This window comes from Girardinichthys multiradiatus, chromosome 9 (assembly GCF_021462225.1).
Source record: "Girardinichthys multiradiatus isolate DD_20200921_A chromosome 9, DD_fGirMul_XY1, whole genome shotgun sequence".
Lineage (NCBI taxonomy): Eukaryota > Metazoa > Chordata > Actinopteri > Cyprinodontiformes > Goodeidae > Girardinichthys > Girardinichthys multiradiatus.
Window position 1 is genome coordinate 46813504 of NC_061802.1, and position 230858 is coordinate 47044361.

At 41.6% G+C, this 230858-nt stretch overlaps 5 protein-coding genes and 2 long non-coding RNA genes across 19 annotated transcripts; 5 read left to right on the forward strand and 2 right to left on the reverse strand.

Moving 5' to 3' along the window:
• Window positions 1–2896: 2896 nt before the first annotated feature.
• On the reverse strand, window positions 2897–33070 carry LOC124874391 (calcium homeostasis endoplasmic reticulum protein). 3 transcript variants are annotated; one of them, XM_047375736.1, is made up of 20 exons: window positions 32899–33023; window positions 31963–31985; window positions 30899–31072; window positions 29075–29244; window positions 28298–28435; window positions 28065–28216; window positions 27082–27193; window positions 24383–24472; window positions 23838–24030; window positions 20810–20973; window positions 18381–18635; window positions 17835–18030; window positions 17495–17736; window positions 15307–15440; window positions 8522–8608; window positions 8096–8242; window positions 3954–4067; window positions 3774–3868; window positions 3452–3637; window positions 2897–3315 (listed from the first exon to the last, which is right to left on the reverse strand). In XM_047375736.1, exons 3-20 carry the CDS (start codon window positions 30999–31001, stop codon window positions 3278–3280), a joined length of 2616 nt encoding a protein of 871 aa, XP_047231692.1. In that variant the 5' UTR covers window positions 31002–31072; window positions 31963–31985; window positions 32899–33023; the 3' UTR covers window positions 2897–3277. The 3 variants fall into 3 exon arrangements, with proteins under 3 accessions (XP_047231692.1, XP_047231691.1, XP_047231690.1); XM_047375735.1 differs by lacking the exon at window positions 31963–31985 and having other exon boundaries at window positions 8096–8239; window positions 32899–33070; XM_047375734.1 differs by lacking the exon at window positions 31963–31985 and having other exon boundaries at window positions 32899–33069.
• Window positions 33071–34785: 1715 nt separating this feature from the next.
• LOC124873422 lies at window positions 34786–37333 on the forward strand. The gene is made up of 2 exons (XR_007039521.1): window positions 34786–36591; window positions 37215–37333. It is a non-coding gene; the product is annotated as an uncharacterized LOC124873422 (long non-coding RNA).
• On the reverse strand, window positions 37179–42877 carry LOC124873421. 2 transcript variants are annotated; one of them, XR_007039520.1, is made up of 2 exons: window positions 42281–42877; window positions 37179–37246 (listed from the first exon to the last, which is right to left on the reverse strand). It is a non-coding gene; the product is annotated as an uncharacterized LOC124873421 (long non-coding RNA). The 2 variants fall into 2 exon arrangements; XR_007039519.1 differs by lacking the exon at window positions 37179–37246 and adding an exon at window positions 42146–42213.
• A 4549-nt stretch (window positions 42878–47426) lies between these two features.
• On the forward strand, window positions 47427–72107 carry dohh (deoxyhypusine hydroxylase/monooxygenase). Of its 4 annotated transcripts, none has more exons than XM_047375931.1 (7): window positions 47500–47549; window positions 49807–49908; window positions 50142–50248; window positions 52689–52856; window positions 57806–57882; window positions 71115–71370; window positions 71490–72107. In XM_047375931.1, the coding sequence occupies exons 2-7, from the start codon at window positions 49868–49870 to the stop codon at window positions 71822–71824; spliced, it is 984 nt and encodes a 327-aa protein (XP_047231887.1). In that variant the 5' UTR covers window positions 47500–47549; window positions 49807–49867; the 3' UTR covers window positions 71825–72107. The 4 variants fall into 4 exon arrangements, with proteins under 4 accessions (XP_047231885.1, XP_047231884.1, XP_047231887.1 ...); XM_047375930.1 differs by having other exon boundaries at window positions 47516–47558; XM_047375929.1 differs by lacking the exon at window positions 49807–49908 and having other exon boundaries at window positions 47427–47549.
• Window positions 72108–88477: 16370 nt separating this feature from the next.
• rsph4a (radial spoke head component 4A) lies at window positions 88478–140207 on the forward strand. The gene is made up of 7 exons (XM_047374174.1): window positions 88478–88672; window positions 106311–106533; window positions 106619–106906; window positions 125728–126168; window positions 126247–126391; window positions 139576–139693; window positions 139787–140207. Exons 1-7 carry the CDS (start codon window positions 88581–88583, stop codon window positions 140004–140006), a joined length of 1527 nt encoding a protein of 508 aa, XP_047230130.1. The 5' UTR covers window positions 88478–88580; the 3' UTR covers window positions 140007–140207.
• Window positions 140208–146376: 6169 nt separating this feature from the next.
• lonp1 (lon peptidase 1, mitochondrial) lies at window positions 146377–181344 on the forward strand. Of its 2 annotated transcripts, XM_047375117.1 has the most exons (22): window positions 146377–146951; window positions 148801–148889; window positions 149057–149176; window positions 149289–149454; window positions 154893–155006; window positions 155094–155155; window positions 157388–157517; window positions 157730–157813; window positions 157903–157971; window positions 163837–163988; window positions 164504–164642; window positions 164760–164938; window positions 166129–166216; window positions 172772–172894; window positions 172979–173095; window positions 173311–173451; window positions 176460–176625; window positions 176716–176802; window positions 178108–178235; window positions 179225–179403; window positions 180389–180390; window positions 180799–181344. In XM_047375117.1, exons 1-22 carry the CDS (start codon window positions 146451–146453, stop codon window positions 180837–180839), a joined length of 2877 nt encoding a protein of 958 aa, XP_047231073.1. In that variant the 5' UTR covers window positions 146377–146450; the 3' UTR covers window positions 180840–181344. The 2 variants fall into 2 exon arrangements, with proteins under 2 accessions (XP_047231073.1, XP_047231072.1); XM_047375116.1 differs by lacking the exon at window positions 180389–180390 and having other exon boundaries at window positions 146378–146951; window positions 179225–179389.
• A 1514-nt stretch (window positions 181345–182858) lies between these two features.
• Window positions 182859–219660, forward strand: LOC124873822 (leucine-rich repeat-containing protein 24-like). Of its 6 annotated transcripts, none has more exons than XM_047374802.1 (8): window positions 182859–183095; window positions 195708–195892; window positions 195982–196071; window positions 196729–196920; window positions 208830–208998; window positions 210621–210883; window positions 214008–214565; window positions 218699–219660. In XM_047374802.1, the coding sequence occupies exons 2-8, from the start codon at window positions 195725–195727 to the stop codon at window positions 219101–219103; spliced, it is 1845 nt and encodes a 614-aa protein (XP_047230758.1). In that variant the 5' UTR covers window positions 182859–183095; window positions 195708–195724; the 3' UTR covers window positions 219104–219660. The 6 variants fall into 6 exon arrangements, with proteins under 6 accessions (XP_047230758.1, XP_047230756.1, XP_047230761.1 ...); XM_047374800.1 differs by having other exon boundaries at window positions 182860–183095; window positions 218696–219660; XM_047374805.1 differs by having other exon boundaries at window positions 182860–183095; window positions 195985–196071.
• Window positions 219661–230858: the final 11198 nt, after the last annotated feature.

Below are 230858 nucleotides of genomic sequence, written 5' to 3' on the forward strand. Positions count from 1 at the left end.
GGAAAATAATGAACTTTATCACAATATGCTAATATTTTCAGAAGGACCTGTATACCCAATCTTCCATTTTTATCTAAAATTCTAAAAATAGTTGCTAATCAAGTGTGTGAGCATTTACACCAATTATCTGTTTGAAGAGTTTTAGTCAGGTTTCAGGGCTCCTCATTGCAAGGAAACAGCACTAGTGAACGTTACTAAAGATATTCTCATGGCCTCAGATAACAAGTACAGATAATGTGTCTGTACTTGTTCTGTTAAATCTCTGCTGCATTTGATACAGTCAATCAAAATATTCTCATAGAAAGGCTGGAGTATGCTGTAGGGATCAGGGGAACAGCGCTAGGCTGGTTTAAATCTTATTTGTGACAGATTCCAGTTTGTTCATGTAAATGATAAATCATCTTCAAACTCCAGGGTTAATTGTGGAGTACCACAGGGTTCAGTGCTTGGGCCAATTCTCTTTACTATATATATGCTTCCAATAGGTAAAATTATCAGGCAACATAGAATACATTTTCACTGTTACGCTGATGATACTCAGCTTTACTTATCCATGAATCCTGATGAGCCCAACCAGTTAGATAGACTACAGGCATGTCTTGAAGACATAAAAATTTGGATAACTTTAAATTTTCTGCTTGTAAATTTAGACAAGACAGAAGTTGTCGTCTGTGGACCGGAATCTTCGAAAAAGAAACTGCTTAATCAATCAATTAATGTGAACGGCTTTAAATGGACCTCGGTTAATAAAGTAAAACATTTTGGTGTTATTTTTGACAAGGACATATCATTTCAATCTGACATTAAACAGTTCTCTAGGATTTCATTCTTTCCCCTTCTGGAATACTGCCAAAATTAGAAAAATTCTATCCAAACGTGATACTGAAAAACTAGTCCATGCATTTGTTACTTCAAGGCTGGACAATTGTAATTCTTTACTATCAGGATATCCACAAAAAAATCTAAAATTCTGTAGAGGTATGATGAAAATTAAAGAGAGAGATCAATATTCCTCCTATTTTAGATTCCCTTCATTGTGTTCCTGTAATATCCAGGTTAGAATAAAAAAAAATCTCCTCGCATATTAAGCCCCTAATGATCTAGCTAAACTTGAAGTTTTCTATGTCATTATTTAGCTTGGCCAGCATTTGTTCATGACGACGCTATTTCCAACAAGTTTTTAATAATTGGGGCAGAGGTGGATTTCCATAATCTGAGGTCTACTCTGGCAGCCGCGACCATACCCACCTGCATCACTGTGCTTTGGTGTTTTGATATATTAGGCATCGTTTGATCCCCTAATAATCATAGTCTTGGTGACACGGGTATCCCCACAACCAGCAATTTCTCAATGTCGAAGTACTGTTTTCCAAAAAGGAAAAATTTATTTACATTCCCAAATTGCATGTATAAAGGTTCCTGGTTCTTTTTTACATTTCCAGCAAAGGTTATTGGTAAATAAAATCTATGCAATATCTTATAGTATCCTCAATAATTGCCTGTCTCCCTCTCTGAAGGCTTTTTTTCTTGTCAAGCAGGTCCTTCAGGTCACTGGTGATCCAAGGTTTGTTATTGGGGAAGCATCTCATGGTTCTGGCGGGGATTGTGTTATCCACACAGAAGTTTATATAGTTGGTTACACACTCAGTCATGGCATTGATGTCCTTTCCATGAGGCTGGCACAGTGCGTCCCGGTCTGTAGCCTTAAAGCAACCTCTTTAGCTTCCCGTGACCATTTTCTCACAGTCCTCTTTATTACAGGTTGTCTCTGAACAAAGGGCTTATATTTCGAGCAGAGAAAAACAAGATTGTGATTGGGGCTTTGGCTCGGATCTCCTGCCCAGGGGGGCAGGTTTGTGGTTCCTCCCACCCGCTATGGCATATTTTTATGGAGAAACCATGTATACACAAGCACGCTCACACTCAGACCCACAGGTGATTAGATTTAGGTGTTAACAGATACACAGATGTTCTCTATTGAGCCGCAGTTACCACTAAATACATCTTGCATTCATTAGTCACGTGCACTTTTTGGTAACAATGCTGTTATTATATATGTTTCTGGAGGTGTAGAACCAATCTTCTAGGATGTAATCTTATAACCTCTTCATCCTTCTCTTTCCTCCATTCTTTTCTCCATCTCCACCTTTTTTCTTTTTGCCCCACTTCTCTCTTTCCTGCTTCTTATTTCTTCCTTTTTGTTTCCGTTTCCTTGTCCATAACAATTGAAATAATCCCAAAGCAGTTTCTAATAAAGTTTATGTTATAAATATCAAGCAGAGCATTAAAGCGTTAGCCATAATGCTCCACTTGTGAAAGTAAATCTGTTGGGCATCTTCTTGGTACTCAGACAATTCTGAGCGCTATTCTGCCAAACAGAACATAGTTTAAAAAAATAACAAAAATAATAAATAAAGTTGTTACTGCTAATTATGAAATAAAGAAATTCCCCCTCATTCACGTGAATTTTTTGGTTATGTTTTAATGCGTTCTATGTGTACATTTCCTTTAAAACAAGCTAATTCTGATGGTGTGGGTTTAAGTAACTGGTGTTCAGTGCATAAAGACAGGGAACTTTTGCAAGCTAATGCGTCAAAGTTGACAACCTTCTTGCTCATTGGGGATAAGTCCAACACTTGTTCTGGCTTAGCCAAGCTGAGCCCAAGCCCCAAAGTACCGGTGGGGGTGGGTTCCCCAGATCTCCCTTATCAATTTGACGGTTTCCCTCTTTTTGTGATGTGCCATTTCATCAAGATTATTTTAACCAACAAATTGTTTGAAAAGCAGTTTTAAAGAGAACCTACAATGTCTTTGTTAATGTTTACTGTATCAGTAAAAGTGAAATGGCTTTGTGCCTATAGAACAATGCTGAGGAACAAAAACTGATTTCTAAATCTCAAAATAAGCATTTATTGATTCATTTGTTCTCATACAGCCTTTGCTGATTTGAATGACTTAAACATCAACTAGAGATGGCCATTGCAGAACACATTTTAGACTCAGGAAGAATTGTCTGGTTTATTAGACTCATTTCTTTGCATTAACAGCCATATGACCATTGTCACCTTATTGCTAACTGTTACGTTAGTCAAATCTACCAAAAGAGGACGAGAAAGAAGTTCATGCAATGTGTTAACACTTAACTCAACTCTAAGCACGATTGTAATGTACTGTCACTCTGATTACTGGTAAACACGAAATCTTTATAGGGGTGTTAGGCATCCTGGACAGAAAACTCCAACCCCAGGATCCAAGGTGAAACAGAATTCTGATGGCCTCAGTCAGTTGATGGGGATTCCTGGGCCTCCCGATTGACTAAAACAGGCAAAAGAAATGGTATTGTTAGAGTTTTCTTTTTAAATCTAATTGTTTCATTAAAGAAAAAATATTCTCCAGATGCAGAGATATAAAGTGATTTATTACAGTTATGTAACGATGGAATGTCTGTTACCTTCCTCTCTTGCTTTCATACGGGCAACGAAGTTGTAGCTCTTATTCCTTCTATAGTTCTCATAAGGATCATCTAAAGACACACCAACACCTTTGTACTGGTCCCATTTATCCCTGATATCTCCCCCTTTGATAGGGTCCTGGATACCTTGTTCTTTGGCCCCCAAGCCACCAGAACCACTCCAGCCTAAAGCCAACATGACAATTAAGTCACAGAGGAAACTGTTAAAGCGTTCAGAAGAGAAAAGCTGCATACTGCAAACATTAGTCAGAAGAATGTGAATGTAGTTGGTACAATAGTAAACAAAAATGAATGAGCATACCCATCTTTAATAATAGTTGGTGCCCCTTGTTCTCCTCTCCTAATCTGGTATCTGCAGACAGTTTAGACGAGGAACTGCCCAACACTGCAGTCGAGCTGTAGTGAGAAGCTGAGATTGGCATCTACATTTTTTGTAGTGCATATTGTGGAGAAAATGTATCATGACAGCCATGGAACTCACGAAGGTGAAGAACTCCGGGATTTGGGACCACGACGGGGCTTAGTTGGAGAATTCGAGTGGGATCTGGATCTGGAGCCAGAACGACTTCGAGAAGACCTGGACCTACTCCTGGACCTGAAGGCAGTCAGATTAGATAGATATGCTGTTTAGGGAGAAAACCAGCAGAGTACTTTCAGGTGAAAACAACATAGGACACCACATTAAATATTCTGTTTTCATCTATTCGATGAATTTCACCTCAATTTCCCCACTGTGGTTCAATAAAGGACATTTCTATTTTATTTCCCATATAAGTCAAGTGTGTTTTATTTATTTATTTATTTAACATAATGATCAACATAAAAAAGGAAATCTTAGAGAGTCATAATGCAGGCTTCAGCACATAGTTTATTCTCCTGTATTTAAACCACACTAAAATCATATTGCCTCTGATAAATAAAAATGATAACTAATGAGGTATAATTATGTAAATGAATCATGACAAAAACCTTTGCAAAGTTGCATTTGAGCGAAATAATGGTACCATAAAAAAGTATTTTAGAGTTCCATTATTAATGTGTTACTGTTCAAAGTATACAAATTATTTTAATATCTTTCCTCATAATCACTGAAAAGCATTCCTTTAACTGTAAGTTCAGAATTACCAGTTTTAACTGTACCTATGACATGCTATGCTACTTTTCTTAGCTTGCAGTTACCAGGCCCCTCGCTCATTTTTAAATGCATTTGTTTGCAAGGTGGCCTTGTGTTTTTTTTTTTACAAACAGAATAAAGTTTTTTACTAATCTTGATTACTAAAAAAGTCCCTTAGTTTATTGCAAAAAAGAAGATACAAATCTGATATGAAGCTTACCATTAGCTGTGCTGGAGGCCAATATTTCTCACAGTGTCAAGAAATAAAATCTCTTGTCACCGTAGACCAGAAATGCTGCCTTGCAAACAATTTAAAAATGAAGGGGGCTATTTCTTTGTTTATTTTTACGGTGGTTATGTTTAAAGCATTTCTGGGGCTCATGGCAATAGTTCAGACTTTGATACCAGACTAAGTCATGCTGACATAGCAGCTGGATCGCACTTTATGACAGACTGAATTTAAATTTAACAAGACCTTCCTACAATACTAATTGGCAGTTATGTAAGTGTTGTGCCATGCTAGTAGAATGAACCACAATATACTTTATTCCTGGTGGTGCTGCTATAGGATTAAATATATGTTTGCAGATTGTTTTAAGACAGAAGCAGTGGATTTAAAGTCTGCTTTGTTTCTGAATAAATGTACTGAGCTTTATCTGGAAAACTGCTTATATTTTACCCCTGTTAAAAAACTGGTGACCCCTCAGTTCTGAATATCAAATTTAGTTTTAGAAGAATTGGTAAAAAAAAAACTGAGGATATATCTATTTAAATAATATAGTTTAAAATGATCTGTCTGGGTTTAGGAAGAAGCACAGTACAATCACTGCTGCCACTAAGGTCATTAATGACATTATAGAGGCCTTGGATGATTGGAGAAAATTGTGCTGGCCTTTTCATTGACCTTTCTACAACCTTTGACACTGTTGATCACAACATTTTGTGCCAGAAACTGTGTGACATGAGCTTTACGGGCCATCCTCTGTGTTTTCTTTCAATAATCATCTGTCACACTGACAACAGTGTGTTCGTATCAAAAGATATACTCCAGGGGCCTCGTGTACAAAGCGTACTTGCACACAAAAATCTTATGGCGTGATGTTTTACGTTGAACTTGGCATGTACAAAAATGAACGCTGCGTGAAAGTATGTGTAAATCCATGCAAACTTTTGACCTGCCGTGAAAATGTGCGATACTCACACAAACCTTTTCAGTCGACAATAATAAACTACAGAGAACAAAACCTTACCTAAATCCACTCAAATATGACTCCATTCAGTTTATTTAATATATGGATCATTAAACCTGATGTTTTTCCATGACTTTGAGCTTTTTGGTGTAAACCGGAGTGATGAAAGTGAATCACATTTAGCTTCATACAATGACGTAACACACCTCAGAAAAAGATGGAAACAACTTCAGTCGGATGCAAACTGTAAAACTTCCTTTGTTTCTGTCACCTGTAGATGTTAGATGCTCTTTGGTCTGTGCGCCAAGGAGCATAAAATGTATGTGAATCATCTAGGGGACACTTTCGTTCTCACTGAAAAAGAAAACTGTTTGGAATCAACAGATTCATTCCTTAGAAGTCAGGTTTGATAATTCATAAGGTGGACAAGCTGGAGAAAATGACATGTCTATAAATAGCTGCAAAACGTTGTGCGGTATTGTGGAGCGATGGCGGGAGAAAACGTTTTATTCAGAGATCGTACTGATCTGCTGGGACATGATGATGCATGGCTTATTATCCGGTTTAGATTGGCCTGGACAATTATTTTGGAGCTCTGCATAGAATGTTACAGACGGAAACTAGGAGGAACCGTGCGACGCCAGTTCCAGTTCCAATTCTCACTACGCTGCAGTGCTTTACTGGTGCTTTTCAGAGGGAGCTGACTGACAGGTCGGGTATTTAACAGTCATCCCACCCATACTGCTATAAGGGCACCTGCTGTAAGTGAAAATGCTTTTATGAAATGAATTCAATATATATGCAGCCTATTTGTGATGTGAAAATGTGTCTCACTAATGCAAGGGTACAATGGCCTCAACTCCTGATTCCTTTATACTATCAAAATAATTATACTACTTATACTAATTTGCATATGTATTTAGAGGCGGGGACCAGGCGGACCGAGGGCCACGTGCAGCTACGTCAAATCCACCACAAGTTCCGATGTATAAAGGCTTCGTGTGCGGTGACATATCTACGCAGTTTCATACATCTGAATTTTTTTGTGCGCAGCAAGTTTCAGAATTTCTCCCTACCGCCAATGTTTAGAATGAAAGCCGCATGCTGTCATACATGAGGCCCCTGGGCTTTTAAATATTATTGATGGTGTACCTCAAAGGTCAGTGTTTGGACACACACTGTTTAGTTTTTATATAAATGTTGTGGGTCAATACACACAGGCTTCTGTCCATCTGTATGCTGATGATACCATTGTTTATTGTTGTGCTTGCACTGTGGCTTTTGCATCTGCAGTTTGAATTTGATGTCATCCACTAACAACTAGAACAGCTCTGTCTGAAACAGAATGCAAATAAAACCAAGGTGATGTTTTCTGGCAAAAATAGAGTCCCTCCTATTTTACCTTAAATCGTGTCCTCAAAAGGTTCCTCTATTAAACTTGCGTCCTCCTACAAATAGCTTGGTCAAATAATAGATGAAAACCTAAGTTTTCAAGCTCACACTGATAATCCAGATGGAGATCTACATATCATAACTGGATGCAGATATCTTGGCCCTCATTGCAGTTTGTATTTTTGAGTTAGTTGGTTATCACCGTCTGCTTTCATTGGTACATTGTGTTACAGTCTAGAGTCCCAGAATAACTCCCTGTATAAATAAAGGTTTATTAATTACAATAATAATAATAGGATAAATATTGCTGCTTAGTGAGAACTAGCGGCATTCGTTTTTTTTTTCAGTCCATTGATGATGTCCTGTAAGGTTAAAAGGTCATTAATAAATTAAAATGCATAAAAACACTATAAAAATAATTTGTGGTCAGTTTTAAAAAGCATAAATGAAGCATTGATCAGGCTCAAATCAGATGGACTGCTGATGGAAACTAAGCTAATGGCTTAATTTAGCACATTTACTGGTGTCAGCCATGTTTATAAATGTTGCACTGTCCTATCAAAAAAAAATAATCAAATAATGAATCCGATGGTGAAACAGATACTTTGCATATAGATAGGGCCTCTGTTCTGCTCAGTGGTATCAAAGACATAGCTGAAAATGGTTCAATAGCTTTGAAAGATAAAAGAGCATGGTAAATGCTCTATGCTACTGTCCATGAGAGTAGAAATCAAAATTAAAACTAGTTATAAATATGGCCGGTTTAGAAGCTGCCATCTGCAGGTAATTCTTAGAAGAACTCTGATCCTTGACCTAATGTTGTTAATTACCACTGATATACATCAATCCACTCCAAGGTTTCAATAATGTTGGTGATCAGTTTCTAAACATGAGTGTCGGATGTGTGTGCAATGCGGGTTTTCAGACCTGGATCGTGAGTAGGAGCGGGAGCGGCTGCGGGAGTGAGATGAATTGGATTGTGACCTGGACGACTTTGAGGAGTGTGAGCTTGAGCGAGAAGATGATCTCCTTCTGCTGCGAGAGCGACTCCTAGAGCGACTACCTCCATGACTGCTAAAAGAGAGAGAAAAAAAAAGGAAAAAATCGAGAAGATAAATGTTTGACAGGAAGAGAAGATAAACTATCTTTGACAGATGTCAAGATTAGTAAAGTTTTTTAAACCTAAGTTAATTATAGGTGTTTTCAAGAAACATCTCCATTAGAGCTAGTTATCTGTAACCTGAACAGTTCAACTCTGTTCCGACAGATAAAGATCAAATGTCAGTCTACGCTCTCACTGCGCGAGAATAAAAACAGGTAGAACAAATACATTCAAGTTCAGAAAAGACTCACCTATTCCTTTTCTCCTGTTCCTTTTTTCTTCTAGCTCTCATCTTGGCCCTGAAGAACTCGTACAGGCCATTTTGCTCCCAACCTTCACTGAAGAGAAACAAACCAAAGTTGGCGGTAAATTCTATTTCAAAGTTTGGCATTCTTATTCGTATACACCATTCATATTTTCATATAATTCAAACTGCTTAACTGAACTGCATTTTACCTAAAGCACCCCATTATGTTTCAGGAGGCAGACTGAAAGGATGAAATGAAAGGGGCTTAAAAGATTCCAATAGAAAAAGTCCCTAATCTACTCAATTGCACATGAGTATGTTATTTTTAATAATTGTACAATATTTACTTTTCTTGTGTTGCATTTTTCCTTTACTGTACAGTCTACTGAGACTTTTTATTATATTAGATGTGTTTATAGCTTGTAACATTTGTGAGTACCTGTTTGCTTCATTTTCTTGGACATGGCTGCTGACACCTGAATTTTCTGACTGTGGGACAATAATTTTTAACTCCCTACGTATCAAAGAAAATACAGAAGAGGGCAGCAATTTAATTTCTACCCCTTCACGAATTGATGTTCACAGTGTTAATGCCTCCTTGCGTGTGGCATTATACAATGTAGCCTCCTTTAAAAACGGTGGTCAGTCATAGGAAGATAAAAGTTGGAGATAAAATCCTGCTCTAGAGATCCTACTTAATCTAAAAAAAATAATCTACTGCTGTACGAAAAGACCCTTCGCTGAGCTAGAACAGCATATCTTTAATCATTAATAAAGCAGAATAAAAATGATCTAATATTTGTTTTTAGTACAGTGCTGCTGAGCCCTCCATTCCTGTATCTCTCAGCAGTAATGACTTCAACGGATTTTTAGAAATAAAATTGATTCATTTCATAATAAAATCGAACATGATTACTAGGTCAGTAAGTGAGACAGCATTGGGGGTCAGTGATCTCTGAACTGTTCTGATCAGTGGAGGTTTCTGAGTTATGAAAAATATAAGCTTCATCTAAACCTTTAACTTGTATGTTAGACCCAAACCTAAGTTATTTAGGAAAGTCCCCTTTGATTAGAGCCCCCATTTATTATGATAATCTATCTTTAGTAAACGGATGTGTACGACACGCTTTTAAAAGGTAGCTGCAGTTCATGTTGATGATAAATTTGGTTCACCATTAAGGTTAATTGTGGAGGACCCCGGGGTTCAGAGCAGCCAATGCTCTTTACTACACATACATTACTCACAAAAACATAGAATTATTTGGCTTTCAGGTAAAATTCATGGAAAACGTAAAACGTTCATGCTACAGTAATATCATATCATGAAAGTAGGGCGTTTAAGTAGAAGCATGCAATGGCAATTTCCTCATCTCAATTATTGAAACAACAGTGGCGGTTATACCACAACAAAAAATGACAGTGTCTTAATAACACGTCATGTTCCCTGGAGCATCAATTACATCTTGACAAAAACATTTCATGATGTTCACATGTCAACTTATTGTCTGCTGAGGCATGGCATCCCACTCTTCTTCAGAGGCTGCCCTCAGGTCATTGAGTTTCTTTGGTACAGAGTTACAAGCTTCTAGACAGCCACTCAGCTGATCCCATAGGTTTCTATGGGATTCACGTCTGGATAAAGTGCAGGCCACTACATGCTAAGGTAAATGGTTTTGAATGGACTAATATGACACTTGAGTGTCTTTAAATGTGTCTGGAGTAGTGTACAATTCATCATCTGCTTCTGCAGGTCCCTGTTCGCAATGAAGTGGTCATCAGTGGGATGTGGCCAAAAAACATCCACATCTCTAGCTTTCTGTGACTCTTCCAGTCTTTCTGTTGTAACCTGCAGATGATACTCTGTGACACTACGTTCAGTGACTACTTCGGTCTGAGAACATCCTGTTTGAAGCTTCACCATGGTGAGATATTGTTGATCAATTGTTAGGTATCGTCTTGGTCTCATGATGTCAAAATGTGGAAAGCAGCATGAGGAGGACTGTTTAAATGACCCAACACCTTTGACACTTTCAGTCATTTTCTCTGTACTCCTTTTTGCCCTTTGCAATCTTCCTCCATTGCTCATTACAGCACTTGACATCCACGTATCATTAGCGGAAGTGGGAGCGTTGTGCCACACAAACAACCACAGGGCTAGGACACAGTGCGCTGAACAGCTAAACAGACTTTAAACTTTCTTTATGAAGTAAATGAAAAACTGGGGCAAATGAAGGGCGATATAATTTTGGCAGGAGTTTTTAATCAGGTTTGGAATCCATTTATAGATCAAAGAAACTTATTGGTCCACCAATGCCTAAACATAAAGCTGCCATCCATATGTTAAGTAAGGACAATAGTTGAGTAGATATTTGCCAGTTGGCAAACCGCTGTAAAACAGAATATACATTTTTATATAAATGTCATAAGTCATAATTGAGAATTGCTGTTGCTGATATTAAATATCACTGAGCAAGTTGCATTTTGTAAAAACAAAGTTGTGATTATGAATATATAATTTAATATTTAATATTAATACTTTAATATTTTATCAAATAATATTTCAGTCTGTTAAGGGTTGTCCTGTGAATACCAGCCCAGTAAGGCGATGGTATTAGGACAAAATAAAAAGGTGTGAGACGAGCTCTGACATTATTGAACAGCATAAACTCTGCACACACATGGAATTAATTCACACAATTTCTTAAAATACAAGAATTTATTAACAAAAATAAGTCAACTCAAAGTCAAACATATTTCAATCAACAAACTCTTTACTAAACTAGAATAATCCAACTAAACTACCAAGCAGAATTAAAGAATAATGACAACTAATGGGCTATGTACAATATAAACAAGTTGATTAAAGATGATTGGAAATTATGACCAAAAGAGTGATGCAACATTACCATGCAATGTTTATGTTTGAGAACCAAGGATTATCTTGAAGAATCTGGAACTGAAGTTAAGTTAGTTTTGGAACCAACTTAGACAATAATCAGTACACCTTTAGACAACCCTTCACAATACAAGATCAGATAAAATATTATTTTAATAAAATAACATTTTAAAGAATGATCTGCTGAATAAAACCAACCTTCTGGATGACTAACTCTCAATTAGCTACCTTTATTTATTAAAATAATATTTAGGGAAATATTATTTCCTAGATTGGAAACTAACAAGCTTTCTGCTCCAGTAATAAAACTGGAACAAAGAATTGGTCAGGCCACGAGGCTTAGACCACAACTACTTTGAATGGAAAACTTTAAAAGTCCAACTTTTAACTCCTGGCTGATTTGGGATCAGCCACACAAAACCATGAACATGCACCTTGCTGATTGCATCCGCACTCCGCAATCAAGCTACACTTGCACAGCAAATCAAAAGCAGCTCAGCATAAAACACTTCCATCAGTATTGCAAGCAACAAATTACTACCTTGGATTAACTACTAGTGATTGTAAATCACCTTAACAATGCCTCGAACGAAATTACTTTGATGTCGACTTCTTCTCTTCAATGGCTTGAGGATGGGTCGTAGGTCTGAAGAAAATGTGCGGGGGGGTCTGAGTGTCACGCCTCCCTGATCAACTCAAAAACGGTAAACTTATCCGTCCAAAATGGGGAAAATATGAGGAACCATAGCAGTCGACTCAATCAACATGGAGGAAACTCATCTCCTTGGAAATTAAACCTCCATGAGATTTCACCTGCATGGTGTCGGCATGGTCTTCGATTGGTTAATGAATCTTCTGACCTTCTTGTATCACACAGAATTCCAGCTTTCAAGCTCTTCCGGGAATGGCCTTGTGGAGCAAAAGTTCGCCTCTCCAGATATGCGCCTCCGTTGCATCTGATGACGTCAGCTTTGATGTCCATCGCTGCCACAAATGCTGAGCTGCGCATGTCGAACTGCGCAGCTCAGTCGGTCTATGCGACCAAAAGGGATGACCCCAACAAAGCAATGGCTCTGTCTGACCATGCAGATATAGAGCCTGGGACTGATACAAATAATGATGCAGAGGGAGGAGACGGGGACTTAAAACATCACTGCTGTATAATAAGACATTTAACTTCTTTTAAAAGATGATGATCTGCAGCCCTTTTTTGAAATAAACACAGGTACTACACCAAAAGAAAATCAACTTAATAGGAAGCTTTAAAAGCCTTAATTAGGGGGAAAAATAAATCATATCATATGCGTCTAAGAAGGAGGAAGATTTGGGCAAGATTAAGGAACTGGAAACTTCTATAATGTCCCTTTTCCACTGGCTCGTTTTAGCCGGCGCGGCTCTTCACCACTCAGTTTCACTCTCCTCGGTACGGTAACTGTTGTGTTTCCACTGACCCCCCAACAGCTGAAGCCATGAGTGTAGAGCGCGGTGCTGCTATTAACGTTACCGTGTTACATTAATTCACATTAAAGTAATCTGTGTGAAATGATCAAAAATAAATAGAAAATAAAAACATAAATAAAGTATATACTAATAACGTTTGTATTATTATATATATGCAAGAATGTCTTATGTTTTTTATGCCTAAAATAATCCACTGGGATAATTATCTGGACCACAGTCCAGCCAGAACTTAGAAAATAAGGTTCGGGGGTTCTGATGTGAGGGGTTGTGGCAGGAGAAGCAGAGAGGAGAGATGCTGCTGTCTGGATGATGAATCTTCAACGTTTGCCTGAAGAAGTTACAATTTGGGCTTTATGAGAAAGTTTTTGTCTCAGCCATGGCAATAATGAGGACAAGGACTTAAAAGTGCAAAACTGTGGACTTATGACCTTTGAAGTTAGTTTTAAGTTGGATATTGCATATTCGTGGAGCGCAGATTCAGCGGACTCATCCTCCTGTTCGGCCCGATGCAGGCAGCCTGATTACAGGCGGCTGCTCTCTGCCTGCTCCCTCCTCCTGCAGACGCTGGTTTACTTAAGGACCGTATATAAACTTCCGAACCCGTTGTTTCATGGTGGTTTTGGTTTGTGTGTTTCAGGGGAAATGTTTGTGCCTCTGAACAGTTGATTTTATGTGTGATCAGCTGGTTTAAGATGTTATTAAATACAGCGCTCTGCCTGCATGTAATTCAGAAATCTGATTTGTCTTTTCTGTTCTATGGTTTATGATCTGTAAATGGTAAATCTACATGTCTGACCTGCTCCAACCACTGTGGTCCTTAATATTATTGTAGTTGCTCTCGAATTTTATTAACTTTTCCCTGCACTGTTTAAAAGAAAACCTCGTCATTCCTCCTCCTCCCACGGCCAATCAGTGAACAAGTCTGTTCACGTCACATGTAGTCCTGACTCCCCGGTCATACCTGCTCAGGAGCAGGGACCAAAAAAGTAGGTACCGGTACTGAAAAAACAGTAATGGAAACGCTCGCGAAGTGAGCCGAGTGGGGTCGAGTAGGGCCAAACCGAGCCAGTGGAAAAGGGGCATAAGAGTACAGGAAAAGGAACTGGCAGAAAGTGTTTTGGACCACAAATATCAAAACATTTGTAAACCTACGTTTGAATACCAGTAAATATAGAATAAGAAAGCAGAATATGCTTCACTTAGGTTGGCGACATCTTTTTATGAGGAAGGAGAAAAAAATTGGCAAACTGCTGGTCAAACAGTTAAAAAGGCAATTCTTGTCATTCTACCCCAGCTTTCAGATAGGGAGTGGATCGGTGACTGCGACCAAGAAAATTAATCAGCTCTTGTAACAATATCATGAGATATTGTTTACCTCAGACACATACCCCAAAAAGGAAGAATTTGCTGACTTTTTTAATAATCAGAATTTACTTAAACGTTCTCCTGAGCAAGCAGACTTGTTGGGCAGTCCCGTGACAGAGAATGCAATTAGGGAATGAGTATAGAGAACGAAAAATGGGAGATCACCTGGGTTAGACGGGTTTCCTAACGGGTTTTATAAGCGGTTTATATATATCTTGGCGCCAGTGTTAATTGAGGTTAATAATGAAACTTATATTCTACAGTTTCTTTCACTCACTTTTGATGAGGTCCTAATATCAGTCATATTGTTACTTTCATTTGTATAAAAACACTAGCAGAAATATAGGAGAAACACCCACTTCACTTACAGACACTTCTATTTAAAATACTTATTGCTCAGACTATTATGCCTTTTGGCCGTTCTGCTTATTAGTAACAGTGGGAGTATAACAAGCTGATGACAAATGAGATGTATTGTTTTGGTTAAGTGGACATCATCTACACTGCTTCATCACTTTTAAACTCAGAAACTGGACCCATATTGTCCTCCACTGCCTCAGCAATGCTGGCTTCGGGCATCGCTGAGTCAGCGCCTTGAGCCTGTGGCTCAAACAGATAAGGCTCGGGCTCACTGGGCTCCATAAAGCCTCCATAAACCTGCGGTGGTGAGAGGGGTGAAAAATCCTCCACCAGAAAAGAGCCATCAGTGACGAAACTACCTGCATCACTCTCATCCTCCTGACCACACCCCCACTGAACCCCCTCCACTCATCCCCACACTTGGCCGTGCCCCTCAGTGTCACTTGGCACAGACCACTTTGATGGCAATTTTTCAAAATTTGTCTGGGAGCGAGGTTATGCTTTCAAGTTCCACTTTCTTTAAAGTTAGACGTTAAAGAACAAGACAAATCTACAAAAGACAGCTGGAGATTTTGAACATTATGAAAATGGCTTGATTATTTTTTGCCTCCCAACATAAAATCCTGAGTAAATTAACAAAGTTAAAATAACATGGAGATGAACTCATTTTTTTGCAGTTCCCTTAAAACCAAAGCTTAGACATGTACCTGTTCCTGGGTCGATCATGTGAAGGAGGGCTGTAGAAAGCCTCCACAGCAGCTAGTAGCCGATCACTGGGTGGCATAGGAGGGGGTAGCCTGATATCCTTGGGGTCCAAAGGTTTATAATCATAGTCCTCAAGCTGTGCAGAGACAATACAAGTATTGTGAGTTATACAGACTTCAGTATTTTATTATATCAGATGACAAATTAAACTAGTGATAACTTATCAGGGGTTTTTAGCAAAATTCAGTATTTATTCAAACTCATCAGTTAGCTTGGGAGAAACTTTACACAAAGATCTTTCTCACCCATTTGCCTTAAACTACAACAACAATAGAAGGAATAGATGTGAGAACCTTAATTAGTGGGCCTTGCTTTCAGAATCAGACTGATTTTAACTAAACTTTCTACCCAAATTATTTTAAATAAGTCGCTTCTGGAAGAAATCTCAAAGACCCGGACTGGAACGCCATCCCATGCAGACCAAAAGCTACAGCCAAAACAGTGAACACCATTCAAAACCTTATCAAGAGGTTCTGGGTTACAGGTGAAGTTTTTGTAGTCTTTACAGTAGTGGTAAAGTATGTAAGAACACGTACAGACCAATTGCATGAGAGTTTGCATCCTACGTGAAACCATTAAGCCAACAAGTGGAGACAGATAAAAGTTTGAGGGAAGTTACCAATGCAAAGATGAAACCAGAAAGAAATATAAAAAGACATAAGAAAAACAGAGAAGGAGATACAGACTGCTGAGAAGGAGAAAGGGAGATATACAGATGGGTAAAAGAGACAAGGAGCAAATGAAAAAACAAATGGCAGCTTCTAAAAAACGAGAAGTGGAAAGCAAACATAGAGCATTTAATCCAGAATGGACAGTCATTTCTATTCAAGCTTCCATCTGGTAGTACTAAAGCTGTGTGTCTCATATGTTTAGAAACTGTGGTACATATTAAAAGTGGCAATGCGAACAAACATACCCACTCAAATCACAAGTAAGATCAGAGAAAACCCGTAGTCTCAAAGGCCAATATGACCAGTAAACCAGGACGCTAAGCCACACTTTCACTACTCAGCAACAAGCTAAAGACTGTTCAAAAAGCTATTTACTGATGGAGAAGCTGTCCAAGAATGCATAACTGCAATCACTGAAACACTTCCTGAAGGAAAAGAAAAACAAGGACTTTGTGATAAAATAAAGCAAAATATCCGTCAGCATCATCTGTCACAAAGAAAAAGGAAATATTTACACAGGAGGTGCTATTCCAGCTCGATGAAGCCATGCACAAGGCACCATGTGTTGGATTAGCTGTGGATGAGTCCACTGACATGTGTGACAATGTTCAGCTGTTAAGTTATGTTAGGTCTTTTTTAACACAGACCAGAAGGCATTCTATGACCATCTGCTGGGTGTCACTCTGCTTCAGACCAGTACACCAAGAGAAGACATCTACTTGGCCATCAGGGGACGTAAGCAAACAGAAAAACAGAGCCAAAAAAAGTGGTTTCAATAACCACTTAATGTCCATGCCCTGACATGCCTCTCATAAAGGATTTTTTTAGACCTTGTTGAATCTTTTAATCTTGAACTGAGATTCAGCTAAAGTGCTAGAGGGACTGATTAGATCAGATCTGAACGTTAGTCACGTCAAATCCATTCAGCCATTTCGAGAGATGCGTCCACAATTATTTCCCAAACTCTAGGTTTGTCTCTAAGTATAATCTTTACATCATCATAACTGGGGCCATGGATAAATATTACTTCTACCATTTGACAGCAAGAAGAGGACCATTACAAAAATCTTGCTTTATTAGTTAATGACTTGATTTGTGATAATCAGATTGATTCATTTTGTATCACAGAAATGGCTACAGCAAGAGGATTATGTTAGTATGAATGAATTAATTGCTTTTAATTATTTAAAATGTTCACATTCCTCAAAATACTTGATGAGTAACCATCGTTCTGTCAGATTTATTGATTAGTCTCAGGGCAATTAATAACTACAGTTCTTTTGAATATTTAACACTTAGTTTTCCTCATCGTTTTGCGAAGCACTAAAACCACTTCTGTTATTTTAAACATCATCTTATTCTGTCATCTTAATGCTATCTTAGACTCAATTTGCTGTGCTCAAAACATCTACAGACCTACACACTTATTTGTTTTACAATTTACGATCAGCTAACTTACTTTAACCAATGGAGCCATAAGACCTGCTGGCAGGTCAAAGTAGGGAACGTTGGGAACCAGACTTGGGTCATCTTGAACAGGATGCTGTCGATGGCGCATGTGAGGTGAATGCCCATTGAAGCCATGTTGAGGTGGGCCAAAGTCTGGGTGTTGGCCTGTACCCCAGGGAGGATGATCAGCTTGTATAGCTGGTGGAGGAATTCGTTGATTGGGGTGGTGGTGAAGTGGAGGACCTGATATGTCTAGCAACAGAATTTATTCTGAAATTAGTCTAAATAATTACAAAGATATACAACAGGAGAGGTAGTACTACTGAATATCGTTTTATGTTGTCACTAACCTCCAGGATATTCTCCCTGAGGATAGTCAAAGCTATGTGAGGTGTAAGGTGGTCTGTCATAGTGATGTCTGGGAGTAAATTCTTCCTGCACAAAGCGTGGTGGGAATCGTCCAAAATTGTGAGGGGGTGGGGGGGGCTGGTTAAATGGGGGGGGCTGTTGATGTGGTGTGAAAGGTCCTCTAAAATGGGGAGGTCTCTATAAGAATTACAACATGGAAAACAGTTACTTTCAAAAAATAAGCACATATGTCACACCAAGGTACATTAAATATATTGCTATTATAGTGTTTAGTAACAAATTGTGTAAAGTACATGGCATGAACATGTAAAAGTAAACATTGTTACATGAACCTCAAAAGTGCCTAAAAACAAAGCTTAAAGGGTCAAAACTAAATGTTTTTCTTTGTATCCATGTCTGCTGCTAAAAACTGCACAAAAAAGAATTATTTTTACCTTTAGCACAATATAAGTGAATGAACTTAAATTAACTGAGCTGTGTAAATCAACACCTAAAGAAAATTGACGCAAAATAAAGCCAATGCATACCTGCATTCGTGGTGGAAATGGGGGCTCTCTTTGACCCCATGGAGGCTGTTCAGTCTGACTCCCCCAGGGTGGCTGTTGGTCAAATGAGTTCCAAGACGGGGGACCAGGCTCAGATCCTCCTGGCCCACTCCAGGGGCCTCCATCTCTTGGAGGACCTCCACTCCAATTTCCTGGGTCCCTCTGTTCATTCCACATTCCTTCGTGACTGTTCCACGGAGGACAGGGAGGGGGAGGCTGGTTGAGGTCAAAGGGAGGCTGGGGAAAAGCGGCGAGTCTTGTATGACATCATGCGTACTGTTTATACAGAAAGTTCTAAACAGGGACCCTCTTTCATTGAGGAAGCAAAGACCTATTTAAAATGTTGGGTTGGGTTTTCCACAACCCTAATGTTAATATGAACTCTTTAGAATAAGTTGTTTTTCCTAACTTTCCAAACTAGTCAGTTTGATCCTTTATCTTCTTGATGTAGTGTACGATATAAAGTTTTATGATACAACTGCTACCAGACCACCATGTTGTATTGCTGCAATGATCCAACATTGTTGTGATGGGTTTGTCCAGGGTGGACCTGGCATCTCGCCCAATGACCACTAGACATAGGCACCTGCCCCCCACAACTTAGCACAGATATCTGGATATTGATGAATATATGGATGGAATGCTAGAGATAAAAGTACGTTCTTGGCCGAGTGTGTTCACACAAGGGAGTCCAAGGATAACCGTTTAGTCTCCACTTATGAATAATTGGCATATTATGCACTGAGTTGACATTTTGGGGACTTTATAACATAAAACATGTTTAGTCCAATTACAGAAATAAGAAACTTTATCATCATTTTGTTAAAGACACACAGCCATTTCTGGTGTCTCCCTGTCAGACCTACAGAGAGGGCGAACTTGACAGACATGTTGCATCTGAGTATGGATGGATACCTTTCACATTTGAACCGGTACCTGGGAATCGGTATCGGTACTCAAAGGTACCAACTTTTGGGACTTTTGTGTGTGTTTATGTTAATAAATGTTAATTCGTTTAATAATAAAATCTCAAATATTTCAAATTTAACATATTTATTTCTCAATATCTAAACTTTAATGAATATATCAAAACAACATCCAGCTGTATTGTAACATCTCAGTTGTTTCAAACATTTCTTCTCCCATGTTGCTGGCTGCAGGCGATGAGTTGCTAACGGATGCAGGCGTGTTAACGGTGCCGAATGCAGAGTTGTAGCCGTAGATCTGAGTGCACTCTTCAGCCTTGAGAAAAATCTTGTACTTAACCAGGTGCTTCCTCAGATTCAAAGTATTCCCGCTGATGGCTTTGCACTTCGCGTCACAAATATTGCAGCGAGCATAATCCACATTGCATTTTGAATATTGGAGCCATACTTTCAAGCGCTTTCTATCAGCCATGCTTTGTTGATGGTACCAGCAGCTACTGACGTCATTACGCTGTTGTGTGTGCACTCTTCCACTCTGTCAGTGTCACAATGTGTTTAGGTACCGAAACATGGTACCGTTTGATTTGACGTGAATAAGTACTTTGCAGTACCGACAGAACTTGGTCGGTACTTTTATAGGTAGCGATCAAATCCCATCCCTACATCTGAGCATTACAGGTTAGCCAGCAACTCACGTTTAACAGCAGGTGAAATTGTGGTTCACTTTATAATTTGATCTTTAATATAAATAGCTTTTTAATGTTGATTCAATTAAATTCAGTTTTTATTTATATAGTGCCAATTCACAACACATCTCCTCTCAATGCACTTCACAAAGTCAAATAATACATGTCATTTCTGGCTCATTTGAGCCTACAATTGTTCTGGACCATAAGGCTGCAGATGTGGGATTAAATGCTTATAGATAATGAATAAATGTTTCAATATTTTTTAACAATTTAAATTATGCTGTGTTTATGTCTTTGTACTTGGTGCCTCATGGATTAGGTTACAGCGAAACTCACTGATTGCTCACATCAGTGTGCCACTCAGGCTGCAGCAGCAGCTAATAACATCGCCCTCCTCACCTTTGCCATATCAAATAAGGCTAAAGAGATGGGTCTCCCAAAAGAAGATGCAGAGGACCTCTGCAATTTCGCTAACACCATTTTGAACTTATGTGTGGCATCAGCTTTGTGTTACTCCCACATCGTCGCCTGTCCATCAACTTGTCTGCTGTGGAGAGTATCTCTTCCACCATCATCACTTTAGGTAGGAGCATCAGAGCCAGTGATCTAAAATGCTGCACAATGCTGATAAAGAATACTGTTTCTTTTCTGGAACTTCTGGAGATGGTTGCGAAAAGAAAGATTCTTCATAAAATGATAACATTACTTACAACTTTGAGGACCTAAAAAACTTCTGAAACCATAAAGAAAATATGTTTTCACTTGCTAATGCAGACCCAAGAACATGGATATTTACCGGCTGGTTGGGGTTCCAGGGTCCGACATGCTGGGGCTCAAACCATGCAGGCTTGTTGGTTGGAATATCAGATGGTCCACTGGAGTTTTTTGGGTCCTGTGACCTGGGTGCAGCTCCATCAAAGTCCACTGAGGGAGGACCAATTACAGGAGGCTTTACATCTCCTGCAGATAATAAGAATAAATCAGAGTTGTGAAGAGATGGGGCTGGTTATGTTGACACGCATTCTTGGACTTGGATTGAACTGAAAGCGCGTGTTTAAGTTTTTTTAATCCTTTATTTAAGATCTGAAATAGTTTTTCACCACTGCTGAACAATTTAATTAATCTGCAATTTGCCGAAATACAGCGCTTTACAAATTTCTTCTGTTTTTGGTTTTTTGTTTCAGAAAAAAAATACAAAAAGCAGTTTTTAAATAGCAATTTTTCCATTGCTTGTAGAAAGCCACAGGCTTTGGAAAGCCCAGGGCATGTTTTGATACAAATTTATTTAGGAAGCAACACTGATTGACAATCAATTTCACATCCTGTTGTGTAAATGAAATAGACAACAGGTGGAAATCTTTGGTGATTATCAAGACACTCAATAAAGGAGTGGTTCTGCAGGTGGGGACCACAGACCTCTTCTCAGTACCGATGCTTTCTGGTTGATGTTTTGGTCACTTTTGAATGTTGGTGGTGCTTTCACACTCATGGTAGCATGAGATGGACTCTACAACCCACACGAGTGGCTCAGGTAGTGCAGCTCATCCAGGATGGCACATCAATGCGAGCTGTGGCAAGAAGGTTTGCTGTGTCTGTCAGCGTAGTGTCCAGAACCTGGAGGCGCTACCAGGAGACAGGCCAGTACACCAGGAGACGTGGAGGAGGCTGTAGGAGGGCAACAACCCAGCAGCACTGGTTGGTTCACACTGAGCACATGTGACAGACATGACAGAGTCTGGAGACACCGTGGAGAGAGATCTGCTGCCTGCAACATCCTTCAGCATGACCAGTTTGGCAGTGGGTCAGTAATGGTGTGGGGTGGCATTTCTATGGAGGGCCGCTCGGCCCCCCGTGCTCGCCAGAGGTAGCCTGACTGCCATTAAGTACCGAGATGAGATCCTCAGACCCCTTGTGAGACCAGATGCTGGTGCGGTTGGACCTGGGTTCCTCCTAATGCAAGACAATGCTAGACCTCATGTGGCTGGAGTGTGTCAGAAGTTCCTGCAAGATGAAGACATTGAAGCTATGGACTGGCCCGCCTGTTCCCCAGACCTGAATCTGATTGAGCACATCTGGGACATCATGTCTCGCTCCATCCACCAACGTCACGTTGCACCACAGACTGTCCAGGAGTTGGTGGATGCTTTAGTCCAGGTCTGGGAGGAGATCCCTCAGGAGACCATCCACCGTCTCATCAGGAGCATGTCCAGGCGTTGTAGGGAGGTCATACAGACACGTGGAGGTCACACACAATACTGTTGATGTCAGCACATTCAACTTTGTACAGAACAAAGTATTAAATGAGAATATTTCATTCATTCAGATCTAGGATGTTTTATTTGAATGTTCCCTTTATTTTTTTGAGCTGTGTGTATATATACATATATATATACATATATATATATATATACATATATATATGTATATATATATATATATACATATATATATGTATATATATATATGTATATATATATATATATATACATATATATATGTATATATATATATATATGAACATCCATGATGCGAATCTCCCGTTCCACCACATCCCAAAGCTGCTCTATTGGATTGAGATCTGGTGACTGTGGAGGCCATTTGAGTCCAGTGACCTTATTGTCATGTTCAAGAAACCAGTCTGAGATGATTCGTGCTTTATGACATGGTGCTTTATCCTGCTGGAAGTAATCATTAGAAGATGGGTACACTGTGGTTATAAATCAGACCAGGCAACATTTTTCCAATCTTCTCTTGTCCAATTTTGGTGAGCCTGTGTGAATTGTAGCCTCAGTTTCCTGTTCTTAGCTGACAGGAGTGGCATCCGGTGTGGTCTTCTGCTGCTGTAGCCCATCCGCCTCAAGGTTCGACGTGTTGTACGTTCAAAGATGCTCATCTGCATGCCTTGGTTGTAACAAGTGGTTATTTGAGTTACTGTTGCCTTTCTATCAGCTCGAACCAGTCTGGCCATTCTCCTCTAACCTCTGGCATCAACAAAGCATTTGCTCCCACAGAACTGCCGCTCACTGGATATTTTCTCTTTTTCGGACAATTCTCTGTAAACCCTAGAGATGGTAGTGCGTGAAAATCCCAGTAGATCAACAGTTTCTGAAATATTCAAACCAGCCCGTCTAGAACCAACAACCATGCCACGTTCAAAGTCACTTAAATCACAGTTCTTCCCCATTTTGATGCTCGGTTTGAACTGCAGCAGATCGTCTTGACCATGTCTACATGCCTAAATGCATTGAGTTGCTGCCATGTGATTGGCTGATTAGAAATTTGCGTTAAGCAGCTGGACAGGTGTACCTAATAAAGTGGCTGGTGAGTGAGTGTCTACCTATCTATGTGTGTGTGTCTGTCTGTCAACATTCCTCAGTGCTGATGTAAAGATTTATTGCCAGTTATCAGAAACTCTTGATGTCAGTTGTTGCTGCTAAAGGGGGGCACAACTACATGTTAGGTTTAGAGGGCAGCACTAACAGGGAGTAACGTCCTTTCAGTATGTTTATACCACTTTTTGCGTAGACTGACAGTACTGACTTCTTTGTGAGTAAACAGCTCTGGTGTGAGAGTAAGTAAGTCTCTAGCAAACACTTTAAATGGAGAGAAATGCTTTTTATGCATTGTTCACTAGATCTCCAATATTATTCATGAAATTGTTTTTTACGTCTAAAATCTATCATCTTGACCTCACTGTCACTTGTGCGAGTGTTGATGGTAATGTGACAAACAGAATTACATAGTTGAATGAGATCTGAAGGATCTTTCTTTGTTACATTTAGCTTAGATTTGAACATATTAATTCTTTGGACTGGTTCTCTTACCAGCTTGTGTTGTCATGGATGGGGTTTTTTCAGCTTCAGCAGGGGCAGCTGCCGGTCTTACAGGACCAGCCTGCTGCTGCTGCTTCAGACTAGCAACAAACTTTTCATGTTGAGTCTTTAAGGCCTGGATCTGCTGCTGGAAGGCCAGCTGCATTGGCTGCACCACAGCAGCATACTCTGTTATGAGGGAAGCCTGAAAAACCAAAAAAAGAAGTCGAAACAATTACCAGAGTAATTACCAGAGTACTAAACTGACTATACTCTTCAAGGCTTCTTAGAATCAGAAATTCATTTTAATATTATTTGAACAAAGACATCTAGATATAAACTAGCAGATCTCAGGAAGGCAATTTGGAAGATCACAAAATACAGTTAGACAGGCAAGTAAAATGATAGAGAAGATTAGCTCTTTAAAATTAGGTAAAAAATGATCTAAAGTAAAAAAGATTCTTGTTTCATACACAAACATTGTCCTAGTTGAACTCAGTGATGAGATTTTCTGTAAATACTGTCAGACTGAATAACTTTGTGCTGTTTTCACAGACCTGATACTGTCCAAGGCCCAGTGCTGGGTTCTGTAGCTGCTGGATGGTGTCCTCGTCAAAATAACCATTCTTCTCCCAAAGCTGCAACAGCTGCAAAGATGCAAGGAACAATGAGATGTAGTCAAAAAAAAGGAGGCATCACATTCTCATGTTGTTTTTCAAACCTTAATCATTATTCACCGTTATTGGTTGACAAAGAAGTCTAATCCTAATAAAAACAACCCAACAAGAAAGTAGCTGTGAGCTACTGCAGGCCTCGCTGCCATAAAAAACTAGGCCACTTCTTACAGGACTGTAGACCCTAAAGAGGTTCTTTAGTGCCAATACTTACAATCAGATGAAAACAAACACTATTAATTCACACCTATAATCATTTGTAACTGAATGCTTTTCCGCTCTGTACTACAGTGTGTCTTGTTGGTGAAGAAAACGAGTGTGCTTTCCCACTGTGGATAACACTCATCATAGCAAGGTTAGAGTGGAATCCACAGCATATTTTCATTTAAAAAACGCTTTGCTTTACTTGAAAAACAACACTTTCTTTTAACATGTGGTGTCCTGCTGTCTCATGGAATGGTAAAAGGAATTTAAGGAACTGGAAGAGACTGGCTGTAGTTTGGGTTTGGTTTTGGTGGTCAAGTATAAAAATAATAATGTGTCACCTTTCAAAAATGGTACCATCCTGAATTAACTGCAGCTATTGTCAGACTCTTTTGCCTTTGTTTCCTAGTGGGTCATACATTTCATCAGAAAGCTCAGGTTAACAATACTTTTCTCCAAGTGCCCTTTGACATGCATTATCTGGTCTCTAAGTTCATCTTTGTTTGTGTCCTTTGTTCTTGTTGCTGTCAAGTTTGAAAATATGAACTGAAAGCAGGTGTTTTGAATGTACAGCCCATCAAATCTGAGGTTGAGCTTCTTGGTGACAACAATAATAAGGACACTAAAAATACTATGAAAGTATGCACCTATCTAGGAGGTTTTAGCAGCACATGGACACAGACAGGGACAGGTATGTCTTGGTCTTAACCAATCCTTTCATAAAGAACAGCTGACCCTTAAATTTACCTCAATATACAGCTCAAAAAATCTGACTATTATGAAAAAGTTCTGTTTTTTGTCACTTGTTTTAGAAACTTTACCTTATATATAGATTCATTACACAAATAATGAAATATTTCAATGCATTCATTTCTTGTCATTTTGATGTTTACAGATAATGGAAACCAAAAATTCAGTGCTCCCTACAGATCAGTGTCAGCAGGGAGTTCAGGCTTGGCAGAGAAACTCTGCGTACTGAGCGAGCACATCAGTGAGGCGCCATTTCAGAGCGGGCTCTTGCCGCACATCCTTTGTGTTCACACATACTGACAGGTGGGGAGAACAGAAGGAAGAAATGTGGGAGGAGATTACAGCAGGATCATGCAATCTGGCTGAGTCTATATTTTCAGGAACTTCTCTCTTAGAAAAAAGTTTATGTTTTATTCCAAAAGATTTTACACACATCTCCCCCAACCAGTCATTTGTAAACCGCTGCCATGTCTCCTGTGGAGGGTTGGACCAGAAGCTCGCCAGCTGCCGACCTCTGCGACGGCTGTGATTTGGTGGAAGACATGGAGGCTGGAGGGACTTGGGGAGCCAAGACAACGGCAGTGAATTGCCTACGTTGGTGCCGTTGAACCCAATGGTCCAGTCAGTGGCTGGTGGTGTGCGAGCAGCGGGTACCAGTCCAGAATGGCGTCCAACGCCTCCTGACTGCAGATGTTTAGCACAGACTGAAAACGGAGGTTGAAAAGTCCATCCGGACTGATAGAAACTTCCAGCAGCTCTTTTCTTTAAAACCTCTATGATAGAAGAGTTAAGACAGGCTACATTTAACGCTGCAGCAGGTTCTGCCAAGCAACGAGGCAGGAGGAGCACACAGCTGACGCCAGTTGGAGATTGAAGATGTTGTCTGCAAAGTTACAGAAGTCCTCTGTGTCTTCTGGCGGGAGACGGCAATTCTCAAGCCTTCTTAAGATTGCGTAGGCGAGGAAAACAATGCTGTTGGCCACTGCTGCAGCCTAAGTGGCACACTGATGGAGGCGGTCAGTGAGCCTAGCTGTGATCTGATCACCGAGGAAGAGGGGCACCAGACATCATCCGACGTCGTTCAACATGCAAGGCCAACCTGTCCCCACTGCGGGAACCGGAGGACAGCCGGTCTTACTTGAAAGAAAAGGGACTTTTGTGTGTCAATTATTAACTTTACATCAGAGACCACAAAAACCACATGCTGGGTTCCTTCATTATTACCAAGTCAACTTCCTTCCAACAAATAAGGCTTAAAACATTTCACTCTATGTGCAATGAATTGAATTTTCTGAAATGAGGGACAAAATATATTGAACTTTTTCTACTATATTCAAATTTTTTGACCGGTACCTATATTAAGTGAGATATAAAACTTAACATTTGGTGATCCCTGAACCATGAAATCTGACTGAAGACCCTCACAGCACTAATGTAGTTCTATTGTCACATGGAGAAAATACACATAAGCATCCCTGGTGTTGAGCAGGCATGCTTATGTACCATGAGTGGTTCGGAGCTTTAGCTTTCATAGAGTTATCCGTGTAACCAAACATCTTAACTATCATTAACTAAGACTAAAATTACTTTTCCACTTTTATGTTGACAAAGGAAAAAGAAGTATTTACCCGGGTAATCTTCTGCTGCTTCTCTTCCTCTACTGCAAGAAAACTAGTGCAGTAGATGGGGACCACAACTTTCTGCAATGCCGCCAACAGATCCTTCTGCTGTTTCCGCTGGCTGGGAGAAGGCATTAAATTAAATCACAATATAAAACCAAGAGACTAATAAATAAATATGCCATGTGTCACATTATTTGTTTAAAGGGAATTGAGTCTTAAAGGATCTAACTTTTCTTAGTGAGAAAATTACAATAGCAGGGGTGTAACGAAGTCATATGAAGTCTTGTGATAAAAAACATCAAGATATTATTGAGGTGACAGCTATCTCGCGAGCACTAGCCAGTTGTGGTCAGCATGGCTTCTTCTAGTAAAGCTGTGATACAAGATGCCCCAACTACTCTTCAATAGTTTGTTTGGTAGCATTTTGTTTTTCCTATAGAAACGATAAATGGCAACAGAGTGAGACAAGACAGGAACAATTTGTCAGCACTGCAAACAACATCACCGTACAAAGTTCCTAACACCAGCACAATTCAGACACCTTCAGAGCCACTACAGCACCGTGCTTAAATCAGCAGCACCAATCAAGATGATACCGGAAGGACAGACGAGACTGAAAAATGCCTTTGTACCTGAGCTAATCTTTAAAGTTTTATTCAAAGTACTATTAAAATCTCGTTCGGTGTCATTCTTGTGCACTTAAAATTGTGTATTATGTATCGTTACGCCCCTATAAAATAGTGCTTTTTATTCCCCAATTCAATTTAGTTTATTTAAATAACACACATTTACAACAAATGTCTCAACGCAAAAAAGAATCCTTTACTCTTTAACTTTAGTCGTGTCATTTAAACTTCAAATGCAGTTTCCCAGTGGTCAAACACACATTAAAATATCAGCTGCTGTTTACATGACACAACAAATAAATAAAAGCAGCAGCAACACATTTTTTTTCTAATGAGTGAGTTGCATGACATAGTTTGGTATACCAGTGATGGAGAACGTCATTGGTTAAATAGATGAGATGCAGGCGGAGCTCAAAATGTGCACTGTCAACAGTGATGCGATTACAAAGATGTGATGCCATTAATTCACAATGCTGTGGACTCTTAGCATTGTTGAACATCCAGTTTTTACCAGCCTGAAATGAAAACAAAATTATAAGTGAGATAGAAAACTTTTCTAAAGCTGTCTGAATAGATCTAAACCATGCACTGCTTACAGAGATGGCATCTTTAGTGCAGGTATCAATGATGGGCTGCAGCAGGTTGTCAAGCTCTGTGATGTCCAACTGAGTTTCTAACAAAAGCTTCTGGATCTGTTGCTCCATTGCCAGGGCGATGGCAGCCGTAACTTGCTCCTATGTGAAGAAAAACCAAACGGAAATTTAGAAGAATTCAATTTAAAAGTAGCAGGTTGTAAACAGAAAAGAATCCAACTGAGGCTTCATTGTTTCGTGATTGCTATTAGCACTTGTTTGAATATTTATGCAGTTTAGTAACCTCAGAAAAAAAGATGCACACACCATTTATGATAAATTTATGCAATAAGCTCCGTGAAGCTTGTGCTGCGCTGAGCTCACAGTAGACATTTGTTGAACTTTGACAGCAGGACAATGTGACGGATACTTGCACATGCAAGAATGCACTTTCTCAGAGTGGAAACCTTCACAAGCTCCACACTGCTCACTGAATGACCTCATCAACCTTTCTCCATGTTTTACCTCTTCCTCTCACTAAACCAAGTTTTAGCACAGGGACATTTGCAGCCTCTCAGATCAAATGTAGCCATTATCTAGTTGCTATTCTGAAAACTCCACCTTTGTTGCGCTGGACTCTGCTGTGGATGAGCAGAGCTCAGCACCATCAGTGATGTTTTTAGTTTAGCTCCACAGGGTTAATTGTAGAAGCCCTTCAGATGCCAATAGTCCCACTCAGGCTCTTTGACTTTATATTTCCACAGGATGTGATGGTATTGTCTCCTCTCTTTGTTTTACTACCTGTCTGAGTGTGTGCAGGTGCTGCTCCTGTTGCTGTAGATTCCACTGGCTCTGTTGGATAAGCTCATCTATGGAGGGTGCAGCTGACAGAGGAATTGGAGGTGGAGGAACCAGCTGCATTGATGGAGGGGGGATGTCAACCACATCTTTGTTTCCAGGGTTGTAAATATCTGCAAAAACAAGAGACACTAACCTAGTATTACCTAGTGAGAGTAAAGTTCATAAAAAGTAAAAAATTCAAAGAATTAAAATTCATAGAGAAGTTTATAGTATTTCATCCAGGAACGAGTCTGATATGGTAGCTCATTTAAACCATGTCAACTTCTCTGACCCTGCCTCTTAAAAGAAGCGCAATCGAAACAAAGAATAGGAATCGTTCAAATACAAACGATACCCTGGCCTACTTCTACTCTGAGTCGCATCGGTTTAGGTGAAAAGTAAAGCTGTATTTATGATTAGGGGCCAAAGTTCTCTTCTCATTGTTACTTTAATTCATGATTCTTCTCGTAGGTTTTAACAAGTGTGTGTGTGTGTGTGTGTGTATACGTTTTGAATCAAGCATCATGTATTTACTGATTTTTGTAATTAAAAGCCCAGCTAGGGACAGACATTGCGAATTAGGCTATAATGTTAAAGTGTATGGTATTTGTTAATACTTAAAAGTTCACTAATAAAAGAAGAATAATAATAAATGAATGTAGTCAATCAAACAAGCAGCACAACGCTGCAACCTCTGAAAGACGCAGCGGCTAAATTGCGACAGTAATGTGCCAAAATAAACCTGTCCAAGAATCTTCTGGGTCTGTTGACATCACTACGGGTGACCTCTGTGTGCCCAAGTCTGTGTGATTAAGAGAATGAAGCAGGACAGGAAGAGAGAGACAACAATTGACTGACTGGGACAGAATCAATAGTTGTGTCCAACTGAGTCGACAAACAAACTGGATCTACTTGTTTAACATTCGGTTGAGCTGTTTTATTCACTGTAGTCTTTAATCTTCCAAACTGCCAACAAATGAGTTCTAAATTCTAGTCCCACAAAGACCCAAGAACCTTCCAGACTCAGAACAACCTCTCTGGGCACACAGAACCATCAAGGTTGAGGAACATTCTGGACCAGATAGCGGCGGAACCCTGGAGCCAAAGCTTACATCTGGTTCCAAAAACATTAACAGCATCTGACCCAACTGGAGCTGATGCGTTCTGTGCTATGATAAGCACAGAACGCATCAGCATGTACTGAACTGTGAAGGTCTTTCCTCGATGTTAAATGTCAAACTCTTTCCTTATTGGTTTAATGTGGGCGTGAGTTTAATACTCCCGTTAAACTCAGAATCTCTGGGTTCATCTTTCCACAGAGAGAGATCCTTTGATGCAGTTAAATCTTTTCTGCTGCATAAAATCTAAACATTACAGTAATTCTCGCACCCTTTCAGAACTCAACTTAAGTAGTTAGATTTCATGTTTGTTTGTCTTGTTTCTTAATTAATCACTGAACTTCATATATAATACATTTGTAAGATTGCTGACTGATATGATGATACTAATCATGCATAGTAAGCTTTAGTGAGATATCATCTACAACCTGTGTTCCAGTTATTCAGGAAGATAGAAATCTGTCGTTGTTAGACTCTTCTATTAACAATCGGAGCAGCCAGGATGCCTTCATTAATACTGGGGCTGAACACGACCCATCTGAGGACGTTAATGATTTACCTCAAAAGTTTTACATTTTCACTACGACAGAGAATTCAACACAGCTACAGCTGAATGGTGCCACTTTGTGGGGCTACATGAACTGCTTTGTGTGTAGAAGCTACATACGCTGCTGTTGCTCCATAGCAAGCTTGCACTTATAGTAGCTGAAATATTCTCCCCCAAACAGGAAGGAGAATTTCGGGTTGTCCTTTTGCTTCTCCATTGTCATTTTTTCAAACTCTGGTCCATTTCGAGCCACAAATTGGGCCAGCTTATCAATGACATTCCTCAGCTCTTGATCTGCAAAAGGAAAGGATGAGGAGTCACATGCATCTGCAACAAAAATCATGGATAAAACTTCTTCACTGTATGTCATTTACAAATCCTTCAGCATTTCTTCATAAACAGGTTAGACACAAAGCTGAAGTTGGCTTCTGATTGCAGCTTCCATTCAACGTCTAAAGGATGATTCAACCTAATTTTCACTACCTCGAGCATCTTTTATCAGCTCTAGTTTGAAGCTTTTATTTTACCTCTGGGCCAGACTAAAACTGATCAGCTCAGAAACTACAAAAAATAAGACTCTTCAAACCTGAACCTGAATAGATTTTGTGATTTGCGAAATCACAAAAAAAGTACTACTTCAAACTTGTAAACATTTTGATTAATATGGAACAAAATTTATGGTATTTTAAAATATTCTCTAAATTTTAGTTCTCAGCTGCATCCAAAGTTTAAGCTGGAAAAAATGAATTTTTCTTAATTATAATGAACTTAAACTATTTCTTTCCCGCCTCACTTGAACTGTTTCAGATGCTTTGTCCTATTTTCTTTTTTACTTTAATTTATTTAGTAAATAAAACTATAATACAATAAGGTTGAATGTTATACACAGAGCACCTAACATCTATTTTGTCTAGGTTACATTTAGCACAACAAATTCATTTAATCAACATAAAATACAATTTTTTGTGTTTACAACTGTTTAAATACTAATCTAAGAATAAACTGGGAGCAATAACACAGACTAAAGTAATGAAGAATATTAGAGTAGAAGAGTACATCTACAAAAAGCTTTTTATATAAGGTCAGGGGTCATGTCACCACCAAAATGTCACCTGAGGACATTTGGAAGAAGCTTTTCAACATTTCATTTGTGATGTAATTCAGGAAAAGGTAAAAACACTGACCAGGGTTGAGGCAGTGAAACACACTGAGCATGGCCAGATGGAGGGGAGATACAGAATAAGAGTGAATGAAGAAAGAGGAGCATTAAAAAAAATCATGTAAAGGAAGAACAAAAAATGATCAGAATAATTCTGGTAAAATCTTTTTTACAATGCAATCAGAGACAGGAGCTTCTACTGCAACTGAGAGACATGCACATCTCTTAAATACATCAAAATTTGTTGAAGGAAGTACTACCATAGTATACATTAGAAGCGTCTAAGTTTTGTAGTTCTGAGCGGGTCCAGTTCTAATGTGGCCCAGATGCAAAAAGCACTAAACTGGCCCTGAAATTAAAATTGTATAAATTGTAAATGTTTTACAAATCATATAGTGGGTTTAAAAGATGTTGCTGCTAATCTAAAATAACCTAGTCCAGATTTAAAGTGACTATTTTTTGTTTTTAAACTAGAGCAGATAAAAATCGTGAAGGTAATGAAAAACTTCAGCCGTCTCTCGAATCGGAAGCCAACTTCAACTTGGTTGGTCAGACTTGACCTTTCCTATCTGAATTCGGATTGGCTCGAAAGGAAATGACATATTGGTCCAGCGGAAAACACGGGAAATGAATAAAACTACTGTAAACAGTTCTAATATGTGTTGTCCCATAACAATTTGTGCCCCAAGCAAACACACTTGTTTCTGTTCTAGTTTTTTTTTTTTTTTTTTTTACTGTTTATGCTACTGATGATTTACAAAGTTTAAAAACCACTATAGAAATACACTTTGATTTGACTTAAAATATGAGGCAGCGACAGCAGGACCTAAATGTCCCCATTAAACAGAATTCAACATTTAAAGTAAAGAATGAGCAGCTGGTTAAGCAGCTTTATTCACCGAGTTAGCTGAAGCGGCTAGCACCGTGGCTGTTAGCTCCGCTAAATCAGATCTCTGCTCACCTTCAGGAGGATTCGGGACGTCCATAGTGGTTTTATGTCAGAGCGAACCGCCACAGCTCAAGGTGTAGTGTCCGATCTGGCTGAAATAGTCTATCTTTTATCACACGATCCCCCCCCCAAAATCTGTGGAAAATACAATAACGTTGCTGTCCACCGGAAGAACTTCACAGAAGCAGCGCGAAGAGAGGAGGAGTTCCGATTCTAGAGATGACGTATTTCCAATAGTTTCTGTGTGCAGACCAGCAGAGAGCGCCGCTGGTGGCGGAAGCACGTCACGAACAAGTCATCGTGTAATAATTTGGGTAGCACTATTTTGCGCAATATAGATCTTATTAAAATACATTATCCTACTTCCATGTGAATTTGTGTATGTAATGCACAAATTCTAAATTTATTAAGGCGAGAGAAAATGTATTTGTTAATTTATTCAGAGCTCTGAAGTTGAATGAAAAGTGCAGAGATAGATTATATCTGCTGGTGTTGAAGGAACTACAGATTATGGACGTTTTGGCCGCAGCGAACCCCTCTAACTCACTCTGTATTCCCAACTGTTTTATTAAGAAAAATGTCTAATTTTACATCATCCTCGCAACAAATACCCACAAATATAAATCATGATAATTGGTTAATATTATAAGGGACATGATTAGCCAAATTAAATTTATGCATTTGACTCAAGCTTTTGAAATTAATGCAACGCTCTGCTTTTCAGGGAACATTCATTCGTCAGTGTTCAAATTATAGTTTTAATACTGAAATGTTAAAAAATTCGTTCTGATTACTAAAATTTTATATCCTGTATGACCACATTTTCTGAAAACAGACATCAGAATAAGACTGAATATTTCTGTTGGACAGACTCAACAGTGTAAATATAAATGCTTTAATTCCGCTACACACTACTACCTGTGGCTATCGATCAAGGATTTACAGCTGAGTGCAAATTGATTTTATTTCTAATAATCGAACAATATAGTAGAATGGAAAACGTAGTTATCACCGATAATTTATTCAAGTTCCAACTTCCAACCTTCTGATGTCCTTTGTCTTCCCAGTCTACTTCTTTGTGCATTGCTAAATCGAAAAGGGATCCTTTAATCCCAGCATGCACTTTGTCCACCAAGTTGTGAAAGGCCAAGTGCAGAGGGCCAGAGAAAGATGAAAAAACTTTTCACAATATATGCTGTAATCTTTCTGTGGCACAGTGACACTCAACTTCATCCAGAAAAAAACTTTGGTAAATGTTTTTGTGCCTGCCTCTTAAAAGAATCACTAGGAAATGGATCAAAACAAGGAATCTGAATCATTCAAAATGAAACAATGCTCAACCCTAATTGTAACTTACAAAGTGCAAGGAGAGGCACATATTCATTAAAATGAATTGGTTTATGTGATCACATAGAGTAAACATGAAACCAACAAGCTAGCTAAGTTAAGGCCAATTATCTTAAAGAACATTTATTAAAAAGTTAAAAGATAAATACCCTGGAAATATGAAATTATGTAAAAAAAATATTCCTCAGTCAGTCAGTCAGTCATTTTCTACCGCTTATTCCATAGTGGGTCGCGGGGGAGCTGGTGCCTTTCTCCAGCAGTCTATGGGCGAGAGGCAGGGTACACCCTGGACAGGTCGCCAGTCCATCGCAGGGCAACACACAAACAACCATGCACACACTCATTCATACACCTAAGGGCAATTTAAAGAGACCAATTAACCTAACAGGCATGTCTTTGGACTGTGGGAGGAAGCCAGAGTACCTGGTGAGAACCCACGCATGCACAGGGAGAACATGCAAACTCCATGCAGAAAGGCCCCCGGTCAGGAATTCAACCCAGGACCTTCTTGCTGCAAGGCAACAGTGCTACCAACTGTGCCACCGTGCAAAATATTCCTATCCAGTGAAAAAAAACATATTTTTCTGCTTTAATCAATGGGGTGAGGTGACCAATGAAGTTAAAATCAAATTAGGAATTGCATTTAGCTTGAAAATTATTTAGGTTTTCTACTATGGGTGACTTGCACCAGCAAACAACTCATAGAGTTACTGATATTTGTAAGGTGAAAGAACATGTTTGTAGGATTTTACATTACATTTAGAATGACAAAGTACAACTAATAACATTCAAGATACACATTGATGATGCATGTACTCATCAACACTCTAGCAAAAAAAATTGTCATTTTGTTTTCCAATAGGCTACATACCAAAGAATTCTAGTCAGGTATAGAAAATCCTACCTGTGCTAAATTGAATGCAAATGCTCAGAATAATTATTTTGATGTTATGTGGTACAACAACTTTCAGCTTCTTTTACATTCATGTTCTATTTATTCTGGGTAAATTACATACTTACAAATCAAAATAATATACTCCAAGTCTTGTTTAAATCATTTTACAATGAACTTAAGTTGAAAATGTGAGGAGCCACAAAGCAGTAACAGGAGCAGCACTTAAAAAGGAAAAAGAAAAAAAAACTTTTTATCTGATTTATAAGCAGTTACAAATTTATTGTACCCTCTTCTGTAGTAGTAAACATTTACATTTTAATTTCTAGATAAAGTTTACAGAAAAAAACAAAACTCATCACATAAGCACCTTTTGACAAAATCAGTCAGTTGGACTTTTTTTTTTATCTATACTGAAGTTCTTGATGTTGACTTCTTTTGACCAATTGTTCCACTTCAACATTTTTTTCTAATTTTCAATATTTGTCTCAAAAGCGAGAAAGACCAGTTTGTATATACATTTTTCATTTTGTAGATTGTTTATTAAGTTTACTGTGAAAAAATGAGCTCCACATTTACTAAATGACTTGATAATTACAGTTGAAAAAAAAACATAGAAAAACAAAGAAACGAAGAATTAATAATAGTAAAACAAACAAAACAAAAAAGTTAAGAACAATTCTTAATTCTTTCTGCGCCATTTTAGTTGGATAATATATATCAAGAAACTTGAGAGGCTACAATCCTAAGATGTCTTATGCAGACCCAGCCTGAGGATATTGTCAGGCAGTGGAAGGAGCACTTCGAGGATCTCAATCTAGTTCCCATGTTCTATGTGGTGGAGGCAGAGCCAGAGGACTCAGGAGAATGTAACTCCATCACTGTTGCAGAGCCAGGTGTGGATGAGGTTCAGTCTGAGACACTGAAGACTTTGTGAGGCTATCATGGGTAACACTGCTCTTCAATGTCACATGGAAGACTGGGACAACACAGCTGGAATGGCAGACTTGGGTGGATGTCCCAATTTTTAGAAAAGGTTCCAGATAATTTTTTAACTATTGCGGGATAACCCTTCTCAACATCCCTGTGTTGAGACCCCAGCCATGGGTTAAAACATTAAAGGCCTGTTCGAGTATCTGGCATTCATTCAGATAAAGGGTGTAATGAGACAAGTGTGACTTGACGTTTCTTCTGAGGCCTCCAGCGGCAGCCCTAATCGCAGCGGATTTTCCCCACGGCCTGGAGGCTGGAACCACATTGCACGCCTTCTTGGGTGCACGTCCAGGTAGCGAGAGCTACACCGCCGCATCATGGCCACTCATGGAGCCGAACATACCTTTGTCGTACGGTTTGGCCAGGCCAGCTAAAAGCCCTTCCCGAAGGTTAGCTGCAAGCTAACCCTTTGTTTACCAACACGTGGATGTTTTCCTCAACACCCAGGGCAACTTCTCCTCAGCACAGTTCATGTAAGAGGTAGTGTTTAGGCAGAGAAGATTAGTTTAGAATGAAATGATCTAAACAATGATCGTTTAATGACGTTTGGTTTTTGTTTGTGTTGAGAAACTCAGCTATCTTATTGCTGCTAGCAGATTAGCTGCTCAGCACATGTGTTCAGTTGTGTTCTGTCTTGCGCTTTTTAAATACGACAAACTTTATTTAAAGGTGGTTTTTAAACAGATGATTGGCCATAATGCACCGTGCACGCTTATGCATTTCAACCATTTTATTGGTAGTATTTTAAAGGTATGTGTTTGATTCTGATGACAAGCTATAAGCTTCTTTTTTTAGCTCCTACCGCTAATGACTACGAAACGTGCTGGCCCACGTTATGAGTCAGCTGAAGATCATTTACCCAGAAAGGTTGTTGGTCCTCATTCAAAATAATTTCTCAAATATTATTTTAACATTTCTTTAATAATATTTCCTTAAATATTACTTTAATAAATAAAGGCAGCTAATTAAACATCGTTGAGAATAAGTCATCCAGAAGGTTGTGTCATAGTTTTTAAGGCCGACTTGACCCACATGCAGAGGACACTCAGACAGAGAAGAGTAAATTAAGTTTTTCTTTTATTTCTTTTCGACTCAGGAACAACGTGGGCAGAGCGATCAGGAGACAGACTGCAAAAGAAGAACAGAGGTGAGCGGAGGAACAGATTGGAATATTCAAACAAAAACCTATGCTCACTTTCCGGAAAGCGATCAATCCGCCAGGGGGAGAAATCGGTTCAAGCTGTGGTAGTGCCTGCACGGAAACGATTGGAGCCATCTGATGTTCCAGGTAACAAAGTGGTGGACAGGTTGCGCCTCCAGCTGGAGGACTCGCTAGGGCAGCAGCAGATTCCAGTCTTGACAGGAGGTGTGTTCAGGAGGAAACCCCGGCTGGGCGTGAACAGCCTATGACGAAGGAAACAAGACGGATAATTAATCAAGGCTCAAAAAAACAAGTGGAGCTTCCAGAATTCAGCAGATAATGGCCAGGTAAACACTACCATGGTAGGCAAACACTCAGGCGTAGAAAAGCCAGCGAACCACCCTCATATAGCCCTCCAGCTGATGAAGCAACGACATACACCTGTCAACACTCCGGTCTGCAGCTCCAGCGCCTCTCAGGGTGAGAGAACGTTAGTAACAGGCAGGTTGAACAACAGACTGTGACACTACCTCCCCCTCAACGACCGCCACTCGGCGGTCCCGAAGATCCAGGCAGGGAGTCCCAGTAGTCCCGGACGAGCGTCGGGTCCAGGATGACGTATCGCGTAACCCAGGAGCGATCCTCCGGACCGTATCCCTTCCAGTCAACGAGGTACTGCCATCCTTGGCCCCGTTGACGGGAGTCCACGATCCGACGGACCAAATAGGCCGGGTGGCCCTGGAAATCCCGGGGCGGCGGCGGAGGCACAGCTAGAGGGCAAAGTGTGCTGGTCTGGACCGGCTTAATTTGGGAAACATGAAAAACCGGATGAATCCGGAAACTGGCAGGCAAACGAAGTCGAACTGAGGCTGGCCCAACCAGGGACTCGATGGAGTAAGGACCGATGAACCTGGGAGATAGCTTTCGGGAGAGGGACTTGAGAGGGACGTCCCGTGTGGAGAGCCACACCTGCTGACCCGGATGGTAGGTCGGGGCCGAGACACGGCGCCTGTCTGCGTAACGCTTGTTCTGAGCTGCCGTCCGATGCAGCGCTTTTGTAGCTGCGGTCCAGATGCGCTTGCTCCTGCGGATGTGTTGACGCGCAGACGTCACCGTGATTTCTCCCTCATCGGACGGAAACAGGGGGGGTTGATAACCCAGGGAGACCTCAAACGGGGTAAATCCAGTCGTTGTTGAGATGTGCGAGTTATGCGAGTACTCGACCCAAGACAGGTGGGTGCTCCACTCGATGGGATTAGAGGATGCAACACAATGGAGCGCTGTTTCCAACTCTTGGTTGAGCCTCTCTACCTGCCCGTTGGTTTGAGGGTGGAAACCGGAAGTCAGAGAAACCTTCGCCCCCAGAGCCGTGCAGAACTCCTTCCATACCCAGGCGGTGAACTGGGGTCCCCGATCCGACAGTATGTCCTGGGGTATTCCATGGAGCCGGAATACATGTTTTACCAAGAGCTGTGCGGTCTGGAGGGCTGATGGCAATCTCCTAAGAGGAATCAGATGACAGGCTTTAGAAAACCTGTCCACAATAGTCATAATGGTTGTCATACCGCGAGAAGATGGTAATCCTGTGACGCAGTCTCCTGCAATGTGGGACCAAGGGCGGAGAGGTACAGCTAGCGGTTGCAGGAGGTCCGCAGGTGGTCGGCTCGACGTCTTGTTCCGTGCACATACTGGGCAGGCAGATACAAATTCTTTGACATCACGATGCAGTGTGGGCCACCAGAATCGCCTGGCAACAGCTGCGATAGTTCGACTGGCCCCCAGGTGAATGGCAACTCTTGAAGAGTGGAACCAGGCAATCAACCAGCCCCGAACTGCTGCAGGAACGAACATGCGGTTAGGCGGACCCATCCGCAGGCCCGGGTCAGCAAGGAGGGCCTGACGCACGCAGTCCTCTATCTCCCAAGTTACGGCTCCTACGGTGCAGCTGGGAGGCAGGATGGGTGCGGCTTCTTTCTCAGTGTCATCCGAGGTGAATTGCCGAGACAGAGCATCGGGCTTAACGTTCTTAGTGCCAGGTCTGTAAGAAATTAACAGGTTAAATCGAGAAAAAAAAAAGAGACCAACGTGACTGACTGGAATTTAAACGTTTGGCTGACTGAATATATGACAGGTTTTTATGATCGGTCCAAACCAGTACAGGCAACTCAGACCCCTCCAGCCAATGCCGCCACTCCTCCAAGGCGAGTTTAATGGCCAGCAGTTCTCTGTCCCCAACATCATAATTTCTCTCTGCAGGCCCCAGGCAACGGGAGAAAAAGGCACAGGGATGAAGCTTGCCATCCTGGCTCTGACGCTGGGAGAGCACCGCTCCCACCCCAGTGTCAGAAGCATCCACCTCCAAGGTGAATTGCACTCCGGGATCAGGATGAATGAGCACCGGCGCTGGAGCGAACCTCTCTTTTAACAGGCTGAAAGCTGCTTCAGCTTCGGGAGACCACGTGAAAGGTACTCTGACGGATGTTAATGCTGTCAGAGGGCTGGCGATGCGGCTGTAGTTCTGGATAAACCTCCTATAAAAATTAGCGAACCCCAAAAAGCGCTGCAACTGCTTTTGAGTGGTTGGCATTGGCCAGTTCTCCACAGCCTTCACATTGTCCGGATCAGCGCGAACCTGCCCACCTTCAAGGATAAAACCTAAAAAGCTTATGGAAGTTTGATGAAAGTGGCACTTCTCCGCCTTAACAAATAGTTGGTTCTCCAGGAGGCGCTGCAGAACCAAGCGTACATGACAGCGGTGCTCTTCAACAGTCAAAATAAAAAAAAAATCAAGATGTCGTCTAGATATACAAAAACAAATACATCCAAAAAATCTCTTAAGACGTCATTTACAAGAGTCTGAAAAACTGCAGGGGCGTTGCACAGTCCAAACGGCATCACTAAATATTCAAAGTGCCCGAGAGGTGTCTTGAACGCCGTCTTCCATTCATCCCCCCGGCGGATCCTAACTAAATGATATGCGTTTTTAAGGTCGAGCTTGGTAAAGATAGTAGCCCCATGAACAGGCTCAAAAGCCGCTGAGAGAAGAGGTAATGGGTACCTATTTTTAACTGTAATTGCGTTAAGCCCCCTATAATCGATGCAGGGGCGTAGGGAGCCATCTTTCTTACCGACAAAGAAAAAACCCGCACCGAGCGGAGACGAGGATGGCCGAATGATGCCGGCTGCGAGCGATTCTCCAATATATTTCTCCATTGCCCCCCTCTCGAGCTGGGAGATCTTATATAACCGGCCGGAGGGCAATGGGGCGCCTGGCAGAAGATCGATTGCGCAATCATAGGGGCGGAGAGGTGGTAGAGAAAGGGCCCGTGTCTTACTAAAAACGGGGCTAAGGTAATGATATGCATGCGGCACCTGGGTGAGGTCTGAAAGGTCATCCTCCACCCTCTCCTCAGAAGATCTAGGAGTAACAGTTGATTGTAAGCAGGTAGATGACCAGGATTCGACTCTTAATTCAGTCCAATTCAGGTGAGGATTGTGGTTCTGTAGCCACGGGAAACCCAGGACTAACGAGGCCTGGGAAATGGGGAAAACAAATAACGTAACGCGTTCTCTGTGATTCCCTGATAACACTAATTCTACAGGCTCAGTTCTGTGTGTAATACAATGGAGAGTCTGGCCATCCAATGCCAGAACCCGGCGTGGAATAGGCAAAACCTCGGTCTTAATGCGTTGTCTTCTGACCAACTCCTGATCTATCAGGTCTAGCTCACAACCAGAATCTAATGAGGCGGAAAAGGGAACAGTACGTTGATCTAACAGCAACGTAGCCGGTAGAGTGAAGCGGGAGAGCAAGAGTGGTCGTCGGTCCGCTGGGTCCCCCATCAAAACTGGCGAACCCGCCCTTTTGGCCGGACCGGGCAAACAGAAATAAAGTGCCCAGCAGATCCACAGTAAAAGCATTGCCCGGCCCTCCTGCGGCGCTGCCGCACATCATTAGGAAGTTGGGCCCCTCCCAACTGCATGGGCTCAGGCTCAGACTGGCTCGGAGGCTGCACCAGCTGACACAGAGACAACGGAGAGGAGATGAGCTGTGGTCTAGCAGCGGACCGCTCAGAGCGGGTCCGCCTCCTCTCCCTCATCCGGTTGTCCAGGCGGGTGGCCAAATTTATGTAATTATCAAGTCCCTCGGGCTCCTCCAGAAAGGAGAGCTCGTCTTTCAAACTCTCATCTAGAGTCTGGTAAAAGGCAGATTTTAGCGCGCTGGAGTTCCAACCCGACGCAACTGCCAGTGTGCGGAAATCGATAGTGAACTCTGTCAGCGGCCGGCCGAGCTGCTTTAACGCTCGCAAACGGCGAGCCACACTAGATCGGTCCATGTCAATGTCAAACATCAACCTAAATTCTTTAATGAACTCGTCATAGGAACAGCCAAAACTATTGTGATTTGAAAACCTAACCTCAGCCCACCGCAGTGCTCTGCCGGTGAGCAGGCCCAACACATAGGAAATTCTTACATTGTCATGGGGAAATGACTGTGGGGACCTATTAAAGACAAGGACACACTGTAAGAGAAACCCCCGGCAGCTACCAATCTCCCCAGAAAACTTCTCCGGGCTAGGGCAAACTACCTCCCGACTATGAGGAAGTTGCTGGGACTCAGGAGGTGCCTCAGCGCCCTCCGGCGGTGAGGCGAGTGTAACTTCCAGAGTGTGCTGCATTAAGGCTGTGAGCTGTTCCAACTGCTGACTAACCTGCCGCTGTTGGTCGAGGAGAGAGCGGAGGGTCGAACCATGATCCCGTATAAGATGACCATGCTCGGAAACGGTTCTCTGGAGTGCCTCTGCAGGATCCGGCTGGCCTGAGTGTTCTGTCATAGTTTTTAAGGCCGACTTGACCCACATGCAGAGGACACTCAGACAGAAAAGTAAATTAAGTTTTTATTTTATTTCTTTTCGACTCAGGAACAACGTGGGCAGAGCGATCAGGAGACAGACTGCAAAAGAAGAACAGAGGTGAGCGGAGGAACAGATTGGAATATTCAAACAAAAACCTATGCTCACTTTCCGGAAAGCGATCGATCCGCCAGGGGGAGAAACCGGTTCAAGCTGTGGTAGTGCCTGCACGGAAACGATTGGAGCCATCTGATGTTCCAGGTAACAAAGTGGTGGACAGGTTGCGCCTCCAGCTGGAGGACTCGCTAGGGCAGCAGCAGATTCCAGTCTTGACAGGAGGTGTGTTCAGGAGGAAACCCCGGCTGGGCGTGAACAGCCTATGACGAAGGAAACAAGACGGATAATTAATCAAGGCTCAAAAAAACAAGTGGAGCTTCCAGAATTCAGCAGATAATGGCCAGGTAAACACTACCACGGTAGGCAAACACTCAGGCGTAGAAAAGCCAGCGAACCACCCTCATATAGTCCTCCAGCTGATGAAGCAACGACGTACACCTGTCAACACTCCGGTCTGCAGCTCCAGCGCCTCTTAGGGTGAGAGAACGTTAGTAACAGGCAGGTTGAACAACAGACTGTGACAGGTTGGTTTTATTCAGCAAATCATTCTTTAAAATGTTATTTTATTTTAAAAAAAATGTATCTGATCTTGCATTGTGAATGGTTGTTTGAAGGTATACTAATTATTGCCTAAGTTAGTTCCTAGACTAACTTAACTTCACTTCCAGATTCTTCTAGATAATCCTTGGTTCTCAAACATAAACATTGCATGGTAATGTTGCATCACTCGTTTGGTCATTGTTTTCAACCATCTTTGGTTCCATTGTTTATATTGTACATAGCCCATTAGTCTTCCTTATTCTTTCATTCTGCTTGGTAGTTTAGTTGGATTATTCTAGTTTAGTAAAGAGTTTGTTGATTGAAATATGTTTGACTTTAGGTTGACTTATTTTTGTTAATAAATTCTTGTATTTTAAGAAATTTTATGAATTCATTCTGTGTGTGTGCAGAGTTTTGCTGTTCAATAATGCCAGAGCTTGGCTCATCCCTTTCAATTTTGTCCTAATACCACCGCCTTATTGGGCTGGTATTCACAGGACAACCCTTAACAGACCTAATTATTATTTAATAAGATATTAAAGTATTATTATTAAATATTATATTCATAATCACAACACCTGCCTGTGGTCATAAGATATGAATCATGACCAAAATAACAAGATCCCAGATATAAGCCACAGAAATGAGGTTCTTCATTCCTGTCCACCCACTTTTGAAGAAACAGTGAAAAATAAAGGCCACCAGTGCCTAACAAAAGAAACAAATAGGATGAGGAGTTCTGTCATCCAGGGGGATCTCAAAGTAGAGCTGCTGCTTCTCTTCATCGAAAGGAGTCTCCTGAGGTGGTGGCATCTGATTAGAATACCCCCTCGGCACCTCCCTTTGAAAGTTTTCCAAGCACGTCCCATTGAAAGAAGACCCAGAGGAGAACCCGAGCTTGCTGGAGGGGCCACATATTCTGCCTGGCCTGGGAAACGCCTTGAGATTCGCCAGAATGAACTGGAGGATTTCATCAGGGAGAGGGATGTCTAGGTCTCTCTCCTGGAGTTGTTACCCCTGCGACCTGATCTTAGATAAGCGGAGAACAATGGCTTGATTGACATATATCAGCAATAATGTATGAGAAGTATTACAATTGTCATTCTAAAAGTGTTGCTATTTGAGGTGTTAAACCATTTATATTTAGATCTAAAAAAGAGGGAAGGGTGATCTTTCAGTTTTAAGAATAAAAACAGACTTACCACAAAACTAATCGGGCAAGCTTTGTTTTAATCATCTACAATCTTTTCCATATACCAAGTTACAAACTCTGAGAACATGCACTAAACAAAATAGCCAAAATGATAAACTACATTAACTACATTTCAAAAATACAAAGATATTTCTTCATGTATAAACAGGAATTAAGATTTCATATTAACATCACATGTAGACTTAGTTCAAATGCTAGACTGAAGATAAAAGTAAATTAATTGACCTTGTTCTACAAGATGATTTTGCTCATGAATAGCTCTGCCGAAGACGTATGCGCATTTGTTGTATTCCTAGGACTGCGATTCTATGTTTCCATCTCTGATGGAGCTGCTTCCATTTCCATTTTCTGCAGAGCTATGCTAGATGCAGTGTACAGTTGTTATTTTGTTTCCATGTGGTTCTTTTTTGTATGTATGGTTTACTTTGATGTAAAAGTAATCCTACTGCAATTCACACAGTCTCCATGAGAGGCAGATCCTCCATCTACATGTAATCACCTCCGCTTACATAATTATAGGTGATGAGCAGCGGTGGAAAACAATGCAGTGACAGAAATGAAGACAGAAGGCAGGCTTCAAGTATTTTCTGTTTGTAAAGATGTTTCTAATTAAAATTTTATTCCATTGTTTGTGGAAAGAGGTGAGGGGTTACCTTTCATTTGTATCAGTTGCAGGAGTATTTTATTTATTTATGTACTTGGTTATGTGTTTGTTATCATATTGAGTTCATTTCCTTGGGGTTTGTTTTGGTTAATTTAGAATATTATTATGTGTGTTTTGTTTAATTTTCACTGTTTGTTCATTGCGCCATATTGGCATGGTTTGAATAGAAATAAAGAAAAAGTAAATAATCAGTCTGATGGAGCTAATACATACAGTGTCTGCACTGTCTCTCTTCTTTCCTCTACTGGGTAATGACATTTAAACACCCTACAACACTCTACTCTGGAACCAGACTCTGGGACCAGATGTGAGACAATAAAGAATAAATCTTTATCTTACAACAATTGGCAGGATCAAGGCATATGGTCCCATGATATGGCAAAGATTGAGCCTTTTGAAACTTGTACTTGTCATCTTTGAATTTAATATTTGTAAATACTTTCTTGGAAAACTTTCATTACTGGAGTTCAACTTCATTCAAACAAAATTTTGAGCTGTTTGCCATTGTTATGGTAAATAGCTTGCAAGTCATTGCCTAAATGTTATTGATGTAGGGGAGCTTCACAATATCATTGTTACAATTTTCACTGTATTGTTTCTTTGAACTCTAAATAAAGTTGAAACAAAAAACAAAATGATTCACCTCCAATATGTTACTTCCATAACCCTCAGTTGGAAACAGTCAGTAGCCATACCAACAGCCAAGCCAGGTATGGATAAAACAGAGGTCAAAAGTTATAGGCCATTAGCTCTAACATCTAATTTATGCAAATTGATGGAGACGATGATAACTAAGAGATTAATATATGAGAATGAAAAAAGAGGTCTTATTTCCCCCCATCATAGTGGATTAAGAAGTGGTCATACGACTATATAGCCAATTGTATGTTTCAGAGAATGAAATACAAAAGGCTCAGGTAAGCAAGGTTATGGTTTTAGCAACGTTTTTTGATAGTGAAAAAGCATATGATATGCTTTGGAAAGAGGGTCTTCCAATTAAGCAGAACAAAATAAGAATAAATGCGAAAATGTTTGATTGGATTAGGGATTTTTAAAAGAACAGAACAATAGAAGTAAGAGTTGGAACTAATTACTCAAATATTTACAATATACAAAATGGGACCCTACAAGGAAGTGAATTTAGCACAATTATCTTTAATATAATGATTAATGATGTATTTAATAATGTAGATTTTAGAATAAGTAGAGCTCTATATGTAGATGATGGGACCGTTGGGTGAGAGGAGTAAATATTAAGAATTTTAAGAATAAAACACAAAGAGCAATTGATAAAGTTGAAAAATGGTCACATTTTGGTCACATTCATTTGTCAGTTGAGAAAACACAAACAATATGTTTTTCTAAAACAAAAAGAGTTCTACCCTACAGTAGAACTTACATTACATGGAAAAGCACTTAAACAGGTGGATAATTATATGTATTTAGGTTTATGGTTTGATTTAAAGCTTTCATTTAAGGTACATATAAAAAAGATATCTGAAAAATGTAGAAAATGTATTAATATTTTGAATAATTTGAAATGTTTAGCAGTAAATGATTGGGGGGCATCATCTTGTTGCGACAAATATATAAAGCTTTGATCCAACCTGTATTGGATTATGGATGTCTTGTTTATAATTCAGTATCTTATTCTTCTTTAACAGAAATGAATAGGATACAAGCTAAAGCGATCGGATATGTAGTGGTGCCTTCAGAACGTCTCCAATCTCAGCACTTCAGGTGGAAGCAAGGGAAATACCATTGGACCTAAGGCAGATAAAACTATCAGTAACATGAAGAGACTCACCCAATCAACAGGTACTCAGAGAATGTTGGGAGTATGGTCATTATGTTAGAAGTTTTGGGTGGGGAGGCAACAGATATGCAAATCAAGTGGAGATAAATAATATGCTGTGCATTAAAACTTTGATAAGATCTATAATTCATCCTTGGTTATATATATTTCCTATTGTTAATATGGAAATTACAGAGAGTCTAGAGGGGGTTTTTATTCAAATATTCAGCTGTACTTAGGAATTAGGTACGAGAATATGACACAAATCTATACAGATGCTTCAAAAGATAAGTTGGGCAAAACAGGAGCAGAAGTGTACATTCTGAAAAATAAAACCATTATCAAAAGAAGGACAACAGATCATTTACCAATTTTTTCAGCAGATGATTGCAATCATATTGGCCTTGCATTGGGCGGAGGTGGACAAGTGAAACAAAGTAAAGTAGTTATTTGTTCTGACTCAATGTCTTGTCTAACCTGCATTCAAAGTGGGAAATTAGCTAGTTGACAAGACCTTTTAGATGAGGGTAATTATCTAATACATTTTAGAAATCAATAAAAAATAGATATTCAGTTTACATGGACACATGAAGGGGTTGAGGGTAATGAAAAGGTGGATAGGCTGGACAAGGAAGCAATCAAGGCAAGTGAAGTTTAACTTATAAAATTGTAATTGTTGAAGATAACATCAATAAAATATGGCAAGAAAGACTGAATACAGAGGGGGACGTAAAGCATCTATATAAACTACAAAAGGAGGTAGTTGCAACAAGAGATGACAATAACTATGATTAATATATTAGGCTAGCTTGAGTGGCATCCTATGGTTAAAGCACTAGTAAAGTATTTGAATGACACAGTTAACTGAAAGATTTTTAATTTAGGAAGATTTTAGTGGATTACACCTCAGTCCGGCAGATGGCGGTAATACACCGAGATTGTAAATTGCCAATAACAATTACAGAAGAAGGAAAAGGAAGAAGAACAAGAACAACGGGATGATTAATAATCCAGACCAGCTGGTGGCGGTATTTCATTCATGTTCAGTTTGTAAACCTCGCCAGCGAAGAAGAAGCACCGACAGCAGCATTTCGGCTCCTGGTCTAAGGTTGGTGAGGTTCGTGAGTTTTATGTCTGAAATGTTCTCGCTCTGTGTTCAGACTGTCTGAGGAACTTTCTGTGTGTGTGATCGTGAGAACAGAGACAGTTGGTCTGTGTTAGCAGACACGTGGCTCTAGTCTCACGGTTAATTCAGACGTTAGAGCAAACATCATTCAGTTTTGGCTACTGCTTTGTGGTTTTATGAAATTGATCAACAGACTGAATAAATCTTCATGAAACATTAAAGAATTTCAATGACGTTAATTTCTCTGCTTTATGACCCTCCCCGCTACCCCGCCGCCTCAGCCCCCTGGCCGTCAGCTGTAACAGGAAAAAGTGTTCGCCGTCATTTTAATTGAATCTTCTCAAAATTGTGTTTAATAAATACATTTTATTAACTTTGCATTTTTCTCGCGTGGGCAAACAGCTTAGTCACGTGTTTTGCCTCCTCCTGTCAACGTGCTTGGTGGTCAAGTGTGTGCTTAGAAGTAAACTTGCTCTTACATCCTTGTCAATGTTCCATAATGGCACACCTATCAAACTGTACCCCCTCGTTAACAAACTGGTTCAGAGTGCTAACAATGTAGAGGAATGTGAAGTGTTTTTTTTTTTCTTTATTGTAAGAAAAAAAAGTTTACTACGACGGAGTGTTTGGGGCAGGCTAAGAGATTTTATTTTATTTTAATTACGAGAATAAAGTAATAACTCATCTTCCACAAAACAAGCAATTTCTTCCATGGCCGTGTCTTTTGCAGAAACCTTTTAAAGTCCAAGTACTGGTAATAATTTGATGCTGATGTTCTAAAAGATTAACTTCACAAGATGCTCAACAGTCCTCATTTTAACGCATGGAAGACTGCGCTTTTTGATTAGATAAAAAAAAAAATGTCCCAATGACAAAAATTTGGCTCAACTTTAAAAAAATCTACACCTGTGAACAGAAAACCTCTCCAAAAATATTAAGTTACTAAGTAGGAATTCTGTTATAGAGATTTGAAAATGAATACCAAACTGGGAGTATCAAATTGAAATCTTAACCTGATAAAAACAGATGTCATCTAAAGTTTTATAGTGGATGTCTTTAACTTTTGGAGGAAGAGGGGGGGATATATATTTTGTTCTACTTTCTGATATTAAATCTGTACTAAAATCCATAAGGATATACTGCTGCTTAACTTGACCAGGGTACATTCTCCTCTGTAAAACTTTATTTGTCATTTATTTTATCCGTAAAGGCTATGTTTTTTATATGCAGTTGACTCAGATCAGGGAGAGTTTTGGAGTGAACCAAATCTTCTTTAACCATAGACCAAGAGGTGTTGGCATTGCTTTTATCAATTTGTTGTGAATCTTGAATCAAGAACAAAATTAAATTTGAGACAGATGGGGGGGGAACAGAATATTTCAGATGGCTGAAATATTAGCCCTCCAAACCCCCCACCCCCTGTATCTTTGGCAAATAAAGAGAAATGTCTCCAAATTCACAGGAGTTATTGTCCATGATGAGAGGAATAAACGCAGTAAAAACCTGCTGGTAAATCAATTTGTTCCCATGTTATGTGGGTGAAACAGAATGTGTCAGATACAATATTAGGTTGTTCTCCTGTAACTCTGGCAAGGAAAGAACAATTGTCTCTGTGTATGATGATTGAGCCAAAACATAAAATGATTGTTTAATCCCTGACCCATGGGGTAACAAACCATTATAGGGTGTGTGTGTCGGGCTCTTCCCAAAAACATTTTTTTTCTCTTTTTTTTTTTTAAGAAGAGAAAATATGTTCTCATATGTGACAGGGGCATTCTGATAGTGGAATATGAAAAGTACTTAAATAATACATCTGAATATTATTTTAGATAGCACCTCAGACATTACTGATCAAAAATTAGCTACTATAAATATCTTTCATTAGTCCAGTAATGTTATAATTTACATTAGAACGCGATTTACCAGAATAGTAGCTACACTCATCTTTTTAGGAAGCCAAAAGACACAAATATTTTTATTAAACTTTAAAAAATCCCAAATTGTGTTTATAAGATTCTGCTATTAGTGTAGAACAATCTATTCCAGGTTTGAAGTGTCTTAAGTTTTGTGGTTTTGGAGTTAGAGCAGATTAAAGATGCTAAAGGTAATGAAAAATGAGGTGGAATTGCCCTATAACTGTTTCCCGAAGCCAACTGCAGCTTCATGACCAGCCAAGACATGCTAGTCACCAGCCTCTCCAATGCTAACCCAAGTTAGTACTGTCCTTCTCATTTGCCAGGGCCTGCCGCTCAGTTACTTGTGCCGGCCTATTATTAATCTGATCAGTAGCTGGCTTTGGAATGGAAATAGCCACCAGCAACAAGAAAGGAGCCACCACTGGGTGAGCAAGTCTTAAGTTTGGCACTGATACTGCACCATATTCCTGAGCCAATTAGATGCAGCGAGCCTTCAAACAGATTTGATGATATAACTTATCTTTAACGATATAAGCATAGTCATCAACTTTTTCTGGATTTTTCGCCACTCACTTCAAAATATTGACACAGCACACCCCAGCGCGCCCACAAGCTGATGCCTTGTTCTTAGTCATGTTGGTATGTGATTCTGTTACAGGATGGCTACTGCAAAGCAGGTGGCAGCAGTAGGGCAGGTTCTGGTCAACCCAGGTCTGGACTTGAATCGGCGCTTCAGAGCTTTATTCACCCTGAGGAACCTGGGAGGTACACCTACAAAGGAGTTTTTATTTATTTATTTTTTTGAGTGAAATTTTCTAATCATAATCAGCTTTTAGTTTGTGAACACAAACAAGGAATTTAACTTTGGTTCCATTTTGCTCTCCATGAAGACATTTTAAATATATAAGTAGGTAAATAAAAATAAAAGTTTATTGTAAATATACAAGTCCTTCTCAAAATATTAGCATATTGTGATAAAGTTCATTATTTTCCATAATGTCATGATGAAAATTTAACATTCATATATTTTAGATTCATTGCACACTAACTGAAATATTTCAGGTCTTTTATTGTCTTAATACGGATGATTGTGGCATACAGCTCATGAAAACCCAAAATTCCTATCTCACAAAATTAGCATATTTCATCCGACCAATAAAAGAAAAGTGTTTTTAATACAAAAAACGTCAACCTTCAAATAATCATGTACAGTTATGAACTCAATACTTGGTCGGGAATCCTTTGGCAGAAATGACTGCTTCAATGCGGCGTGGCATGGAGGCAATCAGCCTGTGGCACTGCTGAGGTCTTATGGAGGCCCAGGATGCTTCGATAGCGGCCTTTAGCTCATCCAGAGTGTTGGGTCTTGAGTCTCTCAACGTTCTCTTCACAATATCCCACAGATTCTCTATGGGGTTCAGGTCAGGAGAGTTGGCAGGCCAATTGAGCACAGTGATACCATGGTCAGTAAACCATTTACCAGTGGTTTTAGCACTGTGAGCAGGTGCCAGGTCGTGCTGAAAAATGAAATCTTCATCTCCATAAAGCTTTTCAGCAGATGGAAGCATGAAGTGCTCCAAAATCTCCTGATAGCTAGCTGCATTGACCCCGCCCTTGATAAAACACAGTGGACCAACACCAGCAGCTGACACGGCACCCCAGACCATCACTGACTGTGGGTACTTGACACTGGACTTCTGGCATTTTGGCATTTCCTTCTCCCCAGTCTTCCTCCAGACTCTGGCACCTTGATTTCCGAATGACATGCAGAATTTGCTTTCATCCGAAAAAAGTACTTTGGACCACTGAGCAACAGTCCAGTGCTGCTTCTCTGTAGCCCAGGTCAGGCGCTTCTGCCGCTGTTTCTGGTTCAAAAGTGGCTTGACCTGGGGAATGCGGCACCTGTAGCCCATTTCCTGCACATGCCTGTGCACGGTGGCTCTGGATGTTTCTACTCCAGACTCAGTCCACTGCTTCCGCAGGTCCCCCAAGGTCTGGAATCGGCCCTTCTCCAAAATCTTCCTCAGGGTCCGGTCACCTCTTCTCGTTGTGCAGCGTTTTCTGCCACACTTTTTCCTTCCCACAGACTTCCCACTGAGGTGCCTTGATACAGCACTCTGGGAACAGCCTATTCGTTCAGAAATGTCTTTCTGTGTCTTACCCTCTTGCTTGAGGGTGTCAATAGTGGCCTTCTGGACAGCAGTCAGGTCGGCAGTCTTACCCATGATTGGGGTTTTGAGCGATGAACCAGGCTGGGAGTTTTAAAGGCCTCAGGAATCTTTTGCAGGTGTTTAGAGTTAACTCGTTGATTCAGATGATTAGGTTCATAGCTCGTTTAGAGACCCTTTTAATGATATGCTAATTTTGTGAGATAGGAATTTTGGGTTTTCATGAGCTGTATGCCAAAATCATCCATATTAAGACAATAAAAGACCTGAAATATTTCAGTTAGTGTGCAATGAATCTAAAATATATGAATGTTAAATTTTCATCATGACATTATGGAAAATAATGAACTTTATCACAATATGCTAATATTTTGAGAAGGACCTGTATGTATATACAGGGCTTTACAAAAGAGAAGTCTGTTGAAGTAGTGCAAATATGCATGGTATCGATCTAACTCTGTTTAAGTGTTCATCAGAGAGACAGCGAAACATGCAGGTCTATAGAGATGTTAGCTGCCCCTTAGTCCTGGATGGAGTGAAGGTCAGCCCTGATCATCTTCTTTGCAGATCTGATTGTTTTAGTGTGGACCTGTCCTGTTTTGTGGATGAGCCAGATGACACAGTGATGGACAAACATTGGCCACACTGAAAAATGGCCATAATGACTAGGAGTGGAGAAAAACATTTAGAGAGGATTGTCTGAAGTTTAGGAGATCCTCTTAGGGGAAAGTGATAACAGAATGGTGGCAGAGAGTGGAATAAACGCACAAGTATAGGAGAGAAAAAGACTTAGGCTGCCATCCACGGTGCCATGTTGGATCATCAATCAAAAGCACCAGAACCTGTGGGAGCTTCGGTTCGAAATTCCGACATGTTCTGAATGTTACATTTTGATAAGCTGTATAAATGTTTAATAGAATGTCACAGAAACATTAAATTACTACCTAACGATGCTGACTGGCACAAGGCTTCTGTTTAATATGCTTGTGAAACGTCATCGATTTCTTTGCTTAATTTGAATAAATATCTTCCACCAGGTGCTGAAGCTATAGAATGGATCAGCAAGGCTTTCACTGATGATTCGGCCTTGCTGAAGCATGAGTTGGCCTACTGCCTGGGACAAATGCAGGACAGACGGGCCATTCCTGTTCTGACAACTGTGCTCAAAGATACCAAGCAGGAGCCAATGGTCAGGCATGAAGCAGGTAAAACATGGACTCTCATAATATGGAGATGAAACAACTCATCAAACAACCATCAAATATGTATGTCACCCATTTACTAACAATCAGCTGCTACTAATTACACTCACTGACACTGAAGGAGTGATTTAGTTTGGATGTTATTCGGTCCACATGGAGACAGTGATGGGGTTGGAAATGATTTGATCAGTTTGTATTTGGCACTTCTAAGCCAGGCCAAAGGGAGAGACGGTGATGTCAGTAAGCCCAACATCTGACAGCTGTTTAGAATAGTGAGGGAAGGCCACCAGACACAGGATTTCCCCATAAAAAAAATTAGATGGCATTACCAGTGGGACGAAGGGTTCTGCAATAAATAAAAACAATGTAACCATCAAAAGAAAATATTTTTTTTAATTCCTTTTTGCCTATCCCAATTCTGAAATCTGCTCCTATATTGTAACGTCCACTCTGATTCGTGCTTCTACCCCTGTCAAAAGCTGAACCTACCTGCTTAGGTTGGTTCTGTTTTGAAGTAGTAGCACAAGTAAAGATTATTTACTCAGAAAATGTTAAAGGGTTGTAAACTTTAAAAATCTTAAAAAGCCTGACCTGCCGATTTTTATAACTGACACTGTCAGGTGTTACAAGGTCACAACACGCCTTCAGTGCTCCACTTTTATTTTGAAAACCATTGAACAATACTCAGGGAAACAAAATAAAGTCCACAACAGTATTTTGCTTTTACAAAATCACAATGTTTGAGGTCAGTTGAGGACAAACTAACAAAGCAACTTAAAAATGTCCTGAGTTTCACTTTTGTTTGTAGTGCAAAAATAAAATGCCCAAATGCAGCAGTTTTGTGGCTATTTAAATGTACAATCTAATAATCTGCCACAGTTTACAGGACATAAGCCCCTAAACATTCTACAAAAAATAAAGTGCAGCAGTGTAACATTTTCAAAAGTCAAAGGGTAATAACAAGAATTAACATTGGGACAGGTAAGTTGTTCTCACAGACTTATTGTAGTCACTTGTACATTAGTGGCAGGTTTTTCTTGATGAACACCTTTTGGCTGCAGGTGGATCTATGTCAGGAGGTCCCAGTTCAGTGGATGTTCCTGCAACAAGTTTTTCATCCATGGGTGTGCCCCTCCGCAAGTTTCATTGCATCCTTCCCCTCTGCTGAGAAGTAGCAATTCTCGTACCTTGTTTTGCATAAACAAAGAAAGATGGAACAATCATTGTTTCGTATACACTAATAATTTTTATGGTTTTCATGTAAATAAAGAAACACAATCCAATAAAGCAATTTTCATTTTTAATTAGGTTTTTAAAATATGGTAGTAGTCTAATAGTAATTATGTCTAGAAAATACATTATTCATACTTGCCTCGCATCAAAAATAGTGGCCAAGCTGTACAGAAAATCATGCTCAATGTTGTTGAATCTTCTCACAACAGCCTCCAACAATGTGGCTTTGGCTGTACCCACACCACGGTCTGTTTGCTTGCCTTTCCAAAAGCCGTTTGAGTGCGGTGACAGTTGGGATGACATCTGCTGCTGTAGCTGTTGATGAGCAGATCTCCATTGTGAGTTCCTCAAAAGGTGCGAGGATGGTTAGTACATTGTCCATTAGCTCCCATTGGTGTGCGGTGAGTGTGCTTGGTAACTCGTGCTCAGCAGCATACACGGCAATAGCAAGTCTCTGCTGCAACCGCGACTATGTCGTAGAGTCAGGAATACACAAAAGCTGAATGCTTAAAATGTCCAAACATTCACCTTCCCGTTGCCACAATATCGGTGATACTGCGCTAGCTGACCCTCATTTACAACAAGTTGCAGTGTGTGCGCCAGGCAGGGCAAACTTTTCAAGTTGGCATCATCCAGTGCTTTGGCCATATTACGAGCTTTGTCCCGTAAAACAACGTGAACCCTTGCTTGTTTGATTTCCCACTGACCCAACATCGTCTTAAACTCTGCTGATAAATTGGCAGCAATGTGAGACCCTGACATTTCTTTGCAGTGTAAAACTACTTGATGGCGTTAGAATTGTTTGTCTATCCACTGCACAGTAGGACTCAACATGGTCATTAAACTTACATCACAAGTCCACATGTCTGTTGTAAAGCTAAGTGTCTTTGCGTGAATAAAATGTATATTCCAAGGGATGTATCAGTCTCCAGATATCAATTAACCCAATTTCCTCCTTGAAAAGGGCTGGTACAGATTTATTTCTTGTATTAGAATATGCCTTGGCTCCACTCCTTGGCTCTTCCCCCCCCCCCTCCATGCTCCATTTATCCCATTGGTTCTGCGGCATCCTCCACGTTCCTAATATTCTTTCGGATGAAACTTTCTGCCTCTTGTGCATCGGCAAAGCTCAGCCGCTGTCCCCTCCATGCGAACCGCAGCATAGCTGGATGGGCCAGCGTGTGCTTCACCTTGTGTTGCCACAGCCCTTTCATTATCGGGGAGAACAGTTTACACTTTGCAGAGCGCTCCTCAGTCATATCCACAAAAAACGTCACCCTACAGTCCTTCCACTGTATGCCCTTCTTCTTTTTGGGAGTAGCTAGTATATTTTCTCGAGCTGTACAGGTCCTTCTCAAAGAATTAGCATATTGTGATAAAGTTCATTATTTTCTATAATGTAATGATGCAAATTTAACATTCATATATTTTAGATTCATTGCACACTAACTGAAATATGTCAGGTCTTTTATTGTCTTAATACGGATGATTTTGGCATACAGCTCATGAAAACCCAAAATTCCTATCTCACAAAATTAGCATATTTCATCCGACCAATAAAAGAAAAGTGTTTTTAATACAAAAAACGTCAACCTTCAAATAATCATGTACAGTTATGCACTCAATACTTGGTCGGGAATCCTTTGGCAGAAATGACTGCTTCAATGCGGCGTGGCATGGAGGCAATCAGCCTGTGGCACTGCTGAGGTCTTATGGAGGCCCAGGATGCTTCGATAGCGGCCTTTAGCTCATCCAGAGTGTTGGGTCTTGAGTCTCTCAACGTTCTCTTCACAATATCCCACAGATTCTCTATGGGGTTCAGGTCAGGAGAGTTGGCAGGCCAATTGAGCACAGTGATACCATGGTCAGTAAACCATTTACCAGTGGTTTTGGCACTGTGAGCAGGTGCCAGGTCGTGCTGAAAAATGAAATCTTCATCTCCATAAAGCTTTTCAGCAGATGGAAGCATGAAGTGCTCCAAAATCTCCTTATAGCTAGTTGCATTGACCCTGCCCTTGATAAAACACAGTGGACCAACACCAGCAGCTGACACGGCACCTCAGACCATCATTGACTGTGGGTACTTGACACTGGACTTCTGGCATTTTGGCATTTCCTTCTCCCCAGTCTTCCTCCAGACTCTGGCACCTTGATTTCCGAATGACATGCAGAATTTGCTTTCATCCGAAAAAAGTACTTTGGACCACTGAGCAACAGTCCAGTGCTGCTTCTCTGTAGCCCAGGTCTGGGGAATGCGGCACCTGTAGCCCATTTCCTGCACACGCCTGTGCACGGTGGCTCTGGATGTTTCTACTCCAGACTCAGTCCACTGCTTCCGCAGGTCCCCCAAGGTCTGGAATCGGCCCTTCTCCACAATCTTCCTCAGGGTCCGGTCACCTCTTCTCGTTGTGCAGCGTTTTCTGCCACACTTTTTCCTTCCCACAGACTTCCCACTGAGGTGCCTTGATACAGCACTCTGGGAACAGCCTATTCGTTCAGAAATTTCTTTCTGTGTCTTACCCTCTTGCTTGAGGGTGTCAATAGTGGCCTTCTGGACAGCAGTCAGGTCGGCAGTCTTACCCATGATTGGGGTTTTGAGTGATGAACCAGGCTGGGAGTTTTAAAGGCCTCAGGAATCTTTTGCAGGTGTTTAGAGTTAACTCGTTGATTCAGATGATTAGGTTCATAGCTCGTTTAGAGACCCTTTTAATTATATGCTAATTTTGTGAGATAGGAATTTTGGGTTTTCATGAGCTGTATGCCAAAATCATCCGTATTAAGACAATAAAAGACCTGAAATATTTCAGTTAGTGTGCAATGAATCTAAAATATATGAATGTTAAATTTTCATCACGACATTATGGAAAATAATGAACTTTATCACAATATGCTAATATTTTGAGAAGGACCTGTATATCTGAGAAATCTTACCAATATGATGCGTGGAGGTTGATTAGGACTGGGGTGAGGCCCAGGGCTCCTGTGGCACCGATCAATTGTATATTCGCTTCCCGTCAGCCCCAGTCCATCTGAAAGTATTTTTTGCACATGCTCAGACATAACACATCCAGTCTCTTTCCCCTCTTTTAGCCCTACCAGTCTGTTGTTCTTTTGACGAGCCCTAGGTAAGATAACTTTATTGTCCATTACCTTTTTGAGATGGAGATTTGTCTCTGACTTCTGGCAAAACAAACACCAAGACAACATAAACAGATAATAAAACACACTATTAAATTCTGTATCCTGATGCTGACCTTTTGAAAAGTCCTACATTAGGTTATTTGTTCAAACTTTCTGCTCTAGTTTTGAATATGTTAAGATACACGTTAAGATTACCAAGTTTGTAGCTGAAAAAGTATACATAAATGATGAATTGCAGCCATGTTGATGTGATTTAAAGTATCTGATGTTGCAGTGGACCTGTTGATAACTCAGCTGATGGGCCATCTTATGTGAGATGTTTGGACACACTTAACCTTTTTTATGTTTCCAATTTTTTAACCGGTGTGCTTTGGAGCCAGTTGAAACATATTGGTAGCATTAGAGGCAAAGCAGGAGTGAGTTTCTTCTTGCTTACCTGCCCTCTGCCCCACTGCATGCAGGTTAAGCTGACCTTCCTCACGCATTGCCTTTGTTGGCAGCAGAGGTAAATCCAGTACAGGGGATGGATTCACTTGAAGGAAATGGAAGCAATGAGTGCTATGTTCCATTGTCTGTAGGGGAGGCCCTTGGAGCGATTGGTGATTCTGTGGTTTTGGACCTGCTGAAGGAGTACAGTAAGGATCCCGTCATAGAGGTAGGAGCACAAACACAACAGGCTCTTGTACAACTAAATACTCAGCTTTTCATTTTCCTTTACTTAATTATTATTGGACTGACAACAGAACCCTTTTTTGAACTGCCTCAGTATATCTAAACGATAAAAGATTAATTCTTTTTAAGAACTCAAATTCCTCTTTTGGTGGATAAAATAGATATTTTTTTCGGACGATTATCTTCTCCGGTATCAGATACCCTGCAGCTGAAAAGATTTTTGCTGATACTTTGTTTACTTTTGGACATTTGTTATGATGCATCACCATGGCAACGGGGTTGTTTTGGTTATTATCTCAGAAGCTCAAATAATACTTCAATTACAACCCCAAATCCCTGATGAGTTGAAAAGGAGGCACCGTAGATGCAGAGCAAGAGCAAAGAGAAGAGGGAGAAGGAGGAAGTTCAAACCATCTCTTCCATCGATTATGATGGGCAATGTGAGATTGTTGGGGAAACTAGTTGGATGAACTCCCAAGCCCTACAAAGGACCCAGCCAGAGTTTCGGAATGCAGTATCATGTGTTTCACTGAGACATGGCTGCAGGATCATATCTTTGACTCCAGCGTCTCTCTGTCAAGGTTTCTGACCATACTAGCAGACAGAGATTTAAAGAGGAGTGGCAAACGCAAAGGACGTGGAGTGGCAGTACTTGTGAACAACCGATGGATGTAATTCGGGACATGTTACTGTGAAGTGTCGTCTCTGCAGTCCAGATATTGAACTGTTGGCAGTAAGTTTTTGTCCATATTATTTACCCAGAGAGTTCACCAGTGTTATTTTGGCAAAAGTATATACAGGGGTTGGACAATAAAATTGAAACACCTGGTTTTAGACCACAATAATTTATTAGTATGGTGTAGGGCCTCTTTATGCGGCCAATACAGCGTCAAGTTGTCTTGGGAATGACATATACAAGTCCTGCACAGTGGTCAGAGGGATTTTAAGCCATTCTTCTTGCACGATAGTGGCCAGGTCACTACGTGATACTGGTGGAGGAAAACATTTCCTGACTCGCTCCTCCAAAACACCCCAAAGTGGCTCAATAATATTTAGATCTGGTGACTCTGCAGGCCATGGGAGATGTTCAGCTTCACTTTCATGTTCAACAAACCAATCTTTCACCAGTCTTGCTGTGTGTATTGGTGCATTGTCATCCTGATACACGGCACCGCCTTCAGGATACAATGTTTGAACCATTGGATGCACATGGTCCTCAAGAATGGTTCGGTAGTCCTTGGCAGTGACGCGCCCATCTAGCACAAGTATTGGGCCAAGGGAATGTCATGATATGGCAACCCAAACCATCACTGATCCACCCCTGATGCTTCACTCTGGGCATGCAACAGTCTGGGTGGTACGCTTCTTTGGGGCTTCTCCACACCGTAACTCTCCCGGATGTGGGGAAAACAGTAAAGGTGGACTCATCAGAGAACAATGCATGTTTCACATTGTCCACAGCCCAAGATTTGCGCTCCTTGCACCATTGAAACCCACGTTTGGCATTGGCATGAGTGACCAAAGGTTTGGCTATAGCAGCCAGGCCGTGTATATTGACCTTGTGGAGCTCCCGACGGACAGTTCTAGTGGAAACAGGAGAGTTGAGGTGCACATTTAATTCTGCCGTGATTTGGTCAGCCATGGTTTTATGTTTTTTGGATACAATCTGGGTTAGCACCCGAACATCCCTTTCAGACAGCTTCCTCTTGCGTCCACAGTTAATCCTGTTGGATGTGGTTTGTCCTTCTTGGTGGTATGCTGACATTACCCTGGATACCGTGGCTCTTGATACATCACAAAGACTTGCTGTCTTGGTCACAGATGCGCCAGCAAGACGTGCACCAACAATTTGTCCTCTTGAACTCTGGTATGTCATCCATAATGTTGTGTACATTTCAATATTTTGAGCAAAACTGTGCTCTTACCCTGCTAATTGAATCTTCACACTCTACTCTTAATGGTGCAATGTGCAATCAATGAAGACTGGCTACCAGGCTGGTCCAATTTAGCCATGAAACCTCCCACACTAAAATGACAGGTGTTTCAGTGTCTTTGTCCAACCCCTGTAGTCTACCTTTAGCTGTTGCCAATGCTGCATGTGATGTCATCAGCTCAGTTGTTGCTAAGCTACAGACACAACCCCCCCATGCATTTGTGGCAATTTCTGGTGATTTTAACCATGCTTCACTCTCTGCTACACTTCCAACGTTTCAACAGTTTGTCAGCTGCTCTACCAGAGAAAACAAAACATTGGATTTGTTTTATACAAATGTCAAGGACTCATACATCTCTACAGCAAGACCTCCTCTAGGCAAATCAGATCACAATCTTGCTTTTCTGCTAAAAATATACAGGTCCTTCTCAAAATATTAGCATATTGTGATAAAGTTCAGTATTTTCTATAATGTCATGATGAAAATTTAACATTCATATATGTTAGATTCATTGCACACTAACTGAAATATTTCAGGTCTTTTATTGTCTTAATACGGATGATTTTGGCATACAGCTCATGAAAACCCAAAATTCCTATCTCACATAATTAGCATATTTCATCCGACCAATAAAAGAAAAGTGTTTTTAATACAAAAAACGTCAACGTTCAAATAATCATGTACAGTTATGCACTCAATACTTGGTTGGGAATCCTTTTGCAGAAATGACTGCTTCAATGCGGCGTGGCATGGAGGCAATCAGCCTGTGACACTGCTGAGGTCTTATGGAGGCCCAGGATGCTTCGATAGCGGCCTTTAGCTCATCCAGAGTGTTGGGTCTTGAGTCTCTCAACGTTCTCTTCACAATATCCCACAGATTCTCTATGGGGTTCAGGTCAGGAGAGTTGGCAGGCCAATTGAGCACAGTGATACCATGGTCAGTAAACCATTTACCAGTGGTTTTGGCACTGTGAGCAGGTGCCAGGTCGTGCTGAAAAATGAAATCTTCATCTCCATAAAGCTTTTCAGCAGATGGAACCATGAAGTGCTCCAAAATCTCCTGATAGCTAGCTGCATTGACCCTGCCCTTGATAAAACACAGTGGACCAACACCAGCAGCTGACACGGCACCCCAGACCATCACTGACTGTGGGTACTTGACACTGGACTTCTGGCATTTTGGCATTTCCTTCTCCCCAGTCTTCCTCCAGACTCTGGCACCTTGATTTCCGAATGACATGCAGAATTTGCTTTCATCCGAAAAAAGTACTTTGGACCACTGAGCAACAGTCCAGTGCTGCTTCTCTGTAGCCCAGGTCAGGCGCTTCTGCCGCTGTTTCTGGTTCAAAAGTGGCTTGACCTGGGGAATGCGGCACCTGTAGCCCATTTCCTGCACACGCCTGTGCACGGTGGCTCTGGATGTTTCTACTCCAGACTCAGTCCACTGCTTCCGCAGGTCCCCCAAGGTCTGGAATCGGCCCTTCTCCACAATCTTCCTCAGGGTCCAGTCACCTCTTCTCGTTGTGCAGCGTTTTCTGCCACACTTTTTCCTTCCCACAGACTTCCCACTGAGGTGCCTTGATACAGCACTCTGGGAACAGCCTATTTGTTCAGAAATTTCTTTCTGTGTCTTACCCTCTTGCTTGAGGGTGTCAATAGTGGCCTTCTGGACAGCAGTCAGGTCGGCAGTCTTACCCATGATTGGGGTTTTGAGTGATGAACCAGGCTGGGAGTTTTAAAGGCCTCAGGAATCTTTTGCAGGTGTTTAGAGTTAACTCGTTGATTCAGATGATTAGGTTCATAGCTCGTTTAGAGACCCTTTTAATGATATGCTAATTTTGTGAGATAGGAATTTTGGATTTTCATGAGCTGTATGCCAAAATCATCCGTATTAAGACAATAAAAGACCTGAAATATTTCAGTTAGTGTGCAATGAATCTAAAATATATGAATGTTAAATTTTCATCATGACATTATGGAAAATAATGAACTTTATCACAATATGCTAATATTTTGAGAAGGACCTGTAAGCCCCAAGTTCAGAGGCAACCTGCAATAAAATGACCTATGAGAAGATGGTCACAGGAAGCTGAAGAAGCTCTGTGAGGTTGCTTTGATGCTGCAGACTGAGATACACAGTGCCAGCCACATGGAGAGGACATCAATCCCATGACTGAATATGTCACTGACTATATAAACTTCCGTGTGGATAACATCATCCCCACCAGAACGATAAGATGCTTCGCCAATAACACCCTGGCATGGTTAAATTCACCAAAATTGCCACAAATGCATTGGGGTGTTGGGTCTGTAGCTGAGCAACAACTGAGCTGATGACATCACATGCAGTGTTGGCAACAGCTAAAGGTGGAACGTATACTTTTGCCAAAATAACACTCTGAAGTGTTGTCTCTGCAGCCCAGATACTGAACTGTTGGCAGGAAGTTTTTATTCATATTTACACGGAGAGTTCACCAATAACATGTCCTGGATTACACCATCTGTTGTTAACAAATACTGCCAGTCCACCTTTGCGTTTGCTGCTCCTCTTTAAATCTCTGTTTTCTCCAATGATCAGAAAGCCTGGCAGAGACATGCTGGAGTCAGGGATATGATCCTGCAGCCATGTCTCAGTGAACCACATGTCGAGGTAGGAAAACTTTACTGGCCGTCCGTTAACTCTTACATTACTCCTCACCTCTCATCGACTCTTTATATTTGACACCCCAAAGGACAATCCTCAGTCAGAGATCAGTTGTACGTTTCCACAAGTTTATTAAAACCAATCTGAATTCAGAGAGGAGACACACTTACACGGGTACCTGTAAACGTCTGTGTGTTGTCTCCTTTGGGGGCGCGCCACAATACCTTTTATATACCCCTCGCTGCCATGCAGTACACATACACAATCAGTCTGTCTGTGGATATCTCCCCAGCAACAATATAATCACTCCTCATATCCAAATAAGGAGTGTTTCTGGTTCTTCTCTTCTAGCTTGTCCTCCCCTGTCTTCTTCTCCCCCCATCCGGTGATCCCTTGTCCTTCACTAATTTATGACTTTGGACTCTCTATGCTTCACTCCCTAAGCTTGACTCCCCTATATCTGCACACAGGTTACACACATAGATAGTTTATATTCTACACACATAATACTGCATTCCTGATACTCTGGCTGGGTCCTTTGTTGGGCTTAGAGTTCATCCAACTTGTTTCCCCACGATCTCACATTCCCCATCATGATCAATGGAAGAAAATGTTTGAACTTCCTCCTTCTCTCTCTTCTCTTTGCTCTTGCTCTGCATCTACGGCACCTCCTTTTCAACTCAAGTATTTGGGGTTGTAGTTCAAGTATTATTTGAGCTTTTGAGATAGTAATCACCTGCTCCCAGCAGTAAAAAAAAGAAAAACATTAAACAAACAACCCCGTTGTCATTGTGATGCATCATAACAAATGTCAAAAAGTAAAAAAGTATCAGCAAAAATCCTTCCAGCTGCACAGTATCCGACACCTGAGAGGATAAACGTCCAAAAAAATATAAATTTCATCAACGTGTGTTGTTAAAAATTATTAAAAATAATTAATCAGAATAAAAAGTAACAGAGCCACTCCAACCTGCTGCCACCTAGAGTGGCGCAATTCTAGAAATAAAAACCTCTTGTTCAGAGGCAACCTGTAAAAAAGAGAACTGAGAAGATGGTCACAGGAAGCTGGAGAAGGCCTGCAAGGTTGCTTTGAGGCTACAGACTGGGACGCACTGTGCATCAATGCCATAGCTGAGTGTGTCATCGACTATATAAACTTCTGTGTGGATAACACCATCACTACTAAAACAGTGAGATGCTTCCCCAATAACAGACTCTGTGTTATCCGTGACCTGAAGGACCTGCTTAACAAGACAAAAAGGGCCTTCAGAGAGGGAGATGAGGAAATATTGAGGAGTATACAGAAGCAACTTAAAGTCAACATAAGAGACAGCAAAGAGGTGATATTGTTTTGCTGGAGAGCAAGCTCCAGCAAAACAATATCAGAGGTGTCTGGTCAAGGAGGAAAATCAGAGGCTTCAAGCAGAAAGAAGATCAGACCCATGGATGTCTGGACTGAGCCAATGAACTCTAACAATTCTGCTGATGGTGGAGCAAATTCTTCCAATTAACGCCTAGCTGGTTATGCTTTTAAATCCTGCTGCTGTCTGGTTGCACAAACCATACTTGATCACTAGATCTTGATCACTAGAATGATGTAGATGCTCCCTTTGCTTGCTCCTTCCACCTTTTTTTGTCTCAAGAAGTCAGGTGAAGAGAAGACTGCAAAGACTGAACCTGAATAAGGCTGCAGGCCCAGATTGTTCAAGCCCTAAAGCCGTGAAGGCCTGTGCAGAGCAGCTCTGTGGGATTCTGCACCACCTCTTCAACCTTAGCCTGGCCCAGAAGAAGGTTCCAGTGTTGTGGAAGACCTCCAGTCTTGTTCCGGTACCAAAGAAAACTCACCCATCAGTCCTCAACGACTGTTGCCCTGACATTCCACATCATGAAGGTCCTAGAGACTCCTGTTGGCCCACTTGAGAACAATAAAATATCAGGACCCCCTTCAGTTTGCTTATCGCTGTGGAGTTGGAGTTGAAGATGCCATCATACACCTGCTTCAACAAACCCACTGTCATCTGTACAAAGCCAGCAGCACTGTGAGGATCATGTTCTTTGATTTCTCCAGTCAATTTAATACAATTCAACCTGATTTGCTTTGTCAGAAACTCCAGAAGACTCAGGTGGAGGCCTCAACAATCTCCACAGGGGACTGTACTCTCTCCATTAATTTTCATTCTGTATGCCTCAAACTTCCAGTACAAGACAGACTCCTGTCACCTGCAGAAATAATCAGATGATTCTGCAGTCGTGGGGTGGATCAGAGATGGACAAGAAGCCGAGTACAAAGATGATTGACACAAAGCTGTTGGACCGCTTTGTAGCATGGTGTGGAAACGAGCATCTCATCTTGAACATGAATAAAACAAATGAGATGATTGTAGATTTTAAAGGGGACAGATCATGCTTTTAAATCCTGCTTTTTCCCATTTAAACCATTCAGATGTGGTCTGTATAAAGTAGAACTGCAATGCTATGGTTTGAATTTGTCGTTATTTTAGCTCCTCGGGCATTCATTTTACTAATTTTTTAAGCTTCCTTTTTGACCGTCTCATTTTGCCGTGGTCTCTTTAAATGCAAATGAGGCCCTTCACAGTCCGCCCCTCCAGGCTGCGGAGCCATACAAGATTCTATTACTTTACTTGCCCTTGATAAATATCAACAAATGTCCAAAAACACAATAAGTATATACAAAATCATTGCACCAACAATGTGCTATGTTTACTAATGCATGAGAACAACAGCATTAAAACTAATATTGTAGCTGTAAGCTATCGAATCCAACAAACAACAGTGATGGTTCATTAACAGGCTTTTGATGAGCTGCAATCATCTAAATCAGGTACAGGGGTTGGACAATGCAACTGAAACACCTGTCATTTTAGTGTGGGAGGTTTCATGGCTAAATTGGACCAGCCTGGTAGCCAGTCTTCATTGATTGCACATTGCACCAGTAAGAGCAGAGTGTGAAGGTTCAATTAGCAGGGTAAAAGCACAGTTTTGCTCAAAATATTGAAATGCACACAACATTATGGGTGACATAACAGAGTTCAAGAGGACAAATTGTTGGTGCACGTCTTGCTGGTGCATCTGTGACCAAGACAGCAAGTCTTTGTGATGTATCAAGAGCCACGGTATCCATAGTAATGTCAGCATACCACCAAGAAGGACGAACCACATCCAACAGGATTAACTGTGGACACAAGAGGAAGCTGTCTGAAAGGGATGTTCGGGTGCTAACCCGGATTGTATCCAAAAAACATAAAACCATGGCTGACCAAATCACGGCAGAATTAAATGTGCACCTCAACTGTCCTGTTTCCCCCAGAACTGTCCGTCGGGAGCTCCACAGGGTCAATATACACGGTCGGGCTGCTATAGCCAAACCTTTGGTCACTCATGCCAATGCCAAACGTCGCTTTCAATTGTGCAAGGAGCGCAAATCTTGGGCTGTGGACAATGTGAAACATGTATTGTTCCCTGATGAGCCCACATCCGGGAGAGTTACGGTGTGGAGAAGTCCCACTGCCAAGGACTACCGAATCATTCTTGAGGACCATGTGCATCCAATGGTTCAAACATTGTATCCTGAAGGAGGTGCCGTGTATCAGGATGACAATGCACCAATACACACAGCATGACTTATTGAAAGATTGGTTTGATGAACATGAAAGTGAAGTTGAACATCTCCAATGGCCTGCACAGTCACCAGATCTAAATATTATTGAGCCACTTTGGGGTGTTTTGGAGGAGCGAGTCAGGAAACGTTTTCCTCCACCAGTATCACGTAGTGACCTGGCCACTATCCTGCAAGAAGAATGGCTTAAAATCCCTCTGACCACTGTGCAGGACTTGTATATGTCATTCCCAAGATGAATTGACGCTGTATTGGCCGCAAAAGGAGGCCCTACACCATACTACTAAATTATTGTGGTCTAAAACCAGGTGTTTCAGTTTCATTGTCCAACCCCTGTATGTTAAAGCAGGGAAACGTCAGGACCTTGCGAGGACTGACTTTGAACCCCCCTGCCCTAGTAGGCTACATGAAAAATGTAAATTCTTAAACAATAGCTGAGAAAAGTTAAGGAATTCACAGTAGTAACAAAAGCTGTAATCCCATTACTAATGTTACTGACAATATTTTTAGAAAAACTATATGTAAGATTGCATTTTTAAAATTTTATTGCTACCACAACTTGAATGAAAACTTTTAAACAAGACCCCAACATAGTTAAAGAGTTAGCCAACGCTACCATCAAGAACATCACTGAATGCATTTGGATCATGTGTTTCCCAAGGCAAAAAGGGCAACCAAACAGATTGCAGAACTGTTTGTTTAATATTGTTATTCAAAATGCACAATAAGGTGATGTCCTTAAGGAACTAAAAACGAGTGCTGAAACACTCTCCCTGAAGTGCTTCACACAAATGAAGAGGACCTACTGATGTCGGCACGTTTCCATGAAAAATAAAATTTAACCAGGCACTCCGAAGAGGTTCTGATCCTGGGGTAATGAGTGGTGTTGTCGGGTTAATACACCTGACAACAGAAGATTTAGATTTTTCCGCTTGCTGCTTCGGCTGCTTCTGCTTGAACTACATGAATACTGCGAGGACAAAAATGGCGGATTCACTGGATTGGCTAGTCGGAAGTCCACGACAATCTTTAGAAGTTCCACCGAAAATACTGCGACGTAATAGAGAACGAAACGTAATACAAAATGGAAAAATCTGAACAGACTGACCAAATATGACCCAAAAAGCATCTAAATACAGGTCCTTCTCAAAAAATTAGCATATTGTGATAAAGTTAATTATTTTCCATAATGTCATGATGAAAATTTAACATTCATATATTTTAGATTTATTGCACACTAACTGAAATATTTCAGGTCTTTTATTGTCTTAATACGGATGATTTTGGCATACAGCTCATGAAAACCCAAAATTCCTATCTCACAAAATTAGCATATCATTAAAAGGGTCTCTAAACGAGCTATGAACCTAATCATCTGAATCAACGAGTTAACTCTAAACACCTGCAAAAGATTCCTGAGGCCTTTAAAACTCCCAGCCTGGTTCATCACTCAAAACCCCTATCATGGGTAAGACTGCCGACCTGACTGCTGTCCAGAAGGCCACTATTGACACCCTCAAGCAAGAGGGTAAGACACAGAAAGAAATTTCTGAACGAATAGGCTGTTCCCAGAGTGCTGTATCAAGGCACCTCAGTGGGAAGTCTGTGGGAAGGAAAAAGTGTGGCAGAAAACGATGCACAACGAGAAGAGGTGACCGGACCCTGAGGAAGATTGTGGAGAAGGGCCGATTCCAGACCTTGGGGGACCTGCGGAAGCAGTGGACTGAGTCTGGAGTAGAAACATCCAGAGCCACCGTGCACAGGCGTGTGCAGGAAATGGGCTACAGGTGCCGCATTCCCCTGGTCAAGCCACGTTTGAACCAGAAACAGCGGCAGAAGCCCCTGACCTGGGCTACAGAGAAGCAGCACTGGACTGTTGCTCAGTGGTCCAAAGTACTTTTTTCGGATGAAAGCAAATTCTGCATGTCATTCGGAAATCAAGGTGCCAGAGTGTGGAGGAAGACTGGGGAGAAGGAAATGCCAGAAGTCCAGTGTCAAGTACCCACAGTCAGTGATAGTCTGGGGTGCCGTGTCAGCTGCTTGGTGTTTTATCAAGGGCAGGTCAATGCAGCTAGCTATCAGGAGATTTTGGAGCACTTCATGCTTCCATCCGCTGAAAAGCTTTATGGAGATGAAGATTTCATTTTTCAGCATGACCTGGCACCTGCTCACAGTGCCAAAACCACTGGTAAATGGTTTACTGACCATGGTATCACTGTGCTCAATTGGCCTGCCAACTCTCCTGACCTGAACCCCATAGAGAATCTGTGGGATATTGTGAAGAGAACGTTGAGAGACTCAAGACCCAACACTCTGGATGAGCTAAAGGCCGCTATCGAAGCATCCTGGGCCTCCATAAGACCTCAGCAGTGCCACAGGCTGATTGCCTCCATGCCACGCCGCATTGAAGCAGTCATTTCTGCAAAAGGATTCCCGACCAAGTATTGAGTGCATAACTGTACATGATTATTTGAAGGTTGACGTTTTTGTATTAAAAACACTTTTCTTTTATTGGTCGGATGAAATATGCTAATTTTGTGAGATAGGAATTTTGGGTTTTCATGAGCTGTATGCCAAAATCATCCGTATTAAGACAATAAAAGACCTGAAATATTTCAGTTAGTGTGCAATGAATCTAAAATATATGAATGTTAAATTTTCATCATGACATTATGGAAAATAATGAACTTAATCTCAATATGCTAAGTTTTTTGAGAAGGACCTGTATATCATTGTGGGGTCTCGTACTCGTAGTCTTCCGCTTCATCCGGGACTGGGTTGTGGGGGCAGCAGACTAAGAGACACCCAGACGTCCCTACTCCTCCTGAAGCCGAGGTTCGACTATCGTCCGGACTCTCCTCTCCAATACCCTGGCGTAGGCCTTAACAGGGAGGCTGAGGAGTGTGATCCCCCTATAGTTGAAACCACCCATTTCTGCCAGTTCAGAGGCACTGTCCCCGACTGTCATGCAATGTCAACCATGACAGCCCCACAACATCCAGAGACTTGAGGTACTCAGGGTGGATCTCATCCACCCCCAAAGCCCTGCCAAAGCTGTTTAACCACCTCGGTGACTTCAGCCTGGGTGATGAAAGAGTCCAACCCAGAGTCCCCAGCCTCTGCTTCCACCAGGGAATGCGTGATAGCAGGATTGAGGAGATCCTCGAAGTACTCCTTCCACCACCTGATAAGGTCCTCAGTCGAGGTCAGCAGCTCCCCACCCCCACTGTAAACAGTGTTGGCGAAGCACTGCCTCCCCCTCCTGAGGTGTTGGATGGTTTGCCAGAATCACTTTGAGGCCAACCGGTAGTCCCTTTCCGTGGCCTGACAGAGCTCCTCCCAGGCCTGTGTTTTTGCCTTTGCCACATCCCGGGGTGTGGCACGATTGACCTCACTGTAGCCGTCAACCGCCTCAGGAGTCCCACAAGCCAACCACAGCTGATAGGACTTCTCCTTCAGCTCGACAGCATCCCTTACTGCTGGTGTCCACCACCGGGTTTGGGGACTGATGCCGCAACAGACATTGCAGACCTTACGGCTGCAGCTAGGGGCAGCAGCATCGACAATAGCTGCAGAGAACATGGTCTACTTGTACTCTATTCCCCAACATCCCCCAGAATCTCAAAGCTCTCCCGGAGGTAGGAGTTCAACACATCCCTGGCCGAGGGCTCTGCCAGACGTTCCCAGCAGACACCTCACAATGCGCTTGAGCCTGCCAAGTCTGTCCGTCTTTCTCCTCTTCCAGCGGATCCAACTCACCACCAGGTGGTGATCAGTGGACAGCTCAGCCCCTCTCTTCACCCGAGTGTCTAAAACATGCAGCTGAAGGTTTGACGACACAACAACAAAGTCGATCATCGACCTCCTGTCTAGGGTGTCCTTGTGCCAAGTGCACTGATGAACACCCTTATGATCGAACATGGTGTTCATTATGGGCAATCGGTGACTAGCACAGAAGTGCAATAATGAAACACCACTCGGATTCAGATCAGGGAGGCCATTCCTCCCGATCACGCCCAGGTGTCACTGTTGTTTCCTACGTAGGTGTTGAAGTTCCCCAGCAGAATAATGGAGTCTCCGGAAGGGGCACTATGGAACACCTCTGACAGGAACACCAAGAAGACTGGGTACTCCACAGTACTGTTTGGCCCATAGGCTGAAACGACAGTAAGAGACCTGTCCCCAACCCGAAAGTGCAGGGATCCAGCCTCTCTCGAGGAGATGGGTTCTAGAGCCCACGCTCTGTGTAGAGGTGAGCCCGACTATTTCTAGTTGATATCTCTCGACCTCCCGCACAAGCTCAAGCTCAAAGAGCTTGTGACAGAGCAGACTGTACTTCTTGAGGAAGCTTCGGTCCTTCTGTGTTTGCAGCAAGATGCTGTATATCTTCAAGTCTATTGTGGGGAGTGTGTTCTCTTCTGCCATCATCTGCTGGGGTAGCGTCATCAGGGCCAGTGGCTTAAAATAGCTAAAAAGAAGGCTGACTGTTTTGAGGACTTCTTGATTGTGGAAAAAAGGATTATTAATAAAATGAAGAACATTATGGAGCATCCTCTTCATCAGACTGTTGTGCAATAACAGAGTGTCTTCAGTCAGAGGCTTCTTCAGACAGATCGCTACAGGAGATCCTTCCTGCCCAGAGCCATCAGCATCTACAACAGCTCTTTGAGAAAACCTGCATCATTTGAGCTACAACAGTTCATTTCCATTTGGGATGAATAAAGTATTTTTGAATTTGAATTTTGAATTAAGTAATGCTCATGCTGCATCATTATTTTTAAGCGACATGAACTGGATTTTTTGAGTGTATTTTATAGCAATACTAAATTGGCCAATTGAGTAATTTAGGAATGTAGCAAAATTGTTAAATTGTCATTTTTTATGTTTGTGGTTTCTTAAGGCTGAATTTATTTAGTCATATCAGTTTTCCAGCATTGCGGTGTCTACACGGAAGCCTTTTTAATATGCGTCTTTAACCCTTTTGTCCTTCTGTTGTTCAGGTTGCAGAGACTTGTCAGTTGGCAATGCGTCGGCTGGAATGGCTTCTTACTGGTGGAGAGACGCAGTTGCAGGATGGCAGTACAGATAAGAACCCCTACTGCTCCGTAGACCCAGCTCCTCCAGCACCCAGGAGGAGTGTACCAGAGCTGCACTCTGTGCTGCTAGATGAAAGTCTGTCGCTCTTTGAACGCTACCGAGCCATGTTTGCTTTGCGGAACCTGGGCACAGAGGAGGCTGTGGTTGCACTTGGAGACGGTAAGATGCACTACTGAATCCCGCAATTAAATCTAGATCGACCTATATAATAACACTAAACTGGAAACAAAGATCACACCGGATACTCTGTAACAAACTTGTAACATCTTTGTCATCAGGGTTGCAGTGCTCCAGTGCACTATTTCGTCATGAGATTGGCTATGTTCTGGGCCAGATGCAACACCCGGCAGCCATACCAGCACTGTGTGCAGTTCTGGAACGTTCTAAGGAGAACCCCATGGTCCGGCATGAGGCAGCAGAGGCTCTTGGATCCATTGGAAAAGAGGAGTGTCTGACTGTGCTGCAGAGTTACCTTAAAGACCAAGAACGTGTAGTCAAAGAAAGCTGTGAGGTTGCCCTGGACATGCTGGAATATGAAAACGGTGATACGTTCCAGTATGCAGACGGACTGGTCAGTCTGCACCCTCTACCTCAGAGAGACGCGCATGACTGAGACCCTACAGGTTGATGCATAGCCAAGTCTGGAAAAGTGCAGAATTTTATTTCAGTATGTAAATATTATTGCTGAAATGTTCCTAAATTCCTATCCCGTTGTATAATTATGGCATCTTTTCTATTGTGTTTGTAACAAAACAGTTTTAAACACAGTAAGAAGCAAACAACATTCAACTCAGACTAAATAAACAAATGTAATATGACCTAAAAACAAGAGCAAATTTTATAGGAATATTTCTCTGTTTTCTTGAAATAAATTGAAATTGTCCCAGAGGAATCAACATGGAACGTTTCCGATGATTTTAAATCCAGTGCTTTTGCTCTTCTATTTATCGCAGTTTCTTTTGGAACTGTAGATTAATGAACAGTCTGACCAAGCCTGTTGTATTTTACACATTTTTTATAACCACACTTTTTATTTTTAGATCATTTAACTTTTGACAGTGATTGGGTTCAGAGCCCCATTGAAATTAAAGTTCCACAATAAACAGGGAAACATTAAGCCCCCATTACAGATAACTGTGATTTTACATTGTACTAGTTGATCTGCCACATCCCCGTCTGTATACAGAGCATATTCTGTGATTCTGGACCCTTATGGGGTGTGGTTTACATCTCACAACAGTTCAACTGGGCAGTGCAATAGATGTGAGTTTATGTTGCAATCCTTATGCAGACTTTTTAAATCCATTCAGGGCTTCTAAATACAAGCACAAATGTGCATCATATCACAGCATCACACGCATTCTTATATACAGGTCCTTCTCAAAATATTAGCATATTGTGATAAAGTTCATTATTTTCCATAATGTCATGATGAAAATTTAACATTCATATATTTTAGATTCATTGCACACTAACTGAAATATTTCAGGTCTTTTATTGTCTTAATATGGATGATTTTGGCATACAGCTCATGAAAACCCAAAATTCCTATCTCACAAAATTAGCATATCATTAAAAGGGTCTCTAAACGAGCTATGAACCTAATCATCTGAATCAACGAGTTAACTCTAAACACCTGCAAAAGATTCCTGAGGCCTTTAAAACTCCCAGCCTGGTTCATCACTCAAAACCCCAATCATGGGTAAGACTGCCGACCTGACTGCTGTCCAGAAGGCCACTATTGACACCCTCAAGCAAGAGGGTAAGACACAGACATTTCTGAACGAATAGGCTGTTCCCAGAGTGCTGTATCAAGGCACCTCAGTGGGAAGTCTGTGGGAAGGAAAAAGTGTGGCAGAAAACGCTGCACAACGAGAAGAGGTGACCGGACCCTGAGGAAGATTTTGGAGAAGGGCCGATTCTAGACCTTGGGGGACCTGCGGAAGCAGTGGACTGAGTCTGGAGTAGAAACATCCAGAGCCACCGTGCACAGGTGTGTGCAGGAAATGGGCTACAGGTGCCGCATTCCCCAGACCTGGGCTACAGAGAAGCAGCACTGGATTGTTGCTCAGTGGTCCAAAGTACTTTTTTAAGATGAAAGCAAATTCTGCATGTCATTCGGAAATCAAGGTGCCAGAGTCTGGAGGAAGACTGGGGAGAAGGAAATGCCAAAATGCCAGAAGTCCAGTGTCAAGTACCCACAGTCAGTGATGGTCTGGGGTGCCGTGTCAGCTGCTGGTGTTGGTCCACTGTGTTTTATCAAGGGCAGGGTCAATGCAGCTAGCTATCAGGAGATTTTGGAGCACTTCATGCTTCCATCTGCTGAAAAGTTTTATAGAGATGAAGATTTCATTTTTCAGCACGACCTGGCACCTGCTCACAGTGCCAAAACCACTGGTAAATGATTTACTGACCATGGTATCACTGTGCTCAATTGGCCTGCCAACTCTCCTGACCTGAACCCCATAGAGAATCTGTGGGATATTGTGAAGAGAACGTTGAGAGACTCAAGACCCAACACTCTGGATGAGCTAAAGGCCGCTATCGAAGCATCCTGGGCCTCCATAAGACCTCAGCAGTGCCACAGGCTGATTGCCTCCATGCCACGCTGCATTGAAGCAGTCATTTCTGCAAAAGGATTCCCGACCAAGTATTGAGTACATAACTGTACATGATTATTTGAAGGTTGACGTTTTTTGTATTAAAAACACTTTTCTTTTTTTGGTCGGATGAAATATGCTAATTTTGTGAGATAGGAATTTTGGGTTTTCATGAGCTGTATGCCAAAATCATCCGTATTAAGACAATAAAAGACCTGAAATATTTCAGTTAGTGTGCAATGAATCTAAAATATATGAATGTTAAATTTTCATCATGACATTATGGAAAATAATTAACTTTATCACAATATGCTAATATTTTGAGAAGGACCTGTATAGTTGTGTGTGGCTACAGGTTTATGACTACCTTGTGATGTGCATCTGATATTGGTGGGATGACTACAGCCACCCCCCCCATCCCATCCCGTCTCAGGATATCACAGTTCCTTGCAAGTTGCAAAAAACATGTAAATTAATTGAATGAAAAAATCTAAAACTATAATGTAAACACTTACCATCCAGTTTATTCAGTTCAGTTGCTTCTTTAGCACAGAGGAACATGGCAGCAATTCACATGGCACCACATGGATCTTTTAATTGCCACGTTTTCATTTGAAGAAAACATCATGTAGCGGGGTAGTCCAGTGTTTTTTTTTTAAGTTCTTTTTGGGATAAAAAAAAAATGTGAAATGACTCTTCAGTGTGGAATTTATACCTTAATTTGTTATTGATCAAACAGGGAAGCTGCCAACTACAAAATAAATCCAAATCCAGATAAATTGTCAATTTTATAGGAAAAACAGCTTTTCCCAACTGGAAATCTACATCTGCAATAATGGCGATGCATTCTAGAGAAATAAAAGGCAGTCAGATCTATCTTTTTAGAAAACCAAGAGGCCAAATGGGTTCTTTCTGAGTTCTGATATGTTTCTCGTACTTCATCTTTTTTAAATCCCATTCCTGATTAATTCTTTTTAAGAACATAAACTCCTCTTGTTTTTTGGACAATTATCCTCTCAGATATTGGATAATGTACAGCTGGAAGGATTTTTGCTGATATATTTTACTTTTAGACATTTATGTGTCACCATAGCCACAAGGTTGTTTTTTTTTTTTTTCTTTTTTTTTTTACAACCAGGAACAACTGATTAATCTCTCAAAAGCTCAAATAATACTTTAACTATAACCCCAAATCCATGATGAGTTGAAAAGAAGGCACTGTAGATGCAGGGCAAGAGCAAAGAGAAGAGGGAGAAGGAGGAAGTTCAAACCATCTCTTCCATCGATTATGATGGGCAATGTGAGATTGTTGGGGAAACTAGTTGGATGAACTCCCAAGCCCTACAAAGGACCCAGCCAGAGTTTCGGAATGCAGTATCATGTGTTTCACTGAGACATGGCTGCAGGATCATATCTTTGACTCCAGCGTCTCTCTGTCAAGGTTTCTGACCATACTAGCAGACAGAGATTTAAAGAGGAGTGGCAAACGCAAAGGACGTGGAGTGGCAGTACTTGTGAACAACCGATGGATGTAATTTGGGACATGTTACTGTGAAGTGTCGTCTCTGCAGTCCAGATATTGAACTGTTGGCAGTAAGTTTTTGTCCATATTTACCCAGAGAGTTCATCACTATTATTTTGGCAACAATTTACGTTCCACCTTTAGCTGTTGCCAACGCTGCATGTGATGTCATCAGCTCAGTTGTTGCTAAGCTACAGACACAACACCCCAAGCCGTTTGTGGCAATATCTGGTGATTTTAACCACGCTTCACTCTGCTACACTTCGAACGTTTCAACAATTTGTCAGCTGCTCTACCAGAAAAAACAAAACATTAGATTTATGCAAATGTCAAGGACTCGTACTCATAGTCTTCCGCTTTATCCGGGACCAGGTCGCAGGGGCTGCAGACTTGGCAGAGATGCCCTGACGTCCTTCTTTCCAGACACCTCCTCCGGGTGCAGCCCAAGGCATTCCCAGGCCAGCCATAGACATAGTCCCACCAGCATGTCCTAGGCCTCCCCCCGGTGGGACGTGCTTGGAACACCTCCCAAGGAAGGTGTCTAGGAGGCATCCGATATAGATCCCCGGGCCACCTCGACTGGCTCCTCTCGATGTGGAGGAGCAGCGGCTCTACTCCGAGCCCCTCCCAGATGGCCGAGCTCCTCACCCTATCTCTAAGGGAGCGCCCGGCCACCCTACGGAGGAAGCTCATTCCCGCCGCTTGTTTCCGGGATCTCGTTCTTTCGGTCATGACCCAAAGTTCATGGCCATAGGTGAGGGTAGGAATGTAGACCGACCGGTAAATTGAGAGCTTTGCTTTCCGGCTCAGCTCTCTCTTTACCATAACAGACCGGCACAGTGCCCCTATTACTGCAGCAGCCGCACCGATCCGTCCTCCAGGTATGTCAAGGATTCATACATCTATAAAGAAAGACCTCCTCTAGGCAAATTAGATCACAATCTTGTTTTCCTCTGCTCGAAATATAAGATCCTTGTTCAGAGGCAATCTGTAATAAAGCAAACTGACAAGATGGTCACAGGAAGCTGAAGAAGCCCTGTCAGGTTGCTTTGATGCTACAGAATTGGACGCACTGTGCCAGCCACATGGAGAAGACATCAATGCCATGATAGTGTCACAGACCATATAAACTTTAGTGAGGATAACACCATCCCCACTAGAACGGTTAGATGCTTCCCCAATAACACCCTGCATCACTAGTGACCTGAAGGAGCTGCTTAACAAGAAAAAGAGCCTTCAGAGAGGGAGACCGGAAATTGAGGAGTTTACAGAAGCAACTTAAAGTCAAAATAAGAAACAGCAAGGAGGTGTACCAGAAGATGCTGGAGAACATTATGGAGAACCCTGACCATTCTCTTCATGAGACTGTTGTACAACAGTGTCTTCAGTCAGAGGCTTCTTCAGATCTGTTGTAAGACAGACCGCTGCAGGAGATCCTTCCTTTCAATTCAAAAAAGTATTTTTATCTTTAAGTCAAGTTTATACATATAGCGCTTTTCAGCAACAAGGCACTCAAAGTGCTGCACATGAGGAAAAATGTTACAATGATACAGAAAATGAAACAGAAAAACAAATCAAATGACATTAATAATCCTTGGGAGTTTACTGATAAGAGCTGGTTCTAATCCAATCTTTCTAATAGAGGTAATTAGCTCATTAAGTCCTTGGTGGTAAGGAATTCATCCTGTGCTAGAAGAAAAATTATATTAATCCTTGAGGTCACTGGTATATCACTGGTATAAACATTTTTAGTCCAAATCTTTTAAATACTAATAATGTTTGGCTTTCGCTGGTATGAAATTGTAATACAATCCTTCTAAGAAATCTAAAAATCTCTGCTCATTGGTGTAAAAACAGCTGTAGTCAAATGTTCAAATACTAATAATTGGCTTTTGCTGGTAATCCTGAGAAATCTGAAAATCTATGAAAAGTAATGAAATCACACATTTAGGTAAAGTAAGATAGGAGGGGGAAAAAAATCATATTTCAGACTATACTGAGCAGAATAGTCTGAAGTAGTACAAAAAAACCTCAGTAGGGGTAAGCAACACAAAAAAGTAAAGATTTAGCAAGGGTACGGTGGAATCTCGAGGGTGCAAATATATATGTCTGAGTGTGTTTGCAAGAATTAGACTGTCAACACTGATAGTAAAGAATTACAATAGTCTATCTTCTATCAGGATGTCCACAAAATGCAGTTAATTAAATTCAAAGATACTTTATTGATCCCCGAGGGAAATTAGCCTTCAGCTGATTCAAAATGCAGCAGCAAGAGGTCTGAAAATTAAAAAGATGGATCATATTTCTCCTATTTTAGTTTCCCTTCATTGGCTCCCTGTTAAATCCAGAATATAATTTAAAATTCTCCTCCTCACATATAAAGCCCTTAATGATCTAGCTCCATCATACATCAGAGATCTGATTGTTCCATATGTTCCTAACAGAGCACTTTGTTCTCAGACTGCAGGTTTACTGGTGGTTCCTAGAATCTCTAGAAGAAGAATGGGAGGCAGATCCTTTAGTTATCGAGTTCCTCTCCTGTGGAACCAGCTCTCAGTTTTAGTCCGTGAGGCAGACACCCTGTCTACTTTTAAGGCTAGGCTTAAAACTTTACTTTTTGATAAAGCTTATAGTTAGAGTGGCATAGGCTATCTTTCTTATTTTTTACCTCCACCTTTCTCCCTCCCTGTTGGATGGAGTAAGGGGGAGTCAGGTTTAGCCTAAACCAGCTCAGTTATGGTTGAGGTGCAAACACACCCTCCATTTCTGCTACCTGTATGACCCCTTTTCCAATGGTTATAGTCAGTCTGACAGAAAGAGGTATCCCGATCCTTGTGGTTTTTAGTATAACAATGGCCATCAGTGGGCTCTAGATGGACAAGCTTTATCAGTTCATTATTTTACTTAGTGCCCCTACACGTGGCCTGTTTTGGGTTGGCCGGTGTCTGGCACTCGGTGGTTTGGTCTGGCCTCCCCGGTGGCCCCGTGCTGTCCTGACCCCTTGTGGGGTGCCTCGAGACGACATTGTTGTAAATAAGTGCTATATAAATAAATTGAAACTATCTCTGTAGTTATGCTGCTATAGGCTTTGGCTGCTGGAGGACATAATGACCACGTTCACCCTCTTCGCTACATTCTCACACTACTCTCTAATTTTGCATTATTTGCTGTTATTTCAGTTTTTAACTTTATGTTCCCTCTCTTTTCTTTTCCTAGAAACTACACCTGGCCTGACTCTGTGTCTACTTGTGACACCTTTCTGGTCAGGGGCATCGTCCAAGCTTCTGCTGGCAACAACTTAATGCTCACCCTCTACCGATGATCCACATAGCCTTGTCTTTCAGTGTTTCACCCTTTCTCTCTCCTAGATATAGCAATTGACTGAGCTTTTACTGGAACTAATTATATGTGCTCTCTTTCAGACTCTATCCTTGAACACTGGCTCAAAGTTAATCTGTTCTTTCTTTCTAGATGAAATGATTAAAGGAGCTACATCCACTAACATTTACTTTTCCTTCCCATAGAAAGGACTCCTGGATCAGTGCTTCTGTATTCTTTGTGCGTCTGCTCTGTTCTCTCAAACCCCCGGTCGGTCGTGACAGATGGCCGCTCACACTGAGCCTGGTTCTGCTGGAGGTTTCTTCCTGTTAAAAGGGAGTTTTTCCTCTCCACTGTCGCTACATGCATGCTCAGTATGAGGGATTGCTGCAACGTCAACGCCAGTGACCGTCCACTGTCTCTACATGCTCATCCAGGAGTGAATGCTTCAAGTCACTGACTGGATGCAATCTGCTGGGTTTCCTTAGATATAAAAATGTTTTATCCAATTTGAATAAATAACTGAATTTGACTGCACTGTTCAATGGTTACGATTAATTGGAATGTATGTACTTGACTGTTGTGGAGTGCCTTGAGACAACATGTGTTGTGAATTGGCGCTATATAAATAAACTGACTTGAATTGAATTGAATTAGAAGCGCCATTGTCCTTGAGAAGAGAGGTGGAAGTTTTATCAATCGGCCGCAAAGTCCCTTCAGCACACAGCTGGTAGGGGAGTCCTGGGGAAGGGCGTCATGTTTATATAACATCCAGGAGATATTTAGTCGATAGCCAGTTAGCAGAAGTTGCTAAGGCCACATTGGGGAGCCAGATTTAGAAAAACAATAAATGTTGTGGTTCAGGCAGTTGTGAATTTCCAACTACCTTAAGAGTTTTACTGGTATGTCTCAATTGCGAATCCAAATAACCACATTTCTGGTATCTTCCGCAGATCTCAAGCATACAACTTCTCCAAGATTATATCTAACCTCTGAGTCCAACTGCTGCCAGGCTGCGATTCTGTTCAAGAATTGTCCAGCTTGCGATTCTGCTCTCTTAACATTTCAGTCTGAGTGTTGATCGCTCTACAGACTCCATCTAACATCACAGGAAGCTTTGGAATGCTTTGAACAGCTGCCCACGTTTTGCAAATTACTCGATAAGCCAGGTAACCACCAACTCCAGAAAGCAGAAATCCTGTTATCAAAAGTCCAAATATGTACACATTTTCTACATCCTCAACCGACATCGTAGTCAGGCACACAATCTTCCACTGCTGCCAAGAATCCATTGTGTTTCCAAAGAAGAACGTCCCGTCTGGACAAGAGGGTTCTCCTTTACCCTGTCTTCCCGTCGAAAACATTTGATCAATTACGTTAAGAGACCTGCTGACCACATAATAATAATTTATAAGTTTGGAAGATATGCAAAGCGAGGCTCTGAGAAAAACTGTCAAAAAGCAGAAGCAGGGATCAGCAGGGAGGTAGGGAGAGAGAGAAAATGTGTGTGTCTTCCACCGAGAGGAAGAAAAAAATTTAATTGAAATGAATGTAAACTGCATTTTTTGTTCTGGTACTCTCAATACTGTACCGTTGTTCATGCAGCAAAATGTTATGAAGGGACATTTGAACATTTTAGGATTCCTTAATCATTATTGATCTCATGTAATCTTTAGCCTTGTTGAAATTCACAATCTTTTTCAAGAGGGTCTGGTAGTGTTGGGACCACAGCCATGGGTTACAAAATGAAAGGCCAGTACGAACTTTTCTGGACCTTTCAAACTAAATCGTATTAACCTACTTCCAGCACAGACAGAAACGGGGTAACAGTGGACTTCCCGTGACCTCACTGTTTGTATAAAAATCCCGATTTTGCAACAAACTGGCCTCTTCCACGCAGGTGCCCAGTGGAACTGGACTGAGGGACACAGCACGCGTATGTCTCTTTGCTGGCAAACAGACATAACTCTTCAAACTAGATCCAAGAGCGTCATAGGATTACGCGATCAAATGCACTAAGTTAAGTAGGAATTAATTGGTGTTCGTGTATCTGGTATTCATTCATGAACGGGGTAATTAAGGTACAATCGTTGCTTGACTTTTCTCTCTGAGGTCTACAGAAGCAAACTGTATTCCAGAGAGTTCCCAGCAGAGACCCTGTCTCTACAACGGCGAGTGGAGCAATTTTCCCTGTCTGAAGGAAGGACAACAGGACCGCATCACCGTGGTTACAGCATTAACGTGCAGTTTGGCCGCCTGACAGAGCAAACTGCCCCACCCTACAGCTACGGAGGTTAGGTGCAAGTTAACCCTTTGTTCACTGTGGATGCTTTCTTCAACTTCGTCGCCCCGGACAACTTTTCCTCAGCAGGGTTCACGTAAGAGGTTGTGTTTTGGGCAGAGAGAAATAGTTTAGAATGAAATAATCTAAACATTTTTTGTTTCATGACGTTTGGTTTTGTTTGTGTTGAACCTCAGCCATCTTACTGCTAGTAGATTATTTGCTCAGCACATGTGCTCAGTTTGTGTTCTGTGTTTGTGTTTTTAAGATAAAGTTAAGACAAACTTTATTTAAAGGGTGATTTTAAACACAGAAGATTGGCCATAACGCGTCGTCCACGCTTATGCATTTAACCCTTTTATTAATGGTATTTTAAAGGTATGTGTTTGATTTGGATGGTAAGCTATAAGCTTCTTTTGTTAACTCCAACCGCTAACACGTGTTTGCCTACTAAAGATAGGTTAGGACTAATTCTTTTAGGTCTTAGCAGTCAACAAGATGGTGTCAGGGTACAGGGAGGAGGGTAAAGAGGCTTTAATTCGATTAGCTGTTGAAGTCAGCGGGCTTATTTCACCTCAGTGCTCAGTGTTGCCAGTAGTATTCAGTCATTAACTTAACACTCGGCACATCAGTGTTTAGGACTGCAAACAGGAATGCAGCTTACATGCTACAAATTCAACCGGAAGTAATAGATCTCTCTCTTCTCTGGCAGTGTAACACACTGAACTTATACCTACGTCACTTCCTAATAGTAGTTAAACCAATATTACAAAGAAAGAAAGAATGTCCGAGCCTTTTGTACAGCCGCCCCCAAATGTGGTGTCATCTTTGCTCAACATAAAAGGCTTCGCAGTTAGTTGCAAGGGACGACATGCTGTCTGTGCCAGTATCTTTCCTGTCAGATGGTACAGTTGGTAAAACTACCAACTGAGTAACTGGTCTGGTGTAGACATGTCCATTAATGTTCACATCAGCAGATCTGATAAATTCATCATCGCTTCAATGAATCTTGATCACATGACTTGTTGGCCATAAGGCTCGGGGCAGCTGTGGATCTACAACCATAACAACTGCCTTCTACAAACGTTCAGGAGGGGTTGAATGCCATTTCTGTCTTGCCTACAGGCTAGGAAAGTATTCTCTGATGAACCTTGACAAGAACTGATCAGTAAGAATCTGAGAGTTCCGCCAACGTCTTCAACTTACGTTTTCCATCTCTGGGTAGACCACCTGGGGCAGTGATCCATCAGGCCGCCCCATGAGAAGGCTATTAGGAGTCACAGGGTCCATGTCTGCCACATCAGTTGAAACACACCCCAAGGGCTTTGAGTTGAGGATTGACTCTACTTCCAGCAGAACTGTAAGAAGTACTTCGTCCTGGAGAGGTTGGGAACCCACACAGGTGGCTTTGCTTGCTGCAGGCACCGGGATCCCTTGCAGGTACTTATACTTCCTTTGTAGCTGATCAATAGGATACGTATGATGAGCTAAGTTAAGACGATCAGCTGTGAACGCTCCATCAATCTTGTAGTGGAACCCAGGTGTTTTCCCTGGCAGAGGCTGCAGGGTTTTTTCAGTGTGCATCGAGCAGCTAGATGATTTCGGGCACAACACCAGCATCATTTGTTGACTTGAATCAAGTCCTTTATTTCCGTTTTGGAGAGTTTAGCCACATCACCACATTGACTAAAATAATGTTCTGTGCTCTCACAGTAGGCACAATGAGCTCTGCTCTTAGCCTTCCCTCCCGCTTGACTCTCCTTTGGTGGCAGGGAAAGGTGCTTTGAGGGTCCCTTAATATTATGTAGAACATTTACAGTCTGTTTGGTGGAACAGGCATCAGCCTAGCCTTTACACTGGTTCTCTCTCTACCACTTCTTCCACCAGTCTGGCTATCAAACCCTTGACACCATGACTCATGACGAAGCCATTCAGATAAGTCATACAGGGTGTAGGTGCCCCCAGGCTGCTTGAACTGGTCTTGACGAAAGTCAGCTCTTTGTTCTGGAGGGAGCTTGCTTATCAGCCAGGGAATGTGGGAGTCGCAGTTCAGTTCCAATTCTCCTTCGAATCCTAGTGTTTGTAATAGCCCAACTAGTGACTACACCTGGAGAGAGAACCTTCAGAAGGCCGCTGTATCACCTCGCCTTATTTCTGGACTATCTAGGGCACTCGCAATTTTCCTTAAAGCAAGCTGATGAGGTTGTCCAAATTTATCATGGAGGGCTGCCATGGTCTCGGTATAAGGCCGTGGTGAGTTCAGGTAAGCATCAGTAATAAGCCGAGCCTCATTGAACCTAAGATGGTCAATAAGTATTTGATAATTGAAGAGCTCAGTTGCATTAGGGGGGAGTAGGTTCTCCAGAGCCATTCGGAGCCTGGCAAACTCAGAAGGATCTGGATGAATGAACTTTGGAATTGTTGGTTTGGGACCCCTATATACTCACATCTTCAGAATCAGAATCGGAATCAGCTTTATTGCCAAGTTCGTACATACAAACAAGGAATTTGACTCCGGTACACTTTGCTCTTTGGTTTTGTTTTTGCATTACAGAATATACATATTTACAATGTACAATATACACATATATAATAAAAAGGTGCATTTGCAACATCTGTATGCTGTTGTTTTGTACTCTATTGAATGTTCAACAGCGAAACAGCCTGGGGGAAGAAACTGTCTCTGTGGCGGCTGGTTTTAGCGAACAGTGCTCTGTAGCGGCGGCCTGAAGGTAAAGCTCTGAACAGTTTATGTACAGGGTGTGTGGGGTTTGCAGAGATTTTAGCAGCTCTTTTCCTGACCCTAGACCTGTATAAGTCCTGGAGGGGAGGTCAGCCCTGATTATTCTCTCTGCAGTCCTCATTGTTTGTTGCAGTCTGGACCTGTCCTGTTTTGTGTATGAGCCAAACCACACTGAGATGGATGAAGACAGGACAGATTGAATGATGGCAGTGTAGAAGATGACCGGCAGCTCCTGTGGAAGGTTGTATTTCTTGAGTTGCCTCAGGAAGTACAGTCTCTGCTGGGCCTTCTTTCGAACAGTGTCTATGTGTGAAGACCATCTCAGGTCCTCAGAGATGGTGGTTCCTAAGAACCTGAAGTGGTCCACGGCCGATACAGTGTTGTTGAGGATGGTGAGGGGGGTGTATGGGGGTGGTGTTCTCCGAAAGTCCACCACCATTTCCACAGTCTTGAGTGGGTTGAGTTCAAGGTAGTTCTTACCGCACCAGTGTACCAGCCGATCCACCTGCTGTCTGTATGCAGACTCATCACCGCCCTGGATCAGTCCAATGACAGTGGTGTCATCTGCAAACTTAAGGAGTTTCACGGACGAGTCCGATGAGGTGCAGTCATTTGTGTACAGGGAGAAGAGGAGTGGGGATAGAACACACCCCTGGGGGGCACCAATACTTATTGATCTGCTGCGGGAGAAGATGCTCCCCAGTCCCACCTGCTGCTGTCGGTCCGTCAGGAAGCTGTTGATCCACTGACAGGTGGAGGCTGGGACGCTGAGCTGGGGGAGCTTCTGGTGGAGGATGTCTGGTATGATGGTGTTGAAGGCCGAGGTGAAATCTACAAACAGGATCCTGTTGTACGTCCCTGGATGGTCGAGGTGTTGCAGGATGAAGTGTAGATCTAAGTTAACAGCATCATCTGCCGACCTGTTTGTTCAGTAAGCAAACTGCAGGGGGTCCAGCAGAGGGCCTGTGATGTCTTTCAGGTGCTTCAACACCAGTCGCTCAAAGGATTTCATGACCACAGACGTCAGGGCTACAGGCCTGTATTCATCCTAAGATGGTGGGTTTCTTGGGAACCGGAATGATGGTGGATTGTTTGAGGCAGGAGGGGACCTCCCATTTCTCCAGTGATTTGTTGAAGATCCTTGTGAAGATCGGAGCGAGTTGATTTGCACAGGCTTTCAGGCATGATGGGGTGACGTTATCAGGTCCTACAGCTTTCTTTGTTTTCATGTGCTGAAAGAGCCTATTTACATCTTCCTCTGAGATCTTTAGTGCAGGCAGAGGATCTGAAGGTAGGGGGTTGGTTGTTTTACGGGTCAAATTTATTCCTGAATGGGATGTGGAGGAGATGATTTGAGGTGTGAATGGCTTCTTGTCATGTCTGCAGTAGAAGCCATTCAGACGGTTGGCCAGGAGACAACTCTGTTCAGGATGGGTGGAGGGGCTCCTATAGGCAGTCAGGTTTCTCAGACCGGTCCATACAGCTGAAGTGTCACCAGTAGAAAGGCTGTTCTTAAGCTTCTCACTATAGCTTCTCGTGGCTGCTTTGATCTCCTTTGTTAGTATGTTCCTGGCCTGCTTGTACCGCGCCCAATCTCCACTGCTGTGAGCTTCTTCCTTTTCCCTGCGCAGATTCCTGAGGTGTGGAGTAAACCATTGCTTATTGTTCCCAAAGGTGCAGAATGTCCTGGTCTGCACACACATGTCACCACAGAAACTGATGTATGATGTCACCACATCAGTTAGTTGGTTTAGGTCAGTGGCTGAGGTTTCAAAAACAGTCCAGTCTGTGCATTCAAAGCAGGCCTGTAGCATCTGCTTTGATTCCTCAGTCCACTTCTTAACAGTGTGAACCTTGGGTTTGGAAGCTCTTAGTCTCTGTCTGTAGGTTGGGATGAGGTGGATTAGATAATGATCCGAAAAACCCAGAGCAACCCTGGTACCAGCATGATATGAGTCCTTTAAAGCTGTGTAACAATGGTCCAGTGTGTTTTTGTCTCTGGTGGGACACTTAATATGCTGTCTGTATTTGGGGAGTTCATTGGAGAGGTTTGCGCTGTTAAAATCTCCCAGTATTATGATGAAAGAGTCCGTGTATTTTTTCTCCACGTCTGTAATCAGCTCAACGAGATGTTCTTCGGTGGCAGAAGTGCAGCCATGCGGTGGAAAACATGAGCCAATTATTATAAATGAGAAAAACTCTCTTGGTGAATAAAACGGTTTACAGATTATGGAAAGTGACTCCAGATCCGGGCTACATGTTTTTCCCAGCACTTTTACGTCTCTGCACCAACCTTCATTTATATAAAAGTAGATTCCGCCTCCTCGCCTCTTCCCCAATAGCTCTGCGCTGCGATCCGCTCTGAACAGCTGGAAGTCCAGCATCAGCAGTGCGCGGTCCGGGATGTTTTCACTCAGCCATGTCTCGGTGAAGCAGAGAACCACTGATCCGCGGAGGTCTGAGTTTTTACCGGTGAGGAGAAGCAGCTCGTCCATCTTGTTGTTTAGAGAGCGGACATTTGCCAGGTGGATTGAAGGCAGTGGTGTGCGAAGTCCTCTTTTGCGGAGCTTTACCAGCGCGCCAGCACGTTTCCCCCTCCGCCGCTTTCGGCGCTGTATCCCGTATAGTGCCGCAGCTCCGCTTGCCAGGAGCTCAGTGAACCTCGGATCGATGAAAGATGGTGAAAAAATCCCAAGAGAGGACTCTCTGATGTTGAGAAGTTCCTCTCTACTGAATGAGACCATAGGATTGTGGCCCGACACCACAGTACTGTTGCTCGAAAAACACAAAATACAAAAACAAAGAGAGAGCGAGGCTGCCATAGTCGGCGCCATCTTGGTGTATTTGGTGCGCCATCTTGATGTATTTGTAATCTTGCTGACTTCTCTCCAACGGAGGGGGAGTGTTATAGCAGGCCACATCTCTATCACTGTAGAAGGAAAACGTATTGCTGTACTGAGGCTGAAACCCCATGCGTCTTGGGAGAGGCTGTGGGGTGTCCCAGTCTAGCATTTCCCTGAAGGGATGACCTGCATAGTCAACTTCAAAGTCATCAAATCGGCTTGGTCGGCGTATCTGCCGTTTAGATCTCACATCAGGATGCATCACTCCATCTGGCTCCATCTTGAGAACTGCATCAGGCTCGAAGGACCAAATGTTCTGAAGTAATAGGTTAGAACTAGTTCTTTTAGGTCTTAGCAGTCAACAAGATGGTGTATCGGTCAGGATACAGGGAGGTGGTTATTAGTTTTCAATCTAGTAAAATAATATTTCCCTAAATATTATTTTACTAAACTTGATAACTAAGAAACACCATTAAGCCCCATTTCTCAAAGATTTGGTTCTTATTCAAAATAATATTTCTTTAAATATTATTTTATAAATAAAGGCAGCTAATTAAACACAGTTAAGAATTGGTCTTCCAGAAGATTGGTTTTATTCAGCAAATCATTCTTTAAAATTTTATTTTAGTAAAATGTTTTGTCTGATCTTGCATTGTGAATGGTTGTCTAAAGGTATGCCAATTAGTTAGTTAAGTCAGTTCCAAGACTAACTTAACTTCACTTCCAGATTCTTCAAGATAAGATCGTTGGTTCACAAACATAAATAACATTGCATGGTAATGTTGCATCACTCTTTTGGTCATGGTTTTCAATCATCTTTGATCAGCTTGTTTATATTGTACATAGCCCATTAGTCTTCCTTATTCTTTAATTCTGCTTGGTAGTTTAGTTAGATTGTTTTTGCATAGTAACAAGTTTGTTGATTGAAATATGTTTGACTTGGAATTGACTTATTTTGTCAATTTATCAATAAATTCTTGTATTTTAAGAAATTGTGTGAATTCATTCCATATATGTGCAGAGTTTTTATGTTCAATAATGCCAGAGCTTGGCTCATCCCTTTCAATTTTGTCCTAATACCACCGCCTTATTGGGCTGGTATTCACAGGACAACCCTTAATAGACCGAAATATTATTTAATAAAATATTAAAGTATTAATATTAAATATTAAATAATATATTCATAATCACAACAGGGGTGAAATAAAATCCTTTTTCATTAATTTACTCATGATGGGCACCTTTTGCCCAAATGCAGGTTTAAAGCTGAAGTGCCTTGAGACGACATGTGTTGTGAATTGGCGCTATATAAATTGAATTGAAAGCTCCAAAGTCGTTATTGTCTTCTACAGATATTTTGAACCATTTCTTAATGCTATTTCTGTTGCAAACAATTTAGACTGCAAATAGTCTTCTATATGTTATGTTCCTTGTAGGTTATGCAGTAATAATCACATATTGCTTGTTTTTATTATTCTTGTAACATGGTTTCTTTCACACATAATTTGAAAAAATGTCACAATGAATATTTATAAAAGTGACAATTGTCACTTTTATAAATATTCATTATGACATATATTATGACATTTAAATGTCAATGCTTAAAAGATATCAGTGTAAAAACTATGTGGAAACTAATCCCGTCAGTAAATTCTAAGAAATACTCTATAAAAGAAACACAAAACAAACATAATGAAAACGGTTGGATTAAACTGTGGGTCCGCAGTTCCTTTATGCACATGTTCGGCTTTCAGGGTTTTATATTCTTATATAGTTTAAGTTAATTGAGAATGCACCATCGGCGGCCGTGGCAAAATGTATAAATAATGCTGTGTAGATGCGAACAACTTTGCATACAATGTGCCATGAATATTGAATAAACATCCAAACGGCATGCCATGTGTTCTCTACTGTGTGGCGTTTTGGGGAAAACGCGTGGCGTTCATAGTCACCCTGACAACAACGACACTGTTGCAGTAACCATAGTAACTTTAGCTGGTGGCTGTGAGAGTTGTTTGGTCGCTCTTTGTAAAGTTTGATCCTCCATGTAAAGGTCAGAAAGATGGAAGGTGCTTCCAGAAACAGGTACAACAGAGAGGCTGCGGGTTTCAAGGCTTTCCTAATGAGCAACAGCACGAAGAGCAATCAGAATCTGTAAGTAATTATTTCCTAACGACCGACGAAACTGCGTTCGTTTCTCAGTACACAAACGCATCGCGTTTTATGAGACTTTAAAGGAAAAATCTTGTTTCCCGTCCTCAGCAAACTCCGCTGTAATGTTTTAAGTATAATTATGTTGTACTGTAATAGTTGCAATCAGATTAATCATCTGTACCTTAAGTTTGTTTTAAGATATAGGCCTAGTGTAGAAACAGAGTAGACGGAAGGTAAACTGGTTCAGTTCCCTATAGGAAGCTGGATAATCCCAAAACGGATCCAGTTTTGTTTCAAAGTACTTTGATATTCAGTGTTGATCACACATCAGAGGGTCTTGTTCAGTGAAATTACTTGAGAACATCTGTTCATAGAAAGACAAATTTACATACTAATTTACATTTACAACAACTAGAATATCTTGTGTCCAGTAAGCCTGTTCCACTAAAAATGAATGATCGTTTGACGCTTTTTTAAAATCAAGGAGTATTCAGCCATGAAATACAGCAGCTTGGTTGTTTACCATCAGTGTTGAAGATATTTTCATTCTCTGTTGCAAAATATATAGTTATCTATATAAAGTGAAACTGCAATGTCAGTCAGTCAGTCATTTTCTACCGCTTATTCCATAGTGGGTCGCGGGGGAGCTGGTGCCTATCTCCAGCAGTCTATGGGCGAGAGGCAGGGTACACCCTGGACAGGTCGCCAGTCCATCGCAGGGCAACACACAAACAACCAAGCACACACTCATTCATACACCTAAGGGCAATTTAGAGTTACCAATTAACCTAACAGGCATGTCTTTGGACTGTGGGAGGAAGCCGGAGTACCCGGTGAGAACCCACACATGCACAGGGAGAACATGCAAACTCCATGCAGAAAGACCCCCGGCCGGGAACCGAACCTAGGACCTTCTTACTGCAAGGCAACAGTGCTACCAACTGCGCCACTGTGCAGCCAAAAACTGCAATGTTTTGGTCTGAATTCCTTGTTATTGTAGCTCCGCATGCCCCTCTTTTGACCCTGTTCTGAGGTACGTCTGAGAGCAACTGGTTTTGGTGCCTTCTCTTTAAATGTTACTGAGGCACTTCACACCCGGGCCCCTCTAGATTAAAGAACGTTCCACTCCACCGTGCCCTGCCATTTTTGTCATTTAATAACAAAAATACAATTAGCTAGCAGCGCAGAAACATTTTTCCCAAACTGATTTAAAAATGTCAACAACTGAAAAGTTGTCCATCAAGCCTTACTGTTCGACCAGAGTCTGACCCAGAATGAGAGGAGAATGATGAGGAACCTGCAGAACCCCACCTTCACATGAATGCATTGCAATGGTGTGTTATTACTGTATTTACACCCTCTCCATCCATACCAAGTAACCTAAGAGTGTAGTTTACACTTCGGTGAGGTCCCAATGCTGGAGGACGGTCTAATGAATTGTGTGGGTTAATACACCCAACAACTGAACATTCAACTGGAAATACAAATAGCGGATTTGCGAAAATGTTAGCCAGAAGTCCATGACCTTGTTTAGCTGTTCCGCAGCAAATACAGTGAAAAGTAACAGTTAAAAAATCATAAAGAAAACTGAACACATTGAAAAATATGACCCAAACATAATATAAAGATATCTATGCAGCACCTAGAGAGACTAAATTCAATGTTTCTTCGTCCATCGCTGCTGGATTTCGTTGGATAGAAAACCTTTTAACCAACTTGAAATATACACTAAATTTGACCACATTGTTTGATAACTTGGATCAATTGGAATGTATGCACTTGACTTGGAATCTGTATGATTCAATTGAATTGGCGCTATATAAATAAACTGAATTAAGGTGAATTAAATACAATTCAAAAACAGTATATCAACTGTAAAACAAAAAAATACCAATTGTAAAAGCAGATCTACTTAATGTATTGAAATTCAGTCAAATAAATACATGCATTTAAGAACAAGAGAGCTCCTTAAGAAGAGTTCAATTCTGATGTGGAGAAAGAGTAAATGTCCTCTCACTTCAGTGTCAAGTGTCAAACTACCAGTACGGTTGTGTAGCTAATCTCTAAACACTTTTTTTTAAATTTCACCACGTTTTACAGTGCCCTCTTTAGGGAGTGAGGTTTAGCAAATTTGACAACCAACCGCATGACAACAAGTCCCATCTCCTCTACATTTGTTTATGTGGCTAGTGACTGACTGTTTGTATACTTGTAAATCAACAGTCTCATCATGTGTTTCTGCCTCTCTGAAATTGTCTCAATATGTGGTCTGGAAACAGTCCTGCAGTTCTAAAGTACAGGGGTTGGACAATGAAATTGAAACACCTGGTTTTAAACTACAATAATATATTAGTATCGTGTAGGCCCTCCTTTTGCGGCCAATACAGCGTCAATTCGTCTTGGGAATGACATATACAAGTCCTGCACAGTGGTCAGAGGGATTTTAAGCCATTCTTCTTGCAGGATAGTGGCCAGGTCACTACGTGATACTGGTGGAGGAAAACGTTTCCTGATTCGCTCCTCCAAAACACCCTAAAGTGGCTCAATAATATTTAGATCTGGTGATTGTGCAGGCCATGGGAGATGTTCCACTTCACTTTCATGTTCATCAAACCAATCTTTCACCAGTCTTGCTGTGTGTATTGGTGCATTGTCATCCTGATACATGGCAGTGCCTTCAGGATACAATGTTTGAAACATTGGATGCACATGGTCCTCAAGAATGGTTCGGTAGTCCTTGGCAGTGACTTGGCAGTGGGGCTTCTCCACACCGTAACTCTCCCGGATGTGGGGAAAACAATAAAGGTGGGCTCATCAGGGAACAATACATGTTTCACATTGTCCACAGCCCAAGATTTGCACTCCTTGCACCATTGAAACCGACGTTTGGCACTGGCATGAGTGACCAAGGGTTTGGCTATAGCAGCCCGGCCGTGTATATTGACCCTGTGGAGCTCCCGACGGACAGTTCTGGTGGAAACAGGAGAGTTGAGGTGCACATTTAATTCTGCCGTGATTTGGGCAGCCGTGGTTTTATGTTTTTTGGATACAATCCGGGTTAGCACCCGAACGTCCCTTTCAGACAGCTTCCTCTTGCGTCTACAGTTAATCCTGTTGGATGTGGTTCGTCCTTCTTGGTGGTATGCTGACATTACCCTGGATACCGTGGCTCTTGATACATCGCAAAGACTTGCTGTCTTGGTCACAGATGCGCCAGCAAGACGTGCACCAACAATTTGTCCTCTTTTGAACTCTGGTATGTCACCCATAATGTTGTGTGCATTTCAATATTTTGAGCAAAACTGTCCTCTTACCCTGCTAATTGAACCTTCACACTCTGCTCTTACTGGTGCAATGTGCAATCAATGAAGACTGGCTACCAGGCTGGTCCAATTTAGCCATGAAACCTCCCACACTAAAATGACAGGTGTTTCAGTTTCATTGTCCAACCCCTGTAGCTTCCCTTGGCCACATTCTTTTTGCTCTGCAGGTCTGTCTGGTCTTCCCCGGGGCTTTTACATTGGTCTGGTGCCACAGATGGCAGCTTCAGTATTTAATAATAATAATAATGCATTTTATTTGACAGCGCTTTTCAAAACACCCAAGGATACTTTACAACATTAAAAACACAATTAAAACATTGGCAGAAAAGAATAAAATAAAAACATAAAACCATAAAATAAAAACCTTTAAAATGAGAAGGCTAACTTGAACAGATGAGTTTTCAATTGTGTTTTGAAGAAGAGAAGAGAATTAATATTACAGATGTCAGGACGAAGAGCGTTCCAGAGTTGGGGAACAGAGTGACAGAAGGCTCTTTTCCCCATGGTACTGAGACGGACAAAGGGCACACTGAGCTGGATGGAAGAGGAAGAACGAAGGGAACGTGAATAGGTGGTGATGTGTAGAAGATCGGACTGATAAGGATCAAGGTTATGAATTGCCTTCAATGTGTACAGCAGTAGTTTGAATTGAATTCTAAATGAAACAGGAAGCCAGTGAAGTTGCTGTAGAACTGGAGTAATGTGATGAAATGAGGCCGTTTTAGTAACGATGCGAGCAGCAGAGTTTTGAACCAGTTGAAGTTTACGGATTGATTTCAAAGGCAGACCAACGAGAAGAGAATTACAGTAATCAATTCAAGAAATGACCAGACTGTGAACCAGGATGGAAGCAGAGTGCAGGGAAAGAGATGGACGAAGTCGGTTAATGTTACGAAGGTGGAAATATGCAGACCGGGTAATATTATTAATATGAGAATTAAAAGACAGAGTGCTGTCCAGAATGACACCAAGACTTTTGACCTGAGGGGTTCGAGAGACCACAGAACTGTCAACACTGAGAGAAAAGTTATTGACTTTAGAGAGAAATAACTTAGTGCCAAAGAGCAGAACTCAGTTTTATTACTGTTAATTTGAGAAAGTTGGATATGAACCAGGATTGTATTTGTGCTAAGCAGGAAGGAGGGAGCAAAGAGTCAGGTGCAGTGGATAAGAAGAGCTGGGTGTCATCAGCATAACAATGAAAGTGGATGTTAAATTTACGGAAGATACTACCAAGGGGGAGAACGTAGATGATAAAAAGAAGGGGTCCCAGGACAGAGCCCTGGGGCACACCAGAGACCACCGAGGATAAATGAGACTTGAATGATTTAAGCTGGATGAACTGAGTACGGCCAGAGAGATACGACTGAAACCAAGCGAGGGGTGTGTGTGTGATACCAATGGAAGAAAGTATTTGAAGCAGGATTGAATGAGAAATTGTGTCGAAGGCTGCACTGAGATTGAGGAGAATGAGAAGAGACAGTAAACCTGAGTCTGGAGAGCAGAAGGGAGAGTAGATTCTGCGCTGTGACCAGAATGAAAACCAGACTGTAACTCTTCGTACAAACTATTCTTGGTTAAATGAAGATGGAGTTGAGATGCCACTGATTTTTCTAGAATTTTGGAAATGAATGGATGGTTAGAAATTGGGGGGAGATTATTGAAATTGTTTGGATTCAGTCCAGGTTTTTTGAGGATAGGAGTAACAGCTGCAGTTTTGAAGGTAGTAGGTCAAATTCCAAAAGAAAGAGAGGAGTGAATGATGGCAGAGACAATTGGAAGAAGGGAGTAAAGGCAAAGTTTTACAAGAGCTGTTGGAAGAGGATCTAATGAACATGTGGACGGTTTAGATTTCTGGATAAGGTCGGCTATTTCAGAAACTGGAGGAAGCAGAAAGGAAGAAAAAGGCTGACTGAGGAAAGGAGGATCAAAGAGAAAAAGTGATAGGGGATGCAGGACAAAGTTGCTGATGAATTTTCCTAATTTTATCATCAAAAAAGGACATGAGAGAATTACAGGTGTCATCTGAATATAAGTGAGAGGGTAGAGGATTGGGGGTATGGAAGATATTGTTTAACAGTGAAAACAAGATCTTGGTATTTCCTTTATGCGAATAGATGATGGTAGAATATTAAGCCAATTTAGTTTGAGAAATTAAAGTCTTATAGTGTGCGATGTGAGAAATATACATGTCCTTATGGACAGTAAGACCCGATTTTTTATGAAGTTGTTCCAATTGACGACATTTGGATTTAATAGACTGGAGTTCAGGAGTGAACCAGGGGGCAGAATGAGTAAAGGTAACAGATCGTGTTTTCACTGGAGCAAAGGAATGAAGAATATGGGTTAGGTAAGTATTATACAGATCAGTGAATTGATCAGAAGTCATAAGATGTTCAAAATTGAAAGTGGAGCAAACAGTAGTGGAGAAAGAATGAGTATTGATATCTTTAATGTTCCGAAAGTAGATGAGCGGGGCTGTCTTGGTCAATGAAACACACAGTGAAATACTGAACGACAAAAGAAAGTGGTCAGAGAAAGAGAGTTCATCGGCTTTACAGCCAACAGGAATGATTCCAGAACAACAAACCAAGTCCAGGGTATGTTCTTCAACATGGGTGGCAAAATCAACAGATTGACTGACGCCAGAACTGTCCAGGCAGGATAAAAAATCATTGGTAAGTGCGAGGTTAGTGTTGTCAATATGAATATTAAAATAACCCAGTAAAATAACACTTGGTGAGAGAGCAGACAGATGGCTAAGGAAGGAAGAAAAATAATTTAAGAAGTCTTTGTGAGGCTTAGGGGGCGATAAACTGTAGCAATAATGGTAGGAGTTGGTCCAGAGACTTTACATACAACGCTTTCAAATGAGCTGACAATAGGCACACTCACTCGCAGGATTTTCCAGTTGTCACAATGAATTATTGCGAGTCCACCTCCGTGACCGGAGTTACAGGGTTGACAAATGTAAACAAAGCCAGGTTGGGTAGTGTCGTTACGATGTGAAAAATCCATAGGTAGTTGCCAAGTTTCTGTCAGGCAGAGAAAATCAAGCTTATGGTCAGTTAAAAGATCCTGGATGAGTTGTCCTTTGTCCGTAAGAGAACGGATGTTGAGCAGTCCGAAGTTAACAGATGTGGAGTTAGCATGCTGGTTAGCTGCCCTAGCAACACTAGCTAGCATGTTTAGATCTGCGATCCGGGTAGCTTTCCTAGTAGGTCGACGGTTATCAGTCCAGATGGAATGGATGGGTTTTGATCTGTCGAGCTGAAAACTTTGTCGAGACCCACGGTGGATGTATCTCTGGCGGGGCAGGAAAGCGACATCCGGATTAAGGTGCAGCATAACCGGGAGAGAATTGGACAGGTGCCAATGCAGACCGAGGAGCTCGGCAGATGAATATTGTAGAGTGGTGAAAGGAGTGACAGGATAGTCCATACAAGCGAAAACCAGATGCAAGAGTGATTAATCCACATTGCGGCATCTCTTTGTACTTGTGTGTTTATTCGGCCACCATCCTTTCGATACTTTCACTAGAGAGGAACCCCTAAACATTAGACAGTCCTGTCTAGGCATTTTTTACCCATTTTTCATTGACCCTAAGTTCCCTAAGATCTTGACTGAAAGCACGGCAACTGGTTTGGTATTTATCGGATACACAGATCAGGTAAATGGGAGTCTCTCTTGGGAACCTTTGGCAATGAGGACTCTGCATATCATTGCTCTTAATCCAACTGGCTAATGCCCACTCTCTGACTAACAAAATTGACAAATTGCTGCTCTTTAACTCTAGAAACTTCAGCGGATCTGGCACCCTCTGTTTTGCCAAAACTTGACTCGGTGAGCACACCCTGGACTACACACAATTTTTTGGTGTAATTAATCTAAGAATCTAAATAAGTGTTTCACTTACTGAATGAAGTTAATGAAATAAATTAACTTGTCACGAGAGCCAATAGGTTATTTCTCGTTCTTGTCATATTAAGATGGTCAACAATGAAAAAGTCTTCAGAATTGTCTCTGAGCTGCTCACTCTTGATTTCTTTGTAGATTTTGTAAGCCTATACACTATGTGCACAATTATTAGGCCAGTTGTGTTTTTGACGCTCATTTTTGAGAAATAAACAGCCACAGTTCTCCCAGTCAGTATAAAATGTTCATAAACTTTGGACGTAAATACTCAAGTAACCAAAAGTGAGGTTTGGCTTTTTCTTTTTAAAGGAATATTTGTGTGTGCACAATTACAAGAACACAATCACGCAAGGCAAGTTATTTTGTATGGCACATTTCAGTAACGAGACAATTCAAAGTGCTTTACATGAATAAAACATTGGGAAAGAAAACAGAAATAAAGGAAATCGCAGTGGCATTATAAAGACAGGTAAACAAGTTTACAGATTACAGACTAAAATTAATGTTTCAGCTAACAGTTTAAATAAATCAGTCAAAGTGTCCCTTGGGAAGGCACTTAACCCCAAGTTGCCAAATGATATGGATATTAATGTATGTATGTGAGTGTGGTTGGGAGAGGCTCTAATGTAGAATCTTCAGGTGATTGCTAAGACTAGAAAAGTGCTAAATAAATTCAGACCATTTTAACATTTTTCGTCCCTGGCTCTGATGCTGCTACCCCAGCAGATGATGACAGAAGAGATCACACTTTCCTCAACAGATCTAAGCTTCCTCTAGAAGTACAGTCTGCTCTGTCCCTTCTTGTAGATGGCTTCACAGTTGCATATGCACCCCAGTCTGTTGTCCAGGTGAACACTGAGATATTTATACTCCTTCACCACCTCCCATGATGGATTAAGATAGATTTTATTGATCTCAAAATGGAGAAATTGTTACGCAAGCTCTTAGTAACATACAAGTAGGGTGGAGATAGTTAGTAAACGTGAAATCAAAGAAGAACAAGGTAAATGTGCAAAAACAATTAATAATAGAATAGAATAAAATAAAATAAAATAATTCATGTACAATAAATAGTGGAGGTGATTGTGCTAAAGTGACAATGATTGAAGGTATTTGCAATACAAAGGTTTTTTGCATGAGTTATTTTACAATAGAACTGAACAGTCTTGACAACAGAGTGTCACTTAACAGTGACACTACAGTGCGGTGCAGTGGGTCAGAGGTTTTGACCATGATTAATGTGAGCTTGGCTGACATCCTCTTCTTACCCACCACCGCCACAGAGTCAACTGAGCAGCCCAGGACAGAGCTGGCCCTCCTACCCAGCTCGTTCAGTCTCTTCCTGTCCTGCTCCGTGCTGCCTGGGGCCCAGCAAACAACATCATAGAGGACAGGAGAGGCTACCAGTCATAAAACGTCCTGAGCAAAGGCCTGCACACTCCAAATGACCTCAGTCTTCTCAGAAGGTGGAGGCCACTCTGGCGTTATGGGACCAGTCCAGTTTATTGTTGAGGTGAACACCCAGGTAGTTAAAACTGTCAACTGACACAATGTCCTCCCCTGCGATGTTCACTGGTGAGTGAGATGGTGTCCTTTTCCTAAAGTCGATCACCATCTCCTTTATCTTACTGATGTTGAAGCTCAGGTGGTTGCGCTCACACCAGTCCACAAAGTCAATAATGACCGAGCAGTACTCAAGCTTGTTCCCCTCAAACACAGCCCTCAATGGCTCAGTCGTCAGAGAACCTCTGAAGATGTCCGTGTTATAGGTGAAGTCCGGGACTGAAAAGACATTGTGACAGGTCAGTGCTGCAGACTACCACCTCTGACTTAAGTGGCTTATTTTTCCCCAACACTGTTCTTGCAATCATGTTGACTATTTGCAACAAAATATTCGATCGGAAGGTAAGGAAGCTATTGTACAAACATGGCGTGCACAGAAACGTTTACTTTTTTCCACGCAACATCTAAGGTATATCAATAATGAACCGATTGTTGGAATGCACGCAGCTCCACAGCAGCTGCATGACCTGCATAAATATGTTATTGGTCCTCGTTGACAACATTTGGACAGTATCCAGGGAAACTGTTGATGAAATGAAAATGAGCAGTGACATGTAATAAACACTTAGTTTATCCACATGTTAAGCATGTACAGCTGAAAATACCCTCAACAAATAATGGCCGTATTTGTGTAGTAGTAATAGTAGTATCATATGTTATTTTAAATGTAAAGAGATTATGTATTTAGAGACTGAGAGGATTTTCTGCACTGGCTCATCATGTGCTAAAAGACACCACCACAGAAGGAGGATCTTTATGCTAACAGGAAGCATTTTTATCCAGTCTTTTTAGAACTTATTTTGTGATGTCCTGATGCTTTTGTGTAGAGAAGCAAGGGTCTCTGAATGTTAAGTGTTCATCAGAGAAACAACCTCGGGGAGGTTACTATCTGTGTAGTGGCTTGTTTTTGTAAGTAGGGCTCTGTTGTGCCGACCTGAGGGTAATAGTCTAAATAGTTTGTGTTCGGGATGTTAGGGTTGTGCAGAGATGTCAGCTGTGGTTTTCCTGACTCTAGACCAATAAGTCCAAGTCCAAGTTGGAAGGAAGGTCAGCCTTATAATCCGCAGTGCAGACCTAACTGTTGCCTGTAGTCTGGACCTCTCCTGTTTTGTGGCTAACCCAAACCACACAGTGATGGAGAAACACAGGACAAACTGATTAATCGCCATGTAGAAGATGACCAGCTGGTGCAGGAGAAGACAGCCCATCCCCTCCTGTTGCTGCCAGTCAGTCAGGAAGCTGGTTATCCACTGAAAGGTAGAGGCTAGCACTGTGAACTGGTTTAAGCTTCTGGTGGAAGATGGCTGGCTTGTTGGTGTTTGTCAGAGTTAAACACACTGAAACTCTCAGAGAAGGTATGCAATGAAGACACAAGTGAGTCAAAGTCATCTATCCATTATCTCAGAGGAGCTGCCCTGTGTCACATCCTTTTATTAAAGAAAGGAAAAAAAAACACTCATTGTACAGCATGTTACAGGATGAGGTGTAGTCTGAGGTTGACTGCATCATCCACTGACCAATTTGCCCAGTACAGAAAGTGCAGGGGGGCTTTGATGTATTTCAGATGGTCAGCACCAGTTGCTCAAAGGATTTAATGCCCATAGACATCCGGGCAACATGTCTGTGGTTATTTAATACTGTAATGATGTGTTTCTTGGGGACTGTTGGGGTTTGACAATTTTGGACTTTGGTTGTGGTTTTGTGTTTTGTTTACTTTCAGCTAGATGTTTCTATTTTGGGTTTTGTTGTCATGTTGTTTATTTCTTTCTGTTTCTTGATAGTTCTGTTCTCTCTCCTGCCTCCTAGTGTTTTGTAGTTCTTTCTTCCCTCGCCCTTAGTTCCCTTGGTGATGTTTTCTTATTTATGACTTAGAATGGTTTTCTCATCATTATTAGTATTATTATTATCATAGTTCTCTAGTTTAGTTCCCCTAGTTTACCCCTATTCGTCCAGTCCCTCCGGATAGGTTAGCTTTAGTTATTGTTTACTTTTAGGTTTACGTTTGTCTCTTCGTTTCTCTTGGTGTCGCCTTCGTTACATCTAGCTACTTTTGTTATAGTACTTTGTTCTGACCTGGACACCTAGATGTATTTGTCACATCCTGCTTGCCTGTTTTTGCCTAAGTTTGGATTGAAATAAATCATCGTTCTGCCTCGCCTTGCTGACTCTTCGCCTGTCTCTGCACTTTAGTCTGCAACCACAACCCCTGCATATGACAGGGACCAGGATTATGGTTGAACATTTGAAGAAGAAGGGAGCCTCACACAGCTCCAGAGACTTGTTAAAGATGGGGACCAGTTGGTCTGCACAGGTTCTCAGGCAGGAGGGGGACACACCACGCCAAAACAAATTCCTTGTATGTCCAAAAACGTACTTGGCAATAAAGCTTTTCTGATTCTGATTCTGACCATCAGGTCCTGAAGCTTTCCTGATTTTTGCACACTAACTGAAATATTTCAGGTCTTTTATTGTCTTAATACGGATGATTGTGGCATACAGCTCATGAAAACCCAAAATTCCTATCCGAGTTTTTTAAGGAACTCGGCAGGTACCGTAGGTTGTGCCAAACATCTTGGAGAACTAACCACAGATCTTCTGTGGATGTAGGCTTTCTCACATCCTTCTGTCTCTTCATGTAATCCCAGAGACACTCCATGATGTTGGGATCAGGGCTCTGTGGGAGTATAACATTACCTCCAGTAACGAATTTATCGACCATCAACAATAATCTGAGCCCTTCAACAGTAATTTTTTAAGAGCTCTTTTTGTTGTTTTTTTTGTGCCTATGAGTTAGTTTCTTAATAACAATGCTTGGTTGATGCCAAAAGACAGCCCATGAAAAATAAATTATGCTGTTTTTAATCGTACACACAAACTTCTTCCAGCTGCAAGCAAAACATTTATTAGTTTTTTTCCAAAGTGCCTCCAACTGCAGTAGAGATTTGTTCAGAAAATACATTTATTTAAATAATAACCACAATGGTGGAGAGGGAACAGAGACAGGCTTTTTTTACTCCAGTTTAATCATGTTTACAGGCTGTTTATTTGTCTTGCAGACTCGGCTTAGTATGAAACAACAAATACAAAATTAAACAAATGTAAAAAAAATAAAAATGATCTCCTCTAGCAAACATATGCCCTTCCATAAATAAAATCTCATTCCTTGACAAGAAAATAAGCATGTTTTCCTTACTGGGTTTCAGCAGTGTGCGTAGGTGGTTAACAATATTCCCCAGCGGTGCTGAAGACACGTTCCGAAGGTGTGCTTGTGGCCGGTAATCACAGATACTTTCGTGCCATTTGTGACATCAATGAGAAAAGTTTTTAATGCATTTTCCACCAAGCCAGTGGATCTTCTTCTCTATCAATGACCTTCTTTGCTGAGTTAATAGTCAATTTATGTCAGCACTGTGCGGGTTAGGGCTAGGGAGTCGACTTCCTTGTTTGTCTGTGACATATCGCCCAACCTTGGTAGGAATTCAATGTCTAGAAAGCAGTGTTTAGAAACTGTAATGGGAATTCAGCAACAATTTTAATACAGCTAGATAGACACACCACCACCCCAAGATTTACCAATGAATGTGCTGCTCCTGTCCACCCTGAGAGTTGTTAGCCCCTCCATGTCTGCGCATTTAGACTTGGTGAAGATCAAGTCGCAACAGTCTCTGATCTCTTTTCTTAATGTTAGTTCCTGTTGCAGATAATCCAGCTTGTTTTCCAAGGAACGTACGTTTGTAAACAGAAACGATAGTAGCGATGCTCTGTGGGGATTTGCCTTAAGCATAGCTCTCCCTCTACTTGCCGGCTCGGTCTCCTTGTGAGGCAAGCTGTGCTAGGAGTCTTCGAGGGGTGTGTTCTACTCACACCGCTCTGTGTGTAAAGCAGTCTGAGGGATTCCAATAATAATAAAGTATCCTGATCGACAGTTATATCCTTGCTTCCTGTGCATAGGTAGAGCATGGTCAGGTGACTCTAGTTCACCTTTGTATCATGCTGGCGAAATATAACAATATATAGGAGGGAGTGTGAATGATACATAGCTTGCAGATCATTCTACACTGTTTGCCTGAAGTCGGAAAACTGACATTAACTCGTTTAATCAATAGTTCAGATGGCATATGTGTTTACATTCCACATGTGATTAAATGTGCCACAATGTATCCCATCTGGCCTGGGAACACCTTGGGACCCCTTAGAATGAGCTGGAGAATGTCATTGGGGGAGAGATGTCAGAGGTGCCATCTTGTTGACCCAGTGGAGCTGTTGCACCCACAATAGCGGAAGACAATGGATGAATAGATTTGTTTCTTTTTGTGTGCAATAGAGCCCTGCATTTGGATTACTTGTTTATGAAATAAGTGTGACATCTTGGTCAGTAATGTTTCTTCTCCAGTCTGCGTTCAACATTTAAACAACTATGCAACAACTACATTCTGGCTTCAACTGCCAGATATGTACAGCAGCATTAGGAAACAGGTTTCATAGCAGACCTACCACTAATATCAGCTAAATGAAAGGGTAAGGAAACTGGCATGTATATCCAGCTTCACTCACAGGCATTGCAACTGAGCCAGTCAAAAACAGAAACACAGCAGGCTTTTACTTGTGGGTCCACATGCTGCATGTGTACTTGCAGATATACCTAATCCTTCTTGTTATCCAAGGGGAAAAGCCATAGCTGGAAAACACTAAGAAGTAGTTGTTTTAAGCAGGTCAGTTCTTAGCCATGTTGACTAACAGCTCTGCTACCTTGATGGCTTCCTCCTCTGCACTTAGTCATGAACCAAAAATAAATAAAAAAATGATTAGCATGTTTAATTAATGAATCAACCCCTAATGAAAGCAAGACCTCTGACCTGATTTAACAGAAAATTTAGGAGGCAGACGTTCCTGGTTTCCATCATCTGAGACAGAACCAAAAGCTTGAACAGGTGGACCTTACAGTAACCCCTGGTTGGAGACAAGAACTACAATTTAAGACATTAGGAACATGATCCAAAGCTTGAGGTGTAGAAGGCCTGAGCTGTCAAGGCCGGGACAATGTAGACTCAATGTGTTACTAAAGCTTGAGACACACTACATAATTTATTCACTACAATTTCCAGTCAGGAAAGGTCTGCATCAGTCTGCAGTAGTTGTGGTCAGTTGGTAGGGTGAGTTGGCCCACACGTCTGTTAGTGTGAAATGGTTTAAAGACTGGAGTGTGTGAGGGGAACTGCTCTGCTCTGACCTCAGTCCCAGTCAAACAAACATGTTCAAATTTCTTGAGCTAAATCTGGTGCTGTCGGATAGTGTGAACTATCATCAGCACAACTGCAAATAAGTGCTTCTTATAGCCAATGAAAAAGAGAGGTTGGGATTTGTGTTTCACTTGTTTTTCATGTAGCCCATCACATCTCAGTTGTATTTAAGTCAGTGTTTTCTGTTCCTTTGTGGTTGTATCGTCTGTTGTCGTTGCCGTCTACCTGGTTCCTGTGTTTCCTTTGTGTTTTTGGGTTCACCATTCCATTCAATAAATGATATCAACCACCACGTGTCTGTAGATGTCCTGTTGCCGCTTTGGTCCTGCTCAACCACAAACCGCGAAAGGGACACAAAATCAGTTGCAAGCCAACATTGTTTTTTCGAGAACATTGTAACTATACAACATAACAACCATAAACACAAAACAGCAGTGGGCAAAATACAAACTATCAATTAGGAATTACAATCACATATATCAAAAAGAAAAAAAAAGAAAGAACACTAGAGAGAGATACTCTGATATTTAAGATTGCAACACATCACTAATCAACGACATTATTAAAATAAACCAAACTTCAAAGATGAAAGTGGCTTTAAATTAAAGTGACAGGAATTTATGGTGTACACTGGTATATTGGTGGTTCTCTGTGTCTGGGGTTGGGTGCGTTGGTGTGTGCTGGCTCACTCCCGGTGGCTGCTTGCCAGGGCCTGGACCCCCTGGCTCTGTCGGGGCTTGGTTGGAGGTAATGTTCCCCGGGGTCTCAGGTCTCTAGCTCCTTGGCTGGATCTGTTCCTGTGTAGGTGGCTGCCGGCGGGGCTTGGGGGCATCTGTTGGGTGATGATTCCAGCGGGGGGTTGCGATAGTCCAGGAGATGGTCCTCCCGGGGTTCCTGTGCTCTGGGGGGCCTTTGGGTGTCTGTGGCTCGGATCTCCTCCGTGTCTGTCTCGGGTCCTCGGGGGGTAGGTCTGTGGCTCCTCACACTCGTTATTGCATATTTTTATGGAGAAACCTTGTATACACAAGCACGCTCAAATTTACACCCACAGGTGTTTGGATTCAGGTGTTAACAGACACACAGATGTTCCAGGTTGAGCTGCAGTTGCCACTAAATACATCTTGCATTCATTAGTACTGTGCACTTTTCAGTAACATTTCTGTTGTTATATATGCCTTTCTGCAGGTGTAGAAGCAGTCTTCTAGGGTATTATCTTGTATTCTCATCCTTCTTTCGCTCCTCTATTCTTCTTATCTCCCTTTTTCCTTTTTCCCCACCTCTCTCCCATTCTTGCTTCTTTTTTTCCTTTATGTTTCTGTCTCCATGTCCAATGCAATCGAAATAAATCCTAAAGCAAGTTCTAATAAAGTTTTTTTTAAATATGTGACAGGCTGTGGCAAAACCAGGAACAAGTCTACCCTGGGTCATTTTGAGTTATTTACAGACTATTTTACTATTATTTACGGATTAGTTATCCTCCCTGTTCATTTGCACAGAGTGCCCCTGACTGCGTATTTACGCACTCGAAGCCTTTACGCTTCTCTTTACGCTTCTCTCTTACGAATCTTTGGTTACATAACCCCAGATTCTATGAGAACAGGCACAGCCCTTCAAGGTGTGGGGTTTACTGGTTCCTAAAGGCTGAAGAAAAAACGTCTTATTTGGGAACCGCTTGTCCGATCTCATCATTTATACTGAGACCAGGGTGAGCCCCACTCAGCAGGTAGCAGGAGGTATAAACATAGTGGTCAAAATACATTAACAGAGACTCCGAAGGGCAACTTTTAAAGAGAGAACAGGAGGACGGAGGGTCCTGGACTAAAGCCCCCAATATATCAAGACCCTAAAATCGCCCCTTAAGTATGCACCAACATTATAGCGTGACAAAACTGAGTATGTGCGACGCAACACTCCCACGGCCCCCCCAACTGTAAAATGAATTTGGCACCGCTGCTGCAGGCTACAAAGCTTCCGATCAAATAAGTTGTCTTGGCGTTTTTTCTTTTTATTGGTGTCTTCTTAGTGGATGTTGTCATTGCTGAAGTTTCTACTGTATGCCGGTTTGCTTCAAAATGTCTGATTATTCTCATGTCTTGCAACTCTGGAGAAAGTTTGCGGCTACAGGACTGTGTCCCAAGTGAAGAGTTCTTCGCCCAAAGCATTTACAGTAAAAGTTACGGATCTTCTCCATTTCCCTGTCTCTGTCTTCTTCAAATGTTGTGATCGCAATAGTTTCTGATATCATATGTTCTAGCTCCTCTGCCAGCAGTCCAAAGCTTTCATCATCATCCTCGTCTTGGGTTAACGTCAGCTGGAAACTACAAATGTTCTCCAAAGTTATTCATCAATTTCTTCCATTTCATCTCCTCGGATTCGGAATCTGAAGAGAGTCGTCATTGGTCCTGGTGAACATCTACTCCCACAATGAAGCACTGTAACAGCGGCGGTTCAGTTCTTGGGCCATGAGTTCAGCTTGGTCCATCTTCAAGAAACATATTCTTTTTCAAATAGCTGCTGCTTTAAGTAGCCATATGCTTACTTCACGCAGCTTATTGGCCGACCCGCCTAACAAAAGCCAGCGCGGGAGCCAAACAAATCCACTATATAAATGAGCTGTGGGTTTTCCCTCCCAGATATGCAGATGAAGGCCAGCTGGGTTTTACACTGAAAATAGAGTTTAAACACAAATTTACCGTTTTAAAACCTCTGAAACTGACATTTAGAGTACTGAGTGGTTACTTCATAACTTCAATTTGCACATTTTGGAATAAAACCAAAATCACTCTTTTCTCAGAAATGGATGGGTTTTCCTCTTTTTCTCTGTTTGCGCTCTGCTGACTTGTTCCTACTTTTCTCATGGCATGTCACATTCACTCATCGGCCACTTTATTAGGAACACCTTGCTAGTATCAGGTTGGACCCCCTTTTGCCTTCAGAATGGCCTTAATCCTTCGTGGTATAGATTCAACAAGGTACTGGAAACATTCCTCAGAGGGTTTGGTCCATATTGACATGATAGCATCACACAGATGCTGCAGATTTGCATCTGTATTGATGCAGCAAAGAGCATTGAGCATAGAGCGGGAAGTCTGTGTGTGAAGCTCAAACAAACAACACTTTTATTTTCTCAGTACTTAACATAGTTACTGAGGTCCATTTCAATGTCAACTAGAGTACTCCCTGGTCTGCACAAGAATTGATGTAATCATTATACAGAACAATGCTCATGCAATATGCCTAATCACATACAGATCTCAAAGAACTTTCACTTGCCTTCCAATAAAAAGACAGACTTTATAACAACAGACCATTTTTATAAATTGTCATTTATGAGTAACTGAATGTTTCTGTATTGCATTATAACTTAATGGGATTCGCCTGCTGGTATTTAGAATAGAATTTGACATTTGGACTGGGTTGTATTTTGAACTAATTGTATTTCGCTGAATAGATTTCAGCTAAGCAGAACACAATTAGAACCTATTTAACTAAATATGAATTGGATCTGTTTGTCTTGGAAAGGGCGTAGATGTCACCTTTTTGTGAATTAGCTCCATGGAATTCAACTGAATTGAAAGTTTTCTTTTTTTCTTCCAGCTATGAACATCTGACACAGTTACTCACCAGGGTGATGGATGAGCATACCAACAATGCTGTGGATGTGATTGAGGAAATGAGCTATGATGTAAAACGAGCTTTATTCACTGGCATGCAGAGCACCTTGCGAGATCTCCCACAATTTACAGCTGCTGAGCTGCTGACGGACCAACAGCTCACACTGTTTTCCCGGCCAGATGACATAGTCCATGAGGATGAAATGGTACTGGCTTTATATACTGACACTTAATATTCACTATATCATTCAATTGAGTTGCGTTTACTTTATGTTTGTTTGCTTTCTCTAGGGAGAAACATTTCTTCCCAATTTGAATGAGATTGGTTTCTATCTGGAGCAAGCTGAAGTGGGTTTGGGCAGAGAGGAGATGCAGAGGATTTTCCTTGCTCTTAGGAATCTTGTTGACTCTGAGGGACTGCCACGCTGCCGGTTGTGGGGAAAAATCTTAGGAATAGAGAGCAGCTATATTGTTGCTGAAGCTGAGTACAGAGAGGGAGAAGAGGACCAAGATAGCATTAAAGAGGAACTTGGGGAGGAGGAAAGGGAGCTTGAAAGTCTAAAGAATGAGGCGGTAGAGGTGAGAAAAAACTCTCATGTCTCTTTTCCAGTAAGTTCCAGCATCGCATGGCCCCACTCTACTTGGCCTTACTCTACTCCCCACACAATCTATTGTGTTTCCATTGATTCACTGATGGCTGCAGTTATGGCTTCAATCCCTACTTCCAGCCGTCAGCATTGTATACTGTGTAGCTATTCACCCGTACTGCCTTATGGTTCGGTGTCATCTTGTACTTGAGATAAGTTTCAAATACAAACATGCAAAATAAACACTCAGCGTAGAACACCATATCCTCCAACAATGATATCACACAACAGCCACAGCTTTTGATTTGACCCACTCCAGCCCATTTTGCTCCTTAATTTCTTTTCAGAATCAGAATCAGAAAAGCTTTATTGCCAAGTACGTTTTTGGACATACAAGGAATTTGTTTTGGCGTAGTCGGTGCAATACAATACAAATTAAACAGTATAAACATATCTACAATATAATATAAATATATGTGCACAGTTTTAAGTGAGTGCTGCTCTTGAGTTTTTCTGGCTTTCCCAGCACTACATTGTGCTGTAAAATCCATGGCTTGTCATTATGTTCGCTATGAGCAGCTGACATATGGATGACCACGCTTGTAGCCAATCAGTGAACAGCAGTCTGTACATGTCACATTTCGGCCCTGCTCAGCTCTGATACAACCCACTGATGAGCAGGTACCAAAAAAGCCAGTGCTGGGCTGGAAAAGCCTGTAATGGAAACCCAAAACGGGTTGAGTGGAGTTGAGCTGGCCAAAGTAGAGCACATGAAAAAGGTACAAAATACTCCACCAGCCTACCATATCCATCCATCCATCCATCCATCCATCCATACATCCATCCTACCATCGTCTATACCTGCTTATTCTTGTAGGGTCGGGTCCTTGTAGTAGGACCTAAACTACGTTTTTAGCATGCACACCATACTGATTCATCTATAGAGCACTTTTAGCAACCTTGATCACACAGAACATGAACACAACATAAAAGCAGACCATATAATCTGTTCTTAAATATAAGAACATATAAAATAGCTCACTCATATAAATATCATATAAATGTGAAGGTTTTTGAAGATTTCCCAAACTACATTTCTTTGGCTATCCAGTTTTAAAAGAGGATTCACTTCTAAATTTGTAATTAAAATCTTCTTCTATGATGACAAGGAGGACAGACTAATGCTGGTGGTCTTACTAGTGCCTTTGGATCCCAGCACCATGAGTGTCTTCGTTTCATTAAAAAGCTTCCATCTAGCTCTTCGTGTCAGCAGTACAGTCAGTAACTCACCGAACAGAATGTTGCCCATTGTTCTTTATAGACATGCAGACCTGACAGTCATCTGCATAAAGATGGATAGAAATTACCTATTTTCTGCTGCTGCCTTAACCTGTTAACCCTTGAGGGGTTTAAGAGCAATTTCTGCCTGAAATTACATAACTTAAATAAATCTAGTATAGCTCCACAGGTATAAGGTCTACATGCAAACGTTTTGGTATCTGTGTAAAGACATAAAAGACATAAAAGAATATTTTTTCACATGGAACCAGTATTGTAACTGTTACTATGTCTGATTCATTTGTGAATAAACAAAGAAAAAATCAAATTTTTTGAGCCTCACCAAAGTGTTTTCTAAATGAACATTGCAAAACACTATGAAATTCTTTGGAAATCCTAGGAGAACCCCTATTCACTGATATCTTGACTATAACTGCAGCAAATTTGTACTGAATTAGTTGAAGCATATTTGCTCCACACAGTTTTTAGTGGGCATTGTGCCAGGCGGAGTTTGCATTTTGGCACAATTTAGCCAAATCTGTGCTTAATGTGTTTTTCAACTCACAAAAGGGAAGCTGGTCAAATAAAAGTGCTGATGTCCATTGTAGAACTCTATCTGCATATGATATAGCCTTTTCTCATGACATTTACCCTGTATAACATCAAAATGTACAATTGTGCACAGCCTAAAATCAATATAATGAATAGAAATCAAACTACTTGTATCATTTTATCTCCAACTGGATGAATTTTATTGAAAAAAAGAACTAGCAGTGAAAAAATGTAAACAAATGTGCAAAAACAATTATCAATAAAAACTATATTAACAAATTTGGAAGAGCAATTGGCTATAAAAACTATATAAAGAAGCTTGGTGACCACAGGAATTTCTTGCCATCTGATACTGTCCTTTGCACATTTGAATTAGTATTATTGATTATGTTCTGGATGGTGCTTGCACTCAAAAACAGCTTCAACAGGTTCAGCGGTGACCATGATTTTGTGGTAAGTCTAGGTCCTGGAGGTTGCCTCTGGGTAAATGTAGGAGCTTGTCATTCAATGTTAGGCTCACCTGGAGAGTGTCACTCCTCATTGTCACCACCAGGTGTAGAGGTATCCTGAGAGTTAATTACCTCACTGTTGGCTGACTGCAGAAACACAAAGATATGCTGACAACTAAATTCATCTAAATGACATGCTAAAAATGAAGTTGCATCTGACACTGGAGGACAGACAGACTGACACTGGCTTATAATAAACTTAGGAACACAATGGTAACACTGTAATGACACATCATGTTTATTTTATAACCATAATAGTTTTCAGAATAGACTTCTCATCTTGAAGAAAAAGATAAAGCCTTACCCAAAGTAGTGGGACGCTGGGTCCTTTAAGTGCCAGATGGTCCTGCCTCCTCTTTGCTGTAAAAATATGGATAATAAATTATTTCCTTCTGTACACAAACATAATAAAATAGCATACAAAAGCAATGATGTAATTCTGTAACAGTAAAGTGGTATTGGTAAAGTATCAATGATATAACAGCTATATAACAGGCCTTCAACCAGTTCCACAAACAAGCCTTCTCGTCCTGTTGTTCCAAAGGGGGGCTAATAATTTAACCGGTTGAATCAATCTCAAATTAAAATACTGACGCTCAACACTACAGCAGTTACAAACGTGAAAAACGATAAAGCATTGTTGAAATAGCTGACATGTAATGTAAAGTTGCTGGAAATAAAAAGTAACACTACAGGTCCTTCTCAAAATATTAGCATATTGTGATAAAGTTCATTATTTTCCATAATGTAATGATGAAAATTTAACATTCATATATTTTAGATTCATTGCACACTAACTGAAATATTTCAGGTCTTTTATTGTCTTAATACGGATGATTTTGGCATACAGCTCATGAAAACCCAAAATTCCTATCTCACAAAATTAGCATATTTCATCCGACCAATAAAAGAAAAGTGTTTTTAATACAAAAAACGTCAACCTTCAAATAATCATGTACAGTTATGCACTCAGTCGGGAATCCTTTTGCAGAAATGACTGCTTCAATGCGGCATGGCATGGAGGCAATCAGCCTGTGGCACTGCTGAGGTCTTATGGAGGCCCAGGATGCTTTGATAGCGGCCTTTAGATCATCCAGAGTGTTGGGTCTTGAGTCTCTCAACGTTCTCTTCACAATATCCCACAGATTCTCTATGGGGTTCAGGTCAGGAGAGTTGGCAGGCCAATTGAGCACAGTGATACTATGGTCAGTAAACCATTTACCAGTGGTTTTGGCACTGTGAGCAGGTGCCAGGTCGTGCTGAAAATGAAATCTTCATCTCCATAAAGCTTTTCAGCAGATGGAAGCATGAAGTGCTCCAAAATCTCCTGATAGCTAGCTGCATTGACCCTGCCCTTGATAAAACACAGTGGACCAACACCAGCAGCTGACACGGCACCCCAGACTATCACTGACTGTGGGTACTTGACACTGGACTTCTGGCATTTTGGCATTTCCTTCTCCCCAGTCTTCCTCCAGACTCTGGCACCTTGATTTCCGAATGACATGCAGAATTTGCTTTCATCCGAAAAAAGTACTTTGGACCACTGAGCAACAGTCCAGTGCTGCTTCTCTGTAGCCCAGGTCAGGCGCTTCTGCCGCTGTTTCTGGTTTAAAAGTGGCTTGACCCGGGGAATGCGGCACCTGTAGCCCATTTCCTGCACACACCTGTGCACGGTGGCTCTGGATGTTTCTACTCCAGACTCAGTCCACTGCTTCCGCAGGTCCCCCAAGGTCTGGAATCGGCCCTTCTCCACAATCTTCCTCAGGGTCTGGTCACCTCTTCTCGTTGTGCAGCGTTTTCAGCCACACTTTTTCCTTCCCACAGAGTTCCCACTGAGGTGCCTTGATACAGCACTCTGGGAACAGCCTATTCGTCCAGAAATTTCTTTCTGTGTCTTACCCTCTTGCTTGAGGGTGTCAATAGTGGCCTTCTGGACAGCAGTCAGGTCGGCCGTCTTACCCATGATTGGGGTTTTGAGTGATGAACCAGGCTGGGAGTTTTAAAGGCCTCAGGAATCTTTTGCAGGTGTTTAGAGTTAACTCGTTGATTCAGATGATTAGGTTCATAGCTCGTTTAGAGACCCTTTTAATGATATGCTAATTTTGTGAGATAGGAATTTTGGGTTTTCATAAGCTGTATGCCAAAATCATCCATATTAAGACAATAAAAGACCTGAAATATTTCAATTAGTGTGCAATGAATCTAAAATATATGAATTTAAAATTTTCATCATGACATTATGGAAAATAATTAACTTTATCACAATATGCTAATATTTTGAGAAGGACCTGTATATCTCACTCATGAACAAGGTCCTGAAGAAGTTCCTCATCTTCATCCACTTCAAAATCCACGCTCCTGCCCATAGAATCTTCTACTTTGAGGTCACTGCCATGAAAAATTTTATCCAAGGCTTCCAAAGTGCTCTTTTTTGAGACAGATTTATGGATCAATAAAGCTGAGTATCATGAGCATAACAGAGAAAATGTATCCCATGCTGCCTGATAATTTTACTTATTGGAAGCATATATATAGTAAAGAGAATTGGCCCAAGCCCTGATCCGTGTGGTATTCCACAATTAACCCTGGACTTTGAAGATTATTTATCATTTAAATGAACAATCTGGAAACCGTCAGACAAAAATAATTTAAACCAGCCTACTGCTATTCCCCTGATCCCTACAGCATGTTCAAGAATATTGTGATCGACTGTATTAAATGCAGCACTGAGATCTAACAGAACAAGTACACACACAAATCCATTATCTGAGGCCATTAGACTATCATTAGTGGCTTTCAGTAGTCCTGTTTCCTAGGATGAGCTCTGAAACCCGGCTGAAACTCTTCAAACAGATTGTTGCTTTGTAATGGTGCATTCAGACCGACCACAATTCCAGCGAATTTTTCGCCTTATTTGCGTACCGTCGCTCCCCTGACATTTCGCCAGCAATTTGCGTGGCAAACAGCGACAACGCTCCTCTCGCTTCACCATGTCATCTAGTAGGAGGAGCTTCTATCTGCTGCTTGCCGGTTTCAACTCAAAACGATGCTTTATTTATGGAAAGCTGAACAACGCCGCCGTTGTCGACATCCTTGGGTTCACTAGAGATGGAAACAGTTTGGAGAGGATCACCACCTACTCCAGGAGCAGCGCCTGGATGACGGTCGCTTTCAACAGTACCTCCGTCTATTCAGGATCCAGTTTGAGTACCTGCTGTCTCGAGTTGGGGGACAAATCAGCCTCCTGGACACCAACTACAGGCGCTGTTGCCCCGCTTCAAAACACCTGTTCATCTGTCTTCGGTGAGTAAATAAAATTCAGCTCCATAGGAAAACAGCTAAATTGTACTGTCCAAATCTTTTAAATATAATAAATATTTTTGTCCGTAAACAACAACCGCCAAAATACACCAGACAAGAGCTGATATGACAACAGAATGTAGCATGGTAGCTATAAGTATTGAATAATTATATACTAACGACTGACTATTATATAATTAGATATAATAGAAATCCGGCTTCCTGACATATGCATCTGAAAATTAAATACTTGAATAAAATATAATTTCCTTCATGAACATGGATGTACCCTGACCACCTGCTTTGAGTTTTATACTTATATGACAACTTTTGTGCTGAAAAGATGGCTATAGACCCGACACAAATTGACAGAAAGGTTCAGATTTTTTACCTCCAGCGAAATTGGCTTCGCATCCATTGCGGGTTTCGCTTCGCTCTTGTCGCTCTAATCACGCCGTTCGCATGACGTCCTTCACGTCCATTGAGGATTTCGCTCTATTTGCGCCATTCGCGTCACGTCCTTTGCACCACTTCGCTCCTGAACGCTCATTTACATAGGATTAACATGTAAATCACTCGCTCCTGCCGCGTCATTCGCATTCGGTCGGAACACACCATAAATGCTCACACACTATTTTCTCAAGAATTTTAAATTAGAATAGAAGATTGGATATAGGTCTGTTTTTTATTACGTCATCTTGATCAAGCAAAGGTTTCTTAAAGGGGACCTCGTACTCGTACTCGTACTCGTCGTCTTCCGCTTATCCAGGACCGGGTCGCGGGGGCAGCAGACTCAGCAGACACGCCCAGATGTCCCTCTCTCCAGACACCTCCTCCAGCTCCTCCAGGGGGAGCCCAAGGCGTTCCCAGGCCAGCCGAGAGACATAGTACCTCCACCGTGTCCTGGGCCGTCCCCTGGGCCTCCTCCCGGTGGGACGTGCCTGGAACACCTCCCAAGGAAGGCGTCCAGGAGGCATCTGGTATAGATGCCCGAGCCACCTCAACTGGCTCCAAACTCCTGCTCCGCTTGTACAGGGACCGAATGGCCCCTAATAAAGGGCCCCCGATTCCATACTCCTGGAGCACCCCCCATAGGGCATCACGAGGGACACAGTCGAATGCCTTCTCCAGGTCCACAAAACACATGTGAACCGGTTGGGCAAACTCCCATGAACCCTCGAGCACCCTGTAGAGGGTATAGAGCTGGTCCAGTGTTCCACGGCCGGGACGAAAACCACACTGCTCCTCCTGAAGCCGAGGTTCGACTATCGGTAAGACTCTCCTCTCCAATACCGTGGCGTAGGCCTTACCAGGGAGGCTGAGGAGTGTGATCCCCCTGTAGTTGGAACACACCCTCCGGTCCACCCCAGTCTGCCAGTCCAGAGGCACTGTCCCCGACCACCACGCAATGTTGAAGAGGCGTTGTCAACCATGACAGCCCTACAACATCCAGAGACTTGAGGTACTCAGGGCAGATCTCATCCACCCCCGAAGCCCTGCTAACGTGGAGCTTTTTAACCAATTCGGTAACTTCAGCCTGGGTGATGAAAGAGTCCAACCCCGAGTCCCCAACCTCTGTTTCCACTACGGAATGCGTGATGGCAGGATTGAGGAGATCCTCGAAGTACTCCTTCCACCGCCTGATAATGTCCTCAGTCGAGGTCAGCAGTCTCCCACCCCCACTATAAACAGTGTTGGCGAAGCACTGCTTCCCCCTCCTGAGGCGCCGGACGGTTTGCCAGAATTGCTTCAAGGCCAACCGGTAGTCCTTCTCCATGGCCTCACCGAACTCCTCCCAGGCCCGTGTTTTTGCCTCTGCCACAGCCCGGGCCGCAGCACGCTTGGACTCACGGTACCCGTCAGCCGCCTCAGAAGTCCAACAAGCCAACCATAGCCTATAGGACTCCTTCTTCAGCTCGACAGCATCCCTTACTGCCGGTGTCCACCACCGGGTTCTGGGATTGCCGCCGCGACAGGCACCGCAGACCTTACGGCCGCAGCTACGGGCAGCAGCATCGACAATAGATGCGGAGAACATGGTCCACTCGGACTCTCTGTCTCCAACATCCCCCGGGATCTGGTCGAAGCTCTCCCGGAGGTGGGAGTTGAATACATCCCTGGCCGAGGGCTCTGCCAGGCGTTCCCAGCAGACCCTCACTATGCGCTTGGGCCTGCCAAGTGTGTCCGGCTTTCACCAGGTGGTGATTAGTGGACAGCTCAGCCCCTCTCTTCACCCGAGTGTCCAAAACATGCGGCCGAAGGTCGGATGATACGACAACAAAGTCAATCATCGACCTCCTGCCTAGGGTGTCCTGGTGCCAAGTGCACTGATGGACACCCTTATGTTTGAACATGGTGTTTGTTATGGACAATCCGTGACTAGCACAGAAGTCCAATAACAAAACACCACTCGAATTCAGATCGGGGAGGCCATTCCTTCCGATCACGCCTCTCCAGGTGTCACTGTCGTTCCCCACGTGGGCGTTGAAGTCCCCCAGCAGAATAATGGAGTCCCCGGGAGGGGCACTATCCAGCACCCCCGACAGGGACGCCAAGAAGGCCGCGTACTCTGCACTACCACTCGGCCCGTAGGCTGAAATGGTAGTCAGAGACCTCTCCCCAACCCGAAGGCGCAGGGATACGACCCTCTCATCCAGTGGGGTAAACCCCAACACGAGACTGCTGAGCTGGTGGGCAACAATCAAACCCACACCAGCCCGCCGCCTCTCCTCGTGGGCCACTCCAGAGTAGAAGAGAGTCCAACCGCTCTCAAGGAGACGGGTTCCAGAGCCCACGCTGTGCGTGGAGGCGAGCCCAACTATTTCTAGTCGATATCTCTCGACCTCCCGCACAAGCTCAGGCTCCTTCCCCCCCAGCAAGGTGACATTCCACGTCACTAGAGCCAGCCTAAGCATCCGGGGATCGGGCCGCTGAGGTCTCCACCTTCGTCCGCCACCCAATCCTCTTTGCACCGGTCCCTCATGGTTCCCCCTGCAGGTGGTGGGCCCACTGGGGGATGGCCTCGCGTCTCTCGTTCGAGCTTGGCCCGGCCGGGTCCCGCGAGGAGCAACCCGGCCACCAGGCGCTCTCCGACGAGTCCCGACCCCAGGCCTGGCTCCAGGGTGGGACCCCGGCTCCGCCGTACCGGGCAACGTCACGTGCCTCGATATTTTGGTCCTCATGAGGGATTCTTGAACCACTCTTTGTCTGACCCATCACCTAGAGCCTGTTTGCCAGGGGAGACCTTACCAGGGGCATTTAGGCCCCAGACAACATAGCCTCTAGGATCATTTGAGCACTCAAACCCCTCCACCACGTTATATGTATCTGAAAATTAAATACTTGAATAAAATATAATTTCCTTCATGAACATGAATGTACCCTGACCAACTGCTTTGAGTTTTATACTTATATGACAACTTTTTTGCTGAAAAGATGGTTACCATTGAGGATTTCGCTCTATTTGCGCCATTCGCGTCACGTCCTTTGCACCACTTCGCTCCTGAACGCTCATTTACATAGGATTAACATGTAAATCACTCGCTCCTGCCGCGTCATTTGCATTCGGTCGGAACACACCATAAATGCTCACACACTATTTTCTCAAGAATTTTAAATTAGAATGGAAGATTGGATATAGGTCTGTTTTTTATTACGTCATCTTGATCAAGCAAAGGTTTCTTAAAGGGGACCTATTATGCAAAATTCTCTTTTTGATCAATTTTTATACTTTCATCTAGGTCTCTAATGCTTCTACAAACAAAAAACATTCAGCCGTTTGTGGCTATAAATTAATGTTTTATTTTTTTTAGAAAATGTGCGGTCTCAATAGCTGTGTAATTGTGACGTCACAATTACGCTGGCACCTAGCATCGTTACCTGAGTCTTTCCACTGACTAGCAGCTGAAGCGGAGCTCCACCCACTTGATTTTCAGTAGAGGACCACGTCTCGCCGGGTGGTTTTACCTTACACACGCCTTGAAATGGCTACCCTCAAAGGCAGATGCCATGTTGACTGTAAAGACCCACGTGTCCATCCACATTTTCCCGGCGTTGGATAATAGAGATTCGTGGCTTCATTTTATTTTTGAAGGCAGTATTCCAGTCACATTGCCTAGTACTAGTACTAGTTCAAGTTTGCGTGAATCACTTCACCATGGACTGCTAACTCACATCAGTACACATCAGGATTTGCAGAAAGATTAAAGGGCAGAACTGTGAGCAGTGCGGTCTCCACGCACACTGTCCGTGCTTCATTGTCGAGCATACCAATTTCCTATATTTCTGGTGACAAATTCCTACATTTCCCACACTTTCTGCCATGGCGTCATTGGACAGGGAGGCAGAACTAATTTGCCGTGCAGCTTTGGGAAAACAAAAAGAAAAGAAGGTGGTGTTAAAGGCCATTAAACCAGACTAGGGACGAAGAAGAGGAATACACCTCTCAGTGTGAGGCAAAGAGTGGCCGGTACATTGCGTGTACTCACGACCAGCTGCTCAGAGCAGTGTGTCACATATAAAACAGTTCAAAGTGGAGCAGTTTATTGTGTTGCACCATGCATGTAGTCATAAAAATTGACCTTTGCATGGACATGTCCGGTGGACGTCCACTTGGAGTCCGTGCGGAGAGTCGAGTAAGCATGACTATCTTTTTCCCTTTATAACTTGCAGTTTCGTTTTCATGTGCTGGTTGGGGGCGTGGCCAGATACAGCTAATTTACTTAAAAGTGACACAGCCCTAAAACAGCCTATTCTGAAAGGAGCTCAAAAAAGGGCAAACTGAGGAGGTGAAATCTCATTATCTGCGAATGATTATGTGTGAAATTTAATTAACATGTTTTGTATATCCCACAGACCTATCCCAAATGTTTAAAAGAAAGTATTATAGGTCACCTTTAAGTAAAGGTTTAATTACAGCTACCTTAAAAGCCTGGGGTACATATCCATTTACTAAGGATATATTAATCATATCTAAAATGAGGGTGGTAATCAAAGAGAAAATATGCTGAAATAATTTGGTTGAGATTGTGTCTAACATACAGGCCGAAGGCTTAGATGAAGCTTATATATTTTTTAACTCAGGAAGGTCCACTGAATCAAAATAGTCCAAACACAGATTAGTTTCTACAGTTACCTCCAATGCTCTTTCACTTACTGAGGATGAAGTAATCATATTCGGGAGGGTATTTTATTTTTATTAGAATGAATTTTATTTATAAAGAATCCCATGGAGTCATTAAGATTAAGATTAAAGTCGACTTTATTGATCTCACATTGGAGAAATTACTTGTTACAGCAGCTTACAGTAGTACAGCAATGACAGAAAATAGTTAAAAAATAAGACAAACTAGACATTAGTAAGTAGTTCAATCAATCAATCAATCAATCAATCAATCAGAGGCATTTCAGTAGACATTAGGTTGTAGTTCTAGTAAGGCCTCGACCAGTCCACAGAGTAGTTAAAAATCATAGCTGAGTAAGGCACAATCCTCTGAGTGGTCAAAAATAATAGTTGCTGAGAGGGAAGGAAATACACATGTGGACAAAATTGTTGGTACCCCTCGGTTAATGAAAGAAAATCCCACAATAGTCACAGAAATAACTTGAATCTGACAAAGCTAATGAATAAAGTCTATGAAAATGAACAAATGAAAGTCAGACATTGCTTTTCAAACATGCTTCAACAGAATTATTTTAAAAAATAAACTAATGAAACTGCCCACTCTTGGCATTCTGTTGATGAGCTTCAAGAGGTAGTCACCTGAAATGGTTTTCCAACAGTCTTGAAAGAGTTCCCAGAGATGCCTAGCAATTGTTGGCCCTTTTGCCTTCACTCTGCGGTCCAGCTCACCCCAAACCATCTCGATTGGGTTCAGGTCCGGTGACTGTGGAGGCCAGGTCATCTGGCGCAGCACCCCATTACTCTCCTTCTTGGTCAAATAGTCCTTACACAGCCTGCAGGTGTGTTTAGGGTCATTGTCGAGTTGAAAAATAAATGATGGTCCAACTAAACGCAAACCGGATGGAATAGCATGCCGCTGCAAGATGCTATGGTAGCCATGCGAGTTCAGTATGCCTTTAGTTTTGAATAAATCCCCAACAGTGTCACCAGCAAAGCACCCCCACCCCGTCACACCTCCTCCTCCATGCTTCACGGTGGGAACCAGGCATGTAGAGTACATCCATTCACCTCTTCTGCGCCGCACAAAGACACGGTGGTTGGAACCAAATATCTCAAACTTGGACTCATCAGACCAAAGCACAGATTTCCACTGGTCTCATGTCCATTCTCTGTGTTTTTTAGCCCAAACAAGTCTCTTCTGCTTGTTGCCTGTCCTCACCAGTGGTTCCCTAGCAGCTATTTTACCATGAAGGCCTGATTCACACAGTCTCCTCTTAACAGTTGCTTTCGAGATGTGTTTGCTGCTAGAACTCTGTGTGGCATTGACCTGTTCTCTAATCTGAGCTGCTCTTAACCTGCGATTTTTGAGGCTGGTGACTCGGATGAACTTATCGTCCGTAGCAGATGTGACTCTTGGTCTTCCTTTCCTGGGGCGGTCCTCATGTGAGGCAGTTTCTTTGTGGCGCTTGATGATTTTTGCAACTGCACTTGGGGACACTTTCAAAGTTTTCCCAATTGTTCGGACTGACTGACCTTCATTTATTAAAGTAATGATGGCCACTCGTTTTTCTTTACTTAGCTGCTTTTTTCTTGCCATAATACAAATTCTAACAGTCTATTCAGTGGGACTATCAGCTGTGTACTGTATCCACCTCCTGCACAACACAACTGATGGTCCCAACCCCATTTATAAGGCTAATTAAACCTGACTGGGCACATCTGTGAAGTGAAAACCATTTCAGGTGACTACCTCTTGAAGCTCATCAACAGAATGCCAAGAGTGCGCGTAGCAGTAATCAAAGCAAAAGGTGGCTACTTTGAAGAACCTAGAATATAAGACATATTTTCAGTTGTTTCACACTTTTTTGGTTCAGTATATAATTCCACGTGTTAATTCATAGTTTTGATGCCTTCAGTGTGAAGCTGCAATATTCATAGTCATGAAAATAAAAAAAAACTCTTTGAATGAGGTGTGTCCAAACCTTTGGTCTGTACTGTGTATATATATAAATATATATATATACATACACTCACATACACACACACACATTCAGAACATTTGCGTTGCGGGTCTGAAACTGCGGTCTTAGAGATACCCTCGGTGGCTCCTCGTTGGGTAAGGGGCCTCAGCTATCTGCTGTTTTTTTCAACAGCGAGGAGCCGGGCCTCCAAATTCTTTTTTTCTTGCTCTGCTCTCGGTGGAGGACGCACGCATTTTCTCTCCCTCCCTCTTGCCTGCTTCTGCATCGGCCGATTGAGAAAACTTCCATCTCTCTCCTCAAGGACAATGGCGCTCTATCTGTGTTGACAGTCTAATTCTTGCACACACACTCACAGTTATATATTTGCACCCCAGGATTCCACCGCAGTCTTGCAAAATCTTTTCTTCTTGTGTGTTGCTTAGCCCTGCACCTAATTGCGTGCTTTCATTACTTTTTCATAGATTTTTTGTTTTATCAGAAGGATTACCAGCAAAAACCAAACATTATTAGTAATAGAAAATTTGGACTATAGCTACTCTTACACCAATGACCCAGCTTTCTTAGTTAGACTACAATGGACTGTTATTACTTAGTTCAACTTCAGTACCAGTAAAAACAATATATTATTAGCACTTGAAAATGTGGATTAAAGCCTTTTTGTACCAGTGACTCAGCTTCCCTAGTTAGAATTCAGTGGAATGATGAGACTATCAATATTATAGTCTTCTTTTAGCATAAGATGCTTTATTATTAAGAGTGGCTTGAAACCAATTTCTACCAGTAAACTTAGAAGGATTATTAATTATTATTACTCCCAAGGATTATTAGTGTCATTTGATTTGTTTTTCTGTGTTTGATTTTCTGTATCATTGTAATGTTTTTTCTCATGTACAGCGCTTTGAATGCCTTGTTGCTGAAAAGCGCTATATAAATAAACTTGACTTGACTTGACACCCTCACCTCGAAAGCTACAGAAATGCCACATTTATTTCACGTACCATTGTCACTAAAGGAGGCAGAGGAGTAACTAAAGATCTGACACAGAGAGCATGAGAGAGGAGGAGACCCAGAGAGAGACGGAGGAACAACAGAATAGGAAGCCATGGTGGAGCTGAAGCTAACACTTAGTGACCCATTACAACTATAAGAAAAACCATGTGAAACACGGAGGACCCTCAAACACAGTAAAGAGAAATCTTATCAAATCGAGAGAGCCTTCACGCACCAAACAATCCACCAAGTGCTACAGTGAAAAGAAGAAGTGATGCAATATGCCTTACCACCTGATCTTTTATTTAGACACGCTTAGGGTACTGTAAAAGACTTTATGTTGGAGTGAGTCAGTCCTTGCTCTGTTGTCTGCAGCTGGTTCAAAACGCTGCTGCACCTCTTTTAACTGGTGCTCATAAAACAGAACACATCACCCCTATTCTGGCCTCAATCCACTGGCTGCCAGTGCATTTTAAAATTCATTTGAGAAATGTTACTTTTGTTTTTAAATGTTTGAATAACCTTGCCCCACTGTACCTCTATGAGCTTCTTCATCCCAACTTACCTTCTCGGGCTCTCAGGTCGGCCGAACAGCAGCTCCTTGTCATGGTATGACACCCTTGGACTTGGTTTGTGTTTTTGTATTAACCGTTCTTAGGTATATGCTTTCCTTTATTGTTAATTAGTTCCACCTGTCCCTTATGCCTCCATGTCTCCTTGCCACACCTGTTCTTAGTTCCTGTGATTACCTGCCTTTGTTTTCTCCCTGTATATTAGTTGGTCTGTGTTCTTTGTTCCCCGCTGGTTCCTCCGTCACTATTCCTCGTTCACTACCCTTGTTTATGCTCAGTTTTGCTACGTTACAGAACTATGTACACATGTAAGTTTTTGGCTCGACTCATGTTTGTACTTGTTGGATTATGGAGACCTTTAATTAAAGAAAAGTCTTCCTCTCATCATGCGGCTGCCAAGCTCTTATCTGCACTTTGGTCCGATCCAAACCAAGAACGTGATATTAGGAACCAGCCATAAACAGGACCAAGCAGACAGAGCTAAAGAACTTAAGATGTAGATAAAGCAGCAACAGGAGACGCTACAAGCTATGTATGGAGAGGGGGTTGAGATTTTACCCTCGCCTTTGTTGCTGGAGGAGATGGACTGTCTCGGTGTATCTGACCGGGTCCCCATGGATGTATTACCGGATCGGAATCATACCTCTCCAGCTTGTTCCTCCTCCAGGCGACGTCGCCCTCACCGCAAGCGCTCCACCCCAGCTGCAGCAGCTCCGGCCGAGCTCAACCTGCCCACAGCTGCTTTGCCGGAGCCATCCACGTCAGCAGCGGCTCCTGCGGAGCCATCCTCGTCTGCAGCGGCACCTGCTGCGGCCGAATTCCCCGCTGGGATCGGCTCCCGCCCTGGACGACATCATCGCCGCAGAACAGTCGCCATTGGGGAGGTTCGGATGGGCGCCTCCGACCCTTCAACGGAGGGTCCATCCACCATGGCCTCCTCGCAGGTGCTTTCCCCGGAGTTGGTGGGTGGTCACCCAGCGCCCTCTGCAGGTCACCAGTCGCCGGTGCAGCCACAAGCCCTGAATTGGATTCAAGCCAGGCTGGAGAAAATGAAAGAGGATTTCATGAAGGGACGTTGCTGTGATTTTGTGCTTCATCTAATGGATCATCCAGAGGATCTGAATCTGGTGCACTCTGTTCTACAGGCCGAATTCATTGCGGAGGGATGGCTCGATGCTCCAGCTCCTCTTTCTGCTGGAGGTCCTTTCGACCCTCTTCTTGTGGCCGTTAGAGCAGCACAGAGCTCCAAGGATTATGAGCCACAGCCATCCACCGTCAAGCTTCATGAGTCACAGCCTGCTGCCAAGCCTCTGGACTCACAGCCTGCTGCCAGGCCTCTGGACTCACAGCCTGCTGCCAGGCCTCTGGACTCACAGCCTGCTGCCGGGCTACAGGACTCACAGCCTGCTGCCGGGCTACAGGACTCAGCCTGCTGCTGGGCTACAGGACTCACAGCCTGCTGCCGGGCTACAGGACTCACAGCCTGCTGCCAAGCTACAGGACTCACAGCCTGCTGCCAAGCTACAGGACCCAGAGTCCAGAGAGGGGTTCAATGGAGAGCCGCCTCTCATCCTAGTTCCTGAGTTTCCTGAGGGGTCCGAGGACGGACCGCCTCTCATCCTAGTTCCTGAGTTTCCTGAGGGGTCCGAGGACGGACCGCCTCTCATCCTAGTTCCTGAGTTTCCTGAGGGGTCTGAGGACGGACCGCCTCAGATCTTGGCTCCAGGACCCATTGACTGTGCTCCCGAGCTGACCTACTGTGCTCCTGGCCTCTGCGGGCCCTGCCTGGGCCCAAGTCTTCGCTGCGGTTCTGGCTTTGCCGCAGACCTCCGAGGCACCTGCTTCCACATCGCAGACCGCCTGACTTCTCGCTTTGTGCGCCTCCTAGACACCTGCATCCCTGTCGCCGCCGGTCTCCCAGACGCCTGCATCTCTGTCACCGCCGGCCTCCGAATCGTCGGCCTCTTCGCTGGCTACATCGCCGCAGACCTCCGGATCGTCGGCCTCTTCGTTGGCTACATTGCCGCAGACCTCCGGATCGTCGGCCTCTTTGCTGGCTACATCGCCGCAGACCTCCGGATCGTCGGCCTCTTCGCTGGTTACTTCGCCGCAGGTCTCCACGGCTTCACCACCGACCGCTCAGAACTCTGTGCCTGTTGGGGACGACCTCCTGGTCGCCCGCCTGAACTCTGTGCCTGCTGGGGACGACCTCCTGGTCGCCCGCCTGAACTCTGTGCCTGCTGGGGATGACCTCCTGGTCGCCCGCCTGAACTCTGTTTTTTGTTTCTTTTGTTTGTTGGATTATGGAGACCTTTAATTAAAGAAAAGTCTTCATCTCATCATGCGGCTGCCAAGCTCTTATCTGCACTTTGGTCCGATCCAAACCAAGAATGTGATACTCCTGCGGGTACCACGGTCTAGGAGGATGTTTAGAGGGGACAGAGCTTTCTCTATTGCTGCTCCTCTAATGTGGAATAACCCTGCACACTATAGAGCCTCCTTCACTGCCTACTTTTAAAACTTGTCTTAAAACCAATTTTAATCTTGGTCTTTAAATATTAGCGAGAGTTAATTTTGACCGTTTGTTTTAATTGGTTTTATTGTGTTTAATGTTTTATTATTTTTATGTCATATTTATATATGCCTTTTATGTTAATGTATGTTTATAGTTTGCCATGCAACACTTTTTGTCAGCTATGGCTGTTTTAAAAGCTTTATAAATAAAGTTTGTATGATATATGTGAAAATTATCATGCTCTCATGCTCATTGAAACACTTAAAATTACAATTAAAGCGCACTGAATTCTGGTAATATCATCTTGAAAAACGGCCATACCATTAGGGAATAGTAATATCCCAGAGAGAATAACATGGTCATTCAGTGTATTCAGGTAGTCAGCTCACATAATGGTGCTGAACATAGACCTGAGCAACTGCAGTAACACCAGATCATAGCACTACCACACATGGTGGTACTGAAAGAGCCAGGCATGATTCCTCGGGCTCTCTTCTTCTGATGCACCCATCACTCTGGAACAGGGTCAGTCCGGACTCATCAGCCGAAATGACCTTCCTGCATTGCTCTACAGTCCAACCTTCATGCTCCAGAGCAAATTGAAACCTTTTTAATGCCTCACTTTTTGGCATCACTGAGCAGTGTTTTTTTTTTATAAGGCAAAGCTGTTTATGTCGTGGTTGGTTTTTAATTGAACCCAATTGCAGGCAAAACCCAGGCAAAAAGGTGAGGTGAAGAGTTTTAAAGAAAAAAAACAATTGACTCACAATACAGATGGCACAAAGAGAACAGCAAATTGAACCGGCGTGAGTATAACAGAGGGTGGAAAATGACAAAAGAACCAGATTAGCTAATCAAAGAAGACTTTTTTATTTTCTGATTGGGTTGTACCAAATATTTAAATAACTGGCAATTACAATTCTTTAAGATTTTTTACAACCACATTTCTTCTACAAAGTTGATGGTTCTCCACAATCCCTCTTGTTTTGAGTAATGTGTTTAACCCAGTTCTAGAAGTTTCAGCAATCTCCCTAAATGTCTTCTTGAATCATGCCATGCCAATAATCTGACCCTTCTGAAACATCCATCCATCCATACATTGTATACACCTGCTATCCTTGCAGGGTGGTGGAGGGGCTGGTGCCCATCTCTTCAGTGGTAATCGGGCGAGAAGCGGGGTACACCTCAGACAGGTTGCCAGCAGCTTTTAAACAGATTAACATATTTTCCACGACCACACAATGAGTCTTCTGACATTGTTGATGAAGGACATATTCACACTGCTGGTATTGTTCCAGCATTGCGCTGATCGAGAAGAAAAAGAAGCATGGAGAACAAAGTCCATCTTATCTTGGTTTCTGTTGCTACTTTGGTGTTCAAATGTGGTTGTGCACCTTCATCCTCCTCACTACTTCATGTAGCCCCATGAGACATTTTCAAATTCATCTTTGGATTGGCGCTCTACATTTTTTCTTATTATTCTTCTACTCAAATGTGCTGCTCTTACATCATATTGTATGGTATGCTGGGAATGGCACGCATTTACACTGCTGGTGAGCTGGTCAAGATAAACCATGTTGAGACAAGTAATTGTAATCATGCCAGGGTGAGGTACTCTGCTCATGACGGGTTCACACCAGTGTGATCCACTCCAGAAACTGGACCCTGGCATGGCACAAAGCTTTCCAAAGGTTTGGTGTGAAAGGACTGTAAGAATGAAACGCTGCTCTGTGCATCAGTTAGGGTTAATGACTTGTTTGCTGAAATATATTCATCCATGCAGTAATAGTCCAATGGGAGATTATTACCTATGTGCTTTGTTAAATCCAGGTGGTGACTTTTTCTTAGAACTGGTTTATATTTATGTATTTATGAAGATTAAAGTAAGGACCAGGCACACCTCAGTTTTTTTTTAAGCTTGTTATTTTAATAGTTTGCCTTCAGGAGATTAATCCTCTGTAAAACATTATTCTTTTTTTTTTTTTTCCAGACAATTCAGTCAGTTTATAAACCCCAGCTTGAGGTACCAAAGGAGGCCATTGGAACAGGTGCTAACAAATTTGCTTACTATGTCTGCAAAGAGCCAGGTCTTCCTTGGATAAAGCTTCCCCCAGTTTCTCCTGCACAGATCACCATTGCTCGTCAGATCCATAAATTCTTCACTGGAAACCTCGATAGCCCAGTTGTCAGTTACCCACCTTTCCCTGGAAATGAGTCTAATTATCTGAGAGCACAGATTGCCCGGATCTCTGCTGGCACACAGGTAAGCCCCCAGGGCTTCTATCAGACTGGGGTGGAAGACGTTGATGAGGAAGATGAGGTACCCCAGGATAGCTATGAAGTAAATCCTGATTTTGAGAGCATTCCGGTTCGTGAAATGGCTGAGTCATTGTCATCATGGGTACATCATGTGCAACACATCTTGCAACAGGTAAATTCCTGCTCTGCTCAAAAGCATGAACATTTTTTTAAATTTTCAACATATTTAATGTCTGAAAACCGATTTCAGGGCCGTTGTACTTGGGTGAACATAGCTGTGAAATCAGATGAAGAATTTAATGAGGAGATAGAAGCTGATGAGAAAGAAGAAGACATTGATGAGCTTGAACCACAGGTTGGACCTCCTCTGCTGACTCCTCTATCCCAAGATGCAGGTCAGAGAATCTTTAGTAGAGGCTAATATATACAGGTCCTTCTCAAAATATTAGCATATTGTGATAAAGTTCATTATTTTCCATAATGTCATGATGAAAATTTAACATTCATATATTTTAGATTCATTGTACACTAACTGAAATATTTCAGGTCTTTTATTGTCTTAATACGGATGATTTTGGCATACAGCTCATGAAAACCCAAAATTCCTATCTCACAAAATTAGCATATCATTAAAAGGGTCTCTAAACGAGCTATGAACCTAATCATCTGAATCAATGAGTTAACTCTAAACACCTGCAAAAGATTCCTGAGGGCTTTAAAACTCCCAGCCTGGTTCATCACTCAAAACCCCAATCATGGGTAAGACTGCCGACCTGACTGCTGTCCAGAAGGCCACTATTGACACCCTCAAGCAAGAGGGTAAGACACAGAAAGAAATTTCAGAACGAATAGGCTGTTCCCAGAGTGCTGTATCAAGGCACCTCAGTGGGAACTCTGTGGGAAGGAAAAAGTGTGGCAGAAAACGCTGCACAACGAGAAGAGGTGACTGGACCCTGAGGAAGATTGTGGAGAAGGGCCAATTCCAGACCTTGGGGGACCTGCAGAAGCAGTGGACTGAGTCTGGAGTAGAAACATCCAGAGCCACCGTGCACAGGTGTGTACAGGAAATGGGCTACAGGTGCCACATTCCCCGGGTCAAGCCACGTTTGAACCAGAAACAGCGGCAGAAGCGCCTGACCTGGGCTACAGAGAAGCAGCAGTGGACTGTTGCTCAGTGGTCCAAAGTACTTTTTTCGGATGAAAGCAAATTCTGCATGTCATTCGGAAATCAAGGTGCCAGAGTCTGGAGGAAGACTGGGGAGAAGGAAATGCCAAAATGCCAGAAGTCCAGTGTCAAGTACTCACAGTCAGTGATGGTCTGGGGTGCCGTGTCAGCTGCTGGTGTTGGTCCACTGTGTTTTATCAAGGGCAGGGTCAATGCAGCTAGCTATCAGGAGATTTTGGAGCACTTCATACTTCCATCTGCTGAAAAGCTTTATGGAGATGAAGATTTCATTTTTCAGCACGACCTGGCACCTGCTCACAGTGCCAAAACCACTGGTAAATGGTTTACTGACCATGGTATCACTGTGCTCAATTGGCCTGCCAACTCTCCTGACCTGAACCCCATAGAGAATCTGTGGGATATTGTGAAGAGAACATTGAGAGACTCAAGACCCAACACTCTGGATGAGCTAAAGGCCGCTATCGAAGCATCCTGGGCCTCCATAAGACCTCAGCAGTGCCACAGGCTGATTGCCTCCATGCCACGCCGCATGGAAGCAGTCATTTCTGCAAAAGGATTCCCGACCAAGTATTGAGTGCATAACTGTACATGATTATTTGAAGGTTGACGTTTTTTGTATTAAAAACACTTTTCTTTTATTGGTCGGATGAAATATGCTAATTTTGTGAGATAGGAATTTTGGGTTTTCATGAGCTGTATGCCAAAATCATCCGTATTAAGACAATAAAAGACCTGAAATATTTTAGTTAGTGTGCAATGAATCTAAAATATATGAATGTTAAATTTTCATCATGACATTATGGAAAATAATGAACTTTATCACAATATGCTAATATTTTGAGAAGGACCTGTATACATATATGCACACACACACACACATGGCAAACGTCAACAGGCCGCAACCCCTAATCCGCAATTATGCCATCCCTGCACTCATAGCAAGGCCTTTTAAACTGAATTCTTCAAGTAATTGTTATGCAAATGTTTTGTATTATATACGTGAAACACCAGGCTTTAACCAATTTGACTTTATGTGCATCTAGATTGGACATGGACAGATTGATAGACAAAGAAATATTAAAATGAAATTGTCTTCAAAAGCTTTTTGTGGAAATATATGCAGTGTTTCACCATGTCTTCATATCATTATAATGTCACCTACTGAACAGGTTGGCAGTTGCAAAACAAAACACCCCAAAAAACAAATCAAACGTTTGTCAGCTCTGGTTTAATAAATCATTTAGGAAGATAAGTAGATAAGTTTGATAAATTCCCTCACATTTTCATTGATCATGGTGGACCAGAATGAAATTTCTGATTAGAGACAGGCTGGATCTCAAATTGTTTCATAATAAACAAAATATTCAGGGAGGTATTCCAGGAAAGTGGTTTTACAAACCCTTAAGCCTATACTTGACTACTGAGCTAGCTTACCCAGACAACTAACAACAACTAATCTAATCAGATATCACCACTTCAATTAACTTTGAGTATCTGATCATGCACCAGCACTGTAAAGAGCCATTATCAATACTGCTCTAAAATACTAAGTCAACCATGGCAACCACTGAAAATAGCTAAAATTATGATGCTGTTGCACCACAAAGCCCCCCTACAGGCTTCTAAAGAGTATAAAGTTATTTCTGCTGGGGAAACTGCTAAATTTAAATGCCATCCATACAGTGGCATGTAAAAGTATTCATACCCCTTGAACTTTTCCACATGTTGTCAGATTACAACCACAAACATAGATATATTTTATTGAAATTTTATGTGAAAGACCAACACAAAGTGGTATACAATTGTGAAGTGGAACGAAAATTATACATGATTTAAACATTTTTTACAAATAAAAAACTGAAAAGTGCGGTGTGCAAAGTATTCAGCCCCTTTCACTCTGAGTGCAACCAGTTGCCTTCAGAAGTTGCCTGATGACTGCTAATGACTAAAGAGAGTCCACCTGTGTGTAATCTAATACAGCTGCTCTGTGATGGCCTCAGAGGTTGGTTAAGAGAATATTGGGGGCAAACAGCACCATTAAGTCCAAGGAACACACCAAACAGGTCAGGGATAATGTTGTGGTGAAGTTTAAAGCAGGTTTAGGATTTAAAAGATTTTCCAAGCTTTGAACATCTCACGGAGCACTGTTCAATCCATCATCCGGAAATGGAAAGAGTATGACACAACAGGAAACCTACCAAGACAGGCCGTCTTGGTAAGTTTACAGGCCAAACCAGGAGAGCGCTGATCAGAGATGCAGTCAAGATGCCCATGGTGACTCTGGATGAACTGCAGAGATCCACAGCTCAGGTGGGGGAATCATTCCACAGGACATCTATTAGTCGTGCACTGCACAAATGTGGTCTTTATGGAAGAGTGGCAAGAAGAAAGCCATTGTAAAAAGAAAACCATAAGAACCCCTGTTTTCCAGAAGCCATGTTGGGGACACAGCAAACATGTGGAAGAAGGTACTTTGGTCAGAAGGGATCAAAATTGAACTTTTTGGCCTAAATGCAGAACTAACACTGCACATCACTCTGAACACAGCATCCCCACTGTCAAATATAGTGGTGGCAGCATCATGCTCTGGGAGTGCTTCTCTTCAGCAGGGACAGGGAAGGTGATCAGAGTTGATGGGAAGATGGATGGAGCCAAATCCAGGGCAACCTGGAAGAAAACCTGTTGGAGTCTGCAAGAGACTTGAGACTGGAGTGGAGGTTCACCTCCCAGCAGGACAACAAATTTCAAGGGGTATGAATACTTTTACAAGCCACTGTATGTTCCACAGTTACCAGTAAATGAGTTATACTGGGCCCATTTTATGAGGACTTCAAATAAGGAAAATATGTATTCTAAGCAGAAATCAGATTCTATTCCTTGAACCTCATCTTTGTTTCTACCTCCTCAGAAACAAAGATGGTTTCAAAATAACTATTAATATACTTGAACCAATATTGCAGCCAAATAATTAAACTATAAATGTATCCAACATTTTGTCATTGCTAACATTATTGTATTAATCCTACCAGGGCCCTGTTTCAGAAAGCAGGATAAGTGAAAACTCTGGGGGTAAGTATGTGTATACCCTGGGTTTTTGGTTTCAGAAGTCAGGTAGCCGTTGCCCTGAGTCAAGTTACCCCTGCAACATACTCTGTGAACCAACCCTGCTCGGGAGCAGGGTTTACTGAACTAACCCTGGGTTTGGTTTACTTTTTAGTTGAGACCTGGCACAAGAAAAGTGTCAGAAATGGCGTGATCTTTTCTGGTGGAACCTGTAGCTAAAATCTCCGTCAAGAGAGGATGATCAGGCCGCGATTAGATGTCATTTTGTTATAATTTTCCGGATGAAAATATATTTTTGAGTGTTACCATTTTTCGCCACAGTCAATAATTTATCTCAATAATATTTACAGTTTTCATTTTGTTTGTATGACATAGGTGACGCAGAGAGTCATTCAAAGGCATCTGTACGTCGTGCTGTCATGAATGTTATCATTGCACTTCCACTGTTCCTTTATAGCTGAGGTTCCCATGATATCAATCACAAACATTCAGCGGAGTCAGATTGTTCTACTTAGCAGAATGTCCCGTGTCATTACCTGTCACACAAGACACTGGGGTTTCATCCCCGACAGAGGTTGTAGTGTAATTGTGTTTTTAATTGTCAGACACAAATAGCTTAGATTTAGTCAAATTTAAATTTAAACTGTAGCCCCTTGGACATTTATAAGTAGCTTTGCAATCTGAAAAATTGTGGACAAGTAATAAAAGAAGAATGTCGGAACTGCAGGCATCAGTGAAAGCAATAATTTAATCTGCATCACATTTTGAGACTTCAAGCATTATCTATTCATATATTTCTGGGTTTCCAGGCTTAATTGGTTGCTTACATGACAGTTACATTCACTGTCCCTTGACTAAATAAAGAAGATTATGTTTTATTTCTTTTATGTTTAACATTACAGACACATTCAGTAAATTACAATATAGTTGAAAAGTTTATTTATTTCAATAACTTAGCTCATTAAGTGAACACATTGTATAGATTAACTGCACACCAACTGATGTTTAAAAGCCTTTATTTCTGTTAATTATGATTTTCTGCTTACAGCTTATTGAAAACCCGACATTTAAGATTATAATATTACATTAGACCAATGAAAAAAACAGTTTTAACACAGAAATGTGGGCTTTTTGAAATGTATGTTTTATACTTGCTTTAAGATTGTTGTTTTAATTCTTTTTACATATATATTTTTCTCATTGCACATCACCTACTTAGACTATTTTCTGTGGAGCCATCACATAAAATAAGATTAAAAAAATTTTTTCAAAATTTCTCTCAATTACAGGTTGGAATGAAAGAAAATATGTAAACAACCAAGGGGGGTGAATACTTTTGCAAGGCACTGTACATTGTGGGCCTGATCTTCAAAGATCCCAAATAGCGTGTGCTAATTTGCGTGTACTATAATAAAATTGCACAATATGCACAATAAGGGGGTGTGTTGCGCACGATCTTCAAAGATTGCGTGTGCAATTGATAGCAGGTGTAAAAGAGTTGCAGACCACACTATTTAAATAAGGAAATTGCATGTGCTACTGGCTGGCTGCTACTGGCTGGAACAAGAGGAAAAGTAAACAGATCCTCTGCTGTATTGCTAGAAATATGCAGAGATTGTTACGCTGCATCATTATGAATGATCCAGTTGATGATTTTTTCCTTCTGTTCCGTTCAGCCCTTGCTTTTCTGGACTGTTACAGTTAGTTAACTTATGTTGTCGTGACAAGATTATTTCTCTTATCTTGCTCAACGTAACTTGCAACAATCAATATTCCAATCAATATTAACAATATAACAGACAAACATGTCTGTTAATTAATTTATTACAGGTTTGTCTCCCTTGATCTTTTAATTATTTTCGGAGACTCACCAGGTTCTTTTGTTTTTTTGAGAGTCTGTGTTTGAAGAGTTTAGAGTTAATGATAAACAGCCCCAAAAAAGCCTGAACGTAATATTAGCAACATTAAAATAGTTTGTTTTAGGAGTTGGCAATTGGCATATTATAGCTTTGCTAATTTTAAAACATAACATCATAACAGTCCTGCAGAGTATTTAAATCAAACATTTATGTACATAAAAATAAATTATTTTCCATTGATTTTATTGAATTTGTTTTGTTTGTTTTGCCAATATTTTAACGTTATACAATGTGTTTGACGGTTTAGTTTTTTGGTGACACAAAATTATTTTTTACTGCATAAACAAAATCCTCCCCTGCCATGTGTTCACATTTAAACAACGAAATTAAACTGATCCAGCTCCGATTGCTCTGCAGTGACATAACGTTACTGTCAATAAAGCAATGCGTTTGTTTTAGTGACAAGGTTAAAGGGTCTTTGTCACCACATGGAAACGCTGCCTTTAAATTATGATTTTTAACCTGCCAAGAAGTGATTTTAGCATCTAGTTTGCAAATTAAGGATTTAATCTGCCCTATGATGTCTTTATTTCTTTCCTACTAATTATATTATCAACATCAAAGCAAAGTGGGTCTTTTGCATGATGTACGATTACAGTTAACAGGCTTTGCGTGCTTGATCATTAATGTTCGTATTTGCCATGATCTTTGTGCGTGTTTAGCAGATGATCTCACTGACTGCGATGTTACGCTGGAATGATCAAGACACAGTTTTTATATCATGGATTTTGTTTGTTATTGGCTCCAAATCAGAGCTTAGATATTCCTACATAAAATCCTCTATTCTCATCTATTTTAATAATAATTTTTTCCAACCCAAATCTGTTGGCACATGTACACAAGATTCTCTCTCCACATCATCTGTCATTTTATCTATGCCTCCTGGCCAAAGACAGCAGACATTGTTGCGTTCCATTAAGAACCTAAATTTCAAACGTGCTAAATTTACACACTACAATAGCACCCGCGAACAGTTTCAGGCTTTGAAAATTGCATGGTAAAGGATTACATTTGCATATCCTCCTCCCATAAATTTGCGTGTTTGGGTCATTGTCATGTGTTCTGCATATTCATTAAGGCAGACACGCTAAAAAGTTATCGCCCGCAGTTCTGCTGATTTTGCCCAGGCAATCCGATTACCAACTCGTTAGAAGATCAGCTTTGCGGACGCAAACAGGTTTGCATGTAGTTTAGTACACGCAAACTTTTTGAAGATCAGCCCCTGTGTGGTTTGGTCTGCTATTTACGACTGTTCACTTTGACATGTTCATAATTACGACCAATATTTGTAAACTTAGTTAAGCAAACTGACCTGGTGCAAAGGACAAATATTAATATATTTATATTAATATTAAAATCTCATCTTGAACGTGAATAAAACAAAGGGGATGAATGTAGATTTTAAGAGAAACAAGAATAGGTCAAAGCTACAGGGGTTGTACAATGAAACTGAAACACCTGGTTTTAGACCACAATAATTTATTAGTATGGTGTAGGGCCTCCTTTTGTGGCCAATACAACGTCAATTCGTCTTGGGAATGACATATACAAGTCCTGCACAGTGGTCAGAGGGATTTTAAGCCATTCTTCTTGCAGGATAGTGGCCAGGTCACTACATGATACTGGTGGAGGAAAACGTTTCCTGATTCGCTCCTCCAAAACACCCCAAAGTGGCTCAATAATATTTAGATCTGGTGACTGTGCAGGCCATGGGAGATGCTCAACTTCACTTTCATGTTCAAACAGGAGAGTAGAGGTGCACATTTAATTCTGCCGTGATTTGGGCAAATCACGGCAGAATCTATCTTAATCCATCATGGGAGGTGGTGAAGGAGTATAAATATATCGGTGTTCACCTGGATAACAGACTGGGTGCATATGGAACTGTAAAGCCATCTACAAGAATTGACAGAGCAGACTGTACTTCTTGAGGAAGCTTAGGACCTTCAGTGTTTCCACCAAGATACTGCATATCTTCTATAAGTCTGTTGTGCAGAGTGTGATCTCTTCTGCACCTGAATTTCATCTCCGCTGATTTCCTATCTCTCATTCTCATTGGTCCATACTCCACTTCCCTCTGTTCATAAGCTCTCTGTTCTTGTTTGTTCCTCGCCGGTTCCTTCCGTTCGAATCCCCGTTCATATCTCCGTTCACCTACCTTCGTCTATGTACTTTTCCAACTATGTTCCTGCAGTATCAACTTTGTAAGTTTTTGGATTTCTTGTATCTGCAGTGATTTTGCTACGTTCTTGCTACTTTTGGAAAACCTTTTTGAAGTTATCTTTGAATAAAAGAAGACTCCTTTAAACATGCAGCTGCCAAGCTCTTGTCTGTGCTTTGGTTACTCTAAACCTCAGAACGTGACAGATTATGAATTAAACCCCTCAAACGTCCTTGCTACAATTGAGTTTAAAAACTCTGCATGTTCATTTTTGTTATAAAAGGTGGGTGGGAAATCTGTGGTTTAGACTTTAGCGACATGAAAAAAAAAAAAAAAACTCCCTTAAATGAGAGGAAACCTCCAGCAGAACCAGGCTCAGTATGAGCGGCCATCTCTCACGACTGAGTGGGGGTTTGAGAGGACAGAAAAGATCCACAAAAAGAACACATAAGCACTGATCCAGGAGTACTTTCTATGTGAGAAAGAGTACATTTAGTCATAGTAAAAGCTCAGCCAATATCTAGGAGAGACAGGGTTGAACACTGAAAGACAAGGCCAAGTGTATATTCTGTAGAAACAGAACATTAAGGGCCTGATCCTCAAAGATTCAAAATAAAGAGTGCTAAATTACTTGTACAGAAAAAAAATTGCATGTGCAATAAGTGGGCGCGTTGCGCGTGATCTATAAAGATTGGATATGCAATGGATAACAGGTGCAAAAGCAGTTTGGACCGCCCTATTTAAATAAGGAAATTGCATGTGATACTGGGTGTTACCATAGACCATGTCTGAGAGCAGAGTGGCCTCAAAGAAAGATGAAGTTCAAAGCTATGGAGTTGGAGGTAATAATAATAATAGTAATAATAAATATGAAAATAATAATAAATTGCATATATATAGGTATCTCAAAGTGCTACAAAACAGTTAAAACATTCAAACACATGAAAATACTGAAAGCTACAGTAAAACCATGAAATATCAATTTTAAAACTCAATCACACTTAACTTTAAACTTTATTAGAAACTGCTTTGGGATTATTTCAAATGGAATGGACACGGAGATAGAAACGAACAGGAGAAAAAGAAGAAAGAGAGAGCATTGGGGCAAAAATGTAAAAGTGGGAGAAGGAGATAAGAATAGAGGACAGAAAGAAGGATAAAGAGAATACAAGGTAACACCACAGAATACTGCTTCTACACCGGCAGAAGGAGAGAAAAAGAAAACACAGGGACAAACATATAAACGCATATACACATGAGGACAAAATTGTTGGTAAACCCACAATTGTCACAGAAATAACTTGAATCTGACAAATAGTGAATAAAAATTCTATGAAAATGAACAAATGAAAGTCAGACATTGTTTTTCAAACATGCTTCAACAGAATTATTTGAAAAAATAAACTCATGAAACAGGCCTGGACAAAAATGATGGTACTCTTAACTTAATATTTTGTTGCACAACCTTTTGAGGCAATCACTGCAATCAAACGATTCCTATAACTGTCAATGAGACTTCTGCACCTCTCAGCAGGTATTTTGGCCCACTCCTCATGAGCAAACTGCTCAAGTTGTCTCAGGTTTGAAGGTTGCCTTTTCCAGACGGCATGTTTCAGCTCCTTCCAAAGATGCTTAATAGGATTTAGGTCAGGGCTCATAGAAGGCCACTTCAGAATAGTCCAATGTTTTCCTCTTAGCCATTCTTGGTGTTTTTAGCTGTGTGTTTTGGGTCATTATTCTGTTGCAAGACCCATGACCGAGACCAAGCTTTCTGACACTGGGCAGCACATTTCTCTCTAGAATCCCTTGATAGTCTTAAGATTTCATATACCCTGCACAGATTCAAGACACCCTGTGCCAGATGCAGCAAAGCAGCCCCAGAACATAACAGAACCTCCTCCATGTTTTACAGTAGGGACAGTGTTCTTTTCTCCATGTGCTTCATTTTTCCGTCTGATGTGCCATGCCAAAAAGTTCAATTTTTGTCTCATCTGTCCATAGGACATTCTCCCAGAAGCTTTGTGGCTTGTCAACATGTTGTTTGGCAAATTCCATTCTGTTTTTTTTATGATTTGTTTTCAACAATGGTGTTCTCCTTGGTCGTCTCCCATTAAGTCCACTTTGCCTCAAACAACGTCGGATGGTGCGATCTGACACTGATGTTCCTTGAGCTTGAAGTTCACCTTTAATCTCTTTAGAAGATTTTCTGGGCTCTTTTGTTACCGTTCGTATTATCCGTCTCTTTGTTTAGTCATCAATTTTCCTCCTGCAGCCACGTCCAGGGAGGTTGGCTACGGTCTCATGGATCTTAAATTTCTGAATATGTGCAACTGTAGTCACAGGAACATGAAGATGCTTGGAGATGGTCTTATAACCTTTACTTTTAACATGCTTGTCTATAATTTTCTTTCTAATCTTCTGAGACAACTCTTTTCTCCGCTTCCTCTGGTCCATGTTGAGTGTGGTACACACCATGTCACCAAACAGCACAGTGACTACCTGTAGCCCTATATATAGGCCCACTGACTGATTACAAGAATGTAGACAGCTGTGATGCTAATTAATGGACACACCTTGATTTAACATTTAACCCTTTGGTCACATTATTTTCAGGGGTTCCATAGTTTTTGTCCAGGCCTGTTTCATAAGTGTATTTTTTTAAATATTCCATTGAAGCATGTTTGAAAAGCAATGTCTGACTTTCATTTGTTCATTTTCATAGACTTTTTATTCATTATTACCTTTGTCAGATTCAAGTTATTTCTGTGACCATTGAGGTTTTTTTCTTTCATTAACCGAGGGTTACCAACAACTATGTCCACATGTGTATAACAACATCAGTCTTACTAAAAAGTAAACAGTACAAATTAATATAAGATTGGCCTGGAGCGGCTGGCCTGCATGGCCTGGTTACCCAGCTGGTGCAAGTTTTCCTCTCACGAACTGGGGCTGCTGGCGCTGGCCGAATGGTTGGGCGAGCTTGGCGGTGTGCTGCTCTGCTGGCTGTTGTGTCCAGGGGGGGGATCAAGGCGGTGGGGTAGAGGGTGGCGTGGGGGGTATGCAGCGTGTGGGGTATTGGGGTTGTGTCCTCTTCTTGGATGTGGGGATACCGGCATTTGGATTGGTTGAGCTGGATAATGTTTCTCCCTGGGTTATCGTTGCAGTGGCAGTGATGTGGTGTGTCTGTGTGGTTGCGGGGGCGTGCTTGCCAATGGGCAGGGACCTCTTGCTGGATGAGTTTGTCCCATCTTGGTGTTGGGTTGGGGGTTCTGTTGTGGGTGCGGTGCTCGGTGGTGTCTGCCCTGTAGCGCCTGTGGGTGGGAGCTGGGGTAGCGTTGCGCGGGGCCTTTGTCTTGCCTTCGCAGTCAGCTGTGTGGTGAGGGCAGGATGCGGCAGGGGTGCTTGGAGTGGGGCTGTATGTGGAGCTTGCGCTGTGTGTATGTGTCATTTCGTCTGCTTTTCGGGAATGAAGCTCACCTGTAGGGATGTGCCCATGTGCTGTACGGAGGGCGTTTGAGTTTGGGGGCATGTGTTCAATATTTGTGTCCTGGTTGGGGTTGGCCCTGTGGGGAAATTTGTCATTGGGGCTGGGGGGCTCATAGGGTTAGGATCTGAATTCATTGGGGAGTTGGGACTATTTCATTCTGTGGTGGCTCTGGTTGGCGGGCAAGTTTGGACCAAGTAGACCCCTCTTTTGTACATGCCCCCCTCTCCGGATGAGGATAGGGGTCGTTGGGGACTGGGGTCCGGGCGGGGGGTCGGGGTCCATGGCTGGATCTATGCTGGTGGAGCTTGTGGGCTTGTCGCTGCAGCTCCCTGGGGCTTCTGCACTGTGGCTGCTGGGTGGGTCCCCTGGGACTCTCCCCTGCTCTTCTTTGGGGGGGGCTGTGGTAGTCCAGGTGGCAGTTCTCCTGGGGTTCCTGTGCTCTGGGGGCCATCCGGATGTCTGTGGCTCGGATCTCCTCCGTATCTGTCCCGAGTCCAGGGGGAAAGGTCTGTGGCTCCTCACACTCACTATTGTATATTTTTATAGAGAAACCTTGTTTACACAAGCATGCCCACACTCAGACCCACCGGTGTTTAGATTAAGGTGTTAACAGATACACAAATGTTCTATATTGAGTTGCATTTACCAATAAATACGAATTGCGTTCATAAGTACTGTGCACTTTTTGGTAAAAAAGCTGTTAACATGAACATTTCTGCAGGTGTAGAGACAAGCAGGGCGTTATCTTGTATTCTCTTCATCCTTCTTTCTTTCCTCCATTCTTTCTCCTTCTCTTTTTCTTGGCGCTCAGACAACAATTCTTAGTGCTACTCTGTCGGACAGGACACAGTTAAAAAAATATATATAATATAAGATGTATTTAGTGGGAATCGCACTTCAGAGAATATCTGTATATGGAAATGTACGGACCTGAATCCAAATAATTGTGGTTGTATGTGCAGTGCAGAAGCTCCAGGGAGCTGCAGTGAAAAGCCCACACAGAAAGTAAAGACACAAGAATGGATGCCATACACTCACTTGTACTCCCCATACACACTAGATTCCCAGGTCCAGGCACCAATACCCCATACCCCAGAGGGTCAACCAGCCCCTTCCGTGGTGGAGACAGGCAGACAGCCCAAGCTTCCAGTCCAGACTAGTGTCGGGCACCGACATAGTTTTTTTTGTGGAATAACAATTTTGGGTACCAGTTTGCACAGGCCTTTCAAAAGCCCTAAGTATAGATGCAAAAACAACATTGTTCCAGGTTTGATAAATCGCGTTGCAGGTGGTTATGAATTTACATTAGCATATGATCATCCATAAATTTGGTGTTTGTGTCATTATCAGATGTTTTGCATAGTCACACCTTAAAATGTTTGCACTGATTGTACATATGCAATTCCATTTGCACCTGGTTTGTAGAACACACAATCTTGTTCGCACCCCTTTTTATACACGTAAACCTTTCGAAGATCAGAACCTAAGTTGTTGGCAGCAGTAGCTCTGCCGATTCCCCCTCCAGAATGGTGACACAGCTAACGTTTATGGTTTCACTTCCTGCATGATACACATATTTTTTCCATGGTTACTTAAAAAAAAAACACAATGGATGAAACATTGACAATGTCCAACTACATTATTCTGACATATTTAAAACTTATGGTCTAAAGATTTAATTAGAATATACTTAATATCCCACAATCTTGTTGAGAGATCTGAATCCTAACTTCGTTTTCCATTAATGTTTACATGTGTTTCAGAAATGTTTAACACTCCTCCATGGAGCTCCAAGTTGTCCTCCATACTGACTTCTCAGTATGCAATAGCTGTGCTACGTTCTAACCTCTGGCCAGGAGCATTTGCTTATGCGTGTGGAAAGTAAGTCCAGGGATTAAAAGTGTTGCCAAATATTGTTTTCTTACTTTATCCTTAATATATAACTAACAGACCTGTCCTTTACACCAACTTTAGGAAGTTTGAAAACATATATGTTGGATGGGGTCTGAAGTATGTAGGGGAGGTGTACACCCCACCAGGTCCCCCACTACCACTGAATGAGTATCCCAGTGGATCCGAGATCACTGAGCTACTGGACCCATCCCCAGAAGAAGAACAAGATTTCAAGGAACTTTTAGAAGAGCATGAAGCTGTCCTGGAGGAGACAGAGGAGTCAGAAGATGACGAAGACTGATAAATACATAATCTAATTATATATTTGATATGTAACTGTAAAGAGAATTGAATCATAAATAAAATTAAATGAATTACATTTACAACTAAAAATGTAGAGTTAGAATAATAAGTAAGTTAAATGTTTTACCTACGTTTGTTGCTTGTATTGCAAAAGAATGTGCTTACTTTTACTTAATTAAAAATACTCTGGTTCTGCCAAGGCCTTGACAGTAGTTCACAGTATGCCACTTCACCCTTAACCAGCACTAGTTCGGAACTCAGCTCATCCAGTAAAATTAATAATTCATGTTGTTAGTTCACTACCTAAACATTGTGAAATAAGTCCACAGCTCTTTAATTCAAATTTTTTAATGATTTATTATTTCGTGTCTGAAATAAAGCTTAAAAATATAAACTACTCACAAAAAGTTAGGAATATTTAGCTTTCATGGGAAATTTATGGAAAACAAAAAGTTCACACTACGGTGATATTATTTCATGAAAGTAAAGTAACACATTTAGGTAGAAGCATGCAACGGTGGTTTCCTAATCTCAAACAATTTCCACAACAACAAATGTCAGTATCTCAATAACGTCATGTTCCCTGAAGCATCAATTACAGCTTGACAACAACGTCTCATGATGTTCATCTTACTGTCTGCTAAATCATGGGATCCCACTCTTCTTTCAGGGCGGCCCTCAGGTCATTGAGGTTCTTGGGTACAGTTACGAGCCTCTAGACAACGACTCAACTGATCCCATAGGTTCTCTGTGGGATTTAGGTCTGGAGAACGTTCAGGTCACTACAATCAAGGTACCCCAGTCTCGAGTGCCGAGTAGGACATTTTAACTGGAATTCCCCTGAAAATCGGAATTACGAGTCAGAAAGTCAGGACAACATGACCATATCCAACTTCCGCATTCAAGATTGCTGCTTCTCGCGTCAATAGTAGTATAACCTTCTTACTTTTCCTGTTTTTAGCAGTTCTTTATTATTTATGTAACATTTAGTTGTATACATACTGTAGCATGCCCTCTCGAACAAGGACGAGACTGTACTGATGGTTTTAATGAGATTGTATTCCCTTTGACCCTTATTCCATTCTGTTAATCACCATAATTACCACCAAAGGAGTTTTTGCCTCTTTGGAGGGCTGCCATTATAAAAATAATGTTTACCGTGGCTCCGTATGAAACTTACTAGCGTACTTGTGGAAAACAAGCTATCTTCTGTACAACTGTAATACAGCAAGTGCAAGATCAAAATATAAGCATGCAGCTCAAAAACAGGAAGTCAACGACCTCATTCCAGAAACTTCAAACAAAAATCAAACACATTCTAATTTGCTGTCACAAAAGCTTATGGTAATTTACACTCCCACCAAATTATGAGTGTTTGTTTACATCAGAACAACAAAACAAATAATTTTCACCAAGAAATAACCACTTCTTATCATTAGCTTATACACATTCTATTATCAAAATAAGCTTTTGCACTGGACGCTCCACAATGGAATGCTTACTAGAACTCTGACCTTTGTTATTCAGTTTTTTATCTCCAAAAGACATTTTTACTCTTCTCACGAGTCTGTCCTTGCTAATGTAAGGATTATGATTATTGATTAATTAATATTTATTAATAATTATAATTAAAAATCATTATTTGAGAACATTTATTTCTTAACCAAAAATCCTCATTTATGAATCGAAACCAGAGATGTCTTCTGGTGTTGTAATTGTGGCTCAACGCCTTTGATAATTACAACCGTTAAATACCCAGTAATAATTGATAACTATTACCAGAGATGTCACTGTTTAATCAACCGTTTCTGCCGAAACATGTGGAACTTTAACCTTATTTTGACTGACAAATCACAGTTGCACAAAATAAACACAAAACGCCTTCTCTTCATCTACGTGAAATTGTATTAAACCAATCAGCCTGATACAATCAGCTCTTCGATCCAATGATCTTCACCTACTCAAACATGCAAAGTTCTACACAAAAGGGTAAAATATCTAACTAAAGAAAATAAAACAAAACAGCAGTGGGTGTGTATGAGATCAAACCAGCAGTTATGGCAAAATAAAAGGGGAATATGGTTGAACGAAGCTTTGGGTGCGCCCCTCCCAAAGTGTAGCTCAGCGGGATACGGGCAGTCATAAACCTTCCCCCAGCAAGGGTGTAAAGCTCAGCCCACACAAAGGATCATAAACCCTTTTGGTGGCAAACCAGTAAAACATGAAGTTTATGACAAAGAAAATTGCTGATTTTCTCCATAAGGTTATTATAGCAGTCCAGTTTCACAGCACACCTGCTCTCAGGTGTTCGCACAGTAAAAGCACAATCTTGCGAGACTCGCCGGTCTCAGACAACAACAGTAATCACGTTTCGAAAGAACAATGGCATGCACATACAATTCAGAACACATTAGACTCTAAGTGGCGATTCTACATTGCACTAAATCTCCTCTATCCTGCCCAAGCTATTCCTAAGAAAGATATAAAATTAAAAGGTGGAATTTACTTGTTGAAGTCTTCCTTCTAGGGCGGCGAGTGAGGGGGAAAAAAAAGGGTTGAAGAGCACCTGCGCGTCCACAGTTAAACTCCAAGAAAGTGGTCAATCTCCGTCCTTTGGCCTCCTTGGCGAAAAGGAAAAATATGATCTGACCGTCAGCAGTCGATTAGAACCAAGCAAGGTTTTGGTTACGTGTTAAACTCACGTCTTCGATCGGCATAGTGAAATTTCTGGCCTTCTCATTCCAAAAACCTCTTTCATTAATTTTTTGTTGGCCAACGAAGGAGAATAAATGAAGACTCCACATGGGACCTCTTCTCCAGAGAGAGATGCTTCAGATGTTGGTCCGGTATCCAACGTGAAAGCGCTTTTTTCAAACGTTCGCCTTCCTTTATCACCGCCTGTGACGTCACACCTGGGACGGCCCCGTCATATCAGCCGCAGTGGCTGCTGGGTTTTGTAGGACAGACTATCCTGCGGTACAAAATGGCCGATGACATTGGAAAGGCATAGTGGCGTCCAGCAACGTGCAAAATGGTCCAATATTCAGCAGACAAGTGGTCCAACACTAATAACCAAGACTCTGGCAAGTTTCCACTCACATCTGGGAAAAGTTAATCAATGTCCAACACAACATCACCTACTTTAAGATTTCTTTTGGGTGAGTGCCAGCGCTGCCTGGCAATGAGGCTGTGCAGATACTCTTGCCTCCACCTGCACCAGAACTGCTCTGCCAAAAACTGACACCATCTCTTTGTTCCATAGAGGTCCTCCTTCAGAACGACAACAGGTGGAAGCAGTGAAGTACTGGATTTCATGTGGAGCAAGTGGTTAGGGGTAAGTGGTTCTAAGCTGTCAGGGTTGTTAAGGTTGTCCACAGTCAAAGGGCAACTATTGACTATGGTCATAGCTTCATAGAGTGAAGTTCTTAATGAAGCAGCATTGAATCTGCGATGTGCAAGTGACAGAGTAGTATTTATCACACTTCAGACTTCTGAGAGATAGATCTATCTATCTATATATAGTACAGACCAAAAGTTTGGACACATCTCATTCAAAGAGTTTTCTTTATTTTCATGACTATGAATATTGTAGTATCATGAATGAATTAACTATGAATTCTGAGATAACTATGAATTAACACATGTGGAATTATATACTGAACAAAAAAGTGTGAAACAACTGAAAACATGTCTTATATTCTAGGTTCTTCAAAGTAGCCACCTTTTGCTTTGATTACTGCTACGCACACTCTTGGCATTTTGTTGATGAGCTTCAAGAGGTAGTCACCTGAAATGGTTTTCACTTCACAGGTGTGCCCTGTCAGGTTTAATAAGTGGGATTTCAAGCCTTATAAATGGGGTTGGGACCATCAGTTGTGTTGTGCAGGAGGTGGATACAGTACACAGCTGAAAATCCTACTGAATAGACTGTCACAATTTGTATTATGGCAAGAAAAAAGCTGCTAAGTAAAGAAAAACGAGTGGCCATCATTACTTTAAGAAATGGAGGTCAGTCAGTCCGAACAATTGGGAAAAGTTTGAAAGTGTCCCCAAGTGCAGTCGCAAAAACCATCAAGCGCTACAAAGAAACTGGCTCACATGAGGACCGCCCCAGGAAAGGAAGACCACGAGTCACCTCTGCTGCAGACAATAAGTTCATCCGAGTCACCAGCCTCAGAAATCGCAGGTTAACAGCAGCTCAGATTAGAGAACAGGTCAATGCCACACAGAGTTCTAGCAGCAGACACATCTCTAGAACAACTGTTAAGAGGAGACCATGTGAATCAGACCTTCATGGTAAAATAGCTGCTAGGGAACCACTGGTGAGGACAGGCAACAAGCAGAAGAGACTTGTTTGGGCTAAAAAAACACAGAGAATGGACATGAGACCAGTGGAAATCTGTGCTTTGGTCTGATGAGTCTAAGTTTGAGATCTTTGGTTCCAACCACCGTGTCTTTGTGCGGTGCAGAAGAGGTGAACACATGGACTCTACATGCCTGGTTCCCACCGTGAAGCATGGAGGAGGAGGTGTGATGGTGTGGGGTGCTTTGCTGGTGACACTGTCACTGTTGGTGATTTATTCAAAATTGAAGGCATATTGAACCAGCATGGCTACCACAGCATCTTGCAGCGGCATGCTATTCCATCCGGTTTGCATTTAGTTGGGCCATCATTTATTTTTCAACAGGACAATGACCCCAAACACACCTCCAGGCTGTGTAAGGGCTATTTGACCAAGAAGGAGAGTGATGGGGTGCTGCGCCAGATGACCTGGAACTCCACAGTCACCGGACCTGAACCCAATCGAGATGGTTTGGGGTCAGCTGGACCGCAGAGTGAAGGCAAAAGGGCCAACAAGTGCTAAGCATCTCTGGGAACTCCTTCAAGACTGTTGGAAAACCATTTCAGGTGACTACCTCTTGAAGCTCATCAACAGAATGCCAAGAGTGTGTGGAGCAGTAATCAAAGCAAAAGGTGGCTACTTTGAAGAACCTAGAATATAAGACATATTTTCAGTTGTTTCACACATTTCTGTTCAGTATATAATTCCACATGTGTTAATTCATAGTTTTGGTGCCTTCAGTGTGAAGCTACAATATTCATAGTCATGAAAATAAAGAAAACTCTTTGAATGAAAAGGTGTGTCCAAACCTTTGGTCTGTACTGTATGTTGTAGTAAATGGAGAAGAAAACAAGCATTTAGCCTGTTTAAAAACGGATTTTATTTGCTTTTTTCTCATCCCTAAAGAAAATGTCAAGTAAGATTGCAGAAAAGATTTGTAAAGAATATATTGTTCATATTTGTGATAATAAAGCCCCACTTTGATAGTTATGCAAGTGTTTTTTTTCTTTTTTGGATTTTTTAAAAATTATTATGTTTTCCATTTTAAATTATTTGTGCTTAAACGAATTTATCTTCTTTTGTTGAAGCCTCTGTGTATGTATGCTATTCCAAAAATGCTTTTATTTCATTTGTATCTCTTTATACTGTCTGAATATTTTGTGATACTTTTTAAAACTTCCTCCGCAAAAGAATATATATTTCTGTTTTTGTTTTAAAATAAAAACTTGTCTGGGCCACCTCCTTAAAGGACCCGAGCCAGGGAACCGATTCAAGCTATCTCAGAGAAACACATTTGTTACGCCAGAGTGTTGGAAAGAGGTTTCCGTACAAATCTACGGCGAGAGCTGAGGGGAGGATAGCGTGCGCACGAAATATTAATTTGTACCAACAAAATACTTAGTTGTGCGCACGGAAAAGTACTTTGTGTCCACGAAATATATGTAACGTGCGCACAAAATATTAATTCCTTCCCACGAAGTAAGATGCACTGTTACAGAGTGCATCTTACTTCGTTCAGCACTTCGAATCAGTACTTCGTGAGAACGAAGTAAGCAAATTATTTTTAGCGTCTACTTTATATTGTTTTTCTGTATTTATATATTCCTTGCAATGCCAGGCTTTTTAGAATCTGTCTGTATCATCCCCAGCCTAAAACAAAACCCCAACAGACTATCCCCGTCCATCCTGTTGTTTTGTTCCTCCATATGTTTAGAAAGTGCAATGTATAGAAACATTTATAAAATACCTATGTTGTGGTCACAAATAAGTACATTGTGGTAACGAATTAGAATGTGCGCACATTATATATATTTCGCGGCCACAAATTAATATTACGTGCCCACGCTATATATTTTTTCCCCCATGTTAGTTCCCGGGCGCCGTACAAACCAGCCTAAAAATAGCTTTCCGTTTTTTTTCTGCCTAATCTCTAATTTCATACTCCAATTGAGCATGTGGCGGTAATTCGCGTTTAATCTGGTTTACCACCCGCCAATATACAGAAGAAGAAGAAAGTCGCCACGATACTACGTCATTAACCATTGACGGAAATTGGCGGTCAGTGTGTCACGTGCTGTTGTAAAATCCTCCAGAGAAACATGGCAGCCTGCTTGAACATTGGTGGTGTTAGGTGGCTCCACAGAAATCTGTCTCTGCTCGGAAACCTGTCCAGACACGGAGTGGTTCCGTATCTGACCGAGGCAACCGGCCACCTCCAGCCATCATCGCGCTTCAGCAGCCTTGGTTCAGGCGTCAGCACGCCGACAACCGCGGGCTGCAGGCTGACGCCCCTCCACCGCTGGGTGCGGGTCACGGCCGTACCCCTTGTTCAAAGCGCTCTCTCAAAGTCCACCTGTGGACGAAACGCACAAGCTCGACTGTTTGGTAACCGGGCCAGTGGATCAGGCTTCTCCGGAGAGGGCGGCGGAGAGAGCGCGGCTTCTGGGGGAGATGAGCCAGGAGGAGATGGAGAAGCTCCTTACGGAGAAGCCCAGATGACGGCTCTCACCCCCATGATGATTCCGGAGGTGTTTCCTAATGTGCCGCTGATTGCTGTGAGCAGGAACCCGGTGTTCCCTCGTTTCATTAAGATCATCGAGGTGAGGATGATGTAAAGTTACGTGTTTCCACTGGCTCCAAGGTTACTGGCCGGGTGGGGGGTGGAGGAGGACCCGGGTGGGGTCACGCCCCTGTTTTCTCTGTCACTTTACTAGTTAATGTTCATGAGTTGAAGACTTCAGCTTCTCGGACACTAAAAAATGCCTACTGTTTCTGTCTTCTAACAATCAGTTAGTCTGACAGATCAGTTGTTTCTTTAGTTTTTCTGTATTTGCATAAATGTGGAAGTTAGATTCCTGGAATTAGTGGAATGTTTTTTTTTCACAGTGCCCACAATGGGAACTCCTGCTGGGAAGTTCATTATATAAAGTAGTAAATTCTATGTGGTTTAGTGTCCTGGTGATCATCAACAGAATTTAACACATAATGTTTCAACTGATTAGTTTATCTGCCCGACTGTAAAATGTGTCGGAAATCTCTCTAAGAACTTTAAAAGCTTCTGATATGAAACAATAATTTTACAGCTTCCCATTCAAACTGTTTGGTGAGAATTGTCCTGTTCATCAATAGGGCAAGTTTGTGATTTACCTGAAAATGGATGACTTTAAACATTAAGTGTCAGTGGTCAGTTGCCCAGTGCACTTGGTTCTGTTCTCTTAAATCTATGTTGCATTACACAATCTGCAATGATAATAAAGGTGAACTTGTCTTATACTGGGGGAATGTAGTGGGTTCCTCAAACATTCAGCTGCTGAGATCCTAAAAGGTGAGATTCATTTACAGTTTGATCACATAGAAGTAAAAAGAAGCTTATGACCAATCTTCCATATAGGCATTTATTACAGATGATGAAGAAAACATTTCTGCGGTGAGTCGGTGAAAGACAAAATGACTGTTCATCTATAACCTTCCAGTAAAATCAACCTACCAACATTCAGGATAATTGATGTTACATTATTTAAACAACTGGTTGTTAAATACCTTCTTAACAATGAACAGCTTCTTTGACATCATCCTGTTAGGTTTCCATGCTCACTACAGTACCGAGACTGCCCTTGTCAAGGTTTTCAGTGACATCGGCATAAATGCAGACTGTGGAAGAACCGCTGCTAGAATGTCGTTTAGATGATATATCAGAGTACCATCGCCATAAATGCCAGGGTTTAAGTTTTCTACCCTAAAAACGGGTTCTGTGATTCTCAACTTAGCTGTAGGTGATTATGATGTTTTGTCTACAAACTTTTCATGTGTACACCCACCCAATGTCTCAATACCAGAACTTTGCATGTCAAAACCTTTAGAATTTTTTTCTGGACAACCATTGAAACAAATTTTGCTTGATTTAATGCCAAATATTGTGAAAGATTTAGGGACACACTGTACTACATTAATAGAAAAAAAGAAACAACTACTAGAGCAGGGGTCCCCGCATCCGGTCCTGGAGAGGTACTATCCTGCAAGCTTCAGGTTTTGCAGCTAACCTGAACTACATGAATGTATCGTTACCAGACCTCTGAAGAGCTGAATGAATGATGCTGAGGAGGGAATTCAGTCATTTGATTCCAGCGTGTTGGAGAGGAAAGCATCTGAAATATTGTTTCATTGCTTTGGGAGGGACTGATGTCCTGTGGCACCTGTACCTCTGTCTTCTAAGATGTTATGCTTCAGGTCTTTATAGCCCACTAATTAGGTGCAGGAAATGGGTGAATGGATCCATCCCAGGCTAAACAGAGCTGCAACCAGAAATGACTGGTTAAATGCACCAAGCTACGTTATCTGCAAAATGTTATGAAAGATGACAGCTACTTAATAGTTTAACCCAAGCTCTGACCTTTTAGTGGATCACAGATCAGATGTTTTCAGCTGTGTTCTTCCTTTGTGTGCTGCTAGGTAAAGAACAAGGCGCTGATGGATCTGTTGAGGAGAAAGGTGCGTCTTGCTCAGCCTTATGCTGGAGTCTTTATGAAGAAGGATGATAAGTAAGTCAGTTTTCTGCTTCAGAAATGCTTTTATTTTTCACCTTATTTGTGTTTTAGATCAGTGCTAACTGCTAAAACATGTCTTTGTTAGATGTAATCAAATAAGCACAGTTGAAAGTTGCCACCCACAAGTGAGTTTGTTAAATAACTATCTTTGTGTCTTCCAGTAATGAGTCAGATGTAGTGGAGTCCCTGGACTCCATCTATTCCACGGGGACTTTTGTTCAGATCCATGAGATGCAGGATTTAGGAGATAAGCTTAGGATGATTGTCATGGGCCACCGCAGGTTAGAACCGCATCTTCTGATATGATCCAAAACTTGACAACAAAAGTCTAGTCACTATAGGAACTGTTTTCAATGTGTACATCTCTGCTAAGTTTGTACTTTGGTTCTTCAGGATCCGTATAACAAATCAACTGGAGGTTGAGGCTGAGGAGGTATCAGCATCCCCTGAATGGTCAGAGTCTGAACCTGAGTCCCAGGTCAAGTCTGTGCCAAGACGCAAATCTAAACGCAACCGTAAGGACCAGTCAGCCTCCCTGACAGAGCAGCTTGAGAACAAGGTCGGTACAGTGTTGTTATTTACTTGTCACTAAATTGGCAATAAACATTTCAAGCAAAAAATACTATCTGGAAAAAAAAAATCACTTGTCTAAACTGGATTGCACCCTCTATGCCCACTTTGTGGATGATGGGATCTGCTGTAAAGCTTCTTGGGTTGTCTTCAGTATGTATGAGGAGGGCCATAAATAATGACTGACAGGTGAAGATCCGAACGTCCATACTGCAACTATTCAGGGAAGGGAGTACCATCTGCTTTACTTCTGCAACCTCTTTTCTCAGTTCTTTCACAAAGGTGTGCATTTCAGGTGGCACACAACGTTTTTGAGATTTTACTTGTTTAGATGTTCTGTCTCGAGGTTGACAGCTTCATTAAGTTGCTCTATCAGCATTTCATCAGTCACATCCAGGTTGTTGAGAAGTGTCTTGATCTAGAACTTTGTGTTATCATTTAGCAGTCCTGTACAGATCCCAGAAACTTTGTTTTTACCATGTCCAAGCAACATGCATTAAATCCGTTATTTGTTATAATTTCTAATAAATTTATGTGGACTATGTTGAAAAAGCATTGCAACGTAACACAACTGACTGGAATGCAGAAGAATAGTTCTTTTTTGGAGCCCGATGAATGTGAATAATGACCACAGACAAAAGAATGAGGGGAAAAAATTCAAGAATATATTAATCTTAACAAGGGAAGAAAGTAAATATACACTCAAAATTATATACTCAAGTTCAGAGCTTTAGTTAAGCAGTTCAACAGTTCATCCATTTAATGTTCAGAGCATGTTCCATGCAGTTCAAGGTTTATCTCCTCTTGATCCTTTTTCTCAAGAGTTAAGTTTAATCCTTCCAGGTAATAATCCAATCAGGAATAGAAATATAGCAAAAGAAAATCCAAGAAAAAGATCCTACCAGCTCGCCATCTGTACAGTCCTTATTCGGAGGTAACAAAAAAACCTGACCTGTGAAGGGCCAGAACCATAATCAAAAAACGGTTCAATTTCATTCATTCATTCATAAATCCGTTTACTGGTATACATTTTGAAAAGGCACTTTCTAAATAACTAGAAAAGTATTAATATTGGTCTTTTAAAACAGTATCCCATAGGATTATTCATTCAATTCTTGTTCATGTAACTGCGCCGTCGTGTTCAGAATTGCTACTTGTTATTAACACATCACAACTATTCAAAAATACAATAAACAAACCAAAATCATTGAGGATTGGTAGCCAAATGCAAAAGCACACTCCTACAAACCAATCAAAGTGCACGTTATTCAAGTGCAGTTTACTTAATAGGGTTAAATTAAACTTCAAGTTAGAAAAGAATCCTTCAAGCAGCGCCGCAATCAAAAGATTTTAAACAGCTTAAGTAAATTCGCAGAGTGATCGATGGAACTTGGATAGCTTGGAACGCCAGTCTTTATTCAGCAGCCACAGCAGGAATAGACACCAGAACGGAACAGCAAGGCCCTCCTGCCAGCTGATTACGTGGTTTTTCCGCCAAGCGGACATGACCAATCAGAGGAAGGGTTTTCTGATCAAGTAATCTTAGTTGTTTTAGAAATATATACAGGTCCTTCTCAAAATATTAGCATATTGTGATAAAGTTCATTATTTTCCATAATGTAATGATGAAAATTTAACATTCATATATTTTAGATTCATTGCACACTAACTGAAATATTTCAGGTCTTTTATTGTGTTAATACGGATGATTTTGGCATACAGCTCATGAAAACCCAAAATTTCTATCTCACAAAATTAGCATATCATTAAAAGGGTCTCTAAACGAGCTATGAACCTAATCATCTGAATCAACGAGTTAACTCTAAACACCTGCAAAAGATTCCTGAGGCCTTTAAAACTCCCAGCCTGGTTCATCACTCAAAACCCCAATCATGGGTAAGACTGCCGACCTGACTGCTGTCCAGAAGGCCACTATTGACACCCTCAAGCAAGAGGGTAAGACACAGAAAGAAATTTCTGAACGAATAGGCTGTTCCCAGAGTGCTGTATCAAGGCACCTCAATGGGAAGTCTGTGGGAAGGAAAAAGTGTGGCAGAAAACGCTGCACAACGAGAAGAGGTGACCGGACCCTGAGGAACCAGGCCCAGACCTTGGGGGACCTGCGGAACCAGTGGACTGAGTCTGGAGTAGAAACATCCAGAGCCACCGTGCACAGGCGTGTGCAGGAAATGGGCTACAGGTGCCGCATTCCCCAGGTCAAGCCACTTTTGAACCAGAAACAGCAGCAGAAGCGCCTGACCTGGGCTACAGAGAAGCAGCACTGGACTGTTGCTCAGTGGTCCAAAGTACTTTTTTCGGATGAAAGCAAATTCTGCATGTCATTCGGAAATCAAGGTGCCAGAGTCTGGAGGAACACTGGGGAGAAGGAAATGCCAAAATGCCAGAAGTCCAGTGTCAAGTACCCACAGTCAGTGATGGTCTGGGGTGCCGTGTCAGCTGCTGGTGTTGGTCCACTGTGTTTTATCAAGGGCAGGGTCAATGCAGCTAGCTATCAGGAGATTTTGGAGCACTTCATGCTTCCATCTGCTGAAAAGCTTTATGGAGATGAAGATTTCATTTTTCAGCACGACCTGGCACCTGCTCACAGTGCCAAAACCACTGGTAAATGGTTTACTGACCATTGTATCACTGTGCTCAATTGGCCTGCCAACTCTCCTGACCTGAACCCCATAGAGAATCTGTGGGATATTGTGAAGAGAACGTTGAGAGACTCAAGACCCAACACTCTGTATGAGCTAAAGGCCGCTATCGAAGCATCCTGGGCCTCCATAAGACCTCAGCAGTGCCACAGGCTGATTGCCTCCATGCCACGCCGCATTGAAGCAGTCATTTCTGCAAAAGGATTCCCGACCAAGTATTGAGTGCATAACTGTACATGATTATTTGAAGGTTGACGTTGTTTGTATTAAAAACACTTTTCTTTTATTGGTCGGATGAAATATGCTAATTTTGTGAGATAGGAATTTTGGGTTTTCATGAGCTGTATGCCAAAATCATCTGTATTAAGACAATAAAAGACCTGAAATATTTTAGTTAGTGTGCAATGAATCTAAAATATATGAATGTTAAATTTTCATCATGACATTATGGAAAATAATGAACTTTATCACAATATGCTAATATTTTGAGAAGGACCTGTATATTTTTTTAATTTAGCAACATGGGTTACACCCACAGTGTAGTGTTCTGCTTATTTGCCCTTGGATGCATACAGGAGTCTGTTTTTTAAGCTCAGTGGCCCTAAATATGTCTTGAGCAGAATCTTTTGTGTCCTGGGAAATATTGATCTGTTTTTGGTGCAAATCAGATGTCATCTTCTCTGCAGTGTCCTTTCGGTATTGTCTTTAACTGTGGAAATGTCAAATCGGTCTCTATCCCAAAAATATCAGGGAGTTTAGGGCCAGGATTGATCCCTCTTATCACTGCTTAAATAATGTCTGGCTCACTTTAGCATCACATTCGCTCAAAAATGATACAAGTTCTTTTACAAACAGCACAGCACCACTTTGTGTATATTTATTTTTAACCCCGTCCCATTTGGGTTCTATAACTTTCAACTTTGTACTGTCTTTTGTGGATTCAAGATTCTGTGTTGTGATTATGTCACCATAATGAAATTTAGCTGAGACCCGGCTCAAAAGATACACATATAGGTTATAGACACTTAAAAAATGTAAAAACACTTATTGAAAAAAAGAAAATATGTACATAGAATGTGGCATTGAATATTTATGTAAAGTGCAGCTTGTGCTGAAACAGTCCGAGATGGGCTGGTAGTTTGTTGGATTGTCATCAGGGATGTTTAGTGACTTCCTGCAGGAGGACAATCACCATCACAGCTTTAGGAAATAAACTGTTTCTGAGTCCATTTGTTTTTGATGTGATGTTATTAAATCGTTTTCCTGACACAAGTGGAACAAACAGTGCATTGCCCCGGTGGATGTGGTCTGTAGCAATGTGTCTGTCCCTTTTCTGGACTCATGCAGCATAAATCGAGTCCGGATTCAGTGGATGACATCCCACAATCCCCTGTGCTGTCCTTACCACCCGTCCTTTCCCTCCTTTGCCGTGCAGCTCCCATACCACACTGAAGCACAGGATCCCTTCAATTGTGGCCCTTTTTTTTTTTTTTGAGAAATTCGATTTGTTTTGCATGGTCGTTCACATTTCCAAATATATATGATTGGTAGTGATCTCCTGTGTGAACTGCATTCATACAACTTAAGTGTCTCGCATGCGCAGTAGAGGACGCAATGACATCACATGTAGCAAGCATGCTTAGTGTTTGCGGAAGTAAATATGGATGGAAATGTTGGACTGTAAGTTGTTTTCCAACCGGAGCCAGCACATTAATAACGCAATATTTTTAAGAAGATCAAAAAGAAAGTGAGCCACCTCCACCACGGTTGTTGTTTTTCTTCCCGCTTCTGCATAGCAGGACCCAGAATAGTCACGTTTGTCGAGTATCAATGACGTACAGGTCGGATGAATGTGACCTGGCCGTACAGACACAGGTCGCATTTGAAAAGATCAGATACGTATCGGATTTAGGACCACATATCCAAGTGGCTTGGGCCGCATTTGAAAAAATTGGATCTGTGTCATTCAGACTGTCAGGAAAAGTTTTGATACAGGTTGCAAAAGTGCAACAAAATCGGATTTGGGTCACTTCAAGCTGCAGTGTGAACGTAGTCTTAGTCAGGTTGTGGACCTGTAGTGGGTCTCAGCATTGTTTGATATGAGACCCTCCACAGTAGTGTCGTCTGCAAACTTCACAACCATGTTTGTTTCGTAAATAACAGAGCACTGGTGTGTGAAGAGGGCTCCTCAGCACCGGCACGCAACCCTGTGGCGTGCCGGTGCTGAGGAGCAGTGGGGCAGATGCGAGTTTCCCTATCCTCACCACCTGGGTCTTGTTGGTGAGGAAGTTGCTGATCCAGGAGCAACCGTCATCATTTTAAATTACAACCTACCTCACAATTTGATTGTCTTGTAGAGCTTCAAGTTCTATCTTGGATACTCACGAATTTGGCCATGAATTAATCTGTTAAATTTCAGATCCGGTGCTTCAGTGGCACGTTGGGCACTAACATTAGCAGTTTGGCCCTTTTTAAAGACATGATAATGCCGATTTGGCTCGTTATAAAGATGAGTTTACCATACCGCTGTTGAAATCTTTCATCCTCTGTGGGGTAGCTGACAGCTACCCCACAGAGAACTGGCCTGAGCAATTATTTTATATTTAATGTGGATTATTCTGCATCTCCACAATTAGCTTTTTCTGCAAACCCCAGGAGAAGCAAAAGTACCACAGCGCAGTCATCTCCTCGAGGAATGGTGGTTAAAGGAAGGGTCTATAATCTCAAGTTGTAAATGAGTGTTGATGAAATGAAGTATGTTAATCAGGTTTCAGAAGCTGACCTGAGTCCAGAGTTTCAGCCTTTGCCCTACCCTAACATCCTGATGGTTGAAGTGGATAACGTTCATCATGAACAGTTCACGGTCACCGAAGAGGTCAAGGTATCAAACACACATCACACACAGCAGAAATGTCATCGAAAATGGTTGAATATTCTCAGGGGTTCTTTGCAACTATGTGTTGTGCAGGCTTTGACTGCTGAAATAGTGAAGACCATCAGAGACATCATTGCCCTTAACCCCCTCTACAGGTCAGCCAGGACAATTCTGTCTAAACCTTTCATTCTCTGTGGGGTAGCTATCAGCTAGTATTCAGTGGATTGGCCGCAGAAAGCATTTTATATTTCCTTAGTGCACCAAAACTATATGGTCTTAATGGCATTGTGCAGTAATGTTGCAGCTTTTCCCAATAGCATGAAACGTTGTTGATTTCCGTTTAAAGCCAGTTCCCTCAGTGAATGTTGTGGATGTAAAAGATCGTTGATCTATCACAAACTGGTGCTGCATCATTTCCAGTTAGCCAGCAGCAGTTCCAAGCATTTTCACTCAATTGTTCTTCATGTTAAAGTCATTTAAAGAGGAACTAAACCCCGATCTGAATCCAAGTGGTGTTTCATTCGAGTTGGATCAGCTGGAAGAACAGGAAGCCAGACAGACTTGGCAGGCCTCGGGGCTCGGGATTGGACTCTTTAATCACCCAGGCTGAGGTCACCGTGATGGTTAAAGGTCCACAGGGGCAAGCTTTTGAGAGTGGATGAGATTCGCCTTAAATACCTCAAGATGTTGTGAGGCTGTCATGGTTGACACGCTTCTTCAACATTGAGTGGCGGTCGGGGTCAGTGCCTCTGGACTGGCACACCGGGGTGGTGGTCCCCCTTCACAATAAGGGGGAGTGAAGGGTGTGTTCAATTTACAAGGGGATCACACTCCTCAGCCTCCCTGGTAAGGCCTACGCCAGGGTAATGGAGAGGAGAGTCCGGCCGGTAGTCGAACCCCAGCTTCAGGAGGAGCAGTGTGGTTTTCGTCCCGGCCGTGGAACACTGGACCAGCTCTACACCCTCTACAGGGTGCTCGAGGATTCATGGTAGTTTGTCCAACTGGTCCACATGTGTTTTGTGGACCTGGAGAAGGCATTTGGCTGTGTCCCTCATGGTGCTCTTGCCCTCCAATAGTACAGAATTGGGGGGGCCATCCGGTCTCTGTACAAGCGGAGCAGGAGTTTGGTCCGCATTGCTGGCACTAAGTCGGACCTGTTCCTGTTGCATGTTGGACTCCGACAGGGCTGCCCTATGTCACTGGTCCTGTTCATAACTTTCATGGACTGGATTTCTTGGAACAGCCAAGGGCCAGTGAGGGTCTGGTTTGGGGACCAGTGGATTTTGTCTCTTGTTTTTTTGCAGATGACGTGGTCCTGCTGGCCCCCTCTAGCCAAGACCTACAGCATGCACTGGGGCGGGTTTGCAGCCTAGTGTGAGAATGGAGCGGGAGATCAACAGACAAATCGGTGCGCCTGCTGCAGTAATGAGGATGCTGTGTCCGTTGTGGTGAAGAGAGATTTGAGCCAAAAAGCGAAGCTTTTGATTTACCAGTCGGTCTACATTCCTACCCTCACCATGAACTTTGGGTCGTGACTGAGAGAATGAGATCCTGGATACAAGCGGCTGGAATGAGCTTCCTCCTTAGGGTGGCCGGCCACTCCCTTAGAGATAGGGTGAGGTGCACGGGCATCTGTATCGGATGCCTCTTGAACGCCTCCATCAGGAGGTGTTCCAGGCATGTGGCATGTCCCGCCAGGAGGAGGCCCAGGGAACAGCCCAGGACATGTATAAACTGGGCCTCAAGGGTGTTATCTTTATGTTAATGTGCTATTTTTCTTAATTTCATGTAAACTTGTTTAATTCTGCAATATTTGTCCTACAACCGTCTTAGTGCTGCCCTATTTGGGTTGAACTGTGGTTAATGCCGTTAAATTTTACTATTGGTTCAAACTGTACAACTTGGTACATGCTTATGTCACAGTCTCTGCGTTAGGGTAAAACCATCTCACTCCAACACACCCCGTACGTTTCTCCACTGCCGCAGCAGCGTCGACTTTGGACATCGCCGAGTCAGCGCCTTAAGTCAGCAACCGGGATTCATGATGCTCAGGCCAGTTGGGCTCCATAAATCCTCTCTTAACCACCAATGATGAGGGGGTACTGCCACTTTCCTTTGTCCTCCTAACCACACCGCTGCTTAACACCATCGGCTCAACCCCACACTGGTGGCATTTTTCAAAATTTGTTGTTCTTTTACATGGGGTTTAGTTCCACTTTAAGTTGCCATATCGGGTCTTTAAGACATGCATTACAGAGCACTGGCATTTTGGTGTTGCCATATTAGATCAGAATGACGTTGGTGTTTTTATAACTATAGTCAGTCATGTAACTAAAACAGTGTTTTGTGGTAATTGTGTTGTTCTGAAAGTTGTTTGTGATTGACAGAGAGTCGGTGCTTCAGATGATGCAGGCAGGTCAACGAGTGGTTGATAACCCCATCTACCTGAGTGACATGGGTGCAGCGCTGACAGGAGCAGAGTCCCATGAACTACAGGATGTCCTGGAGGAGACCAATGTATGAACTTTTCACTGATTGGCCTGTTTGCTTCCACTGTTGCTATAAATGTGATGATTAACAGAAGTAAGCAGTGAATGAAACGTTGCTGAGACTGTAAAAAACGGACAAATTTGGAATAATATTCCATTCACGTTAAAGAAATCTGTCAAAGCAGAATTTTACAACCGTCAAACTTAAAAACTATCAAATATATATATATTTTTTTGCAGATCCCAAAGCGTCTCTACAAGGCTTTGTCTCTTCTGAAGAAGGAGTATGAACTCAGTAAACTGCAGCAGCGCCTAGGTCGTGAGGTCAGAGGTCATGGTCAAACATGTTAGCACTATGCTGCCTTTGCACAGCTCATTATGTGTATTCATGACTTTCTCTACTTTGATCACAGGTGGAGGAGAAGATCAAACAGACCCACAGAAAGTACCTTCTCCAGGAGCAGCTCAAGATCATCAAGAAGGTACGGGGTCAGGAACCCCTCAAACGTCCAGTCCTGACAGAACTGTCCTTCCCAGGATTGCTTGTACTTTCATCTTGCACTGACACAGCACCTGTGATGAAAGGGAACTTTAACCAAGTTCTCACCCCGGAGTTAGACGGGCTCAGCAGAACTCATGTGCTTAGGAACTTGTAGACAGTTAATACTGTAAAGCAGCGCATGGACAGTTTGGTCTGTGTGATGCCTGGTTCTCTGGTCACCCATCAGATGAGAAGTTTACCTTTTCCTCACCTGTACACCATTCATGCTACGTCATAGACTTCTTTCTAATCAGCAACAATTGTTAGTCGGTCGGTGTGAACAATAACACCCTGTGTTGGATGTTGCAGATGACATTACTTAAAGATGTAGGTTTTACCAGTTTGTTGGACAGTCATGTCTGAATTTAATAATCAGCCCAAGATCTGTCCTTGTAGCACTGATTTAAACACAAACACTAAAATCTGTTGTAAAAGCCACAGGTAGCCAGTGCTGTGAGGACAGAACTAGGGCTGTTGTAAACGATTATTTTAGTTATCGAGTATTCTATCAATTATTCTGACGATTAATCGAGTAATTGAATAAATAATCTGTTTTGCTGTTGCAACTTAAGAAAGTAGACATATATGAAAGAGAAAATGCAAGTTAAAATTCACATTTTTTTTAACTATGAAAAAATCAAGTTCTTTTTCTAAAGTGCAAAAATAGATGAAAAATAAAACACTTCACATTAACTTAAAACATATTGAGGCATATTAGTAAACACTGCCTTTTACAGATGTTACACTAGACAAAAAACATACATTTTTAAAGTACGAAAACAGATGAGAAATAAAACATCTCACTTCAACTTAAAAATTAAATAGCGAACTTAAACTGAGGCATATTAGTAAACACTGACTGCCTTTTACAGATGTTACTGTAAGTTTGAAGTATGAAAAAACGTGTACATTTATTTAATTCTGTGAAGGGGTAGTTTACCTCTACAGATGACCCTACAGCAGTAAAAGTAAATAAGTAATTATTGCATTTTAAGCTTCAATTATTTGATTTTTTTATGTATACATGTGAGGTTCGAAGTTGCATTAAATAGAAGCATTTTAGCATTACAAAATAAATCTAAATCTTGCATCTTGTTTTTATAGATTACAAAAGTAAATGTGATCTTTGTAATGTTAGCAATTGGGTAAGTAAATAGCTTTGACTTTAGAAATGTAGCTTCAAAGAACTGAGTTTTGTTGAGTTATTGTAAATAGCAAATGTTCATTGATATTTTAATTAGGACTATATTATTATCATGTTGGTCAAGTGTTTTTGCAAAAACTTGACTGCAAGCTGTAAACGTGACTGTGAGCTGTAAGCAAATACTACACTTACAGAAAATAAAGATAATTGACAGCTTCCAAAGCTTTGGTGCCAGCCATAAAAAAGGAAAACCATACCAATGACTAGAACTATTTTTAACTAGCAATATTCACTCTAATTATCTCATAAATGAAGGCTAAAGCACATGAACAAATAAACAGTTTTTAGCTCAAGCCGTTCATCTGTTGCTGTGCTTTTATCTTTAATTATGTCGGACACTAGCAGTAGTGCTTCGTGTTCTTTTCTTCTTGCCAGGTAGTCACTATGAATAATGCCATTAATCTTCTTAATCAGCGAGTACATAACGTCAGCCAAAATGTATTTCCTTGTACATGTATAACATGGCAGATGCTGGACTAAGGATAAAATCATCATCACCTGTTGGGAGGTGAGCTCCAGGTATGCAGCGGATGTTTCTTGAGGAATTTTATGAATCGAGGTACTTGAATTATTCGAATAATCGTTTCAGCCCTAGACAGAACAGGAGTGATGTGCTGATATTTATAGGTTCTAGTGAGAACTCTAGCTGCAGTGTTTTGTATTAGTTGAAGACAATTGAGGGAATTTTGACGCAGACTGGCAAATAAAGAATTACAGTAATCAAAATAAAGAATTACAATAATCAAGGTGGCTCCTCGATTATTCTCCAAACCTCAGTTTTATCATTAATTAGTAAGAGAAAATAATTAGACATCCAAGATTTGATGTCTGACAGAGAATATTTTTTTTGAGAGCAGAGAGGTCTGATGGGTTAATACCCAGATAATTCTGGGAATCAACTACGTAGAAATGAAGAGACATTGAAACTGTGGATGACCTGACCAAGTGGCAGCATGCAAATTGCAAATAGTAGTTGCCCAAGAATGGACCCTTGGGGAATGTCCCAGGTGAGAGAAGCATAACTAGAGGAATTATTGCCAGAAGATACAGAAAAGGTTCTGTCATGTAAATATGACCTGAACCAGCTCAAAGCGGGATCTCTCACACCTAACTGATAATTAAGTCAGGATTAACTGGATCAAATGCAGCAGAGAGAACCAGCAACATTAAACAGTACATCAACCAGGATGTCAATTCATCCTGAGACCATTCGCAAGCCTTAATAAAGCCTGTTTCCGTACTGTGATGTTGTCCAAACCCAGACTGAGACTTTTCAAAAAGTGAGTTTTTGGTTCAAGTTAAAAGCTGTGTCTAAACCACTTTCTCTAAAACGTTAGCAATAAAGGGTCATTTAAAGATGGGCATAAAGTTATTAAGATTATTAAAGTCAAGGTTGGGTTTCTTCAATAATGGTTCAACAACAGCAGTTTTAAAGATGTTAGGAATAACCCCAGTTGATAAAGATTTGTTAAACACAGTTAAAATTTCTGAAATTAAAAAAGTACATCTCCTTAAAAAATGCAGTTGGTATTAATAAGTCAGACTGATAAAAGTTGAAATGAACTGAAGTGTTTCGTCTCGTATTAAAAAGTAGAGGCAGATGGTACGGTCTGACCACTGACAGACGTTTTATTAATAGGAAAAAGGAACAAAATACCTGACATCTTTCAGGAGAAAATTCATTTGTAGTTGGACATTTATGACTTGAAGAATTTATAATATTAGATAAAATTTTGGATTATGAGATGAGGCATGAGAAATATTTAGATCTTTCTTTCTTTACCACTCCGTTAAAGTCCTTTTTTAAAAGGTTTTTCATGCTCAAATAGAAAGATTTCCATTTCCTCTCAGCACACCTGATGGTATGAAAGCAGTCATTTATCCAAGGGTTTGGTTTAGACAGAGCAGGACGGGATTTAAACCTCTTAAAGGGGGCTCCATGGTCCAGCGTAGCTGCACATGTGCTTAAGAATTCTGTGACCAGATCATCTGAAAAGTGAGATGAATTTAACTGTTGAAGCTGAAGGTAACCTTGATAGATTTCATACAAACATTCTGCTGTCTGAGAGGTGATATGTCTGAAACGATAAAACAAAAATGCAAAATAAAATAAAAAAACCAAAAAGAAATTATGTGGGGCTGGCTTATTTGTGGTCTTAAATTCTAAAGGAAAACTAAATAAAATGGCATCATAGTCAGAGATATCCATATTGATAGAAAGATTAACTAAGCTGAGGCCTAATTTGACAATTAAATCAAGAGTAAGACCACCTTCATGAACTGGACCAGAGACCTTGTGGTTACAGTCAAACTTAGGAATAATATCAATGAACCCATCATTCTGATCATCATTGTGTTGAAGTCACTTAGTAGAAGAACTTTCTCATAGTTAACAGTAGCTATAAAGAGAAGATTACCAAATTCATTTAAAAAGGAGGCGATACAAATAAACCAATAAGAACAGAACGCTTGGAGGTATAAAAAGTAAAAGGCTCAAAGGTGTTAAACCTGCCTCTAGTTGTAGGTGAACATTTGTTATTTAAAAAAAAACTTGCAACAGTTTCCTGACAGCAGCGGTAAATCAACTAATGACCCTAAAAAAATAATCAAACATATTTTTTTTCAAATACTGATCCCTCTAACCCTTTAAATAAAGTTGATCTTCTTAAATTGCATGTCTCCCCTATCGATCTTTACAAAAACAATAATGAAAGACAAACTCAAACTAACAATTCTGCTGATGCTGGATTGCAAATGCTTCCAATTAACTCCTAACTGGTTATGCTTTGAAATCCTGCTGCTGTCTGGTCACACAAACCATACTTGATCACTAGATCTTGATTACTAGAGTGATGCTGATGCTCCCTTTGCCTCCCCCTTCCACCTGTGTGTCTCAAGAAGTCAAGTGAAGAGACAACTGGAAAGATTGAATCAGAATAAGGCTGCAGGTCCAAATCATGTCAGCCCTAGAGTCCTGAAGGCCTGTGCAGAACAGCTCTGTGAGATTCTGCAGCACCTCTTCAACCTTAGCCTGGCCCAGAAGAAGGTTCTGGTGTTGTTGAAGACCTCCTGTCTTGTTCCGGTACCAAAGAAAACTCACCCATCAGTCCTCAATGACTATAGACCTGTTGCCCTGACATCCCATATCATGAAGGTCCTAGAGAGACTCCTGTTGGCCCACCTGAGTAAGCAAACAAACTATCAGGACCCCTTCAGTTTGCTTATCGCTGTGGATTTGGAGTTGAAGATGTCATCATACACCTGCTTCAACAAACCCACTGTCATCTGGACAAAGCCAGCAGCACTGTGAGGATCATGTTCTTTGATTTCTCCAGTGCATTTAATACCATCCAACCTGATTTGCTTTGTCAGAAACTCCAGAAGACTCAGGTGGAGGCCTCAACAATCTCCTGGATCAAAGACCACCTGACAAACAGACCACAGTTTGTGAGACTGAAGGGTTATGAGTCTAACCAGGTAGTCAGCAGCACAGGAGCACCACAGGGGACTGTACTCTCACCATTCATTTTCACTCTGTACACCTCAGACTTCCAGTACAAGACAGACTCCTGTCATCTGCAGAAATACTCGGATGATTCTGCAGTTGTGGGGTGGATCAGAGATGGACAAGAAGCTGAGTACAGGAAGGTGGTGGACCACTTTGTGGCATGGTGTGGAAACAATCATCTCATTTTGAACGTGAAAACAAAGGAGATGATTATAGATTTTAAGAGGAACAGGAATAAGTCAAAAACTATTTCTATCATGGGAGAAGAAGTGGAGGTGGTGGAGGAGTATAAATACCTCGGTGTTCACCTGGACAACAGACTAGAGTGGAGATGCAACTGTGAAGCTGTCAAGCAGAAGGGACAGAGCAGACTGTACTTCTTGAGGAAGCTTAGGTCCTTTGGTGTTTGCAGCAAGATGCTGCATATCTTCTATAAGTCTGTTGTGGAAAGTGTGATCTCTTCTGCCATCATCTGCTGGGGAAGCAGCATCAGAACCAGGGACTTAAAAAAGCTCAACAAGCTGATAAAAAAGACTGGTTCTGTTCTGGGGACTCCTCTGGAACCTCTGGAGATCATTGTGGAAAGAAGGATTCTTCATAAAATGAAGAACATTATGGAGAACCCTGAGCATCCTCTTCATGAGACTGTCCTACAACAACAGAGTGTCTTCAGTCAGAGGCTTCTTCAGATCTGCTGTAAGATGGAGCGCTACAGGAGATCCTTCCAGCCCACAGCCATCAGCATCTACAACGGCTCTTTGAAGAAACCTTCATAATATGAGCTACAACATTTAATTTCCCTTTGGGATTAATAGTCTTTTTGAATTTGAATTAGGATTTTAATTGGATCGACCCATGAAGCTGGGTCTCCCCATACAAGTCTGCTGACGTGGGCTTACCACCGTCAGGGATGCAACTGAGGCAGGCGGACTTTTACCTGCTTCACTTCATTGCTCCTTTCATAAAGCACATGGAGACGGCAAGAAGGTGCCTTAATCTCGCCTTGAAGTGTTTTGTGAAAGGGGTTCCGACCAATATAGGAACAGTGCAGATATATGGTTCACATGTGGCTCACTAACCATTTGTGTTTTCAGGAGCTGGGTCTGGAAAAAGATGACAAAGAAGCTATTGAGGAGAAATTTAGGGAGAGACTTAAAGACCGGAATGTCCCTCAGCACATCATGGATGTGATCAGTGAAGAACTCAACAAACTGTCGCTGCTGGACAACCACTCATCTGAGTTCAAGTAGGTCTGTTTTTTCCATCACTCAGTTGAGTTGAGAGCAAGACAGTCACAATATGGTTATTTACTGCAGCACTCAGAGTGCAGATGTCTCCATGTTGTCAAATAAAACTGTATGATGTAGATGTACCTGTAAGTCATAGGTGCCTGAAAACTGGAGCAAGTGGAACAGCTGCTCCTCCATTTATCAAAGTGAGTCAGCAAACTTAAAGATCTGGTCCCTCCCTGCAGTTTGACAAATTCTCTATTCATTTTCATTAAATTTTTGTTCCTTTCAAGCAAAAAACTAAAATATTAGAAATAATTTGTAAACTTTTGCCCCATTCTCCTTCATCTAGGTTGGTTCAATCCAGTTTTATAATAGGGTCTCTGTAGATGCAGTATATCTCCATATGTTAAGGTGGCTGTGATTGTGGACGTAGAATCCATGATATCGTGTTTTGTTTGTTGCTGCTCCGACATAATAGCTGCTCTCCTTTATTCTCTCAACTTGAACAAAGTCAAACTGTGTGTTTCAGTGTAACCCGTAACTACCTGGACTGGCTAACCAGCATGCCATGGGGCACCAACAGTCAAGAAAACCTGTCATTAGACAGAGCCAGAGAGGTTCTTGAAGAAGACCATTATGGAATGGATGATGTTAAAAAACGCATATTGGTAAGAAACAAGTGCCAAGTTTAAACAGCCAAATGAACCAAACAGGAAAAACTTCTTCTGATTCAAATCAGCTGAGTGTTGCTACTAAGTCTTGGCCTCATGTGTGGGTATGTGCAGGAGTTCATTGCAGTGAGCCAGCTCCGAGGCTCCACCCAGGGGAAGATCCTGTGTTTCTATGGCCCTCCTGGTGTAGGAAAGACCTCTATTGCTCGATCCATTGCCAGAGCACTTAACAGACAATATTTCAGGTTCAGCGTGGGAGGCATGACCGATGTGGCCGAGATCAAAGGACACAGGTCTGTAGCCTCTTTATTTCTCCAGTCTAAGAGAGGAGACTGTGAGGGTATCTGGAGATTCATATTGGACCATTGGGACATAAAGTTCTGTTAGAATTTAGGTGCTGGGGTACAGGTCTCCCAGCTGCAAAGTTAAATTCAGCAGTGTCCAAAACTGCAGCCCCTGGACTGATATAATGCATGACCCAAGCCTAATTCAAGAATAGTGGAAAATTTGGTCCACCAGCACTGATTCAAGCAGATTGACACTTTTAAAGAAATGTTAGAGCGAATTTTCCCCTAAAAACATCTAAATCTTCTTAAAATGGAAAATGCAGCAGTGTGATCTTTTATCAACACTGTTTTTGTGTGTTTTTTTGTGTGTTCACAGCATGTTTTTATCCAAAACATGCTGTGGCTTTTACACAAATTGAGACCTGGACAAAATGATTGATTAAAGCTGGCTGAAAACTGCAGCCTGTTTTCAGGTATGTTCGAGCGTTCATGTTGCTAATCACAGGCTAAACATTCATATAAATAAACAAAACGGAGAAAAGACCCCAAACAGTTTAATAAACTGAATGCCAAGCTTTCTTGTAAAAAGGCAAACATGTGAGACCCTTTCATATTTACAGATCCTGTTTCTACAAATGTCAGGCTATTTTCTATTAAAATAGTTCCTGTTCATGTTAAGCAGATAAAAAACAAAAAACTGTCAAATCAATTTAGCATTTCTCATATCAAAATAAAATATAATTGTGGCCCATAAGTACTGTTAACTTGGAGATTTTGGCACATGTGGCAAAGAGTTTGGACACCACTGGTTTAATTCATTTACAACAATGACCTTGTTGAACTAGAAAGTCATCATAAATAAACTATAGTTTTAGTTAGTCTCCACATGTGACAGAAACCAGTGAAACCATTGAACCATGAGCTGAACCCAGTTGTAGTGTCTGAGCCCACCACTTTGTTCATAATCCCTGAATGGACCATAAGAGACACCAGGTTCCAGTGTGCAAACATCTGTCAGACCTTAAGCCAACAAAATAACATTGAAGCATCAGTCAATACAACACTTTGCCTCTATGTGCTCATAACTGTTCACCACCTCTCAGGCATGCTGTGATTGAAGATTAAGTCATTTTGAAAGAAATAATAAGGATGAGGAGATGATTGAAGAACACTGTATGAAAATATTTTGTTTCCAGGAGAACATATGTTGGAGCAATGCCTGGGAAAATGATCCAGTGTTTGAAGAAAACCAAGACGGAGAACCCTTTGGTGTTAATAGATGAGGTCAGTGAGCGGCTGTTTCCTTAGCCTTGTTTAAAAGAATCCACAATGGAACCAAACTTGTTTTAAGTTAAAAAGGAACAGAACTGCAAAAATGTCATGATGTCACAGTGTTTGTTTAGTAAGAATCAAGATTCATTCATGATTTGCCAACTTAAAAGAAATGTGTTGAAAGAGGCCATCCTACCCTCTCGCTCCATCACAACCGGAAGGATATTAGGAATATTGTCCACGATACCAGATTGACAACTAATTATTGTTACACTACAATTATCAGCCAGCGGAAACAATATTAAGACAACAGACATTGTAGTGTCTCAGTGGTTTACTTAAATACCAGATATACCTCACCTCCAGCTGTGAACATCTATAATTCAGATTCTTCTTTAATTATGGACAGGTTAAGAGCTGGTTTATTTACCAACAGTGGGGTAGGGGCATGCTGGTTACTACAGTTTCTATGATGGCCCCTAACCAGTTATATAATTGTTTTAAGTAAAGTCATCAGTGTGCTTCTCGTTGGTTATTGCTGCCCTATCTAAAACGCCCCATCAAGCAGTGCCTGTCGCAGTTTTAGAGCCATGATGCATTCAAGTCGAATCGTACAATTAAAACAACTCCAAATGAATAAATTTATATGTTTTTTACTGACTAAGGCACTCCTAAATAGCATCCCTAACCCCTTTCAAATAATCTTACTGTTGTACATTAATTTAGTCAAATGATAAAATCTGGGCACAACTTCAGTTGCTTCTACATGGGCCATTTTTAAAATGCTGCAATATAATGAAACCAAACTGTTATCAGAAAATGTCAAAACGGTCTCAAACTAAACCTCTGTAGCAGCAGAGATGAAACTTTGCACAGTTTAGGCAACTAATACTAGTATGAACATAGTTTATTTTCATTTTAGTTTGTTGCTCCGAAGGTTTTTCTGCTTAAGTGTTTTCTGACTTGTTCCTGGCCAGACCAGGGAACTTTTAAGAAGCCTGAATATTTAAGGGATGTGCTGATTTCCTTCTTATGTTGAACACAACATATTTCATATTAAACGAGGTTTCAAAATGAATTGAAATGGCCCCAAAAACCGAAGAGTGCCTCAATCTAGAGACTTGCTGCCCACATCAAACAGCGGTACTTTTCCAGTCTAATTTGCACCTGACTTCTGACATGCGACTGTCCATGGAACTGGACAGTCTGTTTGACCTTTTTGAGAAAAAACGAAATATTCAACAATCCTGCAACTTGTGCCATCAGAAACTGAATTTGAATTCCTCAGACTGAATCTGTATTTGTGTAATTTGAAATAAAATGCAATGGTTTCACTAAACTGAAACTGAATATAATGGTTTAAAACTGAACTTGTTTGCTTTGAAAATTGCTTTGCTTTGTATTGAAAATTAAGTTTGATTACTTTCACTTTCAGGTCTGAAATTCAATTTCAGTTCCAAAATTCAGGGTTTTTTTGTGTCACACATCCGGGTCCTTGAAGCCACAGATTAATCAAACACAGATTTACTGATTCATGGATGTCATTCACTAAGATTCAGGACTGCATCCTTTGAAGGACGCATTTGTAGGCCGATAACGTCCTGGATGAGGCAACGAATGCTGTCCAATTTCCAAGGTTCCAACAAATGCGTCCTTCTTATCCCCAGATTTGAAGGATGGGTCCGGTGTATCCTCCGAGTCCCACCCTATCCCATGATTCATTGCGGGTCGAAGTAGATCGTTCAAACGGAAGTAGCAAAGGCCGGAGGAGAGAGAAAAGTTGTGGATAAAATTGGATATATTGCACATTCTGTGAAACAACTAAACTTTTACAATGTTTTTAGACGAAAATGTCGTTGTGTAAACCTAAAATATCTGATTAGTTTATCAAGATATCGCTTAATTGTACAAATGCGCCGATGTGTTCATCCGCTGCCCCAGCAGCCGCTCGCCTCGCCTCGCCAGCTGTCAGCTGACCGGGTGTTTGAGGTGCGTTGAACCCCGAGAGAACAGCTGACTCCCGGCACATTGTTTTCAAAATCCCGCTGGGTTTCCCCAATGGGTGGAAGATAAACAGATATAATTCAATCAGATGAAATCTAATATTAATGTTTGGTTTATTTATTATAATAATAATAATTATTATTATTATTATGCTCTGCAAATAAACCAATTTAAACTTTGTTCCTAAAGTTAATAAGTTAGTGTTTAACTTGTTGAAAGCTTTACAAATAAATTGAACAAATGGTATTTGTCATCAATGTATTTTATCTAGTGTTAGATTTTTATATCTATGAACACAAACAATATTTTCAACATTTTAAATGGCTGAATAATGAACAAGTTCATAAAACAATAACATTTTAAAATAAAACAGCATTATAAGCCATCAGCAATATTTAAAATGGTAAATAAAAACTGTAGTTATTTACAGTAGACATCGATATTAACCTTCAGGCTCCATTTGTTCGGCTTCACAGCTCTGCGCTTCACGCTAACATGGTTGCTAGGCAGCAGAAGTTACGCTGAGGTAAGGGCAAGAGAAACAAAAACCGACGTAACACCAGCGGCACACTATGCTAATCTAGCATGTTTAGCTAACAGCTACAGGTAGCATAAGTGTTACTATTTGACCATCATTTGTTTACATGACGCTTCTTATAGATGCTCATTTGAACATCTACATTTGAACAAGCTCATGTGTGCTGCACTGGTCCAGCTCAACATGCCGTAAAGGACGTTTAACCTCATGTGAAACGTAAATGAATCTGTGTTTGATTAATCTGTGGCTATCGTCAAGGACCCGGATGTGTGACGCAAAAAACTGAATTTTGGAACTGAAATTGAATTACAGACCTGAAAGTGAAAGTAGTCGAACTAAATTTTTAATAAAACGAAATACATTTTAAAAACAAATGAAATCAGTTTCAAACCATAAAATTCAGTTTCAGTTTGATTAAATTAATTTTCAAACCAATGCATTTAATTTCAAATTACACAAATACAAATTCAGTCAGAGCAATTCAAATTCAGTTTCTGATGCCACAAGTCTCTTCCCATACAGTAGAAACATCTCACCGTAAAACCACATGTGCATCAAGGCCCTGTTAAAGGTTTTGGATAACACCATAAATTTATATTTTATAGCATTTTAAGAACTGAGCAGTGTAGAAGTGACTGGAGTTTTGGTCAAAATATTTAATAAACCAACATACGACAGTGAGAATAAAGGGTCAACAATGTTATTTAAGAAGTGTTTAAAAAAAACCATGATGGAATTTGATGATTAAAAAGTAACATTTTAAAATGCTTTATGCAGTTTAAAATAATCGAATATACAAGGTGCACGTAAATGCACCACGCGGTTAGCACAGTGACACTCATTAAAACACTATAGAAGCACAGTGGCCGGATAGCAGCACAGAACTGCTGGGTAAAACGTATTTTAACTTTGGACAGCTGCAGTTACAGATCACTCATTAACACAGACAGAATAAACTCTAGGTTGAAAAACATGTCAAACTCATCACTGCTGGCATTAGCCATTACCTGATGAACCCCACCCATGGAAACTGGGGCAAGATTGCATCGGTGTGTGTGTGTGGCATGTCGTCTGTCACTCAGCGCTTTTGTTTAAGTACTTTTTGTGTCATTTATTAATCAATATGTCAACTCTGTATTGTTGTACAATCGCCTCTGCGCTGTGCTCCCCAGACACCAAGCACTTTCTGATATTATTCTGTCAAACAATCATTAACCAAATGTTTTATTTAAAACCAATGACTCTGTGCTTAGTTCTCCAAAAAAAAATGTATATGGATGCCTCCTCTGTTATCTTAAGCCATCAAGTTCTCCTGAAGATCCTGTCTCTTCTCAGCTGTGCCCTACTCTAGGACCACTTGCACTGGAACTCATCAACAGTTGTTTGTCCTCTGGTGTGGTCCCTGTTCATTTTAACTATGCAGTGGTGCATGCTTGTACAACACACTTAAAAAAACAGAACTGGGTTCAACAAATTTAGCTAATTGTTTCACATCTCAACATTTTCTGTTTTCTCCAAAGCCCTTGAGAAGATGGTATATCACAGTCAGTTAACCTTTCTTGAGGAGTGTAGCATTTTTGAGGTTTTTCAATCCAATTTTAAAACTCTACGCGACACTGAATGGGCTCTTTTAAAAGCTTTAAACAATATATTTTTAGCTACTGATTCTGGTGATGGCGTCATCCTTGTGCTGGCAGCATTTGGCACAGTGGATCATATTCTACTGCGATCTCATTTAGAGTAGTGGGTGGGAATCAAAGGCATTGCTCTGAAGTCGTATTTAACTAACCGAAAATTCTTTGTGAGTCTTGGTGGGACAGTATTTTCCTCTGCTCTTCTTTTTTGTGGAGTCCCTCAAGGCTTGGTTTTAGGACCTCTTCTTTTCTCCCTCTATCTGCTCCTTCTTGGTTCCATACTACGAAAAAACATGGTATTTCATTCCTTTGCTACACAGATGACAGTCAGATCTGTGTCCTCATACTCAATCTACTTCCTAGGTGTCTTGACGATAAAAAGGCCTGGATGGCCTCAGTCACGGTCTCATCCACTTTCATGTCAAACGTCAGCACTGGACCAACATTAAATACCTTAAAAGGCTTTAGGGGATTGAGGGATCAGAAAGATCTAAGAATGGACAGCTTCTTAAGTGTGTGTATTTCATGCAAGCAGCCTTCTTGTTACTGGTGTGGCATCCATTGCTGAGCCCTTTAATTACAGAGATCTGGGCTGTGTGACTTTTAAAGAGTAAATGTCTCCAAAAACGGCAGGAAACAACAGACCTCTAGGCAAATCAGATCACAAATGGAGAAAATGGTGACAGAAAGCTGAAGAAGCCCTGCAGGGTTGTTTTCAGGTTACAGACATGGATACACTGTGCCAGCCTCATGGAGAGGACATCGCTGCCATGTCTGACCGACCATACAAACGTCTATGTTGATAACACCATCCCCACCAAATCATTGAGATGCTTCTCTAATAACAAACCTTAGAATACAACCACTAAGGATTATGGTTGTCAAAACAATCAAAATACCGATATAATTGATATTAAAAAACAGAATTTTTCAAAGACACTCAGTTGTTTCAAAATTGATATAAACTGATTGCCACTGTGATGCCGTTTACAGCAAGCCACATAGCAGACTACTTCTTGAGGAAGTTTAGGACCTTCAGTGTTTGAAGCAACTGCAGCACTGACTACCTGTCCCTGGCTTTGTAACTTCTTGTTCAGTACATTTAGCTCATACTGCATGATGTCAACAAGTAAAGCTAAGTTCATTAGCTATTTGGGATCACTTAGCACAGGAACACCCAACCCATCCTTCTCCATAAAGGCTCACACTTCTGCTCTCACCTCAAAAAATATCTTCAAGATGTTTCCCCTGCTGTACCAACATACATACGTGATGTAGAGTACATTCTCATATTCTGACTCTATTTCTTCTAAAAGAAGCATGGGACCTCTGGTGCTTTAAACCCTGGGATCTGATTTGGTTGATGAATTTCACAAAGAAAGACATCACATTATCAAACTTCAGGCCTTTGCTGCAAAGGGTCTGCTGATGAATAATGCAGTGCAGAGCAAAGGCCTCCTTTCTTGAAGAAATCTTGTTGCCTCAGGAGACATGTTTTAGGATTGACAACTCGGTTGGCTCCCTCATCCTCCTGCTAATTTGCATTCTCAAAGCTAAATTTTTACAACCCCATATGCAGTATCGCGCAATAAACTGCTCGGTGGAAAAAAGTCTCCATACCGAACTGTTTTATATGTAACACACTGCTCCGAGCAGCTGTCACGGCTGCTCTCTGCCTCGCACTGACAGGTGTATTCCTCCTCTTCTTTTCTAGTGTGGTTTAATGGCCTTTAAAACCACCTTATTATTTTTGTTTTTCCAAAGCTACACGGCAATTTAGTTCTGCCTCCACGATGACGATATGGCAGAAAGTGTGGGAAATAAGGAATTTGTCACCAGAAGTATAGGAAATTGGTTTACATTTTATTTGTTCATCTCCTGTCTGAATGTTTTCCATTTATATCCACATAATTCACCAGAATCTGGAGCTTTTCAAACATTTCACCCGAGGGAGCATATTCTCAGACAATGGAAAAAAGTTCAGGCTCAGGTTTATTTTAAACTATCAGCCCTGGTGACATTGTCAACAAAATATCGGAATTGTGAAATGATTCTCTGCTTGTATTAAGCCCAGCCGATGGCCCACCCTCGGGAGCCATATACCCCACTGTGATTGGTATGTCCGTTCAGCTCTAGCTTGTTCCTGGAAGGTCCCTTTATTGTGCAAACGTGGTAATGTGCCGTTCATAAAAACCCACGGTCCGCAATAACAATAAATGAATTCATTTATTGTTATTTTTGTATAATGTTTCACTTCGAACTGATTTACTGAAATAATTGAAGCTTTCCAGTAATCTTTAAAGTTATTGATTATGACTGTAGATGTGTTTCCACAAATTTACTAAACTATTATTTGCAAAACAATTGTCTAACCTGCCCCGCATTCTCCAGGTGGATAAAATAGGCCGTGGTTACCAGGGTGATCCATCCTCTGCTCTACTGGAGCTTCTGGATCCTGAACAGAATTCCAATTTCCTTGACCATTACCTGGATGTCCCAGTGGATCTGTCAAAAGTAGGACGAAGAGCTTGTACAGTTTAGAGTGTGTGTGTATGTTTGTGACTCTTTTAAGGGTTAGCTGTGTGTGTTCCATTTCAGGTTCTGTTCATCTGCACAGCCAATGTGACTGACACCATCCCAGAACCCCTCAGAGACAGGATGGAAATGATCAACGTCTCCGGATATGTGGCCCAGGAGAAACTGGCTATTGCTGAGGTAAAGCTGCAGCAACTATGAGAATATTGTCCCCCACTTTTCTTCATATACTCTAAGGGATGGCTGGGTGACATACTGACATTTAGAAAAACAAAATCAAAATATTGCAAATGGACACAGTGTTGTAAGCATTTAAGATGTTTTCTCTATAGTTTTGTTGCCTGGCCTTTAGGCATTAAAAAGTATGGTGTGTGTGTGTGTGTGTGTGTGTATAGCGTTACCTGCTCCCTCAAATGCGCACACTCTGTGGCTTGACTGAAGAGACGGCCTCCATCTCATCAGATGCCCTCAGTCTTCTCATCAGACAGTACTGCAGAGAGTCTGGAGTGAGGAACCTGCAGAAACAGATAGAGAAGGTGAAACATCTCCCAACTATATTTTTTCTTCTTGGAGACAAAATGTCTTTAAGCAGCATCACTTTTTCACACAGTGACAGTTTTCGTGGCTCATGGTTCCTGTGGAACATGGATTTACATCTGCTTTGAACTTGTTACAGTTTTACTGGGGACATTGACTTATTTTTTATTCATTTCAGTCTAGGGCTTTACTTTCCTCAGATAATAATCTGATATTTAAGGTCATTAATTAAGCCATTGTACTCTGTCCTATGAATCATATAAGGGCTAGTACACATAAACAACTTGGCAAGGAACTTTCTTTGAACTGCTCACAAGAGTATTTGCTCGCATTTCTTTATTTCACTTGCAAGCTGTGCAAGCTGGCAGACTGTTTCAGCAGCTATGTTGTAGGTTCTTTTTTTTTTTTTTGGCCTTGTTCACCTTATGGAGCTGACTGTTTTCATGATCGCTTTATTTTCATTTTTTACTGCACATGTCCAGAGATCATGTGCACGACTCTTTGACTATCAAAGAGACGCATGGCATTGACCTGCTAGTTGTTAGCATGAGGTCACAAGCCCCCCACCCCCTTTTCCTCTGCTAATGCTGCAACAGCCTGCAATGTCCTCCATACTGTTACCAGAAGGCTACAGAAACAGCATCCCCAGGCCCTTGTCCTAAAGTCTGAGGACTATAATAATGTCTTCCTGTCCTCCACTTTCCCCACCTGCGCCCAGTATGTTGCCTCCTGCACCAGACAATAAAACACTGTACATATTGGATATCAACACCAAAGAGGCATGGAACCATCACCTCTCCCTCCCCTGGGGTTCAGATTACATGCTGGTTCATCTCCAGCCTGTGTGTAAACCCCTTGTACACAGAGAACCAGCTGTGACACCTACAGTGAAGAGATGGTCTGAGAAGACTAGTAAAGCTCTGAGGGACTGTTTCAGCTCCACTGAGCGGGATGAGCTTTGTGCTCCTCATGGGGAGGACAGCATCACGGGCTACATTAACTTCTGTCTGGACAACACTGTGTCCCTCATGAACATGCCCATCAACAAGCCCTGGATTAACTCTTCTCAAAGAGAAGAGAGCCTTTAGATTATTAAACAGGAAGGAGCCAAGAGCTGTGAAGAACGAACTGAAAAGAAAGATCAGGGATAAAATAAAACATCTACAGGATGAAGGAGGAGGATCAGCTGCAGCAGAACAACATCAGTGAGGTTTGGAAGAGCCTGAAAACAATTTAAGGTCACAAACCAAACTCCCAGGCTGTAGGAGATGAATGGTAGGTAAATGATCTAAACCAGTTCTTCAACAGATTTGATCATACTCACCTCTCCCTCAGCCCAGTCTCCCCTGCTGCAGCCCCCTTTATCGTTGACACCTGCCTGCTTTTCTTCCCAGAACGTCACACATCTGAGGTTTCAGCCATCACCTTCCCCCTGTGGTCTACATCCAACCTGTCCCTTCCCACACTTTAAGTGAGGAATGAGCTGCGAAAGATCAAGGTGCAAAAGGCTGGAAGTTTAGATAGCATCAGCTCAAGGCTCCTGAGGTGCTGCACAGATCAACTGTGTGGCATCATGGGATACATGTTCTACATGAGCCTGAAGCTGGGGAATGTACCACAGCTGTGGTAGACCTCCTGTGTGATGCCAGTACCTAAGACCACACGTCCAAAGGAACTCTGCAGCTACACTCTAGTAGCACTGACCTTGAAACTGATGGAGACCCTCGAGAGTCTGGTCCTCAAGCATCTTCACCCCCTGGTGAGGTCTTTGTTCCATCTTCATAAGTTCACTGATGACTGCTGTAGTTGGCCACATCAGATGTGAGGATGACTCAGAGTTCAGACAGTAGACATAGGACTTTGTGGACTGGTACCAGCCAAACCACCTCCTGATCGATGCGGGATTAACCAAAGAGCTGTTTGTTGACTACTGCAGGTGCAGACCCACCACACTGACACTGGTAAACATCCAGGGACATTGTGATAGTGGACTCTTCTAAGAACCTGGGTGTTTACCTGAACAATACATTGGACTGGAGTCACAACACTGATGCCATTAACAGGAAGGGTCAGAGTACACTCTACCTGCTAAGGAGACTAAGATCTTTTGGAGTGAGTGCAGGAGGCACTCCTGAAGACTTCTTTTGACTCTGTGGTGGCAATAGCCATCTGCTATGGCACTGTATGTATGAGTAGCAGATTATTTAACCGGTTAGATAACCTCACATTGATCCTAGGATGCCCCGTGGACACAGTGCAGGCAGTGGGAGACAGAAGGACTCTAGAAAAAATAACATCACTGTTGGACAATGTCTCCCGCCCCACGTATGAAGCTGTTGCTCCTTCAATGAAAGACTGCTGCATTATAGGTGACCAGAGGAGCATTATTGCAGATCCTTCCTTCAGCAGCTGTTAGACCTAATAACCATCACTGCTCCAACAAACTCAATCATCCCTGCTGTTTTTGCCCAGTTTTTCCATTTCTTGTGTTGTTGTTTATACATGCACATTTTGTACATTTTCAAAATCACTCTACTCATTTGCACGTTTTATTTAATCTGAGTAAACAATGTTGTAAATTTGTCCCTTACTCTACGTACAGCCTCTTATTCTTGTTTTTTTATATTTGTATCTTTGTGTGTATCTGCATACCTCTATTTACCTTTCACTTTGCTGCTGAATATCTCCTCTGTGGGACAATAAAGGACATTTCTATTCTTTATTTAAGTATGAAAAAAACTGAAAGCTAGATTTGAAAGAGACAACTGCAATAAGCTGATTCCCCAAAGAACTGCAAATAGTCTTTCCAGCAGATAATCAGCGGAATGACCTTTCAGGTCTTGTTAGATGTGTGAATGACATTAAATAGGACTTTCACAACTGCTTTCCTTGTCCAGACCTGATGATGTCACCAGGTCTGACCAGGACTCCTGTCCTCCATCCTGTCTCCAAGCAGTACCTCCTCACACTCTCTTGTTTGGGATGTTGTTTCTCCTCCATCCGTTAGGTGTTCCGTAAAGTGGCATTCAATATCGTGAGTGGAGCACAGGACTCCATGGCCGTCACGCCTGACAATCTGCACAATTATGTGGGTAAACCTGTTTTCACAGTGGATCGCATGTATGATGTCACCCCACCAGGAGTGGTCATGGGCCTTGCATGGACAGCTATGGGTGAGAGAAGGCGCGCAGCTTATAGTGCATGCAGTACTGATAGAGATTGTCAAATCTGAATGTCTGGCTTGTGATTTGTTGACTGTGTAGGAGGCTCCACGCTGTTCATTGAGACGTCACTCCGACAACCTCTTGGAGGGGCAGAAGCTAAGGGAGAGGGTTCATTAGAGGTTACAGGTCAGTGGGTCCTGGGTTTGGATTCATGTAATACATTTGGAAAGTGGCATTTCTGAATTTTCCAATTTGTTAAGAGGTTTTTGCTTGTCAAGAGGATTCTTCATATCTGACAGTGTTTCTAATCTCTGTTGTTCATAAAGTATTCCTGCTGGTTGCGCTCCAAAAAACCTGTACATTACATCATTTCTGAAAAGTACCTAATAACTAAAACTGTCAACAGATGGCAAGAAGAGTGCAGAGATTCCCATAAAGAATACAGTTAAAATGGTATTGTGGTATAAATAACCAGAAAATACTAAACGCTATTATTACAGGGTGTAAGTGATGCTTCAAAATCCCACTGTATGTATTCTGATCCCATCTAGGTGTTCATCGATACGGACGTTTCTGTTGCAGATGCCTAATTCTTTATTATTTCTGGTTGGGCAATTGGTGATATTTTAGGATGATACTGTTCATTTTGCTTATATGATTTGTTTTTCACTCTGCTATGTTGGTACTATGATCAGAAATTTGCCTTTCTTTCACATGAAACCTGTGCAAAAGCAGGCTCAAGTGATCTGGTTGAAGCAGGAGCTTCTTTTTCTCTCTGTAATTCTATTCATCTGGTGGTGCAGACATGAACTGTGAAGGTGATTATAGGTTATTGTTTTTCTGCTCTCAACATGAAATGAGCCGTTGTCACAGTCAAACCAGTTGAGCACCCAGAACGAATTCAATTCAAATCACTTTATTTATACAGCACCAATTCATAACACATGTTGTCTTAAGGTTCTTAACAAAAAAAAGTCTTCTATCCAGTCATACAGACAGACTGCAAGTCAGTTACATCCAATACAGTTTGATCCTAGTTATCAAACAGTGCAGTCAGATTCAGTCTATTATTCAAATTGGTTAGAACGTTTTTCTATCTAAGGAAACCCAGCAGAATGCTCCTCCTGGATGAGCATGTAGAGAGCAACAAGTTGCTTGCATTCTGTCATTGACTTTGCAGACATTCTTTGTACTGAGCGTGCATCTGAGCAAATTTGTATTTAAATTTGACATTTTCTTGTTTTTCCTGTTAGAATATTTTTTGTAGCCAGTTTTTTGCACAACAAAAGCCAGTAGAACATTAGAGGGGACACCATTGATTACGACTCTCATAGATCTTATTTATGAGAGAAGAACACAGCTCAGGTTCTGTTTCTGCGGATTCGAGGATGTTAAAGGTTCTCCTGTTATTCCACCAGCGATGCAACCATGCAGGGAACTACACACTTAGAACACACTTGGTTTTCTTTTAAGATGTCTTCTTGCCTGCAGGTCAACTTGGTGAAGTCATGAAGGAAAGTGCAAAGATTGCTTCAACATTCGCCAGAGCCTTCCTCATGACCAAAGAACCGGGAAATAACTTCCTGATCAGTTCCCACCTGCACCTGCATGTTCCTGAGGTAAATTAGGATGGTTTTACTTCATCACAAGCTCTCACACACACACCCACACACACTATGAGCGTTTCCACAGTGGAGTCCACAAAACAGGAGCAAGTGCACAGAGGCAACTCCTCCCACTGTTGTAGGGTTGACCCAGGTCTCTCTGCAGCTCAGAGTGGGAATACGGCTCTCATGACACAAATAAAAGCCCTGATTTTGCAGCAACCAGTGATTCTGACTTTCTCTAATTTATATTGAGTTTGACTAGGCCATTCTAACACATGAATGTTTTGTTTTAAACCATTCCATTGTAGCCCAGGCTTTATGTTTAGGACCGTTGTCCTGCTGGAAGGTGAACCTCCACCCCAGTCTTAAGTCTCTTGCAGACTCCAACAGGTTTTCTTCCAGGTTGCCCTGGATTTGGCTCCATCCATCATCCTATCAACTCTGACCACCTCCCTGTCCCTGCTGAAGAGAAGCTCCCCCAGAGCATGATGCTGCCACCACCATATTTGACAGTGAAGATGGTGTGTTCTTGGTAAATGAGAAAAATGCTGTCTTCCAGCTGGTGGCTTTTTCTCGGGTTAACTCCCACACTAGTAAATGCAGCTGAAATGCGAGGCTCAGTAATGGCTCCAGAAGATTTCACTGGTTCCTGTTGTGGAGAAATGTCTTAATCTGTTTTCTGTGTATCTTCTGTCTGGTTGCCTTTGCTCATTGTTTTCACTGACTGGCTGATGCTCTGGTAACTTCCTGTAAACACTTATCACGCCACACATAATGGTAAAACTAATGTGCTGTTGATCCTGTTGTGTCCAAAATCTTCTGAATGTCTCAACTTGGTGCTAAATTGTTTTTGCCAGGGAGTGGAAGTCAGTTTTTTTGTTCTTTTTAAAAGAGCGCCATTTAATGTTGGCAGAATTATTTCTTCATGGTTCATAGAAAATATAAAAATCCCTCACAGACATACCAAATACATTTTTGTATTTTCATTTGCTCTTTTGCAGGGAGCAACTCCTAAAGATGGACCCAGCGCTGGTTGCACTATTGTTACTGCACTGTTGTCCCTGGCAACCAACCAGTCAGTGCGTCAGAATGTGGCCATGACCGGAGAGGTGTCGCTAACTGGCAAAATCCTGCCAGTAGGCGGAATCAAAGAGAAAACTATTGCTGTATGGAACACACAGTAATAAAACATATTATGGTCTTGTGACACACTTCTGCTGTGAGCAAAAGGCTGAGTAAGATCAGCGTATTACAGCAAACATTTAGCATAAAACCCAGACTTGGAGTTTGAGACATTGTTACAGTGGTTGCCCCTTTTTCTGCCTTCACTTCCCACAGCTCAACTACTGATTACAAAGAGGCAGGTGAATTTTCAATCTCTTGCGTGTTAATTTTTACATAAAAAGGCATTCTGTTCATCAGAGAAACAGCCTGAGGGAGGAAGCTGTCTCTGTGGTGACTGGCTTTTACAAATATCACATTGTAGCGCCGGGCTGCACGGTGGCACAGTTGGTAACACTGTTGCCTTGCAGCAAGAAGGTCCTGGGTTCGATTCCCGGCCTGGGGTCTTTCTGCATGGAGTTTGCATGTTCTCCCCGTGCATGCGTGGGTTCTCACCGGGTACTCCGGCTTCCTCCCACAGTCCAAAGACATGCCTGTTAGGTTAATTGGTCACTCTAAATTGACCAATAGGTGTATGAATTGTTTGTGTGTTGCCCTGCAATGGACTGGTGACCTGTCCAGGGTGTACCTCGCCTCTCGCCCATAGACTGCTAGAGATAGGCACCAGCTCCCCCACGACCCACTATGGAATAAGAGGTAGAAAATGACTGACTGACATTGTAGCGCCACCTGAAGGTTAAAGTCTAAACTGTTTGTGTCCAGGATATGTTGGGTCTAGAGAAGTGTTAGCTGCCCTTTTCCTGACCCCAGACCTGTACAAGTCCTTGATGGAGGGAAGGTCAGCCCTGATAATTCTCTCTGCAGACCTGATTGTGAACATTTAGGTCTTAAATTCACTGTAATAAAGATAAGACTCTGACCATCACTGTATATTAAGGGACTAATGTTTCCTGCTTTATTTCAAGCATGAATAAATATGACAGCTTCTGTTTATGAAAGCAAGAAAAATCATGGTCTGCAGCACCTAGACACAATCCACCCAGCAGTGAAACTGTTGTGTTTTTATGGATTACCTTGTAAAGCTCTAAATTGTCCTGTTTGATGCTTTCAGAGTGGTACAATATTTATGTTGGGAAGAATTTGTTTAAAGTTGTTCCTGAGAGAATTTAAAGACTTGTCCGACCTCTTCTGGCTAAAAGCCCTTTATTATTATTATTATTATTATTATTTTTAGCAATTCTGCAACTTATACTGATGAACCAGACATTCTAAATGGTTTCAGTTTAAAGTTTATTTAGCATTAGCTGCAAGTTGCTAGTGAAGGCAGACAACTCATGTTGTCTTTTTGTCTCTACATGTAGTGCTCACTCTTAAACTCATAAGTCATTTTTAAACATTTTGGCAACAAAGTTCTGTTTATATCAGTATTGACACTGAATATTTTCTCTGTCAGGCCCGCCGTGCTGGTGTGATCTGCATCATTCTTCCAGCTGAGAATCGAAAGGACTTCTCTGACCTGCCAGACTACATCAGAGATGGACTGGAGGTCCACTTTGTCGACCACTACAGCCAGATTTATCCAATTGTCTTCCCACAGAACTAGGAAGAGACCGTATTAACAGCGTGATACTGCACATCATTCCGGTTGTAGACTGTTATATTTTTGTAGCTCTAGTCCTGCTATGGAGACCGGTACCATCAGTTCTAGGATCATCCATAGGTCGATTCTAGAACAGATGGCTTTGATGATTACAAGCATTCATCCTGACACAGAGCAACGGAGCGCTGTGATTTTTGGGCAGGATCATTGGATTGGAACCGGCCAGGCCACAAACGAGTTTGGACAGCATGGTGACGACACCCTCCAAAGTCATTGTGTCACTGATGAACACAAGTCTGAAGGATGACTGCTGCCATGCAGCTTCTTTACCCACACCTCTGTGGAAGGACACTTTCAGAGAAGTCCATCATATTTAAATAAAGTGTAAGACAAAACTGATGGAAATGCTACAATGATTTTATTGTGTTCAGATTTTGGTAAAAATGAAGTGGGTTGGGCTAGGTGTGACCAGCCTCACAGCTTACTTAGGTTTAACCATGAACCTGATGGTGAACTCAAGAGAAACAGACTTTCAGGACAGTCAAGGCAAGTTTATTTGTAGCACATTTAATCAACAAGACAAATCAAGGTGTTTTACATGATGAAAACATAAAACACAGTAGATGGCAGTGGCATAATATAGGAAAGTTGGTCTACAGATGAAAATGTTTCAGTTAATATTTCAAATAGAACAATCAATAGCATCTCTAAACAAATGGGTTTTTAACCTTGATTTAAAAGAACTCGGGATTTCAGATTTGTTTTTTCAGTTTTCTAGAAGTTTGTTCCAGATTAGTGGAGCAATAAGAACTGAATGCTGCTTCTCCATGTTTGGTTCTGGGGATGCAGAGTAAACTTGAACCTGAAGACCTGAGTGGTCTGGAAGGTTCATACGACAACAAATCTTTAATGTATTTTGGTGCTAAGCCATTCGCTAACTTATAAAGTAACAGAAATATTTTAAAGTTTATTCTCTGAGATAAAGGGAGCCAGTGGACTTTAGAACTGGGGTGATGTTCTCTAATTCCTTAGTTTTAGTCAGGATGCAGGAAGCAGCGTCCTGGATGGATTTTTTAGGCAGACCTGTGAAGACATCGTTTGTACACCAGTCTCATGAAGAGGATGCTCAGGGTTCTCCATATGTTGCTCATTTCTGGTTTCATATTGTTACAGACGTCTTGTGGGAAGGAGTGGGCTAATCTTTCCAAATCTTGATGCCTAGACATTGCAGATCATAATGAAAGGGAAATTTAAAAGTGGAGACATTTCCAGTTTCTTTGGCAAAAAAGTGAGGGATGAGAAGAATGATGGAGAGACCAGGGTCACAGGTGAAAAAATGTGTCAAAATGATAAAAATGATGTTGGCATAAGCGGTGAGGATGAGAAGATTTCAGATGGTTAGAAGGAAGAAGAGTCAGGGAATCCCGCTGGACCACCTGGTGTGAAATGATGGTATAAATTCCAGTGCAGGGATATTAGATGTTTCATTGAACAACATATCTGCACAAGTCTACAAGTGTGTTGTGAAGTTAGATAGTCCAGGCTTTATAGATGTAGTCAAACTGTTTTAACCTTATTAAAAAAAGCAAATCCTAATATGCAGAAACGCAGTAAAAACTGTATTAGATCATGGATTATTAGCTCAATTGTGACTATATATTATTTTTTGACATACCACGATGGTAAGATGACACCCAAAAGTTGTCTTTGTGTCTTAAAACAAAAAACAAAAAAACACTTTAAAAGTATTTATTGAGTCATTTTCTTTTCTGTTACATGTAAGAGATTTCTTACATATTTAAATGAAGAGCTCCAGCCGCTCATATATAGTTTTTAGGGAGTCTACGCCTATATTGCCCGGGAGAGGGAGTCTATCCCATAATTTGCACCCTGAATAGAAAAAACTGAGATGAAAATCTTATCCAGAGGAAATGACAATCAGGGTTATAGAGGTTTGTACGGTAAAGTGGGGGAGGGGCAGCCGCAAAGTCTGCTCCCACTAGATGGGAGGTGCGCTGGAAGAGAAGCTGAAAACCCAGCCGGATGATGGGATTTAACAGAACCATCTGAGTCTGTTCCCTCTTCTTCACCTGCACATATCAGCCTTAGTGGCGGAGCACCGCAGCATCGCTCCTGTCGGGCCTGATCAGGTAAATCCAATGAGTCGCTGTGCAGTCTGTTTATCTCCATCTTCCAGATCCATCACTGTGCTCCTGAAGCCCGGACCTGATCACTCTGATCCGGTGGTTCTGTGGCCTGTAGCAGAGTTGGATCTCTGTGTATGCTGGGGCTGTACTCATTACGAATGAAAAACACGTTTGGCTTCATGTCGGTTTATATCTACTACATTCATGTGATGCCAGAGATGTTTGTTAATCAGCGGCAGAATGTCCGCCCCCAAGAAGAGACAAAGACTAGGCCCAAACAATCAGTTCATGCCTAATTCTGTCTGTGATTTCCGTGGAGACTCAGTTACATTAGACAGTAATACAAGTGTAGCTTAAAAAATGAAATGTCGTAAAAAAAAAAAAAAAAAGGTTAATATTAGTTGTCCATCATTTTCAAAGAGTAAAACTAATTCATTACTCATAGAGTGAATGTATATCAAGCCCAGGGCCGTAACCAGACTTTAAAAATCCCCATGCACATCAGTTACAGTGAAGACCAGAACTTAATTAAAATAGAAGCATTCATTTAAAACGTAAGTGACTTTAATGTGTCATGTATTTGTGTGTGTGTGTGTGTGTGTGTGTGTGTGTGTGTGGAGCAACAACATCATCTGAAGCAACAGGGACTCACTATGATGACTCACTGAAATGACATAAATTAGTTTATATGAATGTTGATTGTTCACACTCGACTAACACATTCAAAACACAAGATCTGAGCATACTTCTTCTCTCTGTTCTCACATTCTCACCTGTCTCTCCTGACAAATCAAAAACATTATTATCAACCTGCCTTAGTCTGTCTTTAAGTCTGAATTCATTTTAGATTTGACTTTGAAATATTTCAAACATAAAGTGTGCTTTATTAAATAATACACACATTTAATAGTGAAACTAATTTTGCATTGTATTCTTTGCGGTCAAATTTAGCCTGGATATCACTGTAATAACACATCTATCTGTGGTCAGTAGTAGTCTACAGTGAATGGAATAAAGGCAGTCAGTTTTATGTTGTTTTGAACCACACAGGGACATTGGTCTCAGAAACGCATCCTGTTTGGAGCGGATGGACAGCAGACATCTATTTAATCCCTTTTTATCATCTGGATTAAATAAACAAAGGATCCCTGCTCATTTATAAAACCAGTAAAAAAGTCAAACTTAAAAAAAAGAAAAAAAAACTTTGTCTTAATTTAATGGATGGAAACATTCACTCTTAAAATAGAAACATTATTAGTCTATCAAAGCTGCTCACAAAAATGCAGCCACACAAATCAAACATCGTTGTCAATGGGCGGTAACTATTCTAACTAAACTTAAACAGTGTTATGAAGGGTGAAGACTAGTGAACTATGGGGGCTGCATGGTGGAGCAGTTGGTAGCACTGTTGCCTGGGTTCAGCTCCCGGATGGGGGTCTTTCTGCATGGAGTTTGCATGTTCTCCCAGGTTCTCCGGCTTCCTCCCACAGTCCAAAGACATGCCTGTTAGGTTAATTGGTCACTCTAAATTGCCCTTAGTTGTATGAATGAGTGTGTGCATGGTTGTTTGTGTGTTGCCCTGCGATGGACTGGCGACCTGTCCAGGGTGTACCCCTCCTCTCGCCTATAGACTGATGGAGATCCACCAGCTTCCCCGCGACCCACTATGGAAGAAGTAGTAGAAAATGACTGACTACCTCTGTTATTTTTCACCGTCAGCTGCACTGTTCTTCTTCTGGTCTTTAATTTAGCAGTAGGGTATGCAAAGCTGCTCTCTTCTTCGTAAACATTGGGTTTGGCTGCCTTACACAGTTGTAGTGCCTCCTACAGTAACCTGGTGGAGCTACTCAGAGAATTTTATACACAGCACAAATATACTGAGGTTCAGACATCGGTGGTCTCAATGGTAGCTACAGCCATGATTGAGCCTCTATTTCTTGTAATTTTGATGATAATTGCTTACAGATAATGAAAGCCCCAAAATTCAGTGTCGCAGAAAATTAAAATATTCAGAAAAAGGTAAATATGGTCTCACACCCTAATCAGCTAATTAACTCAAAATCCCTGCAAATGTTTCCTGAGCCTCTAAATGGTCTCTCACTCTGGGTCAGTTGGCTACACAATTATGGGGAAGACTGCTGACTAGACAGATGTCCAGAAGACAGTCACTGACAACTCCACAAGGAGGGTAGGCCACAAAATGTCATTCCTAAAGAGGCTGTTTGTTCAGAGAGCTGTTTTCAAGCATATTCAGAGAAAGTTGAGTGGAAGGAAAAAGTGTGGTAGGAAAAGGTGCACCAGCATCAGGCATAACCGCAGCCATAGTGGATTGTTAAACAAAATGCAAGAGTGGGGAGGCTCAGAATCCACGTTCCTTAAAGTCCAGTATGAAGTTTCCACAGTCCATGTCATCTGCAGGTGTTGGTCCACTGTGTTTTCTGAAGTACAGAGTCAACACAGCTGTCCATCAAGAAATTTTAGAGCATGTCATGCTTCCTTCTGCTGACAAGCTGTATGGAGATACTGATTTCAATTTCCAACAGGACTTGGTACCGACCCACACTGCCAAAGATACCAAAAGCTGGTTCAATGACCATGGTGTTACTGTGCTTAAATAGGCAGCAAAATGGCCTAACCTGAAACCGAGTATTGTCGAGAGGAAGAGGGGGAGACACCAGACCACAATGCAGATGACGTGAAGGTTGCTATCAAAGCAACCTAGGCTTTCATTACACCTCAGCAGACACCTCTGCAATATTCTAATTTTCTGAGACACTGGATTTTGGGATTTCATAATCTGTAAGTCATAATTATTGAAATTACAAAGAATAAAATATTACAATATTGAAATATTTCATGTGTCCATGCACATTCTTCTGCTGTCAGATAACAGAGATTTGTGAGGGCAATGTTCCAGCCACATTGCCTAAACAGTACTAGTTTGCGCGAATCATTTCACCACAGACTGCTTTGAGAACTCACATCAGTACACATCAGGAGTTGCAGAAAGACTAAAGGGCAGACCATAGTTGGGCGTACTGTGAGCAATGTGGACTCTGCGCGCACTGTCCACGGCTTTACCAATTTTCTCTATCTGGTTCTTCTGGTAACAAATTCCTACATTTACCACACTTTCAGCCATAGCTTCATCGAACGCGGAGGCAGAACTAATTTGCCGTGTAGCTTTGGAAAAACATAAAGAAAAGAAGGTGGTGATAAAGGCCCTTAAACCACACTAGGAACGAAGAAGAGGAATACACCTCTCAGTGCGAGGCAAAGAGTGGCTTTTACGCTGCGCGTCTTCTCTACTGGCTGCTCAGAGCAGTGTGTCACATATAAAAATATTTGATGTGGAGACTTTTGTCACTGAGCAGTTTATTGTGTGGCACCACATACGCGGTCATAAAAATTGAGTTTTGCTGGGACATCCGTGGAGTCAAGTACATGCGACTATGTTTTGCCAATTAGACAAAAAAAAATTTAATCCCTACTATTTGTGACAAATCTGCAGATGACAGAAATGTAAGTACTTATTGTTGCGTCTTGGTTTCACGTGTAGAAGTGCTGGTTGGGGGCGTGACCAGATACAATTAATTTGCATAAAAGTGACAGAGCCCTAAAACAGCTCATTCTGAAATGGGGAACTGAGGAGGTGGAACCTCTGAGAGATATCTGAGAATGATATTGTGCGAAAAATTTAATTAACATGTTTTGTATGGCTCACAGACCTATCCCAAATGTTTAAAAGGAAGTATAATAGGTCACCTTTAAGAAGATCAGCATGTATGGAGAGAAAACAGACTCAATATATGTTTTTATCTGTAATAATAGATTTGTAAGTTGTGTTAACCTATTTGTGTGTAAATTTGGGTACTTGTATTTGTTACACTTAAAAGCATTTTGTGCGTAACCTCTGGTATTTGCAAATGTGTGCCCAAATGCTCATATAAGTATTAAAAAATTACGAGTTCAAAATAAAATAACACACACTACTCGAACTAATACAAATTGTTAAATACGTGTGCATGACTCACCTGATACACTCGGACAAAACTGCAGTTACGCACAGATCAGTTTACAAGCGCCCAGGTTTTTGAGACTCATTTCACGCTTCGGGAGCCTCACAGATCCGTGCACACATGGTGCGTTTAAATGTTGGTGGAAAGCTGGGTCATTTGAATTGCCTTTGGAATCTAGCATTATTTCCCTCTATTCTTCTGCCTTAGTAGCAGAAGCACACCTTGTAAGCACTTGTATGTTTTACAAATACAAGTAGCCCTTAGTTATAACACAGACACCCACATTTACTTTTTAATATTCTAAATTGTTTATGTAGACATGTATCAATTTATTAATCGTGCACGTGTAATTATATGGTTAAAAGAAACGACCACTAGGCGGTGAAATGGTTCATTGGCTGGGAAAAATAGGCAATCAATCCCAGATAGAAAAAAATCAGATCAAGCCAAGAAGACTAATGGCGGGGGTATCCAGGTGGTCTACCCTCAGAAGTAAGTATAAGTTAAACCTACTCGCTGTGCACTTCGATTTTAATGAGACAGCCAGTACTTTTAGATAATTTCAGGTAACGTGGGCTAGATTGGTAAAGCCTGAGCCTCCTCCACACATTTCTCTGTTAGCACCAGCTAAGGTCTATGGTAGCTAAACTAATTTAATATTTCTTTTGGCTGAGCATTTTCATCATTGTGTAGTGCCTGAAGTTAAACTTGTTATACAGTCAGTAAAGTGGGGAACAATTCAATCATGTTTCAGACAGTTGAAAACATTTTACTGTTGTACTTCATGCATGGTCCCTAAACTATTTTGACTGTAATTCTGGTTTTGAGTGGTTTAACAAATTTGGAATTTATTTGTTGTCTCAACAGCAAATTATGAGAAATATAGCTCAGGCCATTGTGTCTGCTCTGACAAAGGACATTGGTCGCAATTTAGATACCTCTTCTGCACCATCATCAAGTTCATCTGTTGTCCAAAACAGCACAGCAAACACTTTACGCCCCAACTTCAAAAACAAGAGTTAACTCAGCTTTAAAAAGGTAAGGTTTGACAGTTTTCATGCTAAATTTGAAAATTAAGTTTGTTACAAGTATTCGCCTATTTTATGTTATCTTAATGTTTATCATGACTTTGTTGGTATTTGGTCATTTTATAAGGTTTTGTCTTAATGATATCTTGTCTCAAACCAGTATTCTTCCCTGTATTTTCAAAGTCAATTTCCAAAACTTTTAATAAGTCAGAGGTCAAAAAAGGCAAAGGCAGGACCATCAGCCCCAGTTGTCCCAAAAAAAGCACAAACCTCATCATAGATGTCCTGCCAGGCCCCACCAACCTCACCCCTAGAGCTTCAGAGGAACTTGTTTTAGCCCAGCTGGATTAGGAAAAAGTGTGTTGGCTGACTCAGAAGAAGCCAAACACGAAGAGGTTTTCAATCACAATGATTAACAATGATTATATATGTTCTCATAATGTTATATATGATTTGTATTGCATTGGTGTACTCAAACACATTTGTGACGTAGAGGGAGAGAGATACTGTCTCATGAGAAGATGGCATTAAACATTTCTAAAAATGTGAGAGCATACAGTATATCACTTTTATGGCATACCTTAAAAATATCTGTATTTTTCTGCAATTGCATTTATAGTTAAAATTCAAGGTTTACTTCTGTAACAAATTGTCAGACAGGTGAAAGAGTTTATAAAACTCAAACAACTCAATGGAAGATGGATGTTCTACAAAGCATCAGGTTGAAATGATTACTTTTTAAATAGACTGTTTTGTCTGTTCTTTGACATTACATGCTGATGTTAGACCAATGCAGTTTTATATGGTTATTTTGTTTATTTATTTATTTGTTGTCAGTTGGAGGTCAAAGAAAGCTGTCTTCTCATACCCATGGATGCAGAGGGTTACAGTGGCCAGGAACTTCAGTCTGCATCAAATAATGACAAAATAGTGCTCTTCTTGGTGCCCCTTCAGGAGGAAATTGACACAGAGCCGTTTCCTTTTGATGCTGAACAATTTACCACAATTCCTCAGGTGCCCTGTTTCACATGCAACAGCACCATGCCACTACAAATACTGGCACTGCATGCTGGAAAATGCCAACCCATGTCTAATGTAATTTTTTTATCTAAACGTTTTTATGTTTACCATTGTTTACATGACCTTTCCCAGGCCTCTTTCCATAATGTCTGGTAAATGTTATTGTTAACTACCTGGTTTGTGCACTCCTTGTCAGATCAGGGTTTGAATATTTATAATATATAAAAGCTTGCTAATATTTTTATTTGTTTTTAACGGACAATCACTAAATCTGTCTTTTATAATTTAAACAGAGACTGAGCCTGCAGAGGCTCATGAAGATGGTGAAGATGCCATGGGGGAGCAGGAAGACACAATGGAAGATTTGGGAAAAAGAGAGGTATTTCTACACAATATGGACAATAACACAATGTCCACAATGTACAAAGATGAACATGTTCTGTGGCATATTTTGCATGCAGTTCATTGTTTCAGGTATTTTTTTTATGTTTGTAGCATACCTGCAAATAAATTATTTTGTGTTGGGATTTGTACTAGTTATGACATTTTTCTTTTGGTATGTACAGAGTTGCCCTATTTGCCAGAGGGACTTCTTAAAGTCAGTGCTTCCTTATGCCAGTGAATGCTGTGACAGGTATCAATGTTTTGTTCTTTTACTGATTTGTTTCTTGCCTGTTTGTATTCCGATCATCAGGAGCTTTTGACAAAATGGGTCCAGTCTCTAGAGGACACTGATATGTCACTGATATTGACCAACGGGAGACCATTGGTCTTGAAAGCACAGTAAATAAAATATATTTGCACTTTTTTTTTTTAATGTGACCCAAGTTTCAAAAATGAATTCCAGCTATTTTGATTCAATTCTGAAATGCAATAATAATTGTGTCTTTCAGCTGCTAAAAGAAAAAATAACAGAGGAAGAGAGGTCAAGGTTGTCCAGTCTGTGTATGGAGTGGTATTTCCCTGTACCCACCAAGAAAACAAATGAGCTACTCCTCTTACAGCAGCTCCTTACTCATGCTGTAATATATATTTCTCCATGTCTTTTGTTTGAATGGTTTCTTAACTTATTTCATCAAATTGAGCCAGCTAGCTTCAGTAACCAATGTTGTAGCATACTTCAGAAGCAAGTAATGTTTTGTGAAAGCTAATGAACATAACATTAATGAAGTTAAAATTTACAGGCCCTCCCTCGACTCAGTTTGCAAATAAAGCACCTGAAAAAGGGAATAAAAGAAACTGGCATCTGGTCACCGATTACCTCCGGACCCGATGTTGTGCCAGTCCTTTTCCCCAGAGAGAGTGAACTGGTAATTACAACCCAGGTGCACTTACAGAATGATGAACATTACAGAGATGTATCCCATAGGGTGTTTGTACTATAAATATATATATTTTTTTATATAACTACTTATACATTTCTACAATTACAGTCAATCATTTGGTCTCAGGTGAGGGAAACTGATGAGAGGACAGCGATGACTTAGAATCAGAAAATGTCCAGGTGTCAGGGTTCTTCTGTCAGTCTGTTGAAGGTAAAGTGTGTCCTTGGAATTGGACAAATGTTTCTCAATGTTTTTCTAAGATTGATAAATGACATACAACACATACCAGCATAATTTATGAAATTGCTTCTCAGCCAATCATTTTACACCACTTCACAGACAGTTCGAAACATAAAGGACTGCCAGCTAAATTAGGTAAAGTGACTGTGTTTCGTGTAGTTGAAATGCAATGCTTGGTGAAAAAAGGAAAGCTAGCTTTCACAGCCACTCAATAAACATAAAAACCCTATGTTGACCACGCAGCCTCCAAAATGTTTGTATTAAACTGCTTTTGTATCTGAAGGATCTCCGTAAAATCCCAATTTCTCAGGGCCAAAAGGATCCAATGTCCTACAACAAAGAAATATTATATCCAACCAAGGGCAAGACTGATGTTCTTCTTTGTTGATGCCTGACTGCTGGTATATCAGTGTACATGGTAACGATTTTTACAGGACTGTAGTTAATACTGAAAATGAAATTGCCAATTAATAAACACATACTTCTTGAAATACAAACATTTTATACAATTTAACACCAATAAAAAATAATTACTTCCTTGAAAAGAAAATAAAGTGGATACATATTTGCCATAAAGAGAAATTCCTACATTTGTTTCATAAATTCAAGCAAGTTTTAGATGCAGTAATATTAATTCTCTCACAGACAAGTTTGTCATTGGATCATTTCTACAGAAAAAAAACACTATACAATTTCAAAAATAAATGTATTCATACTTTCTAAATTCTTCAGGCAGTCTGCGGCAGCTGATGAGATTTTGGGTCGGCTGGGAGGTTCCATGCAAAGACCTCAAACTTGAAGTGGTGCTGTCCCCCGAACCACGGCCCCTGCCTACCTCATCCACCTACAATGAGCGCTTACACCTTCCAAGCCATTACAATGGTTATCCTGCTCTGGTAGCAGATATGATGGAGTGTCTAAAATCAGTAGAGACTTGCTTTGGCCTTGTTTGAATGCTTCATGGTGCTTGTTGTTAATTGAATACAATTCAGAAGTTATAACTTTTGATACGAACTGTTCATTTTTCACCATTATCTGACATAATGACAGATGTGTGCTCCTAAAGGTGGCAATGCAAGATACCTGAAGCATGAACCAGACTTCTAAATGTTGCCCTGGCTATTTTACTAAATATTCCAAGATATAGGAGCACTCATAAAAATTCTCCAATCTTTGTTATGTGTAAGGATGTATATTAAAGTTCACTTGCAAAATGTTTTTGTCACTTTGTTCTTCCATGTAGTATATACAGAGCTATGGAATTGTTTCTGCTTTTTTCCCTCAAGCAGTTATTATTGGTATGTTTTTTGTTTTTTATTGACTTTAAACAAATAGGCAGGTAATGTTGGTTAATGGTATTGGACCAAAATGCTGACAAGCAGATAGAAGCAGCAAGGTGATTTGATAAATTTAATGAAAAACTACATTGTATCTAATTTGTTACAAGAAATGTTTCCACATACTGTACTGTATGCAAGTAAATATCCCTGCCACTGGACTCTGATGGTTGGAGAAGGTCAGTGTGTTCTCAGAGCAGCACCATCTGATCATCTATAAGTGGGCTGTCATGGAACTCACACCTCAGCATGTGAATCAGAAACTAGAGCACACATTTGCAAATACCAGACGTTGCACACCGAATCCTTTTATGGGTTTACAAATCATGTTTTACACATACAAGTTCCCAAATTTACACACAAACAGGTTTACACGGCTTACAAATGTATTATTACAGACGAAGCATATATTGAGTCTATTTTCTCTTCATACAGGAGAGATTCACGATTGTCAGCATCATTCTTTAAAGTTTGCATGAAAACCAAACCAAAATAAGCCAAACAGCAGCAGGAAATCATAAATATTCAAACAATAATTTCTTACAACCTATGTTCTCAGTAAAAAAAAAAATAGTTAAAAGAAAATAAAATGAATTAAAAAACCCAAACAGTAACAGAGTAATAACTGATATTCAGACCATTTTTAGGGCTGCATGGCAGTTAAGGAGGTGTCCGAGCTACCGCACCCTGTTGGCGGTCAGACGGCTTGGAGCCTCCCCAAAATCTTTTCCCCAGGAGCGACCCCACTGTCTACAATACTTTCTCTTAAAGGGATGACTCTCAAACAGAACTATACTTTTAACACTTTTAATCTAAATAAGGCAGAGGAACGGTTACAGTGATCAGCGCTGAGGTTCCCGTCCTGGATCTGCCTGGTGATCAAAGTGACAAATAGCCCCAAAGGAAGGTCACATGTAGTTTTATATCTGGTACTCCCGCACAAGGGATGTACAGGGGTTGGACAATGAAACTGAAACATCTGGTTTTAGACCACAATAATTTATTAGTATGGTGTAGGGGCTCTTTTTGCGGCCAATACAGCGTCAATTCGTCTTGGGAATGACATATACAAGTCCTGCACAGAGGTCAGAGGGATTTTAAGCCATTTTTCTTGCAGGATAGTGGTCAGGTCACTACGTGATACTGGTGGAGGAAAACGTTTCCTGACTCGCTCCTCCAAAACACCCCAAAGTGGCTCAATAATATTTAGATCTGGTGACTGTGCAGGCCATGGGAGATGTTCAACTTCACTTTCATGTTCATCAAACCAATCTTTCACCAGTCTTGCTGTGTGTATTGGTGCATTGTCATCCTGATACACGGCACCGCCTTCAGGATCCAATGTTTGAACCATTGGATGCACATGGTCCTCAAGAATGATTCAGTAGTCTTTGGCAGTGACGCGCCCATCTAGCACAAGTATTGGGCCAAGGGAATGCCATAATATGGCAGCCCAAACCATCACTGATCCACCCCCATGCTTCACTCTGGGCATGCAACAGTCTGGGTGGTACGCTTCTTTGAGGCTTCTCCACACCGTAACTCTCTGAACAATTGGCTATAGCAGCCCGGCCGTGTATATTGACCCTGTGGAGCTCCCGACGGACAGTTCTGGTGGAAACAGGAGAGTTGAGGTGCACATTTAATTCTGCTGTGATTTGGGCAGGTGTGGTTTTGTTTTTTGGATACAATCCGGGTTAGCACCCGAACATCCCTTTCAGACAGCTTCCTCTTGGGTCCACAGTTAATCCTGTTGGATGTGGTTCGTCCTTCTTGGTGGTATGCTGACATTACCCTGGATACCGTGGCTCTTGATACATCCCAAAGACTTGCTGTCTTGTTCACAGATGCGCCAGCAAGACGTGCACCAACAATTTGTCCTCTTTTGAACTCTGGTATGTCACCCACAATGTTGTGTGCATTTCAATATTTTGAGCAAAACTGTGCTCTTACCCTGCTAATTGAACCTTCACACTCTGCTCTTACTGGTGCAATGTGCAATCAATGAAGACTGGCTACCAGGCTGGTCCAATTTAGCCTTGAAACCTCCCACACTAAAATGACAGGTGTTTCAGTTTCATTGTCCAACCCCTGTACACTCCCTCAGTGTTTATCAGTAGACTATGTGGCACCATTCTGGTGTCTATCTGATAGAGTGTGCATTAGCAGGTGTCCAATCCTCAGTCTTAGTGTAGCTGCAACAATCTAAACACCCTGGTTACAGAGCGTTCCACAATCAAACCCAATGTCCTAAACTTTATGTCAAACCGTAGGTCATTTGTCCTCATAATGTGCATAAGTGAGGATTCCTATCCATATCCTAACAAAAGAGAAAACATTAGCCTATATACTTTATCATTATGGTGTGTGTGTGTGTTAAAGCTCATCTATAAGTAATAAGAAAGGTTATTCCTAACAAAGGAATCCCAGCCAAGAATTTGCATGTTTTATCCGTGCCTGTGTGGGTTCTCAGGGTAATCCAGCTTCCTCCCACAGTCCAAGAGTATACATTAAGTTTTTTTGTGTGTGTCTGTGTTGTCCTGTGATGGCCTGATGACTCATCCAGGGTGTATCTCGGCTCTTGACCAGTACCTGCTGGAGATAGGCACCAGCCCCCCACCCTTTTTTCAGGATGACACACATAGTAGCCGTCCCTGCTGAAAACAGAACAAAGATTAGATCTAAATTTTACAATCATAGGTTAAAAAAGGCCCAGCCTTGTTCGACTCATTATGTGGCTGAAATTCTGTTAGCAAAGACACATACAACAAAACATAATGGAATATTTGGAGTAGGACTGAAAATGTGATAAAAGAAAGGAAAGGAAAGGTACAAATTATGTCTTGCTTTGTTCTTTTTCTCCTTCAATTCAATTCAATTCAGTTTTATTTATATAGCGCCAATTTACAACACATGTCGTCTCAAGGCTCTTCACAACAGTCAGGTACATACATTCCAATTAATCCTAACCATTGAACAGTGCAACCCTTTTAAACAAGCTGCATTTGTTGCGATGGTCACATCATGAACCTTAACTGAGGCCCATAAAGAATAAGACGGAGCTCCTGGGGTCTGGTTATTTCTCCGAGCTTCAAGCTTTGACCTTGGGTTAAATCTGCAGGGACGTACACACCTGAGGAGATTGGCAGCTTTCTGATGGACTTCAGATAGTGACAGGCAGCAACAGTTGCTTCTTTGAACTCATTACTGTTGTTTTCCTTCTCGTCATTGTGTTAGAACACACCTGGATGATCCAGATCAGCAAACTGCTCACACTCCTGGTTTTATAGAGGCACTCACACGGATGATGATCAGTTAATAATATCTTATTGATCAGTAGCACCAGGCTGCTACTTTCCCTCTTAAATCCTATGAAAGCAGCAATAGTTTTCCCCATATCTGTCTAAAGATTTATGGAATCTTGCTTTTTGTCATGATTGTAGTTTTCTGATTTTATGTGCAGAGTATTTTCTTCATTTGTGATCATTTGAGATGAGATGTTGAAAAGGATTCATTTTTATTTGGTACTCATATTTATTGCTCAGTAACTAAAATACCTCAGAAGAAATAATTATGGTATTAATATGTTCCAAAAAATAAATTATATACTGAAACAACTAAGTCACTGCTCTCACCTCTTCCTTAGTCCTGCTTCTCGATGTTATGGCTGTGGGGTTCGGGCTTCTCTTCTCCCTCCTGCTCCTGTCCCCACACACTTTGGTGGGTGTGTCTCCTCCCTGTCCTGCAGGCTGTCGTTGCTACAGCCTTACTGTGGAGTGTGGCTCCACTGACCTGAGGGACATCCCCAGACTCGTTCCTCCTTCCACCCAGGTAGTTTTCCTCTCTGTTTGGCACAGTTTGTTTATAGTTTTGGAAAATCCTTCACCATCATGTTTTATTGGGCTTTTTCTTTTTGTAAGCAGACCATCTTCCTCCAGGACAATGTGATCAGTCAGATTCGTCGAGTGGACCTCACTCTGCTAAAGCACCTTCATTATCTGTACCTGCAGGTAACATGCTCACATATTTAAACTCCACTGACATTCCTGCTTAAGGGTTAGACAGATTTTATATTGCTGTTCTAATTCAGGACTTTCGCTTGAGATGATTGTGACATTTCTCATTCTATGCTGAGCTACGGCATTGCTGATCAAGACCAGAGTGTAATCTGACAGGTTGCCAGTCCATGACAGGACAAATGACCATGCAAAGAGTAACCAATTAACCTAACGGTCATGTTTTTGGAATGTAGGAACAAGGTGGCGTACCAAGAGAAAACACATGCATGCACAGAGAGAACATGCAAACTTGGGATATTCTTGCTACAAGGCAATAGTGCTACCTACTCCACCACCAGTAAAACTATACTGTAGACAAACCTCCAACAGCTGATTGGCAGCACATCAGATCTAAATTAGGTTATTGTTATAAACCCATACAGTAAAATCCAGTATGGTGACCAGTGGGTAGAGTGAGCTACAGAGTGCAGAGAAACCCCAATATCCCAACGACACTGTTTATGACAACTTTCTGCCAGAAGAAATCTTACCTTCAAAATATTCCCACAGACAGCTGCTTGATTATTCCACATCAGTCAGCTGCTGGGCCTGATTTGACCAAAGATCAGATATAAATAATTTTAGTTTCGTTTTCTGTCCCTCCTCCAGAACAACAGCATCTCAGGTGTGGAGCCTGGCTCTTTTCATGACCAGAGCCAGCTGTTGGAGCTCGCACTGAATGGGAACCGGATCCATCTGCTGACACCTAGCATGCTTCAGGGGCTCGAACAGCTCCGCATACTGTACCTGTCAGGAAATGACATCACACGCCTGCTGGACTACACCTTCAAGGGTTTACAAGTAAAACATATCAGAACACACCGAAGCCTTCATTTAGCTACATAATAGGTATTTCAGCAGTTTTTTCCCATCATACATCCAGTATTTCTCAGACGCAGAAGAAAACTGTGGAGATCTCCATTGAGAACTTGTACGTATGTGCTGAATCAACTCTTTTAAGCCCAGCGGGGGCCGGTCACGTAATTTGCATGCGTATCAGATGTGAAACGCCTGCGTAAATTTACAGGCCCCTATAGCATGAGCTCTGATTCCATTAACTTCCAGTATCGTGTTATTGCCAGTGATGGTAATAACGACGTTAAAATAAACCATTTTACTTTTTTCAGTAAAGAGTAATTAAGCAAATTACTTTTTTCAGCGTTACAACACCATTACCGTTACCGACAATTAAATGGGTCGGGTTATAAACTAAAGCTACTCATTGAAGCCCTTGTCATCTGTTCACAGCCACAGGATCTAAGCTTTTTTTCTTTGGTGAAGGGAGAAGTGAGCGTCGACACAATCGCATAAGTGATGATGATTGGCTAAGGTAGAGTAAACTTTAACTGTAAGCCAATCAGAGGCAGTGTTCAGTTTACACACCAACCACAAACATACACAGTGAGCCCTGCTCAGACAAACTAGCAGATGTAAACTGCGACAATGGTGGGTCTGGAGGGAAAGATTGTGTTAAAGTACAGACACTACTTTATTCTCCTTGAGGTAAAATGCAAGAACCTACATGTGAAGTAAATATTAAAAGTTCAATGTAAAACTTGTTGTGATTATTATTATGAATATATTGTTTTATATTTAATATTAATATTTTAATATTTCATTAAATAATAATTTGGTCTGTTAAGTGAATACCAGCCCAATAAGACAGTAGTATTAGGACAATAGTGAAAGGGATGAGCCAAGCTCTGGCATTACTGAATAGCAAAACTCTGTACACACATGGAATGAATTCACACAATTTCTTAAAGTACAAGAATGTATTAACAAAAATAAGTCAACTCAAAGTCAAACATATTTCAAACAACAAACTCTTTACTAAACTAGAACAATCCAACTAAACTACCAAACAATGAAAGAATAAGAAGGACTGACTATGTACAATATGAACAAGTGAATCAAAGATGGTTATAAACCATGACCAATAAAGTGATGCAACATTAACATTCAATGTTATTTATTTTTAAGAACCAAGGATTATCTTGAAGAATCTCAAAATGAAGTTAAGTTAGTCTTGGAACTGACTTGGGCAATAATTGGTTCGTTCGTTCATTCGTCGTCTTCCGCTTATCCAGGACCGGGTCGCGGGGGCAGCAGACTCAGCAGAGACGCCCAGACGTCCCTCTCTCCAGACACCTCCTCCAGTTCCTCCAGGGGGAGCCCAAGGCGTTCCCAGGCCAGCCGAGAGACATAGTCCCTCCAGCGTGTCCTGGGCCGTCCCCTGGGCCTCCTCCCGGTGGGACGTGCCTGGAACACCTCCCGAGGAAGGCGTCCAGGAGGCATCCGGTATAGATGCCCGAGCCACCTCAACTGGCTCCTCTCGATGTGGAGGAGCAGCGGCTCTACTCTGAGCCCCTCCCGGATGGCCGAGCTCCTCACCCTATCTCTAAGGGAGTGCCCGGCCACCCTACGGAGGAAGCTCATTTCAGCCGCTTGTATCCGTGATCTCGTTCTTTCGGTCATGACCCAAAGTTCATGGCCATAGGTGAGGGTAGGAACATAGACCGACCAGTAAATTGAGAGCTTTGCTTTTCGGCTCAGCTCTCTCTTCACCACAATGGACCGGCACAGCGCCCCCATTACTGTGGCAGCCGCACCGATCCGTCTGTCGATCTCCCGCTCCATTCTTCCCTCACTCGTGAACAAGACCCCGAGATACTTAAACTCCTCCACTTGAGGCAGGAACTCCCCTCCAACCTGAAGAGGACAAGCCACCCTTTTCCGGTCGAGTACCATGGCCTCGGACTTGGAGGAGCTGATCCTCATCCCAGCTGCTTCACACTCGGCTGCGAACCGCCACAGCGCATGCTGTAGGTCTTGGCTAGAGGGGGCCAGCAGGACCACGTCATCCGCAAAAAGAAGAGACAAAATCCACTGGTCCCCAAACCAGACCCCCTCCGGCCCTTGGCTGCATCTAGAAATCCTGTCCATAAAAGTTATGAACAGGACCGGCGACAAAGGGCAGCCCTGCCGGAGTCCAACATGCACTGGGAACAGGTCCGACTTAGTGCCGGCAATGCGGACCAAATTCCTGCTCCGCTCGTACAGGGACCGGATGGCCCCTAATAAAGGGCCCCCGATTCCATACTCCTGGAGCACCCCCCACAGGGCATCACGAGGGACACAGTCGAATGCTTTCTCCAGGTCCACAAAACACATGTGAACCGGTTGGGCAAACTCCCATGAACCCTCGAGCACCCTGTAGAGGGTATAGAGCTGGTCCAGTGTTCCACGGCCGGGACGAAAACCACACTGTTCCTCCTGAAGCCGAGGTTCGACTATCGGTCGGACTCCCCTCTCCAATACCCTGGCGTAGGCCTTACCAGGGAGGCTGAGGAGTGTGATCCCCCTGTAGTTGGAACGCACCCTCCGGTCCCCCTTCTTATAAAGGGGAACCACCACCCCAGTCTGCCAGTCCAGAGGCACTGTCCCCGACCGCCACGCAATGTTGAAGAGGCGTGTCAACCATGACAGCCCTACAACATCCAGAGACTTGAGGTACTCAGGGCAGATCTCATCCACCTCCGAAGCCTTGCCACCGCGGAGCTTTTTAACCACCTCGGTGACTTCAGCCTGGGTGATGAAAGAGTCCAACCCCGAGTCCCCAGCCTCTGTTTCCACCACGGAATGCGTGGTGGCAGGATTGAGGAGATCCTCGAAGTACTCCTTCCACCGCCCGATAATGTCCTCAGTCGAGGTCAGCAGTCTCCCGCCCCCACTATAAACAGTGTTGGCAAAGCACTGCTTCCCCCTCCTGAGGCGCCGGACGGTTTGCCAGAATCGCTTCGAGGCCAACTGGTAGTCCTTTTCCATGGCCTCACCGAACTCTTCCCAGGCCCGAGTTTTTGCCTCTGCCACAGACCGGGCCGCAGCACGCTTGGCCTCACGGTACCCGTCAGCCGCCTCAGGAGTCCCACAAGCCAACCACAGCCGATAGGACTCCTTCTTCAGCTAAACAGCATCCCTTACTGCCAGTGTCCACCACCGGGTTCTGGGATTGCCGCCACGACAGGCACCGCAGACCTTACGGCCACAGCTATGGGCAGCAGCATCGACAATAGATGTGGAGAACATGGTCCACTCGGACTCTATGTCTCCAACATCCCCCGGGATCTGGTCGAAGCTCTCCCGGAGGTGGGAGTTGAATACAACCCTGGCCGAGGGCTCCGCCAGGCGTTCCCAGCAGACCCTCACTATGCGCTTGGGCCTGCCAAGTCTGCCTGGCTTTCTCCTCCTCCAGCGGATCCAACTCACCACCAGGTGATGATCAGTGGACAGCTCAGCCCCTCTCTTCACCCGAGTGTCCAAAACATGCGGCCGAAGGTCTGATGATACGACAACAAAGTCTGCCTAGGGCGTCCTGGTGCCAAGTGCACTGATGGACACCCTTATGTTTGAACATGGTGTTCGTTATGGACAATCCGTGACTAGCACAGAAGTCCAATAACAAAACACCACTCGGATTCAGATCGGGGAGGCCGGGTACTCCGCACTACCACTCGGCCTGTAGGCTGAAATGATAGTCAGAGACCTCTCCCCAACCCGAAGGCGCAGGGATACGACCCTCTCATCCACTGGGGTAAACCCCAACACGAGACGGCTGAGCTGGGGGGCAACAAGCAAACCCACACCAGCCCGCCGCCTCTCCCCGTGGGCCACTCCAGAGTAGAAGAGAGTCCAACCCCTCTCAAGGAGATGGGTTCCAGAGCCCACGCTGTGCGTGGAGGCGAGCCCGACTATTTCTAGTCAATATCTCTCGACCTCCCGCACAAGCTCAGGCTCCTTCCCCCCCAGCGAGGTGACATTCCACGTCCCTAGAGCCAGCCTAAGCATCCGGGGATCGGGCCGCTGAGGTCTCCACCTTCGTCCGCTACCCAATCCTCTTTGCACCGGTCCCTCACGGTTCCCCCTGCAGGTGGTGGGCCCACTGGAGGATGGCCTCGCGTCTCTCGTTCGGGCTTGGCCCGGCCGGGTCCCGCGAGGAGAAACCCGGCCACCAGGCGCTCTCCGACGAGTCCCGACCCCAGGCCTGGCTCCAGGGTGGGACCCCGGCTCCGCCGTACCGGGCGACGTCACGTGCCTCAATATTTTGTTCTTCATGAGGGGTTCTTGAACCATTCTTTGTCTGACCCATCACCTAGAGCCTGTTTGCCATGGGAGACCCTACCAGGGGCATTTAGGCCCCAGACAACATAGCCTCTAGGATCATTTGAGCACTCAAACCCCTCCACCACGTTAAGGTGACGGTTCAAGGAAGGGCAATAATTGGTATACCTTCAAAACAGCCATTCACAATGCAAGATCAGATAAAACATTATTTTAATTAATTAAGATTTTAAAGCATGATTTGCTGAATAAAACCAATCTTCTGGATGACTTATTCTCAATGGTGTTTTTTTTAGTTGCCTTTATTTAATACGGATTTAATAAGGAAATATTAAAATAATATTTAAGGAAATATTATTTTGAATAAGAACCAAACCTTTCTGCATAAATGAGTCTTAATGGTGTTTGATTAGCTATCACATTTAGTAAAATAATATTTTTGGGAAACATTTTTCTAGATTAGAAACTAACGACCTTTCTGGATAAATTATTCTTAACTTGGTGACGTCACGTATTACTTTAGCCGTTAGTGGTTGAAGCTAAGAAAAGAAAGTCGAAAGCTAAGAAAAGTCACATGTATCTTTAAATTACCATCAATAAAAGGATCAAAATGCATAAGCGTTGACGGTGCTTTATGGCCGATAAAGTTTGTCCTAACTTAAAAAAATACAACACAAAACACATCATTAGTTGAGCAGCTAGTCAGCTAGCACTCAGCTGAGTTTTCTTTTTTTTTTTTTTTTTTACACCGAGTAGCACTCACAATTGTTGTCAGAGTGCCAAGAAGAAACCCAACAGATTTATATTTATAAGAGAAACTTTATTAGAAACTGCATTGGTATTATCTCAATTGTTACGGACACGTAGACAGAAACAAAAAGGAAAAAAATAAGAAGCATGAAAGAGAGAGGTGGGGCAAAAAGGAAAAAGGGAGAGAAGGAGAAAAGAATGGAGGAGAGAAAGAAGGACGAAGAGATTACACGATAATGCCCTACAAGATTGCTTCTACACCCGCAGAAACATACTGTACATAATAACAGCATTGCTACAAAAAAGTGCACGGTACGTATGAGTGCAAGATGTATTTAGTGGTAACTGCGGCTCAATATAGAACATCTGTGTAGCTGTTAACACCTGAATTTAAAGACCTGTGGGTTTAAGTGTGAGCTCGGTTGTGTATACAAGGTTTCTCCATAAAAATATGCAACAGCGAGTGTGAGGAGCCACAGATCTGCCCCCCTGAAACCGAGACAGACACGGAGGAGATCCGAGTTACAGACATCCAATGGCCCCCCAGAGCACGGGAACCCCAGGAGAACCACGGCCCATAGGCCCCGCCGGAGCAGATCCAGCCATGGACCCCGAGACCGTGGGACACATCACTCGGCAAGCAGAAGCCCGACAGAGCCCAGGGGCCCAGGCCCCGGCAAGCAGCCATCGGGAGTGAGCCGGCACACACAAAGCACCCAGCCCTTGGAACTGAGAACCACAAGTACACCAGGGGAGAGAGAAATCAGCCACAGGCAGGGAGTGTGGCGGGGAGGAAATAGGCCCCACATTTGATGGCCTAAACTGATCCAGAAGAGGGAGCAGCCCAAGACCCAACCTGGCATAAAAACAGGCACACACAGTCACAATCGCATATTCCCACCCTCATGCGTACACATAAAAACCCTCACACCCACTCACCCAACGTAAAGACAAACAACAATGGACGTCGTACACTCACTCACACTCCCCATACATACTCTATACTCCCAGGTCCAGGTGCCGATACCCCAGAGGGGCAACCAGGCCCCTGGGCCCAGGAGAAGGCCCCTTCATTCCGGGGTGGAGACAGGCAGACTGCCCCAGCACCAGCCCAGACTAGTGCCGGCACTGCCTGAACACGAGCGACCCCCAACCGGGACACAGATACCAAACACATGCCCCCGAACCCAAACACCATGAGTCCCCTCCCCACAGGGGCACACCCCCACAAATGAGCTCCATCTTCGAAAAGCAGACGAAGACACCCACACAGCGCAAGCTACACACACACGGCCCCGCTCCAAGCACCCCCGCTGCATCCTGCCCCCCACCACACAGCATAACAGTAAGGCAAGGGTTTTCTCAGCACAAATAAAAAACAAACATTATTAAACAAGCATTATTTAGAGCATTTCATTCTAAACTGGATAGCGGTGTTCTTTGCCCAAACACCACCTCTTACGTGAACCGTGCTGGAGACAGGGTTTCCCGGGCGACGAGTGGAGAAGCAAAACTGTCTGGTCATCCATTTGTGGACTGAAAGGGACTAGCGTTGCAGCTAATCTCAGTAGCTGTAAGGGTATTAGGGTTTAGGTGTTTAGCTAGCCTGGCTGAACTGTAGGACAACAGCACGTTGCAGCTACTTCAGTGGGGTAGCTCTCGCCACCTGGACATGCACGCAGAAAGGCATGCGATGCTGCGGTTCCGGTGCCTTCTTTTCCAGGCCATGGGGGTAAATCCACTTCAATTAGAGCTGCATCTGGAGGTCTCAGCAAAAAGTCAACCAATGCTTGTCTTATTACATGCTTTTTATGAATTTATACCGGGTACTGAAACAGCAAATCATTACTTAACTTTGTTGCATATGATTGGCATGATCGTAGTCACTTTTGGATCCAAGGACTCTTTGAAGTAGAAGCCTTATTTGCATGCGAATTTTAAGGCTTCCATCTGACACGTGCTCTGGTCCCCCATTAGCCGCTGTCTATGGCCGGAATGAGACCGAGCAGAGGGGGAAAGGTGTCTTTGGGTCAAAGATTCCAGCTCTGACTCCTCCTCTGCCTGGGTTGAGCTGGAAGTAAGTTAATGTGATTTATTTTGAAAGTTCCAGAAAAGTTCATACTGGCCTGTAACCCATGTTTCCACTTAATGCCTCTGGCTTGTGAAACCTTGGAAAAAAAACTAAATTCGTAGACATATTTAAATTTAAAAAAAGTAACCCAATAGTTACTTTTCCTGTTAACTAGTTACTTTTATAGTGGAGTATCTGATAGTGGAGAAAATTACAAGTTCGAAGGTTTTGGACGATATTTCACGGTCCAGTGACATCGAAATGGAATATTGATCGGACAGTTGCATCGATTAGGATGAGGAAAGAGGATGATGAAAATTAGCTTTGGAGGGGGGGGAGCTTGTTCATGGAAACGTTACGGTGTTACTTCTTATATCCAGCAGATTTACGTTACATGTCTGCTATTTCAACAATGTTTTAGTTATTTTACGCATGTAATCACTCTTGTGTTGGACATACAGTGGCTTGAGAAAGTATTCATACCCCTTGAACTTTGCCACATATTGTCAGATTACAACCACAAACAGAGATATATTTTATTGGAATTTTATGTGAAAGACCAACACAAAGTTGTATACAATTGTGAAGTGGAACGAAAATTATACATGATTTAAAGCATTGTTTACACATAAAAAACTGAAAAAGGCATTGTGCAAAAGTATTCAACCCCTTTACTCTGAGTGCAACTAATTGCCTTCAGACGTTTCCTGATGATTACTAATGACTAAATAGAGTCCACCTGTGTGTAATCTAATACAGCTGCTCTGTGATGGCCTCAGAGGTTGGTTAAGAGAATGTTGGGGAGAAAACAGCATCATGAAGTCCAAGGAACACACCAGACAGGTCAGGGATAACGTTGTGAAGAGGTTTAAAGCAGGCTTTGGCTATAAAAAGATTTATCAAGCTTTGAACATCTCATGGAGCACTGTTCAATCCATCATACAGAATTGGAAAGAGTATGGCACAACTGGAAACCAAGACAAGGCCATCCACCTAAACTGACAGGCTGAACAAGGAGAGCACTGATCAGAGATGTAGTCAAAAGACCCATGGTGACTCTGGATGAACTGCAGAGATCCACAGCTCAGGTGGGGGAGTCATTCCAAAGGACAACTACTAGTCGTTCACTACACAAATGTGGCCTAATGAAAGAGTGGCAAGAAGAAAGCCATTGTAAAAAGAAAATCATAAGAAGTCCTGTTGGCAGTTTGCCAGCAACCATGTTGGGGACACAGCAAACATGTGGAAGAAGGTGCTTTGGTCAGATGAGACCAAAATGGAACTTTTTGGCCAAAATGCAAAACGCTGTGTGGCAGAGAACTGACACTGCACATCACTCTGAACACACCATCCCCACTGTCAAATATGGTGGTGGCAGCATCATGCTCTGTGGGAGCTTCTCTTCAGCAGGGGCAGGGAAGGTGGTCAGTTTCTATGGGATGATGGATGGAGCCAAATCCAGGGCAACCTGGAAGAAAACCTGTCGGACTCTGTAAGAGACTTAAGACTGGGGTGGAGGTTCACCTTCCAGCAGGACAACGGTCCTAAACATAAAGCCTGGGCTACAATGGAATGGTTTAAAACAAAACATTCATGTGTTAGAATGGCCCAGTCAAAGTCCAGACCTAAACCCAATCGAGAATCTGTGGCAAGATCTGAAAACTGCTGTTCACAAACACTCCATCTAATCTGGCTGAGCTTGAGCTGTTTTGCAAAGAAGAATGGGCAAAAGTTTCAGCAACTAGATGTACAAAGCTAGTAGACACATCCTAAAAGACTTGCAGCTGCAATTGCAGCAAAAGGTGGTTCCACAAAGTATTGGCTCGGGGGGGCTGAATACTTTTGCACAATGCTCTTTTCAGTTTTTTATTTGTAAAGAAAAAAATAAATCATGTATAATTTACGTTCCACTTCACATTGTATACCACTTTGTGTTGGTCTTTCACATACAATTCTAATAAAATATATTTATGTTTGTGGTTGTAATGTGACAATAGGTGGAAAAGTTCAAGAGGTATGTATACTTTTACAAGCCACTTTATGTTGTGTGTCCTACACAAGAGTGAACAACAATCACCCACCCCTTCTCCAGAACAAAGAGGCTGCATGGCTGTTTGTGTGGGACTGATTCATTTCACATTTGACTAAATTGTGCCAAAATGCCAGCTCCATCTAGCACACTGCCCACTAAAACCTTTGTGGAACAAATATGCTTCAGCTGATTCAGTCCAAATGTGCTGCAGTTATTGACAAGATGAAGGCCGGTTCTAGGCGTACAAATCTGAGGGAGCAGACAGAAATTTGAAGAGGGCATCATCATGCGTACACATTATGCTCCGGCATGTTTATTGTTTTTGATTAGTGTTTTCTTTGGCGTAAACTGTGTAGTGCTGTGGCAATTTGCCAGGCTAGACTGGTTTCCCACCAGTTGGGCTTCTTCTGAACATGATGGGCTGAAACATTTGGAGGGTTTTTAGAAATAATTCATGGGAAAACTTTATCAAAATAGTTGTCATCATGGGGCAGAAAAGTAAAAACCTAAACATCTCAAATTATATTGGTCAATTGTAAACGCCCAAAATGCTGTAAGAGTTCATCTAATATACACTAAGGTGCAACCTTTACTTTGTTAAGCTTTGACTTGATGTTAAGAGACAGCGTCATGCTGAAGGGGGAAAATAAAAAATAAATCCAGAAAGCTAAAATGGTGGATTGCCGCTGTCCCAGAGGATGACTCCAAAGCTCGTTGTAATACACAAATCTCAACGCAGCTTCATGATTTTAAAGAACATGGTGCCACCAGATCCTATTGGGATCATTTTTGGAGGCAGGTGTTCAAGCCAAAGAAAGGGCACCCATTGCCAAATTGTTCTTGGCACTATGCTGCAAAATGTGTAAATGAAATAAATCAATGTTCTGGTATACATCGTAATCAAAACAGATACTGAATCAGGTGAGAAAAACAGTGAACATTATTTGACTGTTTTCTGACAGAGTTAAAGCATTACACTAATAATAAACCATTACCAAAATCAATATAACTCACCACACTTTCATGGAGCCCAACTTAAGAACCACCTTTCATTTCAAATCACAAACCTGCTTTAGGTAGTTAATGTTAACATTGGCTCTATTATTATGCTAATATAATCAAACAGACTGCTAAGTAACATTTTCCTATTTATTCATCATCTTTTGTTTGCTGCTCTATATCATAAAGCATTATATTTAGCCTTCGACATATATTAGCCTGTAATGTTAACTAGAGTTAAAGTGACGTTTACTTACACAGAACAGAGTTTGACCAGCATGCTGTAATTATAAAACACTGGATGTTTCTATTATCAACACTTTATTTTAAGTGTTAGGCTACTAGACATTCAGAAAAATGGTTGTGGTCATGCTTTTTCTTTTCTTCTTCAGACTTTACCAACACAATAATTAAGTGAAATTGTCTAATTTGTCTGTTTGGTTGTATATCTCCCTCTGTGTCTCTTTATCAAACCTGACAAACATCAGTCAACAGCTGGATTTTATGAGTACAAAACATGTAGGCAATGTGTTACACAGTCATGCATGGATGCTGATTGAAAGCAAATTTAAGCGTTTTTCAGCAGGTGTCGTGCCAAAATCCACCCTGTCCAGACCTTTTTTAAAAACAAACATCTGGCCAGAAGCTGTGTTTTTAGCCGCCCTATAATATTAAACATTGTGATTAATTTTGCACCAAACATCTTCTGACATTACCCGTCTAAGAGTGTGGCCACGGTTGTGGTTTCCCCTCCAGTGTACCACTACATGAGGGCCAAGTGTAGGAGGAGAGAGCTGCAAGTCGGGGGCTTGTGTGATTAAGAATTTATTTGAGGGTTAGGGGCAAGGTATTTTTGAGGGGGCATTGCCCCCTCTTGCCCTTGCATAATGGTGGCTGCGGTCAAGATGTGGATTCATAAAATCTGAGGCTTTTCCTGGGTTTTTGCAAGGATCTTCATAGTTTTTGCACTGTTTATTTAGAAAAAAAAGTTTGTCATGGCCAAAAAAAGATATTTTCTTTGTTTATTCACAAATATATCAGACATAGTAACAGTTGCAAGTGGTTCCACTGTTAAAATATTCTTTTATGTCTTACCTTTGTACAGGTACCAAACATTTGCATTTAGACCTTATAACTGTGGACCAATTGTTGATTTAGTTTGCTGTGTATTTTTTAGGCAGGAACTTGTTTCTAAAACGCTGTGAGTTTAAGAGGTTAAGAGAATCAGCGAGAAACTCTGTCAGATGTTTCTAACTTTTCCAAATCTTCTCCATCAGGATGGCTGGGTCTGGGCTAGGCACGCAACCTTTAGGTTTGTTAACACACAGGAATAAAACCCGGATATTTTATTTAAAACAGAAAAGCAACAGTTATTCCTACTGTTGCTAAATAAAATAGCCTTATGGGTATTATGGTTGTGATATTGCTATATATATAACATTAACATATTTTAAGTGGGATAAACAGCCCACTAAAAAGAGTTGCAGCATATTTTGTCTGCTTTTAGAAGCAGCAACCTGTTAAATGTGTTGTAACAATCTGATGTTAACCATCATCTTGTTACAACAACACAAACTACACAACCAGTGATTGTGTAGTTTTCTAAAAGCATTATAGAACACTATAAGTAAATAAAGTCAGATGAAATTCATTGATTTGAAATGATTGCATAATGGTTATGTTAACACAGAACCTTCTTTTTCCTGTTCCTCATATAAAGTCTGCATATATCTCCAGCGTCTGCAGGAGCTCCACTTGCAGCAGAACAGCATAGAAATGATAGCAGACCAGGCTTTGGTTGGTTTGACCTCTCTGGCTTTGCTGGACCTCAGCAGGAATAATCTCCACACCATTGGTCCTACGTCACTGCGGCCTCTGGTTAGCCTGCAGGTGCTGCGTATCACAGGTGAGATTACACCATTACAAACATACAGGGGGTAAAATAAGTATTAAACACACTTACAGAATACTTTGTGTGGATGAATGGGTCAGAAATGCAAATTAATTACTTTAAAATCACACAATGTGATTTTCTGGATTTTTGTTTCAGATTCAGTCAATCACAGTTCAAGAGTACCTATGATAAAAATTAGACTTCTACATGCTTTGAAAGTGGGAAAACCTGCAAACTCGACAGAGTATCAAATACTTGTTCTCCCCACAGTATGTCCATACAAATTTCCTCTTCAGATTCTTATCAAAAATGTCTGTGGAAATTTTCCATTCATCTTTCCTTTAGTTATATGAAGTCTGGCAGTAACATACAGGGGTTGGACAATGAAATTGAAACACCTGGTTTTAGACCACAATAATTTATTAGTATGGTGTAGGGCCTCCTTTTGTGGTCAATACAGCGTCAATTCGTCTTGGGAATGGCATATACAAGTCCTGCACAGTGGTCAGAGGGATTTTAAGCCATTCTTCTTGCAGGATAGTGGCCAGGTCACTACGTGATACTGGTGGAGGAAAACATTTCCTGACTCGCTCCTCCAAAACACCCCAAAGTGGCTCAATAATATTTAGATCTGGTGACTGGCATTCGGTTAACTTGCAGTTAACCGAATGCCAGTGCTCAAAATGGACCCAACAGTGTTTTCATGGGAAAAACTCTATATCCCTCTCTTTCTGAAGCTCTCTTGTTGGCTGTTGGACAACACTGTTTTTTCAAAGGTATTTTTTTAGGCACTAGGGGGCTTTATTTTTGAAAAATAAGTTGACAGGAACTAGGGTGGAGAGAGTAGGGGCCAGAATTTAACCCGCGACAGCCTGCCTCGAGGAATAAGGCCTCCATACATGGGTCACCCACCACCAGCACTGCTGGTTTATGGTAAAATTCTGTTCTTTCCACTTCTGAATAATGTCTCCAACGGCGTTCGCTGTAACATTCTAAAGTTTAGAAATCCAGCTGCAACCATTGTGTTTAGTAGTCTTTGCAATAGTAAAATATTTTTCTGTGTTTCCTTTTTCAATCGTACCACTCTGCTATACTTTGGTAACAAGGAACCTTTTTATAGGCCATCAGTTAATATTGAACCAGCTGATATTACTTTGCATATAGTAACAGGGATGCTTTCTAAATACTGACAGATTTCAGCTGCTTTCTTGGATTTCTGTGCCTTTTTGCCTATTCTTTTAATCAGTACTTCTTCTCTGTGCCATTCCATTTTATCACACAAAGGTTTATTTATGAACTAATTTGCTTCGATTTCTTTAAATGTGTGGATTACCTGGGTTGTTGTTAAGATCTGGTGTGAATTTCATGTCAGTGGCCCTATTAGAATTATTTAAACATGAAATGTGTTGACAGGTTTAATACCAATTTTATCTGCTGTATGAGTGCAGTCTTTATTTTGCCAGGCAGATGTGTCTGTATGTGAACTCTGACATGGCATACCAACAGACAAGTAAAGCAATTTGATTACTTAGGAACTTTTTGCCAGAGCCCATTCCTTAACATTTAGAACTATAGACCCAATTAGGAAGTCTTATAGTTCACAGTCATTAGTTTCCTGTGCTCCTTTGAGGTAGATAATCCATGGCGCTGTGACTGTGCTCTCCACTGGTTGAGGAGCTGGATTGATGAGGCTGGTCAGCGTCTGCTCAGCTTTGCGGAACGTCGGCTGGTCTGCAATGAGCCTCCACGTCTTTCCCGTCTCAGCCTCATGGAAGTCCCACTCAACAGCTTGGTGTGTATCCCTCCAGTAGTTCAGCTCGAACCAAGAAGGTTGGCAGTCCATCTGGGAGAGAGCCTCAGGGTGTCCTGCCATGCCTCTGGCTATCCTAGGCCACAAGTAAGGCTACTTAAGGTTCACAAGCATTCCATAGCATTCCACTCATTTTTTTTTCAACATTCAAACATGTCTAGTAGCTGTAATACATCAATCAGAGATTTGTTTGCATCTATACCTCTTAATAAAGTGCAAAGATATCAGAAAAGGGCATTTCAAATATGGTCAATTTGTTATTATGATAAACGTGGTTAGGGGAAGCTGAGAGAGAAGATTAAGTAGATAAACCCCCTCTGCTTCACACCACTATGGTCTGTCATCCAAGGCTGTTGTGTTTAGGTGGTTAGTGAAGACAGTTACAAATTTTATAACAGGAATTATTTATTTTTATAACTAGATTTTGATACACACTCACTGATCCAAGCCAGTAAGGTATGCAGAGGGAATGATCCTGTCAGGGATCATTTGGTCTTTTGGTCTATGAAGCTTTAGAAGGGCATAGGTGGAGGCATCAGAGGTGCAGTCATAGTACTTCAGGCAGTGTTGCAGCAGAAATCAGAATCATGTCCATATGTACAAACTATTTCTAGTTTAAGTGAACTAGTTGAACTAGTTGCAGCTAGTTGTAGGTATTCATGTTTAGACTGTAATGATCTATTGTGATGGGAACAGCAGAAATGCTTCAGAAAAAGCATGCGTGATGTACAGGATCTCTACATTTAGCTGTGGCCCCCCACTTACTCAGCTGGATCACCTTCTAATTTAATCCACTTTATTTCTGTCATTTAAGTTTGGATCACCAAACAATGCAACCAATGAAAAAAACTAAACAAAATATAGACTTAAAAAAACGTAGAAATAATCTACAATAAATAATTGTACATATACAGGTCCTTCTCAAAATATTAGCATATTGTGATAAAGTTCATTATTTTCCATAATGTCATGATGAAAATTTAACATTCATATATTTTAGATTCATTGCACACTAACTGAAATATTTCAGGTCTTTTATTGTCTTAATATTGATTAATATATTGACCCTGCCCTTGATAAAACACAGTGGACCAACACCAGCAGCTGACACGGCACCCCAGACCATCACTGACTGTGGGTACTTGACACTGGACTTCTGGCATTTTGGCATTTCCTTCTCCCCAGTCTTCCTCCAGACTCTGGCACCTTGATTTCCGAATGACATGCAGAATTTGCTTTCATCCGAAAAAAGTACTTTGGACCACTGAGCAACAGTCCAGTGCTGCTTCTCTGTAGCCCAGGTCAGGCGCTTCTGCCGCTGTTTCTGGTTCAAAAGTGGCTTGACCTGGGGAATGCGGCACCTGTAGCCCATTTCCTGCACACGCCTGTGCACGGTGGCTCTGGATGTTTCTACTCCAGACTCAGTCCACTGCTTCTGCAGGTCCCCCAAGGTCTGGAATCGGCCCTTCTCCACAATCTTCCTCAGGGTCCGGTCACCTCTTCTCGTTGTGCAGCGTTTTCTGCCACACTTTTTCCTTCCCACAGACTTCCCACTGAGGTGCCTTGATACAGCACTCTGGGAACAGCCTATTCGTTCTGAAATTTCTTTCTGTGTCTTACCCTCTTGCTTGAGGGTGTCAATAGTGGCCTTCTGGACAGCAGTCAGTTCGGCAGTCTTACCCATGATTGGGGTTTTGAGTGATGAACCAGGCTGGGAGTTTTAAAGGCCTCAGGAATCTTTTGCAGGTGTTTAGAGTTAACTCGTTGATTCAGATGATTAGGTTCATAGCTCGTTTAGAGACCCTTTTAATGATATGCTAATTTTGTGAGATAGGAATTTTGGGTTTTCATGAGCTGTATGCCAAAATCATCCGTATTAAGACAATAAAAGACCTGAAATATTTCAGTTAGTGTGCAATGAATCTAAAATATATGAATGTTAAATTTTCATCATTACATTATGGAAAATAATTAACTTTATCACAATATGCTAATATTTTGAGAAGGACCTGTAGATTGTCTGAGAGAAGGTAATCCACAGAGGGTGCATTGTAAAGACATCTGGCAGCATTAACAGCCCTTGCTGGAGTTTGATAGGTCACTATGTGGATTGGCTGGGGCTGAGTTGAAGTGGGTAAAAGAGGGTCATTACGGTTTCAGTCACTCACCCCAGACTTCGCTAAGGGAGGATCATTGTGCTGTATTCCAAGAACTAGAGACCATCTGTGCTTGGCATCCCACACAGAGCTGTTTCTTAACACAGTGCTTTATAAAAGAAAGTGTGCAATTGTATCACACATCCATTGGTTCCAGCATCGGGGCAACTGCACAACGTGTCCACCTGGCCTCATGCAGACCCACAATCAACCTTAACAACGTCTGTCAAAGTTCATCAAATGGTGTCTAATGGATCCTCTGTCTGCTGACCTTCAGTCACTGTTCTGACTGTCTGATGGTTCTGTAACTGCCTGGAACTACAGACCCTGGGCACATATTAACTCAGGTTTTGCTCAGGTGTTAACTCAGTGTGCACTTATAAACACTGGAGCAGCTCTTCCTTCTCGTCTCAAGGCACTTTACACAGTCAATTCAATCCAATCATACAGATTTCAAGTCAGGTACAAACGTTCCAATTAAACCTAACTATCAAACAGTGCAGTCAAATTCAGTTATTTATTCAAATTGGATAAAACGTTTTTCTATCTAAGGAAACCCAGCAGATTGCATCCAGTCAGTGACTTGTAGCATTCCCTCCTCCCGGATGAGCATGTAGAGACAGTGGACAGTCACTGGCGTTGACTTTGCAGCAATCCCTCATACTGAGCATGCATGTAGCAACAGTGGAGAGGAAAAACTCCCTTTTAACAGGAAGAAACCTCCAGCAGAACCAGGCTCAGGGTAAGCGGGCATCTGCCACCACTGACTGGGGGTTTGAGAGAACAGACCAGAGACAGAAAAAGAACACAGAAGCACTGATCCAGGAGTACTTTCTATAGGAAAGAAAAGTACCAATCTAAAAAGGATAATGTGATTAACATCCCTGACAGTTTCCAGAAACCTGTGACTCTGTAAAGCATCATACACTGAGCAGACCCTAGATTAAATGGCACAAATCATGCCTGTAGTTTGGATTTTTTTTGCTAGTAAGGTATGTTAAAAGTACTTCTGCTCAGCAAGAGCATTCAGCATAAAAGCCTCCATATGTTTGCAGGTGACTTGGAAGAAAGCATCCCAAAGTCAAATAGTGGACTCTCCCAGGGGTCTGGTTCAGGAGCTGGCTGCTGGAGGAGGTGAAGTAGGAGTATCAGAAGGGCCGTCTGAAGACAGACTCAGCCTGCAGAAGGCTGCCGGCGAGTACTTTGACCCCGACACTGGCAGTGGCATGCTGTTTCTCAGTAATGTGACTGTGGCACATGCAGGTTTTTATGAATGTGAGGCCTGGAATGCAGGAGGTGTAGCTAGGGTGACCTTTCAACTTGCCATCAACTCATCCTCTTCTTCCTCAATTTGGGCCTCGTGGTCTCAGGTTTCCTCGCCATACTCCCCAACTTGGCCCCGGCTGAGAAGTCACGGTCCAGTTTTGGGTTCTGATGTAAGCCGGGAGCCCCTCTATGCTGTAGGCAGCATGGCCTTCAGTGCTCTGGGAGCTGCAACTCAGACTGCCATTGCCGTGGGCATCTCGCTGCTGGCGTTGACTGCTCTGCTGCTGGTTGCCATGATCTACAGCCGACATTACCAGCAAGACAAGGACGCCGATGGTGCTGAAAAGGTGCATAATGTCTGATTAAATGAAACGGCACATTTGAAATAAAAAAAAAATATATTTGTTTATTCTCTGACCTGCCCAGCAGATTGAAGCATTCTGCTTGGGCCGTTGTAATTTTTGTTTTAAACTAATTGTAATACACTTTTTGAAGCAAACTATGCTAACACTTAACATAGAATAATAATAGAACCAATCACAACTAATCAGCTTCTAATCAGAACAACAAACTTTCCCAGCAGAACAGGAACATTAAATCATTTAACTGTGCATCACAAAATGTCTTTATTTTTCAGAATCATTATATCCTGTTTAAACCAATAACCATTTTTTCTGATGCTTTTATACAAAGGTTTTTCTATAGCAGTAAAATAGATTGAGATGACTGTATCTGGCAAATGAACTCATTTTTCTGGTTGATTTTCAAAGATGTTTTTATCAAAAATATATTGGTGTAGGTATATGCAAACTTCACACTCTAAAGGTTTAATTAAAGGAGAAAAGAGATAAGTTAAAGGTTGGTATAATGAACAGTGCAGGCATATGAGTAGGACCAGAATTACTACACTGTTTTAAGCTGCTCTTTCTAGATTTGCTGCTCTTCACATTCTGACTATAGCTGGTTTACTTTTTCTTTATTATCTACATCCTCCATACATATTAGAAACTGGGCAAAGGCCAAATAAATTAATACAGTTTCAACTCCATTCAGTTTGTTTATATAGCACCACATCACGACATAAGTCAAGCCAAAAAAAAGTAAAGAATAATTGCAGTAGGAGTTCCTTTAGAGGCTTCATCTAGGAGAGAAAGACAGCTAAGCAGATGAACTCTGAGCCAGTTTTCAAGTCTAGAGTATGAAAGAGAGCACATAGTTAGTCAAAGTAGAAGCTCACCCAGTAGCTATGTCTAGGAGAGACATGGTTAAACAATGAAAGACAGGGGGATCAGCAGTAGAAGAAGAACATTAAGAGTTTGGCAGCTGCAGTCCAGTCAGTTACCCTGCATGAGGGCATCACAGCTAAACACAGAGCCTGGCCACATGTAGTTTCTATGAAGAGAAAAAAATAGAGAGAGAACATTAAAAGATAAAAGCTGAAATCACAGCAAATTTGGAGAGGAGTTTGAGAATGTAGCAGAGAGAGTGAAAGTGGTCATTATATCCTCCAGGAGCCTAAACCTATAGCAGCATAACTACAGAGATAGCTCAGGATAAGCTAAGCCACTCTAACTATAAGCTTTATCAAAAAGGAAAGTTTTAAGCCTAGCCTTAAAAGTAGACAGGTGTATATATGGAACAATCAGATCTCTGATGTATGATGGACCCTGATTATTAATGAAATACAATTCTGTTTATTTATATAGCGCCAATTTATAACACGTTGTCTTAAGGCATTTTACAAAGTCAATTCAATCGAATCATACAGATTCCAAGTAAAGTACATAAACCTTTAAGGGCTTTATATGTGAGGAGGATTTTTTATTCTATTCTGGATTTAACAGGGAACCAAGGAAAGGAAGATAAAGTAGGAGAAATATGATCTCTCTTTTCAATTGTCATCAGAACTCTTGCTGCAGCATTTTGAATCAGCTGAAGGCTTTTAACTGCATTTTGTGGACATCCTGATAGTAACGAATTACAATAGTCCAGCCTTGAAGTAACAAATGCACGGACTAGTTTTTCAGTGTCACGTTTGGATAGAATATTTCTAATTTTGGCAGTATTGCAGAGGTGAAATAATTAAATTCTAGAAACCTGTTTAATGTCGGATTGAAATAACATGTTCTGGTCAAAAATAACACCAAAGTGTTTTACTTTATTAACAGAGGTCAATTTAATGCCATCCACATTAATTGATTGACTAAACAGTTTCTTTTTCAAAGATTCTGGTCCAAAGACGACAACTTCTGTCTTGTCTGAATTTAGAAGCAGAAAATTTAAAGTCATCCAAGTCTTTATGTCTTCAAGACATGCTTGTTGTCTAACTAACTGGTTGGGCTCATCAGGATTTATGGATAAGTAAAGCTGAGTATCATCAGCGTAACAGTGAAAATGTATTCTATGCTGCCTGATAATTTTATCTATTGGAAGCATATATATAGTACAGAGAATTGGCCCAAGTACTGAACCCTGTGGTACTCCACAGTTAACCCTGGAGTTTAAAGATGATTTATCATTTACATGAACAAACTGGAATCTGTCAGACAGATAAGATTTAAACCAGCCTAGCGCTGTTCCCCTGATCCCTACAGAATATTCCAGCCTTTCTAAGAGAATATTATGGTCGACTGTATCAAATGCAGCACTGAGATCTAACAGGACAAGTACAGACACAAGTCCATTATTAATCAACATTTTAAAGTTTCAATAAAACATCCTTTAGTGGAAACTCTGTCCATTTATCTGGATGTATATTCACTAAACCTTAGTGTAATAACCAGAGCAGCACTTACAGGTACATAAAAAATCAGAATATCGTGAAAAGTTCAATATTTTTTATCTCTCATTTCAGAAAGAGAAAGTCATACTCACACCTTTCATTACATATAGAGTAAAATATTTGAAACCTTTATTTCTTGTAATTTTGATGATTGTGCCTTACAGAAAATTTAAACCTAAAATTCAGTGTCTCAGAAAATCAGAATATTACAAAGATCAATAGAAAATTATATTTTAAACAGAATTGTCAGACTTCTGAAAGAATGTTCATTTCTATGCACTCAATACTTGGTTGGGTTTCATTCTGCATGAATTACAGCATCAATGCAGCGTTACATGGAGGTGATCAGCCTCTGGTTCTGCTGAGGTGTAATAGAAGACCAGCTTGCTTTGATAGCAGCCTTCAGGTCATCTGCATAGTGGGATCTGGTGTCTCTCGTCTTCCTCAATACACTCCTCCTTAGATCCTCTATGGGGTTTAGGTTAGGCCAGTTTTCTGGTCAATCAAGCACAGTAACACCATGGTCACTGAACCAGCTGGTACCTTTGGCAGTGTGAGCAGGTGCCAACAACTGCTGGAAAATTAAATCAGCATCTCCATAAAGCTTGTCAGGAGAAGGAAGGATGAAGAGCTCTAAAAGGTCCTGGTAGGTAGCTGCGATGACTGCTTACCTCAGAAAACACAGTGGACCAACACCAGCAGATGACATGGCACCCCAAATCATCACTGAATGTGAATACTTTACACTGAACCTCAACATGGCTCCAACGTAGACGACTCCAGCCTCAGTCCACGTCTTGTGAAGCGTCCACAAATTCTTGAATGGAATTTGCTTGACAATCCTGTCAAGGCTGCGGATCTACCTGTTGCCGCGGCACATTTTCCTACCACACTTTTTCCTGCCACTCAACCTTCTATGAATAGACTTGAAAACAGCACTCTGAACAACCAGCTTCTTCAGCAATGACTTTTTGTGGCCTACCCTCCTTGTGGAGGTGGTCAGTGACTGTCTTCTGGACATCTGTCTAGTCAGCAGTCTTCCCCATAATTGTGTAGCCAACTGACTCAGAGTGAGAGACCATTTAGAGGCTCAGGAAACATTTGCAGGGATTTTGACTTCATTAGCTGAGGCTGTGAAGCCATGAGATTCCAATATTTACCTTTTCCAAAATATTTAAACTTTCTGAGACACTGAATTTTGGGTTTCCATTATCTGTTAGTCATAATCATCAAAATTACAAGCTATAAAGGCTTGAAATATTTCACTCTATGTATAATGAATCTACGAGTTTCCCTTTTTTGTAATTTTTTGAGAAGTACCTGTACATGTAATGTATCCTGTCTGCACAGAATTATTAACGTTTAAACATGTCTGTTTTCCTCTTTAAAAATATTTTCTGCTTTGTATGATGTAGGGTGCGTTTTTAGTGTAGTAACTACAATAGTACGTTGCCTGTTTATAGCAGATCACAATACAGATGGTACATTAAAAAAACATTAGCCTCTAATGGTTTTGAGGCTGAAAAAAATAAATATATCAATGCCTGGTACCAACACAGCTATTTTCTCATTTAGATGTTAATATGAATTAACCTGTATAGACAATGTATACAACAGCATATTTGACAAGTGTGAACCTTTCAAGTTTTCCATTATTTCTGTACCCCAAAAGTGATCAAGGTGAATTTTAACCAGCAGGAGGAGAGCGTCCTGTACGTGAATGACTACTCTGATGGCCCCACCACCTTTGCCCAGCTAGAAGAGTACCGTGATGAGCAAGGCCATGAAATGTATGTACTGAACAGAGCCAAGCCTGTGCTTCCCCCTGCTCCAACCACAGCTATCTCCACCACAAATCTGGATTGCCACGCACCATCTGACACCTCCAGCCAAACCCTTTCCATTGGGCCAGGCAATACTAGTAATCCCAGTGTTTCTCAGAACAAACAGGAGCAGCAGGAGATTGACATCCGAACCATGAGAAGAATGGCAGGGGAAGGAGGGGAAGCAGAGCCTATGATCATGTCAGAGGCTGAAGGAATGTTTCTTAACCACACAGGGGTGTTTATGGAATCTCAGATAGCTTATGAGATCCACTGCTGAAGGACTGCAGAGGTACAGACTGTTTTCATCTTACCTGAAAAACCTCATGGTCCCACTCATGTACCGATGAGTGATAAAGGTACAGATCCCTGCTGAGGGGTTCCTTAATACAAGTCTCACCCAGAACAGAACCTAATAAAACTGAACAAGATAAAGCTTACAACCTGAAAACAAGTAAACCTTAAATGAGCGTAATTGTAATGCAAACTGTGCATCCTGAGTGCTCAGATAGGCTGTTGGGTTAAATACTACTAAAGACCTGGTTTGGTGAGGGTCTGCCCTCATCTATATGGAGGTGCACATGGCCAAGACATCAGAAGGACCACACTATAAGTGTGAGAAGAAGCTGTTGACACGTTTGCCAAGCTGAAAAAAACATTGCTCCAGTTAAGCTTTTAGGAAACCATGTGTGGTTGTTCAACCTGTTATTAACTGTACATGATTTTTGTTGAGACACTTGAAGGATGTACAGTTAGATCAGGTATGCAAAACTAGAGTTTTGTATTATTGGTAATAGCACAGAGATATGTTATCACAGATTAAAGATTCAAAATCTATTCCCATCTCTTGCCACAATCATCATTTTAGCTTGGTGTCATGTTTTGGACTACAACAAAAACAGGGTTCTTGAGTTCTTCTTTCCTCTTACAGATTTTAGGTCCAGCTTGTTCAGGATGACTGCATTTTAATCAAAGAGTTGGCCTCTGCAACACAGTTAGAATGAATAATGTATGGATTAAAATATGGCGATTTCAGTGGTTTTTGGATAAAGAAAAAGTTATGTTTCAAAACTTTGTTCAAAAAGTGCCATTTGTGTTTTAGGACACAAATGATGTAAATAAAAGCCTAAAGATGAGTCCCTAAATTTACTTAAAGGAACTCTTAAACTTGCAGATCCGTGAGTCTCTCACATTATTGTGTTTCTGCAGCGTATGAAGATAAACGAGTTTCAGTAAATGATGCTCCAACATTATTTCTACACATTTGATACTGTAGCATACAAAAATTGATCTACAGCTAAGCTTGCCAGACAAGTACCAGTCTCCTGGCGACTGCCAAACCCAGACTCATCCATCAGATTGTCAGATGGAAAAGCGCTATTCGTCACTCCAGAGAATGTCCGTCCACTGCTCTAGAGTCAGTGGTGGCATGCTTTGCACCAGCTGACACTTTCCACTGCACTTGATGTCTGGCTTGGATGCAGCTGCCCAGCAGATTGAAGCATTCTGCTTGGGCCATTGTAATTTTTGTTTTAAACTAATTGTAATACATTTTTGAAGCAAACTATGCTAACACTTAACATAGAATAATAATAGAACCAATCACAACTAATCAGCTTCTAATCAGAACAACAAACTTTCCCAGCAGAACAGGAACATTAAATCATTTAACTGTGCATCACAAAATGTCTTTATTTTTCAGAATCATTATATCCTGTTTAAACCAATAACCATTTTTTCTGATGCTTTTATACAAAGGTTTTTCTATAGCAGTAAAATAGATTGAGATGACTGTATCTGGCAAATGAACTCATTTTTCTGGTTGATTTTCAAAGATGTTTTTATCAAAAATATATTGGTGTAGGTATATGCAAACTTCACACTCTAAAGGTTTAATTAAAGGAGAAAATAGATAAGTTAAAGGTTGGTATAATGAACAGTGCAGGCATATGTGTAGGACCAGAATTACTACACTGTTTTAAGCTGCTCTTTCTAGATTTGCTGCTCTTCACATTCTGACTATAGCTGGTTTACTTTTTCTTTATTATCTACATCCTCCATACATATTAGAAACTGGGCAAAGGCCAAATAAATTAATACAGTTTCAACTCCATTCAGTTTGTTTATATAGCACCACATCACGACATAAGTCAAGCCAAAAAAAAGTAAAGAATAATTGCAGTAGGAGTTCCTTTAGAGGCTTCATCTAGGAGAGAAAGACAGCTAAGCAGATGAACTCTGAGCCAGTTTTCAAGTCTAGAGTATGAAAGAGAGCACATAGTTAGTCAAAGTAGAAGCTCACCCAGTAGCTATGTCTAGGAGAGACAAGGTTAAACAATGAAAGACAGGGGGATCAGCAGTAGAAGAAGAACATTAAGAGTTTGGCAGCTGCAGTCCAGTCAGTTACCCTGCATGAGGGCATCAGAGCTAAACACAGAGCCTGGCCACATGTAGTTTCTATGAAGAGAAAAAAACAGAGAGAGAACATTAAAAGATAAAAGCTGAAATCACAGCAAATTTGGAAACCTGTTCCATTAAGTTTTTTACACATTATTCCTGAGCTAATCTGAAAGCCACATTAAGCTTGGAGGTCTGTAGCGATTGACTTTGCAGAAAGTTGCCGACCTCTTTGCACAATCCATGTCAGGATCTGCTGCCCCCGCTCCGTCAGTTTACATGGCCTACTACTGTGTGGCTGAGTAACTGTCATTCCAATCGCTTCCACTTTCTTATAATACCACTGACAGCTGACGGTGGAATATTTAGGACCGAGGAGATTTCATGACTTGACTTGTTGCACAGATGCTATTATACCACAGTACCATGCTGGAATTCACTGAGCTTAATTTTATACACCTGTGGCCATGGAAGTGATTGAAACACCTGATTACAATTATTTGGATGGGTGAGCATACATTTGGCAATATAGTGCATATACAGGGGTTGGACAATGAAACTGAAACACCTGGTTTTAGACCACAATAATTTATTAGCATGGTGTAGGGCCTCCTTTTGCGGCCAATACAGCGTCAATTCGTCTTGGGAATGACATATTCAAGTCCTGCACAGTGGTCAGAGGGATTTTAAGCCATTCTTCTTGCAGGATAGTGGCCAGGTCACTACGTGATACTGGTGGAAGAAAACGTTTTCTGACGCGCTCCTCCAAAACACCCCAAAGTGGCTCAATAATATTTAGATCTGGTGACTGTGCAGGCCATGGGAGATGTTCAACGTCACTTTCATGTTCATCAAACCAATCTTTCACCAGTCTTGCTGTGTGTATTGGTGCATTGTCATCCTGATACACTGCACCGCCTTCAGGATACAATGTTTGAACCATTGGATGCACATGGTCCTCAAGAATGGTTCGGTAGTCCTTGGCAGTGACGCGCCCATCTTCAATTCAATTCAATTCAAAGATACTTTATTGATCCCCGAGGAGAAATTAGAATTCCAGTACAACCCATCCAAACATACATCATGACACAAGACAAGGGGGGACGGGTCACCGAGGCTTTGCTGCCAACTCACAGGCGCTGCCCTTGCTAGATGAGAAAAGAGGCCACATTAGGTAAGTAGAGGGAAAAAATCATATTTCACACTTTATCCTTAGCAGGATACAGTTTGAGATTGCAAAAACCCTCAGCACAAAGAAGCAACAAGTTGACAAAACAACATCATGCTGGGAACGGTGAAGGTGGTGTGAGGTGTGCATATGTTTATCTTGAGCATGTGTGTGTGTGTGCAAGTGAGTGTGTGCAAGTAAGTCCATGAAGCACTGTCCCAGAGACCATTGTCCTTGATGGTACGTTGGAATGTTCATCAACCGGCCACAAAGTTCTGAGCAGGTCCACAGATGTCCTCAGGGAAGGGAGGGGGCAGAGGGAGCGTCATGTTTATATAACTTCCAGGAGAAGTTGAAGATAGCCGGCCATCAAGGCCATGCAGGGGAGCCAGATTCAGAAAAACAACAATTATTTGGGTTAGGCTGACTCTTCATCTTCAGTCAGCCTTGAGAGTCTCGCTGGTGCTTCTCAAAGGTGAATCCAAACAGCCAAATTCCTGGTCTTTCGCCAGATCCGAGCGAACAACTTTCTCCAAGATTTATCCCATTTCACCCGAGTCCAGGAACCACAACCTGCCTGCGATCCTAAGGATCACATCCAGTCTGCGATTCAGCTCACGTAACATCTCAGTCTGAGTGTTGATCGCCCTGAAGATCCCATCACACATGCCAGGCAGCCCCACAATTGCCAGAACAGCTGCTGACATTCTCCGAATTTCTCGATATGCCAGGTAACCGCTGACTCCAAAAAGCAGAAATCCTGATATCAAACGTCCAATTATATACATATCTTCCACATCCTCGACTGACATTATCGACGGACACACAATCCTCCACTTCTGCCAGGAGTCCATTGTGTATCCAGAGAAAAATGTCTCTCCTTCACCCTGTCTTCTCCTCGAGAAAATTTGATCAATTGCATTGAGAGACCAGCTGACCAAATCCATAACTCAGAATTTGAAAGATATGCAAAAAGAGGCTCCAAAAAGAAGACAAGACACAGAGCTGAAGCAGGGCAGATATGGGAGGAGTGCGGGAGACAGAGAAAAAGTGTCCTCCTCCACCGAGAGCAGAAAGAAAAGAAAAGCACAAGTATTGGGCCAAGAGAATGCCATGATATGGCAGCCCAAACCATCACTGATCCACCCCCATGCTTCACTCTGGGCATGCAACAGTCTGGGTGGTACGTTTCTTTGGGGCTTCTCCACACTGTAACTCTCCCGGATGTGGGGAAAACAGTAAAGGTGGACTCATCAGAGAACAATACATGTTTCACATTGTCCACAGCCCAAGATTTGCGCTCCTTGCACCATTGAAACCGACGTTTGGCATTGGCATGAGTGACCAAAGGTTTGGCTACAGCAGCCTGGCCGTGTATATTGACCCTGTGGAACTCCCGACGGACAGTTCTGGTGGAAACAGGAGAGTTGAGGTGCACATTTAATTCGGCCGTGATTTGGGCAGCCGTGGTTTTATGTTTTTTGGATACAATCCGGGTTAGCACCCAAACATCCCTTTCAGACAGCTTCCTCTTGCGTCCACAGTTAATCCTGTTGGATGTGGTTCGTCCTTCTTGGTGGTATGCTGACATTACCCTGGATACCGTGGCTCTTGATACATCACAAAGACTTGCTGTCTTGGTCACAGATGCGCCAGCAAGACGGGCACCAACAATTTGTCCTCTTTTGAACTCTGGTATGTCACCCACAATGTTGTGTATATTTCAATATTTTTAGCAAAACTGTGTTCTTGGTAATTGAACCTTCACACTCTGCTCTTACTGGTGCAATGTGCAATCAATGAAGACTGGCTACCAGGCTGGTCCAATTTAGCCATGAAACCTCCCACACTAAAATGACAGGTGTTTCAGTTTCATTGTCCAACCCCTGTATTTCAAATGTTTATTTCTTTTAATTAAGATGATCATAACTGACAACTAACGAAAACCCAAAATTCAGTATCTCAGAAAATTTGAATATTGTGAAAAGGTTCAATATTGAAGACACCTGGTACCACACTCTAATCAGCTGAGTAACTCAAAACACCTGGAAAGTCCGTAAAATGGTCTCTCAGTCTAGTTCTAATTCTATTCAATTCAATTCAATTCAGTTTATTTATATAGCGCCAATTCACAACATGTTGTCTCAAAGTACTTCACAAAGTCGGGTACATACATTCCAATTAATCCTGATCATTGAACAGTGCTGTCAGATTTAGTTATTTATTCAAATTGGAAAAAAAGTTTTCTATCTAAGGAAATCCAGCAGATTGCATCCAGTCAGTGACTTGCAGCATTCCCTTCTCCCAGATGAGCATGTAGCGACAGTGGACAGTCACTGGCGTTGACCTTGTAGCAATCCCTCATACTGAGCATGCATGTAGCGACAGTGGAGAGGAAAAACTCCCTTTTAACAGGAAGAAACCTCCAGCAGAACCAGGCTCAGTGTGAGCGGCTATCTGCCACCACTGACTGGGGGTTTGAGAGAACAGAGCAGAGACACAAAGAGAACAAAGAAGCACTGATCCAGGAGTACTTTCTATGGGAAGGAAAAGTAAATGTTAATGGATGTAGCTCCTTTAGTCGTTTCATCTAGAAAGAAAGAAAAGATAAACTCTGAGCCAGTTTTCAAGGTTAGAGTCTGAAAGAGAGCACATATAATTAGTTACAGTAAAAGCTCAGTTTATAGCTATGTCTAGGAGAGACAGAGTTAAACACGGAAAGACAGGGCTATGTGGATCATTGGTAGACGGTGAGCATTAAGTTCTTGCCAGCAGAAGCTTGGACGATGCCCCCTTCCAGAAAGGTGTTGTAGAATATAAACTATTTATGTGTGTAATATAAACCATCTATGTGTGTAACTGGAATGTGTACATAGAGCAGAGGGGGTCAAGCTTAGGGAGTGAAGCATAGAAGGGTCCTAGGGGAGTGAAGCAGAGGGGAGTGAAAACATTTCGGTCGAGTATCGGTTGACTGTCTGGTTTCATGTCTGGAGCTGTCTGGCGCCCGACATTCAGCTGACTTTTTGACCTTTCACGGCATTTCCTATTTTTCCACTTTTGGCCTTTGTCTGCAGACATGTGCAGAGGTCTGCGGACACATGCAGGGGTGTCTTCGCTGTTGCGGGGCGGATGGTATCCGGGTCAGACACACACGCACGGAGGCCTGTTGGCAGGCCTCTGGGTTGCATAGTGCATTTTATTTCACACATTGTTGAACGTGGCTTGAGCATAGCAATACAGACCCTATTAAGTATTTTAAATGTTTCCAACACAAGGGAGTACAGGGCACAGACAGGGCAAGGTCATAAATTGGGGAAGGAGACAAGGCTGGAGTCAGACAGGATAAGTTTGTTATAAGAGAAGAACCAGAAGTACTCCTTATTTGGACATGAGGAAACGGTTACATTGTTGCTGGGGAGATATTTACAGACAGGATGGTTGTGTATGTGTGCTGCGTAGCAGCGAGGGGTATATAAAGGTATTGTGGCCCCTCCAAAACGGACAACACACAGACGTTTCCAGGTACCCGTGTAAGTGTGATGTATCCTCTCTGAATTCAGATTGGTTTTAATAAACTTGTGGAAACGTACAACTGATCTCTGATTGAGGATTGCCCTTTGGGGTGCCAAATAAAAAGAGTCGGGGAGAGGTGAGGAGTAATGTAAGAGTTAACTGACGGCCAGTGTCCTACCTCAACAATGTCACAGGTAGACACAGAGTCAGGCCAGTTGTAGCTTCTAGGAAGAGAAAAGAAAGAGAACATACAGTTAAAAGCTGAAATAACAGCAAAATTGGAGAGTAGTGTGAGAATGTAGCAAAGAGGGTGAAAGTGGTCATCATGTCCTCCAGCAGCCTAACCCTATAACAGCATAACTAGAGATAGCTCAGGATAACCTAAGCCACTCTAACTATAAGCTTTATCAAAAAGGTAAGCTTTAAGCCTAGCCTTAAAAGTAGACAGTTTGTCCATCTAGAGCCCACTGATGGCCATTGTTATACTAAAAACCACAACGATTGGGATACCTCTCTTTCTGTCAGATTGACCATAACCATTGGAAAAGAGAAGGAGTCATACAGGTAGCAGAAATGGAGGGTGTGTTTACACCTCAACCATAACTGAGCCGGTTTAGGCTAAACCTGACTCCCCCTTACTCCAACCAACAGGGAGGGAAGAAGACGGAGGTAAAAAATAAGGAAGATAGCTCAGGATAACCTAAGCCACTCTAACTATAAGCTTTATCAAAAAGGAAAGTTTTAAGCCTAGCCTTAAAAGTAGACAGGGTGTCTGCCTCACGGACTAAAACTGGGAGCTGGTTCCACAGGATAACTAAAGGATCTGCCTCCCATTCTACTTCTAGAGACTGTAGGAACCACGCTCGAGGTCGAGGTTCGCAGGTAAGAAGAATCTTTAATTTTCATGGCAGGACAGGTTAGCAAGCGTGCACACAAACACAAACAAACACAAGGAACCAGCACGAAGTAAACAAAAGGGGTTAAATACAGAACTGAACAGCAGGGGGAGCCAATGACACACGTGACAAGCCAATCAGAGGAAAACACAGAACAGGTGTGGGCTTGTGGTGCAGGGAGACAGAAAACAAAGGACTAGACCAGGTAATTGAACAAACACACAAACTCAAGAACTCAAAACACAATCTGGTATGACACAAGGTCATCAATTCAGAAGAGCTGAAGGCCACTATCAGAGCAACCTGGGCTCTCATAACACCTGAGCAGTACCACAGACTGATCAACTCCATGCCGCATTGCTGCAGTAATCCAGGCAAAAGGAGCCCCACCTAAGTGTTGAGTGCTGTACATGCTCATACTTTTCATGTTCATACTTTTCAGTTGGTCAACATTTCTAAAAATTAAAAGTAAAAATGAAGTAATTTTCAACTTTTCTGAGATACTGAATTTGGTGTTTTCATTAGTTGTCAGTCATAATCATCAACATTTAAAGAAATAAACATTTAAAATATATCAGTCTGTGTGTAATGAATGAATATAATATATAAGTTTCACTTTCTGAATGGAATTACTGAAATAAATCAATTTTTTCATGATATTCTACTTTTATGACCAGCACCGGAATATACATACATGAAACTTATTTCATGTATGATTGACACAGATTAAAAAGAAAGGCAAGCAATCTTACAATGAATAAAAGTATGAAGAAACGGAATAATACCTAGAATAGTAAAAGAAAAATGATATAGTCATCATCCCCCGTGTGAGCAAAAAACCTGTCAGACGGAAGCTAAAACAGATTTTTGCATTAACACATAATCAGGCAGGAAAATACTCACACAAAACATCCGTCAAAGCGGTCACGTAAATGGTAAAGGAATGACCAGAAAACAATAATTTAAAAAAACAATAATAAAAAAGATAAAATGGAATAAGAAATAAAACTAAGAAACATGATTCAAAAATCATCAACACTGTGTGTGTTCATTACTCATCTACAGAAGCATCATTGGAATCAAGAAACATTCAATGAATAAATAATGAATATTCTTAAAACAATACGGAAATCATCACTTGAATTATGAGGGTTATTAACGCTGTCAGTCATCAGAGGGACCACTTTCTCCGGTTAGGAGGGGCTACCATGGTATTCTTAGGGACCTCTTTATGGTTACCTGTCTCAGTTGTACTGCCGTAGAGACAGCTGTCAGAAGCTTTTGATAAAAAAGAAAACACATGGAAAGTAAAAAGCCAACGTAACATAACGATGGTAAATACCATAAACAACAAACATGCAAAAAAGTCTTATCTTCTGCACATCTTCGTTGAAGGCCTAAGGTTGAGAACACACATCTTCTCGTCCTGTACCAGAATTAAAATGTTTGTTTTAAACAACGTTGCACTAGTTAAGGAGTTATTGTGCCTTTGTAAAAACAGTGTTCTTCAACCACCTTCAATTATCCGCCGGTGATCAGCTTACAGTTCTCTTGTGGTGGCACACTGTCCTCACAACCTTATCCAGGAGGAGGATTCCTTGTGTTCTGGGAGCCAGGGAAATCTGGAGGAGCTGGGACTTTCTTGCAGTGTGATGCGTGTATCCAGAAAACAAGCTCTGCTACCATTAACAGCGGTGTGGGCGACCAGTAAGATCTGATGTAGTCATCTCCAGCTTCTGGACTTCCACTGTTTCCTCCTCAGCTAGTAGACTGCAGTTAGTGTAGATGAATAGGTCCTGCTAATGGCTTGACATAGGGTTGCAGACAAACTTCTCCCCTTGTGACATGGTGGTGTAAGGATGGTCGTTTTTCCATAGTTTCAGAATACCCAAAGAGGATTTCAAATGGTCTAATCTGTGGAGGTGTATAATTTGTTGAAGAAATGAAAACCTCTAACGATTAACATTTACCAAAAAATGAGAACAGGTTTTCAGGATGGGACCGTGGGGAGCTGTACTAAAACTTTTGTAACCCGCTTTTTTTATTAAGGCTGACCTCGCTTCCTTTGACGCATGGTTCAACACACGCATCCGTTTAGCAAAATGAGTGAAAAGTTTGCCAGCAACCAGGACCATACTGCGGAGAATTAAAGAAATTAGTTTTGGCATAATTTGAACGTTTAGCTATTTTAATGGCACCAGGGAAAATGAGTAATCTAAAAAATCCACAAATATTCTATAAACAAAAGTAATTTAAACTATTTTAATTAACCTTTGATGGTGTAATGCTGAAATCTAAAACTTTATGCTTTCTACTTATATAAACATGCATTTAGCATAGCAACCATGGCAAGCCCCATTTTTTTCCTCTCTCTCTTTTGTCTCTCAAATATTCTTAAACTCAGAAGGGGAAGGGTGGTACTGCTGAACGCTGCTATGGGAAGTAAAGGTGTAAAAAAAACCTGGTAGGTGGGTGGAACCAGGGGTAATCATCCGCTGATAGGCAGTCCATTGGTGAGCCGTGGGCGGTCCTACAGCCTTTCCCTTCTAACCCCATCTTAATGCAGCACAGACTGGAAAACTGTTAATATCCACTTACCTCAGGAACACTCTTCTTTTAAATTGTCCTGAAAACTCAAGGTTTTAATCAATCTAGGGTTAAGAACCATTCTAAACATGAATTATTGTGTCATGCAACATATGAACAAACACTCATTCATTCTAACAAAACAAAGACAAAACATCACAGACAGAGACACAATGCTTTGATTGATCTATTTTCCTTTAATAATCGTCAGGATCCTGTCTAAAAATAAATGTACACAATTCAAAGAGGTTTCAAATAGTTTAGAATCACAGCAACAGTCTTCTCTCACATGAATCCAAATTTTCTGCTACTGAAACTCCTTGTCAATTCTTCATACATTAGACTGTTAAAACAGCAGCTATAACAGTCAAGGTTTGCTTTTATAACTCAGACAGATAACATGCTCATTTAACCTCTTTTGGTTTGATTTGATCAGAGCTGTATTTAAGATGATCCCTGCTAAGTTTAAATGCAGACATTTTGTTTTGTGCTAGCGTTGACATTTTATGGTATACCCCTTACCCTTCATTAAATGTCATCTAGTCTCGTCTCGTCAACGAAAACCCACAAACATCTTGTCATGTTTTACTCACCCAAGAGCCATGTTGATCTCGTCATCGTCTCGTTATTGTCATGAGAAAAAGGGGCATCAACGAAATCATTTTGTCATCGTTAACAAAACACCACTGGTTCTTACAGGAGAATTTTCACAAGAAACAATAATTTCTTCTCTCGAAAGTGATTAGAAAACAGGTTTGATTCCTGCTATGGCTTCAGGTTTGAGCGTGTACTGTTTCACACAGGGTCTGTAATTAGATTTTGGAGTCAGAACGACAGGTTCACGGCCTTTTATGAGTCCCACATCATATTTACTTTTTTGCCCACAGACCAGCAGGCACCTGGGCTAACAAGGGGTGTATTGTGACATCAATTTCAACAAATGAGCAATACTGGGAGAAAGGATCACTTTCTGGAACTAGCCGAACAGTACTTTTGACAATGCACTGTGTTTAAAATGGCCTTTTAAATGCAGCAAGTCTTTTAGAAAACAGAAGATTAGAAACTTGTGGTACCACTGCCCAATCAGATTCTTTTTTGCACTCTGACACAAAATAACCCACATCTGTCCAATCTTGCATTACAAATCTTAAAATATACACATTTTTATACATTTTTATAACATACAAGGATGTGTGGGACAGAGGTTCTTGTTTTAAAAATCTGCAGCGGCTGTGGTTTTTGACAAACAGCAAGCGTGACTGTGTTAGAAGTCCAATACAGCATAGGCGGTTAGTTTTTCCCAAGAAATAAGGAACCAAGCTTTCTCATATTCTTTGACACAGCATTACAGTTAAATTCAGTAGCCTGCATAAAATCAGAGGAGGGTTTAATAACTGATCAAACCTCCTCTAAAGGGTACCTGACCACAGCACCAGGCACAGGCATCATCGTTTTTCATTGGCCAGGGACCATTC

Bases quoted from the DNA above. Each gene is read 5' to 3' on its own strand.
- LOC124874391 (XM_047375734.1), bottom strand. From the start codon at position 32,923: ATGGACGTCCCGAATCCTCCTGAAG. The intron at 8,243-8,521 runs GTGAGTCTTTTC...TCTCTCTTTTAG, and splicing joins GAACAGGAGAAAAGGAATAG to CAGTCATGGAGGTAGTCGCT. The intron at 3,638-3,773 runs GTATGCTCATTC...TGTTGGCTTTAG, and splicing joins CCAACTATTATTAAAGATGG to GCTGGAGTGGTTCTGGTGGC.
- lonp1 (XM_047375116.1), top strand. From the start codon at position 146,451: ATGGCAGCCTGCTTGAACATTGGTGGTGTTAGGTGGCTCCACAGAAAT. The intron at 173,096-173,310 runs GTAAAGCTGCAG...GTGTGTGTATAG, and splicing joins AGAAACTGGCTATTGCTGAG to CGTTACCTGCTCCCTCAAAT. The intron at 178,236-179,224 runs GTAAATTAGGAT...GCTCTTTTGCAG, and splicing joins TGCACCTGCATGTTCCTGAG to GGAGCAACTCCTAAAGATGG.
- rsph4a (XM_047374174.1), top strand. From the start codon at position 88,581: ATGGAAGGTGCTTCCAGAAACAGGTACAACAGAGAGGCTGCGGGTTTC. The intron at 88,673-106,310 runs GTAAGTAATTAT...TTTTTCTTCCAG, and splicing joins ACGAAGAGCAATCAGAATCT to CTATGAACATCTGACACAGT. The intron at 106,907-125,727 runs GTGAGAAAAAAC...TTTTTTTTCCAG, and splicing joins TAAAGAATGAGGCGGTAGAG to ACAATTCAGTCAGTTTATAA.
- LOC124873822 (XM_047374800.1), top strand. From the start codon at position 195,725: ATGGCTGTGGGGTTCGGGCTTCTCTTCTCCCTCCTGCTCCTGTCCCCA. The intron at 210,884-214,007 runs GTAAGGCTACTT...ATATGTTTGCAG, and splicing joins CTGGCTATCCTAGGCCACAA to GTGACTTGGAAGAAAGCATC. The intron at 214,566-218,695 runs GTGCATAATGTC...AATTTTAACCAG, and splicing joins ACGCCGATGGTGCTGAAAAG to CAGGAGGAGAGCGTCCTGTA.
- dohh (XM_047375928.1), top strand. From the start codon at position 47,440: ATGATTAATAATCCAGACCAGCTGGTGGCGGTATTTCATTCATGTTCA. The intron at 47,559-50,141 runs GTTCGTGAGTTT...ATTCTGTTACAG, and splicing joins CCTGGTCTAAGGTTGGTGAG to GATGGCTACTGCAAAGCAGG. The intron at 71,371-71,489 runs GTAAGATGCACT...CTTTGTCATCAG, and splicing joins TGTGGTTGCACTTGGAGACG to GGTTGCAGTGCTCCAGTGCA.